The sequence below is a fragment of the Mauremys mutica genome, chromosome 21, assembly GCF_020497125.1.
Source record: "Mauremys mutica isolate MM-2020 ecotype Southern chromosome 21, ASM2049712v1, whole genome shotgun sequence".
NCBI lineage: Eukaryota > Metazoa > Chordata > Testudines > Geoemydidae > Mauremys > Mauremys mutica.
Window position 1 is genome coordinate 21,579,868 of NC_059092.1, and position 231,218 is coordinate 21,811,085.

Genomic DNA, 231,218 nt, shown 5'->3' on the forward strand with positions numbered 1-231,218 from the left:
TGGCCTATACTTTAAGAATTTAGGTGTATTCTTATCACTTAGCTAGTTATAGAGGTATAAAAGAAAGAATCAAAATCATTTTCTATCTGTGTAAGGGCCTTTTCTCACTGTGACAGTCTGAGGCCCTGTTTAGTCACACTGAAATAAGGCAATCTGGGGCTGTTAGGAAGGTGATCCAATCTATCACCTCCAGAGAAAGGGAAGAGCCTAGAACATGTAAAAGAAAATTTAGTTTGATAGTTTTCTGTCTGGTAAGAACTCACTTATCAATAGACACAGCTGGAAAACCCTTATGTCTGTACAGATGTAGCTGTGAAATCCTCACTTCTGTATTCTTTTGTATGTTTATTTGCATGGTCTCTGCCTGGTTCTGTGATTGTTTCTGGCTGCTGTATAATTAATTTTGCTGGGTGTAAACTAATTAAGGTGGTGGGATATAATTGGTTAAATAACCATGTTACAATACGTTAGGATTGGTTAGGTAAATTTTAGTAGAATGATTGGTTAAGGTATAGCTAAGAATATCACTATATAAATTAGGGGCAAACAGAAAGTAAGTTGGGATTTGAAAATAAGGAAAAAGGAGCTTGGATTTAAGCTTGCTGGAAGTTCACCCCAATAAACATCGAATTGTTTGCACCTCCCCCCTTTCTCAGTAAAAGCAATAACAGCAAACAGGAATAAAGCATTTCCTTTAGCAAACACACAATTGCAAATATAGAAATCAAATCATAAGACTAATTCGCCTTTCTAATTAATACTCACTATTAATTAGTAGAAACTACTCCAGGAGAACTTGGAGACATGACTGTCCTCTCTTAGATCCAAAAAGAGAACCCGAGACAAACAAAGAAAACACAGACAAAAGCTTCCCTCCACAGAGATTTGAAAAAATCTTATCTCTGATTGGTCCTCTGGTCAGGTGGTCACCAGGTACTGCATGTTAACCCTTTACAGGTAAAAGAGACCTTAACCCTTAACTATCTGTTTATGACACCTGGACTTGGAAATAAAAGTCACTCCGAAGGTGTGGGTGGGAAAACAGGCAGGGACAAGCCTTCAAAAAGGCTCCAGTGATTTCTAGTGTGTTGCCTGTTCAGTTTTTGGCTCCCTCTGCCCTTCCCACTTCCCAAGGGGCCTGGAAGGGGAAGGCCTGAAGTATCCCAAGAGCAGCTTTTCATGTGGAAACTCCATCACAGCCACAGTGGGAAATACAGTGGGTGCCAGGCAGAAGAAACTCTGTGGGCAGAGGGTGATGTGATGGGGCCTGGGAGATCAGGTCAGCTGAGAGCCATTAGACATTCAGCAAATTGACTCCTTCACTGCAGGTGACGGGCATCCCTGAGCAGAGCCAGCACACGGCCCACCAGCCCTCAGCCATAGCTGGACTTCACTGTGACTTTCAAACAACACCTTCCCCTGCTATTCCTCCCGCGCTGGAGGAGGAGGAGCTCCTTATAGACACCCACAGAGCCACTTCCTTGACCCCCTAAAGAGCTCTCCTTTGCTGGGACACGTACAACAGCTCCACTGCTGCTGTGCTGAGACCATGGCCTGCCATGCTGAGCAGTCACCTCCAGTTTCCTTGCCTGGCTGTGTTCACCAGGGCCCACTCTAGGTTTTTTGCTGCCCCAAGCAAAAAAATGTGTGGCTGCCACCACCACCCAGCCCTGGGCTCTCCCCCTGCCCCACCAGTGCCCTCCCCCCCCAACCTCCTGCTGCCCCAGCGCTGGGCTCCCCCCACCAATGCTGACTCCACCCGCTCCCCCCTCACCTCCAGCCGGTCCGGCGCTGGCAGGGTCAGGGTAAGCAGCGGGGCTCCCGGGCTGTGCCTCAGCCCAGGGTCCCTCCAGCCGGGGCTCTCGCCTCCAGGACTGTCCAGGATCCGGGAGGGCAGAGCCGGGGGACCGCCCCGGCAGGGGGCTGAGGAGCTAGGGCAGGGTAGCCCCAGAGGGAGCGGAGCCCCAGAGAGCAAGACGTGGGCCCTGCACGGCAGCATCCTGTCCTCTATGGCCCTGGTGCTGCTGCTGCCTCTGGCCACCCTGCGCAGTCCCTGGGTGGCTTGGGCCGCTTTGCCCAGCCCTGGCTGTGGTGCTGGGGGGTGGCCGCCCTGCAGCACCTGCAAGCGGCTCCTTGTGTCCCGCGGGGTGGCCCCCAGCCCAAGTGTCCCCCACTCGGAGCCTGCCCGGCCCAGCTGCAAGGTGCAGGCGCTGCTCCCCGAAGCAAAAAAAAAAGGTGGCTGGAATGCTGCCCCTATCACATGCTTGGTTTGCTGGTCCTGGTTTTCACTTCCTGGCTGTATTTGTACAGCACTTGGTCCATGCCTGGGGCTCCCAGGTGCCACTGCAAGGCAGCTAATCAGTGATTCCCAGGTACCATGCCCTCAGGCTGGCCACCTGCACAGTTTGTACAAGTCCTGTTAACCCTGAGCCCCTATGGCTGCCTTTAATAATAGGAGATATACTTATCTCCTAGAACTGGAAGGGACCTTGAAAGGTTGTTGGTGGCACCAGGCATGGCCCAGTGTTAACAGAAGGGTGGAAAATGACAGTGCCAATGAAGGCTCCCTGTATTAGGCCTCTGCTTGTCCGAACCGCGTCCATGTTTAGACTTTAATTAACTCCACAGGCTAGATGGAAAGAATGGAATGTGTGGCAACTAGTTATCAGTACCAGGAGGCAATTATACAGCCTGCTTGCACCTGGCTAAAGGGAGTGAAACAGAATGACCGGTCAAGAAAAGTTACTAACGAGATAATATGTTTTTTGCCAAGTATGATCTAACCTGTTTAGAGTAATTGCTGCTTCATAATGTATTTGCTGTATGGGAACTGAAAAGGAGGGAGAAGAGGCGGGGGGAGGGGGGAGCTGGGCATTGGGGGTAATAGACATGCTTAGCTAAGATCATGTATAAAGACAGAGAGCTGCTTTTCTGGGGTGTGCTTGATCTGAGACGTGGTCTCCGAGCACGCGCTTTGAGATCTCAAATAAACTTTTTTTGCTTCTCCACCCTGGTGTGTCTAATTGGAGCGAGGCACTCCGGGCAACGAATCACTGTTGCTGTAGCCTCAGGCCTTGTGCCGGCAACAGTTTTGGCGTCCCTGGGTGGGCTTGAGGCTAAATTTAGCCTTGCCCGGACCCCTCCTGGAGGTCGACGGATTGCGGCGACGACCGATGCCTAGCGCGCACCGGTGACTTCATCGGGGGCCTCGGCGGAGACGCGGTGTGGTCGACCCCGGAGGGCACTACGGTGCAACGCGCTCAGATAGTGGAGAAGCAGCTACGGGCGACGGTGGGGAACCGGTCTCGTGAATAAGGTAGGAACAGTCCAGTGCTGTTAACCTTTTGTTTGCCTGTTAAGACCTGGGGACGCCCAGTGTCTTCCCATAGGTATGGGGCAGGGACAGAGTACAGGCAGGGTACGGTGTACACCCTTAGAATGCATTCTGATGAATTGGAAAGTGTTTGAAAAAGATCCATTGACTAAAAGTAAACTGAAAAGATTCTGTACAGTAAACTGGCCTCAGTATCAGCTAGAGGGCCAGGAAAGGTGGCCACCGGAGGGATCACTTAATTACAACACGATCCTTCAATTAGCTTTGTTTTGTCAGCGAATGAATAAGTGGAATGAATTTATGTATGCACAGTTGTTTATGTTGTTGAGAGATAGGTCAGATCTGTTGCAAGAGTGTAATCTGACTCCGACAGGCTCGGCAGTCACTGTTGTTAGTTCCCCGAACCCCTCCCCGGCTGTAATGGCAGAGTCGGTGTCCCCTTCGGCTCCTACACCCCCACCGTATAAAGACCAGGTGCCTCAGGTTTCAGAGATTGCTCCTTCAGTGGGATTTTATCCGTTGATTACTGAGACTGTGGTGGCTCGCCCGGGAGCAGAGGGGCGCCGGGCCACTACTATGCTAGTTTACTCACATGTGCCTTTTAACCCAGTGGACTTAGCAGCCTTTAAGGCACAGGCAGGGGAATTCTCCACGAATCCCAGCAAGTTTATTTCGGTTTTTGAGGGATGTTTTGCCAGTCACAAGCCTGACTGGGATGACTGTAATATCCTTATGAGGACCCTGTTGTCTGAAGTGGAGAGGAATCAGGTTATAGCTAAGGCAAGAGAAGAAGCACAACTAAGGCATGATCGGGATCCAGCTAATGTTGCCACTCCTGCCAATATGGTCCCCCTAGCAGATCCTAGGTGGAATCCTAATGAGCCTAATGGTCAGACCCGCCTCACTGTGTACAAGGAGCTGCTCTTGCTAGGACTCCGACGCTCAGCTGTTCGCCATAACAATTGGGCCAAGCCTTATGAGCTCATACAGGAGCCTAAGGAAAGTCCGGTCGCTTTTCTGCAGCGCATCCGGGATGCCATTCAGCAAAACACTAACGCAGACCCTGATAATGCAGCAACTGAGGCAATTATAAAAGGTATCTTTACCAGCCGTGCTGCCCCTGACATTAAAAGGAAATTGCAGAAAAAGGAGGATTTGATGGGCATGTCTGTGGCACAGATTTTGGAAACTGCAAACAGGGCTTACAGCCTTAGAGAGGGAGAGAAGGAAAAAAGGCAAGTGAAGATGATGGTTGCAGCAGTACAGGCCAGTGACAAGAGGAAGTTTCAGGAAGGAGGTGGAAGGGGCCGGGGGAATGAGAGGTCGTGGACGTGGGCGCCCTGGCTCACAGGAAAGGCGTTTGGGTCGCAATCAGTGTGCCATATGCCGGAAGGAGGGACACTGGAAAAATGAGTGCCCTGAGAGGGAAGATACCCCTATGATGGCAGCAGAGAATCAAGACTAGGGATGTCAGGGGAGACGGACTATCCTGCCCCCGGAACCCCGAGTAAAAATGCGGGTGGGAAATTCTGAAATAGACTTTTTAGTAGACTCTGGAGCAGCTCGAACCGCTGTAAATCAACCCCTCCAGCTGCCTGTGGCAGATTCCCTCACTGTGGTCGGCGCTACAGGAAAAGGAATCAAATGTCCAGTGTATGCCCCAGCAGAATGTGCTTTGGGAGACAGAACTCTCTCCCACAAGCTGGTTTACCTCCCCGACTGCCCAACGCCTCTACTGGGACGGGATCTGCTTTGTCGCTTAGGTGCCACCCTGCACTTCACCCAAGATGAAATCACCCTCACCTTGCCCCCAGAGAATGCCTGGATAATGACTCTTGCAGTTGAGCCCTCAGCCATGCAAGCCCCAGAGTGGAGCCAGTGGGAGGACCAGGTTTTTCCTCTAGTATGGGCATCGGGGGTCCCAGAAAAGGCAGTACATCACACCCCCATTAAAGTTCAGCTCCTGCCAGGAAAAGGTCCGGTGCGGATCAAGCAGTATCCGATAAAGAGGGAGGCCAGAGAAGGGCTGCAGAAAACTATAAATCAGTTTCTGAAGTACGGGGTACTGCGAGAATGTCAGTCAGCCTGGAACACCCCCATCCTGCCTGTTCGAAAGCCCAATGGCACCTATCGGCTGGTCCAGGACCTGAGGGCAGTTAATGAACGGGTTAAGACTCTGCACCCCCTTGTTCCAAACCCATATACACTGTTGGCATCTATAGGAGGGCAGTACACCCACTTTTCAGTCCTAGACCTGAAAGATGCTTTCTTCACAATTCCGGTCGACACACAATCTCAGGAGATTTTCTCCTTCGAGTGGGAAGACGACCGAAGGGTTAAAAGGCAGTTTTGCTGGACTGTGTTAGCCCAGGGATTTAAGAACTCCCCCACGCTGTTCGGCCAGGCTCTGGCCAAAGACCTGGAGGAGTGGAATACTCCAGACGGGATTCTCCTCCTGCAGTATGTGGACGACCTGTTAATTGGGGCGGTGGGATTAACCCCTTGCCTCCACGCCACTGTGAGCCTCCTGAACTTTGTTGGACTCAGAGGATACCGGGTAGCTCAGAGCAAGGCTCAAATTGCCCTCTCAGAAGTACAGTACTTAGGATTTCACATAAGACAGGGGGAGAGACAGCTTTCAAACGAGAGGAAGGAAGCAATCTGTCAAATTCCTATCCCAAGCAATCGTAAACAGCTCAGGGCTTTTCTGGGCATGGCAGGCTTTTGCAGAATATGGATCCCAGAGTTCGGACTGTGGGCTAAGCCCTTGTATGAGTGTGTTAAGGGAATGGATCACGACCCCTTTCACTGGTCCTCAGAAGCTGACAAGGCATTTAAAGTATTAAAGAGAAAGCTAATGGAAGCCCCGGCACTAGGCCTGCCTGACCTTTCTAAGCCGTTTCAACTGTATGTGCATGAAAGAAAAGGAGTAGCCCTGGGAGTGCTTACTCAATTATTAGGCACTTGGAAACGTCCTGTGGCATATTTCTCTAAACAACTGGATCAAGTTGCCAAGGGGTGGCCAGCTTGCCTGCGAGCTGTCGCGGCAACTGCCCTAGTGCTTGGTGAAGCAGAGAAACTGACTTTGGGGGGGACTGTGCAGGTGTATACCCCTCATATGGTTCAAGCCCTGCTGGACACTAAGGGTGGTCTCTGGCTCACGCAGGCTCGGGTAGCTCGGTACCAGGCTAAACTCCTAGAAAATCCTGAAGTTACCCTGCAGACCTGCCCCTCCCTCAACCCAGCCACTATGTTACCAGAAACAGAGGAGCAGAAACATGACTGTTTAGAAATCATAGATGCCCAGTACTCCAGCCGTCCAGATTTAAAAGATCAACCGCTCTCAAATGCAGACTGTGAGTGGTATACTGATGGGAGCAGTGCTGTCATAGATGGGCAAAGGAGGGCGGGCTATGCTGTTGTGACCCTCTACGATACAGTGGAAGCAGAGAGTTTACCTGCTGGAACATCTGCCCAACTTGCTGAACTTGTAGCATTAACCCGTGCACTTGAACTGGCAAAAGACAAACGGGTTAATATTTTTACTGACTCAAAATATGCTTTTGGGGTATTGCATGCTCACGCTGGTCTGTGGAAACAAAGGGGAATGCTTACAGCTCAGGGGTCCCCGGTCAAGCATGGGACACAGATTCTCCGGCTTCTGGAAGCGGTGCAGCTCCCCTCAGAGGTAGCAGTGGTGCACTGCAAGGCTCATCAACGAGAAGACCAGGACGTAGCCAAGGGCAACGCCAGGGCCGACAGGGAAGCCAAGCGGGCTGCCACCCTGGAACCATTGGAAGCTGAGGAGGCCCATGTGCATGCCCTCATCCCATCAGTGGGTGAGCTCCCAGCCCCTCAGTACTCTCGTGAAGAAAGGAATCTGGCCGACTCCCTTGGGCTCCAGGAAAAGGAGGGATGGCTCCACTCCACAGAAGAAAAAATCCTCCTACCTAAAAGCCTAATACGGCCAGTACTACAGAAACTACATCAGACCACTCACGCTGGAAGGGAGGCTCTCACCCAGCTTATGAATAAGTATTTTCTAACCTCTGGATTAAGACCCCTGGCTTCCCAGGTACAGGCTGAGTGTTTAGTCTGTCAAAAGAACAACCCTCGACCAGAAGTGTCAGTGCCACCAGCCACTCTGGAACCTACCCCAGGGCCAGGATTGGTGTGGCAAGTAGACTTCACTGAATTCCCCCGGACCCAAGGGTTCAGGTACCTCCTCGTCATGGTGGATCGATTCAGCGGATGGCCTGAAGCCTTCCCATGCCGAAACAACACTGCCAGAACAGTGGCTCTCAAGTTTGTCAAGGAGATCATTCCTCGCTTTGGACTCCCCCAGTGGATGGAATCTGACAATGGAACACACTTCACATCGCAAGTCATTCAGGGGATTTCGGATGTTCTACAAATCACCTGGAAGCTCCACACTCCATGGCGACCACAGGCCAGTGGAGTAGTGGAACGTACTAATCAGACACTCAAGCGGCATCTCTCAAAGGTCTGCCAAGAGGCTTCTCTTCGGTGGCCTGATGCCTTACCCCTTGTTTTGCTCCGAGTTCGTGCTCTCCCAAAGGGCAGGTTAGGGCTTAGTCCCTTCGAGATTATGTTTGGGAGGGCATGGCCTATGAATGGTACACCGGTTCTGTTAGGGGAGTGGGAGGTAGGCTGCGGTTTTTTATCTCAGTACATGTGCTCTCTGTCTGCTGTTCTCTGTTCTCTCCACAGGTACACCAAAGATTTGCAGCCTCTCCCGCTGGATGCCCCTGTCCACTCCCTGCAGCCTGGTGACTCCGTTCTCGTTCGTACTTGGAAGGACGAGCCTCTCCAAGAGAAGTGGAAGGGACCTCACACCGTCCTGCTGATCACCCACACAGCAGCAAAGGTCGAGGGATACAAGAACTGAATCCACTACTCCCGTCTAAAAGCAGTGCCAGCTCCTGAACGGTGGACCGTCCAACTTGCGGGGAAGACTGCCAACGACGATCTGGGACTTAAGCTGTTATTCAGGCGACAGTAAGGCCTGCTGGGAATGCCCTGTGACCCCTTTGGACAGTTACAGCGCACTCCCCGTGAACACTCTGAGCGTTGGCTGTGTTTATTTTCACAGGGCCAGCCTAACCTGTGGGCCTGGTCCCTTTTGTTTTTAATCTGCTTGTTGTTAGTAGTAGTAATTTTGTGGGTATTTGGGAAATTGTAATTGTTAGGCCTTAGGATCACTGGCCCAGTATGGATCCAGGCCTAGGGTTTGCCACAATGTTACTCTTTGCTATGGAAACACATCCTGTCAGCCAAACAGGCTTTCGAGGAGTGGAAGGCCCAGGAAAGGGAACCCACAATTTTTGATTCCCTTTGGAGTTGGTTGCCCAACCTAGGAGGACTGGGAAGTGGCCTTGTGCGTCTCCTCCTCACAGGTGTGATACTGTGCCTGGTCACCCTCCTCCTGCTTGCTTGTTTTAAACTGCTCCTCCGTAAACTTTGTACCCCCCGTGCCCCGAAGGTCCCTATGTACCCTCTCATTGACAGCCCCAGCTCCATAGAACTCAATTACGTTTTGTCCACAGTATATGAGAACACTCAGACAAAGGTTTGTTGAGTATTCTCAAAGGAGGGAATTGTTGGTGGCACCAGGCATGGCCCAGTGTTAACAGAAGGGTGGAAAATGACAGTGCCAATGAAGGCTCCCTGTATTAGGCCTCTGCTTGTCCGAACCGCGTCCATGTTTAGACTTTAATTAACTCCACAGGCTAGATGGAAAGAATGGAATGTGTGGCAACTAGTTATCAGTACCAGGAGGCAATTATACAGCCTGCTTGCACCTGGCTAAAGGGAGTGAAACAGAATGACCGGTCAAGAAAAGTTACTAACGAGATAATATGTTTTTTGCCAAGTATGATCTAACCTGTTTAGAGTAATTGCTGCTTCATAATGTATTTGCTGTATGGGAACTGAAAAGGAGGGAGAAGAGGGAGGAGCTGGGCATTGGGGGTAATAGACATGCTTAGCTAAGATCATGTATAAAGTCAGAGAGCTGCTTTTCTGGGGTGTGCTTGATCTGAGACGTGGTCTCCGAGCACGCGCTTTGAGATCTCAAATAAACTTTTTTTGCTTCTCCACCCTGGTGTGTCTAATTGGAGCGAGGCACTCCGGGCAACGAATCACTGTTGCTGTAGCCTCAGGCCTTGTGCCGGCAACAAGGTCATTGTGTCCAGCCCCCTGCCTTCACTAGCAGGACTAAGAACTGATTTTTGCCCCAGATCCCTAAGTAGCCCACTCAGGGATTGAACTCACAACCCTGGGCTTAGCAGGCCAATGCTCAAACCACTGAGCTATCCCTCCCCCCTGCTACAGCAGGAAAGTCCCAGACAGGTGACTCCAGCTAGAACTCCAGCACCCCAGCAGGCCTCAGCCTAGCTCTGTGGCAGCTCTCTCCAGACACTCCCCTTTCCTCTGGCCAGTAAACCTCCCACCCAAAGCCACATCCTCCTCCAGCCTTGTGTTCTCAGCAGGAGCACGGTGAGTCCAGGTGGATTGGATTGGACACTAGACTGGGACTCAGAAGATCTGGACTCGTTTCCTAGCTTTGCCGCTGGAAGACCCTGGGTCACTTCTCTTGCAGTGCCTCGGTTTCTCTGCCTGTAGACTAGGGATAATGATAGTGAGCCCCTTGCTAAAGAGCCTTGAGATCTCTGGGTGAAAAGAGCTACGTGCTATTCTCTTTGTTCATCTGCCAGCCTGTGTCCCGCAGAGCCAGCATCTCTGCAGGCTCTGTCCAGAAGAGAGGGATCCTAGCTCATAAGTACCAGGCTGGCTGTGCCTGGAGTAGCCAGTTCCTGCCCTGGGCGGCCAGTGCTCTGCATCAAACCCTTGCAATGGAGTGTTTTGTATCAGGTTTCCCTGTCCCAATAATCCAGGAGGAGGCATTTCATGACCACGTCCCTAGCCCTGCTGAGCAAGAGCACGGCAGAGCAAGGATTTGGGGATTAATCCCAGCAGTGCTGCTGGGGCTGAGGCCCAGCAGGGAGGCCCCCACCCCCTGCACAGAGGGGATCTGTGAGAAGCCCTGGGCTTCCTAACTGCACCTGAAGCGCTCAAGTACAGCTGGGGCTGGTGAGGCTGAGGGGCTGGAATGGTAGATGGGGCGCCAAGATGGGGAGATGTGCAGAGAGGAGCTGCCCAGTGGAGGCTGCTTGGCTGAGTCTCCTGTTTGTTTTGGAGTTTGTGGATCCTGGTGCCGCATGAAGGGGAAGCGGCTGGAGACTCTGCTCCTGTGTTTGGATTTGATCACGCCAGAGAAAGCTGGAAATGAACTTGACACCCCAGAAAGTGTTTTCTCCATGTGATCTGGGGGTCCCTCCAGATCCTGCCCTGGCCGTGTCACAGCAGAGCATCCGGCTCTGTGTACTGCCCATTAAATACTGGAAAGTCAGGTATCAAGGGCGGCTAAATTATGATTGTCTTCTAGGTAGCAAACAGCACTTCCCCAGAGAGATCAGGGCCCCACTGGTGGAGCGCTGCACAGCTCCTGGGCCGAATGGCTTATGGTGTAAACAGACAGAAAGGTGGACAAGGAAGCCAGGACACAGAGTAGACACAACTAACCCAAGCTGGCACAGCAGGCATGGGCTAGAACCCAAGTCTGGTGCAGCCCAGTCCTGTACCCTATCCACAGGCCCATGCTGTCGCCTGCCTCCCCCACCCAAAACAGTCCCTTCCAACAAGATTTTTAACCCAGGTCTCCAGGCCTAAGACACCAGAGCAAATGAATGTGGGGCTGCTTCCCTGGCTGGAACCACTGGGATGTTTGCCCATTGAAGAGGACCATCTCATAGAGCTGGAAGAGACCCTGAAAGGTCATTGAGTCCAGCCCCCTCCCTTTACCAGCAGCACCAAGTACTGATTTTGCCCCAGACCCCTAAGTGGCCTCCTCAAGGATGGAACTCATAATTCTAGGTTTAGCGGGCCCATACTTAAACCCCTGAACTATCCCTCCCCCTACTAGGGCATAAGGCTGGATCCTGACCCATGCTAATGCCCCTGGGAGCTGTACTGGATACCTCTGGTGTGGGAGACTCCTTGGCTGCCTGTCATAGCATCATGAGGCAACCTAGGCCATGTGGTCTAGCGATCTGACCACAAGCCTGGGAGCCAGGACCCTGTGCTGCTCAGCCTGATCCCCCAGTGACGTGCCACGTGTCCTTGGGGAAGTCACCTGGAATTGTTTTGGAAAATGCTGATTCATCAAAACCAAAACTTTTTGCAGGAAAGTGTCTGTTACGACAGAGCATTCAGCAGGAAGGTCAAGAGAAAGCTCCCAGAATAGGCAATAGCCCATTGGGCTGCAGGACTACTCTGCCTGACGCAATCCACACCCAGGGCAGTGCCTTAGCCATGGAGCTATTGGTCTCCCTAGTTTCTGTCTGTGAAAGGTACTTATATGGCCCCATCATCATAGCCTCTGAGCGCCTGGCGAGCCTGGGAGGTAGGGCAGTGATATTCCCCCACTGCATGGAGGATGGCCTGAGACAGTCTAAAGCCATCGCTTTCAGTGGATGTGAGACTCCTAAATACCTTTACATCCCTATCCCCAAGTGACTTGCCCCAGGGCTCAGAGGAAGTCTACAGCAGAGCAGGAGACTGGCTGTGGGCAGGTTCACGCCCTGACCACTGGCTAACCCGTCCTCTTCCTTTTGCGCTGTTGGAATGGGGGCAGCAGAGACATTCAGTGAGTCCTGCCTTGTGATGGGTGGCCTAGAGGCTGGTTTATTTATAGTCCTGAAACCAAACTGGAACCAGAGCACCAGCAAACTTCACATCATTTTAAACCAGACAAAATACAGCTTAACACACCCTCTCCCGCCGTAATATTCTTTCATCATCTGTCTGTTTGGGTCGAATTAGAGACCCCGGCTCCCTGTCTGCATGCAAACCATTGGAAAAACAAGGAAGGAAGACGTGGACCTGAGTGCGTAGGCACTTCAGGCCCTGCCCTCCCTCCTCCAGGGGCAGGTGGAGCACCCCTGCAGGGACCCAGTGCAGTCCTGGCCAAAAGAACTCCAGAACCACCTTCCGGAGGTTGGCCAGGAAAACCGGAGCCGGGACCAGGGTGTTGAGCCGGTACCAGAGCATGGACAGGACCAGTTGATTGAGCACCAGTGCCCTCCCTCAGAGGGAAAGGCACCGGAGAAGTCCTGTCCATTTCCGGAGCCGCTCCGTCACCCTGCCCTGCAAACCTTGCCAGTTCTCTGGTGGAGACGGATGCGTGGCAGAAAGGTAAACGCCGAGATAGAGCAGCGGACCCGCGCTCCACCGGATGGCCTGAAGTGCAGGTGGGAGGGAGCTCGCCTGCCACCCGTCCCCGACCACCAGGCCAGAGCTCTTGACCCAGTTGACCCGGGCGGAGGAGGCCACCGAGTACACAGCCTGGCAGGCCTCCACCCGCACCAAGACGCCCGGGTCCTGGACCACAAGGAGCACATCGTCGGCGTACGCCGACAGGACCAGCCGCAGCTCCGGCTCCCGAAGCACCAACCCCGCCAACCTCCTGCGGAGGAGACAGAGGAAGGGCTCGATCGCCAGGGCGTACAGCTGGCCCGAGAGGGGGCACCCCTGCCGCACTCCCCGCCCGAAGCTGACCGGCTCGGTCAGGGTCCAGTTGAGCCTGACCAGACACTCTGCGGAAGCGTACAGCACCTGGAGAAAACCCACAAACTGGGACCCAAAGCCTAACGCTTGCAGAGTGCCCAGGAGATATCCGTGGTCCACCCTGTCGAACGCCTTCTCCTGATCCAGGGACAGGAGGGCGAACGACAGACCATCCCTGCACCCAAGCTCCAAGAAATCCCGGACCAGATACAGGTTATCAAAGATGCTACGGCCCGGGATGGTGTAGGTCTGGTCTGGGTGGATCACGTCCTCCAGCATGGCCCCAAGCCGCAGCGAGATGGCCTTGGCTACGATTTTGTAGTCCATGCTGAGGAGCGAGACGGGACGCCAATTCTGTAAGTCGCGGAGGTCCCCCTTCTTCGGCAATAAGGCGAGCACGGCTCGCCTGCACGAGAGAGGGAGGACCCCGCTCTGCAAGGACTTGGTCCAGACAGCGACCAGGTCCGGGCCTAGGACGTCCCAGAACACGCAGTAGAACTCCACGGTCAGCCCGTCCATGCCTGGAGATTTGTTGGTGGGCATGCGATGGAGGGCTTCCGAGAACTCGGCCAGAGAGAGAGGCAGCTCTAGCTGGTCCCGGTCGCCCACGCTGACCATCGGGAGCCTGTCCCAGAGCGCTCTGCAAGCGGCAGGATCGGTCAGATCTGGGGAGAAAAGGTGTGCGTAGAAGGTCCTGGCCCTCTCGCACATCTCCACAGGATCTGTGAGGGGGGTGCCGTCCTCTGCCAGAAGGCAGGTGACGTGCTTCTTGGCCCCCCTCCTTTTCTCCAGGGCGTAGAAGAAGCGGGAGCCGTGATCCATCTCCCAAAGGAGGCGGATGCGGATGCGGGATTGAACAAAGGCGCCCCAGGCCCGATGGTCTTCGAGGACCCGGAGCTCCTCCCGCTTCTCCCGGCACGCTCCGCAAAGGGATGGATCCTCGGGGCTGGCGGCCAGACGCCTCTCCAGCTCTAAGACCTCCCATTCCAACTGCCCTATCGCCGCATCCCTCCGTCGGCTGGTGCCCCGGGTGTAGTCACGGCAGAAGAGCCGGGCGCGCACATTTCCCACATCCCACCACCGCCGCGCCGAGGGAAAGGCACGCCGCTGCCCTCGCCAGGCCAGCCAGAACTCCTGGAAGGATGCCACGAAGCCCCCATCCTCCAGCAAGCTGTTGTTAAAGTGCCAATAGGCCAGCCCCGGCCTCTCCGCACAGAGAGAGGCCGTCACGGTGACAAGGTGGTGGTCTGAAAAAGGGGCTGGCCGGACGCTGGAGGACTGGGCCCGTGAAAGATGGAAACGCGACAAATAGATGCGGTCCAACCGGGAGTGGCATGACCGATGGGCTTCCACCCGGACGTAGGTGAACGTGGAGACATCGTCCAGGTGGTGGTCGCGCCAGACGTCCACCAGGGAGTGATGGGTGACAATCTCCCGGAGGACGTCCACGGCGGCCGAGCTCTGCTCGGTCCCCGAGCGGTCCCGCTCCTCTAGGATGGTGTTAAAGTCCCCGCCCAGGACCAGGCACTCACGAGGATCCAAGGAGCCGAGGAAGGTGGACGCCTGCTGATAGAACCGCAGCCGCTCCGGGGCCAATGTCGGGGCATAGACGTTCACGAGGTTGACCACGAGCCCCTCCATGCGGACCCGGAGGTGCAGCAGGCGGCCCGGCACAGCCTCGGCGACCCCCAGCACCTCGGGCCGTAGGTCGGGGGAGAACAGGGTAGCCACTCCAGCCCTATGGGCTGTGAGATGGCTGAAGTAGACCCTGTCCCCCCACTCCAGCCGCCAGCTGGCTTCGGCGGCCGGATCCGTGTGGGTCTCCTGCAGGAAAACCACAGAGTACCCCCCCTTCCGAAGGAAGGAGAGCACCTGGCTCCTGCAGAAACCCACCCTACAACTCCAGGTGTTTAATGTGGCAAAGGTGACGAGTGCCATGAGGAGGGCTGTGGGGGGATCCTCGCCGGCAGGGGCACTCACGGCCCCCGTTGGGCCGCGCAGCAAACCGTGACCCACCCCGAAGGTGAGCAAGGAGTCACGGAAGCTGCGGACCCGCTGGTAAGCCGCGGCACCCTGCTTCCCAGTCCTTTTGCCCTCCCCCATGAGGGCCCTTGCAGCCCGGAGGCTCTGGTGGAAATCCCCCCATCACTGGAGAGCAAGCGGTACTTTGTTGCGGGAGCCCTGGACGTCCTCTAGAAACTCCCGCAGCTCCTCTCTCAGCGTATGGGGCGGTGGGGTCACTGGCCTCTGGTGATCCACCGGTGGGGCCCCTGGCACAGCCCCGTGGCCTACTGAGACGGGCAAGCAAGGGGCGGACCCGCAATGTGGCGCCCGATGGGCCGGCACCACATGGTCGCCTCAGACCCCGGCTCAATGGGGGGCGGCGGAGGGAAGAGTGCAGCCCCTAGTGGGTCGGGACTGGGAAACTCAAAGGCCGCTCCCTGGGGGTCATCCTCCGGGAAAGGGGAGGAGACGGCCCCAGGGGTGGCAATAACATCGCAGGAGATGGAGGGGGTAGGGACGGGGTCAGGAGTAAGGGCAGGGCTGGGGTCAGGAGTAGGGTCGGGGAGAGGGACAGAGATGGGATCCTGGGCCACAGGAGTGGGACTGTCAAGAGGTGGCTCCTCGCGGCCAGGCGCAGGGGTTGGAGGGGTTATGAGGGGGTCCCCAGTGATGCCGGGCCCAGGCTTAATGGCAGGTGTCATAGCCACGGCATCAGGAGATGTAGAACCTGCAATGGGGCCCCCGCCCGGGAAGGAACATGGTCCCCCTGCACCAACAAGGGATACCCCTGGTAGCTTGGGTCCCGGCCGCAAGGCACCGGCCATCGCCTCTACAGGCTGGGCCGCCGTCAGCGGGGTGCCGTCCACAGCCAGGCAGGTCGAGGAGTCCAGGGGACCCTCGGAGGCGGGAGCGGACGCAGCAGGAGGGACGGTGGAGCATGGGGAAGGGGGAGCCGGGGTGAGGTCGGCCAGGTCGAGGCCCGCTGGCAGAGGGTCGTCCTCCCCCGGGGTGACCGGGGTCAGACCCAGGGCCTCAATCTCCTCAAAGATGGAGGGGAGCTCACCCCCCACCACCCCGGGGTCCTCCCCACTCGTGCTCGAGGCGGTGCTCACCTCGGGTGTTGCACGGGGCACAGGCAGCAAGGGAACAGAGGAGGGATGGTGGTACCTTCCAGTGCTGCCATGTCTTCCTCAGCCGGCACTGGCAGAAGGACCGACCCCGTGGGCATGGCGGAAGGCTCGGTGTCTGCGACCCCCTTCCTGGTCTTACGGGGGGCTTCCGCCTCAGGTGGCACGAGCGGAGCCCGAGCCTTCCTCTTGCCCCGCTTACCCTGTACCCGGGTCCAGCCCTCCATGGCATCGCCTGCGGGCTGGTCGACAGGGGTTGGGTCGGGGGGCAGGGATGACGGTTCGAGGACTTGGAGAGGCACTGGTGGGACAGCAGGAGGGAGGGAAGATTCCCCCTGGGGAGAGCCCTCTCCCATGCCCGGCAGTACCCCTGCCGCACCCTCCTCCACAGGCCCCGCCTGAGTGCAGGCAGCAGAGGCAGGGCTCTCCCGCTCATCTGGGCGCCCTGGAGGAGGTACCCCTGAGGCCCGAGCGGGAGCAGTGATGGGCTGGGAAGGAGGAGGGGCGGCTCTGGACACCGGGCAGCCAGGGGCACCGGCAATGACGGGGCCGGCACCCTGCTGGGGCTCGGGTGTCCCGGGCGATCCCCCGCGCTGGGCCAAAGGGCAGTCCCTCCGAACGTGCCCCGTCGCTTGGCAGAGGTAACACCGGGCCTCCCCCATGGAGTAATGCACCCGGTAATGGGCCCCCTGATAGAAGACCAGGAAAGACCCCTCGAGCCCCTCTCCGCCACGCACTGCCGGCGGCAGTTGAAGCTGCACCTGCCGGTGGAACGAGAGGACGTGACAGAGGGCGGGGTCTTTGCAGCCCAAGGGGAGAGGGCTCACCACGGAAATGGGCTTCCCCAGGGCAGAGAGGGCGGGTAACAGGGCGGCATTGGGAAGGAAGGGAGGGACGGAGGTCAGGACGACACGGACACCCAGGTCCTCCAGCGGCTCCAGGGGGATGAACACGCCCCCCACCGCCAGGCCCTTTTCAACCGCCTCCTGGGCGGCGGGCTCCGAGGCAAGGAAGAAGACCACCTTGCCGTACATCTTGGAGGCCGCCATGATGGCCGTGGGCCCCACCACCCTCGCCAACGCCTGCACGTAGGTCTCCACGTGGGGCGAGGCGGGCACCAGGAGGCAACGGACACCGTGCTTCCTGGTCAAGGTGGGGAAGGGGCCTCGGCCGCTGTAGATAGTAGCGGAGGCAGCGGTCGGGGGAGATGTCGTAGCGGCAGGCGTGGGGGCCGCCGCCACCTGGGCGTACACCCTGGGGGCAAGGGGAGGGGCACCCGCAGAGCTGGTGGAGGGAACAGCGGGGAGGGGCCGGTGGCGGGGCCGCGGCAGCAGTGGCAGGCTCTGCCATGGATGGCTTAGTCTTCCTAGCAGGGCCCTTTCCCTTCTTTTTGCCCTGTCCCTTTCTGCCTGGGGGGGCTCCCCCAGAGTCGGAGGGGGCGAGGGACGTGGCAGCAGCAGAGGGCACCCCATCGGTCGCCGCTGCCGGCGCCTCAGCGGTAGCGGTGGCAGGTGGTCCGGCAGCAGCGGTTGAGGTCGAGACTGGGGGGGTTTGGGGGGAGCAGACGGGGGAGGGGGGACAGGCGTTGTCCCAGGGGTCCCACCCGCCGCGTCTCCCGCCATGCTGAGTAGGGAGGGAGGGAAAACACCAGAGAAAGGGAGGGGGGAGGGGAAGCAGGTCACCACTCCTCCCTGCTAGGCTGTGGGCAGGGGAGGAGGATGCCAAAATGGGGGAGGGGGAGCAGATAGGGGGACTATCAAGGACTTGGGCGGGGGGTCGGTCACCGACACAGGATCGAAATCCGGCTCCTCTAGCTGCACTAGGGGAGGGGAGGGGAAATGAGAGCAATGGGGGGTGCAGTGCAATAGGGGCAAACTCAACCAGGGGAGAAGCACAAGCGCACTGAAGGGGGCAGGGGCGCACGAGGGGAGGGGCTAATCAGGGTGAGGGGCCGCAGAGGGAGAGGAGCATCCAGGCTGGGAGTGGGGCAGAGGGACCAAGGGGCTAGGTTCAGGGCTGGGGCAGGACAAACAAAGCTGCAAAGGGAGACGGGCGGGGCAGGCAAACAAACTGAAGCTGGGGGTGGGGCAAAGGCTAGGAGGGGCAAATGGGGCAGGCAACAAGGGGCAAAGGACCTGGGGATTACAGTGGACGAGAAGCTGGATATGAGTCAACGGTGTGCCCTTGTTGCCAAGAAGGCTAACGGCATATTGGGCTGCATTACTAGGAGCATTGCCAGCAGATCGAGGGAAGTGATTATTCCCCTCTTTTTGGCACTGGTGAGGCCACGCCTGGAGTATTGTGTCCAGTTTTGGGCCCCACACTACAGAAAGAATGTGGACAAATTGGAGAGAGTCCAGTGGAGGGCAACAAAAATGATATGGGGGCTGGAGCACATGATTTATGAGGAGAGGCTGAGGGAACTGGGATTGTTTAGCCTCAGAAGAGAAGAATGAGGGGGGATTTGATAGCTGCTTTCAACTACCTGAAAGGGGGTTCCAAAGAGGATGGATCTAGACTGTTCTCAGTGGTGGCAGATGACAGAACAAGGAGCAATGGTCTCAAGTTGCAGTGGGGGAGGTCTAGGTTGGATATTAGGAAAAACTATTTCACTAGGAGGGTGGTGAAGCACTGGAATGGGTTCCCTAGGGAGGTGGTGGAATCTCCTTCCTTAGAGGTTTTTAAGTTCAGGCTTGACCAAGCCCTGGCTGGGATGATTTAGTTGGGGATTGGTCCTGTTTTGAGCTGGGGGTTGGGCTAGATGACCTCCTGAGGTCTCTTCCAACCCTAATCTGCTATGATATCTGGTGCTATTCTTAACTCAGCTCGGTCTTGCCCATTAAATATTAGAATGGAAAAGAGCCGTGAAAGTCATTCAAAACACACCTCTGGAGCCCCCTAGTCCACCCCGTGCCAGTGCAGTGTCCCTCGTTCCTGTGCATTGGGTCATGCTTTGTCCATGCCAGACTTCACTGGGCCAAGCAATGAGAACTGCCCCTGGAGACCATCCCCCACCCTAGTGCATCACCCAGATGGGAAGTTCTAACTGATGGTCCCTGTCTTGATTACATTCCCGTGCTCCCAGTATCAGCTCCTTGTGCTACCCTGAAGAATTCTCTCCTTCCTCATTCGAAACTGCACCAATCATCTTGTGCCTGGCTATCATTTAACTGAGCTACCGGCCAATCAGTGCATCCTGCCCCTGAACTAAGTCTGTTGCTTACACTTTCCGGGTGCTGAGGTGCCCAGAAGGGAATGCCATTCTGGAGTGATCTCTGGGAAATGCAACCAAGGGCTGGGGCCAGGTGAGTGGGAACCAGAGGGGAGCAGGGCCTGGCAAGCGGAAATGGAGCCTGAAGGTATTCCCCTGCCTGGGGGTGATCACTAGTCCCAGAGAGTGGCTGTGGCCATGTCTGAAAGCAGCGATGGTGTGGAGACGCGCAGCACTTCTCTGCCTGCGGCCCCCTCGCACTGCCGTACTGGGCCTGGCTTCTCTCATATAGACTCAGCGCAGCAAGTTTTAAACTTGTGTTAAATATTTCAGTGAATATTGTGCGAGTGAAGTGAGAGACAAATACCCCAGAGCGAGCGCCAGGCAGAGCCCAGACAGGTGACGTACACGCTTCTCTCACTCGGGTCTGCAGCCTCCTGCTATTCCAGCCTGGTCTTCCCACAGCCCCCCTCCCTCACTATTCCAGCCATGCTCCCCCCCAGCTCTGCCAATGCCCCAGCAGCCACCCTGTGCTCCCCATCCTCAGCTCTGCCGCTACCCCTCAGTTCCAACCCACAGGCCCCTGCTCCCAGCCCTGGGCTCTCTATACACAGCTCCTCAGAGGAACCTCAGTCCTAACCTGCTGCACCCTCATCTGTCCCAGGAATGAACATTGGCCAACTCTGCTAAGTCACCTCCATTTTGATCTGCCTTGTGTTTTAACCACAATAGACATTAAGGCAACTCTGATTTGCCTGAAGGGCAGAACCCAACGGATCTATGGGGAGACTTGCTTTTGAAGAACAAATTGTCATCCAAACCCTAGTGATTAACTTGCTCAGATTATAAATCCACTAAACATGTCGAGAAGGCAAAGTGACTTGTCAAAATACTGAAGTCAGTTACATGTACGTAACAGAAGTGAAAGACTCAACCCAATGGCAATCCCAATCCCTCCTTTCCTGCCCTGACCCAGCCCCATTCACATCAGGAAGCATCCAGATCCGTTATCCCTTGGGATGCCCTGTGTCCGTGCTTTGTTTGAAATGGTACATTGCTGGGTTTTTTCAGCACAAATAGTAAACAAACCCAAGGATTTAGGCCCAGATTCACAGAGGTATTTTGGCTCCTAACTTCCATTGAAATAAATGAAACTTGGGATCCTAAATCCCTTTGAGGGTCTGGGCCTCAGGATGGGGGAAACTGCTAGTCTCTGGGGCTTGCAAACTGGCTAGAGCTTTTGGTTTCAGGTTTGTGGTTTGCACAAATGTTTCCCCACTTTTGCAAAATAAAATTTATCCTTGTTTTTCAAGGGACATTTCCTGTTTGAAACCCCACCCTCAAAGTGTTTCAAAGGGAATGAAACCCCTGCTGGGTGCAAAGAAAGACTTGTGCTTGAAAGGGTTTCCTGTTTGGCTCTGGAGGGCAAGCAGGGGACTAACATCAAATGAATACCATGCAGCAGCTGAGCGCTTGTGCCTGGCTAGGATCAGTGGAGCTCCAGCTGAAGAAGCATCAGCTAGTGCCACTAAGTGATGGGCCTCTTGTGCTCGGCCAGGCAGCACCTTGCTAGGTGCTAACTTCACATCTGATAGAGATCTGCAAGTGGGCGAAACTCCCTGAGACCTGGATCAAAGCTGATCTATGCACTTTCACCAAAAGAACTCACTTAGTTGCAGCTCACACTTTCAGTGAGTTCTGCAAACTCAGGAGGGGACACACACTCATTTCAGATTAAGAGCATCCTATCTGGATGCAGGTTATCACCAGGTTTTACCAATTTAAGCCAAACTGAAAGAAGCTTCCTCTTTACTGGAGAGAAGAGCATCTGCTCATGGCGTTAGTGACACTGGCTTTAAGGGAAGCTGCTGTTACAGTCTCAGGCAGACAGGCCTAGATCCTTAGAAGTGTTTAGGCTCCTAGCCTCCCCTGATCCAGGAGGCCTCCCTCAGGGGCTCTGATGCAGCATGTTGAGTGTGCAGTACCCCCTCAACAGGATCAGAACCTCATCCCTGTTGTGTGGCTGAGTCTGGGGAACAGAGGGGTGAGCTGATTGGCCCAAGGTCACAGAGAGGAAGAGATCTCCTAAGAGTCTTACTCCAAGGCCCAGCTCTCTAAGGGCTAGTCTACACTTACCGTCCGGGTCGACGCGGTGAGTTCGACTTCTCGGAGTTCGAACTATCGCGTCTAGATCAGATGCGATAGTTCGAACTCCGGAAGCGCCGCAGTCGACTCCGGTACTCCACCACTGCAAACGGCGGTGGTGGAGTCGACGGGGGAGCCGCGGAGTTCGACCCCGCCGCGTCTGGACGGGTGAGTAGTTCGAATTAGGGTACTTCGAATTCAGCTACGCTATTCACGTAGCTGAATTTGCGTACCCTAATTCAAACCCCCTTTTTAGTGTAGACCAGGCCTAAGCTATATCCCTCTGGCCGCCTTATCTCCAGGACTGACCTTGTCTCCATCAGCAGTGTCTGAGCACCTTACAATCAGTAATGGCTTTATCCTCACACCCCTATCCCCATTGTACAGAACAGGGACCCAAAGCAGCTGTGTGACTGGCCCAAGGACACACAGGAGTCAAGGGTTGAGCAGGGGATTGAACTAGGACCCGCACCACTGAACCATTCTTCCCCACCCTCATTAAAGAGGAAACGAGCTGGGGAGCTAGCGACACGCCCAAGCCATAAAGCTGGGACCTGAGGCCATTGAGGCAGGCAGACAGACTGGCCTTGCGATGCTGTGGTTTTGGCCAGCTCTGACTCTCTGCCCTCAGGGGTGTGTTTCACTAGAACAGGAGCACTGACAAGCCCCTGAAAACCCTGAGGATCTGGGCCCTAGTCCTTCGGATTGGTTAAGCCCCTGCTGGCCTTTATGCTACCAAACATCTTGCAGCACTCAAGGACCCTGCCCATTTCCGGCCCCTTCTGCCCTGTGAATAAGGCACCGGGCTCTCTGGTGCTGCCCGTGACAGCGGTTGTTCATTCCACAGGTACCCCAAGGCAGGGTTCGTGCCCTTCCTAGGCCTGCAGAGACCAGGCCTTGGTCTGCCTGAGCATCCATGACAGTCCCCAGATAGAAAGAGGCGAAACTCCTCTGCTCTGAGACTCCCTGGGAACGATTCCCGTGGCCCAGCCCATTGAATACAACTTCTCAGCCCATCAGTCTCAATGATTATTTCTATTGCTCTTGTGCCTCACAGTGCCAGGCCTGGACCAGGCCCCAGTATCGGGCTTACAATGGCGCTATGGCGCCGGGCCCAGACTCCAAAGGGGCCTTGGCCCGGCCCGATCCAGCCTGCTCCGCTGTGTCACGTCCTGAGGGCCTAGTCTGCTGGCTCCTCTCCACACCATATTCTCCACCCCCATCGCTCGCTCCCGTTGGCTCGCAGGCCAGCCGAGGGCTCCTCTCCACCTGCTGGTGGGACCCCAGTGTGCTCCAGTTCCGGGCAGTCTCTGTGGGGGCCCCGCCTGCCTCCCTGGAGCCGAGTGGCCTGGGACTGGTGGCGCAGCCGGGCCAGTCTCGGCCAGTGCCGGGGGGCAGCGGTGGTGGGAAGACTGTCAGTTGGCCGGGTCCCTCCGGGTATGGTGACCTAACTTCCCAGCCAGGGGCTCGCCCAAGCTGCCCCCACCGCCCGCAGGGCTTGCCAGAGTCACCACCACCCAGGGCTGACCCCACCTCAGATCCATGCCCTGTGCTACTCACAGCCGAGGTTGGGGCTGAGAGCCCCCCTCCCCCCGCAGCCCAACTGCGCACCACTACCCAGGGCTGAGGCTCATCCCCCCCCAGCTCCATGCAGCGCAGCCCTGGGGCTGGGGCTGGCCCCCATTCTCCCTTCCAGCTCCACATGCCACTGCCCAGGGGTCTTTCCCCCCCCCCGAGCTCCTCACACTGCTGCCCGGGGCTCCCCCCCGCACCCTCCAAGCACCTCGCACTGCTGCCCAGGGCTGGGACTGACTCCACCCCCCTGAGCTCTGCTTCACACAAGGCTGGGGCTGACCCCCCGCAGCCCAACTGCCTGGACCTCACATCGCCACCCCTGCCCCATTGTCCTGCACACCCCACTAGGGGGTGCACCCAACTTTTTTGATACACAAGCAAGAGCAAACAGGACAAATGCCCTGGTCACTCTACCTCCAGGCAAGTGGGTCCCGAGGGAGCCCAGCTGGGGCGGGGGCAGGCCCGGCCTGGCTGATCACGCAGCTCCTGAGAGGCCGGAGCGATTTCCCCACCCCAGGACCAGCCCGGCCCCAGCTGCACTGCCCGCTCAGCCCGGCAGACACAGGCACTTTCCAGCAGGGCTGGTGAGTGCAGCCGGGGGGCAGGCAGGGGGAGTGGGTCTCTGGAGGAGCCTGGAGGGGCGCTGGGCAGTGGGGGGGGGTCTGTTGGGAGGGTGTTGGGTAGTGGGGGAAGTCTGTGTGCGTTGAGGTGCTGGGCAGTGGGAGGGCTCTATGTGGGGGCTGTCTAGTTGTGGTGGGGCTGTGGGGAAGGGCAATGGAGGGTGGGGGAGATCTGCGTGTTGGGACACTAGGGAGTGAGGGTTCTGTGTGGGGTGCTGGGCAGTTGTGAGGGGGCTATGGGGAGTGCTGGGCAGCAGTGGTGGGACTGTGGTGGGGGTGTACTGGACGGGGTGGTGGTGTGTAGAGTGCTGTGAATTTGTGGGGGGGGGTCTATGGGGGGCGCTAGGCATAGCAGGTCTGTGGGGTGTGGGGGGTGTGGTACAGCATGGGCCTGCCCCCAAGGGGAAGGGGCAGGCTGGCAGCACAAGCCTGGGTTTGGCGATTGCTGGTTTGTAAACATTGCCCTCGCACTGGGCTGGGTGGAGCGGGCCCCCCCCCGCCATCCCATGCCCCATTGCCCCGGCCAGCCCTTCACTCCGGGGACTGACCTCTGGGCCCACAAATAAGTTTGGCACTGGGCCCACAAAGGGTTAATCCGGCCCTGGCCTTACCCTACTTGCTTCCCCTGCATTCTTGGCCTGAAGTACCCAACACTCCTTACGGCCCAAGCGAGCAGTCCCCCCCATCCAGCACAATATTTCCAAAGGCCAGTCCAGGACCCCAGCTGGTTACTGGCTGGCTCACCCTGCCAGCGTGGGACTGTTACAGTACGTACATCATGAAGTCACTCAGGGCGTTGCTCTCTATGGAGTCTGATCAAGTCAGTGCAAATGCCTCCGACCCCGGGGGCCATAAATTACCCAGGGTTTTATGTACCTCTGTTTGCGTAAGAGCTTTCTCTCTCCCAGCCAGGGTCTAATCCAGGCCAAGCCAATGCCGCGATCTCTGAGTGCCTGTCCCGGAAAGGGCACAGTAGGAGATCCAGGGAACCAGGGGGCGGTGGGAGTCAGTGCAGAGAGCAGGCCACCAGGATGACGGGCTCGCCGTCTGTGTTGCTGAGCAGATGGGCTGCTGCCTTTTGAACCCATTTTCACTTGTGGGGGATATGTGGCATCATCCCTAGACATAACCTGGAGTCCCAGCTGCAGGGGTCACTGGACCCAGGGTGCTGAATGAATGGATGGGGCCCAGGGTCTTGGCAACTCCCATGTGTTTTTGCTGCTGTTGGACACTGGTAGCACTGAGGAACACAGCTGAAGGCTGAATTAGCAGGCTGCCAGCGAACGCCCTGGATTGGGGGTTGTTCTAGAGAAGGCAAGCTCTCCCAGCCCCCCACCCCTGTGCTGGCACTGGCACTGCCCCTGCCCTGGGCCTTTCCCATTCTGCCACTGTGTCCTACCCTGCACTGGCCCTGGCCCCTGCTGCGCTGGACTGTCATCGAGCCCTGCCCTCCCATGGCCGCTGGCCCCACACTAACTTTGCTGGGTTCTGAGCGTGGCCCAGACAAGCCCGAGAGAAGCTGTTTCCCCTTGCAGCCTGCAGCCTTTTCCTGTGCGGCTTCTCTGCTTTGCAGACCATGCCCTGAGGTTTCTTAGCTGCTTGTGTCAGTTACTCTGAGCTGTGCTTCTTGCTCGAAGGTAGCGTGACTGGCAACTCCCGCAGCCCTCCGAGCGTCACATGGTGACGGAAGAGCCGCAAAGCGAGGAGCCACATGGGCCTGCCTAAAACAGCAGCAGAAGCAAAGCGGAGAGCTGGGATGCTGTGACCAAACTGACATGCACTCTGCTCCCCCAGCATCGTGGGCTGGAGCCCAGCACAGCCTGCACCCCCCCAGACTGGGCCCTTCGGAACATCTGCCCACTGACGAAGGTGCCTAAGTGGGAGCTGAGCTCCTTTGGGAAGCCAGTTGTGGGTGTTGAGCCCCTCTGAAGAGTCCAGCCCATGTGTGTCAGCCACAGCCCCGTGTGGGGGGCACAGCAATTGGGGGATCAGCTCCCACTGTTCCCCAATCCTGCCCCCAAGCCCCAGCCTCTCTCTGGTGTCCCCCTCTTGCTTTTTGTGTTGCACACGATTGACACGAGCAACGCAGACTCTGTGCAGACATAACACGGCAAGGGGCTGACCCTGCAGGAGCAATGCTGCAGCGCTGTGAGCATCTCGTGGGAAGTGCCCATTGGGGGGCCTTGCACATGCTGCCTCCGCCTGTTGGACTTGGGCAGGAACATGGGCAGGATCAGATTCAGCTCTGCGCTCCAGCGATGCAAAGCCGGCATAGCTGGAGCAGTCTCCAGCAGCCGGACATGCTAGTGAAGCCGAGCCCCGTTTGCACATTGCATCCCTCTGTATAACAGGCCAGCTTCTCTGCTCAGCTCCTGCACCCTTAGCTCACCCCCACCCGGCCTGCTGGGCAGGGGAAAGGAGGAGCTGGGGCTTTTACTGAACACTGTTTCTAACACATTTCCCACAACAGCACCTGCAGCCTGGATGACAGTCCCACAGCTCATTCCCCTTCCCGGATGAGAATAAGCACCACCACCATAAGCACCTTTACACCCGTATAACTGCAACCAGCTGGGGGGAGTTGAGACCATTCTCCTACAATTCTTCCAGGTAGACGAGGACTCACCCAGGGCAGCCTGTGGCAGAATGGGGCCTTGAACCCACATCTTCCAAGGCCCAGGCTAGCACCCGCCCCCCTAGGAAGTGGAACCAAACTAACTATTTCAGTCGGAATCCTCACCCTTGGTTACTGGGTTTATCGCAGCGTTTGGAGTCCGCTTTGGTAAGGGGGGCCTTGTTTTGATCTAACGTATGCTGATTCCTGCCTGGCTTAATGACCTCTATCTAGAGACACTTTCATGCTGGACTAGGAGTGTCCCTCCCGACTTAACGCCCAGGGTGAGAATTACGATCAGAGCTTAATGACAGCTCCACTCACCCCAAGAGACAAGCTCGGTGGCTCCCGAGTCATGTGGGTGCTTTTGAAAATGTTACCCCTGTGCTCTAAGCTCTTACAACCCGGACGCAGAGAGGGCACATGACTGGGGTCTGTACAGGGCCCAGCACAATGGGATCCTGACATTGGTCAGGGTCCGTGCAGCACCTGGCACAATGAGGCCCCTTCCCTGATCATGCTTGGGGTCTGTGCAGTGCTTGTCACAGAGAGGCCTGATCTCAGCTGGATTTGTACAGTGCCAGGCACAATGGGGGTCCAATCTCAGTCTGGGTCTGTGCAGCACCTGGCACGATGGGCCGGATCTTGGCCAGGGTCTCTAGGCGCTACTGTAACACACACGTAGCTTTTAACTGAGGTCCCGTCCATGTATTAGATACAATTCTGACTCCTAACACCCGTTTCCAAGGTGCATTAACCTTGGCCTCATGCCTTTCCTTGTTGGAGCGCTGCAGGTCAAACAGAACCTGAGCCCTCCTGGGGACAGGGCGGCAGACACTACCCCCCCTCCCCCGCCCCGTGCTTTCAGCTGTTTCCCAGAAGCTCACACTCTTGAATGAGGCTTTTGAGTTGTGTGAGGCTCAGTCACCGCAGCTGAGTTCAGTTAAAAATAACCCCCGTGCACTGTCCCTTTAAAGACCGAAGGCCAGGCCTGTCCCAATATTGACAGTATCCTCTCCTTGGGGTTCTGCATCCCCAGTGCTAGGTCGGCTCCACGCCTCCTTCCACACCCACGCAAGCAGCACACAGTTTGCGTCATTCGGTACCTTGCAGAGGGCTGAGATAACTCGCAATCATTTGAGTGAGCAGAAACTGAATGGCCTTAGAAGAAAACCTGGCTCTGTGGCCCTTTGGCTAGGGAAGTTAAGGCCAGAAAGTCTCTCCAGGAGTCTAGTCTGACCTGCTGCATAGCCCAGGGCATGGATTTTAACCCCAGGATGCCTGTACAGGATGCTCATGCTAAAATAAATTTGTTAGTCTTTAAGGTGCCACAAGTACTCCTGTTCTTTGTACTGGGGGAGTGTCTCTTCCCTACCATGTAAGTGAGGCTATCAGCCCCAATCACTCGTGGCAGCACTAGAGCATACCCGTGCCCTTTCCTGCCCCTAGCATGCCTCTGCGCCAGGGCTTGGGAGGGGGGCTGTGGCTTGGAGAAGGTTTGGTGAAGCGCTTGGCGAACGGCTCGGAAGCTGGAGGAATCTATTGAGAGTAGCCACGAGACAGTTCAGTGGGGATGTGATCACAGCCTGTGGGGAGGAGATTTCTGAGATCCAGCGGGAGAGCTGGACACCTCCCAGTCAGCAAGGCGCTGCACAGTGACACTGACCAGCCACTGGTTCAGCCCAAGCTTCGTAGCCTGGAAGCGCCCAGACTGGCCTTTACAAACGTCTTCACAAGTCCTGCTAATTACCAGGTGGTTGAAATCTCTGTCCCCCACCCCCAGGAGAGAGGGAAGCTGAGCCTGGCACTCTCCCACTCCACGGGGGTGGGAAGGCTGCTGTGTGGAGAGCCTGGGCTGGGGCTCAGCTGCACCCATCCCAAGCAGGCTGGGAGCTGGGGAAGTGGAAGCCTGGTAGTTTCCCCCAGCAGTAAGTTGGGGATAAGTTCCCCTCCTCCTGCCCCTCAAACGACACTATGCTCCAAGCACCACGTGTTCCAAGCAGGGGGCGGTCCATGGCGGGGGGACAAAGTGGTGAATGATGAGTCGTGGTGGGAGTGGGTGAAGCTCCCCGTGGCTCCACCTGCTCTCACCAGCACCAAGCACGAGGCCATTCATGTGCATGCGATACCCACGGGCCACCGGGCCCTGGGCAGCACTGATTCACTCCAAATGAGTCTCCCGCCTGCAGGCAGGGCCTGACACCCACGCTGTGCTGCCGGCGTGTACGAAGGAATCTGGAGAATGCACAGTGGGACGGGGAATTTGCCAGCTGTTAAGAATCTGCCCGACTACAAAGAGCAGATGCCACTAGCAGCTGCCTCTCCCTGCATTTCCACACAGTCTCCTCCGGACTCTGCCTAAGGAGCTCAGCGGTGCCCGCTGGAGCAGCACAGCCCCTGGCAGAGGTGCACGGAGCTCTCCAAGTCCATAACCCCTGCCCCTGAGAGCCTCACAGAGACTCTGTTCAGTTGGCACGTTCTCCCTCAATGAATTTCGTACCACACCTGCCCATGGCACAAGGCAGCCCTGCCAACTCACCCTGGGCACTGAGAGCCAAGCTGGGCCTGTCGACCTCCTGCAGTGTCCCCAGTCAGGACTATTCTGGCAGGACAAACTGCACCCCCAGTACATCTGTGCATCTCTCATTTCTGCCCTCAGCAACACCTGTGAGACCCCTTTGCCTTCCGGGGCCTGCCCCAGTGTAGCAGACTGGAGTGCACCCTCTCTCACAGCTGGGTCAGCCCTGGGGGCTAATGGGAGTAAAAAGCAGCCAAAGCTTCTCTTTGCCCCGGAGGGGAAATCAGCCTCAGCCTCACGTGACACAGGGCCAGGAGAAAGAAGAGGCCATTTGTCAAAGCAAAACTGCATTTTGATTTGCCCAAAGTGACACGATGGCTAAAAAGAGACCCCAGGCTCCCAGTCCTCTGTTCTTACTACACTACGCTCCCTTCCAGAACCTGGAATAAAACCCAGGAGTCCTGGCACCCTGCTCTAACCACTAGACTGTACTGCCATCCAGAGCAAGGGCTAGAACTGACAAGTCCTGGCTCCCAGACCCTTATTCTAACCACTGGGATTAGCCTCATGGGCATGTGCAGCTTGCACGGGCACTGGAATCCATGGCACTGGGTCTGTCGATACTTTCACTCAACCTTCTGCCTCTGGGCGCCGCTGCCAGTGCATACACCCCTGTGACCCTCTCCAGCCTGCACCCATGCCCGTTCGTGCTTGGCGCCCCGCCCCTGCAGCCAGGGCTGTATTTCTGTACCACAGGTTCCAAGGGTGCCCGGGGGCAGCATGCAAAGCCCCTTGCCAAAGACAGGGACAAGAAAAGGCACCACCCCAAGGCAAGGCCTTTTCATCACCGCAAGAGCCTGAATTCCCCCGGCCTGTCCTAGGAGGGCAGCTAGTGCCCCCTGGTGGCAAAAGCTGAAACACCCAGCTCGGTTACAAGGGAACCTTTCACAGCTGGTGGGAAAGGGCTCCCACCTGCCAGGGCAAAGGGCTGGCTTTGCAGTGAGCTAGACCTGTCTCAGCAGCACCACAGGTGGGGCCTGCGGGTGACGCTTAGGCAGATTCTCACGCAGTATTTCCCGGAGCCCACCATGCCCCCCCTTTCTCCATGGGAGGCACCTGGGCTCTGCCCCACGGGGCATGCTGGGGCTCAACTCAGGGCTTCTGCTCCGCAGCTCAGCCACAGGGCACCACAGACCCCCTGAAACCAGCTTGTGCCAGGGGCAACTGATTCTTCCTAAAAGGTGGGGGCACAGCCCTGCCCCTTCCATGGCCCTGGCCCTGCCCCTTCTCATCCCCCCAAGGCCCAGCCTCCTAGCCAAGCCGGAGCGGAGTCAGCGAGCCCGGGCCCCTCCACTTGCCCGGTTGGGGGGGGGCCAAGAGCAGCCCCTGGCCCATGTCCCCACCCCCCAGAGCCCCACACAGGGAAGGTGGAGGGTCCTCGGCTCCCCACAGCTGCCCCCTCCCTGAGCCGCTCTTACCTGGGCTGGGCTCTAGTTTCTGGCTTGGGGGGAAAAGGAGGGGCAGGGGGTCCGGCTCATGGAGAAAAATGGATGAGCCATGGCCCCTTGGCCCCCCTTTTCCAGCCCCACTGGCTTGTGCCCCGCTCCCCCAGAGGGCTGCGCGTCCCCGGGTGAGAATCCCGCAGCATCAGGTTGGAGTCAGTTTGAAAATATTGACTGCAGCTCAGCTCTGGCTGGATTTAAGCCCTTCTCTTAGCAACTCTGTACAATCTGTGAGCAGAAAGTGGCCACAAGGTTTCTATTGGACAGTCCGAGAACAGGCCCTGTGACATGAAAATCAATTGGACAACCTGTGTGCTTAAAGCACGGCACGTGCTTAAGTACCATGCCGAATGAGAGCTTAAATTGTGGTGCCTTGGTTTCCCCAGCTGTAAAATGGGATTGATACACAGCAGGGCCATGCAGGTAAATTAAGAGAGGTCTGGGGGATGCTCATTACCTCCGTGACTGTAGCAATGGAAATAGCTGGACAGAGATCATCTTCCTTTACCTTAGCACCTCACAACCTTTAATGTATTGATCTTACCAGTCGTGTCGCTGGAGGGGGGGCAATTCCACCTCCCATTAGATAGACAGGAGCTGAGGGACCACCTGATTCACCCAAGGTCACATGGGGATTCTCTGGAACAGCAGGAAGTGACACGCACCCATGACAAGTGCCCTAACCACTGAGCTTTCCTCCCTCTCACCTGACACCTCTTTGGCACCATTTTCTAAATTCCCCAGTGCAGTTTTTCCCACTTCAGCAGCTTTTAGAGCTCCCACCTGCTTCAGGCCAATGACTTTCCGACTCTTGAAATGTCCCTGCAAGTCTACATGCACCTGCAAACCAAACTGGGGGCGGAATTTGCATGAATTTTCCTGTTAACGTTTTTCACTGATTTCCCCCACTCCTACAACTTTTAAAATGTTCTTTGTATTGCTGATGCCACTGTGATTGCTGAGTGGTTTCCAATGCTGAGGATGTCACACTGAGCCCTTCACAAGTAGCTAGAGGCACTAGGTGCTTTTCTGAGTCACCCACACATCTTCCCAGCTCCTCTCTACAGCAGAGGCAAGAGGCAGCGTGGTCTAGTGAGCACAGCATGCAGGACATCTGGATTCTAGTTCTGCTACTGACATGCTGTAGGACCTTGGGAAAGTCGCTTCGCCTCAGTTTCCACCCATCCTTTGTCTTCCATGTCTAGTTAAGTAGTAAGCTCTTCGGAGCAGGGACTGTCCCTCCCTGTGCATTTCTGCAGTGCCTCGTGCCATGGGGTTTGGCCCCACATAACTCAGTGTTCATCTTATTGGGACACTAATTGGGTTCATCCCCAGGGAAGTCAAAAGAGTTGCATCTGCTTACACCAAGGATAAATTTGGCCCATTGTGCTTTTGATCAACGTAGGAAGATGTAGCTTAATGCTGCAGGTGTTCAGAAGATCCTTTCGGCTTTGCCTTAAGTAGAGAGTCCTGAAGGGAACTGGGATGCTTGCAGCTGACTTCTGGGCCCCCTGCACACACACTCAGCGACAAGACTGTGCCCTGAGAACTCATTCCTGAGAAACTAGTCATGGAGGCTGTCAGGGTTCCATCCCCACTCTGAGGTACAGATGTGGGAACCCACATGAAAGACCCCCTAAGCTTATATTCCACCAGCTTAAGTTAAAAACTTCCCCAAGGCACAAATTCCACAATTGAACAGTATGCTGCCACCACCAAGTGATTTAGACAAAGAATTAGGGAAAGGACCACTTGGAGTTCTATTCCCCCAAAATATTCCCCCAAGCCCTACACCCCCTTTCCTGGGGAAGGCTTGAGAATAATATTCTCACCAATTGGTACAGGTTAACAGAGACCCAAACTCTTGGATCTTAAGAACAATGAAAAATCAATCAGGTTCTTAAAAGAAGAATTTTAATTAAAGAAGAGGTAAAAGAATCACCTCTGTAAAATCAGGACGGTAAATTCTTTACAGGATAACAAAAGATTCAAAAACACAGAGGATTTCCCCTCTAGGCAAAACTTTAAAGTTGCAAAAGCAGGGATAAACCTCCCCCTTAGCACAGGGAAAATTCACAAGCCAAAATAAAAGATAATCTAATGCATTTCTTTGCTATTACTTACTATTTCTGCAATACTAGATGCTTAGTCCAGATATGCTTAAGGAGATGTATTTTTCCTGCCCTGGTTCCTTGCCAGCCCCCTGCCAGTGGGGGTTCCATCTGCTGGCCCTGCTCAGCCGGCTGCCAGCCCCAGGTCCTGTCTGCCGGTCCAGGGGACTCTGCTGCCAGCCTGGGGTACCAGCTGCCAGCCTGGGGCTCTGCAGCCACCCCCAGCTGTGGCCCCTGGCCCCAGCCTGGGGCAGGGAGGGGTGCAGACAGGACAAGAGGGGGCACAGATCAGCACCCCAACTGTAAATATTGTTCCAGCGCCACTGTCCTGGGATATTTTTAAGTCCTAATTTGCTGCTTACATCACTATCACGCCACGTGGAACAGCGCACTGTGTTTGACGTTGAGATTAGAATGTGCATGCAACTACTGGAATCAGAATTTTCTGACAGATTTCAAGATTTCCAGCGATTTGGCCCAATGCTTTCTTTTCTAATTAAACCTGAAAAGTTCAACAAAAGCGACTTAGATTTGTTTGTATTTCAGTGGATGGGTGTTGAAGATTTCGAAATGCAGCTCATTCAGTTAAAAAGCTCAGAATTTCCAGCAGATCAAGGGATGTGATCATCCCCCTCTACTCAGCACTGGTGAGGCCTCATTTGGAGTACTGTGTCCAGTTTTGGGCCCCACACTACAAGAAGGATGTGGATAAATTGGAGAGAGTCCAGCGGAGGGCAACAAAAATGATTAGGGGGCTGGAGCACATGACTTATGAGGAGAGGCTGAGGGAACTGGGATTGTTTAGTCTGCAGAAGAGAAGAATGAGGGGGGATTTGATAGCTGCTTTCAACTACCTGAAAGGGGGTTCCAAAGAGGATGGATCTAGACTGTTCTCAGTGGTAGAAGATGATAGAACAAGGAGTAATGGTCTCAAGTTGCAGAGGGGGAGGTTTAGGTTGGATATTAGGAAAAACTTTTTCACTAGTAGGGTGGTGAAGAACTGGAATGGGTTACCTAGGGAGGTAGTGGAATCTCCTTCCTTAGAGGTTTTTAAGGTCAGGCTTGACAAAGCCCTGGCTGGGATGATTTAGTTGGGTTTGGTCCTGCTTTGAGCAGGGGGTTGGACTAGATGACCTCCTGAGGTCCCTTCCAACCCTGAGATGCTATGATTCTATGAATTGTCGGCATCAAAGTTTGGAGATCTGCGGAGTGCACTTGAAGCTACAGAGGGAGATCGTGGGGCCTCTATTCTGACCTGCTGGATGTCCCTGCCAGTGAAATTTAACTGTTTGAAGAAAATGCGTTGGCAATGCTTTCAGCATTTGGATCCACATACCTGTGTGAACAGGTATTTTCACACATGAAATCTGTCCTCTGTCCCTCTCGGAGCCGGTTAACAAGTGATCACTCAGAAGCCTGTGTGCAGCTTAAAGTATCCAAATCCGTGCCAGACATTGGAAAACACAGCAAGGAAAAGCAAAGGCAAGGGTCACACTAAACTGATGAGATCTGCATTTTAATTTAATTTTAAATGAAGCTTCTTAAACATTTTAAAAACCTTATTTAAAACACTAAATCTCCATCAGTTCACCAAGAGCAGCCTATTTGGGGAATTGCAAATTATTTTGTCTGCACCTCTCTTTCATATCCGTGTTTAGCTCCCTGGCTCCGAATCCGGTGTGGTACACAGGCTCAGGCAGAGAATCACACGCACAGGTTGTGTTGTCCTGTGATGTCGTGTACATGCAGACCGTTGCTTTCTATCAGCTGGCAGCCAGTGCTGTGAGCAGTTTTTCTTTTAAATGTTCTCCAAAAAGCAGTAATAGCCTGACATAAATCACTTGACTGGTGTGTCAAAGTTCTAAAAGCGGTGCTTAAGTGGTCTAAAAAATTCCAGGTTTTTTAAAAACAACTTAAAGTTTATAATCATTTAAAAAACTCTGCACCTTTTAAGGCAAAACTGTAGTGCAATTTGTTTGGCTGTTCCGTGTGATATACACTGTTTGTCATAAATAGAATTTCAGCAATGTAAAGCAAGTTTTTCTCTTTTTTTCTAATAAAGGTTTTAATAATTAAATTTGAATGAGGGATAGAAAGAGATTTCATGTCTTTTATAACAGGAGTTCAAATATTTTACATGGTTTAAGCAAGGTTTGTTTTGTGGTTAACCCTGTTTTGTCTGGTTTTCAGCAGCATGGGGGCATCTGTCTCTTGCGGGATTTGCAGGATCTAAGGGATCAAAATGCAGGAGAGAATGCGGGGGATGGGGTATTGCAGGGTGGGACAGGAGTGGGATTAAAAAAAAAAATAGTGCCACACAGGGCTCTAACCACAAATGATGTGCATTGATGCAATGCTGGGGCATCGCCAGCAGAGGGCAGCACAACTCCTTAGCAAGCCACCTCTACCTCTCCCTATGCTGACACAGGCAGGGCACCCTGACCTCCCCAGAGTGGCCACGGCAGGGGGGAGGCGAGCAGCAGAGTGTGCCACAGGGATACTGCGCTGGGCCCATGCCCTGCTCTGCTCTGCAGAGTTGCACCAGTGGCTGTAACTGGGGCAATCCCCCGTGACTGCAGGCCCTGGGCTGGAGCAGCTGAGATGCCAGTGCTGTGTGAGCTCCTGCTTTTGTGCTTGGAGTATTAACTCCACTAGGACAAACTGGGCCATGCTGACAAGTGTGTAAAACTTCCCAAAGAGTCGGGGGGACGTGGCTGCACCGTGGCACATAGCCCCTTAAAATCCAGCTGGCATCATACACGAGCTAGAAGGTGGGAACCCAGAGAATCATAGAATCTCAGGGTTGGAAGGGACCTCAGGAGGTATCTAGTCCAACCCCCTGCTCAAAGCAGGACCAACCCCAACTAAATCATCCCAGCCAGGGCTTTGTCAAGCCTGACCTTAAAAACCTCTCAGGATGGAGATTCCACCCCCTCCCAGAAGGTGGCATGCTTGCTATGGGAGACAATGCCATGCCAGGGACGCTGGGCTGGGACCAAACTGTTGCCCCCTGAGATACAATCACACAGATGTGAGGGGAGCCAATAACATGCTGCTGTGACCCATGAGAGGAGCCAGTTCCCGGGGCATTTGTAGTGTGGGTCCCTCTCACCTGCCCAGTGCAGGGAACACTGCAACCACCACGGCGCGACCACCCAAGCTGGGGACCTGGGCTCTTTAGCTCAAACTGTAACAGCTGCTTCTTTTCACTCTGGAGGTCTCCTGTTCAGCCCAGTGTAACAGCCTCAATAGCACCTAGAGTCTCCAGCTGAGGTCAGGGCCCCATTGTTCAGGGTGCTGCAGAGAGCGAGATATGGTGCCTGCCCCAGAGCTCACGATCGCAGTAGTCAAGGGCAATGTTGTTAGTCCCATTTCACTGATGGAGGAACTGAGGCACAGAGAGAAAAAGGGACTTGTCCAAGTCACACACGGGGGTTGTGGCAGAGCCAGGATTGGCCCCAGATCGCCTGCGCCCAGCACAGCACCTTAATGCAAGACCATCCTCCTCATCCACAGCAGCAAGCTTCCAGCAAAGTAATAACCCACCAGCCATCAAAGCAATAAGGTGTCCTTGGGCCCTCCACTTCCAGGGCTTGCCCTTATCCAGAGGAGCTACGGGGAACGTCTACCCTGCAAAACAAAAACTGTCCGTGAGTCGCAGAGCCCGGCCAGCTGGCCCCGGCCTGCGCTACAGGGCTAAAACTAGCCGTGAAACGTCTGGGCTTGGTCTGGAGCTGCACTCCTAGCCCCACCCCCTCGCTGGGCCTCAGCACACAGGGCCCAGCCTTACACTGCTGTTTTCCAGCCCCAGCGCGTGAGCAGGTGGCAGGTGACCCAGGCTCTGAGCCTGTGCTGCCATGGGCCTTTTTTTGCACTGTGGACATCTCCTCGGGCTTCCCAGAGGTGCGGGGTGCCTCCTGCTGGGCTCAGTGCCCCAAACACATTCCTACCCCTGTTACCGCGCCACAGCCTGTGACCAGGAATGGCTGCTGGGGGCAGGGGAGCATTGCCCAAACTCAGGGTGTCCTGAAAAGCCCTTGGATCTGGAGTCCCTAAGGAAGGATGATGCCTGCTCACCAGTCCAGTCGAGGACGGCAGCAGGGACCTCCTGAGACATGGCAGGCCCTGGCTCAGCCCTGTGATTGCAGAGCCGTTGGCCATTATCTTTGAAAACTCATGGCGATCGGGGAGGTCCCGGATGACTGGAAAAAGGCTAATGTAGTGCCCACCTTACAAAAGGGAAGAAGGAGGATCTGGGGAACTACAGGCCAGTCAGCCTCAGCTCAGCCCCTGGAAAAATCATGGAGAAGGTCCTCAAGCGATTCAATTTTGAAGCACTTAGAGGAGAGGAAAGTGATCAGGAACAGTCAGCATGGATTCACCAAGGGCAAGTCATGCCTGACCAACCTGATTGCCTTCTATGAGGAGATAACCGGCTCTGTGGATAAGGGGAAAGCAGTGGATGTGTTATTCCTTGACTTTAACAAAGCTTTTGATACAGTCTCTCACAGTATTCTTGACAGCAAGTTAAAGAAGTATGGGCTGGATGAATGGACTATAAGGTGGATAGAAAACTGGCTAGATCATTGGGCTCAATGGGTAGTGATCAATGGCTCTATGTCTAGTTGACAGCTGGTATCAAGTGGAGTGCCCCAAGGGTCAGTCCTGGGGCCAGTTTTGTTCAATATCTTCATTAACGATCTGGAGGATGGCATGGACTGCACCCTCAGCAAGTTTGCAGATGACACTAAACTGGGAGGAGTGGTTGATACGCTGGAGGGTAGGGACAGGATACAGAGGGACCTAGACAAATTAGAGGATTGGGCCAAAAGAAACCTGATGAGGTTCAACAGGGACAAGTGCAGAGTCCTGCACTTAGGACGGAAGAATCCCATTCACTGTTACAGACTAGGGACAGACTGGCTAAGCAGCAGTTCTGCAGAAAAGGACCTAGGGGTTAGTGGACAAGAAGCTGGATATGAGTCAACAGTGCACCCTTGTTGCCAAGAAGCCTAACGGCATTTTGGGCTGTATAAGTAGGGGCATTGCCAGCAGATCGAGGGACATGATCATTCCCCTCTATTCGGCATTGGTGAGGCTTCATCTGGAGTACTGTGTCCAGTTTTGGGCCCCAAACTGCATGAAGGATGTGGAAAAATTGGAAAGAGTCCAGCGGAGGGCAACAAAAATGATTAGGGGGCTGGAGCACATGATTTATGAGGAGAGGCTGAGGGAACTGGGATTGTTTAGTCTGCAGGAGAGAAGAATGAGGCGGGATTTGATAGCTGCTTTCAACTACCTGATGGGGGGTTCCAAAGAGGATGGAGCTCGGCTGTTCTCAGTGGTGGCAGATGACAGAACAAGGAGCAATGGTCTCAACTTGCAGTGGGGGAGGTTTAGGTTGGATATTAGGAAAAACTTTTTCATTAAGAAGGTGGTGAAGCACTGGATTGGGTTCCCTAGGGAGGTGGTGGAATCTCCTTCCTTAGAGGTTTTTAAGGTCAGGCCTGACAAAGCCCTGGCTGGGATGATTTAGTTGGGGATTGGTCCTGCTTTGAGCAGGGGGTTGGACTAGATACCTCCTGAGGTCCCTTCCAACCCTGAGATTCTATGGTCCTAGGCAGATCCTTGGCTTCTGTGAACTGACTCCCAGGGAGCTGCACTGATTTGCACCGGCCAAGGATCTGGGCCTGTCTCAGGGCTCTGGCGATGTATGCAGCCTGGCCAGCTCCCATCCACTGCCTGGTACCAAGGGTGGCCAGATCCTGGGAGGCCTAGTAAAGGTGGCAGGGGGAGGAGGGTCATTGTACCCCCATTAGCTACTCCACATCCCCATTGAGTGAGCTCAGATCTACACAGGGTCGGTGGGAGGGGAGAAGCTGCTGAGCATGGCTTGTTCCTTGCCCAAGCAGCACCACTTTGTGGGGTTCGCCATGGCTTTGCCTGTGAATTTTGGGCATCATGCCCCCACCCAGATCACCCAGGCAATGGGCCCCACCACCCAGGCATCTGCTACAAAGGCCTTGGCCTCCCTTCCTGCCTATACAGATGCCCCAGATTGTTCAGACATCCGAGCACCATCCCCCAACCTCCCACATGGTGCAGGCAGGCGGGGATGGCTGGTGCTTCTTCCAACCCAGTTTGCTCCTCCATGACTAGTTTGGTGCCTTTGCCCCGGCTTCCTATAAGCAGGAATTTGGGAACCAGCCTGTCCCATCTAAAACCCTGCACCCCCGAGGATGTTAGAACCAGGGGGGGCTGGCCCCTGATCTCACAAACTGCATTTACAGCTCCAGGGCTCCAGCGTTCTCAGTCCTGATTTACATGGGGGTGAAGGAGACCTGACTCCAGCCCAGAATTTTGGAGGTTCCTCTCTTTGATTTGATTTGGGAAATTTGGGTTAAAGATAAAACCAGGTATGATGGAGATCTGGGATTCGCGTTCAGGAGCCATCTTTGTGCTTTGTACTCTGCCCCGTCTAGAGCCAAGCTGCCCAGTTTTCAGGCAGGAGCTGTTAATTTCACCAGGAGCTGGACAAGAACACGTCTCTGCCTGGAGGGAGCAGAGGCATAAGGCCAGTTGCATCTGCCCCGCAGGCCTGTTGCTTTGGGTAGGGCCTACAATATTTACATCCCTGCTGGTAAGAGGGTTGGGTCCATGTGGCTCCTTTGTTCTGTTATTGGTGGCGGTGGATGAGAAATAGCCAGTTGCCAGCCTTGAAAATTGAAGCCACAGACTGGCCAGTGAGAGGATATCATCAGCAAGGCAGATACCTGGGTGAGTTGGTGATTGGACACATGGGGGAATGTAGATGGGTCGGACTCACCCCTGCGGCGCCTCCTACTGGTGACTCCGGAAATTAGCTCTGTTCCAGCACAGAGCCCCCTCTGCAGGCTGGTGATCCGCCTGTCCTCAGGCCCCCGTGTCATAGAATCATAGAATCTCAGTGTTGGAAGGGACCTCAGGAGGTCATCTAGTCCAACCCCCTGCTCAAAGCAGGACCAAACCCAATTAAATCATCCCAGCCAGGGCTTTGTCAAGCCTGAACTTAAAAACCTCTAAGGAAGGAGATTCCACCACCTCCCTAGGTAACCCATTCCAGTGCTTCACCACCCTACTAGTGAAAAAGTTTTTCCTAATATCCAACCTAAACCTCACCCTCTGCAACTTGATCTCGTCCCCCAGCCACTGAAGCACAGCTGTTCCAATGGCAGTGGCTCATGCCCAGCAGTGGCTCTTAATGAGGGATAATGGAGCAGCAGTGGCCTGTCATGACAGTCTGTAATTACCCAACACTGACAGCCCCAACTCTCCCCAACTCTGAGAAGTGCTTGATGTTCCCTGACTTCTCCACTCTCAAATAGAATCTTTCCTCTCTGAGTGCTCTTCAAAGGGCTGGCAAGGCTGTAATTACTGCGGGGAACTCGCGTAGCTTAGCTCTGCTCTCTCTGATTGCAGATCTTGGAGTTCTTCAGAAATCATTTATTTTTCATGCCAGTCCCCTTGAGTTCCATGGGTCTGTATGGCCACCTGTCCCTCTCTGACCATCAGTAAAATTCCTAGAGTTCATTTTATTCCAAAAATCTTTGCAAAATGTACAGCTAGGAATTGATGCTAAAATGCAGCCACCTCTGGGGTGGAGCATGGCAGCTTTATGGCAGTGCATAACAGCACCACTCAGCTGTAGGACATGAAGGAGAATCTTGTATCCTGTTAAATTTGCAGCAGGAATTTGGGAGATAATTCCAGTTTGGGCACTGAGGTTATCAGTCCTAAGGGGATGCATGATGGCATCGGGTGATGGGAAGGATCCGTAAAGAACCTCTTACTCCCAGTGGGGCTAATCATGTGGCTAATGTAATGTATTTTGCCTTTTTTTTCCAACTCACCTGCACTCTGCCCACTAATCCTCCCCCTACCCCTGGTTGGGGCTGCTTCTCACATTCCAGCCCTGAGCGGCTGCCAATGTGCCATGAAAACATCTTGTACCCCCCAGGTTACGCTGGCTGGCAGCATTCAGCCTTGTGCCATGCTGGTGTGATGATCTGGTCCCTGGTGAAGCTGCAGGGGTAGAAATAGATGCTTTGTGTTGGCTGGGAGTGGGGAATTCCCTGGTGTTTCTATTCTAGTACTGGTTGAGCCCAGCCTAGGTATGTTAGAGCCCAGCACTGGGATTGCAGGGGGGCTGCGGGTCGGGATTGAGGGGCATCAGCAGAGCAGTGTAAAGGGTAGATTAAAGCCGGTGCTATTAGCCTCTCACTTTCATCAGTGCCAAGCTTGCAGGGCTTAGAGTCTGTTTTCAGGAATAACAATTCCTGTGTCTTGGCCACGTTCCTGCCTGTTCCAGTCTGCCTTGTTGGGCCCGTGTCTCTGCTGGAGGGTCTGGCCAGCCACTCCCAGTCCGCTGTCTCCTGGCTTCCCCTCCTGGGTGTATTTCCCATCGCCCACCGCAGGGACCCTGTCCTCTGAATGCTTAATGGCATTTGCATGAGCCTGGGAAGCATTTGCATGAATTTTGTTTCCCTCAGCCTATATCACATCGGCCTCTCCCCTGGGCCGGGGAAAGGGACAGTGGGGTTTCTAGCAAGGAGGGGAGGGGCTTGGCCTCTCCCACTGGGCCAGGGTGCGGCGAGGGCCTGGGGGCATAGGTGAGCTAGACAGGCATCCGCAGGGCTCACCACCCCCTTGCCACCCGCTCCCCCAGTCACCTAGACACCACAGCAGCAGCAGCGACCAGCAGCCTGTTCTGGTTTGGAGGAGGAGTCTGGCTGGGGGATGGGCATCAGGGGAGCCCAGCTGGGGTGCAGAGGGCAGGAGGGTTCAGGTCCAGGCATTGGATCCAGACCTAAGGCCACCAAATGTGCCTCTTGCTTAGAGCTGTCTGCATGAGCCGCACTCTGGGAATGAACCTGCAGCCTGAGCCATGGGGGTCAGGAGCCGGGGCTTCTCCCTGCTTGGGGGTCTCTCCACACGGTGGCTGGGAGGAAGGGAGTCTGACTACAGCACCTCCACATTCCCGCTATTCCCAGCCCTGGGGGCCATTGTGGTAGCCTGGGTGAATGAGACCAGCTGTAAGCGGAATATGAGGGGGTTCAGGCTCAGGGTCCCTGCAGCCCTTAGCTCCCCCATCACCCCACTATGTTCTGCGCCCGCCCATTGTGCCTGTAAGGACTGTGCTCCCATGGCGACAGTTTGCCCCTTTCTGCCTGAAAAGGAAGGTCCCAAGGGAAGGATTCTGCCGGCATGCACAGGACGGACACTGGGGGGCTTGGCCATAAGGAGGGCCAAGCATCAGGTGCCACAGGGAGATAGCGCCCCGTCGTCATTGCCCCAGCCTGCCTCATCGTCTTGCCCCAGGTCTCCTACCCGTTGCCCATCGGCCCTTCCCATGGCCCCTTCTCACTTATAGTTACCTCTCTGCCCTCCCAGCTGCACCCTCACAGAGGTTCCCCATCCCTGCCCCTGGCCTCCCTGCTCTACAGCGCTTCTCAGACCCAGCCCTGGAGCAGCATTTGCTCCGAGCAGAGTCTTCCCTTTCCGGATCCCTGCTCAGGGGCAGCAGACTCCCGTCTCCCTCTGGAGTGCAGCAGTTCAGGCTCCAGGTCCCCTTCTAATTCACTGCCGGGCGGGGCAATGCCTCAGCCCCCACACTCAGCGACAGAGACAGATGGAAAATCCAGGCAGGTTTGCTCCAAGCCAGGGCCGGGTTGCACATGGTCCCAGGTCAGCTACCCCACCCTCGGTGTAGCAACCCTTCCGGGGGCTCAGAGGGCACACACTGAGTCCTGCCGCTCGGTGCAGGGAGAGAGCTCCACTCTTCTGCTCTAGTGCTTGCGGGCAAGGGGAAAAAAATAGCAATAAATACGTGTGCTACCATAGATGATAGGTCTTGAATTGACGCTGGTGGGAAAGGCACATGCACCCTGCTGAGCTATCACCCATCTCAATTCTTAGCCAACGAAAGAAAGAAAAACTATAAATAAAAATATGTCACTGAAATGCCACATGGGAACCACAGCTCTGCCCACTGTGCCCACGGACCTGCTGGGGATCTTTGCTAGACTCCACAGACAACAGATTGGGTGCCCCACATTTACATCCATGCCCCACTCTCAAGCAGTGTCTCTAGGGGCAAGTACAGAGGACTGGGGGTTGAGGGCCCTGGATTCTCTCAGCTTGGTTCCTAGCTCCAAGCTGGTTCTCCATGCTGCGGATTGGTGTCACCAGAGTATCCATTGACATCCACTGAGGAGCGTTTCTTCTTCCCATTCTATTTTTGGTAACATGCGGGAGGGCAATACCACATCACGTGCCAGATCCTGTAGCTGGGGTCCATAGGCGCAGCTCCACTGGGACGGCTCCCCCAAACAAAGGTACTTGTGTAGTTCAGGATTCAGGCCCAGACCTCAAAGGTATTTAGGCTCCTATGTCCCATTGATTTTAAGGGGAGTCAGGTGCTCAAATACCTTTAAGGATCTGGGCCTCACTGTCTCTGTCCTGTCACTGTCTCGGACCTCACTGTAAGCAGGATCTGGCCCGCGTCAGTTATTCAATGACTTTTACAATTATTTTCCTGTGGAAACATACATTTAAGCAGAAAGTGTGAGGTCTCCTGTTTCTAGTATTATTCAGTGCAATAAACTTTCCAGTCTCAAAGGAGGTCAGTGTAATGTTTTATGCCATTTTCTGCCAAGCTGCTTTGCTAATTATTTCAGCCCTCTGAAGCCTGATACTTAAGTTCAGTAATTGGAGTGAACAGAGTTACCTCATTTTCTTAATAAAGTCCATTCTCCTAGCATGTTCCTCATTAAAAGAATCTGTTAAAGTGTATGGCTAGTCCTTTCTCTCAGCCTACAGATTTGCTCCGGACAATTTAAAATGGACAATCTATTTTCCATTTAATTCAATGAACATAGAAATTGCCAGACAGGATCAGACCTGAGGTCCATTCACTCCAGTGTCCAGTTTCTGATAGCAGCCACCACCAGCTGCTTCTGAGGAAGATGTAAAAACCCTGCAGTAACAGTTGTGGGAAAATCTGCCCCCACATTAAGTCTCATACAGACCTTTGATTGTTATAGATCATCTTAAACCCTGTAGGATAAGGTTGACTGTCCCTTCCAACATTTTTGTTAGTTTTAATGATGACATCACTGGGTATTCTTGTTATCCACATATATGTTCAATCACTTTTTGAACGTTGCTAAATCCTTGGCTTCAACAGCTTCCCGTGGCAATGAGTTCCACAGTCTAATTACACATTGTGTGGAAAAAAATCCTTTTTTCTATTTTGAATTTGCCATTGTGTAATTTCATTGAATGAATCGTGTCTTCCATTATTCCAGCAGCAATCATTCTCAGATTAGCTGCCCAACAAGTCTTGCCTGAATACTAATGCTGGGTTCCCCCAGGCCCTGAATCAGCCAAGCACTTAAGCACATGCTTAAGTCCCACTGATGTGGAAGACTGTTTTGTGTTCTGTGGTTTCAAGTTGGGGTCCTGCAATATTCACCTAACGATGCCACTCCTTGAGTCCACTGTGAGAACTGAATCCAGGACATCTAGATCAAAAATCATAAGCCTCTGCCACTTACACAGAACCTCCAGGCTTGTGAATTGAATGGTAGTAGCAGACTCATAAACCTCCACACATGGGCTAGGCAGTCAAGAGGGACAAAGCCGCACTGTTAGCATAGGTTACATTCACATTAGGTCTCATTTTTCTGGCTCGCAGATCTATTGCTAAAGCAAATAAAAGTGGTAGCAACAGACATTACCTGTGCACGGAGTATTTCTTTAGTGAGGAGGCCATTAGAACACTAGTTCCTGGGGCAAAGTGTAAGACATTCATTTGTTTTCTAAAACTGGGGACAAATGTATAGTGCGAATAACCCGGCCCTCTCTGTAACAAACAATAACGCAACAAGCTTCTGTTTCCTTGATTGGACCAAGCAAATGCTGTTTAGGGGCAATTTCAAGAGCTCAGCATGCAGTAGCTCCCATTGTTCTCTATGGGGATTCTCCATCATTATCAATGGGATCTGTAGGGTGCAGGAGCTCTTCAAAATATCTGGCCCTCAATTGCACATCATGAACTATCAGAGCACTGCCCAGTAATGATGCCTGTCTGATCTCTGTGTATCGGTTGTTTGAGTCCAGTCTCTGTTGTCGCTGATAGTTTAACATAAATGTTAATGTCTCCATTTAAAGGAGCCATCTGTTGAAAGGATCCCCAAGCATCTAAGGGTTTGCTCACCCTGTGTATCAGGGTGATGGCTGCTTGCTGCAGCTCCCTGGGAGAATACCTTTCCCTCGAGCTCCAGGAAAGACTCTGCTTCATAAGAGAATAGGCTCTTGCCTAAAAGTTGTAAAGAATTTGGTGGTGGAGCCCTGGGCTCTTCCAAGCTTGGGGCAAAGATTTTCAAATTAAAACGTATGAGAACTGGGCATCCAGATCTCCCAGGCAGCTTTGTAAATATCACCCTGAAAGTTATATTACTTCTGGATTTGGCACCGATGCAACTGTGACTGGAACGCTGCCCTGGTGTCCGTGAGTCAAGGATTGGAGACGGTTCAGAGAAGAGCCAGGAGAATGATTAAAGGATTTGAAACCAGGAGATCGATTCATTTAGCCTACGAAAAAAGGTTAAGAGGTGATTTGATCACAGCCTAGAAGTACCTATATGGGCAAGAGCAATTTGATAATAAAGGGCTCATCAATCTAGCAGACAAAGGTCTAACAAGAGCCAATGGCTGGAAGTTGAAGTTAGAAATACGGTGCACGTTTTTAACCATTGGAACAACTTGCCAAGGGCCGTGATGGATTCTCCATCACTTGGAATTTTTAAATCAAGATTGGATGTTTTTCCAAAAGATCTGCTCTAGTTCAAACAGGAATTAATTCAGGAAAGTCCTAGGGTCTGTGTTATGCAGGAGGTCAGAGCAGATGATTGCAATAGGCACTTTTGGCTTTGTCAGGTATGAATTATGAAAATTTGCTTTATTTCTTGGTGTGCAGTCAGAGAGCCATTCTCAAACAGCGTGTATGTCAGGGGAGAGGGAGCAGAGGAACATAGGGACATAGAAGTAGAAGAGAAGAGTGGATGAGGAGGATCTAACATGAGCCATGTCTGTGGTCCCTCCCCTACAAGGATACACTGAGTCCACACCCCTGTGATTATTGCACCTAAAAATTTACCCTAAATTCAATCGTGAAAAGTATGTGATAGTTTATGAAATGTTACAATAACCTACAATAACCAAGACTCATGGAATATAGGGTACGTTGTTTTCAGTAGTAAATGCTTTAAACAATGCAAGCCGGACAGAGCAAGTGGATTAATCCAAACAAAAAGAGCCTATTGATCTGATTTGGGGACTGTTGAAAGCCTGTTCGGGAAAAACAGAAGATGTGGAACTGGAAGTTAAGGAACCAAAACTGGTGTGTTGGGTCTGAGGCCTAACTGGTGGACCAAATACTGAGGGGATGAACTATGCCACCTGCTTCTTCCCTTTGGGGTGAGGGGTGTTAAAAAGAGACTTGTGAAAACTATATGCCATCTTCTCCCAACACATCCCAGCGCTCTCCTCTCAGCCCATCTCAGCATCCCAGCTCAAGTCCTCTGCCCCAACCCTATGGAAAGAGCAGACCGGATGAAAAGACTCGCTTCCTGAAAGGACAATCAGCAACCCTTCCTCTTGTTCCTTTGTTTTCCACCCATGATTGCTGAAAGTCATCATATCACCATGACATGCAGTCCACAGCAGGACACGCACTGCCAGCACCCCAAAGGCACGTAAAGATGCTGATCTGACTCCCTTTTCTGTTGTGTGACTTTCTGCCCCACTTCTTTCCCCCAGCCCGTCTTTCCACTCTCTTGGCCTTTCATCAGATTCTGAAATCCACGGAACTGCATCAGCACAGCGAGCTGAGATGGCCACAGCCCTGCCCTGTCTAAGGAGAAAAGATCCAACCAGATGAGTCACATCCCTGAACAGAACATGAGCTCGGGTCCAAGCACCATATGTCCTGGTTGGCCTGCGAGCCAAAGCATCCATTTGTGATTGACCAGCAGTCCAGTGTTCCAAGAACATCAACAAAATCTGGACTTCCTCTGCCTTTTCTATCCTCTCTCACCTCCACCTTGGCTCTGTCTGTTTGTTAGACACAGGAGAAGTGAATACCCCTCACACATCAGGACCGACAGTAAAATTAACCCTTTCCTTTTCATCAAAGAAAGGCTGTTAATGAAATTAAGAAACTCTGATATTTTGTCTCCAAAAGGAGAGAAACTTTGATAGGTTTTACTTAAGTTTCTTTGGAAGAATCACTCAATTCTGGTTTCAGCATAAATGCGTCTTTTAATTTCTTGTTCTTCCTTGTGTTTAATCAATACACATTCCACTTGAAAATGAATGCTTTGGGGTATTTACCAAAAATACAACAGAACCAACCCTCGCTAATAAAACCCCAAGCCTCAGGAGGGTTGGTTTAGTGTTAGACAGTGGCAGAATTTAGAAACACTTTCAACTCATTTAGCCCTTAGATCAGCACTACAGAACATACCATCCCTAGTCCCCCCCCTTTTAATAATTTGCATCCCTCACCTCCCACCTTCAGAGCTACAAGGGCCTGATTCAGGAATCCCCAGCCCAAGGAAACCCCCAGCCTTATGGACTGGGACCAAGGGCAGGCTGGGTGGGCGACAGAGGCAGGAGGGGAAGTAGCCTTGTTCTCTAGGAATTCTGCACTGCTATGCTGGCCTGGTCCATTGCAACAGGGGTGCAAGCCTCCGCCACTCTGGCCCTGTTTTGGGCCTCCTGCCCTGCGGGGATGAGAGCTGGTGCTGCTGGCTGGTGCTCTTTCTGTCCGAGACCCGGGGACAGGGAAATGACAGAATTCGAACGGGCAGCAACAAGAGCCCTAGCCCCCTCCCCTGCAGGCCTTCGTTAGGCCTCACTCTGGCAAACACCCCTACACAAGCTCACCTTTCTGCACGTACATAGCCCAGATGGCTTAAACGGGGCTACTCATGTCAAGGATGCAGCCCTTAAATAAGCCCTTTGTCAGTAGAGCGGGCCAGTGGTCTCCCTCCACCTATCCCTTTAATAAACACATAAAGAGGAAAAGAGGCCCCCTCCACTCTCATTAACAGAGCTTTGAAGGATCCCCAGCCATCCCCTCCTTGTGGGGGAGGGAGGAGATGGAATGGGTCCTGCTGGCAGACCGCAGAGCCCTCGCCCTTCCACTGAGCTGGTTGCAAAGCACTCAGAGCCTAGGGTGAGAGACGGTCCAAAAGGAAAAGGTTCTAGAGGGCCAGAGCTGCGGGGCCATGAGATTCCATTAGCTCAGGGCTGGGCAAACTATGGCCCACGGGCCGGATCCGGCCCATCAAGGCTTTGGATCAGGCCCACGGGATTGACACCTCCATGGCGCAGCGGGGCTAAGGCAGGCTCCCTGCCTGCCCTGGCCCCGCCCCGCTCCTGGAAGCGTCCGTACCACATCCCTGTGGCTCCTGGCAGGGGCTCTGCGCGCTGCCCTCACCTGCAGGCACCGCCCCCCGCAGCTCCCATTGGCCGGGAATGGGGAACCACAGCCAATAGGAGCTTCAGGGGTGGTACCCACAGGTGTGGGCAGCGCACAGAGCCCTATGCCCTCCCCTCCCCCAGGGGCCGCAGGGATGTGGTGCAGACGCTTCTGGGAGCGGTGTGGGGCCAGGGCAGGCAGGGAGCCTTCCTTAGGCCCGCAGTGCCAAGGGGGTGGCAATCCCGCCGGCCGGATCCAAAGCCCTAATGGGCCGGATCCAGCCTGCAGGCCATAGTTTGCCCACCCCTGCTGCAGACAGATTCTTCTTCTACCCCAAAGCCCAGAGTAGCAGCAGAGTGAGTTTCAATGCCAGACTTTCTGGCTGGCCCTAAAGCAGCAGATGCTTCCTTGGGCCACCCCAGATTAATAGGCTTACCTACCCCAGAGCAATTAGACACAATTAACAGAGTGGCTCCATCCTAATGTGGTTCTCCTTCCCCATCCCCAGCCTGGCTTAGCTCCCTGAATGCTGCGGGTCAACCGCCCACCCCTCCAAAAGCAAGGCAGCAGAGTAGGAACTGCCTTGCTTCCATTGAGCCACATTTGTTGCACAGGTAGCCATGTGCGTTTCCTTCATTCTTTGGGCTTGGAGAGCACATAGGTGGATTCCCCTGGATGGAAAGGCATGGCCAAGACCAGCTCATCTACCTAATAAGGAGTCAATTAATGTATGTTCTGAAGCAACCCAGCATGTCGGTGTTCTGTCCTGTCTCCTTCATTCTCCTGCAATGATGGAGGTGACAGGAACTGGCTCCTCTGTGCCTGGGAATTATTTCTGATCCCGGTAGAGGGAAATGTCACTTTGGAAGCTAACGAGCTAACCTGCCCTGCTGAGTGTCTAGCAAGGACACCCGGAGGCAGGTCCTGCTCTAACACAGCCCATTCCTCGCAGACACATTGTGCAGCCCTGCTTGTTTAACAGGAGCAACAAAATAAATAGAACAGAGCAAAATGTCCCCCTGCTGGGCTGCAACCTCCTTGCCCTGGCCCCAAGAGCCTAGGGCCAGCCTGGGGCACAGGAGGGTGCAGATGACTTCTTGGGTCCTGTGTTTACTTGCCATACGGAAGCCGGCTTGCATCTCCCATTGAGCAGCGGGATGGGAGAAGGCAGGCGTCTCACTGCCCTACCTCCCATTCTTCCCATGCAGTCTCACATGCACACGGACACCAGTCCCTGAGTGTGCGATGGTATTTCTAGAGCTTCCCCTGCCAGTGTGCCCAGGACACTGCCCGGTTAAAATGTCAACATGGACAACCTGTGAGTGGGTAGGATGAGGCAGTGCTCCAGTGGAAGCTACTTCCACCCCTTAGTGGCTGCAGTGTACTCAGCAGCAGGGCCTAGGGAGGTGCTGGGTCTGATTCGCCATCACCCTGTGTCACAGAATCCACTCACTGCTAGTGGTGCCTCCTCCTGGCTACCCTGGGAATTAGCTCTGCCAGGCACTGCACCCTCTTCTGGTGGTGTCTCCCCCTGTCCTATCTCACCCTGCAGCCCCTCTTGTTCTAGGATCTGCAGCCTCCTCTTTGTGACTCGGCTCTCCAGCCGGGTCACCACATGCGGTCCCCTTCCAGGGGTAGCAAAGTCCCACTGGATGAAATGGCAGTCTTCCCTTCACAGCTCTGACCATGCCACTCCTCCAGTGGCTGGCAGGGGAACCTGGGCCCACCCGCCCTCTACCCTGGGTTCTAGCCCAGGGATCCTACCTCTAGCAACAGTGGCCTGCTCACTCCCAGGCCATGTTGCTCTTCCTCTGGACTCCTTCCTACTTCACAGCCCCCCTCCCCCTGGGTTTGCCAGTCCAGGTTCCCCTCTCTCAGGAGTGACTTCCTGCCCTTTCCCAGTAGCTGCTCCCCGACCTCCCCATCTGATGCCAGCTTCCTGGCTTTAGAGGCCCTGCCTGTTCCTGGCCAGTTGAACCTGCTTGTGATCCCTGGCTCTTCCTCCAAGTGCAGCCTCTGGAGTTAATAGTCCTGCCTGGCCACCTGAACCCACTCCAGTCCTGTGGGGTGGACACCACATCGCACCCTGCTACCATTTACACTCGTGCAAAGTGACTTTAACCCCCACCTCAGAGCAGGAGTATTTGACACCCTCGCTGCACTGGTGCCAATGTCTGCACCAGATGCAGGGCGACGGATAACTAGAGCCCCTGCATGGCAACACGAGGCAGCCCAGACGGCATGAACTGGCAAGCCAGAGGGCACCACAGCATCTGGCTGTGTCCAGCAGCCTCCGTAAACAATCCTTTTACACCCATTCCACGACTCACTCTGCAGTAGTCACCAAACACGGGCCCGGCGCCCGCTGGCTTAACAGTGAAGGGTGGCAGAGCCCAGAGCACCAAAAGGAGGAGTGATGCCAGCTCACTGCTAGTGGGGCTGGCATCTGTCTATTGGGGTTGGCATCTGCCCCATATCATCAGTATGTGCTCAGTGAGGCCAGCGTCTGCCCCACAGCATCAGCATCTGACCAATGGGGCCAGTATCCATCCAGTGGGGCTAGTGTCTGCTCCACACCACCAGCATCTGCCCGGTGGGGCTGGCGTCTGCCCATTGCCAGCGCCGGGCTGGCCAGCGCCTGGTGGCGGTGCTCCCTCTGCCCCCGTCATGTCAGCGGGGCTCGGCACTCCAGGAGCCGGGCTGTGTGGCAGAAGGGGGTCAGGGCCCCCTGGGCAGTTGGGGCTCTGGGTGGTACCGCGGCCCCCAGCCACAAACGCCCACCCCAGGCGCTGTGCTGGGGCCATGGCAGCTCCATGGGGAAGGAGTTCTGCTCTTCCCCACACCGCCCCCCTTCCTCCTGCCCCTGTTGCTATGGAGAGTGGCTGAGGCCTGCAGCTCACTGACCTGCCAAGGCTGTTTCCCAGGAGCGGGAGGAGGCAGGGCCAGGCCAGCCCGGCTGGAGCTGCCATTGGCGGCGCCAGGCACGTGAGCCACATTGGAATGCTAATGAATTATGGCATTTTTCTCCCCTGCTCGGCTGTCTGACGGGGAGAGGCAGCAGGAGAGCAGGGCACCGCCAGGCGCCCACTGGTAGGCGACGAGGCGTGGGAGCCAGGGAGCAGCTGCAGGGCCCGGGCACGCTGGCTCAGGCTGAGCTCTGCTGGCTTCAGGCCCCTGGCCTAGGGGAGCCCAGCCAGAGCCCACTCTACACACAAGCACCTTCAGCTTAACCCTTCGGGGGCCAGACTGTCATGGCTGGTGGGAGCAGCACGCCGAGCTGCTTGGCACATGCCCTGCACACGCGCAGGCGGCAGGTATGTACCGCGGGGCCTTGGCCCGGGCAGCGGGCTTCGCACCTCCCGCTGGCCTTCCAAGAACAGCAGGCTGGGTGTGCGGAGTTGTCTGGGCCCAGGGTGTGGAAGGGAGCAGTGTCCGGTGGTTAGAGAAGGCAGCTGGGAGTCAGGACTCGTGGTTCTTGTCACTGAGTCGCTGCCTTGCTGCCTTGCTCTGTGCCTCAGTTTATCTGCTTGTTAAATGGGGGTGATCATTCTCATCCAGCTTTGTAAGGCACCTTGAGATGTTTAAATGAAATGCACCAGATAAATGAAAAGGGTGGCTATTACTAGCTACTGTAAGTAGCCACCAAAGGGACCTGTGAGGTGTCTGTCACCTAATTAAGACCGGCCTGTAATTAAAGGCTGAACATAATTATAGTGGGAATGTTTGTGGCACCTTAAAGCAGTGACCTAGGACAGGGGCATGCCTCCTGGAGGGGCGTTCGCTCAAACTCATTCCTCTGGACTGTGTGCTGGCTGATCCCTGACTCCTGTCCCTGGCTGCAAAGGGTTAATGTTTAATCCTGTCTCTTGGTGCCCTTTCTCTGCTGCCCTCCCTTCCCCATATGGCGTCTGCAAGGACCATGCCATGGGGACAACCCCGGCTCCGTGGCGGTTGCCGGTGAGGGAAAGGCTGGCCGTGACTGTCTGATGGCTCCGCTGAGAGCCCTGTGGAACATTTCACTTTGATCCCCCAGTGCTGCTGGTGCAGGCTCAGAACCGATGGCAGAGGGAATTTTTGTGGCTCTGGGGTTGATAGTCGTTTGTTGTGTCTCCACGTGCTCTTGGTGGAGATAACCCAATCCTGGATTCTCCCGTCCACTCGCCTTGGCCCAGCATCTGTCCCGGGTACTCAGCTGGTGAAACCCTGGTGTGGATCCCCATGGCTTGAGGAGCACAGATCTGCCTTGTGATAACAGGGGACAGGTCTGCCCGCGGTGCCCCTTGTGTGCCAAGAACAGGCATCAAGCTGTGGTTACTGGGCATTCCCAGCAAAGTGCTGATAGATTACACAGCTCATTCCTTGAATGACCCTTCTCCACATGGCTCTTCGGTCCCTGGTCTGCCTGCCACTAGCCCACTGGGGCAGCTTGATGGGTTTGCTTTGTGGCAGCCTGTTATGGCACAGACCCAGGGGCAATCAGCCGGTGTGTTCATAGCTGACCTTAGACATCTCAAGGGCTCTGCCCCTCCCCCTGCCCTAGGACCCTGCGGATCTGTTACAGCTGTTTGCTGGATGAGCTACTCTGTGGATCACAGGTGACGGATTCCTACCTTGACTTGTAGCATTCTCCACCTGCCTTACCTGATGATGGTATCGGCAGGGTGCTCCAGGCCAGCTCTAGGGCATAGCCTGGGTTTGGGCCCGTCCTATGCGTGGATCTACTTAGAGCAAAACACTGGAGGAAAGAGAAAACTAAGTGGCTGGTTTCCTTACAATGCCCATTCTCTGCCACTCCTCGCTCTGGGTATCTCCATTCACACTTGGGCTAGGAATGTCACTACTGAGCACAGGCCTGGGTATCCAGTGCTGTGGGATCTGTTCCCAGCCCTGTGATTCCCTTCACCTCACTGGGCCCCAGCTTCGGCATCCATGAAGTGAAGTTAGTGACACTCACCCATATGGCAGCAGGGGCTGCGAGGCTGAATTAATTCATGTCTGGGCCCATAGAACTGCTCTGTTGCTGTTTCATTCTGTATCGGTTTCTTGCTTCCTGGGACTGGAGGAATGCTGGCCCAGCAAAAGCCAGAACACAACTCTTAGACATAATGCTGAGCAGCGACAAAGAGCAGGATGGGATGTGCCTGCAGCTTGCTGGATGGCTGGAAGTAACAGCTAGAGTGCCCCGCTTTGAGGACATATTTCCTGTTGTGCATGGCTTTACTTGCGTTCAAGAGAGTAGATCCCTGGGGCTCTCGTAATCTCCACTCGGTTCTTCACAGCGTGGAAACCTCAGGCCAAATCCTCCAGTCTGGAGCCTCACTGAAGTTCGTGGGAGCTTTGCCTGGGAAAGGATTGAGGGATCAAACTTGCACTCATTGGGGTTGATGGCAAAACTCATATGGACTTCAACATCAACAGAATCTGTTCTGGAGCACAGGCTGGAGGATCAGGCCCTCAAGGTTGGAGGAGGCAGAGGCACTGAATGAACCTGTGTTATGGTTGCGCCCGGAGACTGATGTTGACTGAAGGTTCCAAGATCTGGCTTGGATAAACAAGGTCTTTGGATCCTCTTTGGGCTGAACAGAGGCCAAGTCCAGAGCCTTTCTCCTGGTTTTTCCACTGAGATCCGAAAGCTGATTTCGAGGAGGTGATTTGCAAAATCCTTTCTGGTTAAAGCTCTGAGCACCAGACAGACAGCCTGGGATGTGATCGCAGGCAGGACCCCAGTCTGCGAGCTAGGGCAGGGCAGGGCATTCCCAGCTGAGAGCTCACGTCCCTGCTGGCCAAGCAATGCTCAAGTTGGTTGACCTTCAGGCTCTGTGTAAGGCATGTCCACTCCAGAGTCTCACCTGCTTGCCTGGCAGGTTAAGAAGCTGGACCGTGTGTGTCAGCAGCTTTTTACAATAAAGAATCCTGTGTGGGGGATAAGCTGACCGGGCTGAGCGCACAGGTCTGCTTGGAATGGAGGATGGTGTGGAATACGGATGTTGGAGCAGGTAGCTCCATCCTCAGGACAATGAATATCACGCCCTGGGATAGGCGACATGCTCCAGGGGAAAACACAGGGCCAGAGCCATGGTTCGGCCTTACGGTGTGAGCTATGGAGATGCTGTGTGTCTGTCTGCAAGGTTGAAGCCGGTTTCTCTGTGGAGTCAGTGAGAGTGGAAGGGATGAGTGGCATGGCATGGCATGGCAAGCTAGTGTTTCTCTTACACAACCTCAGCTGGTTGCTAGTGACTCTTTGGCACTGCAGCTGTGCCACTGTAGCATTGTAGCGTAGACGCTTCCTCCGTCCAGAAGGGGGGTTTCACCAATGTAGTTAATCCACCTCCCTGAGAGGCAGTACCTAGGTTGATGGAAGAATTTTTCCATTGGTCTAAATGCATCTACATCAGCGGTTAAGTCAGCACATGACTTTTGTCATAGCCTGGAGTAATGTAGCTAGGTCAGTGTAATTTGTAGGTGTAGACTTGGCCTTATTGCACAAGGAGGAAGGATGGCCAAGTGGTTTGGGCAGCAGCACAGGACTTAGGAGAACTGCGTTCAAGTCCTTGTTCTTCTGTAGACTCCTTGTGTGAGCAGGGGCAAGCCAGCTAGGCCCAGCTGATTTCAATAAGAGCTGGGTGCCTCCCCAGGATCTGGGCCATAGCATCTGGGTGCTTCAGTTCAGCAGCTGTAAAGTGGAGATAATGGCTCTGTGGAGCTGGCTAGGGAAAGTGCTCAGATACTCAGGTGGTAGGTGCCCTGTAAGTACTATGGAGAGGGATAAGAGCTAACTTGTAAAGCTAATGCTTTTCATTCACAGAGCTCCAAGTTCATCAATATCATTAGCCCCATTTTACAGATGGAGAAACTGAGAGCGAGAGAGAGGGGGGAGGAACATGCCCACAGCTGTACAACCCATCAGTGGTAGAACTGGTCCCTCAGCTAATGCCAGAGCTCTAGACCACAGTGAGGGGAGGATCTTCGGCAGCTAACGGCAACCCAGGAAGGGTTTCTCAGGTTGCTTTCCTAGAAACTAAACAGTGCTAACGAAAAGCTTATGGTTTGAGTATAAAAATGTAGAGCAGGAAAAGACCCGGAGGAAGGGGCTGCTGGGTTTGGTTCTGCTGGGGCCCCTGGCAAAGGAAGGAAGCAGCGTCAAAAGATTGCCACAAAATTATTTTTCTCATGGTACATTTGAGTAGCATTCAAATGGCGGACTGGGGGCCCAAGCCTGCGAGGTGCTCTGCACCCTTAGCTCCCATTGACTTTGGAGGTGAAAGGACATTCAGCACTGGGCCCATGCAGCAAATACTGGAATGGGCTGATCATACTATCCAGCTTTTTTAATACATCTGAGTGCAAGTCTATGGCCTGGAATTACACTGTCAGGATGTACCTGGAAAGAGTGAGAAGGCCTGGGACCATCCGTGTGCCTGATCTTTGCCATTGTTCCTTTAGGGTCTTGACAATTGCTGAAGCACTAATGAGACTTTACCTGTGATCTGAATCTTTTTCTGTTGCTTCTAAAGTTTCTTCTCTGAGAAGCGGCAATGAAAGAGAGAGAACTTTATTGAGAAGGCTTTGATAAAATGCAGGAGCGAAATTCAATAGCTGGAGTCTTGGAAAGCTGGCGTTTGTGCCTGCTGATGAATACAAACCTGCAGCATGCAAGTAGTGATAATACCTAGCTCTTATCTAGCACTTTTCAGCCCTAAAGCTCGGAGCAGGTCAGTATCACTATCTCCACTTTACAGGTGGGGAAACCAAGGCACAGAGCAGTGCTGTGACTGACCCAAGATCATCCAGTGGCAGAGCCAGGAATATAAACCAGCCCTCCTGAATCTCAGCCCAGGGCCCACTGGTTTCCCCCATGTCTCCAATGTGGAAATTAGGGTTGGGAACCTAATTTCTTCCAGAAAAAAGATTCTGCAGCTCAGAAGAAAAAAACATTGATTGACATGAGTGAGTGTTCCTGCTCCGTGACTGAATGAATCAGCTCAAACTCATGTGGAAAAGTTCTATAGCACGTTTAAAGCAATAGGTCTATAGCCATCTAATGAGATTGATAGAAATTGTTCTAGGAAACCTACGGGATTTAATAGAAAATGAGATCCTGCCTATAGCCATTCTATAGAATTCTAGAGCAGGAATAGAATTCTCTAGCATGGTATAGAAAACGTGATCATTGTCTGTTAAAAATCTATGGGTCAGATCAGCTGAAGAGCAGCTTTTTCCATCATTTTTTTTTGGGCCATGCTAGAGAATTCTATCCCGGCTCCAGAATTCTACATTATGGTTTAAATTCCTATAGACAGGACTCATTACCTAGCTCTTTAGATGCTCCATGTGGACTGCAATGACTCTGTGCAGTTAACTAGTAAATTGGAGGGGTTGTTGATTCACCTCTAAATTACCTGGAGCCTGGATAAAAAGAGAAAAGCCTAATTAGCCCACCAGTTCCTAGAAGGCTTGGATCAGTTCTTCTTTTACCTGCCTGGACTTACCCAGCCACTCAATAGAGACTAGGCAGCTCTTGTAATTAATAGAGCCAATCCTCAACCTTACAGAGCTAATCCTCAACTGCAGTGACAATTCTGAGATAATTACTGAATGGCCAGAGCCCAGCACTCCCTTCATGTGGATAAGGAACTGGTTAAAGGGGAGACTGCAGCGGGTCGTATTGAAAGGTGATCTGTCGGGTTGGAGGGAGGTTACCAGTGGAGTTCCTCAAGGTTCGGTTTTGGGTCCGATCTTATTCAATGTATTTATCACTGACCTCGGAACCAAAAGTAGGAGTGGGCTGTTAAAGTTTGCAGATGACACGAAGTTGGGAGGTATTGCCAATTCGGAGAAGGATCGGGATATCCTCCAGGGAGATTTGGATGACCTTGTAAACTGGAGTATTAGTAATAGGATGAAATTCAATAGTGAGAAATGTAAGGTTATGCATTTAGGGATGACTAACAGGAATTTTAGTTATAAGCTGGGGATGCACCAGTTGGAAGTAACGGAAGAGGAGAAGGACCTCGGAGTCCTGGTTGATCGCAGGATGACTATGAGTCGGCAATGTGATGTGGCCGTTAAAAAAGCTAATGCGGTCTTGGGATGCATTAGGTGAGGTATTTCTAGTAGAGATAAGGAGGTGCTAGTCCCGTTATACAAGGCGTTGGTGAGACCTCATTTGGAGTACTGTGTGCAGTTTTGGTCTCCCATGTTTAAGAAGGATGAATTCAAACTGGAACGGGTACAAAGAAGGGCCACTAGAATGATCTGAGGAATGGAAAGCCTGTCGTATGAAAGGAGACTTGAGGAGCTCGGTTTGTTTTCCTTAACCAAAAGAAGGTTGAGAGTAGATATGATTGCTCCCTTTAAATATATCAGAGGGATAAATACCAGGGAGGGAGAGGAATTATTTCAGCTCAGTACTAATGTGGACACGAGAACAAATGGATATAAATTGGCAGTCGGGAAGTTTAGGCTTGAAATTAGACGAAGGTTTCTAACCATCAGGGGAGTGAAATTCTGGAACAGCCTACCCAGGGAAACAGTGGGGGCGAAGGACCTCTCTGGCTTTAAGATTAAGCTTGATAAGTTTATGGAGGGAATGGTTTGATAGGATAACATGATTTAGTCAATAGGTCAATAACGTGCGACCACTGGTAATTAGTACCGAGGGTCAATGTTGGGATATTGAAAGTCTTTTTCCTGAGTGTCTGGCTGGAGAGTCTTGCCCGCATGCTCGGGGTTCAGCTGATCGCCATATTTGGGGTCGGGAAGGAATTTTCCTCCAGGGTAGATTGGCAGTGGCCCTGGAGGTTTTTTGCCTTCCTCCGCAGCATGGGGCAGGGGTCGCTTGATGGAGGATTATCTGCTACTTGAAGTCTTTAAATCAGGATTTGGGGACTTCAACAGCTGAGTCAAGGGAGAGAATTATTTCAGGAGTGGGTGGGTCAGCTTTTGTGGCCTGCATCTTGCGGGAGGTCAGACTAGATGATCATAATGGTCCCTTCTGATCTTAAGTTCTATGATTCTATGATTCTATGAATTGCACTCTCTGTGTAATGTGCAGTGCTCTTCTATGGCCGGCAGCCATGCTACCTTTGGGGTGTGATATCGCTGGGCCTGAGGGCTTGTCTACACTGGCACGTTACAGCGCTGCAACTTGCTCGCTCAGGGGTGTGAAAAAACACCCCTGAGCGCTGCAAGTTTCAGCTGCAAAGCAGCAGTGTAGACAGTGCACCAGCGCTGGGAGCCGGCAGCTACACCCTTCGTAGAGGTGGGTTTTTAGAGCTCTCTCCCAGCGCTCTGCCACAACCACCCAAACCACATTAAAGCACTTTAACGTTGTCAGTGTAGACTAGCCCTCATAAACCAGGTAGCATCAGGCCTGATCAAAATCTCTAAGGGAAACCTAAATGTTGTAGGAGCTGGTGTTAGGGATTAATTGCTGAATGCTTGTACTTCTGAGGCAGAAATGCCCCACGGGCTATTGGGAGAGCTGAGATATAAAATCATGGCCTGCCCACTTGTGTCTTTGTGTAACACGGACAGACCCTGCTTGTCCGGATCGAAACTGGGACCTTCAGAGGTTAGTGCATGAGCCTCTATTGTGTGAGCTAAAAGCCAGCTGCTTGGTAACTAAGGCTGTAGAGCAGACTCATAATATCTCTCTTTTTCTAAGTGCCACTAGATGGGTCAGAACACCACACCCAGAAGGTGTGTGGGTTACATTTGCACATCTCCTGGTACCTCTTGTAAGACTTTGTGGTATCTTGGACAGGTACATTCTACCCGGAACTTAGGTTCTGTCTGCCATGTCAATTGGACACAGTATTCTTCACTTCCTGTCCTCAGCTTGGGTCGTGTTACTGCGTGCTTTTAACGGCTGGTACTTTCCACTTCAGCAATGAGTGTATGCACTGGGCCAGGTTCTCCATTGCCCTGCACAGATGCAGCTTGCATTGTCATCATGCCAGTGCAATGGGTGGGAAGCTCTGGAAGACCAGACAGTCAGATTTTGCACTTGACTTGCCAAGATTCAGATTCACAGGTTATCAAACGCCCTGGGACCCTTCAGGGTGAAGGATGCTGTAGAAATATCAGCTCTTGTGACTGGTTATTCAGAGATTCCAAGGCCAAAAGGAACTGCTGTGATCATCTTATCTGACCTCCTGCATAGCCGAGTCTAGAGAGCTTCCCCACAGTAATCCCTAGAGCAGAGCTTGAGAAAACACCCAATGTGGAGTTAAAAATTGACAGTGATGGAGAATCTAGCATGGCCCTGGTAAGTTGTTCCGGTAACCACTGGATGAGAACCATGTACCCTCCCTGTTAAAATGTGCGCCTTGTTGTCAGTCTGACAATTTGTCCAGCTTCAACTTCCAGCCATTGGCTTGTGTTGGACCTTCCTCTGCTAGACGGAAGAGCCTGTTCTGCTCCCTGTGTAAATACTTGTAGATGGAGATCAAGTCAGGCCTTCTCCTTCTCTTTACTAAGTGAAACAGCTGGAGCCCCAGACTCTGCTAATGGTGCCATGTCAGCCCTTTGAGGCAGAGGCAGCTCTTTGTCTCTCCAGTCTGCAGCTTTGGGGCCTTGTTAGATGATCAAGTTGCAGCAGAGGCCAGGGTGGTGCTTTCCAGCAGGATCCAGCAACAAGACTGAGGCCTCTTTTCCAGAGTCAGACCGTGTTACCATTATCTGTGGAGCTGATGGCTCGACATGGGGCTGCAGCCAAAATCCAGTCAGAGTAGAATGCATCTGGCCATCCCAGGACCTCAGTGCACTGTGACCTGTATTGGCAGCCTGGGGGTCTCTGGGTGGCTTAGGATCTCAGGTCAAGAGTGAGCTGGTTCCCCACTGCCATTTTGTAACCAGTGGAGGGGTTCCCTTGGGAGGGGAGGGGCTGCTGGCACAGCATCCCATGCATGAAAGCCTCTTCCTCTGAATCCTGGGTGCCAACCCACTGGAATCTTCGGCCCTTTGTGCCTGCTGCAGGGCTTCTCCTTCCCTGTGAGAGCCGGGGGAGGCTGCAGTGGGAGGGAGGGCCGTCCTTTTTGGCACAGCTGATTGGTGTGGTTTTGCCATAGGGGTGTGGCTGAATCTGGTCTCTGCAGTTGCAATGAGTGGCTGTGAAAGTGCTCTGAGCTGATGTTCTAGCTCTGAGAGCTGTTGGGCAGGGCCTTTTTTTTAACAAATCTAAAGGCTGGAGGAAGGCTGGCCCAGTGGCTGACGCACTAGCCTGAGCTGCTAGGAAGAGGTGAGCTCTGCCCCAGACTCCCTGTGTGCCCTTGGGCAACTCATTGCAGCTCCATGCCTCAGTTTCCCATCTGTGCAATGGGGCTAATAGGCTTAGCTCACAGGGGTGTTGGAGGATTAATGCTTTAAGGATTGTGAGATGCTCCGACACAGCGGTGATGGTGGCCATGGGAGTACCTGAGAGAGGGGAAATGCAGGATTTCAGCGCTGCTCCTGAGACCTGGGCAGGCAGAGCCCTCAGAACCCCAGGGCAGCTAAGAAATCACTGGAGCCAAGATTTCTAAAACTGGGGGCCTAAAGTCAGGCTCCTGTATCCTGATTGAGGCACCTAAGTAAGTGGTCCCATGTTCCACAGTGCTGAGCATCCAGCGACCTCAGTGAGGTTACTCCAGATCCCCCAGTGCATCGAGCTCAGACTCTGGCTTGCTCAAGAGGAACAGTTCCCTGCTTGAGATGTCTGCCTGGTACCAAACTGCTCTCAGCCTTTGGGAACTGGGTCAGGAGGACACTGGGCATTGCAAAGGGAGTCTGCAGAGAGGACAGGATCTGGAGTCAGTCAAATGAGCTTAACTGAAGCCTGTGTCTCTGTTTACTTCACTGCGAACCACCTGTGCTGAGGGACAGGAGCTTTGTAGTAGGGACATTCTTCCTGTTTGAGGAGAGCGGGAGGATTACTCTCGCCGATGAGAAGCAAATATATGCGAGATCTCGGCATGTCAGGGAGATGCTAATACATACAGTCAATTCCTGCTTCTTCCTTTGTATGGCTGGGGCTAAGAAACCAAAGCCCTGTGTTGCATGTACCACAAACCCATCCACCTTCTCCTGCCTGCCTCATGGCTCTCCGGCCTCCCTCTGCCCCTAAAACAGACCCATCGGGGGAACGACCCCCATCCAACTCGTGTTGGGGAATGGGAAAATGCAAAATATCCCTCCAGGAACCTTGCCCCCTTTGCCAAAATCCAGCCCCTCCCCCATCTCCTAGCATGTTGCCCCTCCCCCTTATGAGCATGGCCTATTGGAAAAGAAAAAGTGTGATGGAAAGAGAGTGAGTGCCCAGGGCACAGCCAGTGGCCCCTGGGCATGGCCTGGGGGAGCCTGCCATGCTCTCCGTGGTGCCCAGGCACCCCAAAGTCCCCTCTTGGGCTCTCCATGGTACCCGGCTGGCCAGCAGTCTCCAGGGTGCTGTCCATGGTACACGGGTCTGGTCAGTGGTGCCCTGCAGTGCTGTCCGTGGTACATAGATACAGGCTGCACCGTGGGCCTTAGTTACATGTCAGGCCATGACTCCTCGCTGTGAATGCAGCCTTCTCTGTGGCACCGTCTGTGGGACAGCAGTACAGCCCCTAGTGCTCTCCGGGGTGCATGATGCCCAGCAGCACTGTCTGTGGTGCTGTCACTGCACAGACACAAGCCACAAGGCTTTTTGTGGTATATAAGTGAAGCCTTTGGGGGTCTCCTATGGTGAGATCCAGGCCATGGTGTGCTGCTGTGTTCCACATGCTGCTCTCCAGGGGTGGGTGTGGGTGCAGCCCCTGGTGCTCTCGGGGGTATATACGTGTGCTCTCCATGGTACACAGGTGCAGTCCTGGTCTCTCTGGTGTCTCTCCTGAGCTCTCTGGCCTCACCTACCATCACTTCTGGAAATAAGGGGCTCTCAATGTTTCCACTGGAAGACCCTGACTTTGGGAGACATTAACACCTGCAGGGCTTTTCGTTATTCCTCCATCTGACGGGGAGAATGGCTGTGGTGGTGCAGCCATGTTGGTCCCAGGATATGAGCAAGACAAGGTGGAGGAGGTCATATCTTTTATTGGACATGCTTCTGTTACTGAGAGAGACAAGTTGGGGAGCTGCACAGAGCTCTGCTCTGGGGCGGGGTGAGACTGTATGTGGCTCCAAGGCTGAAATTCTTAGCAGCCTACAATTTGCGTCACTAGCCACAATGGTGCAGAACTGTCACCAGCCCAGGGTCCATAGGTACAGCTTTGTCCATGCATCAGGAGCAGGCAGTCTGGGGCTTCCTACCCTGTGTGTGCTGAGACTCCAGGTCCCATTGTTTGTGCCGGGAGCAGGAGCACATGAATATGCTTAATCTGGGAATGGCACATTCTGGGCCGTGTATCAGTAAAACAATTCCAAGGGCTGCTGCGTCCTTTGACCATTCTAGGTGTGAGCACCACCAGAGGCACAGGGACGAGTGTGCCCCAGACACTTTGATCTCCCTGCCCTTGTCTTTCCTTTCTCTTTTATTATTCTGTCGCCACCTTCTGTCTAGCTTCCCCAGTGGTGCCTGCTCTGCAAGCCCCTCCCAAAGCCATAACAGGAAGAGTCGCTCGTCTCCATGCCAGGACAGGTAGGAAGTTGCTTGATTAGATTTTGCCCTCCATTCCTCTTACCCTGGGCCTAGATCCCCAAAGGTACCTACGCACCTAACTCTCACTGACGTAAATGGGAGTTAAGAGCCTAAATATCTTTGGGGATCTGGGCCCTGCTGCCTTAGGCAGACCTATCAAATGAACTGTACATGCTGCAGGGAGTGGGCAGAGGCCTGCGCTGGGAGCTAGGATCTGGGCCTGGCCCCCCTCACTGACACTGCTGTGGGTTTGGTGTAATCTCACCAGCGCTGCCCATGCTGGTATCAGTCTGGTGCAAAGAGGCACTCAGGCAGGTCGCAGACGTGGCTGTTTGCTCAGCACTGCCTTCCCCATTCGAGGAGGGTGCAGAGGATCTTCTATCTGATGGGCAGGTGCCTAAGGGCTTTCTGAACCGTGCTGCTTGTACCAAGCTCTGTGCAGCTTTGGGGTATGTCTACATTACCCGCCGGATTGGTGGGTAGCGATCGGTTTATCGGGGATCGATATAGCGCGTCTCATCTAGACGCGCTATATCAATGCCCGAACGCGCACCGGTCGACTCCGGAACTCCACTAGGGCGAGCAGCGGTAGCGGAGTTGACAGGGGGAGCCGCGGACGTCGATCCCGTGCCGTGAGGATGGGAGGTAAGTTGAAATAAGATACTTCGACTTCAGCTACGGTATTCCCGTAGCTGAAGTTGTGTATCTCTCATCGACCCCGCCCCCTAGTGTAGACCAGGCCTACGAATCAGCCAGCAGAGCCAGGCAGCCCCTCTGGGGGGACTAGTGAACTGCAACTCTGCACAGCACTTCAGGGCAGGAAGTGAGGAAGAACCTCGACCCTTCAATGGCAGGTAGAGTGTTAGGTCAGAAACGGGTTGTAATGATCCAAGGTGATGTTCCCCTGGTGTTATGCGGATCGGTGATCTGCTAGGTCACCCCAATCCTCGACTCTGGGAGCCAGCCTGACCCTGCTCTGCTGTGAGAACCCCCACTCCTGGGCTGTTCATGCACAGCCTCTGGCATGGAAGCTGCTACTTGGATTGTGCAACCGAATGACACTAGCCAATATCTCCAGCCCCAGACACAACCCTAGGAACCTCCGTCTTGCTGTGTCCAGTTATGCCCGCTGGACGCTGCAAGTTAGAATCATAGATTATTAGGGTTGGAAGGGACCTCAGTAGATCATCTAGTCCAACCCCCTGCTCAAAGCAGGACCAATCCCCTGACAGATTTTTGCCCCAGATCCCTAAATGGCCCCCTCAAGGATTGAACTCACAACCCTGGGTTTAACAGGCCAATGCTCAAACCACTGAGCTATACATGAAAGGGTTAGTACTGTTATACAAGGCACCGATGAGACCTCATCTGAAATACACTTCTACCTTCTGCCCTTAAAGTCTGTGAGTCTATAAGCTGTGCTTTGTGTTGCACAGACACTGATGGAGATCAGGGCCCCATCGTGCAGCACATGGCAGAGAACCTGGCTGAGATCAGCTGAGTTCGTCAATTTAACAAAGAACTTGATATGTGCCAGGCTTGTTATCCCAAGGGGAGTCTCTGACATGCTTCATACCAAACGCACTGCTTCAGGGAGAATAAACAAACAGATTTATTAACTACAAAGTCAGATTTTAAGTGATTATAAGTCAAAGCATAACAAGTTGGATTTGGTCAAATGAAATAAAAGCAAAACACATTCTAAGCTGATCTTAATGCTTTCAGTGTCCTTACAAACTTAGATGCTTCTCACCACAGACTGGCTGGCTGCCCTTCAGCCAGGCTCTCCCCTTTGATCAGCGCTTCAGTCGCTTGGTGGTCATGGTGTCTGTAGATGGAGGTGGAAGAAAGAGGAAGAGCCTGGCAAACGTCTCTCCCTTTTATCATGTTCTTTCTTCCTTCTTGGCTTTGCCCCCCCCTTCAGAGTCAGGTGAGCATCACCTCATCACAGTCCCAAACTGACCAAGGGAAAGGGGGTGACTCCCTCGAGAGTCAAAAGATCCTTTATCAGAGGGGTAGCCGTGTTAGTCTGGATCTGTAAAAGCAGCAAAGAGTCCTGTGGCACCTTATACACTAACAGACGTATTGGAGCATGAGCTTTCGTGGGTGAATACCCACTTCTTCGGATGCAAGTGGTGGAAATTTCCAGGGGCAGATGTATATAAGCAAGCAAGAAGCAAGCTAGAGATAACGAGGTTAGCTCAATCAGGGAGGATGAGGCCCTGTTCTAGCAGTTGAGGTGTGAAAACCAAGGGAGGAGAAACTGGTTCTGTAGCTGGCAAGCGATTCACAGTCTTTGTTTAATCCTGAGCTGATGGAGTCAAATTTGCAGATGAACTCAAGCTCAGCAGTTTCTCTTTGAAGTCTGGTCCTGAAGTTTTTTTTGCTGCAGGATGGCTACCTTTAAATCTGCTATTGTGTGGCCAGGGAGGTTGAAGTGTTCTACAGGTTTTTGTATATTGCCATTCCTAATATCTGATTTGTGTCCATTTATCCTTTTCCATAGGAACTGTCCAGTTTGGCCGATGTACATAGCAGAGGGGCATTGCTGGCATATGATGGCATATATTACATTATATTATATTATAGATCAACAGAGCCAGACGTGTACCCAGAAGCATCCTACTGCAAGACAAACCCAAGAAAGAAACCAACAGGACTCCACTGGCCATCACATACAGTCCCCAGCTAAAACCCCTCCAGCGCATCATCAGGGATCTAAACCCATCCTGGAGAATGATCCCTCACTTTCACAGGCCTTGAGTGGCAGGCCAGTCCTCGCCCACAGACAGCCTGCCAACCTGAAGCATATTCTCACCAGTAACTGCACACCGCACCATAGTAACTCTAGCTCAGGAACCAATCCATGCAACAAACCTCGATGCCAACTCTGCCCACATATCTACACCAGCAACATCATCACAGGACCAAACCAGATCAGCCACAATATCACCGGTTCATTCACCTGCACGTCCACCAATGTAATATACACCATCATATGCCAGCAATGCCCCTCTGCTATGTACATCGGCCAAACTGGACAGTTCCTATGGAAAAGGATAAATGGACACAAATCAGATATTAGGAATGGCAATATACAAAAACCTGTAGGAGAACACTTCAGTCTCCCTGGACACACAATAGCAGATGTAAAGGTAGCCATTCTGCAGCAAAAAAACTTCAGGACCAGACTTCAAAGAGAAACTGCTGAGCTTGAGTTCATCTGCAAATTTGACACCATCAGCTCAGGATTAAACAAAGACTGTGAATGGCTTGCCAGCTACAAAAGCAGTTTCTCCTCCCTTGGTTTTCACACCTCAGCTGCTAGAAGAGGGCCTTATCCTCCCTGATTGAACTAACCTCGTTATCTCTAGCCTGCTTCTTGCTTGCATATATATACCTGCCCCTGGAAATTTCCACTACATGCATCCGACAAAGTGGGTATTCACCCACGAAAGCTCATGCTCCAATACGTCTGTTAGTGTATAAGGTGCCACAGGACTCTTTGCTGCTTTTAAAAGATCCTTTGTTGCTGCCTAGGCCAGTGTCCTTTGTTTCTGTGAGACTGGGCTGGGTTTGTCCCATACATGCCCTGATGAGGTGTGAACTGCCTCTCTGCTCTTGGAGAGTTTTGTCTGGGCTTGGTTTAAGCCATGAGGACACATTTCCAGCCTCATAACTATATACATGAAATTACAACTTATAACATTACTATAACAACAATGCTCAGTGCATCATGAGCCTTCTGAAGACACCCGACATGAAAAACTTTTTTATTGGATACCACACAATGATATTATAAAGATGAACTTGGGGAGTGTAGAGTGTTCCCACGAGGTACAGAATGTCACACCCAGGTTTGAATTCTGCCAGGGCATTGGGGCGGCATCTCTCCTCTTGCAAACAGTGCCCAGGAATCTTTGCCATCACCGTGTGTGTATTTAATAATGTCTCTGTTGCACACCCACCCCATCTCTCCCATTCGTGGAGCGCAGGCCATGCACCCTGCGTGCAATGCTGCCTCTTGTAGGAGTCAATGCTCTGTTATTAGCAGCACTCCCATAGTTTGCTTCACACCCACAGCTCCTGCACTAGACTTCCCTCCAGCAGCCCTGGCACTGCAGTTCCAGCCCCCAAGGGGGCATGTTGTTCCATGGTGCATGACGGGGGATGCCATCAGCCCCAGGTCTCCATCCTCTTGAGGTCAGGTGCCAAATTAGGCATGTGTTTTGGTGGTCCTGGTGCAAGTGAGATGGCATTTTGATGGCAGGGAGGGCATCACATGGTGACAGGACCTCTGCACGTGTCACTGCAGCTCATCCCCCCAGTACCGGTATTTTAGAGGTGGAGGCAGCAGAGGGAAGTGACTGCCCCAGAGTCACACAGGGAGTCAGCGGCAGCATCAGCTATAGACCTTGACTCCCCTGATGCTCAGTCCCCTGCTCTAATCACTAGGCCACATTGCCACCCTTTCATAATTCAAGGTCTCATTAGCAGGAGGAGGAGGGATTAGGCCGTGCTGGTATCCGCTTCCTAGCCCGACAGCCCCCGTGCAGTGAAACCCAGCGGCGTGACCACGGGCCTGCTGCCTGCCCTGTGGTTACCAAGTGGGGCCTGTTCCCAGCGGGACAGCGCTGCTGCCCTTAGCATCACGGGGGCGGCTGTTCTTCTTGTTGGGTGATTTTCTGGGAATCAGACTGTAGCTCAGTGACCAGGATTCCCTCCCCCCACTGCCCCCTGGGGCCTGTGCAGCAGAGGAAGGAGCCCCACCCCTCACCCAGGAGGAAACGTCAGCTGTTTTAATCTGCTGTTAGGCCCCCGTTTGCAGAGCACCGGCTCCCCAAGGCTTAATCTGCCCCGGTCCCTGCGGAGCCATTGTAGGCTGCAAACGGCTCAGGCAGATGAGGGATGGAGGGAGCCTAGGAATCTCTGACATTCCTGCCTGTGTGTCACTTTCCCCTCCCCCGGCACCACCAGCTGAGCCCCGCCTCACACCCAGCTTGTCTGAGCGCTGGCCCAGTCCTGGCCTTTCCAGCCTCCCTGCAGTCTGACCAGCTCTCATTCCCCTTGGCTCTCCCGGTGCCCCCGGACTGGTGCCAGGGATCGGCACAGGGCCCGCTCAGCGATGGAGTGATGCAGACAGGCTGGGCCCGGGTCTCAGCTCGTCCACACTGGGATTACTGCACTGATAGAGAGGGGAATTGCACCACAGCCCCCTGGGGGGCCTGGTCACTATGCTCAGGGCTTGGTCGAGGGTGGGAGAGAATCAGAGTCCCTGGGGGCCTGATTCTCGCTTCTTTAGAGCCCTTCTGTGCTGCGCTGACAGGGGCCTGGGAGGGCTTGTGACTCTGTGACTGCCACTCAGTTTCCCCTTGGCCTGCCGGAGCAGGATAAATGAGGATTCAGGCCATTGGTCTGACTTCTCATTCTGGGTATCCCAAAAGCACCTGCTGACCCCTGCTGAGAGCGGGGCCCCTAGAGAGAGACAGTCCCTGTGCCAAAGATCCCCCCTCAGTAGATCAGCCAGGCCAGCAGTGGGGGAAATGGGCAGAGAGGAGCAGGCCTGGCCCACGGTCACCAGGGAGCCGGTGGCGGAGACAGGACTAGAGCCAGAGGAAAGATCTTCAGCCTTGCTCTGGTCCCCGCGTGCTAGGCCAGAGGGCCGGAGCGAGGTGTGTCTGGCTGGGGAGGGCTCTTCCAGGCAGGACCTGTGGCACACAGCTGTCAGGCTGCCCTCTGTGACCCATCTCAGGCTGTGGCGGAGGGCCGTGTGGAGTGGGATTGGGGCAGGAGGGATGCCCCAGAGATGGGGCCATGGCACACAGCACTGTGGGGACACCCAGGAGCCCACTGGGCAGCCCCAGGGCAGCTGCTGTAACTTTGCCAGGCCCCAGGGCTGTCAGAGTGACACCGGCAGCTCGGCCAGCCCCTAGTGCAGCCCAGGACTGGGAGGACACAGGCGCAGTTCAAAGATGCCTTACACCCCTCACCTTGGATGGCACCGGCAGACCAGGTCCTCCCAGTCAGCGTCCTGTGTCCTGCCCACTAGGCCACGCTGCCAGGGACAGAGCAGGCCCTAATGAGAGAAAGCAATGGAAATGTCCACGGCTGAGTGAGTGGGAGTGGGACGCGGAGGGCGAAGGTCCTGGAGTGCTACACTGAGATCTGAAGGGACAAACGGGGAACGGCTGGATCCAATCTCTGATTCCGGGGTAGGGGGTGGTTCATCGCAGCAAAGCACTTCCATCTGGAGGTGTGGGAAGTGGCCCTGACACGGAGACACGTCTGGCGGATGGTGCCTGGGCGCTCGCTCAAATTCACAGGTGATCCCAGAGCGTGACGGCTTTCTGCGGGTTCCTGGGCCCTGTGATGAGCCCCACCCAGCATGATCCCCGTGACGTTCGCATGGAGGGCGTGCAGGCCCAGATCAGCTGTGTGGCTCTCTAGGGCTGGGAGTGAGCAACACACAAACTAACCTCAACCTTCTCTCAGCCCCTGAACAGCCAGGGCTCACAAGTCCTGTCCCCCAGCACTGCCCTCGCCTCTGGCTGCTGCCCTTCTTGGGGCAGGCGGAGATTGACCCAGTCACTTGCTCCCCACTTCTGCCTGTGCACACAGTGGCTGTAGCAGTGTGATCCGGGGGCTCCCGGGGCTCCCTACATGGGATCTGCAGCCAGGGCAGGGGGAGCCGCTATCTGACCACACACAGCCGAGGGCCGGATGGGGAGGGGGGATGATGTGACTAAGCCACTAAGCTCAGGGGTGCTCAGATCCAGGGGGCTGGTTTGCTGCAGCTGAGAAAAGGGGCCCAGCAGGAGCTTTGGCTCTGGAATGGCCTCCCTGGTCAGAGCCATCCTGCTCCACAGACACCTGCCACAGAACATCACAGTGGGAATCTCACCTGTTTGCACAAGGGACCAGTGTGTAAATGAGCCTTATTGCACACCTACAGGGACCTATGGGCCCAGTGTAGCCTCTGTGAACAGCTGGTATGATCTGTGCTTAGGAGCGATCCAGCACTGGTCTGGGGGGATTGCACGTCGGACTGAGGGGCACTGGCAGAGCTGGGAGAAGGGGACCCCAGGCAGGTGGTGCAGGGGGCTGTGGGCCAGGACTAAGGGACACCGGCTGAGCTGTGGGGGGAGCCCAGGGTGGGAGTAGCAGGGGGCTGTGGGTCAGGGCTGAGTTCATCAGCAGAGCTGTGGATGACATCAGCCTGCCTTATACCTGGCACTCTCCCGTTCTCTCAGTGGTGATGGGGGAGGGGAGACATAAACCCCACCTTGGTTAATCAGGGGTTAACAGGCACCTTAGCCCAGCTCGGCCCCTGGGCGGCACCTGGAGGGGTACTGGACAGTTGGTGTTCGAAGCCCACTGGGAGGAGATGGGCCTCCCAGAAGGCAGGAGCACATGGAAGTGGGGGACAATGACCGGGGAGGGAGCTGAGGGCAGCCCAGGAGGCCTAGAGCCAGACCTACAGGGTCCTGAGAAGGTCTGGGACATGGGGCCAGTGGAGCTTGGAGCAAGGCGCACTGTCCTGAGCAGAGGCTAAGCCTGAGGGTGTCTGGACTGAAGCTGGGGGATGGTGGAGAGGTGCTGCAGGGGAGGGGAGATTCCAAGGAGACGTCTGGCAGGCTCTGCCAGGAAGAGCGTTGCAGGCACTAGGCTGAGCCCCAGCCCGAAGCCCTGGGAAGGCGGGTGGGGCTGGGACAGGAAGCCAGCGGAGCTGAGGGTGGCAGGGGAGACTGCCCAGGACAGGGCAAACCCTAGGTACGAAGCTCCAGGAGATGGCGACTTGGCCTGCAGCAGGCCCAAGAAGGGGGTCAATCTGGAGCTGAGCATGAGGAAGGACCAAGGTGGCGGGAGCCAAGCGGTTCTCACCATGGCAAGCCCACGGCGGGTATAGTCACACACTGGGAGCTGAGTGAATCATAGAATATCAGGGTTGGAACGGACCTCAGGAGGTATCTAGCAGGATCAATCCCCAACTAAATCATCCCAGCCAGGGCTTTGTCAAGCCTGACCTTAAAAACCTCTAAGGAAGGAGATTCCACCCCCCCCCTAGGTAACCCATTCCAGTGCTTCACCACCCTCCTAGTGAAAAAGTTTTTCCTAATATCCAACCTAAACTTCCCCCACTGCAACTTGAGACCATTGCTCCTTGTTCTGTCATCTGCTACCACTGAGAACAGTCTAAATCCATCCTCTTTGGAACCCCCTTTCAGGTAGTTGAAAGCAGCTATCAAATCCCCCCTCATTTTTCTCTTCTGCAGACTAAACAATCCCAGTTCCCTCAGCCTCTCCTCATAAGTCATGTGCTCCAGCCCGTAATCATTTTTGTTGCCCTCTGCTGGACTCCCTCCAATTTTTCCACATCCTTCTTGTAGTGTGGGGCCCAAAACTGGATACTGGAGGGTGGAGTGAGCTGAGATCCCTAGTGAGGGGCTGTGGGTCTCAGTGACCCCCAGGAACAGGGGCAGGAAAGACTGAACTTTGGGCTTTGCTTTGTATGGACCTGGGACTGGAGCACCTGGAAGGGCTAGGAGCGAGTGGTGGGCTGGCCGGAGGGCCGAGTTGCTGGAAGGGGCACACCACTATAGGACTGTAGGCAGGAGGCTCTGGGAGAGCGGAACTATATGCCATGCCTAGCCACGAGAGGGCATGCGTCTTCCCTCCCACACAGCGTGATGCACACCCTGGGTGTGCTTCCCCCCGCCTCACACTGTCAGCATGGCCTCTGGGCCAAATTCTCCTCCACACCAGCTGTGCACCAGTCTGATTCATGGATGCTCCTGACTTGCCAGGCTGGGAGTGAGAGAGGAACCAGGCGTTGGCATTGGGATCCGCCCACCCTGCTCTCACTCTGCCCCGGTGGGCGGGGAGGGCTGAAAGGTGGGGGGCTTTGCTTAGAAATAGCGGTGTATTGAGTCTGGTGCCCCGGGACTCCTTGGGTATGTCTGAGATGTCTGTTGGGAGCGCTCACTCCCATACTGAACGGAGGGGGGGGGCATTGAGATGGGATTAGTCACAGCTGCCTAGGGGATTTGGACACTCAATGAATGGGAAATGAGCATCCACATCTCTTTGGAGGCTTTGGGAAATCCCAGCCTGTATCTTTAACCAAGCTGCCCCTTCTCCCAAGTGTCCCTTAGGCACTGGAGTTAAACAAGCACTAACACAAAGAACAAAATCCCAGGGTTAAAAAGTCCGACTGAAATGCCTCATCTCAATCACTGCAGCTCTCAGCCTCCTGTTATGTCATCAGTTCCCCAGCTGTCTGTAGAGTCTCCCGGGGCAGAGGAGACCTGGGTTTCTAATGGGGGGAAACAAGCTGAAAGGAAAAGAAAACCTTCAAGCCTTTGTCACCCACCATAAAAGAGCAAACAAACAGCCGACCCCCTTTTCCTCCCCTTTGAGAGAAAGTCACCCCAGAGGAAAGGCAAGGGACTGGGGGTGAGAGCACACAGATTACAGCAGCCCTGCTTTGGCTGCACCGGCAGCTTGGGAGAAGACACGAAATCCGGGGGAGGGGGCAGCAGGGTGGGATTCTGAGCCAGACATCACAGAACTAAGCAGAGCCCTGTGCTCGTGTCTGGATAACCGTTCCCTCTGCTGAGCTGGGAGCCGCTCTGTTCCCCTGGCGTGTTCACAGACCCAGAGCCCTGGGACTCCAGTGTGAGTGCTGGTTAGCCCAGCCGTGAGTGCCAGGGTGTGAGTGGTTAGCACGGTTCCTCCCACTGAAATGCTAGTGCACTGCATTGGGCCCATCCCAGCGTTAGTATGTGCACAGACACTCACACCTGAGAAAGAGTTCACTGAGTCAGGGACAAAACAGCAGTGAGCTGGGTTCAGAGCCCAGGAAGGTGGAGTTGGCAATGGGGTGTTGCAGCGGCTTTCGGGTGAATTTTGGGGGAGAGGGAGTGGCTGGGTTATTCCCAGAAAGCCCCACACTCGTTGCCAGCAATCCTGCCACACGCTCCATCTTCAGTTTGGCTGGTTACTGCTCCACATCTGCTGGATCTTAAGCCCCCCGGGAGTCGAGGGGGTTACAAGTGCTCAGCACCTTTGGGAATCAGGCCAGCAAAGACTGATGCCTCTGCTACTGCTTCCAGCTGCAGGACTTTAGCTCAAGCCATAAGACATGCCCTGAGCACTGGAGGTCCTGGGGTCAGACTCTGCCAGCCCCAAGCTGAGCTGACCACAAAAGCCCTCGCTTGAGCAAATCAGGTCACTAATGTCCAGCAAGGGGGATTCGCACATGCTGTGGCTTGCCAGAGGCCGCGATGAGGCAGCTTGGAATGTTTGGCCCCAGGGCTGGTGCAAGGATGTTTCGCGCCCTAGGCAAAACTTCCACCTTGCGCCCTCCGCCATCCCCGAGCCCCCGCCCTGAGGCGCTCCCCCCCGCAGCAGCTCCCCACCTCCGCCCTAAAGTGCCCTCCCCCCCGTGGCAGCTCCCCACCCCCTCTCTGCCCTGAGGCACCCCCCCCCCCGTGCCCTAGCTCACCCCTGCTCCGAGCACGAGCACCCCGAGCACGCCGTTGCTGCTTCACTTCTCCCGCCTTCCAGGCTTGCGGCGCCAATCAGCTTAGGATGGATCTAGACTGTTCTCAGTGGTACCAGATGACAGAACAAGGAGCAATGGTCTCAAGTTGCAGTGGGGGAAGTTTAGGTTGGATATTAGGAAAAACTTTTTCACTAGGAGGGTGGTGAAGCCCCCCCGCCTTACTTGCTGCAGGCAGCCCTCCCCGCGCTCCCTTGACCCAGCTCCCTCCGCCTAAATGCTGGCAGCGACCGGGGCGGCTGAAGATCCAGCCCCTGTGGTTGCTGCTGAAGAAAATGGCGCCTCCCAAATCCTAGTGTCCTTGTCGCCTAAATGGTTGCACCGGCCCTGTTTGGCCCAAAGAGGCCAGGAAATAAATCCCAGAAATAGGCTTGACTCCCAGATCTCACCAGTCCCGTGTCCCTGGGTTGGCTGGCCGCTCCCTCTCGCCCCCTGATGGAGCTTTCTGGCATTGCTGAGGGCTGTTTCCCATCCCCATGGCCAGAGCAATGGTCCTTCCCTGCACATTACACAGTTGCTGGGGCTGGCTGGATTAACCGGCTGTAAATCAGTCCCATGGGTGATAGTGTAATTACAGAGCCTCTCGCTAGTTTACTATCTCATCAGAGGCCCTGGATTGATTCACAACCTGGCAATCCATCCCCTAGCCTCCATATAAATGGAACCAAAGTGTCACCCTAAGCAAGGGCAGCCAGCTAAACGCGATCCCATAATATTACCCCGTGCCCCTCAAAGGCAGCCAGCAGCTACAATTCAATAGTGTTGATGTGCAGTGATGAATCTAGCATGTGCATTGGCAATGGATCCATCTGGATGATGAATATGGACAGCGAGTGATCCTGCTGTGCTCGCCACAGAGGGGTGATGGATTTAACAAGAAATAGCTGGACTCCTGCTCTGCTCCACCCCAGCTGCTTGTGTGACTGGGCCAGCTGCTTCCCCCTCACCCCACTGGGCTCAGTTTCCCCATGAGACAATTCTCAGCACAGATCACTGATTTCACAGGGCTGCTGCTGCTCCATCCTGGGGAGAAGGGCAGAGGGCTGTGCCACTTACACACGGGGATCCCCTCCGTCACTTACAACCCTAGGGAACACAGTCAAGCTGATGCAGCTTTGCTCTCGGTGTCCGGCAGCACACACCCAGGCTCTCTGCTGGCCACAGCTCCATCGCCATGTGTTCTGGGCATCTCCCAGAGGAGCTGCAGTGAATCCCCTTTGACCTGTCCTAGATTCCAGGGCCAGCAGGGACCATTGTGATCCTCTAGCCTGACTCCTGGGTAGCACTGGCCAGAGACCTGCCCACAGTGATCCCTGGAGCAGAGCTTTGAGAGAAACACCCAATCTTGAGTTAACCATTGCCAGTGATGGCGAACCCACCACAACCCTGGCCATTGTTCCAATGGTTAATTCCCCTCCCTGCTAACAATTTACACCTTCTTTCCAAACTGACTTTGTCTAGTGTGACAAAGTTCCTCCTCTACCTTGGTGGGTCCTGCGCTTATTGGCAGATTTGCTCACCTCAGTGATCTTCCCCACAGTCTGGGTCAACTTCTCCTGTGTCTGATCAGGAGTTGGGAGGAACCCGGGCCCACCCTCTACTCCAGGTTCCAGCCCAGGGCCCTGTGGATTGCAGCTGTCTAGAGTGCCTCCTGTAACAGCTGCATGACAGCTACAACTCCCTGGGCTACTTCCCCATGGCCTCCTCCAAACACCTTCTTTATCCTCACCACAGGACCTTCCTCCTGGTGTCTGATAACGCTTGTACTCCTCAGTCCTCCAGCAGCACACCCTCTCACTCTCAGCTCCTAGTGCCTCTTGCTCCCAGCTCCTCACACACACTTCCTCTCCTCTGGCTCCCCTCACCTGACTGGAGTGAGCTCCTTTTTAAACCCAGGTGCCCTGATTAGCCTGCCTTGATTGGCTGCAGGTGATCTAATCAGCCTGGCTGCCTTAATTGGTTCTAGCAGGTTCCTGATTACTCTAGTGCAGCCCCTGCTCTGGTCACTCAGGGAACAGAAAACTACTCATCCAGTGACCAGTATATTTGCCCTCTACCAGACTCCTGTACCCCACTGGTTTGGATCTGTCACATATCCATCCCCCCTGCTCAACACCAAGGGGTTGGGCAGCTTGGGAAGCCAGACAGTGCACACGTGAAAAGCCATCGGCATTGCTGTGACGGCTCCCTGCTCTGTGTTGCACATGGAACTGGAAAGGTTGGAGGGATAAGAACCACCTGGTCACCCTCGTGTTCTTCTCCTTGTTTCGCTGCATCCATTGAAGAGGGGCATGGTCGGTCACGAGGACAAATCTGCACCCGAGCAAGTAGTAGTGCAATGCTTCCATGGCCCATTTTACGGCGAGGCACTCTCTCTCCACCACTGCATATTTTTGTTCCCTCGGAAGGAGTTTCCTACTGAGGTAGAGAATCGGGTGTTCCTCCTCCCCGACCATCTGTGATAGAACGGTCCCCAACCCTACTTCCGATGCATCTGTCTGCAGTTTAAATTCCTTGGTGAAATCAGGGGCTATCAGTACAGGGTTACTGCAGAGGGCAGTCCTTAGGTCTGTGAATGCTTCCTCTGCTGCGTCAGACCATCTTACCAGATCAGGTCCACGGGCTTTTACTAGGTCTGTCAGGGGGCTTGCCTTTGTGGCAAAGTGGGGGGTAAATCGTCGGTAATACCCCACTACACCTAGGAATGCCCGGACTTGTTTCTTGCAACATGGTTGGGGCCAATTTTGGATGGTGTCATAGGTTTGTTCCCCACTTTGAACTTTAGCGTCCAAAAGGTGGGGACCTGCATGTACCCTTCTAAGCTTAATTCCTAGCTTAGATCTGATAGCGCTGCCACCAACCAAAAATATAGTGTTTTGGTACACTTTCCATTCCCCCCAAACCTTCCCTGGGGAACCCAAGACCCAAACCCCTTGGGTCTTAACACAAGGGGAAATAAACCATTCCCCCACCTTTCCCCTCCCAGACTTTCCCTCCCTTGGTTACCCTGAGAGGCTACACTGATCCAAACTCCTTGGATCTTAAAAAAAACAAAGAGGAATTCGCCATTCCCCCTCCTTCCCCCCCCCCACCACCAATCCCTGGTGAGTCCAGACCCAATTTCCTGGATCTTAAAACAAAGAAAAATCAATCAGGTTCTTAAAAAGAAAACTTTTAATTAAAGAAAGAAAAAGTAAAATTTATCTCTGTAAAATCAGGATGGAAAAATGTTTACAGGGTATTCAGTTCATATAACCTAGAGGGACTCCCTCCCCCCTTCTAAGATTCAAAGTTACAGCAAACAGAGGTAAAAAATCCTTCCAGCAAAATACACATTCACAAGTTAGAAAACAAACATAAGACTAATCCGCCTTTCTAACTAGTACTTACTATTTTGAACATATAAGAGACTGTTTCAGAAAGATTGGAGAAACCTGGTTGCACATCTGGTCCCTCTTAGCCCCAAGAGCAAACAACCCCCAAAACAAAGAACACAAACAAAGACTTCCCTCCAACAAGATTTGAAAGTATCTTGTCCCTTCATTGGTCCTCTGGCCAGGTGTCAGCCAGGTTTACTGAGCTTCTTAACTCTTTACAGGTAAAAGAGACATTAACCCTTAACTATCTGTTTATGACAGATGGCTTCCAACTTGTTCACTTGGGGTTTTACCAGACCTTTTCCCACAATGTAGCCAAGATATTTAGCCTCCGTAAACCCCACAGCGCACTTGGCAGGGTTTGCTGTAAGGCCAGCTCACCTGAAGGTATCAAGGACTCCCTCCACCTTCTCTAGGTGGGTTTCCCAGTCTGGGGTATGAATGACCACATCGTCCAAGTAGGCAGCAGCATAACTGGTATGCGGGCGTAATAGCTTGTCCATGAGGCGCTGGAAAGTAGCTGGGGCCCTATGTAGTCCAAAAGGGAGGACAGTATATTGAAAAAGACCCTCTGGTGTAGAGAACACAGTCTTTTCCTTTGCGTCTTCTGCAAGGGGAATCTGCCAGTACCCCTTTGTCAAGTCTAGAGTAGTCAAGTACCGGGCATTACCCAGACAGTCCACTAGCTCATCTATGCGAGGTATGGGGTATGCGTCGAACTGGGATACTTCGTTTAGTCGCCGGACATCGTTGCAAAACCTTGTGGTGCCATCAGATTTGGGCACCAGCATGATTGGGCTGGACCACTGACTGTGGGATTCTTCGATGATCCCCAACTCCAGCATTTTTTTTACTTCTGCTTTTATTTCCTCCCTTTTGGCCGCTGGCACCCGATAGGGCCTCATTGTTATTCTGGCCCCAGGGTTTGTGACGATGTGGTGATATGCCTGGGTTGTTCGACCCGGTTTTGTCGAGAACACATCTTGGTTCCAGAAGATCATCTCAGACACCTCATTCTTCTGGTCTGGTGTTAAATCGGGACACATTCTCACCTGTTTGGAAGGCTTGTTTTCCTGGGTTAAGTCTTTTCGGACAGTTATGCACGCCTCTTGTGCATGCCAGGGTTTCAGAAGGTTGATGTGATAAATCTGTTCTTGTTTTTGGCGTCCTGGCTGCCGTACCTTGTAGGTTACTTCCCCCACGGGTTCAACCACCTCATAGGGCCCCTGCGATTGGGCCAGAAGCTTGCTTTCTGCCGTGGGTACCAACACTATCACCCGATCCCCTGGTTGGAACTGTCGGACTTTTGCCTGGCGATTGTAATGGGTTCTCTGGGCCTCTTGTTCCTTTTCCAAATGTTCCCGTACAATAGGGGTGACCCGGGCTATCCGGTCTCGCATCTGTATTACATGTTCTATTATATTTCTCCCCTCATTGGGTTCCTCTTCCCAAATCTCTTTGGCAATATCTAGTATTGATACGCCCGTATAATAACTCGAAGGGGGAAAACCCAGTTGAGGCCTGAGGTACCTCCCAGATAGCGAACATAAGATAGGGTAGTAGGGTGTCCCAATCCTTCCCGTCCCGACTTACCACCTTCCGTATCATAGCCTTGAGGGTTCGGTTAAACCTTTCTACCAACCCATCAGTCTGCGGATGGTAGACTGAAGTTCTCAGGGTATGTATATGGAGCAGCATACAGAGGTCCTTCATTAGCTTTGACATAAATGGGGTTCCTTGGTCTGTTAATATCTCCGTTGGTAGCCCCACTCGGGCAAAGATCCCCACCAACTCTTTGGCTATCGTTTTAGAGGCCGTGTTCCGCAGGGGGACGGCTTCTGGGTAGCGAGTAGCATAGTCCAAAACAACAAGTATATATAGGTGGCCCCGAGCCGTCTTCTCCAGGGGTCCCACTAGGTCCATGGCTATTCACTCAAAGGGGACCTCTATGATGGGAAGGGGTACTAAAGGTGCCCTCAGGTGGGGACGGGGACTGTGCAGCTGACACTCCAGGCAGGACGCACAATACCTCCGCACTTCTTCATGTACTTCGGGCCAGAAGAACCGTCGTAGGACTTGTGCCAGGGTCTTCTCTTCCCCCAAATGCCCCCCAAAAAGATGACTATTAGCAAGACTTAACACAGCGTTCTGGTGTTTTTGAGGTACTAGGATCTGCTGTACCTTCTGCCCCTATACTGGTGCAACCTAGTATAAGAGATTCTTCTTCGTTATGAAGTAGGGTCCTGGTCCCTGGGTTTTCCCTTCCATGGGGACCCCATCTATTTCAGTCACCTCCTTCCTAATGTTGTCGTACCTTGGGTCTTCAGCCTGGTCTCGGCCAAAATTTCCTCTCCCAGAGCTAATCTGCCCAAGAACTAGGGGCCCAGTCTCTGTTGCCTCTACTGGTTCAGAAGCGTTAGGGTCGGGGTCAGACTCGGGTGCTTCTCCCTCTTGGGTGGCCTCCTTTTCAGCTGCTCGGGTCCGCTTACCTACGAGAGCGACCCTCTGGCTTTGAGTCAGTATTCGGGTTCCCAAGGCCTTAGCTGCCCTCCTTTCCCTTTTTGACTTTCTACCCTGTCAGGGAACAGAAAACTACTCATCAAGTAACCAGTATATTTGCCCTCTGCCAGACTCCTGTACCCCAGTGGTTTGGATCTGTCACACCAGCTTCAGCTTCCAGCCATTGGGTTGGGTTATCCTGCTTTCTTCTGGATCCAAAAGCCCATTATTAAATATTTGTTCCCTAGGTAGGTACTTATAGACCATAATCAAGTCACCCCTTAACCTTCTCTTTGTTAAGCTAAATAGACTGAGTTCTTTGAGTCTATCACTATCAGGCAGGTTTTCTAATCCTTTAACCTTTCTTATGACTCTTCTCTGAACCCCTTTCATAGAATCATAGAAGATTAGGTTTGGAAGAGACCTCAGGAGGTCATCTAGTCCAACTCCCTGCTCAAAGCAGGACCAATCCCCAACTAAATCATCCCAGCCAGGGCTTTGTCAAGCCTGACCTTAAAAACCTCTAAGGAAGGAGATTCTACCACCTCCCTAGGGAACCCATTCCAGTGCTTCACCGCCCTCCTAGTGAAAAAGATTTTCCTAATATCCAACCTAGACCTCCCCCACTGCAACTTGAGATCATTGCTCCTTGTTCTGTCATCTGGTACCACTAAGAACAGTCTAGCTCCATCGTCTTTGGAACCCTCCTTCACGTAGTTGAAGGCTGCTATTAAATCCCCCCTCAGTCTTCTCTTCTGCAGGCTAAATAAGTCCAGTTCCCTCAGCCTCTCCTCATAAGTCATGTGCCCCAGCCCTCTAACCATTTTTGTTGCCCTCCACTGGACTCTCTCAAATTTGTCCACATCCTTTCTGTAGTGGGGGGTCCAAAACTGGACGCAATACTCAAGGTGTGGCCTCACCATGCCAAATAGAGGGGAATAATCACTTCCCTCGATCTGCTTGCAATGCTCCTATTAATGCAGCCCAATATGTCATTGGCCTTCTTGGCAACAAGGGCACACTGCTGACTCATATCCAGCTTCTCATCCACTGTAACCCCTAGGTCCTTTTTTGGAGAACTGCTGCTTAGCCAGTCGGTTCCCAGCCTGTAGTGGTACATGGGATTCTTCCTTCCTAAGTTCAGGACTCTGCACTTGTCCTTGTTGAACCTCATCAGATTTCTTTTGGCTCAATCCTCCAATTTGTCTAGGTCACTCTGGATCCCATCTCTACGCTCCAGCATATCTACCTCTCATCCCAGTTTAGTGTCATCTGCGAACTTGCTGAAGGTCCAATTAATCCCGTCATCCAGATCTTTAATAAAGACGTTGAACAAAACTGGTCCCAGGACTGACCCCTGGGACACTCTGGTTGATACCGGCTGCCCACTAGACATGGAGCTGTTGATCACTACCCATTGAGCCCGAGTGTCTAGCAAACTTTCTATCCACCTTATAGTCCATTCATCCAATCCATACATTTTTAACTTGCTGGCAAGAATACTGTGGGAGACTGTATCAAAAGCTTTGCTAAAGTCAAGATATATCACATCCACTGCTTTCCCTATATCCACAGAGACAGTTATCTCATCATAGAAGGCAATCAGGTTGGTCAGGCATGACTTGCCCTTGGTGAATCCATGTTGACTGTTCCTGATCACCTTCCTCTCCTCCAAGTGCTTCAGAATGGATTCCATGAGGACCTGCTCCATACATAGCCATAGAAACCCTTCTTGTTACCCTTCACATCTCTAGCTAGCTGCCACTCCAGTTGTGCTTTGGCCTTCCTGATTACACACCTGTATGCTCGAACAATATTCTTATACTCCTCCCTAGTCATCTGTCCAAGTTTCCACTTCTTGTAAGCTTCCTTTTTGTGTTTAAGCTCACTGAAGATTGCTCTGTTAAGCCAAGCTGGTCGCCTGCCGTATTTACTATTCTTTCTGCCCATGAGGATGGTTTGTTCCTGCACCATCAAAAAGACTTCTTTAAAATACAGCCAACTCTCCTGGACTCCTTTCTAGTCTATCAACACCCTAAAAAGGTGATCATCCTGGACACAGGATTCCAGCAGCGGTTGCACCTGGGCCAAAATAGTGGTACAATAACCTCTCTGCTTTTACTTGAGATTCCCCTGTTTATGCATCTGACGATGGGATTAGCTCTTGGCCACACCGTCATACTGGGAGTTCATGGTCAGCTGATTATCCACCATGACCCACAAATCTTTTTCAGTGTCCCTGATCCCAGCTGCTGGCATCTGACCTACGTAGGCAGTGGAGGCAGCCTCCTCTTCTGTGTGTGTTCACAGTGCATTGTCAGCCACTGGGTGAACATGGGGAAGCTCTCTCCACATGGCAGGATTCCAAGAGCTCCCCAAGCAGGGAGGATAGCTGTCTGGTCGAGTGGAAACATTATCTGCCTGCACCCCAAAGAAGGGGAACTCACAGCAGAACCCTATCAAGCTGATAAACAGGCAGAGCTACCTAGGATGTTCTTACCAAAAGCAGCATGAGTAGGTGTGTAGACAACCCACCCATTTAATACTGTTGGGAAGGGAGCAGCGAAGACCATGTGGCCTCCGCTGTCTGTCCAGGGAGCTGACACTGCCCCAATGCAGTCAGCTGTTATCTCTTGGCTTTCCTATGTCCACCCACAGGAGCAATGTGTCTCAGTGAGCCTCCCTCCAGAGCCGCTGGGACAATTCCTCCACCCACTCACAAGTCGCCATGCCCGCTATTGCCAGACCTGTGTAAACAGCACCATAGCCACTGGCTGTGGCTGTGATTGTGTCCCCCTCTGGGGGCTGCATTGGGGATTACAGCATACTACTTGCAGCTTGCGGGCATTATTCCTCCAGCTCAGGGGTAGGGGTTCATGCTGCTGCCACTGGAAGCCTAGTGTACCTAGGGATGAGGTCAGGGGGCGCTGTAGTGAGAATGAAGATGCTGTCCCCAGCTGAGGAGCTGAGGGTCTATGGGCACCAATGGAATTCACAGCCTCATCTTGGGGGGGAGGGGTCAAGGCCCCGGTTCATCACCCAATGGGAGCTCAGGGAGGGAACCTCAGTTTGTGTTGGGGGCAGGGCTGTGCTGTGTCACCCAGTGGGAGCTCAGGAAAGGAATCACAGCCTGTGCTGGGGCCCCAGGGGAGCTAGATTCCCAGCACCAATGGGCTGAGCCAAGAGTCTGCAGGGTGGGCATCTGGGGGTGAGATGTTGGCAGGTATGGAGCTGTGCAAAGGGGATGAGGAGGCGGCGCAGCAATGGGTGAAGCACAAGCATTGCCCCAATGTGGGTGGCTGGGGTCTCACGACAGCCGGTGTACTCATGCCAGTCATGGACTTGACACCGCCGGGCATGGCTGCCCAGGCTGCAGGGCAGCCTCTCTCGCAGTATGCCGGCCATGTGGCTGAAGCTGACTGAGGTGTACCCTCTGGAGGGTGGCAGGTTTGGGGCGGGAACTCCCCTGCCCTTCACTAATGGAGCTTGCCCTGCCACAGCGTGAGGAAGGGAAGAGCAAGTGATGCTCCATTAGGCGGATTTATCTCCTGCTGGATCCGAGTAATAAAATCCCCAGCCAGCCGGGATCAAGGAAATGCAGTAAATTGCCCTGGTTTAGCCGTTGTTAAACACCCCAGGCAGCAGCTGGGAATAGCAGTGCTGAGATCAGGCTCACTCCAGGGTGGGGGCGGCTCAGCCAGGCACACCTGCCTGCAGAGAGGGAATTCATGGCCAGTTGGCTGCCTATGTTCTTGCCTGAGGAGTTTCTTCACAAACGCTCTTTCCTAGCCGTCTCCTTCCAGGCTCAGCAGCAGGCCGAACCTTGCTGCAGTCAGACGCCCTTAGAGCCAGTCCAACAGTCGTTTCCATGACCCAGCTGCTCGCTGGGTTCTAACCTCTGAGTCAGCTGTTCAGCTGTCAGAGATCTGGACAGTTGTGTGGTGGCCTGTGTGGAACAGGTTGGTGGGTTTCAGGCCAGTGACTGGTGGACAAATGTCCAGGCCACAAAACCCATCATCGCAGCTGGTCCTGATCAGCCCCGAGCAGAGAGGCCAAAGAACGAAGAGTCCATGGAGACTGAACTACCCTCGTGCCCCTAGAGAGCAGGCAGCCAGGTCCCAATCTTGGCGACCTCTGGACTTCTACTCTAGCAGTCTCAGCGGAGTGTCAAGGCTCGTCTACACGGCAAGTGACTGCATAGCAGGCCGCATGGCGGATTAGCCACTGGGCCAATGGGGCCCATGCTCAGGGGCCCCAGCCAATTGCGGTACTCTGGAAAAATGGGCACCCCGCACCCTGACCTGCTCTGCCCACCCGTGGCTCCAGCTGCTCCCTGCACCACAACCCGTCTCCCCAGCTGGAGCACTGGGCGGGTGGAGCGGGGCAAGCCCCCATGCCACGACCCCATTTCCACGGCAGGAGCGCTGGGGAGGTGGGTGGGGGAACTGCAGACGGAAGGGGTGGGGAGGGGCCCCCACTTGCCCTGGCCCAGGGGTTCCACAAAACCCTAATCTGCCCCTGAGCAGGCGGGTGCGCTGGAGAGTCAAACCCGGCTTGCCACCAACTGTGGGGGCAAGCCCTCCCTGGATTCACCCCAGGGGATTGGGCCCAGGGTGCCTGGGGTTCTGGTTCTACTGTGGTGGGTGCAATGAATGAACGGTCGGCTGGCTAGTTGGATAGATGGCTAGGTTGCTGGCTAGGTGAAAGATGAATTGGCTGCCTGGGTAGACAGAGATGAGGTTTATCTGCAGGATAACTGGGAAGACTGATGACGTTTCTTTATTCAAGCTGGTGTCTAACCAGCTGCCCATCTAAAACTCTGGCTGCTCTTCCCAAAGACCTGTTACAGCTTGGGTCAAGTCTTCATTGCTTGTCACCCTCCTCAGCCAGGAGAGACAAGGCAGGTGAGGTAATATCTGTTATTGGACCAGCCACACAGAGCCCTTCTAAAGGCATCAGATAAAGCCACCCAGGAAGGAGCCGTTTGGGGTATGTCTAAACTGCAATTAAAAACCCACGACTGGCCCACACCAACTGATTTGGGCTCGCCAGGCTGTTTAATTACAGTGTCAATGTCCAGGCTCGGGCTGGGCCCTGGGTGCTAGGACCCTGTGAGGTGAGAGAGTCCCAGAGCTCAGGCTGCAGCCTAAGCCCAAACATCACTGGCACCATTGTAAACCTGGCACTGGGTCGGACTGCAAGCTTGTCCCCCTCCTGGCCAGGGGAGGGGGGTGAAAACAGTGCCTCGCCTCCCAGCGGGGGGAGGAGAGAGGGGTGAAAGCGGCGCAGACCCCAGCGCTGCTCCTGCTCTGCCGGCTGCCTTGGGCTGGCAGCCCCAGCATCTTCACTCCTAGATGTAAGGGGCTGGCATGGAGCTGGGGACAGGCAGCCCAGATGTGCCCACCTTTCAGAAGCACAGTACAGTACAGTATTTGCTTCTTTTTCTTTTTTTGTCTCCACTGCTGCCTGATTGGTTACTTCTGGTTTCACATGGTGTCCGGTTGACCGGTCCGTCCGTAACTCTGGTGTTCGGATCTTTGAGGTTCTACTGTATTTACCTTCCTCCCAGGGGGATTCTAAGGCTGTAATGTGCTTTGAGATCCTCCAATCGACGGGGCTAGGGAAGGATAGCGCTACTAGTATAAAAGCACCACGACTCGGTTAGCAGTGTCTGTCTAAGTGAGACTTGGGCCTGGGTTAGGTGGGGTCAGCACCTGAGCTGTCTTGACAGGGGCAGGGGAGCGCAGGGCTGGAATAGCAGGGAGCTGTGGGTCAGGGTTGAGAGGGATCCCTGGTGCTGTGGAGGGGGGATGACCCAGGACTTCAAGAGCAAGGGGCCTGTGGATCAGTGCTCAGGGGCACCTAGGGTGACCAGATGTCTCGGTTTTATAGGGACAGTCCCAATATTCAAGGCTTTGTCTTATATAGGTACCTATTACCCCCAAACCCTGTCCCGATTTTTCATACTTGCTTTCTGGTCACCCTGGAGGCACCAGTAAAGCTATTTATGTGTGGGGAGGCCAGAGCTGGACCCAAAGGGGGGATGCAGGTCAGGATTGAAGGGCAGCAGCAGAGTTGTGGGTGTGTGCCTGGGGGAGCCCAGGGCTGGGACAGCTGGGGGGCTGTGGGTCAAGATTGAGGGGCATCGGCAGAGTGATGTGTGTGTGGGGAGCCCAGGGTGGGGTGGCTGGGGGGCTGTGGGTCGAGATTGAGCGGAATCGGAGGTGGGTGGAGGGGCCCAGGGCTAGGATGGCATTTGACATGCCCATCTGTTTACATGACCCAGCCATACTCAGTTTCGCTTGTGTCCTGATAAATCTAACTCAGAGCTGCTTGTGCGTGTGATTCCTCCCTGCTGTGGAGCTGTTCAGTGTGTCCTGGTCATTAGCTCCTGCTTGGGCCATCAGTCTCCTGCAATATTAAAAAGCGGCTTCCCGACAACTTCCCTGCTGCAGCCTGAATCCTGCCTGGGCTTTTATTAATGGCCCTTGCTTTCCCAAGCAGTGAGCTCAGCAGTACTTAGTGAATCAGATGCCTCCCCTCCCAGGCCTCCCCCTCCAATTAGCTGCTTCTCTGAGACAGTTTGCATCTTGCCTCTCGCTGGTGGAGATTAATGGACAGGGAATCCTCCTGGACAACCGGCTAAAACACAGAGTGTGAATGAACAGCAGGCGTCCTGGATGCACGAGACTAGGTGAAATCCACCCACTTGGGGCCACTTCACTCTGGTGGGGTTGAGCTCCCCAGAGACCCCCACAGCTCCACAGGGAGACCGTGCTGCAGAGGAGCCGCCCTGGCCGCTCCCAGCCCCACCCTGATGAGCTGGGGACAGGCTGTGCACCTGCAGCAGTGGGACTGACTCATAATGCTTGCAGCATGCTGGTCGCTGGTGTCTGGGGAGTGGCACTGCATGGGGCCTTTTCACTGAGTTCCTCTCCACAGCCCTTGACCCGGCCTCGGCACCAGGACATCACAGGGACTCATGACCAGACAGAGCTAATATTCCTCAGCCGCATGGTGGGCCCGCAGCGCCTCTCAGCTGGTCGGTAACACTCCTACCGACCCTGTGCCCCCACCCTACACAGCCTGGGAACCGAGCAGCAGCCTGAGGCCTTTGCAAGGAAGACTTGCTAGAGGATAGGGCCCTAGCCTGGGACTTAAGAGCCTGGGTTCAAGTCCCTGCTCTGGCAGAGACTCCCTGTGTGACTGTGGGCAAATCACTCAGCCTCCCTGGGCCTCAGTTTCCCCTCTGCCCATTAAGGATGATAGCCCAGTCCTACGCCAGCAGCCTGGCGGGTTGTCAGGATAAGTCCAGTGATCTGCTCAGACAGTACAGAGATAGGGCAGGACAAATAGTGAGCACAACTTTAGCTGGGCAGCGTTGCTGAGTCAGCACACAGAGCCCCTGTGCTGGGAGGATGCAACATCCCCCCGGTTCTCAGTGGGCCAGACTCTCCTCTGGGGTGGGCTCCGCATTGCCACCCACCCGGGGAGATACCTGCAGCAAAGAGGGGGATACGCTCTGCTCTGCAGCTTTCAGTTCCCATTCAGGGCTGAGTCAATCTGTTTTCCAATCAGCCACGCTCCACTGCCTCCTGGGCTGGCCCTGCCCATGCTGGGGCGGTGATGGCTGGCTGTAGGCTCCCGTGGGAGCATGGAGTCAGGGGAGGGTTGCACCAGGTCTGGTTCCTGGCCATAGTATGACCCTAAGGTGAAAGGCGTTTGGTTCTTTTCCCGTTTCCTCCAGGGCAGCAACATCTCCGGGATTTCCATTCGTTCTCAGACCCACGAGCAACCCACGCTCTGGCTCCTGGCTGTGAACTGGGGCCGGGGCCAGGCCTGGAGGGAGACCCACACACCAGTGCAGTTGACAATAGGCTCTTCCTCGACCTGCTGGCAGGGGCCATCTTCCCTGCCCAGGAGAGCTGCAGAGACGGCACCGCCTGTTTACATTTTACTCCACTTGCCTGAACAGGGAACAGTCTGCCCCCCAGACGAGGGCAGGGCCACAGGATCCAGAACTTCTCCAAGCCTAGGGCACAACTGTCGGCCCTACACAGAGCTGCCCTGTAGGGCCTGGAAGGGGGAGTTCCTCTGCATGCTGGATTGCCCTCGGAGGTGAAAGTAGCAGAGGGGTGAAAGTACCAGCATGGGGGTCTGGCTCCGGGCCCCTGGAAGGGGCAGGTCCTCGGGCAGAAGGGGCAGGGCTGGGGGTCAGCCTTCCCCAGCCAGACCATCGGCGCTGCCTGGCCCAAGCCACCCAGGGCTCTGGCGGTGATTTAAAAGGCCCACAACTCTGGCCGCTGCTGTGATAGGGTGGTAGCAGCAGCAGCAGCCGGAGCCCCAGGCCCTTTTAAATTGCCGAGCCCTGGGGCAACTGCCTCTCCGTGCCCCCACCGGCGGCCCTGCTGGGGGGGGAAGGGGGAGTGCAAAAGGGGCAGCGACGTTAACATCAGCTGCATACGGGCTGTTACTGGCGTCAGCTTCTTACCGGTCGCAATACTGGCCCATACCGGCCCACTTTCACCCCCGATTGCCCTCCAAGGGGCCGAGGTCTGACCAGGTCCTCCCGTCTTGGGATCGGAGTGCTGCTCAGACGAGCTCTCCCCAACAGACCTCACTCAAGGGAGACAGCATGAGCTGCGGCGATCCATGGAGCAGGTCTACCACATCTCTGCCCCTCCCTTCAAGCAGCTGGGTTTGGGGAGAAGGTGATCCATCCCCTTGTCCCTCCTCTCCTGGGGCCAAGATGCTGCGAGAGAACGCAGAATGCCATCCTGATGCCGTGATGGCAACAGTGCCTTGCACTTACATGGCACTCCTGGCTTCAGAATGCTGCATGCCCACTAGTTAACCCTCCCTCCGCTGCGAGATGGGAATGATTTCCCACTGTACATGTCAGGAAACTGAGGCAGGGAGTGGCAGCAGTAGGCCCTGAGGTTCCAGAATGAGTCTCTATGAGAGCTGGGATTAGAACTCCCTAGTTCCTGCCTGCCTGCACCACAGAGCAAGGGCCATGTTTCATATTGACAGACCATCCGAGGTCAGGGGCCTAGTGCTGTACAAACACAGGTGAGACAGGCCTCGCCCTGCAGAGCTCACAATCTACGTAGACAGACAGAGGGTGGGAGGGGAAACAGGTACAGATGAGGGAAGGGACTTGGCCAATGCCCTTGGCAGAGCCGTTGCCAGTCTCCTAGTTCCCAGTCCAGCAGAGCATGCTGCCTCCCTGGGCAGTTCTCTCTGTAATGCCAGGCGCATGATGGGGCCCTGGCTGATCGTGGTGTGGGCCACATACCTTGAATAAGTGGCCATTAAATGGCACCGTTTCCTCCCTCAGATCCCACTCGTTCCCCTCGTCCAGAAGAGCACTCGCCTGGCAGTGGATAAAGTGCCCTGAAAAGAGGCACCTGCCAAGGTCACTGGTGTGGCAGGCAGAGGAGCCATTGGTGTCCCAGTCACAGCCTCCGCACCCTTGGAGAACTGCCCCCGGCTGGCGCTCCCTTGCCCTACCAGCTCCGCAGCACAGTGGCTCTGCGACAAACATGACAGCGTCCTGCTGCACCGGGGACCTGCAGAGCTCGCAGCAAACGCTGCCCCAGCTGAAAGCTCCCTGGCTTGGGCAGCAGCAGTCTCATGTCCTGTGGGACCAGTAACCCCTCTCCCCAGTGGCCAGGCCTCAGAAGGACTATTTAACATCCCACAGCCAAGGCTTGCAGGACATTGGGCGTAACTCCCCACTGTCCAGGGAGGAGCAAGCTGAGCTGTGCTTGAACACCCCTGCTTAGCGCAGGCCGGGAATCCACTGGCCAGGGGCTCCCTGCCACATCACTGGCCTGGGAGAGAAGCGGGAAACGCATCTGTCATTCCTCCCCACCCCGCCCCCATGCCAGCTTGGGAGTGGGGAGGGGCTGCTGCAGAATGGCCAGCACCCCTGGACAGAGCTGCCCAAGCTGCCTGTGACCAACCTGGCCCTGCATACTGCAGCAGGGCACAGACACCCGCAAGGGAGAGGGAGCGTGGCAGAAGGAGCCATAGGCACTGAGTTTTACTTCTTCCCAGGGGTGTTCCACCCCTACTCTGCCCCAAGGCCCCGCCCACTGCTCGCTGCTCTCCACCTTCCCCCCAGCCTCTCCCTGAGCCTCAAAACAGCTGTTTGGAGATGCCGCCGATCAGCTGTTTGGTAGTGCCACCCAACAGATGTGGCTGGTGGTTGCTGAGCTGGAGCACCCATGGAGTCGGCACCTATAGAAAAGGCGATGGGAGAAATGGAGCAAAGCAGCAGCTAGGCTGAATCTGAGGATGGCTTTTCAGGCAGTGAGATGCGTTAGGCTGGAAGCCATCTCCCTGGGGGATAGGTGAGAGCCCTATTGCTTGGGCCATTTCAAATGAGACTGGACAAAGCCTTCAGGAGGGCAGATCCGGATCCTCGGAGGCATTTTGGCTCCTAACTTCCATTGGAATCAAGGGGAAAGAGGTGCCTAAATACCCATGAACCACCCTAGGGGAAGCTGCGAGGGCTGACAGTGGGGGGCTGTTTCCTCAGTGGGCTTGGTTTGGTTATGCCCATGCTCTGCCCGCACATGCCCAGCACTGTGATGGCAATTCCTGGTTACATGAGGGCCAGATTTTGGAAAGGCGCCTTCCCTTGGTGTGGAGGCAGTTCTGGATAGGGCCATGTTTGGGGGCCCTGTTCTGCCAACATTCAGGCTGAGGTCAGCGAGACTGCTCCTGCGGGTGTGCCTGCAGGGTCGGGGGATGGGGCTGGGCGGGGCCTTGGGTTCAATTACTAGCTCCATCACAGACTCCTTGGGTGAGTTACTTCATCTCCCCTGAACCTTTGGTTCCTGTCTGTAAAATGGGGACAATCCCTTGCCTACCTCCTAGGGCAGTTGTCAGGGTAAAGTGCATGAGGCCTGCAGATGCTACAGAGATGCAGGCAACTTGAATGAGTTTGTGTGTGCATCCAGGTACTTAGATGTCTCAATGGCCTATGTTGCACCCACAGAAAAGGAATCTGCAAAGCTGTCTGTGGTGTATTGAAAACTGGGTTACAATTACAAGCTATCACTTTAAGTTTTGAGGGGTTTCCTGGTCCTGCTTGCAGGCTAAGGTGCTGTGCAAGGAAGCATGCAATCTGGGATTTTCAGCAGTCAGTCTGCAAAGAGCCATCATTGAGCAAGTAGGGTGAGTTGTGCCTCACCACCTGAGGGAGCAGCCTGCTTTGTCTCTCTCTGGTTTAGGTTCTTGTGTGTTCAGGTTCTGGATTTTAAGAAATAAAGTTGTGGTACCTTTCAACCTTCCAGCAAGGATGTGTTCTGTTTGCATCTAGCATCTCTGCGTGCCATGAACAAGAGGGGCCTGGGATGCAAATCATCTCCTCACTGGGTCTAATTCGTGATAGTTTGCTGGTGATGGGGTGTGGATGGCTAACGTTTAAGTGCAGTCCCTACACACTGTTCAACTCTGCAGGGCTGTGCAAGAGATCTCACCCTACTGGCTTTTTGGACTTCTGGGAATGTCCTGCTTCTGGACAGATAAGAGATCCCATAAGAGCAGCTGAATGAGGGGTGGGGGTGGAGGACCAAGAGGATCCTGGCTCCTGCAGCATCTCCCTCCTTCCTGAGCAGAAGGAGACTCCCATTCTGTAGTGAAACACTGAAAAAGTGCAGCCGGGCCTCCCCAGCAAACAGGCAGCAGGGCTCCGGTCGGCATGTATTAATTGATCTGCAGAAAGGAGTTTATTGGCAGCTAGAGCTGGTTGGGCAATGGCCGGGGAAGGGATTTTATGAACACTTTTCCCTCGCTTGTTCAATCCAAATTTGAAATGTTGACAAGGGTTTTTCAGCTTTTGACAGACGCTCCTGCAAACAGATAACATAAAGGCAGAGAGAAATGTAGGTGACATTTGGATGGACTCCTCCCCTCCCCCATCTATTTTCTTACTGCTGGTAGTTTGGGTTTTGGGGGGGTTGTTTATAATTCTGGGGGAAAACTCTTGTCTGAAAATCCAAGGACAGGACATTCTGAGCACTGCAGAAATGAAGGACAGCGGCCAGTATAACGAACCCTCCCACCCACTATGTCCTGTTATCCTTGTCCGAGTCCCTGGGTGGGGCTGTGGCAAGCGGTCCCTTCTCTGATCCCCCAGCTCTGCAGAGGCTTGGCATCTCAGGGACAGCACTGCTTAAGGCTGCCTCTTTGGTAGAACTGCGGAGAGCAGCCGGGCTGTGTGGAGAGGGGCTGCAGAGAAGGAATGAGCCCTGTAGATAGCTGCCAACACCAATGCGAGTGAGATGGTACAATATAGGCAGGTAATCCCCAACCCACTCCATGTGGCGCGCTGTCCCCCTCTAGTGGTGGCAGAGCCACAGAGTGAGGTTCAAAGAGAAACTGCTGAGCTACTGTTCATCTGCAAATTTGACACCATCAGCTCAGGATTAAACAAAGACTGTGAATGGCTAGCCAACTACAAAAGCAGTTTCTCCTCCCTTGGTTTTCACACCTCAGCTGCTAGAAGAGGGCCTCATCCTCCCTGATTGAGCTAACCTCGTTATCTCTAGCCTGCTTCTTGCTTGCATATATATACCTGCCCCTGGAAATTTCCACTACATGCATCCGACGAAGTGGGTATTCACCCACGAAAGCTCATGCTCCAAAATGTCTGTTAGTCTATAAGGTGCCACAGAACTCTTTGCTGCTTTTACAGAGTGAGGTTGTTGAGCCTCAGCTGGCAGAGCTGGGTTTTTTAGCTCAAGGCAGAAGAGGTTCTGAGTTTAAGATCCAGAGATGACAGGTTCGATTCCTGTGGCGGCTGACCCACCTAGTGGTGTGGTGTTACCTCTGTAGGGGAATGGCTGTGCCAGTCCCTGTGCCAAACTTCTGAGCATGCTCACACTGAGCTGGATCTTTGCAGGAGACTGAGCAGAGGGCAGCTGAGCCAACTGCTGGTGCAACCAATAAGAGCACTAGCCCCATGACAAACAGGGGGACCTGGACCATCCCTGAGCTCTGCAGCTCCATGGGGCAAGCCCAGTGGCTGGGGCTGCCGGACACATCCATTCTCATTTACCCTCCTGAAACCAGATTAAAAAGAAAATTCAATTGTTCCTAATGCCTTCCCCAAATGGCTAATTTATATGCTAATTAGTGAGATAGGAATCGATGGAGCCTGGTGATCAATATGGGATTGCAGACGCTGGGTAATGAAATTCATTCACAGCCGTGCTGGCCGTGGAAATGAAGCAATTATGCAGAATAAATGGAGATGCTGGGGAGATGGGACTGGGTTCATATTTCAATTGTGTTCCTTCCTTCTCTCCTCCAGCCTGGCCCCCCATAACCCCTCCAGGAACACTCAACTCCATTGCTCTCGCAGCCCTGAGGGCAGCCTCTTCTTACTGGCTCTGGATGGGAAGTGTGCCCTGCATTCCATGTCCAGTGGGAATTGCTGGAGGAGTCTAGGGCTGATGGGGCAACTGTACTGCACTGTCAAAAGGAGACAGGATCATCTAGTGAGCGATGATCCTGAGGTTAAAGCACAGGGCTTGGAGTAGGGTATGCAGGATTCAATCCCAGTTTGGTCCCGGGCTTCTTGGGAAGTCGCCAGACCTCTCTGGGCCTCAGTTCCCCACCTGTAAAGTTGAGATAACGATCCCGACCAACTCCCAGGGGAAGCGGCGTTGCGGTGCTGAAGGCATTAGGTGCATACAATGATTTGCACGCTGCGTTATTGTCGTCATGCCAGGCAGTCTGAGCAGATGGGGACACTGGCCCTGTAGAGAGGGCAAAACACAGGCGCCATCTCTAGAGCAAGGATGACCCTGCATAGAGGATCAGCATGTAAACCTAGAGCAGGCTACGTTGTGCCTCAGACGCCGAAGGTACTGAGGGCAGAATCCGGCCCTTGGTGTCCTACTGGAGAACTCAAAGGCAACTAACAGGGTCTGCAAAGCATGCCAGTGAGGGGGATGAGTGGGGCTCAGACCGGTGAGGGGTGAGTGGGGCTCAGGCCAGTGAGGGGGATGAGTGGGGCTCAGACCGGTGAGGGGCGAGCGGGGCCCAGGCCAGTGAGGGGGAAGAGTGGGGCTCAGGCCGGTGAGGGGTGAGTGGGGCTCAGGCCAGTGAGGGGGATGAGTGGGGCTCAGACCGGTGAGGGGCGAGCGGGGCTCAGGCCGGTGAGGGGTGAGCGGGGCTCAGGCCGTGTGAGGGGCGAGTGGGGCTCAGGCCAGTGAGGGGCGAGCGGGGCTCAGGTTGTGAGCGGGGAGAGCGGGGCTCAGGTCGGTGAGAGGGGTGAATGGGGCTCAGGCCATGAGAGGGGCGAGTGGGGCTCAGGCCGGTGAGAGGGGTGAATGGGGCTCAGGCCATGAGAGGGGCGAGCGCGGCTCAGGCCGGTGAGGGGCGAGCGGGGCTCAGGCCAGTGAGGGGCGAGCGGGGCTCAGGTTGTGAGCGGGGCGAGCGGGGCTCAGGTCGGTGAGAGGGGTGAATGGGGCTCAGGCCATGAGAGGGGCGAGCGCGGCTCAGGCCGGTGAGGGGCGAATGGGGTTCAGGCTGGTGAGGGGGGAGTGGGGCTCAGGCTGTGAGAGGGGCGAGCGGGTCTCAGGCCGGTGAGGGGCGAGCGGGGGTCAGGCCAATGAGGGGCGAGCGGGGCTCAGGCCGGTGAGGGGCGAGCGGGGCTCAGGCCGGTGAGGGGCGAGCGGGGCTCAGGCTGGTGAGGGGCGAGCGGGGCTCAGGCCGTGTGAGGGGCGAGTGGGGCTCAGGCTGTGAGAGGGGTGAGCGGGGCTCAGGCCGGTGAGGGGCGAGCGGGGCTCAGGTCGGTGAGGGCCAAGCGGGGCTCAGGCTGTGAGAGGGGCGAGCGGGGCTCAGGCCAGTGAGGGGCAAGCGGGGCTCAGGCTGTGAGAGGGGCGAGTGGGGCTCAGGTTGGTGAGGGGCGAGCGGGGCTCAGGCCGGTGAGGGGCGAGCGGGGCTCAGGCTGTGAGAGGGGCGAGTGGGGCTCAGGCTGGTGAGCGGTGAGTGGGGCTCAGGCCAGTGAGGGGCGAGCGGGGCTCAGGCTGGTGAGGGGTGAGCAGGGCTCAGGCTGGTGAGGGGCGAGCGGCTCAGGCTGTGAGAGGGGCGAGTGGGGCTCAGGCTGGTGAAGGGTGAATGGGGCTCAGGCCGGTGAGGGGCGAGCGGGGCTCAGGCTGTGAGAGGGGCGAGCGGGGCTCAGTCCGGTGAGAGGCAAGCGGGGATCAGGTCAGTGAGCGGGGTGAGCGGGGCTCAGGCTGTGAGAGGGGTGAGTGGGGCTCAGGCTGTGAGAGGGGTGAGTGGGGCTCAGGCCGGTGAGGGGCGAGCGGGGCTCAGGCTGTGAGAGGGGCGAGTGGGGCTCAGGCTGGTGAGCGGTGAGTGGGGCTCAGGCCCGTGAGGGGCGAGCGGGGCTCAGGCTGGTGAGGGGTGAGCAGGGCTCAGGCTGGTGAGGGGCGAGCGGCTCAGGCTGTGAGAGGGGCGAGTGGGGCTCAGGCTGGTGAAGGGTGAATGGGGCTCAGGCCGGTGAGGGGCGAGCGGGGCTCAGGCCATGAGAGGGGCGAGCGCGGCTCAGGCCGGTGAGGGGCGAGCGGGGCTCAGGCTGTGAGAGGGGCGAGTGGGGCTCAGGCTGGTGAGCGGTGAGTGGGGCTCAGGCCAGTGAGGGGCGAGCGGGGCTCAGGCTGGTGAGGGGTGAGCAGGGCTCAGGCTGGTGAGGGGCGAGCGGCTCAGGCTGTGAGAGGGGCGAGTGGGGCTCAGGCTGGTGAAGGGTGAATGGGGCTCAGGCCGGTGAGGGGCGAGCGGGGCTCAGGCTGTGAGAGGGGCGAGCGGGGCTCAGTCCGGTGAGAGGCAAGCGGGGATCAGGTCAGTGAGCGGGGTGAGCGGGGCTCAGGCTGTGAGAGGGGTGAGTGGGGCTCAGGCTGTGAGAGGGGTGAGTGGGGCTCAGGCCGGTGAGGGGCGAGCGGGGCTCAGGTCGGTGAGGGCCAAGCGGGGCTCAGGCTGTGAGAGGGGCGAGCGGGGCTCAGGCTGTGAGAGGGGCAAGCGGGGCTCAGGCCGGTGAGGGGCAAGCGGGGCTCAGGCTGTGAGAGGGGCGAGAGGGGCTCAGGCTGTGAGAGGGGCGAGCGGGGCTCAGGCTGGTGAGGTGCAAGCGGGGCTCAGGCCGGTGAGGGGCGAGCGGAGCTTAGGCTGTGAGAGGGGCGAGCGGGGCTCAGGCTGTGAGAGGGGCGAGTGGGGCTCAGGCCGGTGAGGGGCGAGTGGGGCTCAGGCTGGTGAGGGGCAAGCGGGGCTCAGGCCGTGAGAGGGGCGAGTGGGGCTCAGGCCGGTGAGGGGCGAGCGGCTCAGGCCGTGAGAGGGGCGAGCAGGGCTCAGGCCGGTGAGGGGCGAGTGGGGCTCAGGCCGGTGAGGGGCGAGCGGGGGTCAGGCTGTGAGAGGGGCGAGCAGGGCTCAGGCTGGTGAGGGGCGAGCGGCTCAGGCTGTGAGAGGGGCGAGCGGGGCTCAGGTCGGTGAGGGCCGAGCGGGGGTCAGGCTGTGAGAGGGGCGAGCGGCTCAGGCTGGTGAGGGGCAAGCGGGGCTCAGGCGGTGAGAGGGGCGAGTGGGGCTCAGGCCGGTGAGGGGCGAGCGGGGGTCAGGCCGTGAGAGGGGCGAGCAGGGCTCAGGCTGTGAGAGGGGCGAGTGGGGCTCAGGTTGGTGAGGGGCGAGCGGGGCTCAGGCCGGTGAGGGGCGAGCGGGGCTCAGGCTGTGAGAGGGGTGAGTGGGGCTCAGGCTGTGAGAGGGGCGAGTGGGGCTCAGGCCGGTGAGGGGTGAGTGGGGCTCAGGCTGGTGAGCGGTGAGTGGGGCTCAGGCCAGTGAGGGGCGAGTGGGGCTCAGGCTGGTGAAGGGTGAATGGGGCTCAGGCTGGTGAGGGGCGAGCGGGGCTCAGGCTGTGAGAGGGGCAAGCAGGGCTCAGGCCGGTGAGGGCCGAGCGGGGGTCAGGCTGGTGAGGGGCGAGCGGAGCTTAGGCTGTGAGAGGGGTGAGCGGGGCTCAGGCTGTGAGAGGGGCGAGCGGGGCTCTGGCCGTGAGAGGGGCGAGCGGGGCTCAGTCCGGTGAGAGGCAAGCGGGGATCAGGTCAGTGAGCGGGGTGAGCGGGGCTCAGGCTGTGAGAGGGGTGAGTGGGGCTCAGGCTGTGAGAGGGGTGAGTGGGGCTCAGGCCGGTGAGGGGCGAGCGGGGCTCAGGTCGGTGAGGGCCAAGCGGGGCTCAGGCTGTGAGAGGGGCGAGCGGGGCTCAGGCTGTGAGAGGGGCGAGCGGGGCTCAGGCCGGTGAGGGGCAAGCGGGGCTCAGGCTGTGAGAGGGGCGAGCGGGGCTCAGGCTGGTGAGGGGCAAGCGGGGCTCAGGCCGGTGAGGGGCGAGCGGAGCTTAGGCTGTGAGAGGGGCGAGTGGGGCTCAGGTTGGTGAGGGGCAAGCGGGGCTCAGGCCGTGAGAGGGGCGAGTGGGGCTCAGGCCGGTGAGGGGCGAGCGGCTCAGGCCGTGAGAGGGGCGAGCAGGGCTCAGGCCGGTGAGGGGCGAGCGGGGGTCAGGCTGTGAGAGGGGCGAGCAGGGCTCAGGCTGGTGAGGGGCGAGCGGCTCAGGCTGTGAGAGGGGCGAGCGGGGCTCAGGTCGGTGAGGGCCGAGCGGGGCTCAGGCTGTGAGAGGGGCGAGTGGGGCTCAGGTCGGTGAGGGGCGAGCGGGGGTCAGGCCGTGAGAGGGGTGAGCAGGGCTCAGGCCGGTGAGGGGCAAGCGGGGCTCAGGCTGTGAGAGGGGTGAGCGGGGCTCAGGCCGGTGAGGGGCGAGCGGGGCTCAGGCTGTGAGAGGGGCGAGCGGGGCTCAGGTCGGTGAGGGGCGAGCGGGGGTCAGGCTGGTGAGGGGCAAGCGGGGCTCAGGCTGTGAGAGGGGCGAGTGGGGCTCAGGCCGGTGAGGGGCGAGCGGGGCTCAGGCCGGTGAGGGGCGAGCGGGGGTCAGGCTGGTGAGGGGCGAGTGGGGCTCAGGCTGTGAGAGGGGCGAGCAGGGCTCAGGCTGGTGAGGGGCGAGTGGGGCTCAGGCTGTGAGAGGGGCGAGCGGGGCTCAGGCTGGTGAGGGGCGAGTGGGGCTCAGGCTGTGAGAGGGGCAAGCGGGGGTCAGGCGGGTGAGGGGCAAGCGGGGCTCAGGCTGTGAGAGGGGCGAGTGGGGCTCAGGCCGGTGAGGGGCGAGCGGGGCTCAGGTCGGTGAGGGGCGAGTGGGGCTCAGGCCGTGAGAGGGGCGAGCGGGGCTCAGGTCGGTGAGGGGCGAGCGGGGGTCAGGCTGGTGAGGGGCGAGCGGGGCTCAGGCTGTGAGAGGGGCGAGCGGGGCTCAGGCCGGTGAGGGGCGAGCGGGGCTCAGGCTGTGAGAGGGGCGAGTGGGGCTCAGGCCGGTGAGGGGCGAGCGGGGCTCAGGCCGGTGAGGGGCGAGCGGGGCTCAGGCTGTGAGAGGGGCGAGCAGGGCTCAGGCTGGTGAGGGGCGAGCGGGGCTCAGGCCGGTGAGGGGCGAATGGGGCTCAGGCCGGTGAGGGGCGAGCGGGGCTCAGGCCGGTGAGGGGCGAGCGGGGCTCAGGTTGTGAGCGGGGCGAGCGGGGCTCAGGTCGGTGAGAGGGGTGAATGGGGCTCAGGCCATGAGAGGGGCGAGCGCGGCTCAGGCCGGTGAGGGGCGAATGGGGTTCAGGCTGGTGAGGGGCGAGCGGGTCTCAGGCCGGTGAGGGGCGAGCGGGGCTCAGGCCGGTGAGGGGCGAGCGGGGGTCAGGCTGGTGAGGGGCAAGCGGGGCTCAGGCTGTGAGAGGGGCGAGTGGGGCTCAGGTTGGTGAGGGGCGAGCGGGGCTCAGGTTGGTGAGGGGCGAGCGGGGCTCAGGCCGTGAGAGGGGCGAGCAGGGCTCAGGCCGTGAGAGGGGCGAGCGGGGCTCAGGTCGGTGAGGGGCGAGCGGGGGTCAGGCTGGTGAGGGGCAAGCGGGGCTCAGGCTGTGAGAGGGGCGAGTGGGGCTCAGGTTGGTGAGGGGCGAGCGGGGCTCAGGTTGGTGAGGGGCGAGCGGGGCTCAGGCCGTGAGAGGGGCGAGCGGGGCTCAGGTCGGTGAGGGGCGAGCGGGGGTCAGGCTGGTGAGGGGCAAGCGGGGCTCAGGCTGTGAGAGGGGCGAGTGGGGCTCAGGTTGGTGAGGGGCGAGCGGGGCTCAGGCCGGTGAGGGGCGAGCGGGGCTCAGGCCGGTGAGAGGCAAGCGGGGCTCAGGTCGGTGAGCGGGGTGAGGCAAGTGGGCCTCTGCTGAGATGGCGTCTGCGTGACCTGCTCACACTGGCAGTTGAGGGCCTGTGGCAGCACCAGGGAGCCTTGAGCAGTGAATTCCCCTGGGTGGGTGGCTAGCTTGGGCATGCTTGAGGCGGCATGGTGGGCACTGGTCCTGGGGGAAGGGCTGGGTGATGTAAGGGGTCTTCTGCAGCCTCAGTACTGTGATGTAGGTCAGGCTTGTGCCAGGCCCAGCCAGGAAGCCTTTGTGTGGGGGCGCAGTCTGTTATGGGAGACATGGGCCCCGGGGCTCCATTTGCCTGCGAGGTCTTATCTGAGCATCTAATGTGTCCCCTGAGAGGAGGCTAAGCAGCCTGGACGACCCTGCAATTTCTCCAAACTATTTGCATGAAATACTGCTGGCGAAAAGCCCAGCCCCTGATTGGTTGTTGCTAGGTAACGTCATAATCATCAGGAAATTAGGCTGTTCCCCCCCCACCTTCGGAGTGTGTGTGCAATTGCAGGGCTGTGCAGAGACAGGCTGGGGGGAGGGAGTGGAACAAAGAGAGATCAATGGGATGGTGTAGTGCATGTGGACTCCGTTGGCACCCAACTGCATCCTCCAGCAGGACACGCTGTCTCGCTCCCAGGCTTGTTTCCTCAGTGGAAGACGAACCCTGGTGGTTTGAGTCGCCAGCAGCCAAGCCCTGCGCTGCAGAGATGAAGCTGGAGCATGGATCTTCAAAGGCAAGTTTGACATTTGAAGCGGCATTTGAGGTGGCGTTTGCACTGTGTGCGTGGCCATGTGCCCGGAGATAGGGGCGTGCACTGCAGACGGGGGAGCAGATAAAGGAGAGTGAGGAATAATGGCATGTTGGCGGGGGCAGGGCTGATCTGTGGGTGGTAATGTTTCCATTTGACTCTGGCTCATAAATAAACGCTCACTATCTAAAACGGTGCAGGCAGCTGGGTGGAAAACTGAGTCCTCCAGTGGCTTTCCTGTGGAGGGTACTTGGGCAGTGGAGTATTAACAGATTTGCCTTCTGTATTGTGTCACAGGAGCACGTATCTGGGATTTGTGCATGTTTGTAATATAGATCTTTGATGACCATACCATTTAGCACTTTAATAGTCCTAGACATTTTCCACGCATGGTACAAATATCTTCCATCCATCAGGCCTTTTTTAGGCTGGCTTCCCAGAAGGCTCGCCCTCTTATAGGGAGCACACTACACTCCCTTCCCTGCTCTGGGCCCCCAAGCTCTCCAAGCCTTTTCAAGCTGCCCTTCACCAGAATTTGAACCCCGGCTTCCTAGGAGCTGTCATGGCCATCAGTGGGTGCAATAATTTGCCATAATCAGCGGCTCGGGTAGCTGCTCAGCTGTGCCCATGGCGGAGATGGGCGCAGTAATTGCTTTTTGCATAGCGTGCATAGCCTGTCAGATTGATTACCCCTCCTGGGGTCAGCCACTCCGCTCTGGCTCTATTCCACATGGGCCTCTTTGGAAATCACTCAGCAATAACTCCAACTGACTTTCCTCCCCAACTCCGCTCCCGGCTCAGCTAATCTAATGTTCCCATTAAGGTTCCAGTTGGCTTTTTAATTCTGTTTAAATTTAAAAGCTGTTCACTTAATTTGAATGGGGAATGAATTAGCCTATCTGAGGGGGGCCTTCGGTTGGCTGGGGATAAACTGTGACTGCCGGCATGGAGGGACAGAAAGCAGGGTCCAAAGGGGTGGTCAGCCAGAGGGGCCAAGAGCTGAAACTGGGCCCGCCCACCCCACTCCCGCTGCTGGGCAGGGCCTAGGAGACAAGGATGCAGAGAGGACAGGGCAGCTTCTTTAGCCTAGTTAATCTTTTGTTGCAAAGGGCAGCTGTGCTAACGAGGAGGCTAGTCTGGTGGTTACAGACCCTCGAGGGTGAGGTTCACTTCCTGACTCTGCCAGGGACTCCCTGTGACATTTGCCAAGTCACAGCATAAGAACATAAGAAAGGCCGTACCGGGTCAGACCAAAGGTCCATCTAGCCCAGTATCTGTCTACCGACAGTGGCCAATGCCAGGTGCCCCTGAGGGAGTGAACCTAACAGGCAATGATCAAGTGATCTCTCTCCTGCCATCCATCTCCATCCTCTGACGAACAGAGGCTAGGGACACCATTCTTACCCAACCTGGCTAATAGCCATTTATGGACTTAGCCACCATGAATTTATCCAGTCCCCTTTTAAACGTTGTTATAGTCCTAGCCTTCACAACCTCCTCAGGTAAGGAGTTCCACAAGTTGACTGTGCGCTGCGTGAAGAAGAACTTCCTTTTATTTGTTTTAAACCTGCTGCCTATTAATTTCATTTGGTGACCCCTAGTTCTTGTATTATGGGAACAAGTAAATAACTTTTCCTTATCCACTTTCTCAACATCACTCATGATTTTATATACCTCTATCATGTCCCCCCTTAGTCTTCTCTTTTCCAAACTGAAGAGTCCTAGCCTCTTTAATCTTTCCTCATATGGGACCCTCTCTAAACCCCTAATCATTTTAGTTGCTCTTTTCTGAACCTTTTTTAGTGCTAGAATATCTTTTTTGAGGTGAGGAGACCACATCTGTACACAGTATTCGAGATGTGGGCGTACCATGGATTTATATAAGGGCAATAATATATTCTCAGTCTTATTCTCTATCCCCTTTTTAATGATTCCTAACATCCTGTTTGCTTTTTTGACCGCATCTGCACACTGCGTGGACATCTTCAGAGAACTATCCACGATAACTCCAAGATCTTTTTCCTGACTCGTTGTAGCTAAATTAGCCCCCATCATGTTGTATGTATAGTTGGGGTTATTTTTTCCAATGTGCATTACTTTACATTTATCCACATTAAATTTCATTTGCCATTTTGTTGCCCAATCACTTAGTTTTGTGAGATCTTTTTGAAGTTCTTCACAATCTGCTTTGGTCTTAACTATCTTGAGTAGTTTAGTATCATCTGCAAACTTTGCCACCTCACTGTTTACCCCTTTCTCCAGATCATTTATGAATAAATTGAATAGGATTGGTCCTAGGACTGACCCTTGGGGAACACCACTAGTTACCCCTCTCCATTCTGAGAATTTACCATTAATTCCTACCCTTTGTTCCCTGTCCTTTAACCAGTTCTCAATCCATGAAAGGACCTTTCCTTTTATCCCATGACAGCTTAATTTACGTAAGAGCCTTGGTGAGGGACCTTGTCAAAGGCTTTCTGGAAATCTAAGTACACTATGTCCACCGGATCCCCCTTGTCCACATGTTTGTTGACCCCTTCAAAGAACTCTAATAGATTAGTAAGACACGATTTCCCTTTACAGAAACCATATTGACTATTGCTCAAGAGTTTATGTTTTTCTATGTGTCTGACAATTTTATTCTTTACTATTGTTTCAACTAATTTGCCCGGTACCGACGTTAGACTTACCGGTCTGTAATTGCCGGGATCACCCCTAGAGCCCTTTTTAAATATTGGCGTTACATTAGCTAACTTCCAGTCATTGGGTACCGAAGCCGATTTAAAGGACAGGTTACAAACCTTAGTTAATAGTTCCACAACTTCACATTTGAGTTCTTTCAGAACTCTTGGGTGAATGCCATCTGGTCCCGGTGACTTGTTAATGTTGAGTTTATCAATTAATTCCAAAACCTCCTCTAGTGACACTTCAATCTGTGACAGTTCCTCAGATTTGTCACCTACAAAAGCCAGCTCAGGTTTGGGAATCTCCCTAACATCCTCAGCCGTGAAGACTGAAGCAAAGAATCCATTTAGTTTCTCCGCAATGACTTTATCGTCTTTAAGCGCTCCTTTTGAATTTTGATCATCAAGGGGCCCCACTGGTTGTTTAGCAGGCTTCCTGCTTCTGATGTACTTAAAAAACCTTTTGTTATTACCTTTGGAGTTTTTGGCCGTCCTTCAAACTCCTCTTTGGCTTTTCTTATTACACTCTTGCACTTAAGTTGGCAATGTTTGTGCTCCTTTCTATTTGCCTCACTAGGATTTGACTTCCACTTTTTAAAGGAAGTCTTTTTATCTCTCACTGCTTCTTTTACATGGTTGTTAAGCCACGGTGGCTCTTTTTTAGTTCTTTTACTGTTTTTCTTAATTTGGGGTATACATTGAAGTTGGGCCTCTATTATGGTGTCTTTAAAAAGGGCCCACGCAACTTGCAGGGATTTCACTTTAGTCACTGTACCTTTTAACTTTTGTCTAACTAACCCCCTCATTTTTGTATAGTTCCCCCTTTTGAAATTAAAGGCCACAGTGTTGGGCAGTTGAGATGTTCTTCCCACCACAGGGATGTTGAATGCTATTGTATTATGGTCACTATTTCCAAGCGGTCCTGCTATAGTTACCTCTTGGACCAGCTCCTGCGCTCCACTCAGGATTAAATCTAGAGTCGCCTCTCCCCTTGTGGGTTCCCGTACCAGCTGCTCCATGAAGCAGTCATTTAAAGTATCGAGAAATTTTATCTCTGCATTTCGTCCTGAAGTGAAATGTTCCCAGTCAATATGGGGATAATTGAAGTCCCCCACTATTATTGGGTTCTTAATTTTGATAGCCTCTCTAATTTCCCTTAGCATTTCATCATCACTCTGGACCTCAGCTGTGCAGTGGGAGAGTGTCTGTCCGGCCTGGTCCATTTTTAAACTCACTGGGACAAGTGTTCAGGTGTCTACAGACAGGCACCGGGTGAGATTTTCAGAGCACCTAGGCCTAGAGCCTCAGAGGTATTAAGGGGCCTCACGGCCCCTGAATTCAATGGGAATTAGGGACTTCCCCACCTTTGAAGGGCCCTGGCTTCTCCTGCAAGCTGAAAAACACAACCCTGGAAATGTCAAAGGCAGAAGAACCCAAGTAGCTGATTTTTTGGGCCAGTCTCTCAGTTCTGCGGGTGCCTGATTGGTAGTTTCCAAACCCTTTGCCACGGCACTGTTGCTGGCTGCACAGAGAAAGCCATTGACAGGGCCCAGCAATGAGTGTTGTTGCTTCTTGAATACCCAGGCACTGCACTACATATTCCTGAGTGCAAACCTACTGGCCTGTCATCTCTTAGCAGTCTATTTACATCTGCACAGGGTAGAGCCTGGCTGTAACACCTTGAGCCCCAAAACGTGAAGTAAATGAAACTGATTGTCATTAATATAAAAAAATTAATCTATTCCCTGGTGCTGGAGAATGGTGTGAATTGCCCACCTGAGCACACCCATCTTGCCATCCTCAGAGTTCTCTGGTTCACTTTCCCCCATTGTTTTGGTTCCTTAATCTCTTGGGGCTCAAAATCTCAGTGGCAGATTTCGTTCACGTGCCAGCACTGGAACGTGAGGCAGCGCATGTGTCTGCCCTATTCAGGGGTGCAGAGCCAGTGCTTCCCTGGTACAGGCTCGGGAAGCCCCAAGAGTTGTCTTAAATTGCATCCCTGCCTCAGTGGCTCCTGTGAAGCTGTGCATGGGCGCAGAAGGTCCACTCAGCCACTGCCACACCAATCTCCTTTCCCTGGCTCGCTCTCCCATCCTGTCCCAGCAACCTCCCTGCATAGGGCTGCTGTTGGCAGATCTGGCTCTGCCCCACATTTAGGAGCTCCCTGCACTGGGGAAATTCTCAGGGGGGAGCCATATGCCTGCTCTGTGAATCTGTTTTCCCTCTTTGGCCCAAGCCCTTAGCCCAAATTCTAGTCCTAGCCTGGTTGTTTCTGTTGAGAGGAGAAATTGATGCTACAAGTCACCTCTGAGTTTTTTGGTGTAATCTGGTTTATTTACCAAGGCTGTTCAAGGTCCTGTTTCTGTGAACACAGGAGGAACAAACATCAGCAGTTTCCTTGCTCAGAAATTCCTGAGCCTGCCCCTCCAGCCAGTTCTGTGCCCAAGAAGCCCTGTCTCAGCTTCCTCTCAGGGTCCCTCTCTGTCATGGAGTGTGGGGGAGACTAGGCCCTGCACCCCCGGCTTCCTGCTATTCACCATGACTCTCAGCCAGCCAGTAAAACTGAAGGTTTATTTAGACGGCAGGAACACAGTCCAAAACAGGACTGCCAGTACAGACAACAGGACCCCTTTAGTTAGGTCCATCTGGGGGCCCCAGGGAGGCCACAGCCCCATTGGGGAGCCCAAGCCCCGTCGGGGCACCCCTCTCCATTTCCCAGCCAGCTCCAAACTGAAACTCCCTCCAGCCGTCTCACTCAGCCTCCTCCCGTCTCGTCCCCCAGCCTTTGTGTCCTTTGTCCAGTTTCCCAGGCAGAGGTGTTCCCTGGCCTCCAACCCCCCTCCTGGGTTCTCATGTTACATGCTCAGGTATCCTTCCTTCCCCAATGCAGGCAGTCCCAGCAAAACTCCCCTGCAACCTTCCCAGGTCAATACTCCCCACTCATTATTCAAATAACACATCAAGAACATTCCCACTTCGTCACATTCTCACAACTGCTTCTGCTGGCTTCCTGTCTCCAACGCTCATGGCCTGCAACTGGACCAAAGCCCCTGCCTGTGCAGCCAGCCCATAGCTCAGCTTCAACCAGCCGTGCAGCCTGGGCCTTGGGCAGGAACCTTCATTCTCTGCAACTGTCTTTGCTCATGAAGAGGCCCAATTGCTGTTTCCATGGAGCCTGGAAGAGAGTGCTTGGCACACATTGCCTCTAACGAGGTCTGTGATTGACTTTGGATCCAAGATGGCAGCCATGAATGCCTTTCAGCACGGCAGACCCCCTTGCACCAACCTAGGGCCATTGGGAAATGGAGAATGGGCCCCTGAGGGCCTGACTCCCAACTGCCCTGCACCTTGTGTTGTTGTTTACAGTCACCAATGCAAAGGGGATGCATGTTGCCTCACCAGAGTGGTCATAAGGTCAAAGGGCGCTGATCCATAATGACCATATCCCCCGTGTCTCCAGCCATGTGGGATTTTCTTGTTTGTTCCTGGCTGGAATGTCTAAGTCTCTCTGGGGCCTTCCAGGATGGGTGGTGAGGCGCTGGCCAGAACATGGGCGCTCCCACAGACCTCTGGGTGAAGGCAGTTACTGACAAATACAGAAGTGTCCCTCCACAGCATGGGAGATGGCGTCATTTGCAGCATTTCATTTCTCGAAGCAAAGTGAGCGACGCATGTTAGCTTTGCAGAGAGCCGCCGCTACGGCCTTCATTTGGAGAATGGATACGTGTGTGCGCGTGTGTACTATGGATGCACAGTTGTGACTCCAAGTTAATGGACATGTGGTCCATATCAGCTGTCTTTTGACACTCCCCCTTAATTGTCAATGGGTATGAGCTATTAATGCACTAATGATCAATTTAGGGCAGAAGAGCTTTTCAGTAGAGTTTCCAGCTCTCCAATATGTAGCTGAGAACTGATGAGCTGTCATTCAGGACCCTTTCCAAAATTTTGAAAAGAAGAGTAAAACATTTCCAGCCATTAGAACAATTTCCACCCCTCCACCCGCCCGGTCCCACGTGCTTAGAATCACTCAGGCATGGGATACAGCTGAGTACAATGGGCCAGAACCCCTCCTGGTATAAATCAGTGTCATTCCATTGACTTCAACACAGCTAGGATGATTTACCCCAGCTGAGGATCTGGGCCAAGTGTGAATCAATGAGCTGTTAACCCTGCTCGCGTTCAGGGTTCTGTCGGTGACAGATTTATACATCCACCAGGTTGGTGAGGCAGCGCTTAAAAGTGTAAGCGTATAAAATGGACGCAAAGAAGGCTGAATTGTGGGAGTTGTCAGGCTGCCTCTTCCATGCACGGGGAGCGTAACCGTTCCTCAGGCCTCTGAATTGACTGGGGACCTTAAAGCTCTCCACTGAGAGAAGTAAAGCAGTTTCTAACTGAGCTATTGAAGTGATCCAATGCTTCTGGTTTATACCAACATTTTCAAACCTGGGTGGCAAAAGTTAATCTATATTTAGGCACCAGATCCTGGCACCCACTGCAGCCCCTTGTCATGTCCGTCCTGGCACCAAGGGGCCTTAGAGCTGGCTCACCTGGCCAGCTGGGGACAGCCCTGGCAGTGTGGAGCCAGCGTTCACACCTCCCTTTACAGCCTGCATTGGAGGGCGTGTCTAAGGCAGGGCTGTGGGAGGGGCATGGATGGAGTGTTAATTTGTAGCCAGCGCAAGTTAGAGCAGCCACATGGCTAGTCTAACTTGTGCCAGGGTCTGAACCAACCCCCTGGCCCCAGGATCAGAGAGTCACAAAAGTCACAGGACTGAGACCCAGGCATCTGAAATCAGGGTCTGCTTTTGGAAATGTGGGTCTTAATTTCCAAGAACTAGAAAGCCAAAGTTTTCAGTGACTCAGCAAGAAGCTACTTTGCTTCCAGCAGCAGAAAACTGTAGGGAGCTTGTTAAGATCAGTTAGGGCCCAGATCCTGCTCCCCAGGAGCTGATCAGCTCTGTGGAGCCCCTGGGCTGCCTGGCTATGAACAACCAAACCGCCATTAAACCATGCATCCAAAATATACCAGACTCATGGCCCCACCCCAACTAGTGGGGATGGCTGGAGCCCATGTTTTTCTCTGTCACCTCCGGAACACGCTGGGGCAGATGGAACAAAGCGCCCATCAGTGCATGGCTCCCATGCACCCCAGCCCTTCTGCCCCCCAAACTAGCAGGGCTGGGCTGGGCATGCCCAACAGATACCACTTGGTGCAGGGCCAGCAACTAGCACTAGGGAGGCCATTAGGCTCAACTAGGGGGAGGGATAGCTCAGTGGTTTGAGCATTGGCCTGTTAAACCCAGGGTTATGAGTTCAATCCTTGAGGGGGCCACTTAGAGGTGTGGGGCAAAAAAAATTGGTCCTGCTAGTGAAGGCAAGGGGGCTGGATTTGATGACCTTTCAAGGTCCCTTCCAATTCTAGGAGATTGGTATATCTCCAGTTATTAAATTTTCCTGCAGGAAGTGAGTGTGTCTGCGGCACTCCATCAACCAGGAGTCCTGCAAGGTCAGTGCTTCCTCAGCAGGTACTGGCCTGCAAGGTGGGAACAGGCATGCATGTATGTGTAAGACATACATGGCATGTATGTATGTGTGCACATCTCCTAGCACCTGGGCTTGTGACAGGGGCCAGATCTGAGCATGAATGTGTGTGTAAGACCTGTGGGGCGAGTGTCAGTGTCTATCCATGTGCAGATGGGGCAGGATATGGTTGTATGGTTCTCTGCTGCTTTCAGCATGGGGGTGTTGTCCGTCATTGGTGATTGCCTCTGTGTGTGTGTGTGTGTGTCAGTCTCCCAAGTGTAGGGCAGGACCCCGTGTCTGTCTCTCTGTCTGTCTCATAGGTGCAGGGCATGGCTCCATGTGTGGAGGGGCCTGCTTCTCACATCAGTTCAATGTGATGTTATTGGCACAATCACACAGGCAAGAGTTAAAGTGTGAGAAAAGAGGTGTGTTCCAGAGGTGCCCAGGCTGCTGGATTGAGCACTGATCCCGGGGCAGGGGCCTCTACTAGAGCTGGGTGACAAAAATGTGACAAATTATTTCTCTATTACAAAAGGCCATTTCCCTGGAACTGAAATGTTCTGCGAAAATGGAGCAGTTTTGACAAACTCTTCATTGGGAAGGTGCCTGAGGGCCAAGATGGAATTTCTGGTCAAAACACAGGCCCAAGTGGCTGACTCTGGGCCATTTGCCTGGGCTGTGGTGGACCCATGTCGAGGCCCTGCTCTCAACCCACACATCCTAGCCAAGTACCCTACCCACTTGGCTGTTCTGGGGAATCCCTCTTGAGGTTTTGGTTTTTTGCAACAAAATTCGTAAGGTCTCAGTTTGTTCCATATCAGAATGAAAGCAAAGTTCAAACCCTTGGCATTTATCACACAACAGAATTGTAGCGCACGCCATCTCTCTCCTCCTGGGCGGGCAGAGCTTTTCCCAGCATTGGCTGATGAGACAGCTCTGACTCGTGATGCTCCGAGGCGGAACCTCTCTCCTTGTGCTCCCTCGTGCTTGGGGCTCTGAGCAGAGAGTCTCTGTCGTGGTCTCTCCCCAGCCCCGGCTATAGTCACTGCTCTCGGGGCTTGGGGTGCTGGGTGCCGTGGGCTTCCTCAGTGCCAGCTTATGGTGAGAGATACTATATTTGGGAAGAGTCTGCCATAGTTTCTCCATGTGCATGTGTCTCTGTGTGTGCATGTGTGTTCATATTACCACGTGTGTGTGTGTACACATCACTGCGTGTGTTTGTATGTTTGTATTGCCGTGTGTGTGTGTGTGTCTGATCCATGTGTCTGAGTTCTCAAAGGGGTGTATGTTTCTCTCTGTCACCTTGTGTGCGCCTGTGTGTTTCTCTGATCCGAGCATGTGTGTCTCTCTGCTCTGTGTGTGCTGGGGAAGGGGCTGCCTGTGCCTTTCCCCTCAGGCAGCTTATTACACTTCACCACCACACACTGCTCTTGCCCCTCTCTCTATCCTTCCCTGTGTTGGTGAGCCATTAGCCAGGCGCCGTCTGTCACTAACTGTTTCCAGGCAGCCAGTGGCGCAGTGACTGATGCTCCGGCCAGGGCTTTTTTTAAAGCTGTCCACGTTGTCTTGCTCCTCAGAGTCCAGTCAGCTCTGGTCTTGGTTCTGGACCAAGGTTTGGGTGGGGGGCTCCACACAGCTACCTGCTGTGCCCTCCCTGCCTGCCCAGCTGCCCCTGTGAGGCTGCAGTCATTGGCCTCATCCACTTCCTGGAGGATTTAGGGTCAGGGTTGATCTGATTGACTCCGCCCTGGCATGGCCCCTCCTCTCAGGGTAGTGGGGGCTGGTGCGTTGAGACTAGACCTCAGAGAGCCTGATTTCTAACCCCAGCTCTGCCACTGACTCCGTGTGGCCTCAGACCAGTCGCTTGATGGCTCCGTGTTGGTTTCTCTCTCTCATCCACTGTGTAGGGGACTTGTGAGGGTTAATTAGCCAGTGTCTTTGCAAATAGTTTGCATGCCAAAAATGAAATTAATTGAGGGCTCAGGTTGCTGAATTAATTGATATAATCTTCATGCAATCTCCATAATTACTGCATGGCTACTAAAAACAAACCAAGCATCAGAAAGGGGGTTGTTAAGGTGATTCCTATCATTACTAATATTCCATTGACAGTGTGTGATAATCCACATGGCACTTTCCAACACCAGCTGTAACTGGGACCCAGGTAAGATCTGCTGAGCACTCTCTGTTTCCATTGAAGTTCAGGGCTTTCAGCAGGTGCTCAGCACCTTGCAGGATCTGCCTCTGAGAGCGTAGAGTTTGGGGTATGAACAGCTCCCTGCTGGGCTGTCTGCAGGATCAAACCTGGGAGCTCTGGATCTAACAGTACTGTCTTTGCTACTGCTGCTGGAGCTACAGGGTCTCGTACTGCTAGGGGAGGCACAGTATTGCACTGATGAACTGGTGCGGCCAGTCGAGGGGGCAGAGACCCACCTAGGGTAATGGTTAGAGTATCTGTTGCATGGGGAAGGGCTGACAGCTGGTTTTACACTCTGCCTGGCCCCCAGACAGCAACGGGGACAGGAGAAATCCCTCAGACGGAGCTCTGAGAATATGCTCCGGTTTCTCCACCCCCCATGGAGCTGAGAAAGTCTGTTAGAAAAGGGAGTCTCTGCTTTTCATCCCCGGTGATGTTCCTGAGCCTTCCCTTCCTCAGGCACTCTGCAGGAGAGAGTCCCTCTCTGCCCAGCCACCCGCTCCAGCTCACGCAGATTGTCCTGTCCTCTCTCCCTACAAGGCATTAGTATCTGATCTAAGGAATGGAATTACCGTTAGGGCTCCTCTACTCAGCTCCCACAAGAGCAAGGAGACTGCACCCGGGGTGGGTTTGGACTGTGGGGGAATTTCGGGAAATTGTAGGTTTCCCAGGAAAGTGAGGACCAGGGGCCTTTGTCTAGAGCAGAGAATAATGGGATCAGGAGTTGGCCAAGCTCCTCCACCTCAAACTCCGCAGATGCCTCTTGGCCCTGAGCTGAGACCCCCCCTGCTTCTCCTGTCTGAGGTTCTCCACGCACAGCTCTGCCACTGCTCCTCAGTCCCATTGCACGGCCTCCACTCTGCTAGTCCAGCCCAGCCCCATCCCCCTCACACCCCAGTTCTGCCAGCGCCCCTCAATCCTGACTCCCAGCACTGGGCTCCCCACACACAGCTTTGCCAATACCCCTCAGTCCTGACCTACAGCCCCGTGCTATCTCAGCTCTGGGCTTTCCCTGCCTTCTGGCTGTGCCCCCACTCCCGACCTGCAGTCCGCAGTACTCCAGCCCTGGTTCTCTCTCGTCCCCCGTGTGATGCGTTGGTGACATGGAAATCAGACCGGAGGACACAGGATCTGCCATTGCAGTCAGTCTGGTGAGAGCTGGTTCTGGAACACCAACCAAAGCTGCTCCGTTTTGCCCAGGCCATGGGTGGGACCTGCGCGCCAGGCAGGCTGTGGCACCCAGGCTCGGTTGCCCCAGAGAAAGCTGGTCTGGGAGATCACAACCAGCACTTAACCACTCTTGGCTGTGATTAAATAAAATGAGAACAGATGCCCTAGCCCCTGGCATGAAGGAGGGATGGGGGGGGGCGTTCCTTCCAGGGCGGGAGCCTTTTATCCAGGGCTGCTCGCCAGGTGCTGCCCGTCCAACCCGAAGCCTCTTGTTCTGACATTCCCGGGCAGTAAGAAATGCAAATGTTATTGCTGCTCACCCCATCCCGGCGGGCGTGTTTCCTGGCCAGGTCCCTCAGCCAGCCAGGCCCCCCTCCCCCTGCCCCATCCCCACCAGGAAACGGGACCCAGACCCCGGCTGCCTTTGAAGTGTGTTTGTGTAAGGAAGGCAGCAGGCCTGTGCCCCTTGTTCGGGGGAGGAGCCGGGCCGCGGCTGGGGAGGTGTGAGGAAGAGAGTCGGAGATGGGGAGAGACGCAGCCGGGTGGGCGCTGGCGGCAGGGATCAGGGCTCCGGTGAGTGTCGTCCCTCGCGGTTTGCACGGTGCTCAGGGAGATGTCCTGGGGTCTCAGAGCAGAGCTGCAGCCAGGGGACCTTGGGAAGGACAGTCCAAAGGGAGGGGACTGTGTGGGGACCAGGCCTGGGAAGGTCTGCAATAATGTGGGGAGAGGGGGGCTGGGATGTTAGAAGGTGGCAGGGGGAGGGGGGAACTTGCAACAACTGTGTGGATTCTGGGAGGAGGGAGCTTGTCCCCGTCACCCACAGCTATGGGGAAAGGCACACTTCGAGGCAGCTACTAGACAGGCCTGGTTTTCACATGTGGATCAACACTGGGGCACCCACATCACTGCATGGCATGTACGCCAGCTGCTTGCACCCCCAAGGATCGAGGTGGGCATCCAAACGCAGGGGGTGTGTCAGCCCCCCCAACATCCCTCATTCCGGCACCTGTGGCTCTGAGAGGTGCCCACTTGTGAAAGGACGAGGGGCGGGGGGATGAGCAAGTGTGTTTCTGTGTATTTGTGTGTGTGTGGATACGTGTATGTGTTGTGCACATCCTTTGAATAGAGATGAGCCTCTCAGAACCTGAAGAAAGTCTGGAGCACTGGCCTGGCTCTGACACTGAACTGGGACCCAGGGAATCTCGGAGCTGCCCTGTGAGACTAGAGCCCTGCGGCAAGACAAACCCATACAAACCGCACATGCACGCTCATCCCCAAACATGACATGTGCACTTGCTCACCCCCCCAAACACAGCGCATGCCCATACACACTCACAAACATACACACAGCTGCGCTCACCCCCCAAAACAACGTGCACACACACTCACAAACACACACACATATGCACGCATATACTCACCCCAAACACAAACCACACACACACACATGCCCATTTGCTTGGGGTCCTTGCTCCAGTGTTGCTGGCTGAAGGTACACTCTCAGGGAGTGAGTATTTACCTGCCCAGCTCCCCACCTGGAAAGGGTGGGAAGGGGCACTGGGGAGAGCAGGCCATGCCAGCTGGGGCGGGTGTGTGCCATGCAATGGGATGGGAACACATGGAGATGGTGAGAGGGATTGGCTTTCCAATGGACGTGAGGCTTGTTATTGCATTAGAGACTCCCGTGAACACACCAGCACCTTCCCAGGGGACTGCCAGGTCAGCAGCAGCTGTATTTACCATGGGCACAACAGGTAAATGGGGGCAAGGGGAGGGGCTGGGTGATGGGGAGCAGGTGGGGCTGTGCGATGGGGAGCTGGAGAGGACGTGTCTCTCACTAGGCCAAGACTAGATCCCTGTGGCAGACAATGCTGCCTGGCCAGTCGGGGCTGTTTCTTTTCCCGCTGGCAGGAAATGCCAGCTGCCGTGAGCCCTGTCCCAGCTCCCAGCCACAGAGCCCCTGGAGTGGAGGGAGCTCTGCCCTCATGCACTGGTGAATTCACAGCGCGGCACTGACATTTCACAGGACAGCAATCAATGAGGGGTGGTGGTCAGTTGGCGCCAGGCTGGGAGCTCTGCTGGGCTGCAGTAAGAGAGGGATGGAGCCGCCATCCAGCAGAAACCTTGTGAAAGGCAGATCCACGGTACACAAAGATCCACTGCCCCCCTGAAGGACCCATGGCAGATCTGCGGGACCTTCATGGGGGGCAGGAACAGAAATCCACACTCAGGAGCCAGCCTCCCTCCCTGCCAGGAAGGGGTTAATGCTGGGGCTGGTGCGCCCTGGCAGGCGCTGGTAACCCTACACTAATTCCACTCCCCTGAACAGAGCCAAGCAAGGTGTCTCTGAAGGGAGCAAAGGTCATGTGTCAAGAGGGCTCCAGCAGAAGTTTCCTTTACCCTCCTCCAGTCAGACATGGCCCCACTCCTAGCCCCCAGTCTGTCTATGGGACAGCGTCTACCTGCTGATCTAACTGCTCCCACCTTGCTAGAGGGCTGGGGGGCCATACTTCGGGTACCCCCTGGAAGGAAAGGGTTAAGGGAATGTCCTCTTCCTCCTCCTGCTTTCCCCTCTTCTCCCCAGTGGGGCAGTGTCTGCTGCCTTCGCTCAAACCCCTGCCGGTGGGAGCTGGGCTCAGTCCCCAAGGTGTGGGGTGGGGAAGTCTTGGAACAAAGTGGGGCATGGGGCTTGTAAGCAGGGGCCCCTCTCCCCGGATGAATGCCGGGACTGTGTGCGTGCTGCAGGTCCTTTGGAGGTGTGCCCATCCAGTTACAGGTGGGGTGTTCCCTGGGCTGATGCCGGGGCTGTCCGTGCTGTAGGTCCTTGCGGGGGTGTTCCAATCCAGTTACAGGTGGGATGTAAATCAGTGTTGCTCCATTGGATTAATGGGCCAGATCCCCAGTGGGTGTGTAAATCAGCACAGCTCCAGTGAAGCCAATGGAATTAAACTGGTTTACACCAGCTGGGTGTCTGGCCTGATGACACTGAACTCAAAGGCCGTCTGGATTTGGGGAGAGAGAACCCTTGTGCTGGTCATGGTGAATTGCTTGGGCTATTGCACATCTCCCATAGCCAGAGTGGGTGGATCAACCCTCCTTCCTGCTGTGGCTACACTTCTTTGGGGCGGGCATTTGGGAACAGGGCAGGTTGGGGGCTGGGAGGGGACCAGGGCATTCACCCCACTTTGGAGTTAGCAGCAGAGCAGCCAAACCATTAGAGCCCGTGCAAATACAAAAATGTGGATCCGCAACCTCCAGGATCAACGTATGATCTGTCCCGTGATAGCTGTCTTTTACCTGTATCTGCATCTGCAGCAGCAAGCCCTCTCCCAAGGGCTAAGCGGGGTATGTGTGTGGGGGGGAAGGGGGGGGCTTTCAGGGAAAATGCAGCGTGAGGGTGGTCTCTCAGCTGGGTTTAGTCGCTTCCTCTGTTCGATATTTATGAGTGCCTGGGTATTTGTATCTGTGGTGCTGGCACTCATGGAACTGTTCAGTCTGTACTATCCGAGTTGTGTGATTGGTTGCCCAAGTCACATGACAGTTTCTGCTCCATCATTGGATGGCTGAAAGTTTTAAAGCAGGAGTGTGAGGCTGGCGGATGAAAATTGGGCGCTAGCACGGAGGGCAGAGCCATTGGTGCCAATGTCAACTTGCCAGCGCGAGAGCAGTGAATAAGGAGAGGCAGCCACACAAGGGGAACAGCTGATCAACAGCTGCATGGAGACAGGTGCCGACTTTGTCATTTCTGGGGGGTGTTGGACCCCACTCTGCCCGAGGCCCGCTCTCACTCCTCCCCTTCCCCCAAGGCGCTAGCGTACCCTGCTCTCGCTCCACCCCACCCCCCAGCACCTCCTGCATGCCATGGAACAGCTGATCGTGGCGGGCGGAAGGCGCTGGGGGGAGGGGGAGGAGCTGATTGGCAGGGCCGCCAGTGGGTGCTCCAGCCCTGGGCCTTTGCAGGATTGGCCCAGATTTGGCACTGATTGTGTTTGAGTTGAGATGGACAAGGAGGGAGGTGGAAAAGGGCAAGTGGGGAGGCCTCTGCTGAGTCAGTTAATTCACTTTGGCCCCTGCTCTGGTGCAGACACTGATGAACCTGTTGGGGATCCCAATGCGATCCTGCAGCAGCGAGCATGGTGTGAGATCCCTGCCTGGGCTGCCAGACACGCAAAGAGAGCAGCAAGGTGGGTGCCTCCTGCACTTCTACTGAAGGGTCAGGAGATAACCGCGTACGGGGTCAGTATGGGTCCAAGATCACATATCCCAGCACATTTGAGGTGCACAAGCAGGAGAGAAAAGAGCAGGTTTATGCATCTCTCCAGCTGCTCCTGCAGCCCATGTCCCCATGGTGTCTGAGCACCTTGCAGTCCCTGGGGGATCAATTCTTGCTGCGCCCTACATGTGGGAAAGAATTGTCCCCATTGCACAGTTGGGGAATTGAGGCCCAGAAAGGCTAAGTGAGTTGCCTGAGAGCCCACAGCTCCGTGGCAGAGCTGAACCCAGAGCCCCTGGGTCCAAGCCCACTGCCTTTACCATGGGATGAGAAAGGTCATTAAGCCATCATGTCCACCCGCTCCACCGAGGCTAGCTCATCCTCAGGGCTGTATCCAGCCTAGCTCTAGATGTCCTAATTTGGGGGGGGGGTGCCTAGCTCTCCCCTTGGAGACAATTCTGTTGGATCTATCTGGAAGTCCTCCCTGAGATTCAGCCTTGAACAATCTCTCCCTCCCTTTCCAGGGCTTCCCGCGCGTCCCATATATCTGGGGTGCCCCCTGCGGAGACTTCAGGACCCAGAGCTCCATGTTCCAACACAATCCACTGGCTGGAAGTTGAAGCTGGACAAAGTCAGACTGGAAATAAGGCGTACATTTTTTAACAGTGACAGTAATTAACCATTGGAACTATTTGCCAAGGGTCGTGGTGGATTCTCCATCACTGACAATTTTTAAATCAGGGCTGGATGTTTCTGTAAAAGCTCTGCTCCAGGAATTATTGTGGGGCAGGTCTCTGGCCTGTGTTGTACAGAGGTCACAATGGTCCCTTCTGGCCTTGGAATCTATGAATGTTCACCCAAGTGACCTCTGTGTGGTCCAGTAGCTAAAGCACATGGCTGGGCATAAGAACACCTGTCTTCCCTGCCACTGGCTCACCGTGTCACTCCTCTGTCATGGGATAAAAGGGCAGGTCCTCTCAGGATTGGTAACTGGCTAAAAGATAGTTAACAAAGGGTAGGAATAAATGGTCAGTTTTCAGAATGGAGAGAGGTAAATAGTGGTGTCCGCCCGGGGGGTCTGTACTGGGCCCAGTCCTATTCAACATATTCCTAAATGATCTGGAAAAAGGGGTAATCAGTGAGGTGGCAAAATTTGCAGATGAAACAAAACTACTCAAGATAGTTAATTCCCAGGCAGACTCAAAGAGCTACAAAAAGGACCTTTCAAAACTGAGTGACTGGGCAACAAAATGGCAGATGAAATTCAATGTTGATAAATGCAAAGTGATGCACATCAGAAAAAATTATCCCAAGTATATGTACAAAATGATGGGGTCTAAATTAGCTGTTACCACGCAAGAAAGAGATCTTGGAGTCATTGTGGATAGTTCTCTGAAAACTCTGCTCAGCGGGCAGCGGCAGTCAAAAAAGCGAACAGAATGTTAAGAATCATTAAGGGATAGATAATAAGATGGAAAATATAATGCCACTCTATAAATCCATGGTACACCCCCACCTTGAATACTGCGTGCAGATCTGATCGCCCATCTCAAAAAGGATATATTAGAAGTGGAAAAGGTACAGAGAAGGGCAACAAAAATTTTAGGGTATTGAACAGCTTCCATATGAGGAGAGATTAAAAAGACTGGGACTGTTCAGTTTATAAAAGAGGCCACTAAAGGGGATATGATTGAGGTCTATAAAATTGTGACTGGAGTGGAGAAAATGAATAGGAAAGTGTTACTTACCCCTTCCCATAACACAAGCACCAGCAGTCACCCAATGAAATTAATAGGCAGCAGGTTAAAAGCAAATATAAGGAAGTATTATTCCACACAATACAGGGTCACCCTGTGTAACTCGTTGCCAGGGGATTTTGTGAAGGCCAAAAGTATAAGTGGGTTCAAAAAAGAATGAGATAAGTTCCTGGAGGTTAGGTCCCTCAATGGCTATTAGCCAAGATGGTCAGGGATGCAACCCCATGCTCTGGGTGTTCCTAAACCTCTGACTGCCAGAAGCTGATACTGGACAACAGGGGATGGATCACTTCATTATTGCCCAGTTCTGTTCATTCCCTCTGAAGCACCTGGCATCAGCCACTGTCGGAAGACAGGATACTGGGCTAGATGGATCATAGGTCTGATCCAATGTGGCCATGCTTATGTCTTACATTCCTACACAAGTGCTAAGTGTTACTATTTCATTCTGCCTCTGCTTGTATCAGGCTGGAGCATGGTGTGCTGGGCCCTGTCATCTCCAGGGGCTGCACAAGCCATGGGCTCAAGCTGCAACATTCAGACCCAGACTGGAAAGACCCAAGGTCCCCATAGGTGTAGTTTGACTTCTGTATTGGGGGGGTGGGGGGAGGGGACAGCTCCAGTCCGGCCAATGGGACCACACATGGGGTGGGGTGGGGGGGAATTCCATGCCTGCCCACAAGGGTGCCATTTCAGATTGCAAGGGGACTGTAACCATGATTCCAGGGGGTTTCTTAGGGAACTGAAAACTCTAGTGTTTTTGTAGATAATAACTTAGAAATTATCTGACAGGAGCATGGTATCTATTTCCTATATCAAGAAAGGAAATTAAATATTAGACTCACTCAGCTCTAATGCTAACATGTTCTGACATCTTGCGGCAAGTCACTTATGGGGCATTGGCTAGGTTTAAAATGGTCATGTATATTCTTACTCAGATACGCTTACTGAAGTCAGAAGGAACCAGCGTGATAATCTAGTCTGATCATGCACCTTGCAGGCCACAGAACCTCACCCACCCACTCCTGTAATAGATCCCTAAGATCTGGCTGAGTTATTGACATCCTCAAATCATGGTTTAAAGATTTCAAGTTACAGAGAATTCACCATTTACACTAGTTTAAACCCATGCCCCATGCTGCAGAGGAAGGCAAAAAACCCCAAGGTCTCTGCCAATTTGATCTGGGGGAAAATGGTGATCCTTCCCGACCCCAAATATGGTGATCAGTTAGACCCTGAGCAAGTGGGCAAGACCCATGAGGAAGATACCTGAGAAAGAATTCTCTGTGTAACTCAAAGCCCTCCCCATCTAGTGTCCCATCTCGAGCCATTGGGGATTTATGCTACGGGCAGTCAACAATGGGCCACATGCCATTGTAGACAGTCCTGTCATACCATCTCCTCCATAAACTTATCAAGCTCAGTTTTGAAGCCAGTCAGGTTTTTTTGCCCCCACTACTCCTCTTGGGAGACTGCTCCAGAACTTCACTCCTAATTTCAAGCCTAAACTTGCTGATGGCCAGTTTATATCCATTTGTTCTGGGGTCCACGTTGGTGCCTAACTTAAATAACTCCTCTCCCTCCCCGGTATTTATCCCTCTGAAGTATTTATAGAGAGCAATCGTATCTCCCATCAGCCTTCTATTGGTTAGGCTAAACAAGCCAAGCTCTGTGAGTCTCCTCTCCTAAGGTAGGTTTTTCATTCCTCAGATCATCCTAGTAGCCCTTCTCCGCACCTGTTCAGTTTGAATTCATCTGTCTTAAACATGGGAGACCAGAATTGCACACAATACTCCAGATGAGGTCTCACCAGTGCCCTGTATAATGGTACTAACACTTCTCTGTCTCTAGTGGAAATACCTCGCCTGATGTACCCCAGGACTGTGTTAGCCTTTTCATGGTCACATCACATTGACAGCTTGTAGTCATCCAGTGATCAGCCAATATGCCCAGGTCTTTCTCCTCCTCTATCGCTTCCAACTGATAAGTCCCCAGCATATAGCAAAAATTCTTGTTAGTCCCTAAATGCAGGACCTTGCACTTTGCACTATTAAATATCATCCCATTTCTATTACTCCAGTTTACAAGGTCATCCAGATCTTCTGGTATGATATTCTGGCCCTCCTTCGTATTGGCAATACCTTCCTGCTTTGTGCCATCTGCAAATGTTGTTAGCACACTCCCACTTGTTGTGCCAAGGTCAGTAATAAAACTGTTAAATCAGATTGGTCCCAAGTCTGATCCCTGAGGAACTCCACTAGTAACCTCCCTCCAGTCTGACAATTCACCTTTCAGTATGACCTGTTGCAGTCTCCCCTTTAACCAGCTCCTTATCCACCTTTCAGTTCTCTTATTAATCTCCATTTTCTCCAGTTTAACTAATAATTTCGCATGTGGAACTGTATCAAATGCCTTCCTGACTTCCTAGATTTACTGCATTTCCTTTGTTTAAAAAGGAGTTATCTTCTTAAAGAAAGATAGTAGTAACTTGTTACCACCTCTTGAATACAACAATTGAAACAATTGTAGAAAAATCTACAGTTATGTTCTATCATTTAGGCTATTTACTGTTTGCAGTTCACCAAGCTTAGAGCAGATCATTTAACTTTAGGAAACCTCCTAACAGCCCTGTCTTATCTTAACCACCCGTTAATTACTGTGTTATAAACAAAATTCTGAGGACAACGCAAATGTGCCGCTCGTTGGGGGTGGAAGTTTTTTGTCACAGGAGAGCCAACAAACAGTGGCTACACTGCGCAACTTTTAGCGGCATGGCTGTAGTGACACAGCTGTGTCGCTAAAAGCTGTGTAGTGTAGACATAGCCTAAGGCTGCCTGTCTGAGGCTTACAGTTTGGGGGGGGCAAGGTCCCCCCATGCCCCACCCATAATCTGCCCATGAAGGCCCCAGAGGCATTTGGATCTCTGCAGACCATGACTCTGGTCTGAAAATGAGGGTGGCTCCAATCTGCTCAGCCTGGCCCGCAGGTGCCCAGTGAGATGCCAGAGCAGCCCTCACTTGGGCATCATGGGGGAGGGAGGGATAGCTCAGTGGTTTGAGCATTAGCCTGCTAAACCCAGGGTTGTGAGTTCAATCCTTGAGGAGGCCACTTAGGGATCTGGGGCAAAAATTGGTCCTGCTAGTGAAGGCAGGGGCTGGACTAGATGACCTTTCAAGGTCCCTTCCAGTTCTAGGAGATTGGTATATCTCCAGTTATTATCATTTGGATGCTGTGGAGGTGAGAGGCCTGGAGAGTTTCCTGTCAGTCATTCAGACACCTCCACTCTGCTGAGCCGATGGGGCCAAAGGCCTCCTGCCGCCCTCAGAGGAACAATGCTCTGGTGCCCAGTGGAGCAGTTTAAAGGTACATGGCCTGGAACGAGGTCTGCAAGGGAGGAAGAGATTTACAGCCATGCCATATATCAAAGGGGAGCTCATGGGTCTCTGTCTGCTAGCAGCAGAGCAGTTCCTGGAGCTGTAAAACCCCCTATCCCCAGGCCCTCCTGCCAGAAACTGCATCTCCACGGCCATTTCCACTGCTGTACCTATCGCAGCAGGATTGCCCATAAAACAACAACAACATTTGTATGCTCAAGCCCATAAAAGACTCAAGGGAGCCAGGGCCGGGCTGCGGGTAAATAAACTGGCTTCAATTTCAGCCAGGCTCAGCAGGGCCCAGGGGATTGCGTATCCTAGTGGAGAAAGTGTCTGCTTCAGTGAAGGGGAAAGAAGCAGCTAATGAGGCTCCATGAGAGTCTGGCTCAGAGATGTGCGGGCAGGAAGAGAAGCCTGCACTAGTAATGAAGAAGGAGAAAGAGGCAACCCAAGGGGGATCTATGAGGCCAGATCCTCAGTTGGCATAAACCTGTGCAGCTTCAAGGACTTCAACAGCCCCTTATTGGATCTACGCCTGTTTACACCAGCTGGGAATCTGGCTCATGAATCAGTGAAGGGATCTGCTGGAAAAAGAAGCTGGCTGGAGCTGCCGCATATTCTCAGGCCAAACCCTGACCGAGTCCAAGGGAGTTTTGCTTGAGTAAGAGCTGCAGGGCAGAAGGAGACAGGGCTTGCCCCAGGGCTAAGCCGAAGAAGAAGGGCTTTGGGGGATAGCCGTGAGCACAGAGAGGGGCTGAAGGAGTAGGAGAGGGAAGTGGTAAACGAGGCATTGGTTGGCAAACAGCAGGGAAGGGAATACATGGCCTCGAACTAAACAGGTCTGGATCAGCATGGCTGGGTGATGCACATCTCCAGGAACTGAGTTTTGAATCAGTGTGGAATAGTGATCAGAGCACAGGACTAGGACTCAGGAGATCAGGGCTCTCCTGGCTCTGCCACTGGTCTCCTACATGACCTAGAAAAAATAACTTCCCCACCCGGTGCCTCAGTTTCCCCATCTGTAAAATTATGATGATACTGTCCTTCTGTGTAAAGCTCTTTGAGGTCTGCTGATGAAAAGCACATGATAAAAGCTAGGTATTATTAGGCTTATAGAAGCTCAGGGGAATGGGAGAGCTCCCAGTGGACTGGCAGAGGCAGGTGTGATGCCCAGCTTCCAAAAGGGAAAACAGGGTGATCCTGGCAATTCATTCCTCCTAAGGCCAGAAGGGACCATTATGATCCTGTAGTCTGACCTCTGTTTAGCACAGGCCAGAGACCTGCCCCCAAATAATCCTTAGAGCAGAGCTTTTAGAAAACCAGTCAGTTTTGAGTTAAAAATGGCCAGTGATGGAGAATCCACCACAACCCTGGTCAATTGTTCCAGTAGTTACTTACCCTGCCTGACCGTTAACAATTTACACCTTATTTCCGGTCTCAATTTGTCTAGCTTCAGCTTCCAGCCATTGGATCATGTTAGACCTTTCACTGCCAGACATCTGGGGGAGAGCAGCGTCCGCAGGGCTGCTACATCCTCTCCTCGTGCAAGTGGGGGAAGTGGGCAGAATCTGGCTCCACCCCCTCCCCTACACAGAAGAGCAGTGCCAGTGCTGGGGGGAAGTATGCTGTGCCAGGCCTGGGCACGTCCCACACAGAGCAGGGGGAACCAGAAGCGAGGTTGGCACAGCATGTCCATCCTCTGGAACTCCCCACGGTGAGAAATGCATCCATCTGTGCTGGTGACCAAGGGGAGTCCCCAGGCACTATGCACCGCAGGCTGCTCTGGCCCCATTCTCACCAAATGCATTTCCTGCGGCAAAACTGCTGTTTGTTTTCTTCAAAATCAGCAAATTATTTGAGACCAAGGTGGCCCATTTGGGGCAAGGCTTGACTGGGCCTTGCCCTGCTGTGCCGTACAGCATGGAGGTAGAGGACCAACCGCTAGTCCTGCTAGCCAAGGCCTGGGTTAGGCTAGAGTGCAAAGACACTGCAGGCTGAGAGCTGCACAGTGAACTGGGCTTCTGCCTGGCATCAGTGACAAAAGGCAAGTGAGCAAATGTCACGACCCTGCTCCCTGGGATGGCCTGGAGCCCGGTGTCCCCACCGCTCCCTGGCCAAGTGACACAGAGAACAAGGGAAAGAAAACAGATGTCATTGGGAAAAGTACAAGGACCTGTAGATCTGGGGCCTGAGCCTGCCGCCAACACACCAGAGTCAGTAGCCCAGCCTGGGAAGGGGTGGGCAATATGCAGGGCTGGCCCCTGGCAGTTACTCAGAGCTGGAGGGGGAACTGAATGAACAAGGGCAGGGAAAACTCCTACATGCCAAGGGGGTTCCTGGCCAGCGGCTCCTGCTTAGTCCCAGGCTGGTCGCATCCCAGAGCCCAGGGAAATCAGACAGACACTCAGCCGGGGACACTGGTCTGGGGGAGCAGTAAATGGCCTTAGCCCATTGCAGCAAGGGGAGGCTCCTAGTCCCTGAATCACAGTCACTGCAGGGTCCCGCTGCTCACTCCGGACTCCACAGTGGAGCTGATTTTCATGACATTGAGAGGGACATTTGTCTGTCCGGCTGGCGCACACTCCCTGGGCACCATCTGTCTATCCGGCTGGTGCCCACTCCCTTGGCACTGTCTGTCTGCCTGACTGGTGCCTGCTCCCTGGGCACCTTCTGTCTGTCCAGCTGGTGCCCACTCCCTGGGCACTGCCTGTCTGGCGCATGCTCCCTTGGCACCCTCTGTCTGTCCAGCTGGTGCTTGCTCCCTGGGCACCATCTGTCTGTCTGCCTGGCACACATTTCCTTGGCATACTATGTCTGCCTGGCTGGCACATGCTACCATGCTACCTGGGCACCATCTGTCTACCCGGCTGGCTGTCTGCCAAACTGGCACACACTCTCTGGGCACCATCTGTCTGCCCACCTTGCGCACACTCCCTTGGCACCATCTGTCTGCCCAGCTGGTGCCCGCTTCCTGGACACCGTCTGGCTGGCTGGCTGGTACACACTCCCTTGGCACCATCTGTCTGTCCGGCTGGTGCTCACTCCCTGGACACCGTCAGCCTGGTGAAAATGAGCGAGTGAGTGAAGGTGGGGGAGAATGAGAGACAGAGGGAGGGGGGATGAAATGAGTGGGGGCAGGGCCTCAGAGAAGGGGTGTGGCAGGGGCAGGGCCTCAGAGGAGGGACAGTGCAGGGATGGGGCAAGGGTGTTCAGTTTTGTGAGAGTAGAAAGTTGGCAACTCTAGCCAGGAGAGAGGCCACAAGGTCAGGCCATGGGTCCAAGCACCTGAGAGAGTCTCGCTCTTCTCTTCTTTGCTGGAGCTGCTCTTGGATGTGTAAAGCAGGAACTCTGGAGGAGGTGAAAGAGGTTATATTACCCCTCTGTTTGGCACTGGTCAGACCTACTCTGGAACCTGGGATACTATTCTGGTCATCCATGTTCAAGAAAGATGAATTCAAACTGGATCAGGGCAGAGAAGAGCTGCCAGGATGATCGGCAGCTTGGAAAGCTGATCTGGAGCCTGGAGAACTGGGGTTGGTCAGCCTCGTCGAACACAGCTGGAGTGGGGCTCTGGTTGCTCTCTATAAATACAGCAAGGGGTGAACACCAGGGAGGTGAAGAGCTAGTGAAGCTGAAGGATAATGTTGGCACAAGAACAAATGGGGATAAACTGGCCAGGAATCAATCTAGGCTGGACATTAGAAGGTTTCTAACGATCAGAGGAAGGAGGTTCTGGAGCCGCCCAATAGGAGCAGGATGGGCAGAGAACCTAGCTGGCTTTAACATGGAGCCTGAGAAATGTATGAATGGGATTATATGATGTTTGATTGCTGCTATAGCAGGGGACTGGACTCAGTGACTCAGGACGTCCCTTCCGCTGCCATGTCCCTATGTTGCTTCCCTCATGTAAGCTAGACACCATGGGGATGGACACGGGGATTCCCCAGGAGCCTAGGGGATTGAGGTGCCAGATCCCGAGGGGAGCAAAGGAGTGCGTTCCTGTGGCTGTGTTGTGTGTTCGGACAAACATGCATGACTGGGGCCCTGGCTGGCTCTTGTGTTGCCTCAGCTTGTTCTCCCGACTCAGCCCATAAGGGCTGGCAAGTGACTTAGTTCTGCTTACCAGGAAGCTGGGGTTTTATTTAATCTGATCCATTCTCCAGTGTCATTCTGCAGGGGTATAAAGCAACCAGTCATTTCATCTCTAAGGGACGGGCTCCAGCTGGATTCATCTCTCGGCCCTGGAAGGCAACGGTGCCAACCTTCCCGATTGTATTGGGAGTCTCATGATAGTTGGTCCTTTGCTGGAAGCCCAAGCACCTGGAATTAGGAGATACCCCCAGCTTCCCTTCTTGTTATAAGGTAACTATCTAGAGCAGAGGTGAGCAAACTATGGCCCATGGGACCCTCCTGCCCAGCCCCTGAGCTCCTGACCCAGGAGGCTCACCCCCGGCCCCTCCCCTGCTGTCCCCCCTCCCCCGCAGCCTCAGCTCACTGCGCCGCAGGTGCAATGCTCTGGGCAGCAGGACTGTGAGCTCCTGGGGCAGCACAGCTGCAAAGCCGCCCTGACCCTGTCTCTGTGCTGCGCGGAGCGCGGCTGGCTTCAGCCGGGTGGTGCAGCTGCACCATTGGTGCAGCTGCGCCACCAGCTACCGGTGCTCCAGGCAGCACAGTAAGGGGGCAGGGAGTGGGGGACGGGGGTTGGATAGAGGGCAGGGGAGTTTGGGGGGTGGTCAGGGACCAGGGGGGTGGATGGGGTGGGGCAGTCAGAGGTCGGGGAACAGGGGGGTTGAATGGGGGCGGGGCTTCTGGGGGCAATCAGGGAGAAGGGGTGGTTGGATGGGGCAGGGGTCCCGGGGGAGCAGTCAGGAAGGAGAGAGGGGGTTGGATGGAGTGGTGGGGGGCAGTTAGGGGTGGGGGATCTGGGGGCGGTCAGGGAGAAAGAAGTGGTTGGATGGGGCAGAGGTCCCAGGGGGCAGTCAGGAAGGAGGGAGGGGTGTTGGATGGGGCAGCGGGGGGCAGTTAGGGGCAGGGAGTCTGGGGGCAGTCAGGGGACAGGGAGTGGGGGGGTGTGGATGGGGCAGGGGTCCCGGGGGGGGCCGTCAGGGGGCGAGAAGCAGGCAGGGTTGGATAGGGGGCGGGGCTGGGCCATGTCTGGCTACCGGCCCTCCATAGAATTTCTGAAACCAGATGCAGCCCTCAGGCCAAAAAGTTTGCCCACCCCTGATCTTGACCTCATGGTTGTGGAGAAAAGCTGGAAAATGTGAACCCTCAAGACTCCAGAACCAGGAAGCAAAGAGAACCTACATCTATTATTTTTAAAAATCTCATGATTGTTAAACCAATTTGCAGATTTTTGGGGCCTGATTCCTGATTTTGGGATGTTTGGGGTTGGCAACGCTGGAGATGCCGTGTCTGAAGTCTCCGCATCAACCCCCTAAAAGTCAGTAGCCCAGCCCCCGCCCTTCACTACTCTCTGGGCACATCAGGGGCAACAGTTTAAACATTTTAACGGAGTGGACCTGGCAACCTGACCATGGGACCCCAATGTTCCCACTCCTTGGTATCATGTGGGCTCAGATTCTTTCTGACTACAGGGACATTTAAGCACATGGCTTGTGTGGTGCCCACAGGCCGGGGTATTATCTGTCCTTGTGTACATGAAATAGACACAGATGGGAAGGTGTCAATGCAAAATTTCATACCAAGTGACTCTCCGGTCCAGATATCTCTATGGGAGTCAGTGGAAGGGACTGGGGCGTAGGCGGTCGCAGCTGGTCTGAGGTCTGCCCACCAGGGACAGGAGTTGCCAAGCCCAAGTTAGAGGAATCGCAAGGCCAGGTTCCATAAACAAGAGCCAGGCCAGGGTCAGAGATCGGAGATCAGAGGCAGTACCAGGTTAGGATCGAGAGGCAGGGTCGAAGTCAGGCTGTAGTCACAGACCAGAGACCAGGATACAAGGCAAAGTCGAGCCCAGTTACAGGCCAAGGCCTGTATGGCTGCCCAGCTAACTTTGTGGGGCAGCCCCTGGGGTTAAGTCGGGGCACTTGGCCAATCAGAGGGCCCCAGGGTCTCTTGGGCAGTACGTCCTGCGGCACCTATTCTCCACAGTACTCCCCGGCTGCGCGGCTGCAGGACTTTCTGGTGGCACTGTGGGAACAGCAGCTGCTCCAGGCTCTGCCAACAGGGTCCTTACAGTCAGTAGAGGAACCAGTGACAGGAACAAGCTAACACAGGTTTAATCAGGGATCTGGGTCCCATGACGCCTCCCCTTCTGGAAGGCCCATGACTCCACCCTCTTGGGGAGGAGATGCCCTTCCAGCGGGTGGATGAAACACAGACTCCAGGGAGGAGTCATTCAGGGCACAGGGTCTCTTCCCCAAGACCTGGGTAAGAGTGCTGCCTGGTTGGATTCTGTGCCCAGCTACATAAGTGCACATTCACAGGAACTCCACTGCAGGCAATTGAATCTCCACTGGTGTATCCAACAGTAGCATAAGGCCCAGGGCTGGCACCTGCCCCCAGTTCCTCAGGATTGCTAATAAACCTACCCTTTGCCCAGGATACCCCTACCAGGAGGCACCTGCAGTGCCCTCCAGCCAGCCAAGCTAAACTGCCACAGGCTTCTCTTCACCCAAGCCACTGGTAACAGCACTCCTGGGCTATCTGCAGTAATTGAACATCAGTCCTCTGCATCTAGAAGAGTGACCCTCTATTGCCTGAGCTAAGGGGACAAACTAAGCTAGTCAAAGCCTGTAGCAGCCTCATGAACCAGTCACTTAAAGGGTGACAAAGAGCCAAATTGTGTTAGCATGGTTACACAAGCATTTACACAAGGATGAGATTGTGGTAAAGGCACATGATTGGGTAACAAGACAGCACAGTTCTATTCCCACTAATATGCTGTGCAACCCTTGGGAACTAAAAATTAATTGTAGCTTAAGTATAAACCATCATGACTTGATCACATTCATAATATGTAAGCAGAATAAAGACCAGACCAATAATATATATACTTGGTGCCTTAATAAGGCCAATTTCACAAAGCTGAAAACAATTATGAGCCAGTTCATCTGAGAATAAGAATTTAAACAGCAAAATGTGAAATGATAACTGGGAATCTTTTAAGAACACCTTACAAGATGCCCCAAAAGCCACAATCAAGGCCATACTGGTTAAAAAACCAACTTGGAGTAGAGGAGAAGTGAAGGCAGCTGTAAAAAATAAAAATATAACAAATGCCATAAAGGGGGAAAAGATAGTAATGAATATAAATCAGAAGTTAGGAACTGTAGAAAATTGATAAGGGAAGCAAAGGGACGCAAGGTGAACTCTATGGCCTGCAGAGTTAAGGACAATAAGAAGGAGTTTTTAAAATATATTAGGAACAAAAAGGATCCTGACAATGGTATTGGTCCATTGCTATATGGAAATGGTGTAGTTATCAATAATAATGCAGAAAAGGCAGAAGTGTTTCATAAATGTTTCTGTTCTGTATTTGGGGAAAAACAGATGACATAGTCTCAACATATGATGATGATAGCACTCTTTCTATTCCATTAGTATCTCTGGAGGATGTTAAACAGAAGCTACTCAAGTTAGACATTTTTAAATCAGCAGGTCCAGATAGCTTGCATCCAAAAGTTTTAAAAGAACTGGCAGAGGAGCTTGCTGGACTGTTAAAAGTCTTGGAACACTGGGGAAGTTTCAGAAAACTGGAAGAAAGCTAATGTTGTGCCAACTTTTAAAAAGGGTAAGTGGGTTGAACAAGAAATTGTCACCCTGACATCAATCCCAGACTGGATAATGGAGTGGCCAATGCAGGACTCAATTAATAAAAATTAAAGTAATTAATTCAAATTAACATGGGTTTGTGGAAAATAGATTCTGTCAAACTAACTTGATCTCTTTTTTTGATGAGATGATGAGTTTGGCTGATAAACATCATAGTGTAGAAGTAATAGACTTCTGTAAGGTGTTTGACTTGGTACGGCATAACATTTTGATTAAAAACCGAGAATGATATAAAATTAACATGGCACACATTAAATGGATTAAAAACTGATAGGTCTCAAAATGTAACTGTAACCTGGGAATCATCGAGCGGGTGTGTTTCCAGTGGGGTTTGGTTCTTGGGCCTGCGCTATTTAACATTTTTATCAATGACTTAGAAGAAAAGATACAATCATCACTGATAAAGTTTGAAGATGACAAAAATTGGTTCAGTGGTAAATAATGAAGAGGACAGGTCACTGATTCAGAGCAATCTAGATCGCTTGGTAAATTGAGTGCAAGGAAACAGCATGCATTTTAATATAGCTAAATGTAAATGTATTCAGCTAGGAACAATGAATGTAGGCTCTACTTACAGGATGGGGGACTCTATCCTGGGAAGCAGTGACTCTGGTGGGGGGTGGATAATCAGCTGAACATGAGCTCCCAGTGTGATCCTGGGTTGCATAAACAGGGAAATCTCTAGTAGGAGCAGAGAGGTTACCGTATTTTGATCTCTCTATTTGGCACTGGTGCGACCCCTGTTGGAATCCCGTGTCCAGTTCTAGTGCCCACAACTCAAGAAAGACAGTGATACATTGGAGGGTGTTCAAAGAAGAGCCACAAGAATGACTGAAGTATTAGAAAACCTGCCTTATAGTGGTGGGCTCAAGAAGCTCAATCTATTCAGCTTCACAAAGAGAAGGTTGAGGGGTGACTTGATCACAGTCTGTAGGTATCTACATGGGGGACAAATACTTAATAACGGGCTCTTCAGTCTAGCAGAGGAGGGTCTAACACAACCCAATGGCTGGGAGTTGAAGCTGGACAAATTCAGAAATAAGGTACAATTTTAACAATGAGAGTAATTAACCATTGGACCAATATACCAAGGATCGTGGTGGATTCTCCATCACTGGTTATTTTTAAATCAAGACTGGCTGTTTTCTCAAAGCTCTGCTCTAGGGGTTGCTGTGGGGCAGGTCTCTGGCCAGTGCTGTGCAGGAGGGCAGACTAGGTGATCCCAGTGGTCCCTCTGGCATTGGAATCAATGTGCCCTTAGTTTCTGCCTCTGTTTAAAGGGGCAAATTATCCTCACAGCACACCCCAGAGAGCTGCTGAGGCTGGATTCATTCCTCTTTGCAAAGTGCTTTGAGATCCTTGGGTCCCTAGCCGGCAAGGAGCCAGCAGAATCAGCTCCTAGAAGCACGTTCCGTACGGCAGCCCTGTGTGTGCCTCACGGGGCTGGGGACGTGTCAAGGGAAGGAAGGGGCAGGGAAAGAGACTGACTGGAACAGGCTGGTTCCTTGGGGACCACAGCCAGCTGGCACAGTTTAGAGCAGCCCCAAGGCTGTTCTTACCTGCATCCAGAGATAGCCCATACCTGGCTCCCTGACAGCATCCTCGCTGTATGCAGCAGAGAATATGGCCCCAGAATTCCTCATGGCTGCAGCATCTTATCAGCTGTGGGCCAGTAAGAGGGGTCAGTGCCCCAGCTGGGGTATGAGGGGTTGGGGACTGCTCCATGCCCCAAGCCTGACTGCCTACTTTTGTCTCCTTCCAGCTCTAACCTGACCAGAATCCCCTTTCCCACCACCTCGGCCTTGGTATTTCCTTCTTCCTGCCATAACTGGTGCCCAGGACCGTTACCATGGAGAATGAGCAGCTGCAGGTTCCACCTCCCTCCAGCAGCACCAGCAGCACCAGCACTGCCAGCAGCAGCAGCAGCAGTAATGGGCGCCAGCCGGGACCCCAGATCTCTGTGTACAGCGGGATCCCAGACCGCCAGACCGTCCAGGTAAGGACCTGCAGGGTGGGGGAGGAAGCCAGGCTGTGCTGCTGCAGAGGTGCCAAGGAATGGGCAGGATCCGGGGGGCCCTAGAACTGAGTGTCACTCTTGGGTGGCTGGGATGGGAGAAAATCCCAGGCAACCCCCATGCTTCCCATTCACATCCTCTTGGAGACCCTGCTCGGCACACTGAGACCCCGGAGCCCCGGTGCTGACTGGACGAGCTCTGCGCACTGAGACCCCAGAGCCCCGGTGGTGACGGGATGAGCTCTGCGGCATTGAAGTCCCAGAGTCCTGGCGCTGACGGGACGAGCTCTGCACACTGAGATCCTGGAGCCACAGTGCTGATGGGACGAGCTCTGCGCATTGAAGTCCTGGAGCCCCAGAGCTCTGGCGCTGATGGGACGAGCTCTGCACACTGAGATCCCGGAGCCCCGGGGCTGACGGGACGAGCTCTGCGCATTGAAGTCCTGGAGCCCCGGAGCTGACGGGACGAGCTCTGCGCATTGAAGTCCCAGAGCCCCAGCGCTGACAGGACAAGCTCTGTGCACTGAGACCCCGGAGCCCCGGCGCTGACGGGACGAGCTCTGCGCATTGAAGTCCCAGAGCCCCAGCGCTGACAGGACAAGCTCTGTGCACTGAGACCCCGGAGCCCCGGCGCTGACGGGACAAGCTCTGCGCACCGAGACCCCAGAGCCCTGGTGCTGACAGGACGAGCTCTGCATATTGAAGTTAGGGGGGAGGGATAGCTTAGTGGTTTGAACATTAACCTACTAAATCTAGGGTTGTGAGCTCAATCCTTGAGGGGGCCACTTGGGGATCTGGGGCAAAAATCAGTACTTAGTCCTGCTAGTGAAGGCAGGGGGATAGACTCAATGACTTTTCAGGGTCCCTTTCAGTTCTAGGAGATTGGTATATCTCCAATTATCATTATTATATTTTTGTTTCTAATTTGCTCAAAGGCATCAGTTGATTAGGCTAAGGCCTCCAGATCTTTTCAGGGAGAAGATGATGCAGCACACCAAGGGTTTAAGTTTAAAGCTTTATTGATAAAATAACAAAATAACAGCGGAGAGTGTGGGGAGTGCTTTCCCAGCACTCAGGGAAGGAAAGAAAGCATAGGCATTCCATGAGAACATGGGGTTGGCTGGGCAGTCGGTTCTATTAGTCCAGAGCCTTTACCCCATGCTGGTGCTTTCATTTCTGATGGGGCCTTGACCCCTGAGAAAAGTCCTGCAGAGCAATAGGCCTGAACCTAGCAGGAGCTCTAGAAATGACTCTGTGAGTGGGCTCCCTCTGCTATGCTCCATGGTTGGGGCATCCAGGGGCAGCTTCTCTGTGAGAGCCAGTGGGACTTTTCCACTCACAAACCCTGGGTCTCTTTCCTTCCAGTGCATTTGGAATTTCTCAGTCAGGGGACAATCAGCACCCAGAGCCCTGAGCCAGGGGTTGGGGGAACCGGCTCCTCTGCCTGGGAGGTAGACACAAAGTGTTCCAGTCCCTGCACGTGCAAACAGGCTCACTCAGAGAACACACACACACGAGCATGTGTGCACACACACAGGACATGCACACACAAACACACACACACAGGACAATGTGCACTGCACACACATGCACAATCCATATGCATGCATGCACACAGAGCACGTGCATATGCCCAGACGCTGCACACAACACCCACGTTGGACACACACAATCTCAGGGAGTTCCTGGTTTTGGTGAAGGCCCTGGGCTCCCAGTTCCCCCTGCTTCCCGCCACAGCTTCAGACACTCTGGTGTTCCCCGGTTTTGCAGCTGGAGCAGGGACAGGCCCCTCTGACCAGCTACATACAGCAGCCCCCTCGCCAGCACCTCCTCAGGCTGTAGGGCCTGTGGTCACGCAGTGCCCTCTACTGGACTCCAGGCAGGCCTCTGACTATGAGAGCTGACTGCCATGGGCCCCTAGTGCATGTGCTCCGATGGCCACACTGCACCGGACATTTGAGAGGAGCTCAGGAGTGGTGGGGCCAGGTTTTGCAACCAGGGGCGATGGATATCAGCAGTGCTTCCCTGTTCAGTGGGTGCCGGCCGCCTCCGCCGCCCCCTCCGTGACACCCACGCCACGCGCACCACAAGCCCAATCCCAGCCTGGTGTGGAGGGAAAGCCTGGGAGGGGGTGGCTAGAGAGCGAGCCCACCTTATGCTCATCTGGCAGGCAGGGCTCCTCGCCCTGCACACTGCCACCTGGCACATGGGGTCGCACCGTCCTTCCTGTTTGGCCTCAGTCATGGCAGAGTGGGAAGCCAGCCCCATGGGACAGCTCCTGCTGCTGGCGGTGTGCTAGGCATGCTCGCGCTCCAGCCCCATCTGAAAATTCATGTCATCCACCTCCTTTGGTCAACTGCACAATACGCCTGGAAAGGCACCACACGGACGGGAAAGGCCGCCAAGGGGAGGGCCCCCCGTTTCCTCTACCACTGCCTCACACGTTGGGACCTAGGGAAGTCCAGAAGCACCCCAGATCAGGGCCAGTTCTGAATCTGGTGGGCAGAGCTCCCGGGAGCAATTCCATGTCTGAGCTGGGAACCACCTGGGGCAATTCCACTCGCCCTGAACCCCAGGGACTCCTCCCCCTTGGCTATGGGCCCTGGTCTTCCCTGGCTCCCAGGGTATGTTCTTCTACCCTGGGGGTGGGAAGGCTGCAGTGAGCAGCATGGGAGGGCAGAGTGTGGACAGTAACAAAGGAGTGAAAGAGAGAGGGGGAGGGATGGGAATGAAAGGGGGGGGGAGGGCCCGAGGCAGCAGACGGGGGATAATCAGTAGCAGTTAATCAGCCATGCAGAAGATGTGCTGAGACACTAAATACCTGAGAGGGTGGAGGGGTGGGGGTGATCCATCCCTGGATTCTGTAGCCACCGCCCACGGGGCCCCCAATGGTTCGGTGGCCATGGTTCTGGCCTGCCACTCAGCCAATATAGGTGCCAGCACTGACTCTGCTACTGACTTTTCATGTTTCTGTTTCCGTGCCTCAGTTTCCCCCCTCCTTAAATTGGGGCTAATAATCTATCTGGTCTATTCAGGCTGTGAGCTCTGTGGGGCAAGGCCCTGAGGTTATCTCTAGCTGAGGCTGTGATACACCCACAGCGGCTGAGCAAGCCCTGGCTGTCAGTAAAACAAACGTGGGCGGACGGTCATGCTCTGGGGCCCCAGGACTGGGGGAGAGGATGGTTCAGTTCAGTTCCACTTGCTGGAGGGGCCCCTTTATTTATTCAGTGTATTTAAAGGCAGCCCCAAGTGCTGGCCCCAGAATATCCAACTGACCTGCCTGGAATCACAGATCCAGCCTGCTGCCCAGGGCACAGCTGCTACAGTCCAGGACAACCAGCGGGGTTGGGGAGGGCTCCCCAATCCTGGGGCTGGTGTTACTCATCCATGTCCTGAGGCGACCTCGTGACATCATTGTGGGGTGACCGGGCACAGGGAGGTAGAGGGAGAAGTGAAGGTGTTCATGTCTCCAAGCAAGGCCCTAGCTGGGCACACAGATGTGTAGTGTGTGTGTGCGCACACAGCATATGTGTGTGGGGTGTGTGTGTGCATTTGCATACGCACACATTGTGTGTGTGCGTGCAGTGTGTGTGGTGCATATATGCAGTGTGTCTGCAGCATGTGTCTGTAGTATGCATGTGTACAGCGTGTGTGTCTGAACTGTTTGCATGCACTGTGTGTGTGCAGCATGTCTGTGTTCAGGTGCAGTATGTATAAGAAGAAAGGAGAGCAGCAGAATACGGACCCTGGACTTCAGAAAAGCAGACTTTGACTCCCTCAGGGAGCTGATGGGCAGGATCCCCTGGGAGGCTAATCTGAGGGGGAAAGGAGTCCAGGAGAGCTGGCTATATTAGTAGGAGCATTGCCAGCAGATCGAGGGAAGTGATTATTCCCCTCTATTTGGCACTGGTGAGGCCACACCTGGAGTATTGCATCCAGTTTTGGGCCCCCCACTACAGAAGGGATGTGGACAAATTGGAGAGAGTCCAGCAGAGGGCAACGAAAAGGAGCTTTCACACCCGCAGCCCCGATACCTCCACCCAGTGGGAATGGCCTTCCTACACTTCAACATATTTTAGAACATTATGCCATTTCCCAAGAGAGATTTAATGGAGATTTGTGGAGCAGGTGGACGGGGCTGCAGATGGGGAGGGAGGGGGAGGCAGCAGGAGAGGGGCGCAATATCCCCCCTCTCCCCAGGAGGGGGTGGGGAGCTGGCACCGGGTGCTGGCAGGAAATGCTGGGAGCTCCAGAACCAGCCCAGCCCAGCCTGGGGAGTGGTCACTGCGTCAGCCAGGGCTGAAGGGAGGCCTGGAGGACAGGGGGTAGGGCACTTGTCCTGGCTTGAGGGGAGTTGTACTCTGCTCCCCACACTCCCCTGCCTTATCCCTGAGCCTGGTCCTTTCACAGGCTCCCTGTCACTGAGCACTTCCCCCCGGGGTGGCCCTGAGGAGCGGGCTGGGCTGGGTCTTCTGGGGCTGTTGGGCTTCTTGGGAGCTCAGAGATTTGCAGCTGCAGAAAATTATCCTGGATTTACCCCTCAAAGCACCAATCTTTGCCTTTGGCCTTGTCCATACACAACCTGGCAGCAGGTTGGTCAGACGGGGGCAGATCCCTGTGTGGACACAGCCAGAGTGGTTGGAAGCTGGGTCTGTGCCTTTAGTTCCCCTGTAAAGTGTGGGCCTTGTTAAACAGTACCAGCGCCAGTGGGACACTTATTCTGGTGGAGTGTAGCCTGCTCTACACACAGTGTTGCTGTCACTTTGGGGTGTGAGTTTTTACTGATATACAAAAGGCTGCGAGTCTTTCACAGAGGTCACAAAGTCAGGAATTCCATGACTTTCCGGGACCTCTGTGACTTCTGCAGTGGCTGGTGCAGCTGACCCCAGGGCGACCCTCAGGCCAGCCACACCGGCTGCTGCTCAGTTGGCTCCAGGCAGCTGGTCCCAGGTGCTGCCCCAGAGCAGCAGTCCAGAAGCAGCAGCAGCGCCCTGGGCTGCCCCGCCCCCAGCAGCAGCGGCGGGGCTCTGGAGTGCCCGCCCCCCACAAGGAGCAGCAGTGTCCTCTGGAACCCCCCCACCCCGAGAGCAGGAGTGCCCCCTGGCACCTAAGATTTAGTTAGGGGTATTTTTAGTAAAAGTTGTGGCCCGGTCACGTGCCGTGTCTTTTTAGTTATTGCCCGTGACTGGTCCATGACTTTTACTAACAATACCCGTGACTAAATCATAGCCTTAGTGATCCCTTGTGGGGATGCGCTTCTACTGGATAAGGTGCCTTAGACCAGTCTAGCTTATTCCCCTCCCCCGTGGGACTAGCTATCCTGGGACAAGCACCCAAGGGGGCAGCGGTGATGCTTGGGGCAGAGGAGTTTGCCCCTGGTGGCACTTTCACACCCACAACTGGCCAATTCAGGGCCTGGTTCAGGAAGCTCCTGGCTTCCTCGCTGATTCTGAGCTCTTCCATAGCAGTGTCTGTGGTTGACGCTTTCTCCCATCTCCAGCTGGCTGAGACACTGAGACACTTGGCCCTGTTATTCACACCTTCACCACCTTCTGGCCAGACCGAGGCAGTGACAGACCTAGGCACCAAGCCTGCAGCACTTAAGAAACTCCAGCTAGTACAGCCTGTCTGCTCAGCAACCTTCAGCGCATCAGCCCATCTCCTACTCTCTATGCTGCCTTCCCACAGAGCAGAGTCAAGTCCAACGTCTCAGTCTGTATCTTCAAGGTGTTCAGCCAGGATAGCTGAAAGAGCCTCACGTTGCGGGATGAAGACCATGGTCGATAACTGCTCCACAGGTCCCATGGAACCAGGGCCGCCCAGAGGGGGGGGCAAAGGGGGCAATTTGCCCCGGGCCCCGCAGGGACCCCCAAGAGAACAGCGGAGGCTCCTGCCTCCGCCCCTCTCCTGGAGCCTCAGCGCATCAAGCGCCAAGTCTCCGCTGGGGCCTCTGGGGCCTCTGAGCCCCGCCCCGCTCAGAGCCGCGTGGTCAGGGGGCGGGGCTGCGAGCTCCAATGGGGCCTGAGCTCCCTCCGCTCGGCGTGGAGCTCGCAGCCCCGCCCCCTCCCCACGCGGCTCTGAGCGGGACGGAGCTCAGGCCCCGCCGGCCACAGGCTGCGGCTGTTCCGGCGAGGCGCTGAGACTCCGGGTGAGGAGGGAGCCGGGGGTAAGAGGCTGGGGCCGGGGCGGGGGGGAAGCGGGACCCGCCACCGAAGCGCAGCCCGGTCTTCGGCGGCGGGGGGCCCCTTCCATTCCGGGACCCGCCGCCGAAGTGCCCCGAAGACCCGCGGCGGGGACCCCCCCCCCCGCCAAATTACCGCCGAAGACCGGGCTGCACTTCAGCGGTGGGTCCCACTTCGGCGGTAATTCGGCGGCGGGGGGGCCCCCGCCGCGGGTCTTGGGGCACTTCGGCGGCAGGTCCCAGAACAGAAGGGCCCCCCGCCGCCGAAGACCCCGGGCCCCCGGAATCCTCTGGGCGGCCCTGCATGGAACTCTCTACAATATGGGTGACCTCCTCTGCCCTCAACAGGGCTTTCTTGGGGTCAGTGCCAGACTGGGGAACAATCTCCCATGGAGACTTAGGACCATCCCAAACCTCCAAGTCTAAGTGCCAGTTGCTGCTCCATCCTGCCTTCACTGATACAAACACTGAGCAGCCTGGATGTGTCAACAAAACCCAACCAAACCAGACCTCTCTCCGCTGCACAAACAATTCTCTCCTCACATGTCAGATCTTAGTCACATGACTCAATGCGCAACTGGCTGGGGCTCAGATACTATGGTGATGAGGGCAAGAAGAGAGACTATAGAGAAGAGAGTGGCATAGAACAGGACAGAAATAAAGGTCTCGCTGTATCCCCATTGGAGGGCTGCACTGCTGTAGCCATTCTGTTGTGAGTTACAATGGTACAAGTTTTGTGCCCTAGACCTCTTCCAGAACGACTGAACTGAAAATCCCACCCTGAAAGTGACGTAAGAGTGTCCGCACCAGGGTTGCACCATTTGAACTAAATTGATTTCACATCTTAGGTGAGATTGGCCAACTTTCCCATGCAGAAAAGCCCAGAGAGGGCAAATTAAACCAATATACACTAGGCTTACAGCGATACACTGTTCTCCCACAAAGTTACACTGGTTTCATTAAACCAATTCCACCACCCTAAGGCCAGGCCTACACTGAGTCAGCGATCACATCCCAGCACAGCCCGATGGTCAGGGTGATGTCCATTGTGTGGACCTGGCCTTAGTGGAAGCGGCAGACGTTCTGCGTGTAAGATTAGCCCTGAGTGACTGAGCCACAATAGGACTCAGGAACGTTTCACACTAACAGCTGTTTCGTAGGAATGTGGCCTTATTTAAAAATCAAACCCCTCTGGAGAAATCGACCACTATCGACACTTCTCATTTTCCTGAACATTTCCTGCCATCTTTTTTTTTTATCAGAAACCCCTTTGCCATTTGTCACTGACCGGCTTCCTGTGGGAGAAATGCAAGTGAAAAACTTCAACAACAATTCTAATAGAAACATTGGTGAGAACTGGTGCTGGAAACTGAAACCCGGAAGTTCCCCCAAGCTTGTTTCCCCTGGTTTTGGAGCAGCTGTAATGATGGGGGCTGGGCAGGGAGAGGGGGAATGTGAATGAAGATGTGTGAAGAGAGAGGTGGGATATGACCAGTGGGGGAAGGGACCCAGTCACCCAGTATTTCCTCATGCAGGAGAAATCACCAGGGGGAGTTTTTCTCCCTAGCTGGGCCACCCTGTAACCCTCAGGGTGTGACTTCTGAATGGTTCCCCTCTGCTGAGAGGTACCCCTGGCTGTGCTGGCCTTCCCCTCTCCTCCCCCCGCCCCCGGTGAAATTAATCCCGGCCCTGCTGCTGCCAGTCATTTGGAAATGTAACCTCTGCTGCGCCCCAGGGAACTCAGCTCCAGGAGAGAGCCAGCTCCTGACATTCCTCAGATCATTGTGTCTCACCACTGCTTATGTGCAAAATAATGCATGGGACTGAAACACGCTGCCTTTCCATTGTGTTGTGCGCCCGCTGCTGTGTTATTGTAGGGTTGCTCATGAGCAGTGTGGCGCACATACAGTTTTGTTATTGTAGGGTGGTTCTTGAATGCTAGGCTTCTGTAGATATGAAACTCATTATTATATAATAAAATGTAGGGACCCCCCATCCTCCCTTTGCTGCCCCTGCAGCGCTCCCTTCTCTCTGTGATGTGCTACAGCACTAACCTGGTGCCAGAAGAAGCCAGGTCTCTGTCCCGTTGGGATTAAGTTCTGGTGCTTCTCATTCCTCAGAAGGGTTTGATTTGGCAGTCACTTGAACTCCTGATATACATAAGTAATTGGCAGCTCATTAACAGCTTGTTAGGGAGACTAAAAGTAAAGTAACAAAAATAAACCCCAGACGTGCAACAGAGAGACTGCATGTACAGCAGCGGGTCCTAGACACAGTAGGGACTGTCTGCATGGGGGATGGGAGAGCAGGGGGTGACTTTAGGTGAGGGACAGGACCTGAGCCTGTAACCTGAGCCAGGCAGGGGGGTGGGGGGAGTCGACACCTTTGCTCGGGAAGCTGGACAAAGGAAGAGAGCCTGCTGGAGAGGTTTTTAGTTTCAGTTTTGGGCTGGCTGGGAAGAGGCAGGAACCCCAAGTCTGGGGTCTAAGATCCTTGCCCCCATCCCAGAGGGACCTGGCTAAGGGGCCTGGTTGTACCTACAAGCCCTGCTTGGGACTGTGTTCCTGTTGTCTAATAAACCTTCTGTGTTACTGGCTGGCTGAGAGTCACGGTGAATCGCAGGAAATGGGGGGTACAGGGCCCTGACTCCCCCACACTCCATGACAGGGGAGTCCCCCCATAACAGATTGAGGGATGGGTATTCCCCATTCTGCCCATACTTGGCCCCCCCTCACACTGTGCCCTGGCACAGAATAGGTGCTGCCATCTCTTCTTTTCTTTCCTCTCTTCTGCTGTGTCCTTCCCTTTCACTCAGTTCTGCAAAGTGCTGAGTAGCTTCAAATCTCACATGACCGAGGGAAGCTCAGCGCTGTAATATTATTTAAAGTCACCAGGTGGCACTGTTACACAGCCCTACAAGTTCTGTCTAACTCACTGAATGGCCAAGTAGGTCTTGGAGACATGCTTATTGTTAGTTGTGGTGCAATTCTCTCTAACAGCTGAGTGTATGGGACAGTAATGTTCACTCTGCCTTAGTCTGTCTCTGACTGAATCATTTCTTAATTTCAGAGCTGCTGCCCACAGGTCATGCAAACAAAAACAATGCCTGGTGTTAAAGCCTTACAAGCACCTTGTAGGACTGGGTTCTAGAACAGCAAAGGGGAGAGGCAGATCTAGCAGGGTAAGAGCTACACAGAATGGAATGTAACGTATCTTTATCAACTCACTCCAGGAGCCAGACATTTAAAGGCCTCCTGTCAAGCAGTCGGTCACAAAGAGAAGTTGCACAAAGTTCCACACTAACTGTGGTATAGGGGTACAAGGTGTCATCGGCATGGAGGAAGTGCTCAGGGAGGTATTTGGGAGTAGAGATTCTTCCCTAGGGGGAAGTCTTACACTAATTGTGCACAAATGATCCAAAGCGCTCTGGCTTACAACCGCAGCACTGTAGGGTCTAGGGCGGTTACTGAAGAATTGTTCTGTAAGAGTAAGAAATAGTGGGATGGGATGAAACTGAGGGAAGGGAAATGTTTATCTCAAGAAAGCTCCCAAAGGTGAGATTTCTTAAGGGTGTGTGTGTGTGTCCACGCTAGAAAGTTGTACAGCTTTAACAATATCAGTATAGTTCAAGCAGCACAACCCCCCAGTGTGGATAGAATTATACTGGCACCAGTGCAGATACCGTGAGAGCTTATGCCAGGGGTTGCACCAGTACAGCTAGATTGGTAAAAATCCCCCCAAACTGAAAACGCTCCACCTGTTTCTAGAGCAGGCCAGGCTGTGCCCAGTGGTGGTAGGTGGGGGGACCCAGTAACGTGACAAAACAAGGGACACAAAGCCGGGCACCACCTGAGGGCTTGGGGCGGGACTAGCTGACCCACTGGATCTCCTTCAACTCCAGGGCTGGAAAACAACCTGCCAGCCCCAGGACTGTAGCTGGGGGAGAGGCCAGGAGGCCTGTCGCTGGCACTGCACGCAGCTGGCAGGCTCCGCAGTCTGGCTAATTGCACCCCCTGCTCCGCCGCCGAGCAGCAGCGCCTGGCCACGCTCTGCCCCGGGGCCGGGGGGAGGCGGCCGGATCTGGAACCTCCTGCGGCGTCAGGGGCAGCTCTTTGTGCCGCACGCCGGCCGGCCGGAGCAGCGCGGGCAGCGCCAGCCATTCGCCCGGGGGCCTCTCGCAGCCCGTCGCGCGGGGCCGGCCGAGGGGCGCGTGGCCGAGGCGGCGCTTTTGTTGTTGGCCGGGGCTGGAGCCGGGCGCTCGCTCCGGCGCGGGGAGCGCCCGCGGGACCCGGCAGCGCGCAGCCCGGGGGCCGGACCCCGCCGCTTGTGCCTTCCCCGGAAGGAGGATCCGCGGCGCAGCCAGAAGCGAAGTGAGTGCCCGGTGCTCGGCCTGTGCCGGGGGGGCAAAAGGGGGTGAGGTGGTGGGCGCTGGGTATTTGGGGGTTGGGTGGGAGGAGCCGCGGGGATATGGGGGGTGGAAGGCGCTGGGGGGCGGGGAGAGGGGTATTTGGGTGGGGACAGGGTGGGGGGCAGGGGTTGGGAGGGGATATTTGGGGCGGAGGAAGGAGCTGGGGGGAGTATGTGGGGCGAAGGAGCTGGGAGGGGATATTTTTTGGGGGGTGGAAGGAGCTTTTCTTTCTGATTTGGGGCCTCAGCAAAGTCAGGGACTTGATTCTGGAACCTGCCGTTCTCTGTCGCTGTTCGTTCCCTCTCCTGTGGGGCCCATGGGCCCTCCGAGCTCTCTGGGACAATGTTGCTGCAAGAAGCCACTGAGCAGGGCAGGGAATAATGATGGCAAATCATAGCTCTGATTGCCTCTCCCTCCCCTCTTTGGCTGTTTATGGGGATCCAGGCAAACCCATCTCCCCCCACTCCCCTAGGCAGTCTGCATCTGCAGCTTGTGGTGTCAGTCAGAACATGAGCTGCAGTTCTGGGCCAGGCCAATGGTCCATCTAGCCCAGTGTCCTACAGTGCCAGGACCAGAGCTTTGGGGAGTGTATAGTCCTGGAGTGATGCACCCCGTCTTCCTCTCCTGGCAGTCAGAGGTTTAGGGTTGCCCCGAGCACGGGGTTACGTCCCTGCCCATCCTGGCTTATAGCCGTTGATGGACCCATCCTCCGTGAATTTAGCCTTCATGACATCCCATGGCAGTGGGTTCCCCGGGTTAGCTAGGCGTTGTGTGAAGAAGTACATCCTCTTGTTTGTGTTAAACCTGCTGCCTGTTCATTCCATTGGGTGACCCCTGGTTTGTGTGTTGTGGGAACAGTGCAGCTGCCGGTGCTGCAGGAAACTTGGGGCCAGGTTATCAATGGCTCAGCACCCACCAATGGGGCCAGACGTCCAGGAACGCTCAGCACCCAGCCTGCCCCCGACCTGCCCAGCCTCTTTGCACACCTGGCCTTGGTTCATGGGAACCTGGTTTGGGGTCCGTCTGAGGGGGCTGCATCCTGAAGGCCCCGAGCTGTGATGGAAGTGTCACCAGCTCTGGCCCCACTCTTTGCTTTAGAGATGGGGCGGGGGAGGTGCCCCAGGCCCACTTGGCAACTCAGGGACCCTCCTGGGCTCCTGCTGACGCCGGGGGGCTCTGGAAATTGAGCTGGTGGTAAACTCCAAAGACACTTTCTCCTCTATTCGTTGGCCTCCCTGAGTTCTGTGTCCGACATAAAACCAACCCTTCCATATATACAACAGATACTGCTCCCTGGGCTCCAGGGACACCCTGACATTGGGGGACTAGTACTAGCAATCCCCTGAACCCTCTGCACCCCCATGCATGATACAAGAACGAGCTCCCCCACTCCTGCCAGCTGGTCCCCAGCCTCCATGCTCCAGCTCAGCAGCCGGAGCTTTGGGCCTGGAGGAGGAACAACAACCTTTGGGAATCAGCCCCCTGAGGAGAAACACATGCGTGGTCTTCTGGGGCGTGGCTCGGCGTGGGCTGAGTGTGCGTGGTGGCCCCGTGTGCACTGAGGCATGGCTGTGGTACCGTTCCTAGAGGGGCAGTGCCCAGGGGATGGGTGTGCGCACACACACATCCTTCCTGCCCCAAAGAGCTTACCGCCTGAGGGCCCTGAGCCCTGCACCTTGTCTGACTATCTGCTCCGGGCAGGGGAGTGGCAGACCCTTCTGGGTTGGCACAGCAGTGGTTTGGACCCACTGTGCACGCACTGGCCACAGAGAACAGGCGACACGCCGTTGGTGCCATGGGCCAGACACAATGGAGGAGCATGTGGTTTGCAGACACCCCTACCCATGTTTCTGTGTCCTTGGGGGTTCTGTCAAGTCTCTTCTGCCCATCCATTGGCTGATCCCCATTAAAGACCCTACAAAGAGGAGAGGGCAGTGGGCTCACAGATCAGTTCAGGGAGGGCGTGCTGCCCTGAGGAGACGAGGGCGGGGGGCTGCCGAGGCTGGTGTCCCGCCGGGGTGAGCAGAAGTAGCCCAAGGTGGGTGAGCGGAGCCATGAAGGGCGGTGGGCGGGGGTGCAGCGGGATCTAGAGAGGCGGTGACATGGTCTGAACAACGGGCCCCCTGCAGGGTGAGTTCAGCAGTGCTTTGAATGGGCTGTGGGGGAGGGGTGTGCCAGGGAGGCTGCAGCGGGGGAGGGGATGAGGGGGCTGGCTCGGCGCATATTGGTAAAGCCTTTATTTTAGCCATTGGCTGAACTTTGTGGTGTTGTGTGGAAGGGGCAGAGGGTCTCTCTGCAAAGGGGCGGGGGCTGAAATGGAGTCTGATTGCTGCTCAGAGGTCCAGCTTGGACTGGCCCATGGCAGCTGGGATGCTCTGGGCCTGCGGGGGCGGGCTTGCAATCTCTCCCGAGCAGTCCTGCAAGTGAGAGGGGTGATCCGGGATCCTTGTGCCATGGGGTCCGGGTGCATCCGACACCTGCCGCCAGCCGGAGGTGTGAGCTCCGGATGGCCCGTGGTAGCAGGGGGCAGTGGAGCTATGCTGAAGCTCGCCTGCCCTTGCTCCATTGTCGAGGTGCCGAGGGGAGCAGCGATTTGCCCAGTGCTTTCTTACTTGTGGGTTTCCTGTCTCTTGGAAGCTTGTTTGGAGCCCTACAATGTTCTTTCTCATCAGGATTTTCGTCCCCAAGCCAGTACCTTCTGCTCTCAACTTCAAGGCCTGCTTGGTTAGAGAGGGGCACTGGGTTCTACTCCGTGCTCTTGGTTTGTGGCTGTGGGCATGGCCCCTCTTTGTGCCTCAGTTTCCCCACCTCTAAAAAGGGGGTAAGCATTCTGACCTGTCCCAGCATGTTGTTTAAGGTATTGTTTATTAATATCTGCAAGGTGCTTTAAGGTTACAGGTGTCTCCTAGATATTAATAAATTCTGGGTGGGTTTCTGCCCATGATGGCAGGACTGTATGGTCAATATACTAGGGTCTAACATGGAACTGACTGTTACCACTCCATTCAGGCCAGAGGTCACAGGGGAGATCATAAAATCATAGAATATCAGGGTTGGAAGGGGAGGACCATCTAGTACAACCCCCTGCTCAAGGCAGGACCAATCCCCACACAGATTTTTGCCCCAAACTGTCCCCTTGAGGATTGAACTCACAACTCTGGGTTTAGCAGGCCAATGCTCAAACTACTGAGCTACCCCTCACCCCGAAGGTAAAGGGCTGACTCCACCCCGGATCCCAGGTGGGCTAGAGAGGACCAGTCATTAAGATGTGAGCACATGGCTGGAGACCCCTAGGGCCAAGTCCCTGCTTGGCCCCAGATGCTCTGTGTGAGCATGGGAAGGTCACTTAGTCGCTCTGGGCTCATTCCCTCCCCCATCCTCCCTGTCCAATGGGAATAACAGCCCTGCCCTGCCTGCCATGGGGGTGGGAGGAGAAATATATTTAAGCTGGAGTGCAGACACTACAGTAGTTGGGCCAGATCACTACCTACAGTAGGTAGATATTTGTGATGAGATGTCCAGCAGTGAGAGAGTTAATGTGGCCTTGTCATTTGCCACTAAGCCTCAGAGTTTGAGGTGAGCTGCACAGAGACAGGTGGGTTTGGGCCTTTTTCCTTCTCTCTGATGCCTGGAGTAGATCTGGATGGGTCTTTTTATGGCTTTGTTAGCCCTAGGGGGTAGGTGAGGACTGCCAAGGCTTGGCTGGAGGATACCTTAGAAGGCTCAGGGCAGTAGGGTGGAAGTTAGCTCAGTCCTTAATCGAAGGAGCTGGGAGGTTGGCCCTTTAACAAAGACTGCTTGTCTGCCAAGGGTTTGTTAGGTATGTGAGTTAAATGCAAACCAACCCCGGGGACTGGACTTGACAGCTCTTCCTGTCTGTGGTGTCACTCTCATGGTATGTGTGATTTCATACAATGTCATACATCTCCTGTCCTCCATAGAGCACCCAGGGAACAGAGATCATCCGAGCTGGATTTCTGACAAGAAGACAACCAGAAAAACGGCTTTTAAAATGAGCAAACCTTTTGAGACATTCTTTACCCCCCATTCAGATGCAACAAAGGGCACAAACTGTTTATTTTTCTCTTTGCAAGTCACCCTTAGCACCCCAGTGAAATGAAAGATGAAAGCTTGACATCTCTCTCAGAGCTTCTGGGACTGATCTGTAGCTGGTGTAAATCAGCCTACCTCAGTGGAGATATGTTGATTGGGAACAGCTGGGGATCTGTCCCATTGTTTTGCTGTGTTTTCCATTCACTAAGATCAAAGTGAGCCTTTCACTTGGAAGGTTTGGATTAAGGGAAATCAAGACAAGAAAGAACCAAAGTAAAGTCTCTGGGAGAGAGCACAGTGTGGGCATCTCCTCTAGAACCTGCTGCAGTGACTCTGCCCTACAGAACGGCAGCTCCCCCTACTGCTATCGGGCTCCTAGACATTTAAAGGTGCAGTGCACAAAACAAAGCTGGAGCAGTCCCAGCCCCCACCCCTGCTGACCCTGAGGTCAGGATTTGGTGCTGCTCATTGCAGCTCAGCAATTGCTCTGCTTGGCGATTTGTGAGTGTTAACCTGGCCCCCTGAACTCTATGTATAAAGCACTGGAGTGGGACTCGGGAGACTGGAATTCCATTCCCAGCACAGCCTCTGGCCTCAGCTTCCCCAGGAGTGCAGTGTGCTCTGAGCGCTGTGTAAACCTGCTGATGAAAAGTGCTGTCTGGGCACTAAACCCAGGTCCTGGCAGGCAGGTTGGGAGGACCCCAGGTTCAGCTCTTCTGTTGGAAAGTGTGTTTGTAGTTTCTTAGCCTGTCCACGCAGGGCCTGATCCTGTGCAGTGCTGTGTGCTCAGTTCCCACTGAAAGGACCTGGAGTTGGAAGGACGGTGCCTCCCAAAAGGCTCTTGGCAGGTCACGTTGGGCCCTGGAGCCTGTGACTGGGCTGGGAGTGCTGGAGAACCGCAACAAAGACTGGATCCCGCCCAGCGCTCAGACGCCATGCAGGGATCAGGGCTGTAGAGAGAAGCACCCACTACTTAGCTGTAAGCCTGGGGGTCTCTGTGGCTCTGCGGGTGCTGGTCCGCCGTGTAAGTGAAGCATGGTGTAAACGCTTTGGTGCAGGGCCATTGGCCAGTCCACTTGCAGATACCTCCTGTTACTGGACTCCCCTGGCTGAAACCACTTGGCCAAAGCCCCATCATTCACCGTATAAGTTCCCTGCATTCCCCAGGCTGGCCCCCCTTCTGGCCTGGGTCAGATGCCAGACAGGCTGGCCAGAGAAGAGCTGTCAGCCTGCTTTGTGTGGGGTGATGGATGGCCGGGGGGCAGGGGAAGGGATCTGAGCAGCATGGGCAGGCCCCGGGCTGTGATGTATGGGGGAGCCCTTGGCATCGTGTCCCCAAGCAGATTGAAAACCTCTGCTCTGTGACCTCTCTGACCTGCCCTTTGCAAAGCTCCGGGCAGGGCTGTTGGGGGGGCGTGTTCCAGAGCCATCTCCTTGTTTTCCACGTGGCCCAGGGGCCTCCCTCTCTTCTGCTCTCAGAGCAAAATGCAGCCTTGGTTGGAGGGGCCCAGCTGCAGGCCAAGGCACCTGGGCTGACGTGGGGCAGGTCTGGGGCTGTGCCGGGCCCGCTGAGGGACTCATGCCTCCGCCCTCTCTTGCCAGGTGATCCAGCAGGCCCTGCACCGGCAGCCCAGCACCGCGGCGCAGTACCTGCAGCAGATGTACGCGGCACAGCAGCAGCACCTCATGCTGCAGACGGCTGCCCTGCAGCAGCAGCACCTCAGCAGCGCCCAGCTCCAGAGCCTGGCGGCCGTGCAACAGGTACGGGGGGATCGCTGCAGAGGGTGAGCGCTTGTCTCCTCTGGATGCCCGAGTCTCCCTTCCTGCTGTTTACATCGCCCCAATCCTGCTGGCTTCAGACTGGCATTGGGCTTGGGGCCCAGAATCAGGCCCCTGCTAGTCGTGCTGTGGTGATGGGCACGGGACAGGGACTTAGATCTCTCTTTTATGTGCTGAATCTGTCCGTTCCCCACTCAGCCATCAGCCATCCCCATGCACCCTCTTTCTCACACGCCCATCACCGTGGTATCTAGGTACCACCCATGGATTCCAGAAGGCCGTCCCACAAGTGGGCACCGTGACACTCTGGCAGGTGAGGAGGAGCCCATGGGTGATGGGGGTGGGCCGCTCAGGCACCCCCAGGCTCTGTACCCTTCAGGGTAGGTCACTGGGCTGTTGCCCCCTGGGGCAAGAGGCAACTGGAGGGGAGGAGTTGGGAACAGGCCCCACTGACGGCTCTAGTGCTGGTGATAGGCAGGGATCTGCGCTACCTGCGCCGAGTTGGGGACCCAGAGGAGCGTTTTGAACACTGGCTCTGTTTGTGCCCCAGTGCAGCCGGGTGAACAGGAGCAGCCGAGCCCCTGCAGACACCTGAGTGTGACACCAGCCGTCGGAATGGAGGACAAGTGCCCGGCTCTGGGCATGAGTCCTGCCCAGCGGGGTGGGAGCCTGTGTGGCTGCGCAGCTAATGCCAGCGGGCACCACGCGGACGGGGTCGTGGCCCGAATGAACTGACAAGGTTTTGTTCTAGTTTCATTTGGGAATTAGGTGTGGACGGGTTTTAATGGGGCTGGGGTTTGCAGGGAAACTTTAGAGCTAACATTTCCAGGGACGAGCTCTGTGAACCCCTGGCCCCGTGTTGGACCAGGGGCTGTTGGTGCAGGACTCCCCGCCTGGGCTGGGCTCCGGGTGGGAGTGACCTGCCTTTTGCTCTCTGTTCCAGGCGAGTCTGGCTGCTAACAGGCAGGGCGGCTCCTCCGGCAGCAATGCTCCCCCCCCGACACCATCCCAGCAGCCCACGGTAAGTCTGGTGGGACCCATGACTGCTCCAGCTCGGTGACGGCCATGTATGCATGCACACGTACGTACCGGCTCCGCTGGAGTGCCAGGACAGCTCCCTCCATCAGCGCTGGAGCTCTGAGTCCAGCCAACAGAGGGCGCCCCCCCGGGACCCAGCATGCCGTGCACAGGGCTAGCATGGGAATTCCCGGGGGCGGGGCGGGCTGTGCAGCTGCCCAGTGAGAGGGTGAGGGGCACGGGGCCAAGGCCTCTGGCAGAAGGGCATTGGGGGAGGAACTGGGGAGGGAGAGAGTCTTAGCCCCTGTAGGAGCTGAGCTTACTTCAGAGCCCCAGGGCTACAGCACCCCATCTCCACCCCCTCCCTACAGGGGTGGCATCCTGACTCAGAGAGCCTGACTGCGGCTGCGCCCTCCCCTCCCCCACGACGCGGCCTCCAGCCTCCTTGGCTTTCGGGAGGGCACTTGGATCCCATGCGTGGCAGTGCCAAGACAGGTGGGAGGGGCTCTGAGCCTGCAGTGGGTCTGAATGGCAGCATGCCCCATCCCATGGCTCCTTCTCTCTCCCCAGATAAACCTGGCCACATCCCCTGCTGCCGCCCAGCTGATCAACCGAGCTCAGAGCGTGAACTCTGCAGCCGCCTCAGGCATCACCCAGCAGGCTGTGCTCCTGGGGAATGCCACCTCCCCTGCCCTGACGGCCAGCCAGGCCCAGATGTACCTCCGGGCCCAGATGGTAAGAGGCAGGCGCGGAATGTGCCACATGCGGGCACCACCTGCCCTCCCAACCCTCCCTCCCCCACTGCTTTTAAAGAGACACCAGTCAGGGTGGGGGCCTTAGTGTGAACTCCCCCCGCTCTCTTCCCCCCGCCCCCGGGTCCAAGGATCAAAGGTCCTGGGCCTGCCACTCCTGCCATGGCGCTGGAAGTGGCAGAGTCCCTGCGGCTGGAATAGCACCCCCGCCCCATACCCCTGTGCAGCTGGGACTCCTACCAGCAGAGGGCAGTGGTGAGGCACAGGCACATTCACAGCTGTGATCAGTTCCGATTTTCTCCACCAGAGGGCAGCAGTGACCCTTGGAAGAGCCACCTGCCCTGGGCCTAGGTGTCTCTTTAGCAGCAGTGCATGGGGAGCCCTGGTCCCCCCTGTGGTTGTGCTGTAGGTTGGGTATGTGGCCCCGTCCCAGGCCCTGGGTGGCCTGGCCTTGCTTGTGCCCTCCCTGCTCCCCTGCGCAGTGTTTGTACCTGAGACTCTCTGTGTTTCCTCCCTTTTGGGCTCCAGCTGGAAGTGAGCGGGGGCCGAATGCAGAGGGGGAGGGGCCCCCAGCGTTGGCTCCAGAGCCCCTCCCGGGCCTCCCCGATACCCCAGCAGGAGCTGCTGTTGCCCCGGGGCACCCCCGCTCGGGTAGGCACAGGGGAACTGGGGTGCCTGCCGGTCTAGCGGGGTGGGCGTGGCACCCGGGGCTGGGCGCTTTGCACAGACACCTGGGAGGGGAGCTCTGCTTTCTGGCCTCTGCGCTTTCTGCTGGGGTCTGTGGGGAGCCTGGGGCCAAGCCTGGATTGTGCCACAGTCCCCAGGCTGGAGCTGGGAGGGCACCAGGCCATTCCTCCGGGCCTGCTGGGCTCAGGGGGGCAGGGGTTTTCAGGGACCCCAGTCATCCCTTACTAGAATGTTTCCCCTCAATGGCTGGGCCACACAAGAGGATAACAGCCTATTGCTGTTGCTAAGTACTGGAGCTGCTCCTGTATCTTCCATGCTAGAGGGTCATGGCACTGAGTGCTCTGGGTCCATCCCCCCAGACAGCCCACAGGGAGGAGGTGACAAGTTTTATCTCTAGTCTCTTGGGAAGCTTGGTTCAAATCCCAGCAGCAGTGTCCCAGGGAGCTCCATGCATTTCACACTCGGGGGGGGGGGGGGGAGCGAGCAGGGAGCAGGGCTCTCAGCTCCACCTGTTCAGCCTGGATGCAAGACCCCTTTGTGTCAGGGCTGCGCTCCCAGGGGTGTATGATTGGCAGAAATCAGTCATGTGGCAAGGGGGGCCCCGCAGCCATGCGGCGCTCACAGCTGCCCTGCTGCCCACACACAGGGGAGGGGCCGGGAGGGGGCACGAGCGAGTGCTGATTCCAAGGTGGGCGAGGGTGCAGTCTGGGGGGTGCTGCCTGTCAAAGCCCCAGGCCAAGTGGCACCATCCAGGCTGCAGTAGGGGGTGGATCAGGCTGCCTGCTGGCTCCCCGGCTCACAGTGCGTCTGTCGGGGCACTTCTGATTGATTATTGATGGCCACCGCTGTTGTGATTGGCTGAGGATGTGGCTTGGTGCCTCCTCCCAGAGTCAGCCGGCCGTGAAGAAAAAATATTTCCTGGGGCCAGATTGCCTCTCTCCTCCCCCTGCCACCAATGTCCCCTGTGCATCTCTCGCCCCCACCCCCCACCAATATCCCCTGTGCACCCACACACAGAGCTGGTCACACACCCCAGAGTCAGGGACGTGCATGCACACAGCTGATGTCGCACATTCACAGTCAGGGTCACCTCCCTCAGCTTTTTTTTCTGGTGACCAAGTTGAAGAAAATTGTTGATGCCCGTGACCCAATGGAGCTGGGGAGGAGGGGTTTGGGCTGTGGGAGGGGCTCAGGGCTGGGGCAGAGGCTTGGAGTGCGGGGGTGTGGGCTGTGGGGTGGGGCAGGGAATGAGAGGTTCAGGGTATGGGAGGGGGCTCTGGGCTGGGGCAGGGGGTTGGGGTGCAGGAGGGGATCAGGTCTCTGGGCTGGGGGTGCAGGCTCTGGGGTGGGGCTGGGGATGAAGGGTTTGGGGTGCAGGAAGGGGATCTGGGTTTGAGGGGAGCTCAGGGCTGGGGCAGGGGATTGGGGCGTGGCCTTACCTCGAGCGGCTCCTGGTCAGCGGCGCAGCACGGGGGCTATGGCAGGCTTCCTGCCTGTCCTGGCACCGGACCGCGCTGCGCCCCAGATGCGGCCAGCAGCAGGTCCCGCTCCTAGGAGGAGGTGTGCAAGCAGCTCTGTGTGGCTCTCGCCCGCAGGCACCACCCCCACCAGCTCCCATTGGCTGGTTTCCAGCCAATGGGAGTGCGGAGCCGGTGCTCGGGGTGGGGCCAGAGTGCAGAGCCCCATGATTCCCCACCTAGCAGCCAGACCTGCTGCTGGCCACTTCCTGGGCACAGCGCGGTGTCAGCACAGGTAGGGACTAGCCTGCCTTCCCCGGGCTGCACTGCCAACGGGACTTTTAACGCCCGCTCAGTGGTGCTGACCAGAGCCGCCGAAGCCCAGCGCCTGACAGTCCGCCACTCGGTACTGGTCACAACCCGCAGTTTGAAAACCACTGGCCTAGAGCAGGTGTGACAGATGGACCCGAGGAGGGAATCCCACCTGGGGAGTCAGACCCCTTCATTTCTCCAGCTCGTCCTGCCATAAGATCCCAATGACCTGACCTGAGCGTGGGGCTGCAGCCGCGTGGGGCCAGGATATTAGTGCTCGGACAGAGACATTGCAACAGCTCCATGGAGTTTGACAGCTTCATCCGTCACCACCACCATTCGATCCAATCACAGAAATTCCATCTTCCACGCCGGTTCCCACACACACAATCATCATCCAGTCACTGCCTCAGTCAGGCGCTCACACCCCACCCCACTACACACACACACGATTCTGTCATGGGTGTTGTTAGTAACAGTCAGGGACAGGTCGCAGGCCATAAAAATTCACTGACGCCTGTGACCTGTCCCTGACTTTTACTAAAAATACCCGGGGGGGGGGGGGAAACAGTCCGATTGCTGCTGTGGATTTGCAGCTGCTCCAGCCCCGTCACTGCTCCTGCGCAGGGGCTGACCCACCCTGGCTGCTGCTCCGGCAGCTCCTGGGCTGCCGGCCGGCCGCTGCTCTGGCAGCACTGGGACTGACCACCAGCCGCTGCTCCAGCCCCATGGGTGCTGACCCAACCCCAGCTGCTGCTGCAGTCCCACTGCGGCTCCAGCCCTACCCCAAAAAAGTCACAGAATCGGTGACAGAACTGTTCCCCTTTGTCATAGGGATCCACTCCCCCCATTACACATCCTCACACCCAATCTCTCTCTCTTACCCCCCCCGCACTTCCATCTCTGCAGTGCCCCACCTCCCCTGGCCTCGCCTTTGCCCGAGCTGCCTCTGTGCCCCCAAGGCCTGTCCCGGGGCCGTCCCCAGCCCTGGGGGACTCGGGGCTGCTGGTTTTGCTTTCTCGGCCTGAGCCAGCAGCGGGTGACGTAAAAGGCAACACATTTCATGTAATTTCCAGGCCCAGCAAAGTAACCTTGTGCAAGTAGCTAGGAGCCTAGGCCGTGCTGTTCCTTTATCCCCCCAGCTCATCTTCACTCCTACGGCCACAGTCACCGCGGTGCAGCCCGAGGGCAGCGCAGCCCCCACCTCCCAGCCATCCACCACCACTGCTCAGGTGAGAGACAGCCCCCTCGCCTGCCGCCCCTGCCAGGGGAGGGGAGAGCCTAGCCCTTGGAGTGCCCAGAGCTGGCCCACCACGGGGTGCCGAGGCACCTTCCCCGTGGCTGAGCTGGTGGTGGGGATGTCAGTGCTGCGATGCAAGGCGCTGGCCGGAGACATGGGGCATGGCCAGGAGAGGCGGGTGTCATGGGGAGGGGCCATGGCTGGGAGGGGGCGGGTGCCACAGGGAGGGGGTGGGTGCCACAGGGAAGGCCTTAGCGACTGGGTTGCTCAGAGGGGCTTTTCCATTCTAGCCCGCTCCAATCCAGCTGTGCCCAGGGGTGTCTGAGCTGGTGCTGCCAGAGACTTGTGGGGCCATTTCCCGGTGGCTAGGTGTCCACCCTGTCAGTCGCTCTCTGGCCCCCCAGGGGCTGTGCAAAGGGGCCGATCCTGCCAGCCCAGCCCCGTCCCTGGGATGCGCGTCTTGGGGGCTGTGTCTGGGCACCATGCTGAGGCCTTGGACCCTCCTGCCCCTCTGCTCCAGGTCCAGAATTTGGCCATAAGAGCCCAGCAGACAGTAGCACAAGGAGTGGCTTCCTCCCAAGCCCAGCAGCTCCCCACCCTGGCCATGAAGCCAGCTCCAAGCAGCAGCCAGCCAGCCTCCAACACTTCTCAGGGCAAGGCCGTGGGGCCAGCTCCCTCTATGGGCATCAAGGGCAGCCAGGCTGAGCAGGCAGCAGAGCACCTTAAAAAGGGAGACGGCGGCGTGCCCACCAGCATGGACAGCAGAGGGCACCCCATGAGCCGGACGGTGACCCCGGTGACTACCCACCCACTCATCGCCCCAGGTAAGGCCCCAGGCGTCCTGGGTGAGCGGGGTTGGAGGGCGGGAGCCATGCTGTGCACAGGGTGCAGAGTGGCAGAACCTCTGACCAATGTGGCTGTGCTGGGTGGTGATGTGGTGCCGCTGCCCCACGGCGGTGCCAGTGCTCTATAGAGAGGCTGCAGTGCCACATGCAAGTACTTGGTGATGAAGCCACAGTGTTATGGGCCCACGCTCTGTGGTGGTCCTGCATGCTGGTGCTCTGTGGCCCAGCGCAGTGCCGCATGCCAGGGCTGCGGTGGTGGGTGCTGATCCTCTGGGGTCAGACACATCATGATGCCACACCGTGATGTGGCTCAGGGTTGTGCCAAAGTCCCTTGGTTGTTTTTTGCTGCACATGCCACACTCTGGCCGGTGGTGCATGCTGAGGGATGGAGTAGAAGGCTCCAAGGGCTGGGAACGTGAGTGCATCCTTGAGACTGAGGCAGAAGGGATGAATTGGGTGCGGGTGAGACGCTGGGTCCCTTGGCTCAGCCCAGTTGCCAGTCAGTCAGAAGATGCAGGCCAGAGCATGAAGCTGATCTGTAGCCACGTGTGTTCACATGTACATGTGTTGCATATGATGACTGCTCAGACTCTCCAGCTGCGCGGGGTGGGCAGCCCTCAGCAGTGCCGGCTGCCTGCTCTTTGTCCCACAGCTCAAGCACGTGGACCTGTTGCTGCCCACTGGGGGTTGCTTGGTCGTCCCTCCCTGCTGCGTGCCAGGCCACTGGCCAATGGCAGGGCCCGGTGCAGTCTGTCAGGATCTGCCCCTTGCTGGAGAATCAGGCCCTGGAATCTCAGCTTTCCCTCCAGATAGATGGTTGAACTTGGGAAATAGGAGCTGTAAGTGGCACAGGAACGTCTGCCTGAGTCTGCAGAAAGCCTGAAACAGTGGGCCAGCTGCTCAGCCCAGGATTCTCTAAACTCAGCCAACAGGAGGCGACAGCTGCAAAGGAAACCACTGCAGCTCCCTGATTCCAGGGCTGGTTCTACACCTGCCCTGACCCCAGTGCACGTTACAGGAGCCAGGGGGCTGCACTAACCTACACCAACAGCTCCCTGAGTGTGTCTGCCAGCTAGGGATTGCTGGAGCGCAGTAGTGCTGACACAGCTCCTATGCTGGGGATTGCAGGGCAGGGGCAGTCCCCAGCAGGGGAGATTGTGCCACTTTCCAAGCACAAAAGGTGCCAGGTCACAATATGGGATGAGGCTTAATAATTCGGAGCTGTTCATCTAAAAGGTGTGTTGACTCTGAAACCTAATGATGGTAATCTAACTCTTTCACTGCTGAAACCTCCAGCAGATGTATTTATCCCACTGTTCCATGCCACCTCCCAGGTGCCAAAACCTTCCACTTCCCCTCTGGCCCCTAGGGTACAGTAATGCCTGGTCAATGCAAACATCTGAGGCAGATGGAAAATGGATGCTGTGGGACAGCCAAGAATGAATTACATTTAATACCAAAATAAACTGCCCAGGGCTTCTGCACTGACCGTCCCATATCCCTGTCACGTTGATTACTGTCCTCCCACCATTAATGTCAGAGATGCGGCTGCACCATTGCCAACCAGAGAGCTGCCAAATCTTGGCTGAGCTCACTGTGGAGAACATGCTCCCTTGGCACTTGAGAGCATGCTATGTGGTTGGTACCCTGCACTCTGTGACCCTGTCCCAGCATGCCCCCCTCCTACCCTGGGAGAGCCATAGTGACCGTTTCCCAGACAAACCCTGCATCCACACATAGGGCCAGCGCCATGTGGAACTAGAAGCCGTTTAGCACCACCTGGCATGCAGGCCACATGTTCGGGGGGTTGGGCAGGGGAGTGTGTGGTAGTGACTTATGAAGGGAGAGGGGCAAGGGTACTGGGGGGACTTTCTGGGTAACCCCCACCCCAGAGAGCCCTCCAGAGGAGGACAAGGGTTGGCCACCGGTCATTCTGGGAGGAATGGGGCCTAGAGCAGCATCTAGCCAGTCGAAGACACTGAGTGAGCCAGAGTGACCGGAGAGTGGCACCTGGGGGCAGGAGACAGGGAGTGGGCCAATGTGTGCCAGGAGCAGGCTGCAGACAGGAGCTGGCTGCAGGGGGAAGCCCCAGATGGAGCAGGGGCTGGGCTGGGAGAGGGAGAGCAGCTGAACAGGGAGGGGAGGCAGTTGGTGGGGCTGGGACAGGTCCAGGCAGTGAGTGCCAAGCTGAAGGAAGAGCAGCCTGAGCCGGGAGCTGGGCCAGCAGCTGCCTGGAGGAAAGCAGAGAACAAGGTGCAGGAGGAACTTCACACAGAGACACTGGGTGGGGCCAGGCCAGTCAAACTGCGGCCCTGGGGGCCCAGGCCAGCCTCAAGCGGAGTTAGAGAGGCAGCTTGGCCAGGAGGAGAAGTGTGAGGCCTTCAAGGCTCCCCCCACGCATGAGCTGCTCCCATGAGCCCAGTGAAGGGGAGCTGGAGGGGTGCAGAGCTGCTCCCAGGGATTGAGAACATGCTTGATGTGGTGTCGCAGCCTGGCCGGTTCCCCACTTTGTACTTACCCACCGGGCACTGCTTCCTCCTGCCAGTGGGGCCGAAATGACATTCACTGCCAAACCTGGGCTCTGAATTTGGAGGCATGCCATTGGGGCTCAGCTACACCCCAGAACATTTCAGAGGCTGGCACACGTCCTTCTGGCTGACTCTACAAGGAGCTTGCTGCCTGGTGTGTCTGCAGGACACATGAGTCAGTGGTAGGTCACTGGATGAACATCTGAGGAAGCTGGAAGCTGCAGATTGTCAGCCTGAAAGCAAAACCCTCCCAGTGTCCTTTGTTCTGCATCACAGGGGAGGTGTTTGGGACCTAAGTTCCCTCTTAAGATACGTGCATGTGTGGCTGTGCACGTAAGTCCCCCAGCCCTGGGGTTGCAGTGCAGCGAGGAGACATGCCTCCCTCTCCCAGCTCTGGCACCTCAGCCCCAGCCCCAGAGCTGCTGTGGTGGGGAGAGATGCTCTACCCAAGCCCAGGTGCTGCTGGGGGGAGTCCTCTCTACCCACTGCAGCCCTGGGGAAGCCTGCACCCCAAACGCCTCATCCCTGGCCCCACCCCAGAGCCCGCACCTCCACCCGGAGCTCTCTCCCCTCTGCCCCCCAACCCTCTGCCCCAGCCCTGAGCCCCCTCCTGCACTCCGAACCCCTTGACCCCACCGCCACCACACATCACCTCCATATTGGTGCACATAGCAAAATTCATTCCACACATGGATGGGAAAAATTAGAGGGAACATTGTTTGGGACACCTGGTTTCTGCAGAGGGCGGCTCTGATCTGGACGGAGCGGAAACCACCTTCAGTAGCAGAGGTGCAACACTTCGTCGGTTTAACTTCATCTCCCAGATGAGCTGCTGGATTTGCAATGACAGTGAAGCCTCTCCATGGACTTGCGGAGGAACGAACTTGGTGCATGGCAGGAAGCTTTTTGGGGATTAAAGAGCAGACTGATGTCGGCACCAGTTTTGGTTTCCTATGATCCACAGCCATCAGTCATATTGCAGGCAGATGCAAGCGAGGATGCTGTGTGCACTGTTCTTAATTTGCAGCCTTCTGCAGTCAAGAAGAAGTCATGTATGCCAGGAAGGCGCTGTCCAGGGCAGAGCACGAGGACTTGACTCCTAAGGGTTGCTGTCTGTTGGGACATTTACCAGGCGTTTCAGAATCCCTTTACTGGGAAAGCAGGTGCTGTTGAGCACGGGCCATAGAGCACTCCCTGGCTGTGAACTTCCACCAGCCAGGACAGGTAGGCTGCTAGTTCCTTTCCAGTCTGTGATGGGGTGTTCACCCCACCCCACCCAGAAGGGGTTAAAAAGGCTCAGAAGGGCTACTTGGCAGGATGGGTGGCACCTGGGTGTGCTGTAGGCTGGACATGCAGCCCTGATTGAACTTGAAGCCCAGCTGGGCAGGAACAGGCTGGCCTTGTATAAAGCCAGGGAGTGGAGAGCAGAAGGGGGCTGCAGGGGGAGAGAGTTGGCCCTCGCTCTCAGGGTTGAGAGAAAGGAGTAGGAAGGAACCTAGGGAAAACAGTAGCAAGGAGTGAGGCCGCAGGTGCCTTAACTGCTGATTGTAGGGTCCCTGGGCTAGAACCCAGTGTAGAGGGCAGTTCTGGCTTCCCCTACCAGCCATGGGGGGTGGCACAGCTGGGCGGTGGACTTTGAAGAGTGCCTGAGGCACTCTTGGTTAGAGAGACTCTAACACCCTGCCAGGGGAGGAACTCTAGTGACCTGACCCAGAGCCAAGGCACGAAGAGGAAGTGCTGTGCGAGATTGGGAAAAGGGGGCTGAGAAACCCCCAGAAGTGGTGAGTGAGCCCCAAGGAGGTGCCAGCCCAGCGAGTGGAGCAAACCCTGTGACACGGCTCCAGACTGAGCATTGCCTGGGCACGTGGAATAGCACCGCCGCGGTGCCCTGCTTGAAGAGCTCCTGAGCAGCCTCGGCGCTGGGATGTGAGCGCCCTGGATGCAAAGGGGAGGATGAGAAGGAAGGAGAACGGCTGCTGAACCAGGACCCCTTGGAGGAGCTAAGAGGCAATTCTGTGGCTTCCACTGCGGGCGCACAGACAGAGCCAAAGCATCCCAAAGAGCTCGGCCCGAGTTGCCTCCGCAGAGGGGTCGGCTAGTATGTCAGGCACAAGGGAAGGAGGGCAGGGGCCTTCGCAGTCAGTGCTTCCTCCAGCTCTTCCGCAACACGAAGATGAGGAGCAGCCTGGGAGCTGACCCACTCACCCCCAAATCTGCAGTCACTGTTTCTAGCCAGGCTGGTGTCTGCGTGTGCCCCTGGTGGGTGCCTGGGGAGGGGATGGTGTGACGGGGGAATTTTCTGGGGAATTAAGATGTGTTAGGCCTGAATTTTCTGGGCTACTCAAAACCTATTGCCCAGGCTGCCTGTTCCGCCAGCTCCGGCCTACTCCTGCTGGGGTTGCTGGAGCTGGAGGGACCCGGCGAGCACCTCCTGTGCATGGCAGCAGACGAACCTTCCCTTTGCATTTCAGGCTGGGGCTGCATCTTTTCAGTGGCACTGACCCATGTCTCCAGCTGCCATGGCTTCTCTTCCCTTGCCGCCCAGTGCCCACTGGCCTCTCCCCTGCCAGCTGTGGGCCCAGAAGCCATTACCCACTGGCCTCTCGTCCTTCAAGTGCTCTCTGTGGGGCATTCTGGGCTGGGCCTTTCAGTGGTTCAGCCTCCAGGCAGGCCCCCCTGTCAGTCCCTGGGTCGAGGCTCCCCTCTTTGGGCCCACATGGCCTGTCTGAGCTCTGCCCAGCTCCCTGGGTCTATTGGGCCCTTAACTAGACTCCCCAGGGACTCCAGCAGCTGCATCATTGGAGACACCTTTCTCTGGGGCCTCCCCAATGCGAACGACTCCTCGTGGCCCCCTGTGGGCTGGATCCCCAGCCCCACCTTGCCCAGTGCCAGCCTGGTGCCAGCTCTGCCTCGTGCCAGTTCCTGCTCTGTTTGGGGCTCCCTCATTACCCCCCGTCCCAGAGCAATCGGAGGGTGGGGAGGGGCCCAGTTGTCCTAAGGGGGCAGCAGGGGGAGATGAGGGCACACATGCTACTGCTTGAAGTGGGCCGGTGCCCGGCATTTGCCTTACGCTGGCGCTCAACCCCGTTCACCCCGTACTCTCTGCCCATGCTAGCCCCTGTGCTCACCCTAGGGCTCCCTCCCCCTCCTCCTCCTGCCTCCCCCCACACCTGCCATTATTGGCTTCTGGCTGCTGTTCTTCCCACGTGGTGGTTGGTTGCTGTGGAAACAGCAGCGTTGCTGTGGGGTATAAATAAATAACAGCCTCAGCAGGAAGAGAGCTGGAAAAGCAACCAGCCCTGTGTGAGCCCCTCTGACCCCCCCCCCTCCCATTGTGCTCTTATAGGCCTGGGGGAGCTGAGGCCCCTCCGGCTCTTCCCCCTGGGGGGCATCCCCTCTCCAGAGCCCAGGGAGTTGTCTCTCTCTCTGGCCCCAGCCCGGATGGGGCTTTCACAGGCCTTGGCTAGTAGCCAGAGCAGAGACAATGGGATCCAGGCCCTGGTGACGAGTGGGATTTGGCCTCAGCATCTGCCGCGCCGGAGATAAGATGCCTCCTGCTGCGGCGGCAGCTGGGCTGCAACTCCTCCAGACAATGACTGCAAACCTGAGCGAGCGGTCCCAGCAGATACCCCTGCAGGGGCCTTGCATTTGGGGGTCCGACTCAAAGCAGACCTGTCAAAGGGGGCAACACAATTTGGGGCTGAGAGTGCCAAAAGCAGCAGATGTGCTCAGGTGGGCTGAGCTAGAGTGGGCAGAGGGGCTCCCTGGGCAACAGATGGCACTTGGCTGCCTGTAGGAATCCCTCATTGCTTGGAGCTGCCTGCGAGGATCTGGCTGGCTTGCGAGTGGCATGCTGTCTCCCAGACCCACGGGCCTTGCTGCTTGCAGCCAGAGAGGCCTGGCTGGGGTGATCGTTAGAGGATACTGTTATTGCCCTCATTAATTCTTTGCACTAACAACCTTGAATCATGTTACAAAGATGGGGAAACTGAAAAATTGGGGCAGGTTCATAGAAGAGCCACTAGAATGACGAAAGGATTGGAAAATATGCCGTGTAGTTACAGACTCAAGAAGTGCAGTCTATTTCGCTGGTTCAGGAGAAGGCTAACGGGTGACTAGATCACAATCCATAGTGCCTACCTGGGGAACCGAAGTTTGAAAATAGGGGTCTCTTCCATCCAGCAGACAACGGTCTAACACGATCCAGTGGCTAGAAGTTGAAGCCTGACAAATTCAGATTGAAAATAAGGCCAGATTTTAACAGGGAGGGTAATTAACCAGTGGAACAACTTACCAAGGGTTGTGGTGGACTCTCCATCCCTGGAAATTGAGATTGTATGTTTTTCGAAAAGCTACACCCTAGTTCAAATGGACATGAAGTCAGAGCAGTCCTATGGCCTGTAGTATACAGGCAGGCAGACTGATGATTGCAGTGGTCCCATCCAATCTTATGAATGGCCTCATCCATAGCTAAGAGGGGCATAGAATCCAGGACCCTTGATTACCTGGCTGCTGCCTGGGCCGCACGGCATCTTTCTGTACCTTTGGTTAGGAGCAAGAGCTGTGGCTAATAACACTCTGAGCCTGAATCCTGCAAAATAAATGGTTCAAACCTGTCTGGGTTCTGGGCTGGTGCACCTCTACTACGCTTACGTTAGCCCCATGATATTATGGGGCAGCTTTAAACATGGTGAGACAGTGCTGCAGGCTAAAATGGGTTTGGCGTATATTTGATCTAAACGGGCGAAGTGGTGTGGAACTGCTAATTATATTCTAATGAAGTGTGTGTGTGTCACTGCCCTCTATTGGAACAGATCAGCATTGCTTGTGTGTCATACACCCTGTAAGGCTAACAGAGAGGTTTTTTAGGGCTGGAGGTTGTGAGCTCCACCCCAGCTGTAGCCAGGAAGTTGTGTGTACTGGCTGTGTGTAGCACAGGGAAAGTCGGAGGAGCTTGTGGATTGGCTACATCGCTGTTATTACCTAGCCTGTGGGGCTGAGGCCCAGCCAGGTGGGACCCACTCTAAACAGCGTGTGAGAGCCTGGGCGCTGCCCAGCAGCGGAGAGTTTTGGTGCAGTGTGGCCCCACCCACAGTGGTGGGTGAAAGTGTCTTTAACAAAGTATCAGGGCCCAGCGGGCTGGGGGTGCTGATCTCTGGATGGGGGCCTGGTCCGGCCTGGGGGTGGGGGGCTGTGTGCAGTGAGCCCCGTGCCCTGGTCCATGGCGTTCTGAAGCTCGAGCCCTAGAGCCCTTGAGCTGTGGCTGGGGTGGGGGTGCTGAGTTCTGGAGCTACCCAGGGTCTCCCCAGCTCTCTCGCTCGCACTAGTAAATAGCAGCTGGTTTAGCTCCCTGGCACTGGCCCCACTTTGTCCCCATCTGTGCTTGGCCGACAAGACCTGGCCCCACCTGCCCTGATCACTGACCTGGCAGCTTTGGAAACGCCACCATTCCCCCTCCTGCGCTGGGGTTGCCATGGCAACTCCTCTTTTTTGTAGGCATTTCAAGCAGAAAGGCCAAATCTGCATTTAAAAAGCTGAGTGGCGGTGTGAGGGGAGCAGAGCTAAAGGGCCTAAGCCAGCCCAGTCCTAACCCCTGCCTGCCCTGGGGCTGGGCCCTGGGAGCAGCAGGAGGTGCTGAGGCCTTCCTGGGTGTCTAGCCTGGTGAAGGAAGAAGGGGTTGAGTTTGAGTCCCTGGCATTGCAGCTCCCCCTGATCCAGGCCCAGGAAGGACTTTGGCCAGGTCCACACCAGCGATGATGTGCTGGTTAGCTCTGCCGGCGAACCCTCCTCACTGAGCCGCAGCTTAGCCGGCCAGGGAGTGCTTTGGCTGGTCCAGCTTAGACCAGTTCAGCCAATGAAATAACCCTCCAGGCAGGGACCCTTTCCCCCGATCCCTGCACCCCACGTGGTGCCTAGACAGGATGCTGTCCCCCAATCCCTGCACCGCACATGGTGCCCAGACAGAGACCCCGCCCCCTGATCTCTGCACCCCACGTGGTGCCCAGACAGGAACCCCTCCCTGGGCCCATACCTCCAGGTGTTGTAGGTTGCTGGACTGGTTTATCTAATTCACAAAGTGGAGAGACACCTTTAAAACCAACTTGGCTAGTGCAAGCTCGTGATCTGTCAGCGATGGCACAAAATGCAGCCAAACCCCGGGGTCCTCTGGGGCCTGCATGACGGCTGGGAGGGGTGACTGCCCTACAATAGTGTGGGGGCATCCCTCTCCCTTAGCTGCTCGGGTCAGAGCATGTGGCAGGGGAGTGGGTCTGGGTTCTCTGCCAGGCTCTAAGCCAATCTCACGTGCTCTGGGGCTTCCCCAGCTGGGCGGGGGGAGAGGGGGAGCAGTTGAGCGCACTGGGGAGGGCTGAGGGACTTGTCTGCAGGTTCAACGTGGCCCCTGGTTCAACTCCCAGGCTGTTGTGTGAGGGCTGGATGTAGGCCTCTGCCCTGCCCTGCCCTGCCCCGCTGCTACACCAAATCCAAAATCTCCTGCCCCTTCTTCCCCCAACGCCGTCCCCCAGCTCAGGCCTGAAGGGCTCCCCAGGGCTGCCGTGGCTGCAGCGTAGCCCCTTGCATCCCCCTGCCAGGCCGAGGCATGGAATGGCCCCCGCTAAGTGTTGGTGCCTGGAGCTCCAGCTCTGAGGGAACCATCTGCTGCAGCGGCGCAGACTTAGTTCCTGGCTGTTGGATAATTGTGCAGTGGGCGGGCGGGCAGCTTGCAGCTGAAGGGGAAAGGCCAGAGCAGCAGGGTCTACCCTGAAACGAGGGCAAGCCCCAGCCTGGCCAGAGGCAGCTGCTTTAACTGCTACGCTGCTGAGGATGTGTAAGCTCAGCCTCGGCTCCTTCTCTGGGCCCTCCAGCCGTGGGGATGGGCTGAACTGGGGTTTGCAAAGCTCCATCCCATGCTCAGACGTGGGGCCCATGGATTCCAAACGCACAACGTCCGGGGCGTTTGGGTCTCCGGTTCCAGTTCTGGCCACATCTCTAGCTCTCTAGCTCCAGCCCCTGGGCCCTGCTGCCCAGCTCCCCCAACCCACTCCAGCCCCCCCTCCCCCCAAGCCCACAGGCTCATTCCGAGAGGTCAGTTTGGCAGTGGGTCTCACTGCCAGGGAGGCTGGGCTGGCTGAGAATAACCCCATGCCAAAGCTTTCCCAGCACCAGGCCCCTAGTGGCCCCTCAGCCCCCTGTAAACAACCAGTCTCCAGGAGTCACCCACCTGGCAAGCTGTCCCTTCCTGTGCGTAAAACCAGAGAATCATAGAATCTCAGGGTTGGAAGGGACCTCAGGAGGTATCTAGTCCAACCCCCTGCTCAAAGCAGGACCAAACCCAACTAAATCATCCCAGCCAGGGCTTTGTCAAGCCTGACCTTAAAAACCTCTAAGGAAGGAGATTCCACCACCTCCCTAGGGAACCCATTCCAGTGCTTCACCACCCTACTAGTGAAAAAGTTTTTTCCTAATGTCCAACCTAAACCTCCCCCTCTGCAACTTGAGACCATTACTCCTTGTTCTGTCATCTTCTACCACTGAGAACAGTCTAGATCCATCCTCTTTGGAACCCCCTTTCAGGTAGTTGAAAGCAGCTATCAAATCCCCTCTCATTCTTCTCTTCTGCAGATTAAACAATCCCAGTTCCCTCAGCCTCTCCTCATAACTCATGTGCTCCAGCCCCCTGATCATTTTTGTTGCCTTCCGCTGGACTCTTTTCAATTTTTCCACATCTTCCTTGTAGTGTGGGGCCCAAAACTGGACACAATACTCCAGATACGGCCTCAATGTTGAATAGAGGGGAATGATCATGTCCCTCGATATGCTGGCAGTGCCCCTACTTATAGAGCCCAAAATGCCGTTAGCCTTCTTGGCAACAAGGGCACACTGTTGTGACGCTGTAGGGACTGTTTGCATGGGGGATGGGAGAGACTTTAGGTGAGGGACAGGACCTGAGCCTGTAACCTGAGCTAGTAAGGGGGGTCGGGGGCGTCAACACCTTTGCCCGGGAAGCTGGACAAAGGAAGAGAGCCTGCTGGAGAGGTTTTTAGTTTCAGGTTTGGGCTGGCTGGGAAGAGGCAGGAACCCCAAGTCTGGGGTCTAAGATCCTTGCCCCCCAGAGGGACCTGGCTAAGGGGCCTGGTTGTACGTACAAGCCCTGCTTGGGACTGTGTTCCTGTTGTCTAATAAACCTGTTTTACTGGCTGGCTAAAAGTCACAGTAAATCGCAGAAAGTGGGGGTTGCAGGGCCGAGACTCCCCCATACTCTGTAACAACTGTTGACTCATATCCAGCTTCTCATCCACTGTAACCCCTAGGTCCTTTTCTGCAGAACTGCTGCCTTGCCATTCGGTCTCTAGTCTGTAGTAGTGCATGAGATTCTTCCTTCACTTCAGCTCTAGGTCCTCCGCTTAGATGCCCAGGTGCCTGGGGAATGCCCTTGAGAGAGGAAGGCTGGACAGTGGGTTCCTGGCACATAGACAATCCCTCAGCCCTGTTCTAAGAACCCTGAGATCCCCTAGCCCCGGTGGGTAGGGACAGCATTCCACATTGCAGTCAGGGAAACTGAGGCACAGACCAGAGCATTGACCCATTCAAGGATAGAGCTGAGGTTAGCACCCTATTCACAGGCCTGTGCTAAATGCCCTGCTCTCCTGACAGCTGTTACGTTTGGCCAAGTAGCCATGCAAATACCCAGTGCAATCCGCTGTTTTCCCCCCGCATGGCTCCAGTTCCCGTGGGCTCCATTCCCAAGACCCTGGGGAATGTTTCTAGCTGCCCAGCATGGCTGGCTCTGCCTGGGGTCTGCAATTCCATCTCAGTCTATCCTGCATCTGTACCTCACTGGGGATGGACTCTGGGGTCGGTACCTGACACAGCAGCCCAGGTGATGGTGCAAAAAGGCAGAATGGCTCCAGCTGGCTGCACCATCCCCTGCAGGGCTAGTAGGAATCCCCGTGTCTCTGTGCTGGGGAAGCCAGCCCATCGGGGAGCTGAGACAGGAGGGAAAAGGCACCGTTTTACCTTGTTGCTTTCTGAGTGCTTCCTCCCTGCCAGGATTGGGGCAAGGCCTCACAAACACACAGCACTTATCCCTACCCCACAGAGATCTGTGCTTATGACATGCAGAGAGATTTTAGGCAGGAAGGGGAATTGTGCTCTACTGAAACTCCACCCCAAAACCCAAGCTCCGCCCACAATCCCAGGATGCCCACATATTTCAAAATGTTTTGTGGTTGACAGTGATAACATTAAGCACTATAGTGAACATCCACTGAGTAGACCAGTTCCTATTCCTTGTGTTCCAGCCTGCAGTCTCAGGCACACATCATGCAGCGGGTCACATCCCAAAGCTTTCCTTCCTGAGCAGCTGGGCTAGAAACAACCAGCCCGAGGGGCCAGGGGGCCGGAGGGAATGGCCCTGGTGGCAGCAGCGAGAATTCCAGTGAACGGCCTCTGTCCCCATGGGTGACATGGAGTCAGAGGGGGCTCAGGGTCCCTGTGCTCTCCCCCTCATGCCCGTTCCCTGCCCTCCTGTCCCTTGCTAACGTGCCTGGGGGAGCAAGGGAGGGGCGCACCACTTAGGCAGACAGAGTCATGGTCCAGCGCCTCATGCCTCTCCCCAAGGGGAGTCTGGCCCCGGCTGTGCATGGGGGGAGGGGAATAGAAGGGGCGAGGCGGCTCGTGCCTGGGCACCTCAGAGGACGGGGGTGGCTGTGCCCCCGGTGCAGCGGGAGGGGGCTGGTGGGCGTGGCCAGCCCAGGTGTCTCTGGAACAAAGAGGCTAATGTTCCGCGTGGGTGAGCAGGGGCTGCGCAGCTGGGAGGGCGAAGGCCTCGTGACGAACGGCTCTGTGCTGTGCTTCCCCTCCAGCGTACGCCCAGCTGCAGCCCCACCAGCTCATTCAGCAGCAGAAGCAGATCCAGCACCAGTTTGTGATCCAGCAGCAACAGCTCCAGCCCAGGCCTCAACCTCAGCTCATCCAGGGCGGTGCCAACACCTCACCCCAGCTGCAGCCACTGCCCACGCCCACGCCCAGCCTGGCGGTGCAGCCCAGCCCGCAGGTGCAGGGCCAGAGCCACCCCACCCCACAAGGCCCAGCCCTCCTGTCCCACCCACCGCAGTGCCAAGCTTCCAGTCAACACAAACCTAGTGCTAACCAGCCATACCAGCCCACTCTACATGCCCCTGGGCTCCAAGCCGTGGGCCCGGCCCCACCAGCACCTGAGGGCGGGCCTCAGAACGGACACCCCGGGTGCCTGAACCATGCCACGCAGCGCAAGTTCCAGCATGCCTCAGCCGTGATCCTGCAGCTCCAGCCAGCCATCGGGACGGTGAGTGTGGCATGGCTGGGGAATGCGGTGCCAGCCACTGGGGGACGTTGGGAGATTTGGTCCTGGGTTTGGGTTTGGTTGTGACTTGGAGAAGGAAATGTAGAGATCTCACTGTAAATGTTTGATTGTTAACAGTGGCCCCCTCAGCTGGATACAGGATTCTTCTTCACTTCCTGGACTCAACTCTTGTGGGACGTTTCTGTGCGCTGTTAAATAGCCACCACGTTCTACCCCAGAGGTGCTCATGTTTCATGCTGGGCAACATGTTGCCTGGGGTGGGGGGGAGCCCTGGGATCACTCCAGGCGCTGGCTGCTGTTACACTCTCCTTCTTGCCTGCCTCCCTGACAGCCTCAGCTCAGCATCCAGGAGAATGCCAGGAAAGACGTCCTTCCTGCTGATAAGAACCCGGAAAGCCTGCCAGCTCAGCAGCCGCAGCCGCCACAGGCTGCCCTGATGCCCCCAGCTGCGCCCCCGGACCCAGAGGTCTCTGAGGGCAACAGGCCCCCTACTCATGGTAAGGAGCGGCTGCCTTGCCCACCCCCTGCTCTGAGACGTCTTGTGTCCTGGCTCAGACAAAGGGAACGGGCAGGGCCCTGCTTAGGGAATGGGGCAGAGCTGGATTGCTGGGGAGCGTTCAGGGTGAAGCTGGGGCGTAGGGGGAAGTTCCTGAGTGTATTCTGGGCAGCACCTTGGAAATAACCCACACCCCAAGGGGCTTTGCAGCCTCACTCCCCCATTGGATCCCCACGTGCACACCAGCAGCGCACAGGGCCCATCAGAGAGGTAGAACAGGGGAGAATGCCTGGTTGCAAAGATCCTGCAAGTGGGCCCCCCGTGCCCAGCCCAACAGACGAGGCCCCAGAGCGTGCCACCACCGGGATCTGCACTGCACCGCGTCCATAGGCCGCCCAGCCTGGGGAGCAGCTCCCCGGCTGAGCTCCAGGTGGAGAGAGCAGTGCCAGCACAGGGGGTAAGAGGTGCAAGGAGGACAAGGTGAAGAGCTACTGGAGGCTGCTGCCATTGGCAGGAGCTGCAGAGGAGAAGGCTCTCATGGTGTGTGTGGGGCAGATGGGGCAGGTGTCAACACAGTTCTCAGACTCTAGGGCATCAGACCTGGCAGTGGGTGGGTCCTTCGGGCTGGCTCCCGAGCAGTGGTGCTTTGGTGTAAAGCAGGTTCTTAGATGAGGGTTACTCCTCCTGCCGCGCCCCAAACACCATCTGCAGTCAGTGCCTGCCTACCTAGGAGACAGCACCATGGCTCTGGGCGTCCTGGGGTGACTAGCACTACTGGGTGGTGGTGCGGCCAGTTCCCCAGTCAGGGACTCAGTCATGCAGGGACTTGCCTGTGTGGTGATGCCAGCAGCATGGCGTGTGCCCTGGGCAGTGACACCAGCGGTGTGGGGGGGACTCACATGGGAATCCCAATGCTGTGGCTGGCCTGCCTGGTCAGTAATGTGGGCAATGTAGCAGGCCAGCATGGGTGGTGGCATCAGCCCCATCCCCAGGCAATGCCAAGGGTGCAGCAGGTTCCCTGGCTGGTGATGCTGATCCTGCCTTTACAGGGGAGCTGCACTGGTGCAAGTGCACCTGAGAGCTGGCTGCTCCCATCTCTGGGGAGCCATGGCCCTGTTCACCCTGCAGCACAGGTCCCGTGCTGATGGGTGCTGTGGAAGTGCCTCGGAGGATGGATTCCAGCAGCATGTTTCCCAACACAAGAGATGGGAGCGAGGTGCTATTGCCACATCTCGTCAAGCTATCGCCTTCTCCACCGCACTGAGCACTGCTGCTCTGAACCCCCAGTCGGCAGCTGAGAAAGTTCCCCTGGTTTCCAGCCTTGGGCTGTTTCAGGACTGTTGGCTAGGATGGGGCCAGCCTGGGGAACCTGTCCTAGGCCCAGCTCAACCCCAGGCCTCCTGCATCCTGGCTGTGAGCTGGTGTCTGGGAGCTGTGATGAATCCCTTGCTCCCAACCCTGAGCTGGGCACGGCTTGGCATGGAGCATCTCTCCGTAGGGCAGGAAGCCCGGGCAGAGACATGGCCAGGGCACATCACTGCAGGGTGCTGCCGTGCTCGTTGGGCCCCACGTTCGATCTGGCTGGTTTTATAAAGCCAGAGTCTTTCCAGGATGTTATTTTGTTTGAATTCCAGTGCAAACAGGTTGGGGGTCAGATTCCGCATTCCCAGCCCAGCCCTTGCAGCACTGTGCCAGGGCACGGGAGCCAGGGGGAACTGAGCGGGTGGCCCATGGGCAGTGACAGCACAAATGGCAGGTATGTGGCAGGAGACTTCAGCCACCATCTGTGCTGCAGTGAGGTCAGGGGATGTGAACAACACAGGGCAGGAAATGGCCAGAGGAGCCGTCCAGTCTAGTATCACTAGCCAGAACCACAGCTGCCTGAACACCCCCGTCAGTGGGGGGCTGCCACATGCCGGGGGCAGGAGGGCTCTTCTCCTCACACCCAGACATTCTTGTTATTCCAGTGTCTGATCGTCCCCAGCCTTGGCTTGTCTTGAACAATCTGACTTGCAGCCAGTCAGCAGCCGAGCTGGGGGTGGAAACGTCATGTTCCCCCGGACAGTCAGCCCCTGAATGCCAAGTGCCGGGGGCATAGTCAGCATGGGGCCAGCCTCATTAATGCCATCTGCCCGCTAAGTGGAGCCAGGCTCCCCTGAGACGCCAAGCCCCTGGGATATTCTGGACTGGAAAAGCCACAGCACGGCATGGACCCGTCTGTCAGGGTCACTGGGCTAAATCCATCCCCATAGCCTCCTCTGGCACAGCTGTCTTCCTGCTCCCCTCCGGAGGCGGAGGCGTGGGGAAAAGGGAGGGGGCTTCGGAGCTGCAAATGCTCCTGGGGAGGGGCCTGTGTGGGATGTACCCTGAGTGTGTGTGTCGGGGATGGGGGAGGGCATGTATTGGGTTGTAGTGTTGTGTGCTGGGAGTGTGTTGGGTTGTGCAGGGGTATGTCTTGGAGGGGTGGGAGGTGTTGTGGGGCTGTGCACTGTGTGTTGGAGTGTGCAGAGCTCTTGTGTGCAGAGGTGGTTTGATCATTTATTCCACAAACTAATGTTTTCCGCATCATTTTCCCATGTTGGAACATAACCGCCCCAGTGACTCCATCTCCCATTCTTTGCCTGCTGTAGTGGGCATGGGGGGTTGTGCATGGGGGGTGCAAGTGTGTTGGGGGCAGTGTGCAGGCATGATCACAGCAGGAATCATACCGGGCAAACCTGGCACAGCCTGGGGCAGAGTGCCCCCTGGGAGGGGATCTGCGATGGAGGAGAATTCCAGTGTTTCCCTGCGGCCCTGCAGCGTGGCCTGTCCCTTACACCGATGCAAAGTGCGAGGGAGACATTGCCCACTTAGGTTGGTGACCTTCCACCCCCATTGTGCACTGGTGTAAATGGTGGCACGAGGCTCAGGCCATGGCATCTGGGCAGGCAGGAGAGCCTGCTTCAGCCGGGGCTGGGTAGCGAAGAGCAGGTGAGAGCGAGCTGGGGTGAGGTCAGGTTGCCGTCACCACCTCTGTGAAAGACGCACACCCAGTCTCCCTCATCCTCCCTCCACGCTCTAGTAGCTTGGTCTAGGCCTGTGCCTTGTCCAGAGGCATGAACCACCATGGAGCAACCACTCCCTTTATTCTTGGCAACAGCTTTTTTCCCGTCCCTGCCCAGCAGAGGCCAGAGAGCTGCGCTGGCTGGGATCAGCGCTGGATGCACCATTCCAGGAAAGCAGGAAGCCCTTGTCTCCCTACGGTTCCTCCCCCGTCTTAGTGCAGCCGGCACATCAGTGAAGCCGGGGGTTAGTGCTGCTCAGGTTGGAGCGCGGGGATGGGACGATTGTGTGCTCCACATTCATCCCCAGCTAGCCTGGTATTCCCCAGCACAGGCTCCTGCCTGCGACGCCTGTCCCCATTGGAAAGAATGTAGGAGCCCTGGAGTGTGGAAAGTCCGCACTCTTTGTTGGCAGCTACTTCAAAGGCTCCAGGCTTCCCATCCTCAGACAGGGCCCTGGGCACCCATTCACCTTGCTTTTCTACAGCACCCTGCAGGATCCCAAAGCACTGCAAGGTAGGCAAGGGTAGGCCTTATCCACATTCTCTAGATGGGGAAACTGAGGCATGGAGCAGGGACATGACTTGCGTGAGACCAGATAGTGAATCCGTGGAAGGCTAGGGAAGAGAACCCAAGACTCATGACTTCAGTCCCTAACTCCAATCACTCCTTTACATCTGTACAGGAACCCTTCCAGTGAGCACTGAAATGCAGCCACGTCTGGGGTGGGACATGTCAGCTCACAGGAGTCCTTCCACAATAGTTTAGAACAGGAAGCAGAGTAGAAGAGAGCAGTGGATGGAGATGTAGGAGGCAGCTCTAGCTAGTCACATAGCTGAGTCTCTTGTTTGAAAGAGCCCAGCCCCTGCAAGGGCCTGCTGGGGCAGTGGCTCAGTCAGCGCTACCACTTCCCACCGCCTCGGGCCATTCTTTGAAGGGCTCCCACATCCTGATGCGAATCCACCCAAACGAAGTCCAAACTGCAGCCCCAAAAGAGCAGACTGGGGCTGAATATTGTGTGACTCCAGCAACCAGCGAGCACGTTCGGAGTAGCTACCCCGGGGAGCTACCCAGCCTGCAGCCATGTACTGCATAGCCCAGCTGGGAGAGCCCAGGGCCTAGGAGGCCCATGGACGGGGCAGCTGTGCTCACAAATCCCCTTGGGTTACAAAGGACAGCCCTCCCCCACCCTGCCCAGTGTGTAGTGGCTGCAGGGAATTCTCATCGGACCACACCTGGGGCCTCTGGGAAATGCGTTTGGTGGGTCTACCCTCGCTGGCAGCCTCAGTAGAAGGCTGAGGACTGAGCTCCCCTCTGGCCCCCGGAGCCCAGCCAGGCAGGGCCAAGCAGGGGTGAAAGGGCTTACCGGTACTGCCGGAGTCCTGAGGGGGGCATGGCCTCAAGATTTAAAGGCCCTGGGGCACCAGCTGTGGCTGGGAGACCCAGGGCCTTTAAATCAACCAGGGTCTCCCAGCTGCAGAGGTAGCTGGGAGGCCCCCAGAGCTCAGGGGCAAATTAAAGGGCCCGAGGCTCTGGCTGCCGCAGGGAACCCTGAGCTATGCGGGGCTGGGGCAGGTATTTAAAGGGCCAAGAGCTCCTGCCGCTGAGGGGAGCTCCAAGCCCTTTAAATCCTGGCCCAAGCCTGGCCACTGGAGCCGCGGCCGGGATTCAAAGGGCTCTGGGCTGCCCGCAGCGGCGGGGAGCTCTGAGCCCTTTAAATCTCAGCTGCGGCGGGGGGTTTAAAGGGCTCTGGGCTGACCGCAGCCACAGCAGCCCAGAGCCCTTTAAATTCGGCCCCAGCCCGGCTGCTGGAGCCGCGGCAGCCCTTCTGGAGGGCAACAAAAATGATTAGGGGGATGGAGCACATGATTTATGAGGAGAGGCTGAGGAAACTGAGATTGTTTAGTCTGCAGAAGAGAAGAATGAGGGGGGATTTGATAGCTGCTTTCAACTACCTGAAAGGGGGTTCCAAAGAGGATGGATCTAGACTGTTCTCAGTGGTAGAAGATGACAGAACAAGGAGCAATGGTCTCAAGTTGCAGTGGGGGAGGTTTAGGTTGGACATTAGGAAAAACTTTTTCACTAGTAGGGTGGTGAAGCACTGGAATGGGTTCCCTAGGGAGGTGGTGGAATCTCCTTCCTTAGAGGTTTTTAAGGTCAGGCTTGACAAAGCCCTGGCTGGGATGATTTAGTTGGGTTTGGTCCTGCTTTGAGCAGGGGGTTGGACTAGATACCTCCTGAGGTCCCTTCCAACCCTGAGATTCTATGATTCTAAATTCAGCCCCAGCCCGGCCGCCGGAGCCGCGAGCGGGGGGTTTAAAGGGCTCTGGGGTGACCGCAGCCGCAGCAGCCCAGAGCCCTTTAAATCCCTGCAGCGAAAGCCGGTGCAGTCCGGCATGGCGTACTGGCTCTTGCTGGCTTACTTTCACCTCTGGGGCCAAGCCACCTTGGTGGGGGCAATGCATGGGGGGAGGTTGCCTGCACTGGGGTTGAAGGGCAACAGGCTCATGGTGCAGCCGCTGGGCCTTCAAACAAATGAAATGGAGCAACCCCTTCCCCACCCACCTGGCTCTGCTCACAGCTGAATTCAGGTGCAGCTTATGTAGGGACTGATCCCTTGCAGCACTGTGCAAATCTGCCTTCTGATCCCACTGACGGCTCCTTCCCTGGCACCACCGCTGCGGGGGCCTGTCAGTAGGGGCTTAGTCCACACAGCTGTGTACCCTTACAGGCCCCCTCCCCCACACACCAGCCCTAGCTCCCTTCTGCCTGACTCAGGTGCTCGGGAGTCTGTCTGGCCTGGAGGGGGATGCAGCATGCAGTTAAAGCCAGTGGGGGCAGATCAGGCTCAGATGGACCTGAGGAGAGCAGGGCTCGCAGTGCTGTCTCTTCAGCCTCCCAGTGTGCCGCAGCCTGGCCCAGGAGGGGCCACCACTAGTGCTTGGGGGAACGTCCTGGTACCCCATTCCTCTGCACAGGATGGGGCGGGTCATAGCCATGTTCCTGCTTCTCAAACTCCTGGCCATGCCCGGCCCCTGGTGTAATTTAGAGCAGCCTTGGGGCTGTTCTGACTTATTCTCATTTCCCACAGCCCAGTGTCGGCCACAGGCAGCAGAGAACGGTTGGAGCGCTCCGGGTGCACCCCTCCCTGCCTGCACAGCTCCCTAACAGCACGGACTGTGTAGGAAGAAAAGTAAATATGGCAGGCGACCAGCTTGGCTTAACAGTGAAATCCTTGCTCGTCTTAAACACAAAAAAACAGCTTACAAGAAGTGGAAGACTGGACAAATAACCAGGGAGGAGTATAAAAGTATTGCTCAGGCATGCAGGTGTGAAATCGGGAAGGCCAAATCACACTTGGGAGTTGCAGCTAGCTCGAGATGTTAGGAGTAACAAGAAGGGTTTCTTCAGGTATGTTAGCAACAGGAAGAAAGTCAAGGAAAGTGTGGGCCCCTTGCTGAATGAGGGAGGGAACCTAGTGACAGAGGATGTGGAGAAAGCTAGTGTACTCAATGCTTTTTTTGCCTCTGTCTTCACAGACAAGGTCAGCTCCCAGACAGCTGCACTCTGCAGCACGGTATGGGGAGGAGGTGACCAGCTCTCTGTGGAGAAAGAAGTAGTTCGGGACTATTTAGAAAAGCTGGGCAAGCACAAGTCCATGGGGCCGGATGCGCTGCATCCAAGGGTGCTAAAGGAGTTGGCCGATGAGATTGCAGAGCCATTGGCCATTATCTTTGAAAAATCACGGCGATCGGGGGAGGTCCCGGATGACTGGAAAAAAGCTAATGTAGTGCCCATCTTTAAAAAAGGGAAGAAGGAAGATCCAGGGAACTACAGGCCAGTCAGTCTCACCTCAGTCCCTGGAAAAATCATGGAACAGGTCCTCAAGGAATCAATCCTGAACCACTTAAAGGAAGGGAAAGTGATCAGGAACAGTCAGCATGGATTCACCAAGGGCAAGTCATGCCTGACTAACCTAATTGCCTTCTATGACGAGATAACCGGCTCTGTGGATGAGGGGAAAGCAGTGGATGTACTATTTCTGGACTTTAGCAAAGCTTTTGATACAGTCTCCCACAGTATTCTTGCCAGCAAGTTAAAGAAGTATGGGCTGGATGAATGGACAGTAAGGTGGATAGAAAACTGGCTAGATGGTCGGGCTCAACGGGTAGTGATCAATGGTTCCATGTCTAGTTGGCAGCCGGTATCAAGTGGAGTGCCCCAAGGGTCGGTGCTGGGGCCGGTTTTATTCAATATCTTCATTAACGATCTGGAGGATGGTGTGGACTGCACCCTTAGCAAGTTTGCAGATGACACTAAACTGGGAGGAGTGGTTGAGACGCTGGAGGGTAGGGCTAGGATACAGAGGGACCTAGACAAATTAGAGGATTGGGCCAAAAGAAATATGATTAGGTTCAACAAGGACAAGTGCAGAGTCCTGCACTTAGGACGGAAGAATCCCATGCACTGCTATAGACTAGGGACCGAATGGCTGGGCAGCAGTTCTGCAGAAAGGGACCTAGGGGTTACAGTGGACGAAAAGCTGAATATGAGTCAACAGTGTGCCCTTGTTGCCAAGAAGGCTAATGGCATTTTGGGTTGTATAAGTAGGGGCATTTCCAGCAGATCGAGGGATGTGATCATTCCCCTCTACTCAGCACTGGTGAGGCCTCATTTGGAGTACTGTGTCCAGTTTTGGGCCCCACACTACAAGAAGGATGTGGATAAATTGGAGAGAGTCCAGCGGAGGGCAACAAAAATGATTAGGGGGCTGGAGCACATGACTTATGAGGAGAGGCTGAGGGAACTGGGATTGTTTAGTCTGCAGAAGAGAAGAATGAGGGGGGATTTGATAGCTGCTTTCAACTACCTGAAAGGGGGTTCCAAAGAGGATGGATCTAGACTGTTCTCAGTGGTAGAAGATGACAGAACAAGGAGTAATGGTCTCAAGTTGCAGAGGGGGAGGTTTAGGCTGGATATTAGGAAAAACTTTTTCACTAGTAGGGTGGTGAAGCACTGGAATGGGTTACCTAGGGAGGTAGTGGAATCTCCTTCCTTAGAGGTTTTTAAGGTCAGGCTTGACAGAGCCCTGGCTGGGTGATTTAGTTGGGTTTGGTCCTGCTTTGAGCAGGGGGTTGGACTAGATGACCTCCTGAGGTCCCTTCCAACCCTGAGATTCTATGATGACTGGGAAAGGAGTTGGGCTAGAGTCCTGACGGATATTCCATTCTGCTGGAGGGAGGTGAGAGCTATGCAGGAGGGTTTCCCTGGGGCACCTTCAGGCCCTCTTTTGCCTCCAAAACAGTATAAAGGAGCTGGGAGCAACAGATGCAAGCCCAGAGAATCCAGAGGATTTTTCCTGTCACAAACTGATGCTCTTAAGGGACAAGTGGGAGCCTAAAACGCTGGAACGTGCCCTTCTCTTAGGAGCCTGGTATGGACACAGCAGTCCAGCATGGTTTGGAAATGGGTTGGCATGGATGTGAGAGAGACAGAGAGCTCCTGTAGCTCCACATTGTCCCTCTGCAGGGCGGGAGCAGAAAGGACAGGAGAGTGTGATACATTAGCCCATTATAACCTGTCATGGCCATTTAAGGTCATCTGACTCCCTTTGCAACAGAGGGAGTCTGGGCCCCACTCCAGCCTGGGTGGCTATATTCTGCCTGTCTAGATCTCCTCGAGGTACCAGCTAAAGAAGCTGTTTTTCACAGAAGTCATGGAGAATGGGAGAGATTCTGGTAGAGAAGCAAATGTGGTACCCAAAAGCGAGGAGTGATATTGGCCGTTACCAGCTGGGAATTGAGCTTCCAGGCTGTTCTGCATTGCTGGAGTGGGACAGAATGTGGCCCATGGTTCCTGGGTAGACACCAGCCTCATGTATTCCATGTCTTCCCACCATAAAGAATTCCAGCATAAAGAATTAATTCCTCACACTGCTGTAGTGCTTCCTGTCCTGAAGGACCCAAAGGCACAGGACACACAAGAGCCTGATCCGGTTCCCTTATGCCAGTGTAACTCCATGGACCTCATGGGCGTTAGTCCTGATTTACACCGGTGTACGTGAACTCAGAATCAGGCCCTTCACTGAAATTCATGCACCTCTCTGATGGAACTATGCCACCCCCATTTTCCCCCTGGCATAAGTGAGAGACCAGCTGTGGGCAAGGGGGTGTGGGCAAACTGCCTGTGTACTCCGGCTACTCCTGGCTGCTGGAATGGCCCTTTGGGGCCAGGGGGCAGCTGGGCATCAATCAGAGTCATCTGTGAGCTGGTCTGATTTACCCAGGGGGCCGGCTGCAGGACTGGGGAGTCACCAAGGTTGGGTCAAGCTATGCTCACTTGCCCACCACTTCAGGGCCTTCACCAAGTACAGCTCAGACAGACTGTATCTGTCTAATTTAATCCAGCCCCTTGCCTACACTACTGAAAAGTTTTGCCAGTGTATCTGGGTATTTAGTTAAACCACCAAAACGTGCTTAGTGTAGGTGTGTTCTATCTGTATAAAAGTGCTTACACCAGTATATCGGGGACCTGCCATCAACTCTACTGGTATAGTCACTTCTGTACCAATATAACTGTCTACACTAGGGCTTTTAATGGCATAAATATGCTGATAAAACTTTTAAGTGTAGACCAACCCTTAAGATGTTCTCCAGCTGCCCATCACCATAGTCTCTGGGCACCCTCCACATAAAACCAAGATCAATAGCTAAATCCCTGGTGGATTTCATGGTATCGCTGGCACCGTGTGTTCCTTGACTTTAGCAAAGCTATTCCTTGACTTTAGCAAAGCTTTTGATACGGTCTCCCACAATATTCTTGCTGGCAAGTTAAAGAAGTATGGGCTGGATGAATGGACTATAAGGTGGATAGAAAGCTGGCTAGATCGTCTGGTCAACGGGTAGTGATCAACGGCTCCATGTCTAGTTGGCAGCCGGTTTCAAGCAGAGTGCCCAAGGGTCGGTCCTGGGGCCAGTTTTGTTCAATATCTTCAGTAATGATCTGGAGGATGGCGTGGACTGCACTCTCAGCAAGTTTGCAGATGACACTAAACTGGGAGGAGTGGTAGATACGCTGGAGGGTAGAGATAGGATACAGAGGGACCTAGACAAATTAGAGGATTGGGCCAAAAGAAACCTGATGAAGTTCCACAAGGACAGTGCAGAATCCTGCACTTAAGACGGAAGATTCCCATTCACTGTTACAGACTAGGGACCGAATGGCTAGGCCGCAGTTCTGCAGAAAAGGACCTAGGGGTTACAGTGGACGAGAAGCTGGATATGAGTCAACAGTGTGCCCTTGTTGCCAAGAAGGCTAACAGCATTTTGGGCTCTATAAGTAGGGGCATTGCCAGCAGATCGAGGGACGTGATCATTCTCCTCTATTTGACATCAGTGAGGCGTCATCTGGAGCAGTGTGTCCAGTTTTGGGCCCCACACTACAAGAAGGATGTGGAAAAATTGGAAAGAGTCCAGCGGAGGGCAACAAAAATGATTAGGGGGTTGGAGCACATGACTTATGAGGAGAGGCTGAGGGAACTGGGATTATTTAGTCTGCAGAAGAGAAGAACGAAGAGGGATTTGATAGCTGCTTTCAACTACCTGAAAGTAGGTTCCAAAGAGGATGGATCTAGACTGTTCTCAGTGGTACCAGATGACAGAACAAGGAGTAATGGTCTCAAGTTGCAGTGGGGGAGTTTTAGGTTGGATATTAGGACACACCATTTCACTAGGAGGGTGGTGAAGCACTGGAATGGGTTACCTAGGGAGGTGGTGGAATCTCCTTCCTCAGAGGTTTTTAAGACCCAGCTTGACAAAGCCCTGGCTGGGATGATTTAATTGGGGATTGGTCCTGCTTTGAGCAGGGGGTTGGACTAGATGACCTCCTGAGGTCCCTTCCAACCCTGATATTCTATGAGTCTATGATTCTATTCTGCAAACAGCTGTTTCTTTGTGTGTGTTGCTAAAAACCACATGAAGTCTTTAAAAGGGAAAGTGCTTGTAAAATCTCTGATTTGTCCCTATTTCAGTGTCACTGCGTAGGCAATAACAAACATTAGCATCCGGTGTTGCCCTTTGGTTTCTTCTCAGTTTCACTTTGAGGTTCTCAGCTCTGCAGCCTTTGGGCTGAAAACTCTGCAGGGGAAGTTTAAAAAACATTGTTTCCACTGGACTTAATATTTATTGTTTTTAAGCCATGGAAACTTATTTCTGTTTGTGTTACGGTTTGCTTTATACAATCCAAATAATGCAGTGAATAGGAATAGCAGAGGCCTTTTAACCAGGTAATGCCTGACCCAGAGGTCATTATTGTTCATCTAAAATAACAACCTCTTTATGTAGGAAACTGCAGTTTAACTGCATGTTGTCAAAGAGACAGTGTCCACTTGCCAGAATGGGTTGTTTCCTAGCAGTCAGGTTACCAATAGAAAGGCAGGATTCCAAGGACAGGGCTCCTTTACATTTATAATACACAAATAGCCTCACTCAGTATATTTACAAAGTGTTTTACATGTCCAGAGCACTCTGCAAACATTTGCTTTTACAGGTGGGGAAACTGAGGCATGGAGCAGCAGAGGGCTTTGCTCTTCTAGAAGGAGCCAGTGTTAGGGCCGGGTTGAGAAATCAGGGTCCCTGGGCTCCCAGCTTTGTGCTCAGGCCATCAGACTTGTACCTCACAACATGACACCCACACAGGATTGGATAGAATGGAATTGTGAAGTATGTACCTGCTGTCTGTGCAAGTGCCTTATTTGACATCTAGGGTGTGTGCAACATGTTTGAGAATGGTGCATGGGAGTGTGTGCGGGGAGTGTTATGGTGTGCGAGTTTGTGAAGAGAGCACATGTCGGGGTCTGAGTATTGTGTGTATTATGATAGTTTATTAATGTTTACAAGCTATAATACATTTTTAAACAAAATAAATAGTAATATAGTTGACAATTCTTTTAACAGGCCCCATCCTCACAACAACAAGGAGTCCGGTGGCACCTTAAAGACTAACAGATTTATTTGGCCATAAGCTTTCGTGGGTAAAAAACCCCACTTCTTCAGATGCATGGAGTGAAAATTACAGATGCAGGCATTATTGTCCTCACAACTTCACAAATAGCATCAAATTGTGCATCTCCTCCCCAGCCTGGCTAAACTGCCAGGGAGACGTTCCAGGCCCCCGCCCAAAACTATGGCAGCCCATCTGCACGGTGCTGCCTGGGCACAAGCCACTTCCATGCACCCCCCAGCCCCTCCGCAGCCGCTGCCTCTTTCTCCCATGCCCGGCCTCGCACACGCACGGGAGCCCTTCGTGGCCACAGAGCTAGGGCAGGGCCCCGGGTTGCCGTCTGTGTGCGCCCTCCGTCCCTTCCTTCTCCTTCCGGGGCTCTCCGCCCGCAGGGCCCGGGGAAGGGGCGTGCTCCGTGCAGCGCGGGGGCTGCTTTACTCGCCGCCCGCCCTGGGACCCTGCTTTGCTCCTAGGCGGGGCCTTGCTGCGCGGAGCCGCTTCCCTCCCGGCGGGGGCCAGCTGGGCCTTTCCCCAGCAGCAGCAGCAGCTGCCGCCCGCCCCCTCGCCGCGCAGGGACTGGAGGCGGGCCCGGGCCCGGGCGGCCAATGGCAGCGCTCGCGTGCGTGGCTCGGGCGGCCTTACAAAGAGGCCGACGCGCCCTGCCCGCTCCCCCCGCGCAGGCTGCGCGCACTCGCATTGTCTGCGCCGCCCGCGACCGCCTTGCCCAGCGTCGGAGCGACTAAGCGCGGCCAGCCCGGCTGGGCCGCCCGGGGAATGCGGCCGTTTGCGCCCGCTGCCTGACGCCCCCCGGGCCGGGAGCCGGAGAGGCGAGGGGCCGGTGCGCCCTGTGAGCGCCATCGCGGAGCTAGAGCGCAGCGCAGCGAGACACGCGCGGGCCGGGCCTGCTCCCTCCTGCCCGAGGCCGGGCCCAGCCTGACCCCGGGGCCGGCGGGGCGGCGGCTCCTTTGTCTCGACCTCCTCCGATGCCCCGGCGCGGGAGGCCGGTGGCTGCGCTGGGCGCTCCGGGCCGGCGCTGGCTCCCCTCCCAGCCGTAGCGCCAGGGCGCAGGGAGCGGCAGCTGGCCTGGCCCTTTGTTTGTGCCGAGAGCTTGTTCCGGAGATGGGGCTCCGGGGGGGCCGCCCCCGGGCGGGATCGCGGGACCGGCCGCTGCGCCTTTGAGTCGCTCAGGTTAGTGCTCCGGACACAGCGAGCGGGGCCGCGCTGCGAGCTCAGCCCAGCTCCGCTCCCGGGTTCAGCGGAGGACACGAGGGGCGGGGGAGGCAGAGAGCCCAGGAGCCGGGAAGTTTCAGCCCGGTGGGGTGCCGGCTTGGCGGGGGAGGCTGCCAGTCCGGGGCTGGACCGGTTGCCCCTCCGCTGCCGTGCAGCGTGTGGACAATGGGGGAGGGTGGTTGTGCCCTGGGGCTCACGTGGGTCGGGTGACCAGGCTGGTGGGTAGATTGCGTGTTGCATCTTTGCTAGGTGGAAGCTGTAGCTGGCCCCGGCAGGCTGGAAAAATCCAGATCCTGATGGAGCAGGTTCTGAGGCAACGCCCAGCTCTAGATCCTGCTGGAACCCGTGTGCATGCACATTCCTGACGTGGCTTTCAAAGGTGCTGAGCATCCATAGCGCCCAGTGACTGCACCTGGCGCTGTGGGCACCAGCGCCATCAGGCACAGGGCCCCAGAAGTATTCAGTGAGCCACAACCCCTACAGGCCTGGACGTAATTCGGTGGATGAAAACTCAAGAGCCAGCTCCTCACACCAGCCTCCAAGTAGAGTGTGAATCAGCCACTAGGCTGAGGCTGCCAAAGTATGATTGGAGCTGCATTGTAACCCATGTTGGGGAAGGAGGGTGTGGGGGAGGACTGGCCTGGTCCATCGGATGTGCCAGGACCTGTTCTTCCTTCTGCTCTCAGCCTGGCATGGCCAGGTGGTGTGTGGTCAGAGTACATTTTGCAGTGCTGCTGCATGGATGGTGATGGGGGAGGCCGTGAGCGTGGGATTTTCTGGTCTCTTCTGCTTCTGATCTCAGAAGGGCTGGTGGGGTTCCCTGGAACACTCCCTGCGTGGCAGGAAGAGGGGCTGGCTGCTTCGGGGGGGGGTCAGAGTCTTGACTCTAGCTCGGGCTGGTAGTGACAGAGGAGTGCTGCTCTCAAACAGCTTCAGGAGTCGCTATGTGCAACTAGTTGAGGGGTCTCAGCTGACAGGTGTCCACTTGACAAGAAATCCACCCTCGCAGCTGTCAGTCTTGGGGCTGCTTGTCTGGCAGCCTCTGCAGAAAAGAAAAGGATGATTGAGCCATGGAGACTGAGCTCCCTTCTCGCTCCTGGAGGGGGTGTGCTAGCTCAGGGAGGAATGATGCTGCTCCCCCTTCAGTGCATGGAGGTGCCAAAGGGGTCCCAAGGTATGTGGCATGCCTGCTGCAGCACTGACCAGCTTGAGCTGTCTGCAGCCGCATGTGGATCGCCTATCAGCTCCGATTGCAAATGCTGCTTTCCCCTGGGGGAGTGTTGCAGAGATGCCCCATCTCCGCACAGAGGGTTACCCACAGCCACAAGCACCCTTTGCACAGCAGGAGTCTCACCTCTCCCCCAGAGCATAGCTCCCCTAGCACTGGGACTGCACTTCCTGGGTGGCCAGAGCCTTTTATCACACCAGCATTACTCCCAGCTGGGCTTTTGATGCAATTGATCTCCCTGGGCTGGAGCAGCTGGAGTCTCAAGTCTGGTCTGCTCTGCTTCTGGACTTGCTAATACTTCATCCTTTGTTCCTGGAGACGCCTGCCCCAGGGTCTGGGCTCCCTGTCCCTGGGGTGCCCTATTGCTTCCTTTGACCTGGATCATCTCCTTGTCCAGCAGCTCCTGGGACTTGCTTCCGAATCTCTCCGTCCCCATCTGCCTTCTCCTTTGGCCTTTGCTCCAGGAAACCCCCTGAAGCGTGTGGACTCCCTCCTCCTTGGCTTGGCTCCTCCGGGCCATTGTTCTCCTTAACTCAGGCTCCTGCTTTGCTCCCACTCCCAGGAACCTCAAGGCAATCAGTGACCCTGAACATGTTTGTTCCTTCCGCTCTCTCTCTATTGTCTGTCTGTGGCACTATCAATGGCACCACCCGGTGGTCTGGGGGGGCCCTGCTGGGGCTGGACTCCATGGTCTCCTTGTGATGCAGAGTGCTGCACCCAGCCTCACAGGCTTTCCAGCTGCTTCCAAGCTCAGTCCATTTCCCCCTTCTGGCATCTCCAGTCACCCCCCCCGGTGACCTCTGACCACAGGCTCTTCTCTGGTGGGGAGACAGGGTTCTGGGGTCCCCATTCTACTGCCACTTCCCAGCCACCCTCAGCTGGCTTCCCTGTCAATCTTCCTTTTCACTCTGGGGCTGAGTGTTGTTCCTCCTCCTTGGCAATGGGCAGAGACCCTGACCCTCGCATCGTTAGTCACGTTCTCCTGTCTGCCCCCGTGGGGGAAGAGGGCAGGATCTCCATGCTTGAGAGGAGCCTCCTTGTGTCCCCCCCTCCCCCCAATTGTGGCTGAGCTGTAGGGAGCACAGGGTCCTCTCATCTCATCACCCTGAACACCCCGTCCGCCCACTGCGCTGTGACGTGGTGGGTGCTGCGGGGCCCACCTGAGAGGGGAGTGGGGCTGCAGCTGCGAGTGGGGAGGAGGCTCAATTCCAACCATTGGGCAAAGATGGGGGGGTTCTCGTAACTGCAGACTCTGCACAAGTGGTGGTTTCTTGGTCCTGTCCGGAGAGGAGAGGGGGTGTCATTAGATGATCTCTTGAGGCCCCTTCCAGCCCTGCTTTTCTAGGATTATCAGCCCCCTCCTGCTGCCCCATCTCTTCTGCCCACCCCATTCCCATCTGCTCCCCTCATTCGCACAGTCTGTGCACTATACTGCCTGCACACGCCCCCGCAGTCTGCACCTCCACGCACTCTGTCAGTGTATTGTGTGTGCAGACTACTAAGCCCACGTCCATGCCCAGCAGCCATGGCAGCCAGCTTCCACCTCTTCCCCGGTCTAAACTCTCCAGGGGCAGTAAGTTAAACCGCAACCTGCTTGCCCTGCCCCAGCCTAGCCTAGCCATATTGTTCTAATAGGAGCCAATGAGAGTCCAGCAGGGGCTGGGCCCAGCCAGCGCCTGCCGGTTCTGGGAACATCCTGCTCCCAGCCACACTGGGCCCCTGCCCGCTGCGTGTGTTTAATGTTTAATGACTGCTGCACTGATGTCTGCTGGGAAGGTGGGAGGAGGTGCTAGTGCTGTGTGGCAAAGGGAGTCCAGGGGGTGAAACCACAAGCCCTGCAAGAGTTTCTCCAGCTCAGGTCAGTGAATCCCTTTCTGCCCTACAAAGGAGGGAGAAGAAAACTCCGCCCTCAAGGGAGGGGGTTGGGTGCATGGCTGGGAGGATAGGACAGGACGGGGCAGCGATTCCCCCTGCCATGGATGTGAGGTGCACTGATGTCACAGTGATGGGGGTGAGAGAGGCCCATTTGGGCTCCTTTGCAGGGGCTTGGGGGTGGCACACCCATGGGGCTCAGCTCTGCTGGGAACCAGGCCTGCCCTGGCCTGTGCCGTTCTCCAGACATGTAGGGGGTTGTGGTCACAGTGGGTCTGTACAGCCCGAGGTTTGCAGCCAGCAAATCAGCGGGCTGCTGCATTGGCTGCCTCTGAGTCTGCACGCTGCTTCCTGTGAGGGATTCTGGGTAGTGTAGTCCAAGGCAGATTTCCTGCAGTGAGAGGTACTTGGACACACGCTGGCACCGCCTGCCCACCGAGCTGCCGTGCAGTGCGCTCAGCCCTGGCTCTGCCCCAGGTGTTACTTTGCACAGTCATACTGAGAAGAGGCGCAGGGTGCTGCGGTAACCTGGGGGATGGCACAGATTTGCCATGAGAGGCTCTTTGCTGCTAAGACAGAGGCACATGCCTCCCGGTCTCTGCTGTGCTCCAATGCCATAAATCCCCCGGCTGTGTGTCTGTTACCTCTGTTCTCATTGCCTAGCCCCTACCCAGGTGGCTGGGGCAGCACCTCAGGGGCATGGCGACCTCTGTTAAAGGATCTGGTGGTGGGACAGGCATCCCACGCATGTGGCCTCTTCTGGTTATGTTTCAGCCCTGAGCCAGAGGGGATGTTGTCATGTGGGGAGGGAGGGGCCTGGATGTCATGGGCCTGGTTCCATAAGGGCTCTGCGCCCAGTGTGCCTGTTATGGCCCCCGTGCTGTGGCTGCGATGGCTGAAGCAGGAGTGCTAGTGGTCCCTGCGATGGCGTTTATTGGACACCTGCCCACATGGGGCTAGGCTGAGACCTGCCGAACTTGGTTTACGTGGGGCCAGAGAACAGCCACGGTGAACAGGGGGCACTGGCGCACTCCCCCACTGCCAGCCGGGGCTCGACTTAGATGTGTTCTCTAGCAGCCAAAGGCTCCGTAGCCGGTTTGTGGGCCCTGCACTCCAGTTGCTTCTCCTTGTGTCGGGCAGCCAGGGCTGAGGCTCTGCTGATGGCCAGGCAGCCCTTCCTGTTCTGCACAGATTCTTATACCGCTCTCCGCACCTTAGTGTCCGGGCTGGCCTCAGCCTAACCTAGAGTAGCCCTGGAAAGCTTTGCAGTCTGGATCAATCCAGGATCTCTGTGTTCTCTGCGCTGCTGGCCCAGCGCTGCCCTCAGAGCCCCTCCTGTGCCAGGGGAGCAGGGGGCACTTAGGACAGCATCCAGGGTCTGCAGCAGAGGGGGAATCGCGCCCCCCCCCACTTGGCAGGGATCCCCTTGGCGCCAGATTGTACGCGGGAGCCTCTCGGAGCACCCAGAGCCTCTCACCCCCCATCCCAGCTGGCAAAGTCGATGGGGCTGGAGAGGCCTGCTGCCTGGCACTGTGGGTATGGCTCTGGTGTCTGTCCTAGGCCCCCAGAAGCTCAGAGGAGAACAGTCAGTATGGTCCCATGGAGGATGTGGTCCCCATGCTTCATTGCTTGACTACCTTGGCTTAAGTGCCAGGAGTGACGAAGTGGGGGGGGTGCTGTGCACAGGATCTGGTGTATTTTAGTGTATCCCCTATAGCGATTGGGCCCCTCTAATTCCAGATCCTCCGGGCACAGTGGAGTCAGCTGCCAACAGACCTCCTGGTGCTCCCCTCTATTCATTGTGCCTGGGAGAGTCGCAGCTGGAGGGGAGTGTGCTCTGTCCATTGACTCTGCCCATGGGGGTTCTTGGAGAGCATTCAGCTCCACACAATCCAGCCTGTGTGCGCCGGCTGTGGTGGGGGGAGTGCCATCTGACTGGCTGCGCTGGGCCATTCATCCTTCCCGGGGGGACAGCCGGGGAGTCAGCTGTATGGTAATGGCTGCCCCACTGAACGGTGCGGGGGCAGATCCCACACAGGCTGCTAATCCTGCTAAGATCAACCGCCTTGCCACATGCCTGCCCCACCTGGGGGGAGCAAGGGGATGGGAGGCCTGGCCTGCCCTGCCTCTCCTAGCCATGTGTGCGCATGCTTGTAGCACTCTGTGTGTGCTGTCACTGCTCGAGCTGGCTGCGTTCTGCTCTGTGGCAGTGTGCGCACATCGCTCTGTGTGTCATCAGTTGTGGGTGTATTTGTGTGTCTCTGTGCAAGCCCCACCCCTGCAGCTCAATCTCATCTCCTCCCTGCAGAGCCGGGACAGGACCGTGTTCATGTGCAGAACGACCCCAGCAGCCCCGGCATGACATCAGGGAACGGAAACTCTGCCTCTACTGTCGCTGGCGCTGCCCCCCAGAATGGTGAGAATAAACCACCACAGGCCATTGTGAAACCCCAAGTCCTGACGCATGTTATCGAAGGGTTTGTGATCCAGGAGGGGGCAGAGCCGTTCCCGGTACGGACCTTCTTCTTTTCCCCTCTTTACGCTGTTCGCTTTTTGTGTTCTCGCTTTGGCGCATGCGCAGGTTTCGCTCCTGCTGTTTCCCTGACGATAGCAGGAGCCAGCTGAGCATAGGCCTCCAGTCGCTGCTGTGCCATGGCTCAGCCTGAGGGGGGCGCTCACCTCTGCTGTGAGAGACGCAGACCCTGCCTCCGCAGCGGGGTGCTATTCTGGGCCAGGTGGTCTAATGGTTAGAGCACAGGACTGGGAGTCAGGACTCATGAGTTCCATTCCTAGCTCTGCCACTGACAGGTGTGATCCTGGGTGAGGCTCCTTTTCGAAAGCAGCCTCTGAATTTGTGTGCCTAGTTTTAGACACTTTGTGCCTTGTTTGGGACGGTGCACGCTCACAGAGGGTGCTCAGCGCTTCAGGAAATCAGGCCCTCGGTGTGTCCACTGGAGCACCTGGGACCTGAGGCCCCCCAAATCCAAGGCCGCTTTTGGAAAATGGGGGCCTTAGTTGCTCTGCCTCAGTTTCCCCATGCGAGCCATGCGGATCATGAGACTTTGGGCAGCACTGTGGGAGGCAGGGGTGAAAAGCACTAACTCAAGGGTTATGATTCGAACTTGTTGCTGTTTTCAAATGGGCTTTGAAACCCTGGGATTCACCGTGCGCGAAGGTAAAAGTGGGAAAGGAATTACTGCCTTTGAAAGGGGCAGGGACACTTCTGGGCATGGGTTTCAGTTTTATTGTTAACTTTATTTACAAGAACCTTTAAATAAATATTGTGGTGGTAGCTCTGCTAGGCAGCCAGACAGGTTAAGTGCTCAGGAACTGGGGGCAGGGGGCCTGCAGCCCAGTCAGAGCTTCAGCCTGAGGCTAGAGCCCCCCCTCCGCACTTTGCCAAAGCATTTGGGTCAGTACAGACAGTGACACGCCCAGCAGCGCATGGTGTAAAGTGCTCCTGAGGAAGGAGCAGCAGCTGCTGTGCTTAAAGGGGTCCATTCCAGCAGTCTCATCTCAGCCCGGTCTCTGCCCAAAGGGGAATATTCCACTTGGCACGAAAATGGTCAAGTTGCTTTAGAGCTAGAGAAAAAGATCAACTTTCCTCAGAACAAAAACAAAACCTCCCTCGACACCGTCTTCCCCGGGTGACCTGGCAGGGCAGGAAACAGCTCGCCCTGGGGAGAATAAGCAGACAGGTGACTGAGCTGTGAGACTCTGCAAATTGCAGTGGATGAAATTCACCCCCATGCAGAGGCCCAGCATGAGATAAGGGCCCTTCCTAAACCTGCGGGATATCTGCTGCCCAGGGTGGATTTCACCACTGCTTGTGCGGTTCACATGGCCCTTTGACTCAGGCTCCGATCCTGCATAACCGCGATGGGACTGCTCGCAGCAGGTGGGTAATGCAGGATTGGGGCCTGCGTGCGTCTGCTGCATGACTGAGGGAGGCTGCACTGAGCATGCGAGCTGGGTGCTGAAGTGGGGAGACGAGGATGAGGCAAAGATGGCTGCACTCTGTGTGGAGGAGAAATGCACCTTAGAGCCACAGGAGAGGGGTGGCTTTCCCCAGCGCGTGAGGCTGAGCAAATCATTTCAGCCTCTGGACCTGGGCACCCTCTAATACCAGTTTGCTGCAAGCTGGCAGAGCTGGGTTGCTAGCTGGCCTCATGCTTGCAAGTGGTAAGCTGGGAATTCAGACCGGGCACGGGGAGTGGAGCAGGTGGGGTGCCTGGACACGTGAACTTCCAGCTCCACCTCCAAACCCGAGCGGGCTTGCGCTGCGTCAGAATGAACAAGGGCCTGCCCCTGAGTAACTCAGCTCTGTGCAGGCCAGGAGCTCCGCTGGTGCAGCAGGGAGCATGGCAGAGCAGCGTGAGGCAGGAGTCTTCACCCTAGCTGGCCCCCTAGCTGGCCCACCAGAGCGGCCTGGCTTGGTGGGTCACTGCTGTTGCCCTTCAGTGGCTGTGTCACAGAGCTGCTAACAGACCCACCACTGCTGCCAGCTGGGGGAGCTCTCCTCCAACTCCCACAACAAAGGGCTGTGGTTCTGGAGCCGAGTTCTGGGCCAGACTCCCAAGGGAGAAGCCCCCTCCTTTCCGCCCACTGCAGAGTTTTTGGAGGCCTGCCGAGAGCTGGCCCGAGGCTGCAGGCAGAGCAGCCCTCTAACCTGTCTCGCCTTGTGTCTCCGGCTCTCCAGGTGGGGCGCTCTTCACTGCTCGTGGGGAATCTCAAGAAGAAGTATGCCCAGGGCCTCTTGGCCGAGAAACTCCCACAGCAGGACAATACAACCACCACTGACTCTGAAATGGAGGAGCCCTATCTGCAAGGTAGGCCCCGGCCAGCAGGGGCGCTAGAGAGCTGAGCCGCCTGCTGCTGCTCCTCCCATGCCTCTAGTCAAGGGAGGGGGCAGCTCTCACATTCGTTAAGAACTGAGGTCGGGGGCTGCCTGCTCCCTTGGGAGCACAGTGGGTGCTGAGGGTCAAACCTCCCCACTGTCCCCACCAGAGGGGACACGATGAGATCACCATTTCACCCTAGCACAGGCAGAGCAGCCCTCGGCACTATTCCCACTGGGAAGAGGGGGAGGAAGAGACAGCAGGGAATAGGGCGGTGGGAGCACGGGCTAGTGGTTGGAGCTGGGAGTCAGGCGACCAGGGTTCTATTTCTGCCTCTGCCACTACCCTCCTAGGTGACCGTGAGTCACTTTCCCCTTTTGTGCCTCAGTTTCCCCAGCCATAAGATTGGGAGGGAGTGATTGATCCTGACCCCCCTCCCAGGGACTGTGAGGGCCCATTAAAGGCTGCAAAACACTTTGGGGTGAGAAAAGGGCGCTGAGGGTGGAGAACAAGGACCATGCAGAAGGGGGGTGGGCAGATAAGCAGGGAGCTTCTCCTCCTGACCTCCAGCTTGTAGGCTTATGGGCTGGGGCCAGGGCCTGCCCCCTGGGGCCTTTCAGGGACCCTGGCCTGGCTTCCAGGTTCAAGGGACAGCCTGGTGTCTGGCAGCAGGACCCATGGAGGGGGCTGGGGAGCCAGGACGCAAAGGGGGCTGAGTCATTCAGGCTGATTGTGCAGCAACTGTTTGCTAATGTGGGTAAAGTGCAGGGGGGAGACACGTAAAGGCTGAGAGGCCTCCAACACCCAGATGCTGTTCAGTCTCCTCAGGGCTGCTGGGTTAAGGGGCAAGAACATCTCGGGATCCCTGTGCTGCTGCCTCATGCCCGTGGCTCCAGGAATAACTTGTTTGCCTGCCCACTAAAGCAGGATCCCATGGCACCCAGAGGCAGGCCAGCCTGCCTGTCTGGCAAGGGAGAGCACAGCAACCTGAGAGCCAGAGCGTCTGCCGGGCGGCTTTATCCCCTCGGCTGGTCTTTGAGGGAGAGGGAACCTTCCGGGACTGTCACCCCCTCACCTAGAGCAACCCAGGCACCTGCGGAGAGTGGCCTGGGGGGGGTGGGGGTGGCCAGGGGAAGCAGGGGAGTGTGACCTGTGTGTGGCAGGGGGATTGGCTGTGCTGGGAGAGGCACTGCTGGGGGCCAGTGCTGGCCTGTGGCCCAGGGGGCTGTGCTGGGGGGTGGCTATGCCGGGGGGCAGGGTTGCTCTGTTCGGGCAGTGGCTGAGGCCCCGCTGCATGCCAGGCTTGTGCGAGCCGTCACTAAGAGCCGGGTGTGTCTGTCGGTCCCTGTGTCCCGCTGTGTCCCCAGAATCCAAAGAGGAGGGGAACCCCCCGAAGCTGAAGTGTGAGCTCTGTGGCCGCGTTGACTTCGCCTACAAGTTCAAGAGGTCCAAACGCTTCTGTTCCATGGCCTGTGCCAAGAGGTGACCACTGCTGAGCAGCGCCTGACCCCCCCACGGCCCCCTTCCCCACCGAGGGGCACCTGACACCACCGAGCAGCTTTCACGGTTCTGCTGCTGGGCAAGGCCCCCTACCATGGGGCAAAGCCCCTGAGTCCCACCCCATCCCTCTCAGCATCATCTGTCCCATGGGGGGGCTAGGAGCTCTGGCTCCAGGGGCCGGGGGACTGGCAGGGCCGTGCTGCGGCTGGTGCACCTGCCTGGTGCGGGGCTCCCCCAGGTGCCATCTGCACCCATCCTGCCACTGTGGGGAGCGAGGCAGGGTTGTGAGGCCGCTGACCTGAGACCCCATCACTGACCCACTCCTGGCTCCCCTGGCAGGTACAATGTGGGGTGCACGAAGCGGGTGGGGCTCTTCCACCCTGACCGCAGCAAGCTCCAGAAACCGGGGGCGGCCACGCACGGGCGCCGCCGCACCTGCAAGGGAGCCTTACCCGTCCTCAGCAAGGACACCAAGAAACAGGTGAGCAGCAGTCTACCCTTGGGGTGATGATCTGAACCCCCTTCCCTCCCCCAGGAGGCAGCTAGTGTGTGAGCCTGGAAGTCAGTGACCTGGGCTGCCCATTGGCCCTTGGCAAATAGCTGCACCTCTGTGGGCACCCCCTGCTCGCCTCAGGGCTGAAAGGGGTAGTTGCCGCTGCAGGGCAGGTGCGTGGAGGTTCTCGGGCAGATGGGGCTACGATAATGGTAACCGTCAGTTAGCCCCATTGTCCAGCTGGGAGAGAGGGGCAGTAATGTGCTGAGAGGGCATGGGGCAGGGGGTGAGGGGAACAGAACCTAAGAACCTCTTAGCAGAAAGTTGATTCTGTCAAAGCTGGGACTAGAACTCAGGACTTTGGGCTCTGTCCCCCGCCCTCTAACCACTAGACTGCACTCCCTTCAGCATTAGCAATAGAACCCAGGAGTCCTGCCCTGGTTCTGAGCATTACACTGCAACCCTCCCGGAGGGAGCAGTAGGACCTAGGCGTCCTGGCATCGCTGTTGCCTGCAGAGCAGAAGAGACTGGGGAGGCGTGTGTTGCACAGGGTGGGTCTGGCTCCTCCACAGGCTGACCTCTCCACTGCCCCTGCAGACGCCGGTGTCCCTTTCCACGGGCTCGGTGCCACTCTCCGTCACAGCCTCGCTCCAGCTCAACCGCAGCCAGGAGGATTCCAGCCGCTGCTCCGATAACTCGAGCTATGAGGAGCCGCTGTCTCCCCTCTCGGCCAGCTCGTCCACCTCACGCCGGCGGCAGGGTGAGCGTGACCTGGAGCTGCCCGACATGCACATGCGGGACCTGGTGGGCATTGGGCACCACTTCCTGCCCAGCGAGCCCACCAAGTGGAATGTGGAGGATGTCTATGAATTCATCCGCTCCTTGCCAGGTGAGGGACCCTCCTGGGCTTGCTCCCCTCCCTGCCACATGGGCCCTGGGCCAGCCAGGGCCTGCAGGATCTTTGAGGCCTGCATGTCTGGGGGGTTGCTTTGCCCACTGCTGACATGCAGCTAGCTCGGGGGTGGAGCCCAGCAGCTGTTCTGTGCTATCCAGCGGGGTGGGCTGGAGTTAGCATGGCAAGGAGCAGAGAGCATGCTTTGACTTCTAAGGAGACGCTAGTGAGCTAGGTAGCAGGTTTCAACTAGAGCAAACCACTCTGCCCTCAAATCAGAGAGCTGGTGGTCAGGCTAGGACAGGGGTGGGCAAACTTTTTGGGGCGAGGGCCACATCTGGGTGAGGAAATTGTATGCAGGGCCGGGGCAGGGGGGGTGGAGTGCGGGATGTGGAGGAAGGGGCTCAGGACCAGGGATTGGGGTAGAGAAGGGGTGCAGAGTGTAAGAGGGGGCTCAGGGAAGGGGGTTGGGGTACAGGAGGGGTGCGGAGTGCAGGATGGGGCTCAGGGCAGGGAGTTGGGGTGCACGGGGTGCAGGGTGCAGCAGGGAGCTCAGGGCAGGTGGTTGGAATGCACAGGAGTGCAGAAAGGGGCTCAGGGCAGGGAGTTGGGTGCAGGAGGGGTGCGAGGTGCAGGCAGAGAGCTTAGGGCAGGAAGTTGGAATGCACAGGAGTGCAGAAAGGGGCTCAGGGCAGGGAGTTGGGTGCAGGAGGGGTGCGAGGTACAGGCAGAGGGCTTAGGGCAGGAAGTTGGGGGGCAGGGGCAGGAGGGGTTTGAGCTCCAGCCTGGTGCCACTTACCTAAAGTGGCTCCGGGGTGGCAGTGGCGCACACCAGGGCCAGGGCAGGCTCCCTGCATGCCTGTCCTGTCCCCACGCCACTCCAGGAAGTGCTGCGGCCCCTGGGGCGGGGGGCAGAGGGCTCTGCGTGCGCACATGGAGCCCTTTGCCTCCCGGCCCGGGGGCTGCTTCTGAGAGCAGCGCCGGGCCCGCAGCACCACCAGGGGTAATCCCGCGGGCCGGATCCAAAGCCCTGAAGGGCCAGATCCAGCCCGCGGGCCATAGTTTGCCCATCCCTGGGCTAGGAGGACCCTCAGCAACCACCCTGTCCTCCTTCTCACCTCTGCTGACCCTGAGCGCCTACCTCCAGCGCTGGGGCCTTGGACAGGCCACTCCCCACTCTGTCTGAGCTGTCAGTCTGTCCTGCAGGGGTTCCTCCAGGGGCTTTCCTGTACCCCTTGACTTCTCCTGGCCTCTGCCATCAGCATCCCGCTCCTTTGGCCCCACCTGTCACATCGCTGTGAGATGCCCTGACCTGCCCCTCGTGTGTGGTGCAGGCAGAGGGTTTGTCTGGGCCTCCCTGGGAGGGAGGAGTCTTGCCAACCTCCCTCCACCAGAAACAAGGTGCCCCGGAGCCATGGGCTGACTGCCCTTCCAGTAGGGTCATCGGGTCACAGCGCCCTCCCTGCTCCTGCCTCGGGAGCACTGCAGCCACCTGTGGGGTGGGACACAGGAGCTATTTAACAGCTCACAGCAAGAGATTGTGGTTTTGTTCCTGGTCCAGTTTGCAGTTATCGCTGCCAGGGGACCTGAGCTAGGTATGGCTGTGGTGCCTGGGTAACGTGGTCAGGCACTGTTCTGTTTTCCTGCCAACTGGGGCTGCCTGCGAGGGGACAGCACCCTTGCCAGTCCTGTTCCCCCGCACTGGCTCAGGCTCCCAGATCTGCTTGGCGTAGGGAGCTGGTGACAGCTCCCTGGAGAGGGCAGAGCTGGCGCCCATGCTGATGGCCTCACTGGCTCCCTGCAGGGTGCCAGGAGATCGCGGAGGAGTTCCGTGCCCAGGAGATCGATGGGCAGGCCCTGCTGCTGCTGAAGGAGGATCACCTCATGAGTGCCATGAACATCAAGCTGGGCCCAGCGCTGAAGATCTATGCCCGCATCAGCATGCTCAAGGACTCCTAGAGGCGCCCGCATGCGTGGCACAGGCAGCCCACCTGGACACTCCCACGCAGGGCAGAGGCACCTGCCTACACAAGCCCTTGGGCAACAGGCTGTAGCTGTCGCTAGGAGCTGGGGGGATGACACTGGGCCCATGAGCTCCCTGTGGCCTGGAGCACAAAGGGCCCCTGAATCCCCCAGCTGGGGTCTGGATACCTGTCTTCCCACCTCCTGGCTGGGTGGAGGCTAGGGCTTGCGGGGCTGTACATATACTGTAGCATTAGCTTCCCCTCCTGCGGTCCCAGCCTGCCGTGCGGCGCACAGGGGAGAGGGGATCGCGGCTGCAGGGCAGGCTGGGGCTGGGCAGGGGCAGTGGCCCCCATGGCCAGGTGCTGGCTGGCAGTAGGCAGGGCTGGTCTGATTCCCCGCTACCCACCTGACTGAGACCCACAGGAGCCCCCCTCCCCCCAAGAACTGCAGACTTGCCATGTGCTGGACCCAACCCCCGACTCTCAATGCCAAACAGGATGGTTGCCTTAAAGTTGTGTGTGGTTGTGGTGCCAGGCACTGCCCCCACCCCCAGCAGGCAACCAGGTCCTGGGCCCCCGTGTATGCCCCCAGCGTGTCATGTGGCTCAGACTGTTAATGTGGAAGCCAGTGGGTGCCACTGGGGCTGGCTCCTGAGCAGTGGGGGCCCTGCTCCTGGGACAGTACAGTGGGGAGCAGGCTCCTGGCTGGCTGCAGGGGGAGGTGCCCAGTGCCCTTTGGCAGGGGGCTGCATTGCAGCAGGGCCTGCTGTGTTCCCTGGGCACGGGCACTGCTGGCCCCAGTGGCCCAAGAGCATCCGTCCCTGGGCTGTGGAGGGGGTGTGGCCTGTCCCTCCAGGCCCCTGGGGCCTGTGTAGCTGGCTAATGTCAGCAGAGCAGTCACCCCCCCAAGCCAGTGTGGGGATCTGCACAGGCCTCCCTGGGGCTTCCCCTAGCGCCTGTCCTCAGGCTGCCATAATACGGCCGAAGCTGCCTGTATGCAGCGGGGTGGGGGCTCCAAGCCCCACTGAGAATCATTCCTCTCTTGAGCTGGGGAGATACAGCTCCATCCTCGCCTCTGTACTGCAGCGCTGCAGGCTGCAAGCGTCCCCCAGCGGGTAGGGAGCTGCTCCTGGCTCTAGACTGAGGGAAGCTGGTGTGGGGCTGGGCTGGGAAGGTCTTTTTAAAACCCTTTTTTTCCCTGTTGTTTTTAATAAACGTTACAAAAAACTCCACAAACCTCCGCTCAGGGGCTTTTCTGGGCCTAGGAGCATGCTGGGCACCAACCACCCTTCTGCTGGTTAGTAACACGAGCAGGGGCTCGGCTAGGGGGAACGTTTCATCGCTGCCCTGCCCTGCGGGGAGACGCGCTAGCTGGGTGCTGGTTTGACACTGCAGGCGCTGGCAGCACAGCCTTCGCTCAGGTTTACCCAGTCTCCCCAGTGCCAAGAGCTGGAAATGGGGGGGGGGGAAGGGGGTTGAATGAACGGGTAAAAGGGGGAGAGGAGGCAGTGTCAGCCCTTGGGGCTGGCTGGAGCTCATGAAATCTGTGTGGAAGGGGCAGGGTGAGAGCCACGGAACTGGCGGGTTGATGCTGAGCAGGGCCTGGGGGCCAGAATTCTTCTTTTCACTTTTGAAAATATTTTTCAAAACTGAAACTTCCAAGCCAGAAGCGTGGCTGCCCTCACCCGCTGGGCCAGGGAAGGGGGCAGAGACTTGGAAACCAACAAATGAAAAAATGCCAAACCCCTTGGAGAGGCCCCAAACAGGAGCAGCCTCCCCTGAGAGTCCTGGAAAACTTGGGAAACCAACTGGTTTCTGAAAAGTGCCTGTTTCTTGGCAAGACAGTCGAACTGCCCCCAGCTCTGTTTGTATCCCTAGTCACAGCCTGGTAGCTGAGCCCCTCCCAGTCTTCAATGGATTTAGCCTCATGTAGGGCAGGGCTGTTATCCCTGTGGGGGAAACTGAGGCACAAAAGGCCCAGATCCCCAAAGGTATGTGGCCACCTAACTCCTGCTGAGCTCCATGGAAGATCTGTCTTCTGCAGATCTGTGCCTGAGTGTCTTCACCAGGCAGGGCCTTGACCCCAGGTCTCTCCCACCCTAGCCTAGAGCCTGGCTCCCTCAGTGTGGCACTCACTTGCTCTTGGTGTTGGCAGCACTTTGGATTCTGGCTGCTGGGGGGCAGCAGGGAGTGTGTGCTCTATCCCCGGCCATGTTCCAGGCTGCAGTGCCAAGGAGCTGAGCATGCTCCTGCCACCTGGAAGCTAAGGGGGAGATGCAGGGGCAGTGGTGGCCAGTGTCTCCAGGCAGCAGCCCTCTGCTGAGGCTGCATATGCTGGATGCTCCTGTTAGCTTCAGTGGGAGCAGATGTAGAATCTGGTTTTGCAAGGTGCCAGTGGCACCATTTGTGCAATGGCTCAGGCCCTGTTCTGCTAGCCAATGCATCCACCGCCCCCGCAACCCTGGCTCAGTATCCTTCCCCCCACCCCCTTTGCTTGCAAGGATCAAAGCAGGAGTGCTGGTGGGGCAGTGAGGTTGGGGGAGAGCTTAGCACCTCATTAGAATATAGAGTCTGGCAGCTTAACCACCCCTCAGCTGGTGTTTAGGAGCAGGTTAAATCTGCCTCTGGAAGTTCCTTGGCTATGAACGGTGCTTGTGGGGTGGGGGAGGTTTAGGTTGGATATTTGGAAAAACTTTTTCACTAGGGGGGTGGTGAAGCACTGGAATGGGTTATCTAGGGAGGTGGTGGAATCCCCTTCCTTAAGAGGTTTTTAAGGTCAGGCTTGACAAAGCCCTGGCTGGGATGATTTAGTTGGGAATTGGTCCTGCTTTGAGCAGGGGGTTGGACTAGATACTTCCTGAGGTCCCTTCCAACCCTGAGATTCTATGAACACTGCAGGGTTCCATGCAGGCTCTGCTGCTGCTCAAGGTTTCCATGCCCAGGGGTAAGTTGCAGGTTAACCCCGTGTGCTGATCACATGCTGGGAGGCTTTGCAAACAGCCCAGGGAAAGACACAGCAGGCGTGGGAGAGCCAGGCCACTCATGGTGGGTGCTTTAGAAATGGGTCTGATGCAGCTCATGGAGTCGGCCTACAGCCTGCTGCCCAACGGAGAGAGGGTGCGCGTAGGCATCGGGGAGTGGCTGTGGCTGGTGCTGGAGGGTGTGGGACAACCCAAGGGGCTCACAGGTGAGCAGCGGAGGAGCCAGGCCATAGGTTGGAGGTGGGGATGTGAGAACACCTCAGAGAGAGGTTAGTCATAGTGGTAGCACTGCCAGTAACTAGGGGAAAAGGAAGCTACCTACTATGGAGCCAGCCAGGTAGCCTGGCCCTCTCTCAAGTGGGGCAAGGCACTGGATCCTGGGCTGCGGGCAATGCTCCTGCCCTGCCTGGGGCTAGTCTGGATGAGGCACCTCTCCCCTCCTCTGATTTCATGGCCCAGGGCCCCCGGCTGAAGGTGGTCAACATGTGTCTCCATGAGGTGCTGCTCTCACCTGCTGGCAGTGCTAGGGCAGCGTATCTGGCATTTCCAGTCTCTGCTAACACCTAATGACTGTGCATGGAAACAACAATGCTGCAATGGTGCTAAGGGTCTGTCTACACTGCAGTGGAAGCCTGGGGTCCAAACTCAGACTAACCCTCCCTTCTGTCTACACACAAATCGCACTAACCCAGGGATTGGACCCAATGGGGTGAAGGGGCTGAGCCTGAGTCAAGCTGGAACCCAGGGTTCAAGCCTTGTTGTTTTGCAGTGTAGATGCAGTCCCACTGGATTCACGCTCTGAGTGTGAAAAGGATCCCACAATCCCACAGGGTGACTTTGTCCTCTGGACAGTCAAGTTTGTTGGCTAGACTCATAGACTGTAAGGCCAGAAGAGACCATCATGATCATCTAGTCTGCCCCCCTGCACGTTGCAGGCCACAGAACCCCACCCACCCACTCCTGTAACAGACCCCTAAGCTCTGGCTGAGTTACTGACATCCTCAAATTGTGGTTTAAAGACTTAAAGTTACAGAGAATTCACCATTTACACTAGTTTGAATTTTCAAGTGACCTTATGCCCCATGCTGCAGAAGAAGGTGAAAAAAACTCAAAAGGTCTCTGCCAATCTGACCCAGGGGAAATTCCTTCCCAATCCCAAATATGGTGATTAGTTAGACCCTGAGCTTGTGGGCAAGACCCAGCAGCCAGACACCTGGGAAAGAATTCTCTGTAGTAACTCAGAGCCCTCCCCACCTAGTGTCCCATCACTGGCCATTGGGGATATTTGCTGCTAACAGTCACAGATCGGCTACACGCCACAAACTTATCAAGCTCATTCATAGAGTCATAGAAACAGAACTGGAAGGGACCTCGAGAGGTCTCTAGTCCAGTCCCCTGCACTCCAGGCAGGACTAAGTATTATCTAGACCACCTCTGACAGGCGTTTGTCCAACCTGCGCTTAAAAATCCCCAATGATGGAGATTCCACAACCTCCCTAGGCAATTTATTCCAGTGCTTAACCACCCTGACAGGTAGGAAGTTTTTCCTAATGTCCAACCTAAATCTCCCTTGCTGCAATTTAAGGCCATTGCTTCTTGTCCAATCCTCAGCCGTTAAGCAAAACAAATTTTCTCCCTCCTTGTAACAACCATTCCTCGCCCTTTCCTTACCAGTTGCCGACAAGGGTGAGCCAACCAGGGCCACCGGGGAGGGGGCAAGTGGGGCAATTTGCCCCAGGCCCCACAGGGGCCCCGCGAGCCCTGGCCTTTGAATCCCTTCCCTGGCTACTCACCCGGTGGCAGTCTGGGTCTTTGGTGGCACTTCAGCGGCGGGTCCTTCACTCGCTCCGGGTCTTCGGCAGCACTTCAGCGGCGGGTCCTTCACTCGCTCCAGGTCTTCAGCGGCACTTCGGCAGCGGGTCCTTCAGTGCTGCCGAAGACGCGGAGCGAGTGAAGGACCCGCCGCAGACTCGGAGCGAGTGAAGGACCTGCCGCAGACTCGGAGCGAGTGAGGGACCCGCCGCAGACGCGAAGCGAGTGAAGGACCCGCCGCAGACGCGGAGCGAGTGAAGTATCCGCCACAGACTCGGAGCGAGTGAGGGACCTGCCGCAGACTCGGAGCGAGTGAAGGACCCGCCGCAGACGCGGAGCGAGTGAAGGACCCGCCGCAGACGCGGAGCGAGTGAAGGACCCGCCGCAGACGCGGAGCGAGTGAGGGACCTGCCGCAGACGCGGAGCAAGCGAGGGACCCGTCGCAGAGGCGGAGCGAGCGAGGGGCCCGCCGCAGACTCGGAGCGAGTGAAGGACCCGCCGCAGACGCGGAGCGAGTGAAGGACCCGCCGCAGACGCGGAGCGAGTGAAGTATCCGCCACAGACTCGGAGCGAGTGAGGGACCTGCCGCAGACTCGGAGCGAGTGAAGGACCCGCCGCAGACGCGGAGCGAGTGAAGGACCCACCGCAGACGCGGAGCGAGTGAGGGACCTGCCGCAGAGGCGGAGCGAGCGAGGGACCCGCCGCAGAGGCGGAGCGAGCGAGGGACCCGCCGCAGACTCGGAGCGAGTGAGGGACCCGCCACAGACGAGGAGCGAGTGATGTATCCGCCGCAGACGCGGAGCGAGTGACGTATCCGCCACAGACTCGGAGCGAGTGAGGGACCTGCCGCAGACTCGGAGCGAGTGAAGGACCCGCCGCAGACGCGGAGCGAGCGAGGGACCCGCCGCAGAGGCGGAGCAAGCGAGGGACCCACCACAGACGCGGAGCGAGTGATGTATCCGCCGCAGACACGGAGCGAGTGAAGTATCCGCTGCAGAGGCGGAGCGAGCAAGGGGCCCGCCGCAGACTCGGAGCGAGTGAGGGACCCGCCGCAGACGCGGAGCGAGTGATGTATCCGCCACAGACTCGGAGCGAGTGAGGGACCTGCCGCAGACTCGGAGCGAGTGAAGGACCCGCCGCAGACGCGGAGCGAGCGAGGGACCCGCCGCAGAGGCGGAGCAAGCGAGGGACCCACCACAGACGCGGAGCGAGTGATGTATCCGCCGCAGACACGGAGCGAGTGAAGTATCCGCTGCAGAGGCGGAGCGAGCAAGGGGCCCGCCGCAGACTCGGAGCGAGTGAGGGACCCGCCGCAGACGCGGAGCGAGTGAAGTATCCGCCGCAGAGGCGGAGCGAGCGAGGGGCCCGCCGCAGATGCGGAGCGAGCGAGGGACCCGCCGCAGACGCGGAGCGAGCGAGGGACCCGCCGCAGACGCGGAGCGAGTGAAGTATCCGCCGTAGACTCGGAGCGCCGCCCAGTGAGTACAAGCACCACAGCGGGTGGTGCCTTTCTTTATGTCCGCTCCCCGCTTTGCCCCAGGCCCCCTGAATCCTCTGGGCGGCCCTGCAGCCGACAGACTCAGGCATCTACGGCTCCACCCTGGTCGCCGGAAGGGCAGTGGTCCGACTCAGAGGGAGAATTCAGCCCCTCACCTAGGAGAGGTGAATCACCAACAGCCGCGAGACTGGCATGGCCCCGGTGGCGGCGGCGCAGCAGCAGGGGCAGTGGCCCACCCAATATCAATACGGGAGCCATGGGGTGCAGGTCCCACACTCCCACCGTTCTTCTCAGGCCACATGGGACAAACTGCCTCCAGCCCAGACAGGCAAGGGGAAGCCGCCCCTCGCCCTGCGGTGCAGTCATCTTCGTCATCTCTGGACGCGGCGGTGGCAGGCCCCTCGCCAGGGCTGACCCTGGCTATTTGGAGCCCTACGCAGCCCGGAAGGCCTCTGCAGGGGCAGCGGGGGGGCTGGCCCCAGGGCTCGGTGGGGGGGGGGCTGGCTTGGAGGGCAGGGGGGAACCACCCCCCAGCACTCACGGCGGCGCAGCTGGGGCTGGGTTGCTGCACTTCCCGCCGTCGGTGAGGGCAGACCCGGCCCTGCTGCAGAGCTCAGGGGAGTGGGGGCGGGGGTGGGGTGGAGCAGGGGGCAGGAAGAGGTGGGGCTTGGGCGGAATAGGGGCAGGGGCCATGGGGAAGAGGTGGGGCAGGGGCTGAAGCAGCATGTAGCTGCACAGGGCACCGGTGCCCCAAATTTCCTGGTGCCCTATGCAGCTGCGTAGTTTGTGTATGGGTAGGGACGGCCCTGCCCTTCGCAAGCGAGCAGCCCCCTGGTGATTTCAAGGAGCACCAGGCCCTGCTCAGAAGGGTGGCTGCCAACCTGAACTTGGAGGTCAAGGAGCTAGTGGAGGAATCCAACGACCTCTTCAGCATCATCCCCTCCTCCATCCCGGCCCTGGTTGCATTGCCCATTCACCCTGGGTCCTGAAAATTGCCAAGTCTGTGTGGCAGGACCCCCTCTTCCATTCTGCCTACCAAGAAAGCAGAAAAGAAATATGACCCAGGAAAGGGATTTGAATAGCTGTACATCCACTCTCCTGCAGGGTCCCTGGCAGTGTCTGCCATCAATGAAAGGGCCAGGCAGGGCCACGCCAGTGGCACACCCAAAAATAAAGACACCAAGACTTTATTTGGACTTGTTTGGCTGGAAAATTTATTCAACAGCCAGCCTGCAATTCCGGGCATCTCACCATCAGGCCCTGCTAGGCAGGTACAACATCAAACTGTGGGACTCCATCAGCAAGTTCAAGGAGGGCCTTCCACAGGACTGAGCCCAGGAGTTCCCCACCTTGGTAGACGAGAGCAAAGTGGTGGCAAGAGGCGCCCTCCAGATGGCCTGGGACGCTACTGACTCAGTGGTCAGTGTGGTTGCCTCCACGGTGGTTATGAGGCGCAGCTCCTGGTTACAGTTCTCCAGGCTGTCCCAGGAGCCACAGACTCCCCGTCAGGACCTCCCGTTTGAGGGAGCAGGGCTCTTCTCAGAGCTAATCGCCGCACAGCTCCATGGCCTTAAAGACTCCCGTGTCACCTTCCAGTCCTTGGGCCTGCACACCCCTCAACAGGCTAAAAACAAATTCAGCTGCCGCCTTCTCCGCCTCCGTCAGCGTTGTGGGGTCCCCCCCCAGTCCAGCTCCTACAGAAAGAAAGAGAAAGATAAGTGACGGTACCCATTGTCATCCCGCTCTGCTGCCCAGCCTGGACCCTCTAGAGACCAGGGCAGCCAGAAACGGGCATTTTGAGGATGCAGCTGAGGATGACGCCACAGCCACTGCCCAGGATCCACCCCCCTGTTTTTTCCTCGACCGTCTACACCCCTTCCAGTCGGCCTGGTCTCAGCTGACCTTGGACTGTTGGGTGCTCGACACAATTTCTTCGGGCTATACCCTACAATTCATGGATTATCCAGCTATTGCATTACCATGTCGGCCTGGTCCTGCTGGGGGAGGGCTGATGTTGCTGGGCCCAATCCTGCAGGCTGCCCCATTTTTTTCACCCCTGGTGGCTCTGCACCCTGGGCAGCTGCCACACTCACCCCACCCTAGTTATGACCCTGCTGGCACGAGCCAGCTACACCCCTTTGCCATGCCACCTCCTGGTGAGTTCACACACCTGGAGTCACATTCTGCATCCGTGCAGTCCCATGCAGCAGCCCAGAGCGCCACGATCTTTGAGTGGCCCCCAGACCTACTGGAGGAGAGGGAGCACTTGGGGGCCCCAGCCCAGTACTGCAGCAAAGCAAAGGGGTAGCGCCAGGGAGCAACAGCCCCAGGCCCTCCAGCAACGGTCCTGGTACCTGCGCCTGTTGTGGAGAGCCGGGCTGCAAGGCCACCACTGAACCCAGCGTGTTCTGGGCAGCACCTCCGGCAGCCAGCAACCACTGACCTTGGGCAGGAGATCACCCTGGACTGCCAGGAGCTCTTCAGTTTGACAGCACACACCCCTGCCAGTCAGCATTAGGCGCTGTATCACAATACCACTAAATAAGGGGATTTAATCCATCCTCAGGGCACCCCCATGTGGGGCAGATGTGAGCTGAGAGCTGCCCTTCACCCAGGGCCGGCCCACAACATTTTGGCACCTGAGGCGGGGAGCTCAAACGACGCCCCCATGCCCCCTCGCTTGGGCCAAAACTTTGAAAGGTCTCAATTCTGCAATTCTACTCCTCTCATGCCACTGCTCTGCTACCTACTCCAGTAAAGGAGAACTAACAACTTCAAATGCCTTGTTCAAAAATTTTAAGTAACACATAACTTTCAAACGCCTGAACAGCAAATGTAACTTTTCTTGTCTGCACAGTAAACACTGGCATTTTGATCTGTTTGAATAATCAAAGTGGTGCTTTCCCTGCCTTTTTGGTTGCAAAGATCTGAACTGCTTCCTGAAGGTCCACAGTCTGGGCCAGCTCATGCTCTACTGCAGGAGCGGGCAAACTTTTTGGCCTGAGGGCCGCATCGGGTTTCGTAAATTGTATGGCGGGCCGGTTAGGGGAGGGCGTCGTGGTCCAGCGCTGCCTGGAGCACCGGTGGCTGGCGGCGCTACAGTCACACTGCCCGGCTGGAGCCAGGCCACGCCACCGCCACCACGCAGCACAGAGACCGGGTCAGGCCAGCCCTGCAGCTGCACTGCCCGAGGAGCTCACAGCCCCACCGCCCAGAGCATTGCACCGGGGCGAGCTGAGGCTGTGGGGGAGGGGGGAACAGCGTGGGAGGGGCCGGGGGCAGGATGGTCCCGCGGGCCGGATGTGGCCTGTGGGCCGTAGTTTGCCCACCTCTGCTCTATTGAGATGGTTGCAAGACTGACCAGCCTCTCCTGTTAGTCTATAAGGTGCCACAGGACTCTGCTGTTTTTACAGCCTCTCCTGTGTCATTGTGGAACATAGATGTGTTTTTATTAACTTCAGCTTGGAGAAGCTGCGTTCTCCACTGGCAACTGTTACAGGAAGTGTTTAGAAGTATGCGCAGAGCAACAAAAGCATTTGGAAAGAGGGTGGTCATCTTATTCATGCACATATATTCCAGAACAGCCTTTGGAGCTGATCCTGCTGAAATGTATCTTGAAGAGGCTTTCAGTTCATCACCTAGGTCACTCGCATCAATATCACGCATGTCAACACTGTCTCTAGTGCCCTGCATTGCTGGTGTAGGTCTTCTTCAGGTATAATGAGGAGTTTTGGAATATCCTACAACATCCCAAATATACTGCTGTGTTCCTTGAGCTGCATGAACATTCTTCAACGGACTATTGCACAATCTAGCACCTGGTTAAAGAATTCAACTTTGAATTGTTGTTTGGGGTCTCTTATGGGATTATCCCGTGCCTTGTAATCAAAATGCCTACTTCTTCGGTGACTCTTGTATTCTTGAATGGGTGGGAAAATAGCTTCAGTGTGAAGTTCCTCTGCCAACTTCTGTGCACTCTTCAGGACATTTTGAAATCCCTCATCTGAACTGTAAAACTGTAGGTATGACTGTTCCATTGCTCCAGATATATCAAGGTCAACACCTTGGAGTCTCTTGCTTACAACATTATTTCAAACAGTACGTCATGCCACAACACTAAGCCACACAGAAATTTAAAGTTATGTATGTTTCTGGCGATTCCATTTCCCTCTGCCACTGTTCTCCCACGAACCGTTCCTGTCATAGCATTATCCTCCATAATGGCAACTATGGCATCAACTATCTTCCCAATTTGGTGTTTGATAGGCTTTATCGCCTCCACTCGACTTTCCCTTCGTGTGGCACTCAGTGGTTTCAGTGTCAGAGAGGATGTTCCCAGATGTTGCTTCAAAATTTGCCATCGATGAGTTGATGCAGAGAAAAATACATAGATGCTTTGAATTACATTAAAAAATTCAGCAGCCTCCCTAGAAGCTGATGCTGCATCACTGACCACCAAGTTCAATGAATGAGAACTGCGTGGGACCATAAAAGCTCGAGGGTTCAACTCTGGGATCCGTGTCTGCACTCCTCTGTTCTGTCCTCTCATGTTGGCACCATTATCGTAGCCCTGACCTCTCATGTCAGCTATTGCAATTCCTGTATCTTCCAGCTTTTGAAGAAGCACATTTGTCATACCAGCTCCTGGAGTATCATCAATGTCAATAAATTCTAGAAAATACTCTCTGACAGTCACCATTGCAGGGACAATCTATGATTCTATGATTCTATGACATTTTCACTAGGTTCTGTTGTTGTTACAAAACGCACCATTAAAGTCATTTGTTCCGTATGGCTGATGTCAGGTGTGGGTCCAGAATAACAGAGTAATATCTTGCTGACTTCAGATCTGCCACAATCTTCTGTTTAACTTTTGTTGCCAGTAACAGTATGATCTCATTTTGAATTGTTTTTCCAATGTAGTGGTGTGTGTACATTTCTTGGGTGGTGACTCTTCTTAGATGCTCCTGGAGTACAGCATCAACTCAGCCATCAGCTCCACAATTTTAAGAACGTGTCCATTGTTTGGCACATACAGCAGTGCTAGGTTTTGGGTAGCAAGCATTCTCACAATGGCAATGAGCCTTTTCAGAACATTAAAGATTAAAGAGGCTAGGACTCTTCAGCTTGGAAAAGAGGAGACTAAGGGGGGATATGATAGAGGTATATAAAATCATGAGTGATGTTGAGAAAGTGGATAAGGAAAAGTTATTTACTTATTCCCATAATACAAGAACTAGGGGTCACCAAATGAAATTAATAGGCAGCAAGTTTAAAACAAATAAAAGGATGTTCTTCTTCACGCAGCGCACAGTCAACTTGTGGAACTCCTTACCTGAGGAGGTTGTGAAGGCTAGGACTATAACAATGTTTAAAAGGGAACTGGATAAGTTCATGGTGGCTAAGTCCATAAATGGCTATTAGCCAGGATGGGTAAGAATGGTGTCCCTAGCCTCTGTTCATCAGAGGATGGAGATGGATAGCAGGAGAGAGATAACTTGATCATTGCCTGTTAGGTTCACTCCCTCTGGGGCACCTGGCATTGGCCACTGTCGGTAGACAGATACTGGGCTAGATGGACCTTTGGTCTGACCCGGTACGGCCATTCTTATGTTCTTATTGTACCAGTAAAGAGACTCTGATGCAATGTTCTCTTGATGCTGATCATCTGTGGTGGCCTTTAACCATAGTCTCATCTCAAGCTCTTTCCACCTATGGAAAGCTCTCTGGTGATTTGCTGCCTTCTCATGGCATGCCAGATTTCTAGCCAGATTTTTCCAGTCCTTTGTTCCTGTAGAACCCAATGTGGCTGGAACATTAGACTGGAAGAGTTTGCAACAAAAACAGTATGCAGCATTCTGGGTTTTTGAGTACATAAGCCATGGCCTCTCCACTTTGTCACCATTGGGGATTTCACGCCAGTAATGTGTTGGATGGAAACTTCTATTTTCATTGTCTTTAGGGAACATGAAGTTCTTCACTTTCTGTGGCCCATGCAGTACAAGGAAGTCCCTCAGGCTACTGCTCAAGTGGGTCCACAGTCCTGGATCATCTAGACTTAAGGAACTAAACTCAGCAGCAGCTGTTTCTTGTGCCTCCACCACACTCTTCTCTGATCTACACTTTTCTCCAGGAATGTGCATGGTTACATCCATTTGACATGGAGATACGGATGCTGCAGTAGCTGCCAGGTCACCTGCACTCTGACTAACTGGAAGATCAGACATCTCCTCACCACTCACATCCTCACTGGGGCCGGAAGGCTCATCGTGAACATTTGTGTTTATGTATCTCAGGAGAGCTCCTTCCTGCTTAGATAGAAAAGCTTCCTTTGCTTGCTTTCTTTACGTAGGGATTGTCCAGTTTGGCCGATGTACATAGCAGAGGGGCATTGCTGGCACATGATGGCGTATATTACATTGGTGGATGTGCAGGTGAATGAACCGGTGATGTTGTGGCTGATCTGGTTAGGTCCTGTGATGGTGTCACTATGCAAAAGGATAAATGGACACAAGTCAGACATTAGGAATGGCAATATGAAAAAACCTGTAGGAAAACACTTCAACCTCCTTGGCCACACAATAGCAGATTTAAAGGTAGCCATCCTGCAGCAAAAAAACTTCAGGACCAGACTTCAAAGAGAAACTGCTGAGCTCCAGTTCATTTGCAAATTTGACACCATCAGCTCAGGATTAAACAAAGACTGTGAATGGCTTGCCAGCTACAGAACCAGTTTCTCCTCCCTTGGTTTTCACACCTCAACTGATAGAAGAGGGCCTCGTCCTCCCTGATTCAACTAACCTCGTTATCTCTAGATTGATTCTTGCCTGCATATTTATACCTGCCTCTGGAAATTTCCACCACATGCGTCTGACGAAGTGGGTATTCACCCATGAAAGCTCATGCTCCAATACTTCTGTTAGTCTATAAGGTGCCACAGGACTCTTTGTTGCTTTTTACAGATCCAGACTTAACACGGCTACCCCTCTGATCCTTAAGGCAAAGAGAGTGCGCTATTCTGGCGCACACATTGCAAGGCAAGGCAGATGTCTTGGGGCTGCCAATATAAATAGAACCAGAGGGTTAGCAGGGGTCATCTAGCCTAAGCCCCTGCCAAGATGCAGGATTTGTTGCATCTAAGGCCTTGTCTACACAACAAGGTTTTGTCGACAAAAGTTATCAGTGGAGGTGTACACCCGGACATGCCCTTCCCAGCGATGTAACTCCCCTGCTAGGACATAATAAAACCACCTCCCTGAGCAGCATAGAGCTTTTGGTGACGTAGTTAGATCAATGCAGCATCCGGGTAGACACCTTGCTTGGTTATGTTGCCCTAACTGACCTCCAGGAGGTGTCCAAAATCCTATCCTATCCACGCTATGGTCGTGGTTTGAACTCTGCCTCCCTGAAGGTACACAGTTATGCCCCCCCTCCCCCGTTGAAAGGCCTGCGACGTTTTGAAATGGCCTGCACAGTTCACGCCACTGAACATGCCAGCTGTCTGCAGCAGACGTGCTCCGCGTGGAGCGTGCCGGAGCTGTTGGCTCTGCTGAGTCTGTGGGGAGAGGAGTCTGTGCAGTCACAACTTCGCACCATTTTGAGACCTACAGGATGATTGCTAGTGACATGCAGGAGAAGGGGCAGGAGAGGGACACGCAGCAGGATTGTCTAATATAAAGGAGCTGTGGCAGGCGTACCAGAAGGCAAGTGAGGCCAAGCATCGCTCTGGTGCGGTGCTGAAGATGTGCCTCTTCTACAAGGAGCTTCACGCCGTCCTCGGCGGCAAACCCACCTCCACTACCATGAGCCCCGGGGATACTTCAGGGCAGGGGCGGCTCCAGGCCCCAGCACACTAAGCACGTGCCTGGGGCAGCAAGCCGCGGTGGGCGCTTTGCCGGTCGCCGCGAGGGCGGCAGGCAGGTTGCCTTCGGCGGCATGCCTGCGGAGGGTCCGCTGGTCGCTCAGCTTTGGCGGACCTCCCGCAGGCTGCCACCGAATCCGCGGGACCGGGGACCTCCCGCAGGCGCGCCACCAAAGGCAGCCTGCCTGCCGTGCTTGGGGCGGCAAAATACCTAGAGCCGCCCCTGCTTCAGGGGGACTGGAGGCAGTGGCCAGTGACGAAGTGGTGGATGAGGAAGTGGAGCTGGCGTACAATATGGAGCAGAAAGCAAAGGTAAGAGATTGAAGTCCAGGACCTCCATGGTAGCATTCTCTGAGATGCTCCTAGTTGCACACACAGGGCCAGTTAGGCAGAACTGCATGGTCCCAATGCGTGGATGAGATGATGTTATAGGGAGGAGGGGTTTAGATTTATTAGGAACTGGGGAAACTTTTGGGAAAGGGGGAACCTGTACAGGAAAGATGGGCTCCACCTAAACCAAAACGGAACCAGATTGCTGGCACTTAACATTAAAAAGGTCATAGAGCAGTTTTTAAACTAAGGGCTGGGGGAAAGCTGACAGGTGTGGAGGAGCACGTGGTTCAGACATCCCTTAGGGGAGGACCATAGAGAATCTCTATGTCCTAGTGAGGACGAGAGGATGGAAAATGATAAAATACAGGCAGGGTCTGATCAGAAACAGTCAAATAAAAAAGAGTCCCGTTCAATTACATCGTATAATGGCTAAAAGGAGCCAAGTTTTTAAAATGCTTGTATACCGATGCTAGAAGTCTAAGTAATAAAATGGGTGAACTAGAGTGCCTCATATTAAATGTGGATATTGATATAATAGGCATCGCAGAAACTTGGTGGAATGAGGATATTCAGTGGGACACAGTAATAGCAGGGTACAAAATATATCGGAAGGACAGAACAGGTCGTGCTGGTGGGGGAGTGGCACTATATGTGAAAGAAAGCGTAGAATCAAATGAAGTAAAATCATAAATGAATCAAACTGTACCATAGAATCTCTATAGATAGTAATTCCTTGCTCTAATAATAAGAATATAGCGGTAGGGATATATTACCGACCAGCTTACCAGGATGGTGATAGTGACTGTGAAATGCTCAGGGAGATTAGAGAGGCTATTAAAATAAAAAAAATCAATAATAATAATGGGGAATACAGTTATCCCCATATTGATTGGTTACATGTCACCTCAGGATGGGATGTTGAGATAAAGTTTCTTGACACCTTAAATGACTGCTTCTTGGAGCAGCTGGTCCTGGAACCCACCAGAGGAGAGGCAATTCTTGATTTAATCCTAAGTGGAACACAGGATCTGGTCCAAGAGGTGAATATAGTTGGACAGCTTGGTATCAGTGACCATAATTGTCAGGGTTCCTTCCCCACTCTTAACTCTGGGGTACAGATGTGGGAACCCGCATGAAAGACCCCCTAAGCTTATTTTTATCAGCTTAGGTTAAAAACTTTTTCAAGGCACAAGTTTCACCTTGTCTTGAACAGTATGCTGCCATCACCAAGTGATTTAGACAAAGAATTAGGGAAAGGACCACTTGGAGTCCTATTCTCCCCAAAATATTCCCCCAAGTCCTGCACCCCCCGCTTTCCTGGGGAGGCTTGAGAATAATATCCTCACAAATTGGTACAGGTGAACACAGACCCAAACCCTTGGATCTTAAGAACAATGAACAATTAATTAGGTTCTTAAATGAAGAATTTATTTAAAAATAAAAGAATTACTTTTGTAAAATTAGGATGGAAGATAACCTTACAGGGTAACAAAAGATTTTAAACACAGAGGATTTGCCCCCTCTAGGCAAAACTTTAAAGATACCCAAAACAAAAAAAAAACCCACATAGGAATAAACCTTCTTCTTAGCACAGGGTAAAATTACAAGCTAAAACAAAAGATCATCTAACGCATTTCCTTGCTATTACTTGCTATTTCTGTAATATTAGATGTATCATTTCAGTGGGAGCTGGATTACTTGCTTGGTCTCTTCCTTTGTCTCCGGAGAGAACACCCACACAGCACAAAACAAAGCCTTCCCCCCCCCCCCCCGCCAGATTTGAAAGTATTTTCTTTCCCCACTGGTCCTTCTGGTCAGGTGCCAACCAGGTTATTTGAGCTTCTTAACCCTTTACAGGTAAGGAGGGATTTTACGCTACCCTTAGCTGTATGTTTGACACCCCCCCTCCCCCCCGGCAAATCACAGACGGTGCTGGACAGCCCGCTCCACACTGGCTGTGATCTCTTCCTGGAGCTGTAGGAGAAAACAGAATTAATAAGACACATACACCTTTATCATAGAATCTCAGGGTTGGAAGGGACCTCAGGAGGTCATCTAGTCCAACCCCCTGCTCAAAGCAGGACCAAACCCAACTAAATCATCCCAGCCAGGGCTTTGTCAAGCCTGACCTTAAAAACCTCTAAGGAAGGAGATTCCACTACCTCCCTAGGTAACCCATTCCAGTGCTTCACCACCCTACTAGTGAAAAAGTTTTTCCAAATATCCAGCCTAAACCTCCCCCTCTGCAACTTGAGACCATTACTCCTTGTTCTGTCATCTTCTACCACTGAGAACAGTCTAGATCCATCCTCTTTGGAACCCCCTTTCAGGTAGTTGAAAGCAGCTATCAAATCCCCCCTCATTCTTCTCTTCTGCAGACTAAACAATCCCAGTTCCCTCAGCCTCTCCTCATAAGTCATGTGCTCCAGCCCCCTAATCATTTTTGTTGCCCTCCACTGGACTCTCTCCAATTTATCCACATCCTTCTTGTAGTGTGGGGCCCAAAACTGGACACAGTACTCCAAATGAGGCCTCACCAGTGCTGAGTAGAGGGGAATGATCACATCCTTCGATCTGCTGGAAATGCCCCTACTTATACAACCCAAAATGCCATTAGCCTTCTTGGCAACAAGGGCACACTGTTGACTCATATTCAGCTTTTCGTCCACCGTAACCCCTAGGTCCTTTTCTGCAGAACTGCTGCCCAGCCATTCGGTCCCTAATCTGTAGCAGTGCATGGGATTCTTCCGTCCTAAGTGCAGGACTCTGCACTTGTCCTTGTTGAACCTCATCATATTTCTTTTGGCCCAATCCTCTAATTTGTCTAGGTCCCTCTGTATCCTAGCCCTACCCTCCAGCGTATCAACTACTCCTCCCAGTTTAGTGTCATCTGCAAACTTGCTAAGGGTGCAGTCCACACCATCCTCCAGATCGTTAATGAAGATATTGAATAAAACCGGCCCCAGCACCGACCCTTGGGGCACTCCACTTGATACCGGCTGCCAACTAGACATGGAACCATTGATCACTACCCGTTGAGCCCGACCATCTAGCCAGTTTTCTATCCACCTTACTGTCCATTCATCCAGCCCATACTTCTTTAACTTGCTGGCAAGAATACTGTGGGAGACTGTATCAAAAGCTTTGCTAAAGTCCAGAAATAGTACATCCACTGCTTTCCCCTCATCCACAGAGCTGGTTATCTCGTCATAGAAGGCAATTAGGTTAGTCAGGCATGACTTGCCCTTGGTAAATCCATGCTGACTGTTCCTGATCACTTTCCCCTCCTTTAAGTGGTTCAGGATTGATTCCATGAGGACCTGTTCCATGATTTTTCCAGGGACTGAGGTGAGACTGACTGGCCTGCAGTTCCCTGGATCTTCCTTCTTCCCTTTTTTAAAGATGGGCACTACATAAGCTTTTTTCCAATCATCCGGGACCTCCCCCGATCGCCATGATTTACTACTTTAGATATACTACTGATTATAGAAAACCTAACAATATTTTTTACATTTTAAGGATGATTTTAACCAGTTGATTTTGGGAAACTTTTATGGGAGAGTGCATTAGCTACTTTGTTAAAAGCTCCTGAAATGTGTTGTATTTTAAAATTAAAATTTTGGAGAGCTAAACTTCATTGAAGAAGTTTTTTGTTATTGTCCTTGACGGTATGAAGCCACTTCAGTGCAGCATGGTCAGTTTGCAGGTGGAAACGCCGTCCGCAAACGTATGGGCATAGCTTTTCCAAAGTGTACACAATGGCGTAACATTTCTTTTTGCTGATTGACCAGTGGCTTTTCCTTTCAGACAGTTTTTTGCTGAGAAACATGACAGGAGGGAATTTTTGATCTGGTCCTTTTTGTATTAAATCTGCTCCCACGCCACGCTTGGACGCATCTGTGGTTACTCGGAAAGGTTTGTTAAAGTCTGGGGCCCTTAGTACAGGGTTAGACATGAGTGTCGCTTTAAGCTGGTTAAAGGCCTTTTGACACTTTTCAGTTCACTGAACTGCATTTGGCACCACGACATAAACTAGACATCTCCAGCCACAGGCAGGGATGTAGGGCTGAGCTTGTCTGCTAGATACTTCCAGGAAACACTCCAGACCAGCTGCCTTGTCTCCGCTGAGCTAAGAGAACTGTTTGAAGGGAGGAGAGAGACTGCAAGCACCCCATTCAGGTGCTAATCACCCTGTGCTCCAGGCATGCCTCTGGGGGCTGGAAAACCTCAGTTCAAGGCCCTGGAACAATATCTGGAAGCCAGGCACTCTGTGGCCCCTCTCCCTGATTCCGACCCAAAGGTCCATCCTGGCAAAAGGTTCATCAAAACTGACATGTTGCCCCAAAAAGTTTTGCTTTCAATGCAGCTGCGTTTCCCAGTGAGAAAACTTTCCTCAGCCAGCTCTCCTCTCTCTGCTGCCCGGCTCCAAGGGAGAAATGTCCTCCTGTCACCACTGTGGCTTCCAAGAGGCCTGAGCCCTGCCAGAGATGTGGGCTAGGGGCTCCCTCCCAGGGCTCATTGTTGCTCTGAGCGGGTTTCTGTTCCAGCTGAGGTTTCCCTGCAGCTGGTGGGCGCTGTCTGACCTCCTGTAGCACTGAGGGAAGAAGAGCACGTGGTAGATGCAAGGACCATGGGCACACAGGAGCTCAGCACAGACCCAGAGTGTTGGAACAAGCAGCTCTCCCCCCACTACAGAGCCTGCGGGAGCCGAGCCTGGCCTTGCCTGGCTTCCACTGGCCCAGAGGTGGTTGTTACAGCAAGGTAGCTCACGGTGAGAATTCTCCGAAGTGGAGACACGGCACTAGTATTTACCGGAGGTAGCTGGGATGATTTGAACCCAGCTCTGTGGGCGGGCGGCAGCACTTGCACCCCAGCCCCAGGCAGCCTTGGCTGAGCTGCGGGCAGTGCACTATACAGCCTGGGACGCCAATCACTGCAGGCCGTGCTGCCCATGGTAGAGCTGACCAGCAGCTCCTTCTGTGCCCTCTGATTGGCTCATGCCTACTATTTAAGCCTGGAGGAAGGACTGGGAAGCTTTCTGTGCAACAAGGCTGATCCCTGCCCTACTGCTGAGACAGACCCTGCCTGGTTCCGAGCTACTGACTCTGGCTCACCCCCTCAGGCCTGGCTGCCTATGGCTCTCACCACTAGATGGGAACACCCACACTGTGGATCCTGACAGTAGCTGGGCCGGGTCAGCGCTATACTCTTGCCAGGGACTGACATGGCAAAACTACAGAGCCTTGCCTGCACTGTGGGGTTACCACAGAGAGGGGTGCTGCACGTTCATCATCCCAGTGTAAGAACTGCCTTGTGGTCAGCGAAGACAGTCCTGGGCACCAGAGTAACTGATCACACTCTGAGACTAAGGCCATTTCTCTAGGAGATGCTGCCAGGGCTTTAAAAGACACCTCTCGCCCAGGTCCCCACTAGTCAGTTCCTTACGACTTACAATCCTGTCTAATTTAAAGTGACTCTAGAGGGGACTCCCAGGGCTTCTGCTCTCCACCCGTGCAATGTCCCCCTTTGTCCATCTGGCCTGCTTAGATCACGTGAGCACAGGGTGTGTCTCTCACTATGTGTCCATCCAGTGCCATAGGTTTATTCCCCACTTTGAACTTTAGCGTTCACAAGATGGGGACCTGCATGGACTCCTCTAAACTAAAATCCTAGTTTAGATCTGGTTCTTGCTGCCACCAGTCAAGTTTTAAGTGTCTGACACACTCCCTGTTCCCCCAAAACTTTCCCTGGGTAACACAGATCCCAACTTCCTTGGATCTTAACACAAAGGGAAATAATTCATTCCCCCCACCTTCTTCCCCCTCCCCTTGTCCTTGGGAGAGATACCTTGATTCAAACTTCTTGAATCAAAACAAAGAGGGATTCACTTTTCCCCCTCCCCTTCCCCTGAAAATCCAAACAAGGGAAGAAATCACTCAGGTTCTAAAAGAAAAGATTTTATTAAAGAGAGAAAAAAAAGTACACTCTCTCTGTATTACCAGGATGCAAAAATACAGGGTCTAACTTAGAAGCCTGGAGGCTTCCCCCCCCGCCCCTTCCTCAGAAGAATCAAAGTAACAGCAAACAGAAATAAAGATATTTCTCCAGCAACCACACAATTGCAAATGCAGAGATTAATTCGCCTTTCTAATACTCACTATACTGGATAGTAGGAAATACTCCAGGAGAACTTAGAGACATGTCTGGCCTCTCTTAGATCCAAAGAGAGCACGGCAATCCAAACAAAGGACACAGACAAAGCCTTCCCTCCACAGAGATTTGAAATTATCCTGTCCCTTGATTGGTCCTCTGGTCAGGTGTTCATCAGGTTACTGAGCTTGTTAACCCTTTACAGGTAAAAGAGACCTTAACCCTTAACTATCTGTTTATGACAGTGTCCATCCAGTGCCCAGCAATCAGGGCCCTGGTTTCATCAGGGGTGACTGGGTGTCACGGTAACACAGCTAACAGCCTTGCAGATTGGAAACTGCAGCCTTTGCAGTGTGATGTGAATGTTTTGTCCATGAGGCTCTTCATTGCTGGAGCCTTCCCATCACCCCAGGCCCTCTCTCTGCTGGAAGCCTTCCTCCTTTCCTCTTGAGATCCTGCCTCTTCTCTGCTGAAGCTGCATGCCGCCCATGGGGTCCTCTCCTCCTGAGTCCAGCCTGGGAACGGAGGGGTTGAGCGTGCCTGCCCTGGGTGCATGGTCCCAGGGCAGCGAGGTTCCAAGTAATCAGCCTGAGATCAGGTGACTAGATGACCTGAGGTCTCTTCCAACCCTAATCTATGAGTCTATTTCTATGGTTCGCCCACCCTGCCTGGCCCGTGAGTGAGCAGCAGGTGCTGGCCCATTTGCAGGTTGCTTGACACTCTTGGGCGAAGAGCGCAGAACAAAGAGGGCATTGTGGAGCCTTCAGCCGAGGAACCTTGCGAGGGGCAGGACAGGTTCCCTTGGGGACTAGCTGTCGTTACAGCAAGCCTCCGCCCTGCAGCCACGGCAGGACTAGCTGTAGGGGGCTGGCAAGCAGGGGGGCTGGAACAATTTTTATAGTGTGGGTGCTGGGAGCCATTCAACCAAACTGTAAGCCCTGTAAATAATGGAAACCACTTCCAGCCAGGGGGTGCGACAGCCCCTGCCCCCCCAGCACCCCTAAGTCCAGCACCTGTGCTGGCAAGGCGAGTGCTCAGCTGTGGGTCAGCAGAACGTTCGCTCTGGCTTTAGCCCAGTGGGTTGTAGGATCACCCAGGTGGCAGCAGGCATGGCACCGGCTCAGGGAGGGCAGCGGAGGTCTCGGCTAGCTCTGGGGATCAGTAAAGGGTACAGAGCCTTTTGCCATTAGCTCACCAGTTTGAATCCAGCCCAAGTCTATTGTGATGGAAAGTTCCCCCCTCGGGCTTACCCTGACAACCCCTGGAGCGCTGGCTTGTGCTGGACAGCACTGAGCACACGGCCAATGTTCCGCAGAGACCAAGGAATTTGTTGGCAGGCTCAGCAGCGGGTTCCACTGCCGAGGCATGCTGCTGGGGAGAGGGGGGGAGGTGCCCCGCAGCCACCCATGCTGCCTCTGCTCTGTGGCTAAGCAGAGGGGTGCAGGTTCCAGGCCCTTCAGCCCCCACATAATTCCACCAGCCTCCCTGCAGAGACTCCTGATTTACGCCGCTGTATGTGCGAGCAGTCAGGGCCCAGCACTTTACTGCTCCATGGGCCATGCTCATCCCTGGGGGCGGGGTTAAACACACCAGTGCTGGTGTGGAGTAACTGCGGGATCTCCAGGGTGTTAATCCAGATTGACCCGGGGAGAGCAGCCTCTGGCTCAGCGTGCGCAGGATGCTGCCCCACAGCTGGATGAGCTTCTTTGCCAGTCCCACCTGGCTGGTGAGCTCTGCCACGCACCCTTCCTGACCCTACTGCTGGTCGTAGGACAGTCGCCCCTGGAGGCCCCAGCCGAGATCAGGCTCATCGCGCGAGGTGGTGCACACTCCGTGTGACTCGCTCGCTGCTCTGAGGAGTTTATAATCCAAACAGAGGATGGCAGAGAGCCGGGGGGGAGGGAGGGACTTGCCCAGGGCACCCAGCAGATCAGCAGCAGAGGTGGGAACGGAACCAGGTCTCCTCAGGCCTAGGCTAATGCGCTAGATCCCGCTGCCCCTCAGCCCACTTGGCAGCACTGCTGGAAATCAGCCCACCACTTCCTGAGCTGGGCCTTGAGCTTAATTTAAACCCAGCTCAAAAGGGGCCGTGTAGCTGCTGGCGGGGGTTGCTCGCACGGCCCACTGCAGGTGTCATGTCCTAATCAGCGGCACCAGTGAGACAATCCCACGCTGCTGCATGCACTGCCTGGCATGCCTGACCCCCCACTGTCCTTTCTCCCAGCATGCACCAGGGTTGGGGGAGGGCTCCCGCCATCTGGTTTTAAAGTCAGCTCCCACTCCGTGGGGGACAGTCCCACCCAGCCTTGCCGTCATTTCTGCATCCACAATTCATGTCATTGTGATTCCCCTATAAATTTGGTGCTCCAACTTCTGAATGGTCTAAACTGCACAAACAATGATCAGTGGTGCAGAAACGGCAGGCGGCGTTTGACAATCTGGCCCATTAGCTCTCACTTAGTAGTTACCGGGGTTTGAAGGGAATATGCTCATGGGACAACAGGATGGGTCATACGGTTCTGGCTGATGAATGGAGGGGAACAAGCAGGTCACTTAGTGCAAAGGGGGAGGATGCATCACTCCTAGAGCAGGGGAAGGTGGATTGTTGCATTAAGTGGAGTTTGAGCTGGTTCCAGCCACGTTAGCTGTGGATCTTGCCTATTTGCAGCTGTGACTCCTTCTAGTTCCCTGTGAACAGCAGGTGAAAAATATTTTGAAGCCCAGGAACCATCTCATTAGGCAGGTGCTTAAATACCAGAAACAGCCCAGAACTGGAGCCCCCAACGCCAAACCCTGCGGACGCTGGGCAACTGCAGGTCTGGGGCTGCTCTCAGCCAGTTGGGCTTGTCCCAAGGGGTGGGGGCCAAACCAGAACTTTAGTTCCAAATCCCCATCCTGAGCTTTGCGGAGCTTTGGACCTGAACTTGCCAACTTCTGTTAAAGGGAAGCAGGACATCAAACCCCCCCAGTTGGGGTAAATCACTGCATGAAGCAGGGAGCTGCCCTGTTATGAGGCTGACACCACCTAGCCAAGCAGGTGATTAGGGCTACACCTGGTTGGGAATTTTTAATTGAAATGTTTTTTTGACAAAAAGGGTTTTCATCTGAAATGATATGCTTCAAAATGCTGATTTTTGGCAAAAATTCCTTTAGAAAAAACTTGGTGAAACATTTTGATAAAGTAAAAAAAGGTCCTGCTTTGACATTTTCAGAAGGGACCGTTTGGATTTTTCAGTTAAAAATGGCTTGTCTACACAGAATTCACTGGTTTAGAGATGTATAATTTTTTTAAAAGTTTGCAAAAGGTCAAAATTGGAATGGAGGGGCAGCATTTCCTTTGGCTGAAAATTTTGGGTTTTGGTTTTCATTCTGTTTTGAAAGGGGGGCGTGAGGCTGAAATTGTAGAACTTCTCACGTACCAGAAAATTCAGTTCTAACGAGAACTGCAGCAAGCTACAGCCAGACATGGGGGACAGCAGATTTCCACAGCTCTTTCCAGTTATGGACTGTGTCTTTCGTGGGCTTGGCTGTCGACTCTTCATACGTCTACGTTTGTAGCAAGAGGAAAGGAAAGCTGAGTTGGGGGTGGGGGAGAGGGACCAGGTAGCAGCCTTGTCTCTGGATCCAGTTCTGATCTTTCTGCCATGCTACATGTCACCAGGCTGCCCTTCCTGCCATTCAATGGCAGCTCAGAGCTTACCCAGGGGTGGAACCATCATGGTGCATGGACTCCCAGCCCCTTAGAGGGTTTGTTTTCACTGCAGTTAGTGTGAGTGATCTACACTCAAGTGACTCCTCTCAAGTTCGCCCAGATCCGGTGAGGAAGGTGACTCTGCAACAGAACCCTTGAGCTGTTGTGTCCGCCCTGGTCCTGCACTCACTCAGGTGTGCTGCAAAGGCTTCTGGAAGCCTAGCCCACCGTTCTTAGCACTGCAGTAAGCTGAGCTGCTGTATGAATTCCCCTTTCTGGCCCATGGGGGAATTGTGGGAAAGCACTGGAGGATTAATGGCACTCAGGTGGCACTAGACTGCGTCCACACTACAGAGTAGTCATGTTAGCAGCTAATGAGTGGTGCTCAGACAAGTTTGAGTCTATCCCCCTATTCTTGGGCCAGCAAACTCGAGCTAAAAGCACCACTACGCTCAAGGTAAAGGCTTTTCTATGTGGACAGCACTTGAGTTTGGGGCAAGACTCAAGTTATGAGTTTACTTGTCAGTGAAGGCAGGCCCTGAAAAGGCAGATGTGTATTAAAAACAAAAATCATCTCTGAACTCCAGGCACAAACAAAGAGGTTTCTACACAGCCTGAATTTCAGCTGAGACTTGTCTCCCTCGTTTACTAGGGGCCACCACCATGGAACTCCGTTCAGCACAGTGTGCCATCTAGTGGCTGAATTATTGACTGCAAGTGAATGTATTGTTATGGGTCATCACCCCCCCCCACACCTTCCCCCCCTTTCATTTAAACAGGTGTGAGAAACAGCAAAGCTACTTTATGGAGCCAGATAGCTGCCCCTTCCCCCCAAATACACGCACAGGTCACCACCCAAAACAAAGGCACATGTGGACAGAGGGATTTTGCTGGCTATTGTTTTGTGAAGGTTTGTGTGTCAGAGAGAAACAGGAGAAAACATAGGGTCAGAAAAAGCCAAGGATAGCGTCAGAAGAAGCATGAACCTGAGAAAAGCGAGCTGCTAGGCAGAGGGCTAGCTGAAAGAGGCCTGGAACAACCATGTAGTGACCCAGATGCGGCTGACCGCTTGGCTCATAAAGGGGTCAAAATATCATTACAGTGCTGAATGCCTTTTTCAGCATGAAGTGCATGCAGACACTTGTGAGAAATGGGTTTTGAGTTACTGTCAGGACAAAGACCCTTCTTGGTCCATCCCTGCCTCCCTGTTCTTTAAGATGTCTCATAGCTCGGACCCCTCCCCTCCCCAAAATCAGAGGCCACTTTGGAATAGGTGGGTGCAGGTGTTTTCCTTTCCCACGGGTTTCTGCACAGACTGCACTCCAGTTGGACTGGTGACTCAGTAGCTAATCGTCCATCTGGGGGGCACACAGCTTTCAAAAGAGGCGATTGAACTCAGGACCGATCAGGGCATTTTAGCTCTGTGGACGAGCACACACAGGCCTGGGTTTCTCTGCTGTAACTGAATTTTGGGTTCAGGCATTTACTGTGTGAGCACCATGGGGAGCATCTGTAGCTTCTGGCCCATCTCTGCTGAAAAGCCCCCATTGGTCCCCCTGCAACACAACCTGCTCCAGTTGCACTGCAGGAGCGTGAGGGGTTTGGGGTCAAATTCTGATGAGGATTAGTGCTTGCTCCCCATTTTGCAACAGGAAACATGGAAATGATCTGTAGTGACGATCTTGGGTCCAAGTTCAGGGGCATATGGATTTGGGGTTCTGGATCAGGCCTCGTCTCTAGAAATATATTTTAAACCAAGTAATTTAAAATCTGATTTGGAAAGTCTCCCTCATGCTGCTTTGGTCAGACAGCTGAGTGCTCTAAGAAATTCATCTACATTAAAAATAAAGCATGTATTCCTTTGGGGTTTCATTTAACGCTGACACTTGCTAGGTCTCCCCCTCCCCATGGTTGACAGTGAGTACTGGGGGGAAGGAAATGGAAGGAAGTCTTCAGAGGATACAGATGTACCTTTGTATTCTGTGTGCTGTGCCTTTACATGTGTGTACAGAGATTGCAGACATTTTGGCTTCAGTGCTGTTGCAGTCTGTTCCCAAGGAGAGGCACACGCTGTGGATTGTATGTTCTTGTCTTGTGGTTTCCTCTGATCTAAACTGTCATTTTTAGACTTTGATATGGAAACACAACACATGCATAGCCTCTGGAGGGCAGTTTTGGCATCTTGCATCTGACTGCTCCCCCGCTCCTCCTCTCGCCCAGGTTCTTTGTGAACGTGAAGGGGAAGGTAATACTCAGTCTCTGCACGGTTCTGCTGATTTGCCTGTATGGTTTTGACACCCTCAGGTAAGATCTACACTGAACCCTGGACTGCCAGCTCCCACAACCCCTCCTTAGCCCTTCTCTGTGGTGCAGTTTCGCCCCACACAGACTCGGGTTTCTGTGCACTGGGTCATTGCTGGGGGCTGCTGGACAGATCCTCTTCTGCAAACCAATCTCAGCAATGGACTCCTTGCAAACAAATCGCCAGGCTGGTGTCTTTGGTCATATGATATTGTTTCTGCTCCCTCACTGTACGAATAAAAAGTTGTGAACAAGAGAGCAAGGAATAGCGAGCGCTCTTGTTCGTGCATGAATCTCCATCATCATGATGGAGGGGGTTAGCCATAGGAGGAACAGCCATTGCCCATATACCCAAAGCCCCTTCACAAAGCATGGCTAGTCCAGGCTAGGACCAGGGCTCACTCAGACAGCTCTGATATAGGAACAAATGCTCATAAATGTAGCATTTGCAGAATTTCCCCAGCTCCAGGGGCCACAGTGGACTGCTCTGGCCAGGGGGATTATGGGTATAATGCCAGAGGCAAGCAAAATGACTGGCTACTGTTTTCACCAATTTCAGTCTGCTAGCTACACCCTGGGAGCAGAGAGAGCTCTCTGGATATGCCTCGTCCAGAGTTCCTAATGAAGTCAGCAGCACAGCTCTATAAAGCACTTCACGTATTGCAGGTACATGGAAGGTTTCATCCCCATGGAAGTCCGTCTGTTACCACGGGATGCTCATTTCCATCATCCTGGCATGGACTCTCTCAGCTCCCTCAACATCTGGTACGGAAATGCTTTCACTTTCTTTGTCCTCCTGCCTACATCAGAACATAGGTTTTACCATCCTGGATCAGACCACTGGGCCATCTCATCTGGTGTCCACCTTCTGCCCTACCAGCTCAAACCCTTGTCCTTCTAGCCTGGTTCTCCCATCACCACTTGCCAAATGGGTCAGGCCAGACTATTGGGCCCAGATCCTCAAGGGTCCTTTGGCTCCTATTTTCTATTGGAATTCCTTTGAGGCTCTGGGCCTTGGTCCATCCAGCCCAATATCCTGTCTCAAGCTGATGCTTCAGAGTAAGAGAGAACCCCCTGTGACACTCCCCATGAGTACAACCTGGAACTGTAGGACTGCTGTGCCTCCTTAACTCTCCTCCCTGGGCTGTCTCTTGCACTGCCAGGCTAATGACAAGCAGCAAACCCCTCCACGTGCTGTGATCACTCAGCCAACAGCATAGAATCATAGAAGATCAGGGTTGGAAGGGACCTCAGGAGGTCATCTAGTCCAACCCATGCTCAAAGCAGGATCAATCCCCAAACAGATTTTTACCCCAGTTCCCGAAATGCCCCCCTCAAGGATTGAACTCACAACCCTGGGGTTTAGCAGGCCAATGCTCAAACCCCTGAGCTATCCCTCCCCCCACAAACCAGGCCTTAGAGGTTTTTAAGGATGGAGATTCCACCACCTCCCTAGGTAACCCATTCCAGTGCTTCACCACCCTCCTAGTGAAAGTTTTTCCTAATATCCAACCTAGACCTCCTCCACTGCAACTTGAGATCATTGCTTCTTGTTCTATCTACCACCACTGAAAACAGCCGAGCTCCATCCTCTTTGGAACCCCCCTTCAGGTAGTTGAAAGCAGCTATCAAATTCCCCCTCACTCTTCTCTTCTGCAGACAAAATAAGCCCAGTTCCCTCAGCCTCTCCTCATAAGTCATGTGCTCCAGCCCCCTAATCATGTTCTTTGCTCCCTGCTGGACTCTCTCCAATTTGTCTACATTCCTTCTGTAGTGGGGGGACCAAAACTGGACGCAATACTCCGGCCCTGGTGAGGCCCCATCTGACTAGAAGGGAATAATCACATCCCTCGATCTGCTGGCAATGCTCCTACTAATGCAGCCCAATATGCCGTTGGCCTTCTTGGCAACAAGCAACAGAGAGTCCTGAGGCACCTTTAAGACTAACAGACGTATTGGAGCATAAGCTTTCGTGGGTGAATACCCACTTCATCAGATGCATGGCAACATGGGCACACTGCTGACTCATATTCAGCTTCTCGTCCACTGTAATCCCCAGGTCCTTTTCTGCAGAACTGCCGCTTAGCCAGTTGGTCCCCAACCTGTAGCAGTGCACGGGATTCTTCCGTCCTAAATGCAGGACTCTTGAACCTTGTTGAACCTCATCAGATTTCTTTTGATGCAATCCTCCAATTTGTCAAGATCACTCTGGACCCTATCCCTACCCTCCAGTGTATCTACCTCTCCCCCCATCTTAGGTGTCAGCTGTGAACTTGCTGAGAGTGCAATCCATCCCATCATTAATGAAGATGTTGAACAAAACTGGCCCCAGGACTGACCCTTGGGGCACTCCGCTTGATACCGCCTGCCAACTAGACATCGATCCGTTGATCACTACCCGTTGATCCTGACAATCTAGCCAGCTTTCTATCCACCTTATAGTCCATTCATCCAATCCATACTGCTTTAACTTGCTGGGAAGAATACTGTGGGAGACCATATCAAAAGCTTTGCTTAAGTCAATTTCCCCATATCCACAGAGCCAGTTCTCATATCCTAGAAGGCAATCAGGTTGGTCAGGCATGACTTGCCCTTGGTGAATCCATGTTGACTGTTCCTAATCACCTTCCTCTCTGCCAAGTGCTTCAAAATGGATTCCTTGAGGACCTGTCCATGATTTTTCCAGGGACTGGGTGAGGCTGACCGGTCTCTAGTTCCCTGGATTCTCCTTCTTTCCTTTTCTAAAGATGGGCACTACATTAGCCTTTTTCCAGTCATCCACCTTCTCTGATCGCCATGAGTTTTCAAAGATAATGGCCAATGGCTCTGCAATCACATCAGCCAACTCCCTCAGCACCCTCAGATGCAGTGCATCCGGCCCCATGGACTTCTGCATGGCCAGCTTTTCTAAATAGTTCTTTCACCACTGAGGGCTGCTTACCTCCTCCCCATGCTGTGCTGCCCAGTGCACTAGTGTGGGAGCTGACCTTGTCTGTGAAGACCGAGGCAAAAAAAGCATGGAGTACTTCAGCTTTTTCCACATCCTCTGTCACTAGGTTGCCTCCCCCATTCAGTAAGAGGCCCACACTTTCCTTGACCTTCTTCTTGTTGCTAACATACCTGCAGAAACCCTTCTTGTTACCCTTCACATCCCTTGCTAGCTGCAACTCCAAGTGTGATTTGGCCTTCCTGATTATACCCCTGCGTGCTCTAGCGATATGTTTATACTGCTGCCCAGTCATCAGGCCAAGTTTCCACTTCTTGTCAGCTGCCTTTTTGTGCTTGAGCTCCCCAAGGATTTCTCTGGTAAGCCCAGCTGCTCGCCTGCCATATTTGCTATTCTTTCTGCCCATAAGGATGGTTTGTTCCTGTGCCCTCAATAAGGTTTCTTTAAAATACAGCCAGCTCTCCTGGACTCCTTTCCCCCTCAGATCAGCCTCCCGGGGATCCTGCCCATCAGCTCTCTGAGGGAGTCTGTAACAGGGTGCTGGCCAGGAGAGCCTGGCCAGGTCCCCGTTAGCCCCTCTCCAATTAAGGGATTAGTTGAGGCTGGCAGGGGAGACCATGCCCTGATTACTTGAGCATCGGCACCTGCGGGCCTAATCGGCCGGCCATATAAAGCTGGCATATAAAACTAAAGGGGAGGAGGGCCAGGAAGGGGAGGAGCATTGGGTTCTAGCCCCCTGCTAGCGGGGGAAGCTAGCGGTCCCCCAGGTGTTGGCCTGATGACAGTGTGTAAAGTGTATAGAGCAGGCGGTGGGAACTGGCACAAGAATAAAAGAGCGGTGGTGCATACAGTTCGAGTGGTCTCCGACTGAGTTTTGTGGAGGAGCAAGGAGGGCTCCGTTATAGAGTCAAAGTCTGCTTTTCTGAAGTTGAGTCTGTGTTCTGCTGCTCTCCTTTCTTCCTTGTGTCAGGATCCTGAACTCGACCATCTCATGGTCACTGCTGCCCACTTCTACTGCCCCTACCAATTCTTCCCTGTTTGTGAGCACCAGGTCAAGAGGAGCATGGCCCCTAGCTGGTTCCTCCAGCACTTGTAACAGGAAGTTGTCCCCAACACTCTCCAAAAACTTCCTGGATTGTCGGTGCATCGCTGTATTGCTCTCCCAGCAGATGTCATGGTGACTGAAGTCCCCCATGAGAACCAGGGCCTGTGATCTGGAAAAAAACGGTTACCCACCTTTTAGTAACTGTTGTTCTTCGAGATGTGTTGTTCATGTCCATTCAAAGTAGGTGTGCGCGTGCCGTGTGCACGCCAGCCGGAAGATTTTCCCCTAGCAGCGTCCGTAGGGTCTGCCCTGGCGCCCCCTAGAGTGGCGCCACTACGGCGCCCTATATAGGGACCCGCCGATCCTCCACCCCCTCAGTTCCTTCTTGCTGGCACTCTGACAGAGGGGCAGGAGGGTGGGTATTGGAATGGACATGAAGAAGAACAAAAGGTGGGTAACTTTTTTCTTCTTCGAGTGGTTGTTCATGTCCATTCAAAGTAGGTGACTCACAAGCCTCACCTTAGGTGGTGGGGTCGGAGATCACTGCTGACTGGAGCACTGCACGACCGAAGGCTGCATCATCCCTGGCCTGGTGCGTGATGGCGTAGTGAGCCGAGAAGGTGTGGATGGAGGACCACGTGGCTGCTCTACAAATCTCCTGAGTCAGGATCTGAGCCAGGAACGCCGCAGAGGAGGCCTGCGCCCTAGTGGAGTGGGCCGTGACCGGAGGGACAGGGGTCTTAGCTATACGATAGCATTCCCGGATACAGGTCGCGATCCACGAAGAGATGCGCTGAGAGGAGACCGGGAGCTCCTTAATCCTATCCGCCACTGCAACGAAGAGCTGAGTCGAGCATCTAAATGGCTTGGTACGCTCAATGTAAAAAGCCAAGGCCCTGCGGACATCCAGGGAATGTAACCGCCGCTCCTCACTGGAAGAGTGTGGTTTCGGATAAAACACCGGGAGAAAAATATCTTGACTCATGTGGAACTGTGAAACTACCTTGGGTAGGAAAGCCGGGTGAGGTCTAAGTTGGACCGTGTCCTTATAAAAGACAGTGTACGGGGGCTCGGATGTTAACTCCCTGAGCTCCGACACCCTCCTGGCCGAGGTGATCGCCACCAGGAAGGCGGTCTTGTACGACAAGTACAACAGGGAGCACGAAGCCAGAGGCTCAAAGGGAGGCCCCGAGAGGGCGGAGAGGACCAGATTCAGGTCCCAAGCAGGGGTCGGCTGACGAACATGTGGAAATAGCCTGTCCATACCTTTGAGGAAACGCCCGACCAGCGGGTTCGCAAACACCGAGGTACCCCCCTCTCCTGGATGGAAAGCCAAGATGGCCGCCAAGTGAACACGAATCGAGGAGAGGGAGAGGCCCAGTTGTCTTAGGTGGAGCAAATAGTCTCTAGGACAATGGGAATTGGGACACCCAGCGGATTGTGACCTCGCTGACCCGACAATATGGAGAAGCGCTTCCATTTGGCCAGGTAGGTGGCCCTAGTTGACAGTTTCCTACTACCGAGCAGCACTTGTCTGACCTGCTGGGAGCACTGCATCTCCACCGGGTTCAGCCATGGAGCATCCATGCTGTGAGGTGAAGGGACTTGAGGTTCGGGTGGTGGAGGGAGCCCCGGTCCTGCGTGATCAGGTCCGGGAGCAGGGGCAGCGTCAGGGGCGCCTGAACTTACATGTGCAGGAGTGACATGTACCAATGCTGGCATGGCCACGCCGGCGCTATCAGGATTACCCGCACGTGATCCCTGCGAATCTTCAAAATCACCCTGTGTATCAGGGGGATCGGAAGAAAGGCATAGAGCAGACCGACCCCCTCAAGACTGTAGGAAGGCGTCCGACAGAACCCCCGACTGCAGCCAGGAGGGAGCAGAACCATCGGCACTTCCTGTTTTCCCTCGAGGTGAACAGGTCTAACCGGGGAAAGCCCCAGAGCTGGAAAATTGAGTGCACCACATCCCATCGTAGGGACCACTCGTGACCCCGGAACGAGCGGCTGAGGGTGTCCGCCAAACCATTCTGCTCCCCCAGAAGGTAGAACGCCGTCAGGTGGGTAGCATTGTGGACACAGAAATCCCACACTGCAAGGGCTTCCCTGCATAGGGGAAAGGAGCCTGCACCCCCCTGTTTGTTGATATAAAAGACTGCCGCCGCGTTGTCTGAGAGGACCGAAACACATCTGCCGGCCAGGTGGGACCGGAAGGTCAAACAAGCCAGGCGAACCGCTCTCAGCTCCCTGACATTGATATGCAACTTGAGGTCCTCCGGCGACCACAAGCCCTGCGCCCTGAGGTGCCCCAGGTGCGCTCCCCAACCCCAATCTGAGGCATCCGTTACCAGGGAGAGGGAGGGCTGAGGGGCAGCGAAGGGGACACCCATGCACACTTTCTGCGGGTCGAGCCACCACCGCAGCGAGCTTAGCACCAAGCGGGGAATGGACACCACTGAGTCCAGGGGGTCCCTGGCCGGGCGATAAACTGTCGCTAACCAGGACTGTAGCGGGCGAAGCCGGAGTCTGGCATGGTCTACCACATAGGTGCACGCCGCCATGTGACCCAACAGCCGGAGGCAAACTCGCGCCGTGGTAAACGGGGCGCGGTGCAGTCCGAGGATGAGCTCGGAAATCGCACGGAACCTGGATTCCGGCAGGTATGCTCTGGCATGGGTGGAGTCCAGAACTGCTCCTATGAACTCTATTTGTTGCGTCGGAGACAGGGTGGACTTGGCTTCGTTCAAGAGGAGGCTGAGATCGAGAAAGGTCTGCCTGATGAACAACACCTGGGTCTCCACCTGCTCCTTGGGGTGGCCCTTTATGAGCCAGTTGTCCAGGTAGGAGAATACCTGGATGCCCCTCCTGCGCAGGAAGGCGGCCACGACTGCCATGCACTTCGTGAAGACCCTGGGAGCGGCCGACAGGCCGAACGGGAGCACCATGCAGATGGGCATCGGCCACAACAAACCTGAGGTACCGATGGTGTCGGGGAATTATGGCGATGTGGAAATAAGCATCCTTTAAGTCGAGGGCGGCATACCAATCTCCTGGATCCAGGGAGGGAATAACTGAGGACAGGGAGACCATGCGGAACTTGAGCTTTTGCACGAACTTGTTCAGCCGCCGCAAGTCTAGGATGGGTCTCAGGCCCCCTTTTGCCTTCGGTATTAGGAAATATCGGGAGTAGAAGCCTTTGCCCCTAAGCTCCCGAGGAACTTCCTCCACCGCCCCTGCCTCCATGAGGGACTTCACTTCTTGAGTTAGAAGTTGCTCGTGAGATGGGTCCCTGAAGAGGGACGGGGAGGGGGGCTGGTGGGGCGGGAGAGAGGAGAACTGGATAGAATATCCCCTCTCTACCGTGTGGAGCACCCAGCTGTCCAACGTGATTCGGGACCAGGCACGGTAGAAGGGGGACAGACGTGACCCAAAGGTAGGGGTAGAAGGATCCAGAGTCTCAATAGGTAGGTCGCCCTCGACTGTACCATCAAATAGGGGGTCTAGGCCCTGACGGTGGTCTGGATTGACTGGACGCCTGGCCGGAGGGGTGGCGTTGGTGGCGCCTCCTGCCATTTCTGCCAGGCCTGCACCCCGGCTCCTGGCGAGTCTGAGGCTGGTAAGGGCGTGGGGCCGTCTGCGGCCTAAATGTCTGCGCTGGGTCGCAGGGGTATGCAGGCCCAGCGAGCGAAGCGTGGCCCTCGAGTCCTTTAGGCTATGCAGACGTTTGTCTGTCTTTTCTGAGAATAACATCTGCCCCTCGAAGGGGAGGTCTTGGATTGTCTGCTGGACCTCATAGGGCAGGCCCGAGACCTGGAGCCAGGCTCCCCGCCGCATGACCAGGCCCGTGGCCAGGGTGTGCGAGGCTGAGTCCGCCGCATCTAAGGCGGCCTGGAGAGAGGCTTGGGAGATCAGCTTTCCCTCCTCCACTAGGGCCAAAAACTCTGACCTCGAGTCCTGAGGAAGGAGCTCCGTAAACTTCGACATGGCCGAACACGTGTTGTGACCATATTGGCTTACAATTGCCTGTTGGTTGGCAACGCGGAGTTGTAGGCCCGCCATGGAGTACACCTTCCTACCAAAGAGCTCGAGTCTTTTAGCATCCCTGCTCTTTGGTGTTGACCCCTGAAAGCCTTGGCGCTCCCGCTGGTTGGCCGCATCCACTACCAGGGAGTCCGGGGGTGTACAGGTGTTTGTGCCCTTTACAGGGGACTAAATAGCGCCGCTCCGTTCTCTTGGCAGTGGGGGCCAGTGAGGCTGGCGTTTGCCATAAGGTGCAGGACCTATCCGCTATAGTCTTTATCAGTGGGAGAGCCACCCTGGATGGCCCTGAGGGAGCCAGGATGTCTACTACAGGGTCCACGTCCACCTCGATTTCCTCAGCTTGGATAGCAAGGCTCTGAGCTGCTCGCCGGAGCAGTTGTTGGAGGATTCGAGTGTCCTCTAGGGCCGGTGCTGCAGCCATGCCCGAGACCGCTTCGTCCGGGAAGGAAGACGAGGAAATTACAGGGGTCAGTCCTTCCTCTGGTGCATGCAGCCCTTCGGGGTCCTGCGGCACACGGTACTGTGGTTGCGGTGCCGATCCTAAATGCAGCACCGCGATTGGTACCGGGGTTGCCAGTGAGCGGCTTGGCGTATCAGGCGGTGCCTGCGGAGCCCGAACTGAAGCCGCTGCCGGTGCCGCTGCCCAGCTAGGGGGTGCTGAACTTGGAAATGGCACACCCCTGCCCGGCGATGGTGCCGGTGGAGGAGGCAGCTGCGCTGGGGCCACCGACGCCGAGGAGACCGAGGCCGACCTTGATCGAGGACCAAACGCCTGGCCTACTGACTGGTGGTAGGCCCAGGGAGTCCAAAACGGCCACTGCGAGGGCGGCTGCCATTGTTGGTGCCACTGTGGGTAACGCCGGTGGCTCACCCCCGAAACCGATCTGCTCCGCGACCAGCTGGAGCGGTAGGAGTCTGCCTCTGAGTCTGAAGTCTCTGAGTACAAGGACCTTGGGGGAGCAGCACCCAGTACCATTGGAGAGCGGTGCGGAGGCAGCGGGGAGCCTCTTATCTGGTCCAGTGCTGCCTTAACGGCGTGGTGCGGGGAGGGAGGCGACAGCATGGCCGGCTTGCCCCTTGATTGTACTGGGGGACGGGCCACTGTAGGCAACTCCCTACGGTGCGGGGAGGCCGACGCCCGGAGTCCCATCAAATCTGAGGCCGCCTCGAACGCCTCCGGCGTCGAAGGGAGGCGCAAGTCTCCGCTGAGGTCCGGGGATCTAGGATGGTCCGGATTCAACCGCCCTCTCTGCGGTGCGGGAGTCGACGGAACCGCCGAGGGCTGTAGCCCTGCCTGTCCGCTTGCACCCGCGGACGGCATCGGCCTCAGATCCTGGTGGGGTGACCGTTCCCTCACCGGCTTTCTCTTCTTGGCGGGTACCGGCGACGGTGAGCGGTGCCGCACTGAGGTTGACTTCCTATGACCCGACTCCATCTGGTACCGGGTCTTTGACGACTTGGGCTGGGCCCTAAGTCCCGATGCCGGTGCCGGGGCGCTCCGCACCGAGGAAGACGTGCTGGGCACCGCCTCGGCCGGTTCCGAGTGCGATGGTGACCTCAGGGCAGCCTCCATCAGGAGGACTCTAAATCTTTGAGCTCTGTCCTTGAGAGTTCTCGGGTGGAAGCCTCTACAGATAGAGCACCGGTCTTTTTGGTGGCTCTCTCTGAGGCACCTCAAACAAGCCGAGTGCGGGTCACTCTTGGGCATGAATTTCCCGCAGTCTTTGCAGAGTTTAAACCCGGGGGACCCGGGCATGCCCCAGCGGGTGACGAAAACTTGGGGGGGACCCCCCAACTACGAAGAACTATATACAATAATCTAAGTAAGCTAACTATAATGCAACTATATACACGGACTAAACATAAGGATAGGACACTGCAAACTTGCTATGCGCAAGGTAAGTTCCAGCTAGCCGTCACCGGTGGTAAGAAGGAACTGAGGGGGTGAAGGGTCGGCGGGCCCCTTTATAGGGCGCCATAGTGGCGCCACTCCAGGGGGCGCCAGAGCCGACCCTACGGACGCTGCTAGGGGAAAATCTTCCGGCTGGCGTGCACGCGGCGCGCGCACACCTACTTTGAATGGACATGAACAACCACTCGAAGAAGAACATCTGTTAGTTGTCCGAAGAAAGCCTCGTCCACCTCATCCTCCTGGGCTGGCGATCTATCACCCTTGTTTCTCTTGCCTCTAAACTTAACCCAGAGACTCTCAACAGGCTTTTCTCCAGTTTCTTACTGGAGCTCTGAGCAATACATACATCCCTTACATACAGCGCAACTCCTCCACCTTTTCCCCGACCTGTCCTTCCTGAAAAGTTTATACCCATCCATGACAGTGCTCCAGTCAGGTGAGTTACCCCACCAAGCCTCTGTTATTCCAATCACATCATAGTTCCTTGACTGTGCCAGGACTTCCAATTCTTCTTGCTTGTTTCCCAGGCTTCTTGCATTCGTGTACAGGCACCTAAGATAACTGGCCAATTGCCCTGCTTTCTCCGTAAGAATCAGGAGGCCTCCCCTGTTGCACACTCCTCCTTGTGTTTCCTTTCGATATCCCCCGGGCTTAGGTCTCCATCCCGCAGCGAGCCTAGTTTAAAGCCATCCTCACTAGGTTAGCCAGCCTGTCTGCAAAGATGCTCTTCCCTCTCTTCATTAGGTGGATACCATCTCTTCCTAGCAATCCTTCATCCCAGAACAACATCCCATGGCTGAAGAATCCAAAGTCCTCTCTCCAACACCACCTGCGTAACCACGCATTTACCTCCACAGTTCGATGGTCCCTACTTGGGCCTTTTCCTTCAACAGAGACGATGGATGAGAACATGACTTGTACCTCAAACTCCTTTATCCTTCTTCCCAGAGCCACATAGTCTGCAGTGACCTGCTCAAGGTCATTCTTGGCAGTATCACTGGTGCCCACATGGAGAAGTAGGAAGGGGTAGCGGTCTGAGGGCTTGATCAGTCTTGGCAGACACTCCGTCACATCCTGAATTCTAGCTCCAGGCAAGCAGCACACTTCTCGAGTCTCCCGGTCTGGATGGCAGATGGATGACTCCATCCCCCTTAGGAGGGAGTCCCCAACCACCACCACCATGCAGAGACACACTTAGCTAACTTGCATGAATGCTTTCTAAGCCACTCATGAATTATACAGAGCCACCAGCAAATACCTCCAGCTTCACCCCAGCCTTGCACCCCAGAAAGGCAAGGTGTTCTCTTGAACAATGCAAGCTCCTTAATTAGTTCACTACTTCATCAGAGGATAGCAGACATGCACCAGCCTTTGTAATCTGAGCAGATTCCCCAAGCACGTTAGACAAAATCACTTGTAAGGATAAAACATTAAAATGAGTTTATTAAGTGCAGAAAGATGGATTTTAAGTGATGACTGTAAGTGTTAGGCACAGAGGTCAAAGTTGGTTATGTAAGATATGAAATCTCCGTCTAAATTCTAAGCTTTATCGGACTAAGCAAGATTTGATCAAACAGCTTCCCCCCCCACCCCTCGATGCTGCAGGAAGGTCACAGTTCTTAACACACAGACTGAATTCTTTGTTCAATCTCCTCAGGCCCAAGTCTTTCCTTCCAAATGTTCTTGTTGCCTTCGGAGTAGGTGGGGAAGGAGAGAGGCCAAGTGGTGATGTCACTGTCCCACTTCCAGCTGCTAGAAAGATCCTTGCTGTGTCACTGGGCGAGGCTGCCTCCATCATGCGCCTGCCCTCTGAGGAGTCTCTGGGACAGCCATTGGGAGAATAGATTCCCCTTAATGGGCCATCAGCACCTGTCTGGCCAATCTCAATGTAAATCTGGCTTGACCAGTGTCAGCTGCTCCTTTGCCATTGAGAGGCAGGCTGTGAGTGCTTCTCACTTGCCACATATTTCAGTGACAGAAATACAGCAACACTTCATTTCCCTGTGGAACCCCACTGGGAACCGCCCTCCAATCTGACATCCATTAATAGTGACTCCGTTTGTGGTTGTTTAGCCAATTATGTATCCACTTAAGATTATGTCCCAGAATCCCCGGGCGATGCTCTGGAACTGCTCCCCACAAAGCCAGGCAGGACTTTGGGGAGCCTCCTCTCCCTTGGAGCAGACTGTCTGCAGGGCAAGAAGCTCACACGGCTTCACCTCCTGGGTCTCTCCTAGGAGCATTCAGCATGTGCCGCTCCATGCGCTTCCCACAGTGAGTCTGCCCAGGTGGGGTCCTGGGGAAGCCACAGGGTCCTGCACCCCCACTTCGCAGTCAGACCATGACTCTTAGCCAGCCAGTAAAACTGAAGGTTTATTTAGACGGCAGGAACACAGTCCAAAACAGGACTGCCAGTACAGACAACAGGATCCCCTTTAGTTAGGTCCATCGGGGCCCCCAGGGAGGCCACAGCCCCATTGGGGAGCCCAAGCCCCATCGAGGCGCCCCTCTCCATTTCCCAGCCAGCTCCAAACTGAAACTCCCTCCAGCCTCTCACTCAGCCTCCCCCTTTCTCGTCCCCCAGCCTTTGTGTCCTTTGTTCAGTGTCGCGAGCAGAGGTGTCACCTGGCCTTCAACCCCCTCCTGGGTTCTCAGGTTACATGCTCAGGTATCCTCCCTTCCCCAAGGCAGGCAGTCCCAGCAAAACTCCCCTGCAACCTTCCCAGGTCAATACTCCCCACTCAGCATTCACATAACACAGCAAGAACATTCCCACTTCGTCACAGGTTAGTTTTGTT

The 231,218-nt window shown here is 55.2% G+C and overlaps 1 protein-coding gene across 14 annotated transcripts; it reads left to right on the top strand.

Annotated features, from left to right (window-relative positions):
- The first annotated feature begins 50,960 nt into the window (after window positions 1-50,960).
- PHC2 (polyhomeotic homolog 2) lies at window positions 50,961-193,078 on the top strand. 14 transcript variants are annotated; one of them, XM_044996337.1, is made up of 16 exons: window positions 50,961-51,249; window positions 129,440-129,673; window positions 145,936-146,094; window positions 147,056-147,133; window positions 147,700-147,864; window positions 148,410-148,532; window positions 151,414-151,569; window positions 152,098-152,401; window positions 164,814-165,274; window positions 165,624-165,789; window positions 184,468-184,670; window positions 186,859-186,988; window positions 188,365-188,479; window positions 188,837-188,978; window positions 189,588-189,879; window positions 191,687-193,078. In XM_044996337.1, exons 2-16 carry the CDS (start codon window positions 129,527-129,529, stop codon window positions 191,839-191,841), a joined length of 2,796 nt encoding a protein of 931 aa, XP_044852272.1. In that variant the 5' UTR covers window positions 50,961-51,249; window positions 129,440-129,526; the 3' UTR covers window positions 191,842-193,078. The 14 variants fall into 14 exon arrangements, with proteins under 14 accessions (XP_044852272.1, XP_044852273.1, XP_044852282.1 ...); XM_044996338.1 differs by lacking the exon at window positions 50,961-51,249 and adding an exon at window positions 98,447-98,947; XM_044996342.1 differs by lacking the exon at window positions 50,961-51,249 and adding an exon at window positions 123,097-124,245 and having other exon boundaries at window positions 189,588-189,750.
- The last annotated feature ends 38,140 nt before the right edge of the window (window positions 193,079-231,218 follow it).

Excerpts from the sequence above, each read along its gene's own strand:
- PHC2 (XM_044996337.1), top strand. The coding sequence starts at position 129,527 with ATGGAGAATGAGCAGCTGCAGGTTCCACCTCCCTCCAGCAGCACCAGC. Across the intron at positions 146,095-147,055 it reads GCCTGGCGGCCGTGCAACAG|GCGAGTCTGGCTGCTAACAG; the intron begins GTACGGGGGGAT and ends TCTCTGTTCCAG. Across the intron at positions 165,275-165,623 it reads TCCAGCCAGCCATCGGGACG|CCTCAGCTCAGCATCCAGGA; the intron begins GTGAGTGTGGCA and ends CCTCCCTGACAG.